Raw genomic sequence first — 283,371 nt, 5'->3', positions numbered from 1 at the left:
AACAGGGATGAAAGTGCCTGGAAAGGAGGTACTGTTACGAGTTAATGTGTTCATATAAATCAACAAGGTACTCTAACCTTTCCTCATATTTCTAGTTCAGTTAGATCTGAGGTTTAAAGTGCGGAAACTTTTGGATAACTTTTGGAAACAACAATTAATTTTTGCAGCTTCTGCACCATTTTTTTCCAAACTAGAAATAGAAAGAGAAGTGTCTGAAACAAACTAAAACTCAGACTATTTTTCCACTGTATGGAGCAGTGGACCATGAGTAAACCTGAGTTTTGCTTCTGCCACTGATTTGTTTTGTCTAATGTCACACATCTCTTAAGGTTTCTGGGCCTCAGTTTCCCTGTTTATAAAGCAGGAATAATAAAATTTGCCTGCTCTTTCAAAGTGCTTTGTGAGCTGTGGGCAAAAAGTGTTGTATAACTGCCCTGTATTATTATTTCTGGACCAACCAAAACAAGTAACACTGAAAATCACATGAAAACAAGTTGTGACTAGATTTTCAGTCCAATTTGGGAGCAGTTTAGCTATTTTAGATAAGCTTAAGCTGGGCCTCAGAATTTTAGAGTTTTTATCTGAACTGAGCAGCTGAATCTTCAGAGGTCTGTCCAGCATCATGTTAAAATATCTCCAAGAGTTTTCATCCAGGAGCATGACAAAAGCTAGTGTCATACCTATGAGCTCTCATGTTAAACAGCCTGAAAAGTATAGGTGTTGGAACTAGTGGTGCTGGGGGTGCTGCTGTATCTCCTGGCTTCAAGAAGGCCCATCATATACAGGGTTTACAGTTCGGTTCAATGGCTCTCCAGCCCCCCTACGATAATGTTTTTTTCCAGCACTCCTGGTATCTACTCCTTTCCAGTTTCACTCTGGGACAGGAGGTGAGCAACGTGTCACTGGGTCAAATCCTCATCTTGGTGAACTCCATGGGAGTTTTGCCATTGACTTCAATGGGCTCTGGGCTAGGTTCAGTATTCAGTTTGTTCAGCAAAAGTCAGTCAAAGTACCAATTGGAACATCTGCTCTATAAAGTCATTAGAAAAACCCCCCCCAAATAACTATGTAATAACTTGGCAGAGATTAGTTCACAACATGGAAAGGACCACCCCGGTAGAACAGGAAGGGAGACCTTGAAACAAAAGGAACAGAGAACCACTCAAACCAAAAGTCCATCTGGTCCAGTAACCTGTCTCTTGACGGGCCAAAATCAAACGCTTCAGGGGAAGGTGTGAAACCTATATAATTAAAAATTATATAGTAACATGCCTATGGGCAGGACAGGATTAAGAAAGGGGCTTTAGGGACTGCAGCCAAGGTCCCTAGGCTAAATGGGGCTGCTTATTCCAGAGCCCTGGGCTGCAACCAGAAAAGCCCCTGTGTTCCGGGCTATCTCTTCCTGGTGGCAGGGTGGGGGGAGAGGAGGGAGAGGAGGGAGAGGTGGCTCTGTATGCCGTCATTCCTCCAACAGGGGCCGGAGCTGCACTACCACAAGCACTGGGAAGCTTTGTCTCCACACTGCTCTCACCTGCAGGTTCTATGCGTGCAGCTTCCATGTGCTAGGAATCATGAGCCATCTGCCTCGCAGGTAGGTGCTCCACATCCCAAGCCCTTGCCCCAGCCCTGAGCCTCCTGCATCCTAACTCTCTTCCAGACTCCACACTCCAACCACCTTGCCCTGAGTTCACTCTTGCACCCTAGCATCCACACAGGCCCTGCCTCCTACCCCAGCCTCCTATCCTAAGCCCGCTCCCACAGTCCAAACCCCTTGAGCCCAGTCTGGAGCCCCCTCCTACATCTCAAATGCCTCAAGCGCAGCCAGAATTTGCACCCCCTGTTGGAGCTCTCACTCCCTCCTTCCCACAAACGGAGTTTTTGCTCCACCCTGAGGTCTAGGGGACCCCACAAAAGCTAATAGCCTCATGCCCCGAGATGAGTTAATGTGGCCCTGCCTATGGATTAATAGCTAGTGTCCTTAAGCATTAGTATTGTTTACTTTAGCAAGCTAATATGATTGCAGATATTCTTATTACTATTGTTGCTGTCTAATTTTCGAATGCCATTCCTTGACCTCAATAAACTAACAGAGTCCCACAGTTTGATCATGCATGACATAAAATATATATTTCTTCTTATCAGTTATAAATATGTTTCCTTTTCCTTTCATTGGATGACCTCTATGAATGTATCTCTAGTTCTTTTTTGAACTCTGTTAGGCTTTGTCTTCACTGCGAGTTCTTCTGGCAGAAAATATGCTAATGTGGGACTCATTAGCATAAGTTATATCATTAGAATATTTCTGCCGTTTCTTTTGTGCAAGGGGTTTTTACACAAAAAGAAGCAGCATGGACTTTTTCTGCACCAAAACCCCGTTTTGCGCATGATCCTTATGCCTGTCCTGGAGACGAATAAGGATCTTGCACAAAACAAGGTTTTTGCACCAAAAAAAGAGCCCATGCTGCTTCTTTTTGCACACAAAAAACCCAGCAGAAAATATGTTAATGAGATCATGATTTATGCTAATGAGCCCCTCATTAGAATATTTTCTGCCAGAAGAACTCGCAGCGAAGACATAGCCTCAGGGTGTGTCTACACTGCAGGGCTTAACTTGAAATAAGCTACTCAAATTGAGCTACGTCAATTGCATATCTTATTTCGAAATAGTTTATTTAGAAACAGGGAGCACTTATTTCACAGCACTTATTTCAAAATAGAGCACTCTTCCTCTGATTTCCCTTATTCTGTGTACAATGTGGATTACAAGAATCTGAGTAAGAAGTCCTCCAGCTTGACAGTATTTTGACACTATTTTGAAATAATTGCCTACTGTGCAGATGTTGACTAAGTTATTTTGGAATAGTGCTAGTTATTTTGAAAGTGTTGCAGTGTAGCCGTGCCCTTAGGATGCATCTACACAGCAGTGTTATTTCAGAATAACAATGCACATGTCTACACAGCAATTCCATTATTTTGAAATATTTTCAAATAACAGACGGCTAATGTAAACATCATTTCATAAGGGTACGTCTACACTTGCACCCTAGTTCGAACTAGGGATGCAAGTGTAGGAGACCAAAATTGCTAATGAAGCGGGGATTTAAATATCCCGTGCTTCATTAGCATGATCTCGCCGGCATGTTACTCCACTGAACAGCTGATTCGAAAGTGAAAGTGCACGCCAGGACACGTTAGTTGGAGCCAAACCCCTTGGTTCAAACTAATGTTACTCCCCCAAAAATGAGGAGTAATGTTAGTTCGAACCAAGGGGTTTGGTTTGAACTAACACGTCCCGGCACGCACTTTCACTTTCGAATCAGCTGTTCAGTGGAGTAACGCGCCGGCATGATCATGCTAATGAAGCACGGGATATTTAAATCCCCGCTTCATTAGCAATTTGGGTTGCCTACATTTGCATCCCTAGTTTGAACTGGGGTGCAAGTATAGATGTACCCTAAGGAATAGTGCCTATTCTGAAATAGCTATTTCGAAATAGCGGTAGTGTGGATGCTCCACTGCTACTATTTTGAAATAACTCTTCCCCAGGACCATTCAAATTAATTATTCCCCAGTGGTTCCTGGAACTTTAAATTGAGTTAGCACATCCACATTAGGGAAGCCTGTCTTGGGCTAATTTTGAGACTTGTAGTGTAGACATATGCTATTTCAAAATACGTTATTTCAGATTTTTTTTCAAAATAACTTATTTTGAAATAAGCATGCTGAGTAGACATACCCTTAAAGTCTTAGTCTTCACAACATCTTCTAGTAAGGAGTTCCAGAGGTTTACTGTTCAGTGTGTGAAGAAATACCACCTTTTGTTTGTTTTGAATCTGCTACCTATTAATTTCATTTGGTGCCCCCTAGTTCCTAAATTATGGGAACAATTAAATAACTTATTTACTTTCCCTGTACCAGCCATAATTTTATAGACTTTTATCATATCCCTCCTTAGTCTCCTCTTTTCTAAGATGAGAAGTCCCGGTTTTATTAATCTCTCCTCATTAGGCAGCCGTCCCAAACCCCCAATCATTTTTGTTGTCCTTTTCTGAACTTCTTCTTGTCTTACAAGAGAGGGTCAATAATATATGCCTCTTTCATATCACTTTGTTTCCTCCCCAAACCAATTTGTTCTTTCTAAAGCTATGTAACTGGAAGGCGATGCTGTCATTCTGTGTGTGTGTGTGTGTAGCGGGGGATCACTCTGTTTGCTAATGGGGGAAAGCTTTTTACTGGCTGCCATTTTGTATTTCGCTACAGACACAGAAATGCTCACTGCAGCAACCCTCATGTTGATACTCTTTTTTTCTTAATCTGAAAAAAATCCTCTAGATTAAAAAAAATACTTATTTTATCTGCCCCCAACATCGTCTCATCCTAATTTCTAATTGGCAGAGATTGGTTTAACTTTAAATCCTGAAACATGAGATTTAATATCCCTCCCATGATTTATTGGCATTAACTATACCAGTGGTAGGCATTGTTGCTATTTATATAAATGTTCAGTCCCTTGAATCTTGCCAAATTTTTTGCCTCGAGGACATTTTGTAGTAATTAATTCAATAGTCTAATTATACTTTGCATGGAAAAATTATTTCCTATCTGTTTTGTATTTGCCACCTTTTAATGTAATTGACTGCCCATTTGTTTTCATATGTGAGATACAGAGAACAAAAGGGTCCCATCTACCTTTGCTATCTCATTCAGTATATTATAAACTTTCATCATGATCCTCCTCATTTTTCTCCTTTCTTCCTACAAAAAAATTTCTATGCCCCTAATTATTTTATTACCCTTATCCGAACCCATTGTATTTCTGCAATAGTCATTGGGAGGGGAGGTTGCAGCACATAATATTCTGGACAAGATGGTATTATCAACTTATATAATGCTATTATAATATTTACTATGTTATTTTCCATTCTGTCCTGTATCCATCCTCACTTTTTGTTTGCTTTCCAAACTGCAGCTTCACATTGGGCAGATGCCTTCATTCAGCCAGGCACAATGATGCTCTTTCCTGTGTGGATACAATTAATTTAGAACCCTGTAAGGTGTATGAGTAATACAAATTTTTCTTTCCTATGTGTATTGCATATGGGAGTCAGGTCATAGTGGAGGGGTGGCGGCCACAGAGGAGAATCAATGGGACCCTATGTCACAATAGGGATAGAGAACTGGATCGTCTTACTTCACCCTTGAAATATCTGTTCTAGTTAGGTCCTTTATTATTGCTTGGAAATCAAGCTCAGCTCTTGTATCCGTACACAGACATTTTTAGACTTTATTCTTGGGTACACGTTCTTAATATTACAACCTTATTTGCCTTGTTATTGCTTTGGATTGTACTTCACTGACTTCAATCTCTGCTCCCTACAGTGCTGTTGTAATTCTTTCCTTAGCTGCCAGATACGTAGTTTCTCTTATGGTACTGACATCACTAGTTGATGTCTTTGCCTGCCCGAAATGTTCCTCAGAACCTGTCAGCATTTCCCTTTCCACCTAGTTTAAATCAACCCCAAATATTCCCATTTTTTGTGCCAGCAATCTGCCTCCACATTGTTTAAAATGGAGTCCATCCTGCTTGTAAAGAATCTTCCGCAAAGGATTCCCCAGTGCCTCATAAATTTGCATCCCTCTCTCATATACTCTCTTCTTAGCCATAAATTGGGACCCCATAGGTGCATCTGATATCTTCATGAGCTGGTCTACACTGGAGAGTTTTTTCAAAATAACAAGTAGAGCATCTACACTGCCACACCCATTATTTTGAAATAATGGGCTGGTTATTTCAAAATCTGTATTCCTGCTTTCCTCGGAGAATGTTTATTTTGAAATAGCGTTAGTGTGGACTCTCCGCTGCTGCTATTTGAAATAACTACTTCCCAGAGCAATTTGAACTAATTACTCCCCAGTGCTTTCTGGAGCTCTAAGTAAAGGGAATACATCCACAATAACGGAGCCTGCCCCAGACTAATTGCAATGCTCACCCATAGTGGGGAGAGGCTATTTTGATTTTGTTATTTTGAGAGTAGTTATTTCGAAATAATTTCCTAGTGTAGACATGCCCATGGAGCCAGAATCACTTCAAGAAAAGCTATCTAAGAAAAAGACAACTAGAAACTGATAAATAACAATGGGAGAGAAACTGTAGGGAAAAGATTATTGCTGTAATTTCCACGTATTAAAGTGATAATTTGTAACAGGCAGAAACAACTATGTCTCGGGAATATTTTCCTTTGTATTTGCATGATCTTTGCTAAGCCTCCTTAGTGCAAACTTTCTGCCCTACAAAACTTTCCCCCCCAGCATGCCTTTCTTTAGCTGGCCCTTTAAATTTGGCAGAACCAGATAGCTGCATCCTAATATGACCATTCTGCAACTGGCTGCTACTTGTGGCATCTTTTTCCTTTCCAGCTATTAAATATTCTTAACTCCTATAAAGTTTTGCCTTTTTTCCCCATGGAAAAAAAATCAGATCTCCAAAATTTGAAGCATGAATGAAAAGTGTTGTCACTGTAAACTTGTGGTGAAGAGGGTTTTTTACTTTGTTGAAAAATCCTCTCCCTTATAATTAAAGAAGAGATGAGGTCAAATAATGGGATACTTGAATCCCACCACCTAGGGCCATATAATCCCTGTCCATATGCAGCAAGCCAAGATAAAGGGAGTTTTTCCTACTGCTAAGCAGCCTGTTCAACAACGTAGAACCATGGCAGTCTCTGCACTCAAGGAATCATGGGAAGTTAAATGTCATATAGGCGGGTGAAGAGAGGAGATGGAACCATGGTCTACTTCTGTCCTGTCCGTACACTGGCCTACAGATTTCCTGGCATACATAATGCAAAGCAGGCTGGATAATCCTAGGAAGATGGAATGATGTGAGTGTACATTCTCTACACTCACCAAACCCTGCCAGAAGTAAAGCAGATCCTAAAACTGCTCCTCTCGCCCGTCCCCCCCCGTTTGAGACGGTGACTAGCACAACATGGTCAAACTGCCAATGTGGGTGACGACAGGTTAGCTTAAATGAGGTGTGTAACTAAACAGCTGTACAGCTTTTCCCTTGAAATTGGGAAGGTTGGCAGTTTTGAATTAAATAAGTAAAAGCTGTGAAACGTATAGCAGATGGAGACACAGTTAGAAATGCATTCTTGTAAAGTCTGTCCTCCTCTCCTCCCAAAAAAGCTGGTTAAATGTGTGTGAGTTTATTGCATGAGTGCCATTTTTCTTGACTCTCCTTTTTTCCCTTCAGTTTAATACTTTTTGGATTTATATCCTCTATATCTAAGAAAGAACTACATGCTGCAGTGCATCCATCCAGAATGTGTGTAAACCCAGAAATCCACACACCTAGTGGGCCAAATTCTGTCTGAATAAGTACCATGAAATCCCAATTAACTCCACTGAATTCAAAGGACTCGGGAGACAGCTATACCAGCACCCTAATTATAAACTCAAGCTATCCATGCTGGCACATGATCTATGGTGGAGCAGTACCCTGACAATTTGCAGTTAAGTGGCTTCTTTAATGCCTTTTCTCTTTCAGTGAGAAAAAGGAGAGTGGGTCTTATGTACCACAGCTGTTTGTCTCTTCTCTGTAGCTGCTTCTAGCCAGTCAGCATCTCCTATTTTATCAAGTGAAGTGGGAGGCATAATTTAGCAGGGACTGCTACTCATATTTGCCGCATCAATGTGTTGCACCAACCAGTAAATCTGGGTGGAAAGTGGTTTTCCTTTTCATCTCCAAAAGACCAGTTTTGAAAAAATCTGACTGAAACCAGGACAAAACTTTTAAATCTCACATATTTTGAGAGGGGTGGAAAGTCGGGCAGGCAGGCAGGCGGGCGGGCGGGCAGGCAGGCGTCTAGACTGCAAGCTTCTTTCGGAATAAGCTTTTCTAGAAGAGCTCTTCCAGAAAAGTTTATTTTGAAAGAGAGCGTCTACACAGCAAAAGTGCAACAAAAAAGCAATCTGCTTTTTTGAAAGATAGCATCTACACAGGTTGGATGCTATCTCGCATTGAAGGCCACCTAGAACCAGCTCAGGCAGGGCATTAGGTCATCAATTGCTTCCGGGTGCTGTTGCCTTAGGCTAGCTGAGATGCATGCTTAAAGTGATCCCTTCCCCCCACCCCAAAGAAAGCTGTTTCTCAGCTTCTGCTACTTGCTTGCCTACCTCTCTGAGCGACAGCAAAGTTTTAGCAGTGCATGCTCTGGGTGCCCAGCTTTTGGATACTGCAGTATACTCTTTGACATGGAGCTGGATCTGGAGCTGCCTCTGGGCATGCAATGGTCCCCACATGGCCATGCTCCAGTTTCTGCAGCAGTTTGTGCAGGTTGCCTTCATGGCCCTGCATGAGCTTGACACTGAACTCATCATCAAGACCCTCTCAGTATGTGTGGAAGTAAGACCCTTGCAACCACAACCCACAGTGGAAAGAAGCTTTTGGAGGCTGGACACCAGTTCCAACTGGTGGGACCGGCTAGTCATGAAGTGGTGGGATGATCAACAGTGGCTCTACCACTTCTGAATGCGGAAGGCCACCTTTATGGAACTGTGTGCTGGGCTCATCCCTGCCCTCAGTCAACAGGACACCCAGATGCGACCCATCATCCCCCTGGAGAAGCGGGTCGCCTTCACCATCTGGAAGCTCGCCACCCCAGACAGCTACCGGTCGGTGGGCAACCAGTTCGGCATGTGAAAGTCCACCATTGGGGCCCTCCTCATGGAGGCACTCTCAGGCTGCAGAGAGGGGAGTTCTGGAAAGGGGGACCCTAGAGAAAGAGGAGGTTGAAGGTGTGGGGGTGGGTTGGGAGTGGGGGGGGAGCCCCATCTCTGGGGGTTCTGCCATCCTGCCCTCACACAATCCTGCAGGGGAGGCGGCCTCATAGGGGGTGGTTCCTAGGATGTTTGGGGGGGGAGGAGGAAAGAGGAGACTCAGGGACCTCCCAAGGCCTCAGGCACCCCCTCTGAGTCTCTATTTTGTGTGTTTCTTGGTCTCCTTCTGCAGGTGGTGAGGGCCTTCAACTTTTCCTGCTGTGCAGGGTCATCCACCTGGGAGATCTGGATCCCATTGTGGCCGGATTTGCCACCCTGGGCTTCCCCAACTGTGCAGAGGCCATCGATGCAATTAATATTCACATGCATGCACCACAACATAGAGCTGCCTAATACATAAACCACAAGGGGTATTTCTCCCTGGTGCTGCAGGCCCTGGTCAACCACCGTGGACTGTTCATGGACATTTTTGTCAGGTGGTCAGGCAGGGCGCACGACGCCTGCATTTTCAGGAATTCCAGCCTCTGCTGCAAGCTGGAGGCTGGCACATTCTTCCCCCAGTGTGACTTTTGGGTTGGGGACATGCAGATACCACTGTGCATCATGGGGAATGTGGCTTACCCCCTCATCCTGTGGCTGATGGAGCCCCACACCGGCTACCTGGACCCCAGCAGGGATTAATTTAATGCCCACCTAAGCAGCGCCTGTATCCAGGTTGAATGCACCTTCAGGTGCCTGAAAGTGAGGTTTAGGTGCCTCCTGACCTGCCTTGATGTGGGGGAGCACAACATTCCTGAGGTGATTACCATGTGTTGTGTTCTCCACAACATTGTGGAGAGCAAGGAGGAGGCCTTCCTACTCGGGTGGAGGGCTGAGGCCAGCCGGGAGGGTAGGGCCTTGGAGCAGCCACGCACAACTGCAATCGGCCAGGCCCATCAGGTGGGGATGTGCATCCTGGAGGCCTTAAGGGATAGTTTTTCTGAGGGACCCAAGAACTGTCCCCAGGGCCTCCCAACTAGATGACTGTGCCTTGCCCCCCTATGCCTTTCCCACAACAACCCCTTGCTTCCCCCTTCCTTGTAGAGTCAATAAAGACACAAGTTTTGTGCTGAAAACAAAGAACGGTGTATTTTTTTTCTATCATAAAAGTAACTGGGGAGGAGGCGGGCTCAGAACCTGGATAGGGGCAGGGGGACTCAGGGCTGGGAGTGGCACATTGTGCTGCTAGAAGTGCCACCTCGGGTCCAGGGACCACAACGACATCGAGTGTGGGTGGGGCATGGGACAACAGGGACGTAGATGGGGGGGAGGCTGGAACAGGGTCAGGCATGGTGGGGGGCAGGGTGAGAGGGCATAGACATGGTGGGGGGGGCAGGAGCAGGGACAGGAGCCAGGTGTGCCATCATTTTGTGGATGGTGGCACACATATTTACACCCTTCTGCACAAGCTGAGCCCACATTTGGTTCCGCCACTGGGTGTCATCCCGGAGGACGGCCACGTGCTGTCTCATTAGGTTCTTCTGGATGCTCCGGCATTTGTGGCTCCCCCGAGTGAGGTGGCTGGTGATGATCACCCCTGAGTGATGGTTGGTCCGGCTGTGGAGAATAAAAAGGGAGAGGTGGTCAGTCATCCATGCAGACCCTGTCCCGGAAGCCGTGCCCTCCTCTGTGAGCTGCAAGCACCAGTCCTCGGGCCAGAGGATGGTGATGTCCCAGGAGCAAGGCCATGGGTTGCCTGCACAGCAGGCCCTTCCTCACAAGGGCCCTGAGGTGCCCAGGGGACCATGCTTCCTGCTCCCTTCCCCCCCAAAACCATGGACAAACAGGCAAGGGCAAGTTTTGTTGAAAAAAATCTCAGCCATCTCAGATTAGAAACATAACAAATAATTTCAAAATCTGGTCTGACATACTTTGACTTTGTAATGATAGTCTTGTGCAAGATGTGTGACTCCATTTGGATTGTGAAGAGCTGAGTCTTTAGAAATATTTATAGCTTAAGCTACAATACACTTTTCAGCCAACCAATTTTTACTATCAATCTACTTGTATATGTCACAGTGCTATCTATAACAAAAATAGTATTTTCTCTTTAGAAGCAAGTTAGTCCTTTTCAAAGACCTGTGGGGTATTCCTGAAATTTCTTCATTTTTGCTGAACTCATCTGTTTCAGAATGGGATACGGGAGATTTACACTCTACAAATCACATTTTAAATCTTAGTAACGGCTTTAAAAGTGTATCTTGGAAATTGTTTATATTAATTTAATTTATGTACTCACTGAGTAGCTTCTAATAGATATATTCCCAGCACTCCCTTTGTGAGTCAGTTTCCGCTCTTTAAATCATACTGACATAAAGAAGTGGGAGACAGAAGTCAGCAGTCACGTCAGTTACTTACATTAATATTTTGACCAAGTGTCTTTTTCAAATATCTGAAGAAAACAAATGAAATGTTTTCCTGAACTGAGGGCTGTTCTTTATATAAACATTTGTCTTCAGAGTGGTTCCATTTCAGCTTTAGGCCAGGGATTTCACTGACCTTATCTGCTAACGGTGTAGTGAACACAATTGTCTGTCCAGTGCCCCTGCTACTGCAATCTTTAAAGAGGCACCAATATCAATCAAAATGGGGAAGTAGGAGAAGAATCTTTCTATCATGAATAGTCATGCTTAGACAGGGGCACAAAAGACTCAGAATGCTAGAACACACTATTCATCCCTTAATGTATTTAAAAATATAGGTATCTAACTTTGTATAAAGGTATTAGGCAGAGGGGAGAAGAACATAAGGTTTATTATGATAACAGCTAGCATTAAGATTGGCAGGTAGACAGAAAAGCCTGAAGGGACCATTGAAAAGAAAAGGATGTACAAAAATAGAAGAGAATGATTTTTAGTGTGGAAGAAAAAAGATACAAATGAAGATGTCAGTAAAATATATTTAATATTTATCATCGATATGTTCCAATAGAGTTCACACCTACCTTGCTGGGAAGTTTCATCTAGTATAAAAGAAGGGTATTCTAACAGGACATCTATTTATGCAGTCCAGAACCTATTATTTATTCAATGGAGTCAAAGTGCTTGATCTCATTTACAGATGTCATTTATACTTTTCTGGATTTCTTCGAGACTATTAAAACACTTAGGTATATTAAAAAACTTGATGTGCTTCAGCAGCACTCTGGTTGCTGTTAGCAGCCATCAGATTCCCTCAGAAAAGGCTGAATTAGTCAGGGGTAGTTGTGCCTGATTACTTGGCCAGACTGGCTTAAGAAATTAATGAGCTCATTAATGGACAAGTGGTTTAAAAAGAACACAGGAAAGAGGGGATAAAGAAAAAAGAGGGACTAAGAGTGCCTGATAAGGGGTGGTCCATCACCAGAGACCCCCCTTTCAAAGTTGTCTAGAAGGAAAAAATAGAGGAAAAATACTGTCAATTAGAGTGTCTGTGCTAAATGGGGCTAACAGAGTGGGCTGTAAGTACCCGGTGCTTAGCTTTTTATACCATTAGAGCAGGGGTTCCCAACCTTTAGAGCAGGAGTTCCCTACAAGAGTAGGACTATACCCAATACATAGCCCAGACTTTCAAAATCAGTATCTAATTCTGGGTCAGTCTTAATTAGAAACAACCCCAAATTAAAGACTACTTTAAAAAATCTCCTGCATGTACCCTAAATTATCTGTTACTATCAATAAGAAAAATACTTTCATTTTTATCATATCTTGCTAAAGGGGGAGCAGTACATTACATTTACTAGATACCATATTACAATTAAAATGAGTGAACAGTGAAAGAAACTACTTGCAGAACAACTTGGCAAGTATGGGAAAATCTGTCAAATTGTTTGATGAATATTATTCATCCACCTCCAGTGATAAAAGTTAATTTAGCAACATTTCTGTTAATAATCCTCTGTATGTGCCATTAACTTAACATACAGAATAATTTTCTCTACCTTTTTGCTTCATTTTCTTTTCTGGTCATTAATTATTTAAATTGACAGATGAAATTATTCTATATGGCATGGAAGTGCTAAAGCATCATGTTACTGTTATTTGTCTTATCAGTGAAAGGGATAAACTGAATTTATTTTCTTTTTTTAGAGAAAAATCCTGTCTTGTCCTCACAAGGATAGTCCAGAACTTGTTGACATGTAGAGGAAAAAGAAAAGTGTGTGGGGACCACCGAGAGCTACTTTAACAATTGGAGTGACGTAGTCTTAGCTGATCAGCTCTATGCTATTCTGTTGCCCATGGGCAGAATGCCTCCTTCTGTCCTCATGCCAGTCATCTGCTCCTGTCTTGCCCAGTTATGCAAGCTGAATGTGGGTTTAGGATTTACATCTTGATGATACAGGGATGGTCTAGACAGTATTTGTTCCTGCCATGAGGGCAGGGGACTAGACTCGATGACCTCTCGAGGTCCCTTCCAGTCCTAGTATTCTATGATTCTATGATACACAGGGACCACTCCTCATCCCTTCTCCTAACACCTTCCTCTACACACCTGCCCTGCCTCTTCCCTCCTGGTGCTGGTCCCTCCGCTGCAGGTGTCTGTCCTTCTGCTTCACCCTCAGAATCCCCTGGCACCTGCACCTTCCCTTACCCCTGCACCCTGCTGGTGCCTCCCCCTTCCCTCACTGCCCTTTCACCCTTTGCCCTCTTTTTCCATGATGCCCACCCCCTCACCACCCTCTGCCCCCATTCCCCTCATGCCCCTGTGCCCTCACACATGCCTTGCTCCATCCCTGCCTTCCTCATGCCTACCCCTTCTTTGAAGCCTTCTCCCAGCCCCTCCCCCTTTAGTCCCCAATGCCCTTACCCTATCCTCTCCCAGCATCACCCTGTCCTCCCTCCCACTAAGACCTCCCCTCCTGCCCTTTTCCTCATTGTCTCCACTTGGCCCCCTGGCATTTGTCTCTCCTCCTCTTTCTTTTCCTGACCTGCCCCCCTCCCCTCAGCACAAGCCCCTTCCTCTGCCATCCACCTTCTGCCTTCCAATGTGCAGGGCGGCTACGGCCCCGGCCCAGGCTCCAGGCCATGTGCCGAACCATGCGGTGCAACGCTGGGCCATGCGGTTTTAAATTCCCAGGCTGTGGCGTCACGCCATGCCATGCCACACCTGGGCGTCTCCCCTCTCAGCTGTTGCGTGGCATTTCAGCACGCCGCACATGCGCTCCCTCGGCCCCACGTGGCCCATACTAGCTGGCGCCAGGGAATTTCAAAAGTGCGGGGCTGCGGCCACAATCCCCCGCTTCCTCCTCCAGCAGCCGCCGGCCGGCCCTTCAGTGGATGGCCCACTGAGTAATTCCTGGTATCCCGCCAGGCCAGTCTGCCCCTGGCGCTGGTGCGGGGCCTATTGAAGTGCGGGGCCCAGGGCAGCCGCCCCACTCGCCCTGCCCTATATCTGCCGCTGACTGATTTTATTCATTAATGTTATTTATTTTGCTTCTCTACATTTGATCTGTGTCACACACTGCATCCCACCATTGGGCTTTGGTAGTTTGAGAGTAACCCTGTCCAGCTGAAGCTCAGGACTATAGTCTCTTCGATCCAGATCCCTCTCTCCCATAGATAAACTCTTCAAACTTTATCTTACACAAACAAGGGCGGCAAGTTTGAAGAAATGTTGGTGGTGCCCAGCATGTCCAAAGCTTGCATCCCTCCTCCCCTCATGCTCTCCCCCCACACCTAGGGCTCTGAGTGCGAGTTTGGATGGGAAGCGGGGGAGGAGAGAAGGTTCTGGGAGGAAGTTTGGTGCAGGATCTGGGTTGAAGCAGGGGACTGGGAGGCAGGAGAGGCGCAGGCTTTGGGAGAAAATTAAGGTGAAGGGTGTGGCTTTGGAAGGGGCTTAAGTGCAGGTGGGGATCTAGGGTGCAGGCTCTGGAATGGAGTTTGGGGGCTAGAGGAAGGGGAGAACAGGGGGATGGAGGAGAGGGTGCAGGCAATGGAAAGAGTGGGGTGCACCAGTGGATGTGTGGGTAGCACTGATCTGGAGGCACAGACCTATGGCAGAGGCTCCTCAGATCACGGGAGTCTCTGGGCATTGCTGCCCCTGCAGACTAACCCCACACATGTTCCCTGGCCCTACCTGCTGCTTCCATGTGACCCCCAGCCACCTCCAAGTGACTTAAAATGCCCCAGGGGCCACTGCTGCTACCACTGAACAATGCAGCAGGATTAAAGTGGCTGCCTGCTACTCACTCCCCATAGTTGCTGGCATATGCATCCTTGTGGTCTGGGGGAGGGGAGGCAGTGTATCCATACTGTGTGCTGCTCCAGCTGCTGGGGGCATATGAAGACCCCCCGTCTGAACCCTCCAGGTCACAGGAACACACGTGGCAGCAGCTTTGGTGAGCGAGAGGCAGAAAGCTGGGGAACATTGGGGTGAGTAGGTGGGGTGGCAGGAGATGGAACGGAAGGAGATACATAAAACAGGGAGCAGCAGGCATTGAGTTTTAGAATAGTCCTGGTGTCGGGGCACCACGGGCCCATATAACTCACTACCTATGTACACAAGGTTCAGAGGTGAGGGACCCACACGGGTGCTGAGATGGAAGAGAGTGATTTCTGCCAACCTTGTAGATCCCCAGGATGCAGAGAAGGAAGTCATGAACTATGGAGACAGAGGAGTCTGTAAGAAGAACCTGTGGCTATCGGAGTCGTCACTCAACCAGTCTCTGCTGAAGACAGTATGTGTGTGTGGGGGGGAGGGGGCTCAGTTCCAGGAGTTGCGAGGGTATATGGCTATGGGGATGTTTGGATAGGTGCTAGCATGTATCTGGGTTCTTGGAATGGCTGGTGCTACAGGCCTCTGGCATAGTGGGGAGAGAATGGTGGGTGGTGGGAATGTTGAGGTGTCTAGAATGAGTGGGTGCTATCTGGGGGTAGTTTGGCCCAGGAAGGACCTTGGGGTAGCTATAAAATAGTGTGGGGGAAGGGAGGGGCTGACTAAGGAGACAACTGGCCTTCCCCCTGCTTCCGTCTCCTAGCTGCGCCTTCCTTTTTTGTATCCAGGGAAGGCAGCAGTCAAAGGGAAAGCAGAGGACTGGCTTGGTGGCTGCTGGACTGCTCCTGATTTCTGTTGTCAGTAATAACAACTGTATTCATTTCATTATCTTGCTTGGTGTTTTGTATTTTCTTTGCTTGCCTTTGTATTTGCTTTAGAAATCAACAGAGAATCTTAAAAAGAAGGACTCTGCAGATCTCCAGAGATCTACATGGCTTAGTGGTGAGAGAGAGTCATTTTTAAAAAAAGTTGAGTAAAGCATTTTTTATATTAAATAGGCCAAAATGTCTGAAATCCCTCTTCATTTCTATTTGAAGTCTGATTTAAGAACATGGGAACTGTTTTCCTCTTGGGCTTTCCTGTTCTTCATGACATCATCACTTTCAACTTGTACATAACACAGCTGTTTAATTGGTACAGTAGGAGGTCCGTACAATTGCTTTGTCTCTTCAAGAACGCCTTTGGCTTCTTGTGTCATTTATCCCTCTTAAAATCATAATGTTTACTTTGAATCATTTCGCTGGAACTGTTTTAGTGCCTGAGGCTACATCTACATTGCAATGCTATTTCAGGATACCAGAGTGTTCCCGAAATAGCTATCCTGCGTCTTCACAGCAAGCCCATTATGTTGAAATGTAACAGGCTCACTATTTATAGTGCTCATCTATAAAAAGTGAAATAAGAACAACCCAGGCAACTACAGAACAGTCAGTTTAACTTCTGTGCCAAAGAAGATAATGGAGCAAGTAATTAAGGAATTCGTCTGCAAACATCTGGAAGAAAATAAGGTGATAGGTAACAACCAGCATCAATTTGTAAAGAAAAAATCATGTCAAACCAATCTGACAGCTTTCTTTGATAGGATAACATGTCTTGTGGATAAGAGATAAGTGGACCTGGTATACTTAGACTTTAGTAAGGCATTGATACTGTCTCACATGATCTTCTTATCAATAAATTAGGGAAATACAACCTAGTTGGGGCCACTATAAGGTGGATGCATAACTTGCTTGATAACTGTTCTTGGAGAGTAGTTATTAGCAATTCACAATCATGCTGGAAGGGCATAACAAGTGGGATTCCACCGGGGTCTGTTTTGGGGCTGATTCTGTTCAATATCTTCATCAGCAATTTAGATGATAGCATAGAGAATACGATTATTAAGTTTGCAGATGATACCAAGTTGGGAGAGGTTGCAAGTGCTTTGGAGGATAGGATCATAATTCAAAATGATCTGGACAAACTAGAGAAATGGTCTGATGTAAACAGGATGAAGTTTAACAAGGACAAATGCAAAATATTTCACTTAGGAACAAACAATCAATTTCATACATACAGAATGGGAAGTGATTGTCTAGGAAGGAGTACTGCTGAAAGGGATTGAGGATGACAAGTTAAACATGAGTCAACAGAGTGACACTTTTGCAAAAAAAGCAAACATGATTCTGGGATGCATTAATAGGAGTGTTGTGAAGAAAACATGAAAAGTCATTCTTCTGCTCTACTCTGTGCTGATTAGGCCTCAGCTGGAGTATCATGTACAGTTCTAGGTGCCACATTTCAAGAAAGATGTGGAGAAATTAGAGTAAGTCCAGAGAAGAGCAACAAAAGTGATTAAAGGTCTAGAAAACAGGGGCTATGAGGGAAGACTGAAAGAACTGGACTTGTTTAGTTTAGAAAAGAGAAGACTGAGAGGGGACATGATAACGGTTTTCAATTATCTAAAAGGGTGTTTTAAGGAGGAGAGAGAAAAAATGTTCTCCTTGGCTTCTGAGGATAGAACAAGAAGCAATGAGCTTAAATTGCAGCAAAGGAGGTTTAGGTTGAACATCAAGAAAACCGTCCTGCCTGTTAGGGTGGTTGAACACTGGAATAAATTGCCTAAGATGGTTGTGGAATCTCCATCATTGGAGATATTTAAGAGCAGGACATCTATCAGGGATGATCTAGACCAGTGGTCCATGATGGCACTGCAGGGGGTCTGCAGAAAGTGTAAAAATAAAGATCAGGCCTACTGGGCCCAATCCTTACCTTTTTCCCCCTTTTCTTTTTCTTTCCGTAATTTTCTTTATCTTTTCTTTTATTCCTCCCCAGGCAGGGGGTGGTCAATTCAATTTTAATAGATTGAAAAGGGGCCCATATGCTTGAAAAGGTTGGGAACCACTGATCTAGACAGTTCTTACTCCTGCCGTGAAGGCAGGGGACTGGACTTGCTGACCTCTCAAGGTCCCTTCCAGTTCTGGTATTCTATGATTCTATGATTCCAACGTCCCTGTAAACCTCATTTCACGAGGTATAAAGGATGTTTCAGAATAGCGCGTTATTTTAAAATTTGGTACTGCGTAGACAGTACCAAATTTCAAAATAGACTATCTCAAAATAAACTTGCAATAAGCTATGCAATTTGCATAGCTCAAATTAAGTAGCTTATGTTGAGCTAGCGCTGCTGTGTAGACACACCCTGATTGAATGAGAACTCGCCGGTGCCACTCAGCCCAGTTTAATAGCCGAACTTTTCCCTCTGAGATTGGCAGACAGCATCAGAATTGGTGTAATCCATATGCATGCAGTGGAAGATGCAGCGGAATGTGATGTGAAAATGGAAGGAAAGTGGAAGAGGGCAGAGGAAATAGTGCTCCATAGTCACAGATCAAACACATTGTTTTTCACTCATAATCAGGAATAGATTTACCAGAATCCATGCTGGGGAATTCACAGAGACATCCCTAACACAGCTGGAGCTCCTACTCAGTTTATTTATTATCATTTGTTTAAGGAGAACAGCCATGGTTGACTTGAACCATAAGCCTTGGGAGGTTGCCAATGGAGGATCACAAGGCTACCAGGTGGTGAGTTCTCTCAATTCCTGTGGATGACAGCGGGAATTGAGAGCACTCAGTGCCTTGCAGGCCATGCTCATCACCACATGATTAGGCTCAAGGACTGTAAAGGTTTCAATTGCCTACACATTGAAAATTCATAAAGGTGGAGCTTTGAGTCTCACTAATGTAAGGAGCGTGAATCCTGAAACATTTATTTGTAGCTGTGGGATTTCTCAGGCCTTGCAAGATTTCTCTCTGTAGCATGAACTACATATTCTTAGGCATAGCTCCTCAGTTTCCCAAAGCCTCCCTACCCCATGTTATTACAGGCTGTGAGAAATGTACTTCTGAGGTTTGCCATATTAAAATAAGTGATTATATAGTAGTAATAGAACCTGATACCCCAGATTCATCCAGTGAATACATTCTATTGCTTTTTTCCCTAAAAAATTCCCTTCAACCACATTTCATCAGTAGTACTGAACTGGATGAAGTAGAAAAGGGGCTCAGAGGTACAAGATCAGGTTCATCAGGCTATAAGTACATTTTTATATTTTACTCTATTATAATTAAAGTTGAATTGGCAGCTTCACACAAAACCCCTTCATTGGTCCTTTCACACTTAGCACACCCCGTTCAAACATCTTTGTCCTCACCTCACGGTCCCATATGCTGTGGCCCCACCTCCCTCTATCATTCTTATCTCTGCTCCCTTACTTATCCTCATCAGTTTGCCCAAAACATCCTGTTTCTCTGCCACCTTCAGGATCTTTTCCCTCTCCTATCTTAAAGCCTTTATCCAGGGGATTTTCTGTATGTGGGACTACCTCAATCCTGTTTGCCATCTCTCCGCTATCTCCTCTAACTTGCTTCAGTAAAATATACTTCTATCAAGTCTACAAAACCTAGTTCTTCTCAATGGGAAATTTTTACAACCAGACCTCTGACTTCCCTGTCCCATCAATAACAAAAATCCCAACTAAAAGGTTGGTCCTAACAAGATGAGTGTCAATATATCTGAATGTGTTTGAACTGTGGAATGTTCAAACCCAGGATTTTGGTTCAAACCCAGCCCTAATTACAGTTGAAGACAAATCACCATGGAAGACTAAAGTAATTATATAAAATGAGACTCCGGAATGCATCTGTGGCTTCTTGGCAATAATGTTATGAGACAAGCGGGGGCATGCTTACACTTTAGCCATCCACATGTTGATATCTGAGAAATCCCATTATTTCTTTCAGCCATTACAAGTACTAATTTGTGACACAACTAGCCCTTTACCCAATATCAGTGAGTGTTGCTCTCAGATTAAATTCCAGGGTATTTAAATGCTGGGGTATTTTCAACAGATATGTAGCAAGTAGATAGGATCTATCCCTTGTCATCTTTTAATCTTTTCTAAAAACAGGACTCCAGAGAAGTCCAAACTTTCCAGAAATGAACAGAGTAGTTTCATTGTTTCTTTGCTTCAAATTTAATCTGTTTTCACCAGCAAAGTAGAAAATCCCCCCGAAATCATAAACAGTTTTAAAATTTAAAAAACAATGTTCTGGTTTATTTTTTTCCAGAGTCTCGTTTTCTCAGTTTAAAGACCAAAAAGGGAAATATTGCAGTGGGTCAAGGTGATATAAAGAGTAGTAAAGGGATGAAAGCAAACCAAAGAAAGTTAAGGCTAAATGGGAGGGGGGGGGGCAGGAATCATAAAAGTGAGCTTCTGTAGAGTTTGTAATCTCCCAAGGTAAGTGATAAAATCCCCTTTGTTTAAATAAGACTAATTTGTTTAAATAAAATCCCCTTTCAAATAAGACTCAGCAAAGCCACTGAAATACGCTATTGGAAAAAAGCACGTATTCTGGCAAGGAACGTACGTAGGGTTAGGATTAGGTGATGACAAACGTTCGCAAAATATTTTAAAAACATTCCCTGTCTTGATTATTTCAAGTCAATTTATTAATCTGGCCCTTAATGCAATATATAGGGAAGTGGCTATAAAAGGTATCATACATTTCTAAAGCCAGTCCACTTTATATGTTTATTTTTACTCTGTTTCAAAATGTCAGCATTGTTAACTCTTTCAGCTATTTTATTTCCTATTTTATTTGGTGAGTAAATAATCCATTTCAATGATGCAGAAACAAACAAAAATATATAGTCCAAGTTCAAGGAGCTTGCATGTTGATAGATGGAAGTTTTAAACTTATTCCTCCTTTTGCCATTTCAGATTCTGCTTGAGAGCTTAATTGAACTTCTAATTTGATAGGACACTGGACTGGAAGTCAGGAGACCTGGATTCTATTTTTATCTGTGCATTGACCTTATGTATGAATTTGGGAAAGTCACTTCCCCTTTGTCTCTTAAAAAACAAAACGCTGCCTGACATGTTAAGACACATAATCCTCTGTACTTCACAGTTTTCCTTTCTGGTCCATTGTGCAGCAAGTTGGAATCATAGCTTTCTTTAGCCTGCAGGGGAGGGGAGGGAGAAAAAAAAAGTGCAAAGGATTGCTTGTTTCAATCCTTAAGGTTACAAAACATTCAATCAATAAGGCAATAAACCATCTTATATAGCAATATGGTGAGTTTCCCCATTCCTTCTTGCTGCCTTGGTGAAAGGCTGACAATCTTATATCCCTCCTTCCTTCCTGGAGGAGAAGAAAGTGTCCCTAAAGTTATGACTTATTAACAGGCATTTATATTCTGACAGCAATATACAGATAGTGAAATCCTAAATGCCTCAACCAGAGTCAAGGCCCTATTGTGATAGGTACAAGTACAGTGCCTGCCCAAAAGAGCTTCAAGACAAGACAAACAGATACAGACAGGACCATTTCTCCCCACTTTTCACTCCCACAACAAACAACTCCTTCTCCTATCTCTACCTACCAGTCAATTTCCTTCTCAGCCCTTATTCAGCTGCTGCTGCTGAAACTAACAAGCAGCGGACTTGGGGAAGCGACGGAGCAGAGCAGGTGGGGTACTGCCGGGTTGGTCCCGCAGCGCCGCCCCTCATCCCCCTGCTTGGCGATAACTACTGCAGTCTGGGGGATGGGGAGCCCGCTCCCCTCCCAGACACTCTCGGCGGTGGCGCGGGGCTGAGCGCAGCCAGAATGGGGCAAGTTTGGGGACTTAGCTTTCGCCCCCTCTCCTCCGCTGCCACTTGCAGGCCGGCGGCTGCGCAGGGCTTCCCCCGCCTTCCTGCAAAACAGCGGAGGGTTTGCCCCTCACCGCCGTTCCCTGCCCATCCACCCCGGATGCAGTGCAGGTCCCAGCAGACCTGTCACAGCCCCCCACCGGAGTACCTCCCGATACTCCAGCATATCCAGTAATCCAGCACCATCTAGGTCCCAAAGGTGCCGGATTATCGGAAGTCTGTTGTATGTGGTTTAAATTATTGCAGGTGCACTAGTTGTCTTATCTTGGTTTCCTGACTACACCAACATTTTTTCAGACTTCTTCATCTTCCAGTGGAATTGGTTCATCTTGTGACTTGAAGAAAAATGCATTCTTCAGTCATTCTATGAAAACAAAGTATATGGACTCCTGAAAATCCTTGAAGCCAACTGGGGCTGCCAAGGCTCTGAAAGAGGCTCTCTGAGCTTAGCAACTCCACACTCCACAAAAATGACTATAAACACCTGGAGTCTGTTTATGCAGCTATGTGTCATAGACAAGGAAGCCCATATCTACGCAAGCCACCTGTTATATTTTTCGAAATAATGGGAGTGCTATTTTGGCATCCCAGTAACCCTCATTCCACGAGGGTTAAGGAATGTTTCGAAATAGCACGTTTGCACTGTGTAGATGAGCCAAATTCCAAAATAAGCTATTTCTAAATAGATTCGAAATAAGATACGCAATCCATGAGAGGACCTTCCATCTTATCCCATGACAGTTTACTTTGCTTAAAAGTCTTTGCTCAGAATCCTTGTCAAAGGCTTTCTGAAAATCTAAGTACACTATATCCACTGGATCCCATGTGCCCACATGCATGTAGAACTTCTCAAAGATCTTTCTTTCTTTCTTTCTTTCTTTCTTTCTTTCTTTCTTTCTTTCTTTCTTTCTTTCTTTCTTTCTTTCTTTCTTTCTTTCTTTCTTTCTTTCTTTCTTTCTTTCTTTCTTTCCAAATGATTTTTTATATCTAAATTTGTATAGAGCAAAAGTGGGTGAGAAGGGAAGACAGGAAGGGACTGTCTGAAAGGAAGGGATATGAGACAATTGAGGCAACAATGGAAAGGCAGATGGCAAGGAGATAGAATAGGCTGGAATTAAAAGATGGAGGAGAAGGTAGGAAAGAGGTGAAACCTGCAGACAAACTCACCAGAGGGAAAATAAAACTTCATTTACAATAAACACTATACAATGCATCACCTGTTTCTGAAGGTTCCTGTTGAAGCTGCTTCCTCAGTATTTCCTGCCAGGTTGAATCTTTAGCTGGTTCCATCCTGGAGTTTCTATTTTTCCAAAGCCTATTGAGTGAGGGGAACGGTGGGGCCCCATAGGTCCCAGTGTTCCCAAAGAGAGTCAGTCTTGCCTGCATGTTTCTGGGTCGGAAAGATGCTGGGCTGGGTGGAGGGATAACTCTTGCTGAGTACATTTTCCTATGTATAATGCTGTGGTATCTCCTAAAACTGCACCTGCTGGGTTTTGTGAGGTGGGAACCTAACCAGTAGTGTAACAGACTTAGATCACCAAATCATTTCACTTTGGCAAATGTCTAGACTTTAGCTTCCACTTCTTCCTTGGCATTAGCAAAATGTTAGGGTTTAAAACCCTAAGCCTCTTTGTTTTCTGAGGTTTGAAAAATAACTAACTTGCTGGAGTTTTTTCTGTTTTTTTCGGTGATGAGCTCCCCCTCCCACCCATTTTACTCTTCCTAGTTTTTATACCTTACTTTTTATTAAGCCGGATCCTCTGTTAATGTAAATTGCCATAGCTGAACTGACCTCGGTGGACTCATGAAGATTTACATCAGCTAAGGATTTGGCCCTTCTCCATGTTTTCCATGCCTTTATATTTCCCAGTTTTGGAAGTGAAAATACTGAAATAATGTATAAATATTATAATAATCACTGCAACAATCACCAGTCTTTTCACATTCCCAACTTAACTAGCACCTATAGCTAAGGAAAGTCTCACAAGAAAGTATGTTCATAGTAGCTTTTAAACAAAAATATTCAAATCTGCTTCATGGTAAATTCCTGCCCCCCATTGAAGTCGATAGCAAGAGTCCCATTGACTTCAGTGGGGCCAGGATTTTACCCTCAAAGCTTATCTGAATTGTTCTTTCAAAGCTTTGGGGTTTTATCCAAACTCTGATCTATTGTGCCAAGAATTTGTTTGGTCTTTTATTCTTAGGTATTTAATGACACTATCTAGCCCCCCCCCAGGCCAATAAAGAAGTTGGGGGGGGGGGAGGCTGAGAATCAATTGCCCTACACTCATACTCATAACTATCAGTATCCGAGAAATCTTGGCATATCCAGGAAAGAACTTGGACAGAAAACAGAACTGTCCCTAGCATCTTCTTCAATTGGAAAAATATGCTTCCTTATAAATATCCATTTTAGCAAGGGAGTTAGGTGATTTCTACTATGAGCATTGAGGGATTTTTGTACGAGCTACAGTAGTAACTAAATATAAAATGGATTACTGTGTTATCTTGTTGTGCCAAAATATTTTGGCCCAAACCCCTGGAGCAGGGCTCAAATGGTAAATGCTGAACATGTGAATATTCCTTTTTCTTTTGTTCCCCTTTCTCCCTTTTGGTAAGTGTGACTGCCTAGTCTGTTGAAATCAAATTCTTGATTTTGATCAAGATTTATGATAATATTATATAACAGAAATAATTCTAATCACATTATTTTTACTGCAGAGTTTAATATCTATCTTATTCATCAAGAAAAAGTTTTGTTTGGGGTTGGGTCAAACTTGGGAAAACACAGGACATACTCTGCTTTTTTTTTTTTTTTAAGAAACCTGTCAAAAGCATTTATTTAGATTATCAGTATTGGTTGTGGAATTTGGCAATATGCAGTATATTCAGTTATTTAATCAAGTTTATCTGCTAAATAAGGATGGCTTACGTCTCCATCTTTCCAAGGGACCTCTCGAGGTCCCTTCCAGTCCTAGTAATCTATGATTCTATGCTCTGTGGCACTGTGTTTCTTATGGAGACATTGTTCTGTGGGCCAGAGATAAGCCTGAGAGAGGAGGGGGTTGGCCGACTGCCTTGTCTGGGCGAGGGGGTGTTCAGGAAATGAATATTGATTCCCTTTGTCCTTAAGGAAATTAGCAAGAGATGACAACATATGATATAACCAAGCTGAGTAGTAATATAATTTTTATGTATGTGTGTTATCCTGTTCTAATTTTTAATGCACAGGTGCTAGAATTCAGGGTACAGGGGTGCTGCAGCCTCGCCTGGCTTGAAGTGGTTTCCACCATGTACAGGGTTTGCAGTTTTGTTCAGTGCCTTTCAGCACCTCCACTCTACAAATTGTGCCGGCAGCGCCGCTTTAACTACCATGCTGCTTCCATTTCTATAGCGGAAACTCCACAGCAAATTCAGATGATCTTATGGATCTTTCTGCTGCCACGCACTGTGCAAGAGTTGGCAAGCACACCCTGAATCCCGTCTGCTGGCTTAAGTCCCACTGCTGCAGGAAGTCTCAGATTTTTACACAGACTGAATTTTTGACTGAAATGATTTCCAGGAGCTACAGTATGGGAACTGTGCAGAAGAGGAAAAAAACACTCAAGGGAGGATAAGTTAAACCAGCTACGCTGTACATGGCCACAGTCAGTGTTGCAAGAAAAACACAAGTATTTTCATTCCTAGCATTAGTTACTACAGGTATGGAGACAGGAATCATTTCCTCCCCTGCAAACCTAAGTGCAACATAACACCCTATTCCTTGCTAAAGGCTTAGCCTTTCTGAAAGGCTCGACAGCAGCAACCTGAAGCAAGCACAGCAGGCAGCTGTTTGTAGCATCATATTTTAGGGAGGTCTAACACTAGGCTGAACGAATGCATCAGTATGCCCACAGAGTATCAGCAACATTCAGCCTGATTCCTGTTTGTGCCAGTGGATGGAAGGCAATTTGCTGCACACATAAACAAAATGATATATTTTAGGGCATGGGATTTAGTTTCTAACATGTTCCTGTTATTACAAATTTTCAGCATTTGACCTAAATCCTTGTTTGAGGCCCTTTGTATCATAGGGACAGCACTGCAGAATTGTCGGTGAGAGCAGGAGAGCTGACAGAAACCCCAGAGCAGCTATTTGTTATTGTCCATGTAGACACACTGCATTTTTTGGTCCGGGGGATTTGGGAAATGTTTTTCAAGGCCCTCTTGAGGTTCAGAAGATTCCCATATTTTTCTCCTTTTGCTTCCTCTAGCCAAGAGCACCCAATAGGGACCATGAATCCTTCCTTGTGGCAACCAGAGAAAGTGGCTACAGAGTGGGGATGAGAACTGGACTTCAAACACTAGTGCAGAGCCTCCAGGATGGCGGTAAATAGGTGGCCTATAAAATATTTGACAATGGAGAATAAGTACATAGGGGAATAAGGAACTTCTCATACTATGGGGATAATACTTCTATTAATTTATAATGTTCCATGTTCAGAAGCCTGTGACTCTCATAACAAAAATAGAACTAAAAACAAGTACTGAAAAGCTAAATGTAGCATGTTCTAATGAAACAAACAGCAACATTATTGGAATCAAGTGCCAAAATACCCCACACATGGCACCCTCAATTATACAATAAATAATGTTCTATTGAATGCTCCCAGTACCACCAAGGCACCTGAGATCCAAATTTGGCAACACATATCTTCCCCTATTCCTATTGTAACAATTCTCAGTGACTCCATGATTAAATCTCATAATGTCTGTTCATGTCTCACTGGTCTCAGAGAAGCAAAATTGATGGATTTAATGAATGACAAATCACAGACTGAGAAAGTGTCTCTTTTTATGGTGTAACTGACAGTAGAGAGAGTCTGGCTCTCTGCTCACTGTCTGGATCTAGCACAGTCCAAAGCAGCCCAGAGCTTCATTTGTAGGGGAAGTCTTACTCCACCCCAGGCTGAAGCATGCTGTGTGCAGACAGAATCTTTGGAGAATTTAGCTGCCCAAATCTAAGATGTCTCTATTGTGAACTTTTTGAGGACTTAGAACTTGGCTGAATTTGGATGGATTTCCATGAGAATGGCAAAAGGAGCATCTGTGATACCAAAGATCACTCATACCCCTGCTGCATTTCAAGTCCTTGCTCCAAAGCATGGTGGTGCTGGATCTTATTAAAGGAAGGTCATCAGAAATTTTTAACATGGGAAAAACAACGTATTTTTTTTCTAGCCTCAGAAATAGTTGAACTGTTTTGGCAGAAATTTTCCAGGAAAATTCAGCCTGATGCAGCTACCCTGAGAGGAAAGTTTCAGGCTGAGTGGTTAAAGTCTGGCAAAGTTATAAGAAACTGAAACCAAAATCTTATAATGGGCAATGCCATGAAACTTGATAGGAAGCCCTACCAGCCCCACCCATAATTTGGAGAGTCGGAACAATGAACTGGATTTGATCTCCGTCTGGAGTTTGAAATTGAAGATCATTCCATAAGTCTTTGGAAAGTTAGTTTTCCACAGATTTTTAGGTCTTGGATTTGATGATTTCAGAGTCACATAACTAGGTGCTTGGTTCCCTATTAAGGCAATAAGCAGTCAAGAACATATTTTTTTAAATTTTCTGAAATATTGCTAATTTACAGCTGAAAATGTAAGTTAATACAAATTGTTCTTATCTGCATTATATATACTAATTTCTTGAATAAGGCTTCTTTTCTGCTTTAAGAACTATAAATCAAATGAAGACTACTGAATTGATTTCTTAGACTCATGAACTCTCTACCATCCCTGAGACACTGTAAGTACAAACAACACAGTTCATCCAGTCTGCATAGATACTGGTTAATATAAGAAATGGGAAAAAATTGCTTGCTTGCTAGGATGATGAAGTTGTCATTATTTAACTGCAAAAAAAAAGGAAACTTTTAAATAATGCCTTTTGGTGGAACATGCAAATCTTCTTGATTTTAAATGAAACAAATAATCCTTTTGCTAGCTGCTTAATAATCTCCTGTTTATACTGTATATTTTACTCTTTTCCATGTCGAATAGCAAAGAAATACTTTGTTTAACTTTTTACGTGCTGTTCTTATTAAGTGAATGAGTTTTGCTGGGGGCAAAAATTGACTGATTTTGGATATCAGAGCTTCAGAGCTGTTTTAAATCACTCACATATTTATTATTTTCTGCATGAGTTCAGTATTTCCACTTTAGCAATATCAAAAATTCCAGTATTTTAGGCAGTGTATAACATGAGTCTGACTTACATTTTGTTATATAACAGTAGAGCCAGTAGATTATTAAAATGTTGCTAGTGGGGTAATACAGATTGGGACAAGCACTGGGTACACACAAAAATGTTTATAATATAGAATTGTTTAATACATTTTGTCACAAATAATAATGTGTCTGAAAATTCATACGTGGGTGAGTGTTATTCATTATTTGCTATTCATTCCTGGCTTATTCTCCTCTTTAAATAGTTTCAGTCATCCAGTTAGGGAGCAGACGCAAGACCATTTGGTTTATGGGACCAGCCATACAACGTGAGTAGTAAACAGATGAAGCAATCAAGAAGGATCATGGGGGCTTTTACTGGTGGCCAGGGCCATCGACTGAGAGGTTTTGTGTGTTGGCACTGTTTCCATGTGGAGATGCATCCCTACTCTGAAACACTCCACAAATAAAAATAGTGCAACCTATACTAATTTCCTGGAGATTACCCTAGTGGCTGGTAGGAAACAATACATAACTCTCCCCACCCCGCCCCACCCCACCCAACCCTCTTCTCTTGCCCTCAGTGTACTTTCTTCCCACAGGTAACTCTCCAATGAGCTGTCAATGGAATGATGTCACAGACAACTGGTCCTCATCTTCCCCTTGGGCAGGAGAAGATTGATACACAGAAGTTTCCTTTGTGTCTGGATCACCAGGACATAACCTGGCTGAGGAATTCTAAATTTCCCAATAAAATAAAATGCCCCTAAATGCTCAACAATACCAATTATTTTGTTGCAGAGAACTTGCTAATTTACTGTTCCTTTTCTAACTTAAAAAATAAACTAAAATGCAAACTGTTGCATGTGTGGAGGAATTAAGTATGGTTTGCAGAGTCTGGAATTAAAATAACAGCTTCAGTGGACACATGGACTCCTTTATTTACCAACCAAGCTGAGAGCTGTGCAAAAAGTCCTGATAACACAGCCTCATAGATAGAAGATATGTGGCAACAGCTTACCTTTCTCCAGAACACTTGAAGACTTTTAGGGTGTGTCTAGACTACAGGGTTTTGTTGACAAAAGTGGACTTTTGTCGACAAAACTAAACCTGCGTCTACACTACCGCTGAATTCTGTCGACATAACGTCGACAGAACTCAGTAGTTTTGTCAATGCTGGTAAACCTCATTTTACGAGGAATAACGCCTTTTGTCAACAGAGTTCTGTCGACAGAAGGTGTTATTGCATCTAAACTGTCCTTTGCGTCTACACTGCCATGTCGACAAAGCAGCTGTCTCTGTCGACAGAACTGAATGTAGTCTAGATGCTCTTTGTAGACAGAAGCTTTGTCGACAGTATCTGTCGACAAAACTTCTGTCGACAAAAGCCTGTAGTCTAGACGTACCCTTAGTATTCATTCATGCAGTATACATACGTTTTACTAGAAAACCACAGGATTCCCCTTTTGTTGATCATGGTACTGGTGTTGGGAATATAGATGGGGGATTCTGGGTGGTGCTCTTGGAAGCAATAAGGAGGCAATAAGGAGGGTTTGCTGGATCTTTGCTGGAGGGCTTGTGTTAATGCTGGGGGTTGGATGTGGTGCTGGTAGAAAATGAGGAATGTGGTGGAACTGCTAGATGGGATGCTGCTAGAGCTTGGAGATGTAGTATGTTGCTGGAGGACAGAAGTGGAATTTGGCAGGGGACTGGCAGGATAGAGAAGTTGGGTGGAGTAGAAATCTAATATGAGAAATACGAGGAGAAAGTTATCCACCAAAAGAAGTGCTGTCTCTGGGCATGATGAAATAAGTAAAATCTACATCATAACTCCTGATTTAACAAATTGAAATAGCACACCTACACTGATTGGAGCCTTCCTTCCAGGTGGCCCAAAGTGCTTCCAGGGGCTCCACACTCTGCGTCCACAGTGTAGCCACACTGATTGGAGTCTGCCTTGGACTTAGAGCTTCTGGACGCACTCCTGTGGCTGCTTAGTCAGGCAAGCTGCAATGCATGCTTTCAGGGGCTCCTTTCTGCAGCTGTGTCTCATATGCTGCTCTTACACTGCCTCCCCCCGTGCGGGACACAAAAGGGACTTAATGTGATCTGATTACCTTTGCGGATGCCACAGCATTCACAGCATGGAGCCAGAGCTGCTGCAAAGCAGTGCTAGGCTCACAGGCCTTATGCTGTGCCTCATGGTGCAGATCGTCCCCACTGGTCGCATGCAGCTCCAGCAGGACAATGACCAACATGGTCTGCAGGCCCTGAGACTCAAGTCATGGTGCTCCTGTGGCTGTGCACGCCCTCAATACACCGTGGAATGCCGCTTCTGGCGATGGGAGACAAATTCTTACTGGTGGGACCACACTGTCCGGCAGCTATGGAACGACCTGCAGTGGCTGCAGAACTTTTGCATGCTGAAGGCCACCTTCCTCGAGCTCTTTGCATGGTTCGCCCTTGCCCTCAGTGACAGGACATCCAACTGAGACCCTCCATCCCCATGCAGAAGCATGTGGCCACCGCCCTGTGGAAGCTCGCCACGCCAGACAGCTACCACTCCATCAGAAACCACTTTGGTATGGGGAAATCCACAGTCAGGGTCATGCTCATAAAAGTAGTGAAGGACATCTCCCACATGCTGCTATGGAGGGTCATCACTGGGAAACGTGGATAGCATTGTGGAAGGCTTTGCCGCCATGGGCTTTCCCAACTGCAGAGGGGCCATAGCACACACAACCCCATCCTAGTCCCAGCTGGCATTTTTCCCCCTGACTGCACCATCAGAGTTGAGGAGGTAGACATGTCCATACTGATACTGGGCAACACAGCTTTCGCCTTGTTCCCCTGGCTCATGAAGCCCTACATGGGCAGCCTGGACCCCCAACAAGCAGCACTTCAATGCTGAGCAGGTCCTGCTGGAGGTGGGGAGGGGCTGAGGGAGGTGCATGAGTGGCAGATGCTGCTTGCTGGACAGAGCACTACTGGGTTCCCTTCCTCTTCCTCTGCCCCGCAGATTCCCATGCATAGGATCCGTCTCCTCCACACCATTGCACTTAACTGGGAGCCAATGTTACCTGAGTGTGGGCATGACCTTATGCCATGTGCAGCACTGCTGTGTGGCTCCATGATCCCAAACTCCTTAGCAGTGGCTTGTGGTGGGAAGGTTTCCCACCATGGAGGCTGGAGTAAGGCAGACCTGTGCAGGAACTTTGTGAGAAGGAATGAGGGGTTCCTGTCTGAGAGCATCATGGGGCTGAGTGCTCCAGACTAGTGCTCCATGTGCATCCACATGCACAGGCTCTTGTGTGACCCCCCCCTCCAGCCTCACCCCAGGCTGAGTAGGCCAAGAGAGGCATGTGCAGCCCCTCACAGCCTGTCACCTGCCACCGCATGGAGATAGGGAAAATTATAGAACTCACCTGAAGTGCCTTCCCTGGGTTTGCCCGAAGCCTAGGAGACATCCTGGGAGCAGAAACTGGCTCCAGGGTGAGGATCCTGTCCTGACTGAAGGGCATGGTTGCTTGGCTGGTCTGCTCCTCCTCCTTCTGCTCCTCCTCAGTGCCATCTGACAACCCACCCTCCTGGAGACTGATGCTGGGTGTGTCCTGAAAGGCTCACAATGATGGCAGGGGCTGATATGCTCCCACTCCCAGGATGGCATCCAGCTCGTTGGAGTAGCAGCATGAGTGGTGCCGCCCTGGAGCACATGCTCTGCTCCTTGGCCTTGTGGTAGACCTACCAGAGCCTCTCATCTGGACCTTGTCCAGGGTCTGGTTGTGTCCTTTGTTGGCCAGGCTGGCAGCCATCTGACCATAGACATTCACATTCCTCTTCCTGGTGCTGAGATCCTGAAGGTTGGTCTCCTCCCCAGGAAGGAGCCTCAATGAAGTCCAAGATCTCTGCACCGGTCCAGTCTGGACCTCTCCTGTGTCCCTGGCCAGTGGTAGCCAACAGAGCAGCAGGAGCGCTGGCAGCCATAGAGGCTCTGAGGGAGTGTTGGGGTCCATCATGGCTCCTTTGCTTGCTGCTGTCTTGCTCATGACTCTCACAACTCTCCAGCCTGCGAGCAACCCTTCTCCTGCTTCCTGGAGTTTTAAGCTCTGCAGGAGGAGGGGAGTAATGGGGATGAGTGGCCAGAGCAGTCAGAACTGCAGCTCTGAGAAGCCTCCGGAGACCAATTATTTTGAATTAGCAGCAGCAGAGCATCCACACTAATGCTATTTCAAAATAACTAATTTGAAATTAGCGTTATTCCCTGAGGAAAACAGGAGCACAGATTTTGAAATAGCCAGCCTGTTATTTCAAAATAACAGGCTTGGTAATGTGGACACTCTGCTTATTAATTAGACCTAAGGGGTGTTAGTTCGAAATAACTCCCTAGTGGAGACCAAGGTTTTGCTCCATACCCCAGCCTGAAACTTATTTGGGAGAGATTCAGGCTGCCAGTGGCAGAGAGGTGGCACTAAAGAATATTTTTAGATAGTGTTCAGATTAGCTGGTTTAGGGAAAGAAGGTTGGCAACTGAGTAAGTAGTTTGTGATGCTGGTAGCACTGTGTGGTAGTTTCTTTAGTATTGGTTAGACTAGTGCATGTTGTAGGGAAGGGGATTGAATACCTTTTTCTTTCTTTTGTTTGCAATTTATTTCTTATTAATTTTCATGAAGAAACAGACAGTAACAAAATACAAAGAGTTCAGAGACTTGCATTGTTTTATATATTACCACATACTGCATATTTCACAGGATATCCAATAATATTATGCAATTGCACACCTTTACAAATTGTCACAGCTGCAAGACCAGGCAGTAAAAAAACAGACAATATAACACAGCCATAACATGGTAGGGTAGTGGTAACAATTAGAAAAAAAGTTATACACAAATAGGCAAATAAGGGAAGGAGAGAAACAGGGCAGGGAGGGGAGGAAGGGAAAAAGCAGGGAGGTTAGGTGGAATGGAGATCTTGTACTATATGAACTGCATATGCTTTCTTTACCCAAATGTACCAAGAATGGGAGTCCCAAATTCCTTCATATTCATATAATTTTTCTCTATGTTGATAAGCTATTTGTTCTTTCATTAGTAACTCAGACAGGTCTGAATACCAATGCTCTATCTGGGGCACAAGACTTACTTTCCATTTTTGTAAAATAATGTGCTTGGTAATCCTTGTGGCCTTGAAGAATCAGATCTATGGTGGTAATACTGCTAGCGTAGTAGGTACTTTACCTGGCATATCATATTTTACACATCTCTACTAATCCAAACCTGGTGATTTTAAAAGAATATTCATTGAGGCATGTTTCTGTTATTTTAATTTTTCCAAATTGCATTGCAATGTTAATAGTCAGTAGCTTTGTCAATATGGTTAGAGCCCTGCGCAGATAACAATATTTTGAATCTGTATCAGCAAAAAAGAGCCATGGCTATCCATGTCCACAGAGATGCGGATATCCATGGACATAAAGGTGATTTCTGCAAATTTGCAAGGTTCTAGGTCCAAAATTTGCATCCATATCTGCAAAAATGTGTTGCAGATATCCACATCCACATCCACCTCTAAAACAGGTATCTGCAGATTTGCAAGGCTTGAATGATGCTTTTAATATTTCCTGATGATATATGTCCTTCTGTTTCAATAGAATCGCACAATGAGGTAATAATAGAAGGCAATCAGAAGTATACAAGTAGCCTCTGTAATTAGTAAAACTAAGCTTGTGTTCACTCTACGTGGCTTTTATCGCTGACATTCAGTCATGCAGAAACCACATGAAAGTAGAATGCAGTAGCTCTACAGTCAACCTAGTACACACTGGGTGAAATATTCAGTATTTCTCTTTGCCATTGTTTGCAAACTCACTTCTTGCAATTTCACTCTTATCTGAGAGGCACTGAGACAAAGAGTTTCTCTTTGGATGCTATACTACATATGAAGCAGGAATTATAAACAAAAGATTGGAAAAGACTCTCTGTTGATGACTGCACTACTCAGTGCAAGCTATAACCTCAATCTCCAGGGCTCCAATGACAAGGTTTATTCCTGTAGCCCTTATGCAGGGCAACTCCTGCAAAAATCACCAGGCCTTTTTTCCTGTACAACAGATGGTCCATTAAAGGTGAATTCTGCCAACTTTCTTCCAAAAATACACGTGTCTCATTAATTACAAATGGAATTAGCTCTCTCTTCCACAATGTATTTGTCCCTTTAATATTGCTCTAAGAGATCCTTTGCACTTACATTTTGGGCTATGCAGTCTTACACAATGATTTTTTGAAGCTTCAGAGTGCACTCAGTCACATTTTCAAGCCTTTCTCTGCAACAATGAAGGCTAGAACCTTAGGTTTGTTTTTAATGACAGCTGAGGTTTTCACATAACAACATAACTCCAGGAACTGAAGCTTTAAGAAAAAAACATCAAATATCACAAGACTGGAGACTAAATCACAAGAGTTGGCAACACTGGTCAATCAGACCAAGTCTACACTAAAGAGGAAGGTTGACTTATGGTTAATTACATAGTTGGAGTCGATGTATCTTAAATCACGTTTTTGCCCCATCCACACAGTGGGATGTCAATGGGCGCAAACACTCCAGTTGACTTCCCTTACTCCTTGTGAGGAGCAGGACTAACAGTGCCGATGGAGGAGCCCTCCTAGTTCAAATTAGCAGGACTTCTTTAGATCTGCTAAATCAAACTCCAGAAGTTTGACTGAAGCAACGTCTATCATCTACATAGTGTTGAGATGGCCTCAATATTTGTAAAGCATGCTGAGATCCTTTGATGATCGACTCTATGCATTGTGTATTTTAGTTGGCTTAATTAGAGGCTAGAGAACACTTACTTGTATTTGTCACCCAACTTGCCAAGTTGGGTGAGATTTTGAAAAGCGCCTCAGGAAATAGATGCTCAGCTCTCTCAGAAATTAACTCCATTCATCTGAAGAAGTGGGTTTTACCCACGAAAGCTCATGACACCATCTACATGTTTTGTTAGCCTCTAAGGTACTGCAAGACTATTAGTTGTTTTTCAAGTTTTTCCAGTTACAGACTAACTGGGCTACCCCTCTGAAGCAACAGAAATTAATGACACTTTCAGTTCCCTTGGGCAATTTTTAAAATCCTCTCAACTTCTCATAGGAAATGTGTGCTTATATTGTATCATTTCACTGACAAGACACATAAGAATGAAATGCTAACTTTAACAATTCTGCGAACAACAACATTTCTAAGCCAATCATGTGCTTTGGCAGAAATATTTAAGGGGAGCCTGAGCTGCAATATTATGGGAACGGTACTTTAGAATGGCTGAGAAATGTTATGTGCCAAAATGCTTTCTTTGAAAATACTGTAGTGCTAAAGGAGCGAGATCAGCAGCGTTAATAAAATTAAAGGTCTTTTAAAATCTCTAAGTCAGCATTGCTCTTTATTCTTATTTAGTTATTTCAATTTGTACATAAAAGCACAGATGTGCTTTCTCCACTGTTCCAGGTATCCTTGACAAAACATTTAAAAATATGATTCTTACAAATTATATAGCCAGCAAATGTGCATTGGCAGGCTGTTAGCCTCATTACTTGAGAATTTAATTACATTTCAGTTACATAAATACTTTCCTTTGTCTGTCTTGCTAGGCTTTTTGTTGAGGATTCCTCTGCACATATGTGTATCCATCTGCCCAACCGCATCCTAAGGGACCCAGAGCGAGGGAGAGGGAGACTGTTTTATGTCTGTGTAAGCAGTTGTTCCACATCTACTCGTCTCTGAACCACAGTGTAACTAAAAACCTATTAATTTAAGTTTTGAAGTATGTATTTCATTAGGAATGCATTCCTCTCCCTGCCCCCCCTTTTGACCACATACTTATAGGGCTATTGAAGCTTGAGCCTAGAGTTCAATTTTTGGCAGCTCACCCCCTCTCCGAGGCCTGCATACTCTATATATTTGGGTTCTTTTGTGCTGATCCCTGCAGATTCTGCTGGGATGTTCACAAAAGCACAGCTGAACCCTAACACTGCCGAGGACAGTATCTGGTTCAAAGCTTAAAGGTGACAGAAAAGGGTAAAGATGAAATTGGCCCAGAAAGATTTTATCGAGCAAGCCATAAATTGTATTTTCCCCATTCTTCTTCCTCAGCTCCCTCCTCGCCCTTTTCCCCTCAAAAAGGAAAAAGAAGTTTCTAGTAAAAGCCAAATTTGTCTCTAGAAATTATTTCTTTTCTTTTCCTATTTTTAAATCTCTTGACTGCTACCTAGGACTCCTTGTATTTTTGTCAGATTTCATCTATTTGTGTCTTATGTATCACATATTAGCTGTATATGTAAAATTCACCCCTGCTAATGCAATGGCTTATACTCTGGACTCATCCCACACTAGGGGTCAGAGTGAGGAGATAACTGCATTGCCGGAGATAATTATTCCTCGGAAGTGAAGCTCTGAAATCCAGTTAGGACTCCACAAAAATCTCTACCAGGAAAGATTACTCAGGACAAAATGCAAATATGACACAACACCAATCTGGTACCAATCATCCAATGCTGCAGTCTGTCTAGATACTTTTGGTCATGTTACAGTGCTACCGTTACTCCCAAGAATGTGCAGATAGAACACAGCCTAAAAAATCATTGGACATATTTGGCATAGTGGGGGGTGGAACACCAATAAGGCATCCGGGGACACGAGGTGAAAAGAGATAATTACCGGAATCCTGAGGCTTACGGAATAAGGGGAGGGTGGGGCAGAAGGAAAAAGATAGGACATTTTAAATTGGCCCTTCTTTCAAAATGTCAGGAAACCCTTTTCAACATCAATATTTGGCCTTTTCAGCTCTTTTCAACCCACTTTTCACTGTAAAAACTAAATTTGGATCCATTTAATAATCCAAAATATTATTTTCAATAATAGAAGGTAAGTTGAAAGTGAATGTTTGGTTTTAACTTGCTGTAGAAAGGGAGCCATTATCAAAGAAAAAAAAGTTTAGAAAAATAGCAAGGAATAAATATATTCTAAACTAGCACATTTACTTGGGTCCTTAACTCCATGAAGGTTTTTCTTTGAAAATAGAAGGAAAACATACTTGCTTTATTTAAATGATTGTATTTTCAAAAAATACAGTGTCATTTTATGAAGTTATGTTTTATTTTAGATTTCTTTAAAAAGGGGCTGTTTAATTTTTTTTAGTATTTTTTAAAATGATAATTCCATCAAGTGTATTTTTTCTTCATTCCTATAAACTCGTATAATTTGCTAAATTTTAACAAAAAGGGAGTATAGTCAATTTGGTTTCCAATAACATTGTCTTCTAGTTTTCAAACCTTAAGTATTGATTTTGCTGTGCCAAAACAGAGCACTACACTACTTCTTCGTTTTATGTCTTTTCTGTAAGCTTTACTGGGAAGCAATCCTATTCCAGGTACATCCCATTTTCCTGGCTCAACCAAAACCTTACATTTTTTAAGCTATGATATGAGAAAGTTAAATACCGAGTTTGATGCTCCTAGGTCTTACTTGTTAGGAGGAGTTCTTGATCAAACAGACAGAGAAACTCTCTAAATTTAATGTATAAAAGATAAAGGGTTTATGATCTTTTTGGTACTATTCCCTTTCATTGTTTTACTATGAAATACTTTTCAAAGGAGATGAACTGATAATGTAAACCAGCACAAAACATTTATTTATTTATTTACTACTTTACTAGAAGATTTACTCAGCTTTCCTCAGATCCTTAACTCAATTAATTTGGGGGAAATAAAATGTAAATGTACATGCTTCATTTAAATCATCACTCTGGGGTGAGGCTGGGGATGAGGGCTCTAACATGCGGGCGCGGTACAGAGAACAACCCTAGTCCTCTCTCACCGCAGCAGCTTGGGGCTGGGTGAGAGGCACCTCTTCATGGCTGCTGCAGCTCTAGTAGGCATGTTCCCCGGCTGGGGCAAGTCCAGGTTTATCTGCCCCTATGTATCCCAGCCAGAGTGAGAAATGCAGCAAGCTATGCATTTTCCCCTCATTCCCTGACAGAACCGCCAGCAATGATCCTGTCTAAATCAAGAGGGAGCTTTAGGCTCCCCTTACCCTCCCTGAAGGGCACCAGGGGGTGGAAGGCATGGCTGGGGCGGTCCTGGTGCCCCCAACTGGCCCCTTTCACTTGCATGATGATTCTGTTTTTTTTCTCTATGGTTTTATGAGAAGCAGTCCCATTGCAGGTACAGACAGACAGGAAAACTCTCTTTCAAATATATAGTAGATCATTGTTCCTTTCTTGACTGCTGCACCCTGCTGCATGAACATATTTATAGCTGTCCTGGTCCCCATCTCTGGTCTCTGGATGCCTCCCTGTGGTCATTCTACAGTATAATGTCCTTGCTAGCAATGCCCTCCCTTTCCATTTGATGAGAAACAATCGTATTCCAGGTACATCCCATTGTAATCCCATTCCAAACTATATAGATAATCTTAAAATACATAATAAATTGTTACTTCCCAGTTTTTATGAGCTAGCTTCCAATTAACACCACATGCAAGCATTTAAAATCTTGTTTTGGAACTTGCTTCTAAAGTTCTCCTAAAACAGGCCTCTGACGATACAGATCAGACCTCTTTATAGTGTGTGAGGAGATGATACAACATTTTCTTGCCTAAAATAATGAAATTATTTCTCCCCATTCAAAATATTAACAATTAACTAATTGCTTTAAAAGAAGGGGGGACTTGGCTAAATTCTTTAATACAAAAATTCCCTTAGTAAAAACATGTGTTTTTGTTTAACCAATCACACAAGAGCCATCTTATTGCTAACCTATTCCCCGCCCCCCCCCCCCCCAACAACAGTTCTGAAGTCAAATTTCACAATACCCTCCACTTTGTAAGGCACCTTGGTGTTTGGGTCTGCTTCTACTTTTAGGAAATCTATGCTACAAGTATTCCCATTAGGCAGCAGTTCCTTATCACAGTAAGCATATCATTGCACAGGCAAACACACAACAATAAGATAAGACAGCTGCAACAATGTATCAGCCATTGTAGTATGCTCTAGTTTATTTTTGGATAGTGTCATATATTATTCAGTTTCTTCTGCAGAAAGAACAAACCATTCCTTCTAAGTTCTTTAAGATCCAGATCCTTGTAGAGATCCCTTTTACTCAAGAGTCTTTGCGCATTTCAGGACTTGCACATTACTGCAGGACATAAAAACAAAGCAAAAAACGTATTTTGGCCTGGAAAAAGCAATGCATGAAAGCCATTCACACAAACAACTTATAGTTCTCACACATGTATTTACAATTATCTGGATTTTCTAGTACATGTGTTTCTACAACTCCCTCTCCCATTTGACAGACTGATCACACTATTTAAAACCAGTATTGAGACCAGACACACCTAATATAGTTTCTGCACAGAGTTCCTATGTCTAGAGGTAATTAACTCATTCTTAATTTATCTTTATTCAGACTGTAATAAGTATCTTGAGTGTCTTTAATTTTAGCAAATTCAGGATGTAGTTGTACTGAATTTCTTATTGAGATGAATGGCATTCACATACTACAAAGCAAAATTTGTGTTCAAAATCTGATTTATCACTCTGTTAACTTTTCAGTATTATTAGTACAGAAATCAAATAGAGCAGCTGGGAAATGCAAAACATAATTCAGTACTAACACGATTACTGCCCACATTGAAACTTGTACCAGGGCCCCATTTTATCATTCAACTTAAAAGACTCATATTTTGGGCCTCAATAGGATTGGGACCAGCCATTATACACAAGCCCAAATGTATAAAATAAGTCCCATTCACCATAGAACTATATTTAAACAAGAATTGCTAATATACACAGATTGAACATCCAGCCAGTCTATTTTAGGAACCTAGATTAATCTAGGCAGCAATATAAAGATGCTATGCCCCTTTAGATTTGCCTTGATAATGATGACGATGATACAGATTGAACCTCCCTAGTCCGGCACTCTTGGGACCCGACTGGTTCTGAACCAGAGAATTTTCCGGACCACAGGAAGTCAATATTGTTTAGCAGCATTACCAATGCTTCTACTGCTTAGAAGACATTTAGTGGTAAATTCAAGTTAAATAACACAGAACACTGAGAGTTACAGACTGGTGGCTGTAAACAAACTTTATGAGATCACGGGAAACTTGTCCACGCCCATGAAAGTGGACATCTGGCTAGCTAAAATAATTCCAGACCATGAGTGTTTCTGGAGCAGAGAGTTCTGGACTAGAGTGGTTTGATCTGTATTAAAGAAAACTGAAGTTACACATGAAATAGTTTACAGTTATTTGAGCCACTGTTAAATTCTGTTTTACTAAGGCTCTGACTGAGCAAAGCACTCTCACATATGCTTGATTGAAGTCATATGATGTAAGCATATGCTTAAAGTTAAGCACGTTTGTTTTCCTGAAGAGAGCCATAAATCACTGAAAAAAAGTTACTGTTATTAATACTTTCAAATGTATGTAACTGTGTATATACAGTATGGAAACTTATGAACTGAAGCAGGAAGTCGTATTTTGAGCCTGATAAAACGTGTCTAGCTGAAGATCTGACACAGGAAGCTGCATTAGAGATGTGGAGAACAGCAAGGGATTTCCAAAGGTGTTGATTAAAATATGGCATGTAGAAAGCAGCATTGTGCAAATCTGCTGTGGTTCTTTACCAGCTGCTGCTCTAATCGTCCTGTTTTCAGAAATGTCATCTGGCTGCACATCCTGTTGGAATTACCCTCAAAATGGCCACCACCAAGGATTACACAGCTTCCTGATTCATATGAATTGAGTATTTGAACCATCAGGAGGTATTTTAAAAATACATTAATTTTTTTTTTAGCTTCCTTGTGACTGAATGTTTCTTTCAACATCCATAATATTATGGTAAAATCACTGCTGCTTTCCTTTAAACTTGAACCACTAGCATGCTGGTTTTGTGTCTGAGACATGTGTACCTCCATTCAATCTGGCAAGAATGGCCTGGTACAGCTATGTGAGATGTGGATAATGAGCACCTTACTCACAGAAGATTAATTAATTTGTATAGTTCTCGGTGAAGGTTATAACATATGTGCTAAGCTTAATTAAAGAGACCACTTCCTGGGTGAAATTTCACCCATGTGAGGGCGTCTGGCCAAAACTCACTGCAATGGTTACCTCCCGCTCTCTGTGAGTGCAGGGACGATGAGTGAGAAGTAGCTTCACCAGGTCAATCTCTACACTGTTAAACCCAATGGAGCAGTGTATCCTGTTGGCATGGAGCTGCTGAGGGCACATTTCTATAGATTCAATTCCCCAAACCATGTACAGGAGGCACAGAAGGGTTGGAGCAACTGTTCTTGTTTTATGTATTGTGCTATGAAGGAGTAGGCACAATCTCTGGCATTAGGAGCCCTGTATTCTAATCCTAGCACTGCCAATGACTTAGTAGGTCCTTGGGTAAATCATTTCATCTTTCTGGCTTGACATTCTTCTCTGTAAAATATGGATAATATTTACTCACCTATGTGATGTGGTGTGGAAGATTAGTTAGTGTCTGTACTGTGTTTTGAACATGCAAATAGGGAAGTATGAAGCATTGTTGTAACAATGTACCTGGAGGAGAATTTGATACTTTAGTTTTTAAAGGCATTTAGGTGCATAAAGATGCAATTAGGTACCCACTAGAATTTTCAAATGCACCTCAACAGCCTGGACAACAAACTGCCACTGATTTTGCTGAGATATATCACTCAGATCTGGGTTGAGGTGCCTAACTCACCTACATGATTTTGGAAATGCCATTAGGCACCTATAGATTCAGGCTGAGGAGGCTCTGCCCATATTCCTCCACTTATGGAGATAAGATTAACATCAACGCAGATCAGGGCCTTCTCAGACTTCACCTGTAGGCTATGAAAATCTCTTTCCTAGGACATTCTTCTGGCACCAATGTTGGCACTGTTTCAACGCCAGGCCAAGGCTACCCTTTTTACCTGTGCTTTTAGTGGTGTTTAGTTGTGTGTGTGTGTGTATGTGTGTGTGTGTGTCCCTCCTCTTTAGGTGTGTTAGCAGGTTTTATGTCCCCCTCTCCCTTTAGGGTCCTATGTTTTACTTTATATTTATTTATTTATTGTGCTTTTAAAAATGTTGTAAGCTGCCTTGAATATTTTAAATAGAGAGGGTAAAAATATTTTAAATAAATAAAATAAATAAATATAGGTTTAAGCTCCTAAATACCTTTGAAAATATGTCCCTCTTGGTTTTTATCCTGTTTTTCACTATCAGCGACATGAATATTGAAATACAAATTTTTAAGGGTCTGGGCTGAGAAAAATTAGGCTATCCATCCCCAGATACTCGTTAGCAGATGGGTAGACAATGATTGAATTTGCTTATCAGATGTATGATTTCTTTCATGCTATGGACCTATGAAGGGACTGGGTAATTTTTGATGAGTAATATTAGTAGCAACTCAGGCACAATTAGGAGTGCACAGTATTCTTTTTTCAGGCATCAGCTTTTTGCTTCAGGAATCAGGAAATAAATTTTACCCAATTAATACTGTGTGTGTGCCAACAATGTGTGGAAAGTTGAGAAGGTTATAGATTAATATCCTGTCCCAGCCTGAAAGATATAGGTGGCTTATGAGTATTTTTAGTTTTCTCCAAAATAATAGATAACTATTGTCAGAGGCATGGCTCCAGACTTGATAGAACAATTATTTAATCTAGTGTGGCAAATTCTGAGTTCCTAACTAATTTCTTTTAGTGTGTTTCATCTGAACTGTTGAACAGTTTGGTTTCAATCACTGTCTCACATTTCCTTTTCTCTTCTTGTTGTTCAAAAGTCATATCAGTTCACCATTTGATCTGTTTTCCATAAAATTTACTTAACTATGAGCATGGGTATAATTTTTGACATTAATGGGGTTACATTGCACTGGAAATAATGGAACTGGTGTTGTAGCTTTGCTAACATACGTTGAGCCCCCTACAGTATTTGAAGATAAATTTAGTGAGAAGAGAGAAAGTGGCACTTTGTGAAGTGCTATCATACACAGGAATATTTTCAGCTGACAGAACTAGACAGAGGCTGATGAAAACACATCTTTCCATGAACCTTACCCAGACCACAGTAAGGATCAGCTTCAGACAGCAAAGCCTGAAATCTAAAACCTGAAACTGTAATATAAATGATCTGAAAAAGACATGGCATAAAAGCAAACATCTTTCATTATCATAATATTCAGTGCATGGCTTGGGACATATTAAAATGTTTCAGATCCCTTCTGGAATTCAAGGGAGAGAGTGGATGGGGAGAGGATGAAGTAGAATAGAAGTTGCTATCAGTATTAGTATTTGTTGATCAAAATATTGTGTAATTTATAAAATAAAAGTCATCTGGATTTTGTCCTTTGCCTACTGTGTGCATGGTTTTTCAATGTGATCACCAAGTTCCCATTTTTGAAAACCCAAATGTCTTCTCTGTGTTTTTCACATTAACTCATTTTATTTTCCACTGACACTTTGTGATTTCTATGCATTATTTTCCAGTCAGATTTTTTTTTTTCTGTAAGCAACTTCTTTTCGACTTTCTGAAGCCCCTTTGACATTTCATCCTGTAGGAGCTTAAGATTTCCAGATGTATCCAGTGATCAAATCAATGTTTAATAGCAGTGTAAAACTGTTGACATAATATAGAGAGAATACATGATGGCCTGTGGAGATATAAAGATTTCATTGGCATTAGATTGTGTGGGCTGCATTACTTACATGTGGTGAAGCCCTGTGTGTTGTTATCATTATTTATTGTTAACATAGTACCAAGAAAGCGTTCAGCATCTTGTTATAAGTACAAAGAAACATTTATACAATACACATTATCATGTATTTATGTTATGACCCATTTTGAGATGATATGTTAATATATTTGGAGTTTTACAGTTGTATTTGTTTTATTTTTTTAAGTATCCAATGTTCTAGTTACCTTATTTACAATGCCCTGGCTTCACTTCTGCAATTTTAACCTACAAGATCTTGTGATTTGCCAGGAGTCTGCAGGGATGTTATATCTCTCTCTGGAAAGTTGGAATTCCTAGATATCCAATAGGATGTAACAAGTATTTCTAGCTTTTAAACACATACTTAGTCCAGAACTTAATGTCTGGGATTGGAAAATTCGAGTTGTATATAATTTTTATGCCCTACTTTTAGCTAATCTAGAAAGAAGGGAAGTAATTATGGCAGTCACTTTGTCTTTTTCAAAACATATATCCTTTGCTGTAGGTACAAGATCATACATTTTTATCAGAATGTGTCATGGTTTGCAAGATCAGTGCTTGAAAATGTATTGTTTATATGGTTTTTAGTAGCACTTTACTGGAAATGGAGCATGGGAGATGAGGCAAGGAGTAAAAGACATCCCTTAAAATACAGGATGAATAATGACCTTAGCCTAGTTTTGGAAATTGATTTCACAATCAATTTCCAATTATACAGATTTGGAACCCCAGCCCTGAAAAAAATATCTTTATGTGCATTATCTTAGATAGATTTCTTTTTAAAAGGAAAGTTTTGGGTAAGTTTAGTAGGTTTTTAAAAATAAGTAAACAAATACAATAAAAAGCTAACAGCAATCCATTTTTCTCTTTGTTCTTGTTTTTCAGGATTAAGCTTCTAATGATTAAGCAAATTAAGAATTTAAAAAATACCCCCACTAGATGTATTGGCATGTATACATGAGCATTTGCATATGCAGTTCAAACGGAAAATTGTCCTTTTCCATGGGAAGGAACTAACATGAAGGAGTTCTCCATGGAGGTCCTCTCCCCTACAGTTCTACCTCAACATTAAGTCAGATTTGTCCCTTGCAGAATAGGCCATTAGAGTTTACCCTCAAACTTGGAGAATCCCCTGGGATCAGCAAAAAGCCAAGATCATCTGCCCATCTAATGAAATTTGCTGCTGATACAAAGTTGGAAGGCATCACCAGTACATAGGAGGATTGGAATATTATACAAGAAGTTCTGGATTACTTTGAAGAGTGAAGTGACAGAAAAGGGGATAAAAGATTAATAGTCCAAAATGAAGGTCATGCACTTAGGGCAGGGGTGTCCAAACTTTTTTCAAAGAGGGCCAGATTTGAAGAAGTGAACATGCGTGAGGGCCGTTCCCGCAGAGAGCGCAGGGCACGCCGGCCTCATGGCAGCCCGGGGGCAGGGCGAACCCGCAGCCGAGCGGGGGAGCGGGGCTGCGGACGTGCCCTACAGGGCAGGCTCTAGGACCGCGGAGGCCATGTGCGGCGGCGGCGCGGCCGGAAGCGGCGCGCTGGGTGCACCAGTTCAAAAGAGCGCCGGGGAGCCAGGAGAGGGGGAGGAAGCGGGGGCCATATTAAATCGGAACATGGGCCGCAATTGGCCCGTGGGCCGGACTTTGGACATGCCTGACTTAGGGTATAACAATAATAATTATTGTTAGAAATTGAGAGTTCATCAGTTGGAAGTAACATAGAAGGTGAGAAACCTCTGTCTGTGTGTGTGTGTGTGGGGGGGGGGGGGGTTAATCACAGGATTATTATAAACCACCAATGTGATGCATCTATAAAAAAGACTAGCAGAATTGCCAGTAGAGACAGAGTTAATGCCATTGTACAAAGCACCCCTAAGACTTCATTTAGAATATTATATACAATTCTAGTTACTCAGGTTCAAAAAAGAGCACCTTAAACTGGTCTGGATACAGAGAAGAACTACTAGGATGATCAGGGTGATAGGAGGAGACTGGATGGGCTTAGCTAGTTTAGTCTAGCAAAAAAAAAAAAAAGTCTGAGCGAGGTATGATTGATCTCTATAAAACCTTCAGGGGGCTAACACCATAGAGGGAGAGGAGCTATTTAAGCAAAAGGATAATACTAGTATAAGAACAATGGATAAACTTCCATGAACAAATTCAGACAAGAAATTAGAAGAAGGTTTCTAATCATCAGAGGAATGTTGTTCTGAAAAATTCTCCCTAAAGGAATTGTGGGGACAAACAATTTAACTACTTTTCAGAGACAGCTGGACAAATGTATGAGTGCAATTGTGTGATGGGATTACTTGTGACTGTTGGGGACAGGACTCCACAACCTTTGGGCTCACTTCTGATTCCTGGTCTATTTTCCTAAAAGCTCATGCTTCAGCATTTCAGCTATCTGCCTGCAGGAGTCAGGAAATGATGGCCTTCCCGCCCCCTCCTCTCCTCCCCCACACGTTCTGGGAGGGTTTTTAATCTCCTTCCTCTGAAGCATCAAGCATGGCCAGACCTGGGAATGGAACATTGGATGGGGTGGGCCAAGGCTCTGAGGTGGCACCAAACATCTACAAAAGATTTATCTTTCACACAAGAACGTAAAAGGCATGGAAAAGCCTTCCATGAAGCCTGGTCCTAAACTCTGAGCCGACAATGAAAGGTTTTGGTTCAGATGACGGCAAAGTGCTTTGAGCAAGGCCCTCTGTTGCTTAGGCAGTGAGCACTTTTCTGCAAGGGCAGAGACAACCCAGGAGAGCCTCACTAGCCCTGCATCCAAGGACAAACAGCCATGAGAAGGTGCTGGCCAGGCTGTGAGCCTGTGGGTGGGAAGGGGTGGACGGGGTGGCTCAACTTCCCTCTGTCCCCTGCATATGCCGGGACTGGTAGTGGTGGCTTCGTAGAGAGACAGAAATTGTATCCTGCCCACTGGAGGAGAGAGGGGAGGGTGTTGGAGGAGACGTGTGTGAGTGGCAGATGAAGCTTGTCAGGGAGGGTGATATTGGGGTCCCCTCCACTTCTTCTCCCAGCAGGTTCCCCTGAAGGTGATCTGTTTTGTCCACCTTGCCATGCTTGACTGGGAGCAGATGCTGCCCCAAGAGTTCAGGCATGACCCTGTGTCATGTGTGGCACTGCTGTGTGTTTCCCTGACCCTTCCCTCCTTAGTGGTGGCTTGTGGTGGGGAGGTGTCCCACCATGAGGCCGGGGTAAGGCAGACCTGTCCAGGAATTTAGTGAGAAGGAGTGACTGGTTGCTTTGTGGCAGCTTCATGGAGCTGTCTGCTCCAGTCTGGCGCTCCATGTGCACCCATGTGCACAGGCTGCTGTGCAATCCCTAGGGCTAGAAGGCCGAGCGAGGAGCATGCAGCCCCTTGCCTGCCCCCATATGTAGATAGGAAGAGTGATGGAACTCACCTGATAGGCATTCTTCGTTATCATCCAGCGCCTGAGAGACATCCTGGAAGAGAGAGACAGGCTCCAGGTGATGACCACCTCCTGGCTAGCAGGCATGGTGTCAGTGCTGGCCTCCTGCTGTGGTGCTCAGCTGAGTTCTGCGCCACTCACCCGGGCTGCCGCGGGGGAGCAAGCGGCCATTTGGGCTCCCCCGAGGCGGCAGGGCTGAGCGGTGCAGAATTCAGCCGAGCGCCATGGCAGGAGGGAAAGAGAGGCGGGGTGGTGATGTACATGGCCAGGCCCACCCCCTGGCCATGTACGTCACCACCCCGCTCCCTTTCCCTCCCGCCATGGCGCTAGGCTGAGTTCTGCGCCACTCATCTGGGCCGCCGCAAGGTGCTGCATGGGGACCACAGGGCCCAAACGGCCAATTGTGCCACTTGCTCCCCTGCGGTGGCCCAGCTGAGCAGCGCAGAACTCAACTGAGCGCCACGGCACGAGGCAACTGCGCCCCCCCCAGAGGCGACTCATAATGCTACCACATTACAGAGTCACAGACATTGGGCTACTATATATATGATAAGCACAGCTGCACCGTCTACTCTCACCCTATTTCGAAATAGCTATTTCAAAATAGGCATTATTCCTCATGAAATGAAGGTTTACTATTTCGGAATAAGAAGCCTGTTATTTTGAAATAATTTCAGAATAACAGGTTTGCTGTGTGGTCGCTCACCTTGTTATTTCAAAATAATTCTGTGGTGTAGACATACCCACAGTGACTGGAGATCATGCACCATACAATTGGGAACAGACTCAAATCTTACCTAAGAAGGAACTTCAGGAGAACAGCCATAAAGAGTTCTCTAATGTGTTACCTCATACCAACCAGAATTCCAGGTCTACTACAATCAACAGCATAAAATGTTAAGGTTTGCTGCATGATGAAGAAAATGTCTTTGGGTGCTTCTAATGGTGCACTTGATGGACTGCTATGGGAAAGAATACACTGTAACTTGAGAGAAGCACAGCACATGTGTCCAGAGCCTTCATAAGCAAAAGTTTAAACTTGATTTTTAGACAAAGAGAAAATGTGTGGTGTACCGGTCGCTATGGAAGGATCATTGTGGATGGACCAGTATCATCCATTTTGGAAGGTGGGGTTGTAGGTGACAGATGTGGTGGGCTGCCATCAACCCCAAGTTGCCTTTGTGTTACTCTTATGCAAATTTTGATAAAAAGAATTAAGCCTTAAATATAGGTTTTGAAGCCCTTCACAGTGTTCAAATAGTAACATTTCTGAAGAACAGACCTACAATAAGTATTTCCAGTCTCGTGTTTTTAACCCCACTGATTTACCAGTGATTATGCATTTTGAGTCACACCATAGTCTATAAAGCATTTCTGCTAAGCACACTCCAAATGACTCCCAAACCTCTCTACATACAAAATATTCACTGATTTCAGTGGAAGTCCAGAATATGAAGGGCCTTGAGGATAAGGCCATAATATCTGAAAGGCTCCTGCTGTGGGTACTTTTCTGTTTCATTAATAGAAAGTAGCTTTTTTCTATGGCTTGGCAAGTTTCTTGATGCTTTGGGGGTAATTTAGGATACATTGACCAGAGGCGCCTGACAGCTATGGTATGGCAAAAGTACAGCTGCTCCAGAGAAAGTATTCCTTGTCAGCAAAGCTGTGTTTTTCTTTTTGTTTTTCTTTTAAATTAATTTTTCACCAGCAAAGTGACCTTTGCAAATCCATGTAATGTATTCACTTCCCTTTGTCAGACCTTTTTAGTTATATTGCCAGACAGACATGAACCACCTTTCATCTTCATGAGTATTCCTTCCCCATCTTGAGCTCTTTCAGTTGTTGAAAACAGATCTGATTTAAAGGAATCTGATTAAATCCGAGGCCAAAAAATACACAACGTACAAAATTAATTTAAAAATTTCATTAAAATACTAAAAAAGGAATTACATTTTACATTAGCCAAAATGTTCTTTATTTTAATGAAGAAAAGAATATCGTAGGAACTGAATCATAGAATATTATGGTGGAGAGAGACCCCAGTGCTTCTGTCCAGCACTGACACTCCCCATGGGGGACATTCCAAGGGGAGATGCTGTGGGGGCAGAATCTTAGGGGGAATCTTGAGAGTTGCCAGCTCTCCTGAACCAGATGGCCTGGATTCCATTTGCTTTAATTGCATCTAGTCCATCCTATCTGTGAGAGTTGGCCATCCTGAAGCAGGGGAGAAGGGAGGCTCACCTGCAACCTGAGGGCAGCGGGCAAGTCCACAGGCTAGAGAGAAGCATTTTGCTTTTTAGGGAAAACTTCTCTCTAGCCATCTCCTGCATGGCCATCTCCTGTTCTTCCAGAGTCCTCCAATCTGCGTTTGTGGTTCTCGCTGCCTCCTAGTGAGCAGGGGCTGGGCGCAGAACATGCGGATGTGAGGGGACTGAGGACACTGAATCCAGCACTGAGCCTGCAGGGATGGGTCGACCAGGATATGGGGATGGGGACTGTCAGAGCCTGCGGGGAGTGGAGAGAAGGGGCAGGGACAGGGGCTGGAGCTACTATTGAATTGTGGTGCTCCAAATGTAGTGGTGCCCTACGCAGCTGCATAAGCTGCACATGCCTGAGGACAGTCCTGTCAGAAGGTCTTCTTGTCAAACTCTGTTCAAAGCAAGACCAACCACAACTATGTTATGCCAGCCAAGGCTTTGTGCTGGGTGGTCTTAAAAATCTCCAAGGATGGAGATTCTGCCACTTGCCTAAGTGAGCCATTCCAGTGCGTCATCACCCTCCTAATGAAATAATTTTTCCTAATTTCCAACTTAGACCTCCCCCACTGCAACTTGAGACCATCGCTCCTTGTTCTGACTGGGGGTGTATCTAGACTACACCTCTCTGTCGACAGAGAGATGTAGATTAGGCACGCAATTGCTAGTGAAGCAGGGATTTAAATATCCCACACTTCATTAGCATAAACATGGCCACCACTTTTTTTCAAAACGGAGTTTTTTTGAAAAAAAAACCCAGCAGTCTAGATGCGGATCTGTCGAAAATAAACCCTTTTTCAACAGATCCTGAAAACCTCATTTTTTGAAGAATACAGGAAATGTAGAAAAAGGGGTTATTTTCGACAGGTTTGTGTCTAGACTGCCGGGTTTTGTTTTTTTTAAACTCTGTTTCGGAAAAAAGCGGTGGCCATGTTTATGCTAATGAAGTGTGGGATATTTAAATCCCTGCTTTGTTAGCAATTTCAATGTGCTTGATCTGTCGACAGAGGGATTCAGTCTAGACATAGTCTGAATAATTTCATCGGAGTGATGCTTCTCCAGTGATTTTTTTGATATAAACAAAACATGAGATAATATGTTCTCTTCCACCGTCCAACTACATGAATATTCCTAAACTCTTGTCAATAATATACATAAAAGGTAGTTCCCAGTGGCATCAGTCACCTATTTAGCTAATTTTGGCACTTAATTATATTTTAAATATTAGCAGCAGTGGCCATTCCTGAAATATTGGGTAAGTGCTGATTCACTGTTTTTTAAATTGTGTGCAGCCAGCAGCCATACTAATTACAATAATAAGCCATTTGGCGCTGCTAACTATGCCTGTGATGCTCAGCGCAACAGAAGCCAGGACATAGTGCGCTGTCAGAAAGGACACACACTATTTATTGACTTCTATTTTGCTGGTTGAGGTTCCAGTTAAGCAAGCTGGAAATTGTTCATATTGGACTATGAAAAAATAGTGAACTGTGTGATTCATGTGTGGAAAATATGCTTGTTCTCTCAGTTGCTTCACTTGGTTGAGGTTATAAAACCAGCATCTGTGCAGCTGATTGATAAGCCTGTCTGCTCAAAGTCTGCTTGTTTCTTAGAATTGCTCAGGAATGTGTTTGGTGGTCATAATTATTGGTAGGAAGGAATATACACTATTTTGGGTAATACATTGCAATTGTGTTTGTTTATATGTGTTCATTGGCTTTGACTTCTCTTCTTGCCTGGGGATGCTCAACACCCACCCCTCCACTCCATGCTCCGCCCCCTCTCCACCCTTTCCCCAACCCCCACCCCACCTCTTCCTGCCCCTGCTCCACCCTCACCCCACCTCTTCCCCACCTCCTTTCCTGAGCACACCCCATCCCCACTCTTCTCCCTCTCCCTTCCCCTCAGAGCTTGAATGCCACAGATCAGTTGTTTGCAATGTTCTGGAAGCTCAGGGACAGAGGGAAAAGAGTTGGTCAGCAGGTCCATTGGCATGCAAGAGGCATGGGGGGAGATGTCAGAGCTGGAGCTTGGCACCAGTGGGTGCTCCTTACCACCAATTTTTCCCCCATGGGTACTCCGGCCCTGGAGCCGCCATGGAGTTGGTGCCTATGTGTGTGTTCATTTGTGAAATACAGTGCACTTCTGAAATATGTTCTGTTTTGCAGCCCCTTCTGGTAGGAGGCCACCTCCCTTGAGGTCTAGAAACATGATAAAGATCAGATTGCTTTGCTGGCCATTAAATAAGCCCCAAGGAAAGAGAATACAAACAAAGCCAAATATTCATTCCAGGTGGGAGCTTTCATGGTGTACTAAACAGAACTTTAAGATAGTCTGTCAAACTCATTGTTATACTGGTTGGACATTCTCATGCCTCTAACATATCCAAAGTAACTCTTGACAATGAGTAGTACTTTAATTTCCTGAGTTAGTTTACAGCATCACACTGAATGATTAAAGGCAGGCCTGAAATGGAATGCTGCATGTAGACCACTCCCAACAAACTTTGAGGAAGTGTGAAAGCAGATTTATATTTGTATTCAGGTCAATTTAACACCTTGAGTCTATTTCTAAATTAGGCTATACTGGAAACCCCAAAACCCCATCATCTGCATGCATGCCCCTTCTGAACTATGGGGAAATTTAGTTTTTTATTTGAATCAAGATATGAATTTTATAGATTAGAACCATATCTAATGACGGCCAAGTGCCTTTTATTACCTGAGAAGTGTGGTTACATTACAGTATTAGCATTTTTAAGTGTGTTGCTTACCCTTAATAAAATGTTATTACATTTTTGTAATAACTGCTAATCCCTTGAGAACCAAGTACATATAACATATTTTCATCAGTCAGATAATTAGAATCATAGAATCATAGAATAATAGGACTGGAAGGGACCTCAAGAGGTCATCGAGTCCAGCCCCCCGCCCTCAAGGCAGGACCAAGCTCCGTCTACACCATCCCTGACAGATGTCTATCCAACCTGTTCTTAAATATCTCCAGAGAGGGAGATTCCACCACCTCCCTTGGCAATTTATTCCAATATTTGACCACCCTGACAGTTAGTAATTTTTTCCTAATGTCCAATCTAAACCTCCCCTGCTGCACTTTAAGCCCATTACTCCTTGTCCTGTCCTCAGAAACCAAGAGGAACAAATTTTCTCCTTCCTCCTTGTGACACCCTTTTAGATATTTGAAAGCCGCTATCATGTCCCCCCCTTAATCTTCTTTTTTCCAAACTAAACAAGCCCAGTTCATGAAGCCTGGCTTCATAGGTCATGTTCTCTAAACCTTAATCATTCTTGTCGCTCTTCTCTGTACCCTTTCCAATTTCTCCACATCTTTCTTGAAATGTGGCGCCCAGAACTGGACACAGTACTCCAGCTGAGGCCTAACTAGTGCAGAGTAGAGCGGCAGAATGACTTCACGAGTTTTGCTTACAACACATCTGTTGATACAACCTAGAATCATATTTGCTTTTTTTGCAACAGCATCACACTGTTGACTCATATTCAACTTGTGGTCCACTATGACCCCTAGATCCCTTTCTGCCATGCTCCTTCCTAGACAGTCGCTTCCCATTTTGTATGTATGGAACTGATTGTTCCTTCCTAAGTGGAGCACTTTGCATTTCTCTTTATTAAACCTCATCCTGTTTACCTCTGACCATTTCTCTAACTTGCTAAGGTCATTTTGAATTATGTCCCTATCCTTCAAAGAAGTCGCAACCCCACCCAGTTTGGTATCATCTGCAAACTTAATAAGCGTACTCTCTATCCCAATATCTACATCATTGATGAAGATATTGAACAGTACAGGTCCCAAAACAGACCCTTGAGGAACTCCACTTGTTATCCCTTTCCAGCAGGATTTAGAACCGTTAACAACAACTCTCTGACTACGGTTATCCAGCCAATTATGCACCCACCTTATCGTGGCCCTATCTAAGTTATATTTGCCTAGTTTATCAATAAGAATATCATGCGAGACCGTATCAAATGCCTTACTAAAGTCTAGGTATATGACATCCACCGCTTCTCCCTTATCCACAAGGCTCGTTATCTTATCAAAGAAAGCTATCAGATTAGTTTGGCATGACTTGTTCTTCACAAACCCATGCTGGCTATTCCCTATCACTTTATTACCTTCCAAGTGTTTGCATATGATTTCCTTAATTACCTGCTCCATTATCTTCCCTGGGACAGACGTTAAACTGACCGGTCTGTAGTTTCCTGGGTTGTTCTTATTCCCCTTTTTATAGATAGGCACAATATTTGCCCTTTTCCAGTCTTCTGGAATCTCCCCTGTCTGCCATGATTTTTCAAAGATCATAGCTAAAGGCTCAGATACCTCGTATATCAGCTCCTTGAGTATCCTGGGATGCATTTCATCAGGACCTGGTGACTTGCTGACATCTAATTAATCAGAGCTTTTCTGATCAGATTGAATCCAGAGGTCAAAGTTGAATAGAATCATCAAAAATACGCTCATCTTATTTCTGGTCATTATTTCTTCATTTTGGCTCTCCATTCTGCCGATGTTCATTATCATCCCCCTAGAATAAACAATGCCATTCACTTATAACAACAGCTTCAAGGTCATTTGGATAATTAAATGCTTAGAAAATCCAAAGGGCTGATTGGGACGGTACCAAAGCAGCATTTTTTTGAAACACACTAAAATTATAGTGAGGATGAGGATTGCAAAGCAAGGCTCTATAAATTGTTCCACCAATGTATTTAGGTCTCACTGAAGTGTGCTGTGGCATCATTTACTGTTCACAGTCGTGTATGGAAAAGTCCCAGAAGCTAGCTAGCTGCTAGAAGATAGCTGAATTCTAAATGATGTCCAACCTTTCTTTGCATGCTATCTTGCTTGCACCTGGCTGCCTTGGAGAATCACTGGTAGAAATCCATAGCTCAGATCTTAGGAGATGGGGAATCATCAGTTAGTTTGCCTAGAGTTGATTCACTTTCAGTTGAAAGCAGAGATTGTCTACAGGTTGGGAGACAATTAAAAGCAAGTCTCATTGCATTCAATGTAGCAGAACATGCTTGCAATCATGATGTAGCCATGGAAATAGTGGAGAATGGGGTTCGAAAAGGGTGGAAGTATATGCATAATCATACTTATTTACAGAGTGGAAAACCTGAAAAAGTCAACATTTGCCAGTGGTTAGCCCACATTCTCCACAGATATCTCGGATTCTGTGTACTTGTGGGAGGAATCCTGTAGTAACTTAAATTCATCAATGTGGCTACTGTTGACAAATTATGACACAAGACAATAAGAGCAGCCATACTAGGTCAGATCAATGGTCCATCCTGCCTAGTATCCTGTCTGCTGACAGTGGCCAATACCAGATGCCCCAAAGGGAGGGGACACAACAGGTAATCATCATGTGACCCCTCTTTTGTCACCCATTTCCAGACAAACAGAGGCTAGGGACACCATTCCTACCCATCCTGGTTAATAGCCATCGATGGACCTAACCTCCATGAATCTATCTCTTTTTTGAACCCTGTAAATTCCTAGCCTTCACCACATTCTTTGGCAAGGAGTTCTACAGATTGACTGTGCTGAGTGAAGAAAAACTTCCTTCTGTTTGTTTTAAACCTACTGCTTAATAATTTCATTTGGTGACCCCTTAGTTCTTCTATAGTGGGAATAAGTAAATAACTTTTCCTTATTCACTTTTTCCACACCAATCATGATTTTATAGACCTCTATCATATCCCCTCTTAATCTCCTCTTTTCTAAGCTGAAAAGTCATATGGGACCCGTTTCAAACCCCAAATAATTTTTGTTGCCCTTTTCTGAACCTTTTCCAATGCCAATATATCTTTTTTTGAGATGAAGTGACCACATCTATACGCAGTATTCAAGATGTGGGAGTACCATGGTTTTATATAGAGGCAATAAGATATTTTCTCTCTTATTCTCTATCTCTTTTTTAATTATTCCTAACATTCTGTTTGCTTTATTGACTGCCACTGCACACTGAGTGGATGTTTTCAGAGAACTATCCACAATGACTCCAAGATCTCTCTCTTGAGTAGTTGTAGCTAAATTAGCCCCCATCATATTGTATGTATAGTTGGGATTATTTTTTCCAATGTGCATTACTTGACATTTATCAACATTAAATTTAATTTGTTGCCCAATCACTTAGTTTGGTGAGATCTTTTTGAAGCTCTTCGCAGTCTGCTTTGATCTTAACTAGCTTGAGCAGTTTGGTATCATCTGCAAATTTTGCCACCTCACTATTTACCCCTTTCTCTAGATCATTTATAAATAAGTTGAATAGGATGGGTCCCAGGACAGACTTTTGGGGGACCCCGCTAGTTACCTCTCTCCATTCGGAAAACTTACCTTTTTTTCCTACCCTTTGTTTCCTGTCTTTTAACCAGTTAAACATGACTTTTCATGATGATTACTACAGCAATATCATATCAGTAAACTTCTGAAGGTCTTGCTCAGTTTTTACTCCATTCTTACTCTAACAAATTTCCTTTGACTTTAGTAAGAGATTGATCTAGGACAAAATAAAGAGGACTTCAGAATCTGGCCCCCATATTTTAAACTGGGACTGAGTATTTGGGTAAGTTTTTGTTTTTCTTGTATACATATTTTAGTTTTTAATGCAAAAATGTCATTGTTAATGTCTCCATGTATTAATAGAAAATCATTCTTTCCAGTAATTTCCTGCTGGTTTGGCAATGCCTCTGTTATAAATCATAAGTGTTCTAACTTACTTGACTTTTACTGAAACAATTATTCTTCTGTGCTAACTGAATTGTTTGTAATGTGGGGAATACATGAATTGTGACTAAAAAAATACATGAGACAAGGTGGGTGAGGTAATGCCATTTGTTGGATCAATGTCTGTTGGTGAGAGAGACAAGCTTTTGAGACAGAGCCCTTCACCACATCTGGGAAAGATACATTATAGTTAAATGGAAAGTGAATAGCTTGTTTAGCATAAGCACTTAGCACATATTCTATCCATTCAATGGAGAATGGCCTGTGACCTCCGCACTCATAAGACAAAAAAGGGGAGTTAGTGAGTTACAGACTGTTGTAATGAATCCAGTGTTCCAGTTTAGTCCTTAACTGTCTGGACAACCGTTCTCAGAGAGTAGTTATTAATGATTCACAATCATGCTGGAAGAGCATAACATGTGGGGTTCTGCAGTGGTCTATTTTGGGACTGATTTTGTTCAATATCTTCATCAATGTTTTAGATATAGGGATAGAGAGTACAATTATTAAGTTTGGAGAGGATACCAAGCTGGGAGGGGTAGCACATGCTTTAGAGGATAGGGTCATAATTCAAAATGATCCGGACAAACTAGAGAAATGGTCTGAGGTAAACAGGATGAAGTTTAATAAGGACAAATGCAAAGTGCTCCACTTTAGAATGAACAATCCGTTTCACATATACAGAATGGGAAGTGATTGTCTAGGAAGGAGTACTGCTGAAAGATTTAGGGGTCATAGTGGATGACTAGTTAAACATGAGTCAACAGTGTGACACTGTTGCAAAAAAAGCAAACATGATTCTGGGATGCATTAATAGGAGTGTTGTGAACAAGACATGAGAAGTCATTCTTCTGCTCTACTCTGTGCTGATTAGGCCTCAGTTGGAATATTGTGTCAAGTTCTGGGTGCTACATTTCAAAAAAGATGTGGAGTAAGTCCAGAGAAGAGTGGCAAAAATGATTAAAGGTCTAGAAAATATGACCTATGAGGGAAGACTGAAATAATTGGGCTTGTTCTTCTTGGCCTCTGAGGACAAGAAGCAATGGGCTTAAATTGCAGCAAGGGATTTTTAGATTGGACATTAGAAAAAACTTTCTGTCAGGATGGTTAAATACTGGAATAAATTGCATAGGGGGGTTGTAGAATTTCCATCTCTGGCGATATTTAAGAGTAGGTTAGACAATGGGTTCCCAAACTGGGTGTGCTATTTTTGTTTTTTCACTCCAGTCACAGTTCCTTTTTATTTTTTTTTTTTTGTTCAACAAGTTTTGCTGTTATTGGTGGGAGGAACGGGAGGGTTTTTCAAAAATCAAAAAGGGGGCATGATGTCAAAAAGTTTGGGAACCACTGATTTAGACAGTTCTTGGTCCTGCCTTGAGGGAAGGGAACTAGACTCGATGACCTCTTGAGGTCATCCAGTTCTGTGATTCTATAATAAGTTTTAGTGTCTAGCACAGTTATAAATTTGAGAGGTTAGATAGACACGATTGCTTTGTGAAAAGTGTTCACTTGCAGGTGATGGGGTGTTTGTATCTGTGTGAGATCGATCAGTTAAAAATGTAGGGATTGTGTTGTATCATCCACATAGTTGTCGGGCATTCAATGCCCTGGCTGAGCTGACTATATATTGTGATATGTAAAGACCTTGAAAGTTATGTTGTGTAGAGTATTGATTATCACTGTAGCAGATTATCACTGTCTACAGGTTTTACATCTGTTGGTTTGGCAGGCTCTAGAGCACTTTGAGTTGGTATGACTCGATCTGTAGGCAGCTTGCTTCTGATTATGAGCTTGAAGAGTTGGAGCAGAGGGAGGAGGTTTATTTGAAGGTCTGAAGTGAGGGGCTTAGGAAAGATTTCTTTCAGCAGAGAGCCCCATCAAGTATATCTTGTAGCTTGATGATACTGGGCCACTCTACCTCAAATGGTCTTATAGAATATGTTCTAGCCACTTAGCTAACAAAACTGTTCCTTCTTGCATTTAGTTATGCTGCTGGAAGTGCCTTTCCCAGACCCCAAGAAGAGCTCTGTGTAGCTCGAAAGGATTTATCTCTCAGCCACAGAAGTTAGTCCAATACACCCCTCCTTTCAGCATTCCCCATTGTCTACTTTAGGTGATTGGGCATGCTGGTTTTTGTGGATCCCCTTATTAGGCATCTGCCTCTCCCCATTATGTAGGGAGACAAGGCACACAATTCAGGGTTCTGAATTCCTTGGTTACAGTTACTAGTTGAGTTGAAGTTACTTTATATCTGTCTCTCTCTCATTTTCCATAAACATTTAGAATCCAGCTGGTCTGGGGTTATGATTTTTTTTAACCCAACTCTTTGAAGGACAGATGGAAGGAAAGGAAGGCAAGGGAAGACTGACACATTTTAAAAGCGAATAGCTCTTAAGGTGTGGTGGGAAAGGTTGCTCTTTGCTACTTTCCTGCTATAATTTAAAACAGCTTGTGTTCGCTTCCATTTTTCTGCCACTCCAACATGTTAACTTCCATATATATGTCACTTTGGTTTCATCCTTTTGTCAGATGTTATGTCATTTTTTTTTAAACTGTGTAGAGAATATTCGGTGAAAGTCACCTCAATAGCCTTTCCATTTTGTTTTTCTAGGCTACACATTAATTTCAAGGTACTTGTTTACAGTAACCTTCACAACTCCTACTTATAAGAAAAATGTATGGTTTAAATTACATACATATTTGATTTCCTTTGCCTGGGGGCCTAGTTGGCTAGATTCTCTAAAATCACAATTGACACAATCTTATCTAAGAGTTGCTGCATTTTTTAAGGACCAACTCTGAGGTTGCCCTTCATTTGTATTGATCGTAAAGGGAGTTAAGAGTTTAGCACCTTGCAGGATCATCCTTTCTCTCTCTCACACATGCCAATATATACAGGCAGTCCGCGGGTTACGTACAAGATAGGGACTGTAGGTTTGTTCTTAAGTTGAATTTGTATGTAAGTCGGAACTGGTATATATTGTAGGGGAAACTCTAGCCAAACATTTCTCCAGAGCTCAGTTTTATTCTCCCACACCTCACTTCCCTCAGTCCTTTATTCTCAAGCTGAGGTGTCTGCTGAGAAAAGCCGCTCCCTGGTCTGCTTGGGGGGGGGGGGGCGCTAGCTTCGCGTCTCCCTGGTCTGCTGGGGGGAAGCAGCTAGTGCGGGGTTGCCTCACCCCTTTTGTAAGTAGGGATCCGATGTAAGTCGGATCCATGTAACCCGGGGACTGCCTGTACTTAAATATTTAAGTATATTTTATTTACACACATGATACACACATTTTTCTATCTCAGAAAAATGAGGGCCGTGTAATTTATTAGAGAGATTATTATAGTTTTAAACTCTGGAGGTATGTCTACACAGCAACATTATTTCCAATTAACTAGCATTATTTTGAAATAATTTTGAAATACTATTAAGCTAGTGGACTTCTTACTCCCACTCCTATAGCCCTCATTGTACAAGGAGTAAGGGAAGTCGGCAGAAGACTGTTCTATTTTGAATTAAGTGCGTGTAGACTCTCCCAATTTCGAAATAAGCTATTCCAAAATAAGTTATGCAACTGACATAGCTCAATTTTTGTAGCTTATTTTGAGGTAAGCCCGGCTGTATAGATGCACTCTGGGTCATCAGGAAGGTTACAATAACAGAATCATTTGCACCTACAATATGATTTGAATAGCACAGTTATGGAAGGGAAAGGATTTGTAATTTTTCATTACATGAGAAAGTGTTTAGAAATAATGTGCTTTATGTGAAAATAGTCTCATACTTTTTGTCACAGTGAGAAAAATGTTATGCAATATATGGAATTATGCACTTCTGGCTTGACATTTATTTATTTAACAAATAATTGCTATGTGAATGAGCCAGGGTGCACTGAAAATATACTGATTGTTATTTACTGCTTTGGAAAATAAAATATTCTTAAAATTAGAAAAGCATGGAGAACTGGCACTATAAATGTAGAGTGATGTAAAAACAATATTCAGGGCCTCAGGCTCTAGTTTCTATGGTCATGGAGAGAAACTTCAAAATGTAACCTTAATGGAACCACAGTAGTGTTATCTATCTGAGTTTGCGGAGAGCCTGAAACAATGACTGCCCCATTCATTTTAATGAGTGCTAACTTAAGTGCAACTTACCATTTAGGAGACGTTCTTGAAAAAAAACAACAGACTCACAGAAAAACACACAGACAGACAGATGCACAGACCTCTAATATATATATATATCCATAGAGATAAATAGATAGATAGATTGCCTCTTATCTTCCCTTTTAACTAATTGGGTAGATGGTAGAGGATAATGGGCTGGGAATGAAAGAGTGAAAATTGCACATATTCTCTCTCTCTCTCTCTCTCTCACTGTTGGTACATCTAGACTGGCAGGTTTTTCCAGGATACCTCAGGTATTCCCCAAAAACTCCTCTGTATCCAGGGAATGCATTTGCTCTTCCACTTTTTTTTTTCATTCTATGCAGATATCAGGGCTCCTCTGAAAAAGGAGATTTTCTGCCATTTGACCCCGTTTAGAATCAGAAAAAGCTACACAAATTGCGGAGCGCAATGTCCGTAGCTTTTTCCAAAAAATGGCAATAGTGTAGACTTAGTCACTCTCTCTTCCATTAGCTGATAATGGTAGTATATATTGTAGCTAAATGTCTTTTGCACATGGAACTTGTGGACTTGATCTTATAGTCTTCAGTGACATGTAGGGCCACTAACTCAGCCAGCTGAGTGCATTGAAAAATACCTTTGTACATGTCTGCCATTACAACTTGTATATAGTTGTGGCACACATTTTAGTTAATGTGTGCTTTTGACCTATAAAATTTTGAGAATCCTTTTTCTGTTCTATGCCATAATGAACTCTACCCTCTGTTCTACTGAGGCATGAATTAGCTGGAGGAATTGTGCCTATCTCTGGGCTGAAGAAGTTGGACAGTGTTCACTCAACCTTGCTTGACATATACTATTGTTCTTTGTGTTCCTTGCAAGGAGGTTGTGTTCATTACCATAGGAATCTTAAAGTAAAAAAGAAATTGTTTCACAGCATGTATTTTTCCACCAGTCAGGATATTCTCAGCAAACCAGCTCTAATAATGTAAAGGTGAACACCAATTTTTCATTCCTTGCCCATCTGCAGTCTACTTCATTCAAGTTTCAAAGTGTGATCATTTAAATTGAACTTCGAAATAAACATGAAGAGAACAGTGGAAGAATCTCTTAAGGGAAGTGGTGGAAGACCCATCATTTAAACAATTTAAAATTGGCATATATAAAGAGCTCAAGAATATATTATAGAGAAGAGTCATGCATTGGCCAGGGTATGGACAAGATGACCTAAGAGGTCTTTCATCTATAATTAGATGTTTATGTTCCCAATGGTATACCATTGTTTAGTAACAAGAAAAATATGTAGTTGGATTTGCTGTCTAAAATGACCTTCTAAAACCATTGAAAATTATTTAGATGTGCATAATAATTTACAGTAAATTATATCATGGCTAAAACTTGTTTCATCCGGAAATACAGGTATCTAAGGGCCAAATATCTTTTTAGTATCAACTAGTTTGGCAAAACCCATACATTATTTATGCCAAGTTACAGTGTGTATACATATACAAAGTGCTGATCTTTGAAAAGCTAATCCTGTGAGCTAGGGAGCACTCAGATTTTATTTTTTTAAATCTAGAGTTTTTTCCAATGAAACCCACATGATACTATGTTTACAATATTTTAACAGAAGGAACAAAAAGACCATGGCAACAAATGTCTTGTTTCTAGTGTTCTCGTGGCTGTGTTGGTCCCAGAATATTAGAGAGACAAGATAGGTGTACAGGAAGTCCCCGACTTACGCGGATCCGACTTATGTCGGATCCGCACTTACGAACGGGGCTTTCTCGCCCTGGAGGTCGAGGTGGCGGATTGCTACCTGCGAGCTCCGGGGCGAGAAAGCCCCGTTCGTAAGCTGCTCCGGTGCCCCTGGTCTGCTGGAGACCATCTCCAGCAGACCAGGGGCACCGGGCGGGTTCCCGCGCTTCTGAGGCTTTGCCAGAGCAAAGCCTCAGAAGCGCGGGAACCCGCCGCTGCTGCGGCTTCAGTCCCGGTGCCTGTGGTCTTCTGGGGACCATCCCCAGCAGACCACAGGCACCGGGACTGAAGCCGCAGCAGTGGCGGGGTCCCGCGCCTCTGAGACTTTGCCAGAGAAAAGCCTCAGAGGCGCGGCACCCCGCTGCCTCTGCGGCTCTGCTTCCCGTGTCCCTGGTCTGCTGGGGTGGGGGGGGCGCAGCAAATTTCCCCCCCCCCCAGCAGACCAGGCTTTTGTTTTGGACCCTGGGGCAGAGCAGCTGGGGCGCTGCCGATTGGTCCTGCAGCGCCACTCTGGGCACTACTGGACCAACCCGGCAGCACCCCAGCTGCTCTGCCCCAGGTCCTGATTCAGCCGCTGCTGGTCAGTTTCAGCAGTGGCTGAATCAGGACGCCTGGGGCAGAGCAGCTGGGGTGCTGCTGGGTTGGTCCAGTAGCGCTGAGGAGCGGTGCTACTGGAGCAACCCAGCAGCACCCCAGCTGCTCTGCCCCAGGCGTCCCCAAGTCAGCCGCTACTGAAACTGACCAGCACTGACTACAGGAAGCCCGAGGCAGAGTTGCTCTGCCCCAGGCTTCCTGGAATCAGCCGCTGATCAGCTTCAGCAGCAGCTGACTTGGGGACAGTTGAATCTGTATGTAAGTCAGAACTGGCGGTCATTTTCAGCAGCGGCTGAATCTGGACGCCAGTTCCGACTTACATACAGATTCAACTTAAGAACAAACCTATAGTCCCTATCTTGTACGTAACCCGGGGACTGCCTGTATACCTTGTGTTTTTTCACACAAAAATTCTGGCAAAAATCCCTCAGAGAGGTGGAAGTTTTCTGTTGTGACAGAATGCCAGTTCTAGCAACATTTATCATGTTATCATGTGGACACTTGGCTGTTTTTGTTGTTCAGAGGCAGTTTTTCCTGATAGAATGTGCAAGTATAGACAAGGTCTAAGTTGGTGTATTGGGTGCGTTACATTTGTGGCAGCTGCATTTTAATGAAGATGCTTAGAGATATAGACCTAACTCTGTAGGGGAGACCAGGGCTCAATCCAGACACTGGATTTATGGCTCCTTACAACAAATGAATCCATTGATCTTTCTTTGTACTAGTACTGTTGAAGGGTTAAGGGCTCACTTCTCCTTGAATAGTCTCTTGCACCATGTATTACCTCCTTATCTTTTCCACCTTGTATTCAGTGTCACAGCTAAATACCTATCCTAATCCTGAAGAAGAGCTTTGTGTAAGTTTGTATCTTTCATCAACAGAAGTTGGTCCAATAAAATATGTTACCTCACTCATCTTGGCTCTAAAAATATCTTAATAGCTTCCAATAATGTAAGGCAAATTATTAGTTCTAATCTTTTCAGGCTTACTTTTTCTTCCTTCTTTCCTAGGCATTCTTTATAATACATGGTTAGATGATGGAACACACTTGGCAAGAAAATATTAATTACTACATTTTAGTCTTCAAGAATTTGAGATTGCTTTAGTTCTCTATTAAAAACATTTCTCTAGATTTTGGCACTGTAGAAATGGCATGTATATATAGTAAAACTCCAATAGTCCGGCATCCAATAGTCCGGCACTCCTGATAGTCCGGCATCAAAATGGCAAGAGCCTAATGAGTGAGCTTCGGCAAAAAATGAGTCACAAGGTAACAGCGGCAGCAGTTGAACTGAGCAAAAAGGGTAAAAAAGTCTTAAAAAAACTACAACATTACAGTATACTGTATATACAGTATGTACAATAAAAAGGGTTAAGAACACTTTATATACAGTATATAATGTATACAGTATATATATAACCATCTTATAGTACCTCCTGATAGTCCGACATATCTGATAATCCGACACCACCTAGGTCCCATAGGTTCCGGATTATCAGAAGTCTACTGTATTTGTTTCCTTTCAGATAAATGATTATGACTAATGCATACTGACATTAGTTCATACAACAAGTTTGAAGTGGAATAAACCTGGCAAATCAAAATATGGGAGTGAGGCTGCTCAGATGCTCTTATGAAAGAAGATGTGTCCATAGTATATTCACCATGGCTGTGTCTAGACTGCATCCCTCTTCCGTAAAAGGGATGCAAATTAGACACATCGCAATTGCAAACGAAGCGGGGATTTAAATCTCCTCCGCTTCAGTTGCATAAACATGGCTGCCACTTTTTTCCGGCTCGAAGCTTTGCCGGAAAAAAGCGCCAGTCTAGACGGGGATCTTTCGGAAAATAAAGCCTTTTCCGAAAGATCCCTTATTCCTTAAGGCTTTATTTAGATTCCTTATTCCTTATTCCTAAAGGCTTTATTTTCCGAAAGATCCCCGTCTAGACTGGCGCTTTTTTCTGGCAAAGCTGGAAAAAAGCAGCAGCCATGTTTATGCAAATGAAGCAGGGGGGATTTAAATCCCCGCTTCATTTGCAATTGCAATGTGTCTAATTTGCATCCCTTTTACGGAAAAGGGATGCAGTCTAGACACAACCCATATGTTTTGGCAAACTAGTATGTGGATCTAGATCTTGGATGGATTTAAATAATCTAAATTTAAATTTCTGCCAACCATGGTCCATATTCCTTCTGTGCTCATAGTTCCTCACACATATGTATACGCTGCTCCCCCCTCTTCCTGAGATACTGTTGTGGCTCATAAAGCGACAAGGAGTCTTGTGGCACCTTATAGACTAACAGATGTATTGGAGTATAAGCTTTCATGAGCAAAGACCCATTTCATCAGATGCATGTCACACTGTTGTGACTCATAGTAGTCTGATAGTCACACTGAAGAGAATGGGGGCTTAACACACCAGAAACAATGATATGAGACTGGATGTTTCTCTAAATATTCTGCACTAAAAATTATTTTGGGGAATTTTGATGGCCCGTGTTATATATGAATTCAGACGATGTCTTCTGGCTTTGGGAATCTGTGACAGCATTTACAAACACAACATTTCTGAGTTTTGAATGAAAACCTTTGTTTTCAGGGGTTGCTTTTTTCGTTGAGAAAGTCAAAATTTCAAAACAAAATTAGATTTTTTTGGGGGGGAGGGGAATTGTATTGTCTAAAATCCCCAATTTTCCATCAAAAACAGATTGGATGAGAAATTTCTACCAGCCCTAGATACAACCTTTTTGCTGAATGCCATTGCTCAGACAGCTAAAGATTCAAAAAGCCTTTTCCATGGTACTTAGAGAGGAACGCAACATGCTAAAAAATGCTCCAGCCTCATCTGACTCTTTGTATTGACTTGTGTTGAATTATTGCATACCCCTGGCAATCCAAACAATTACACATGTGAGGTTTCAGTTTATTTGTATTATGTATTTATTGTTACTACTGTAATGAATAATGTATATGTACATGACTAACTATGGAAGGATACACTGTGATGAGAAGTCTTGGTCATGATCCCTAGTGAGCCTATGTTAAAGTGACTTGAAATCTTTTAATGAACAGCAGCAAGGTCGATATGGGACCAATTTATGTGCAGCATGTTAGTGTGCTTTAGAAACCACACCTTTGTAGAGTGCATTATTTCTGTGTAAATAAGCCCTTACTAACAATTTCTGGCCTTTTTGGATAAGCGTGATTCATTTATTTAGATACCATGGTGTTTTCTTGGTGTTGATCTGCTAAGACTTAACGTTGGAAGTCTGTCTACCTTCTGGCTTCTTTTGTAATTCCCTTAGCTGGTACCTCCTGGTGTATTTCTTTTTTAGATTTTTTTCATAGGGCAGCGCCTAGTTTACAAACATCTTGGAGACAAGCACCAGACCAATTATTTCATATGTTTGAGGAGGAAGGAGGATGAACAGAAAGCATCTCTCAGGAGTTTTACAAGTATTGTATATTCAGAGATGTGATTTAGATATGTCTGTCATTGGTCAGCTAAGCCCCATTACATTTCTATATTTAAAAAAAGAAAAACCCCACGCCCACCTACCACAGCCTCTGCTCTATAGTTACACCACCCTTGTTCTTTCACATGCCTCACAGAGTTTCCAGGTCATTTCATCTGCTAATGCAGACCCAAATTCTTGTATTATTACAGTCAGTGGGAGTTTTGCCATTGACTTTAGCAAAACCCAGGATTTGGTAAGCAAAGCAAATCTATCACTGAGATAAACTCTTCTTAAATGTTCTTTCCGTCACAACCTAGCAATTTCCCTAACTTTTTATGCACATTGTAACTAGCAGTGAATACCAGTTGTCTCTGTATTTCAATGTTTATAGTTCTATGGAATGGGAAAATGAATATTTTAAGACTGGCAACAGTCTTTAGCTTAACCATAATCAGCAAGCCTTTGCTAGATTTACAGACATTTTTTGTTGGTGGAATCACACTTAAAGATAATACATTATTATTTGGAAGAGAAATGAACTCTAATTAGCTCACTAACTTCATCAACAGACATAGACCCATTTACGAAATACCTGCAATGCAAGGTCTGATGGCTTCTTTTATGCAAATAGGAATAGATGGGGCTAGAATTGCTTTAAGAATTGCAAGTGCAGCAATTAGACTTAACTGAACGGAACAAACTTTAAAATTAACTTTTGTTTTTCACATGACATCTTTCCTGAATGAGATAAATTAACATTTCAAATGAGCTGCAAATAGGCATAAACAACCTTGCTTTGGCTACAACAGAAGTTGCAATTACAGTATTTGGTGTGTTTTCACTACTAAATTCCAAGGGAAGCAGAGACAGTGTTATAAAATAATCCTGTATTTAAAAAATCTCACTTTACTAACAGAAACAAAGGCAGCATTTTCTATAGTAAACAAATGTTCTAATCATCACAAGAACCAGCCCCCTGGAATGTGCTCCTTCCATTCCGAAGCTTGATCCTCAGTGATGTGAAAAACATTTCCTAGCAGTTATAGAAAAAATACATTTAGAAGATCTTAAAAATGTATCCTATCTAGAGCTGGATCAACCTGGCTGGAGATGGCAGTAGATTGGAGAAGGCTGTTGGGTCACTTTGCTCTCCATAGCTCCTGCTGCCACAGTAAATGGGGAGGGGTGACCCATGCTGCTGATCTCAGGTCCCCCACCTAACTCCCCCTGGCTGACCTAGGCCACACAAGCTAACTTCAGTATGGAGGACTATCTGGCTCATAGAATTTTTGGGGAAGCTCCCACAGAGCCCCCTAAAGTGTTGGGCCCCGAGAGGCTGCCAAGAGCCATCCTAAGGACAAGGTGGCTTTGATCCTATCTACAAACTAATGTAAATTGTGGAATCTCTGTTGATATTCAAGAATTCCAGATTTTCCCTCCCATTTAGCTCGATAAATAAAATTCCTCAATAGAAAAATTATTAAAACACAAGCAGTTTTTGAACGTGTTTGCCAGACTTTGCTTGCTTTTTTTTGGTTTACATGGTCCTTAGCTCCCAATATTCCCCCTTTCGTGCACCAGAATAAATGATAGAGATGTAGCTGTGTTAGTCTGGTGTAGCTGAAAGAAAATACAGGACTATGTAGCACTTTAAAGACTAACAAGATGGTTTATTAGATGATGAGCTTTCGTGGGCCAGACCCACTTCCTGATTTTAAGAGGAATAAGGGATCTTCCAGAAAAGGTTTTATTTTCTGAAAGATCCCGTCTAGACTGGTGCTTTTCTCCGGCAAAGCCCCGAGCCGGAAAAAAGCAGCATCCATGTTCATGCAAATGCCGCGGGGGATATTGGAATTGCAAATGCCGCGGGGGATTTAAAAGTGTCTCATTAGCATCCCTTTTCTGGAAAAGGGTGCCAATGTGTAGACAGCCTCACAGTATAGATAGAGATAGAGATAGACATATATAGAGAGAAACTGCTGTCCCTTGTATTTCTTATGAAAATAGGAGATATTCCAGAGATTTGGGGCCTTTATTCTTAATTCTCATTGATATCAATAAGAGTATGGACTGAACAAATATGATTCCATATTTCTCTAACATCTGAGGGTGTTCAGAGCAGAGGAATTAATTCTGTCCCAATACAAAAGAGAAATACATATTTTTAAATGAAAAATATTCTGGTGTATCCACAGTGTCACTATAAATTCTTAATCCATCTAATTCAGTATAATCCTTCATGCAATACTAAATTTCTTGTTCTTCAGAAGAAAGGGGGTGGGGTGAAGTGGGGATTTAAAGCACCAAACCAAAGGACATGTTCTAGCAGCGAACAAATGATACACAGCTCTACTCGTCCTTCAGCTCATAAGTTCACAGCATTACTATCAAGTTGGTCCAATGCTTGGATGAGATCAGTTCCTGGGTGAGGAACAGCCAGTTGAAACTAAACAAGACGGAGAGGATGGTGGTGAGCACAGGAAAGTTAAGAGCTTGTAGCCACACTGCAATCTTCATTGGCTGAAATCACAATTGGTCAATTCAGTCCATGTTTTAAAACTGCCTCCTTTTTTTAAAAAAGAGAACCCCTTTTTCTTGGATCTCCTAACCACCTATTACATTAGTAGTATGCCAGCCTGTTCTGTTGTGTGATCCTTAGCTGACATTTCACCAAACCAGTTTATGTTCTAGCAATAATTAAGTGACAGCCATAGTAGTACGTTGTGGCCTCGGAAACATGATTAATGTCTTTTGATGTACTTCAGGTGTGACAACTTCATGCCACCTTTTACAGAAGGTAGACTGTAAGTGCACAATCCACTCCCCCCCCCCCCCCCCCCCCGCTGTTTTCTGTGACCTTTTAATGATTGTAAAACGTTTTCCTTTGTCTGTCTGTGGTTCCAATGAATATGTATTTTGTATGTGTTTTGAAACCAGTTCCACTCATGGTGAAAAGTGTTGTTTAGATGTGACTTAAAAGTAACATATCAATGTCAGCATGATTGTGAGTATAATTTACCTTTTAAGTAACAGTGGATCTTCCAAGCCTGTGTTACTATGGAATAGCTTTTGCCACTTTACTAACATCGAATCATAACTTACTCCAAGTAGCCCACTGAAAACACTGAGGCTACTTGCAAAGTGGGTACTACTCACTGGAGTAGAATCTGGCCCTTGTAATACACAGTGTTTTATTTTGTTGAGAAGTGATGTAATGGTAGTCTGAATTATGTTTATGAGCAATTGAAGAACTCTGGCAATATGTCTGCTTTCTATTAAAGTTGCACATGCAATGCAAATATATCCATGGATAGCAAACTGGAAAATGTATGTATAGAGTCTGAATGGTTTTAGTGTTTGTTTGGTTTTTAAACTTGCTTTTTTCTGGTGAGCAAAAAATGGAAACAAAAAACAAAAAATCAAACCCCTCATGAAGATACTATGCTTTCCTTTTTGAGGCAATGTGTGCCCCATATTTTATATGAGAAACAGATGGGCTCAAAGTAAAACCAACCCCAGTTTCCAGTTCCCCTGAATGTTAGGAACTGCAGAGTTTGATCTCTATTTGGATCCAAATTTCGACTCACCCTGTTATTTACCATTTATATTTATGTATTTAATTGTACAGCAGTAGAGCCTAGAGGCCCTGATCAGGGATCTTGACCTCAGTGTGCTAGGTGTGCAAAGAACACAAAGATGATCCCTTCTGTGAAGAACTTATACTCGAAAATAGGATTTTCAAAACTGCAGTTTGGCCTAACTCTGCTCCCATACAAGTCAGTGAGACAACTCTCATTGGCTGTGTCTAGACTGCATCCCTTTTCCTTAAAAGGGATGCAAATTAGACATATCGCAATTGCAAATGAAGCGGGGATTTAAATCCCCCCCGCTTCATTAGCATAAAAATGGCTGCCGCTTTTTTCTGGCTCGGAGCTTTGCCGGAAAAAAGAGCCAGTCTAGATGGGGATCTTTTGGAAAATAAAGCCTTTTCCGAAAGATCCCTTATCCCTCTTAAAATAAGGGATAAAGGATCTTTCGGAAAAGGCTTTATTTTCTGAAAGATCCGCGTCTAGACTGGAGCTTTTTTCCGGCAAAGCTCTGAGCCAGAAAAAAGCGGCAGCCATTTTTATGCTAATGAAGCGGGGGGGATTTAAATCCCCACTTCATTTGCAATTGCGATATGTCTAATTTGCATCCTTTTTACGGAAAAGGGATGCAGTCTAGACACAGCCATTGGGTATATCTCCTCTGCAATCAGAAGTGTGACTGCAGCATGTGTGGGCATAACCGAGCTACTTTTTGTCAAGCTAGTTGGATTGGCAATATCAGTAAATCCAGGGCAGCATGAGCTAGCCACTCAAGTACAGGATAGAGTTGTTTGGTCTTTGCTGCCATCTGTGCTGCTGCAGCTTCATTGCTATTGTTATCCAAGCAAGCTAGGTTGAAGCTAGCTCAGGCATGTCTAAAAGTGCTGCAGTCACACTTCTCACAGTAGTGTAAATGTAGCCCTTGATTTTAGCAGGAGCAGAGTTACACCAATGCAAAGTACTTCTGATAATCCTGCTCTAAATAAGGAATTTTGAAGGCCAAATCTAGCTAAATCTAAGCCCTCATTAATTTTCAGAAGCTTGAACTTGGATCTCATACATACCTAAGCTTCACAACTTAATATCCTCTCCCTTCTGACTTCACCAGTTCTGTAGTTTTATGGCAATTTGGATGGCAATGAAATAATTCTGTGGTTTATGTACTGTATATTTTGGTATTTCTGCAGTGACAATGTATGACACTCTGACCCCACAAAACGCAGTACCTGAGGCAGACGGGGCGGGGTCTCAGGCAGAAGTGACAATTCCCTCTAGGCACCACATGCCACTGGCATGCAGAGGAAACTTTGCACACTCCCCCATTGCCAGGCCAATCAGAAAGTCATTCGCTGTTCAAAATGGCTGACAGCTCCTGCTGGGTGCCATGAGCCCCTGGTAGGGGGAGGGAGCCACCAGCCACTTTGAACAACAAAAGTCTTCATGCACTCTGCCACCCCTGGGTCTCAATTGGATTGGGAGTGGGGAAGCATCAGGGTAGGTCATGGGCCAGATCAAATGCTTGGCAGGCCGGATACAGCCCATGGGCCATATCTTGCCCACCCCTGTTCTAAGAAGTTGGGACTCTTTAAAAACATCTGGAGAACATTAGTTCTCTGTTTTTGTAGTTTTGGTCACTAGAACAGTTTGGAAAAGTTTCTCATCGTCGGTACAAACTGATCACAAAATTATAGTTCTATATTCTTGCCTATAGTTTTCAAAGTCTTAAAAAAGTCATTTACACATGAAATAAAATATAATTGTACAACTCTGCAAGTTAGGAACATTTTCAGAAGTTTCCTGTATCCAGCTGGTAATGAAAAAAACAATTGTGGTCACCACGCTCCATAGATTTAGCTCTTGGAGAGCTTATAGCATGATTATTATGATGTTATGAGACAGCACATGTTGGTTATACAGATATTTACAAACTTTAACTTTAACAGGGGTGGAGTCTTGGACAGTGAAGGTGTGTCTACACAGCAGTGTTATTTTAGAATAAAGAGCTGTGATTCCAAAATAACAATGTGAGCATCTACACAGCAATTCCATCATTTCAAAATCATTTTGAAATAACGAATGGCTTATTACAATTTCTGTAAACCTCATTCCATGAGGAATAACACCTATTCCAAAATAGCTATTTCGAAATAGCTGTAATGTGGACACTCCACTGCTACTATTTCGAAATAGCTCCTCCCCAGGCCCACTCAAACTAATTACTCCCCAGTGCCTCCTGAGGCTTTAAATCGAGATAGCGTGTCCACATTAGGGGAGCCTGCCTCAGACTAATTTTGAGGCTTCCCTGTAGTGTAGACATGCTATTTCAAAATAAACTATTTGGCTGTGTCTACACTGCACCCCTTTTCCGGAAAAGGGATGCAGATTAGACACTTGGGAATTGCAAATCCACGGGGGATTTAAATACCCCCCGCGGCATTTGCATTTACATGGCTGCCGCTTTTTTCCGGCTCGGGGTTTTTGCTGGAGAAAAGCGCCAGTCTGGACGCGATATTCCGGAAAATAAGCCCTTTTCCGGAGGATCCCTTATTCCTACTTTCAAGTAGGACTTATTTTCCGGAAAATCGCGTCCAGACTGGCGCTTTTCTCTGGCAAAAACCCCGAGCCGGAAAAAAGCGGCAGCATTGTAAATGCAAATGCCGCGGGGGGTATTTAAATCCCCCGCGGATTTGCAATTCCTAAGTGTCTAATCTGCATCCCTTTTCCGGAAAAGGGGTGCAGTGTAGACATAGCCTTTCAGAGTATTTCTTCTGGAATAGGTTATTCCGAAATAAGAATGCAGTGTAGACATAGCCTGAGGTAAGGATACTTAGTACCTCACAGAATGTATGTCAAATGTTACAAACTTGGGGCCTAAAAGACAGACTCAAAACCAATAGTTACCATAGTATGTTTTAACTGATGGATGGATTTATCACATGGTAGTGCATATTTAAACCACATTAAGACAGTTATTTGAATATAATAAATTCTACCTTTTCATTTTCAGTCTTTATCTAAAACAGGTGTTGCAGTTATTCTGGTGTTTTTCTTGGTGGTTTGTTCTGGGGAGCTACTTGGTTTCTGCACTTGTAAATGCTTAAAATTGGTTGTAAGCTTTATGCCAGATGAATGGATCTACTGTGGCTTTCTTGCTGAATAACCATATTTTCCTTCAAACAATGCTGTAAATTTACATAGCTGTACTTTAAAGCAAGAAAAATGTAATTAAAAATGGGTGATGCACCAAGATAGACTATGAAAAATGACTGAAATGCAGTGGATATTAGAATTCCTAAATATTTAGAGTACATAGCATGTGAGTATATGAAGTTTAGGCATTTGAGATCCATCTGAAAATGGGGAGGGAGGTGTTAGAAAAGGAGAACAGGCAGAAAAAGTGTATTAACGTTTATATCCCAGTTTAAAATAAGTTGAGAAGGCAGGTGATTTTGTCAAGAATTTTATAAATCTTGTATGGATTTTTTGGGGGGAAATGTACGTGTGTGTGGGGGTGAGAAACAATGAAGGTTGAAAAGTATTGAAGATGTTATTTTATATAATTTGGTGACTTTTAAAAATAATAAATAGATGCTCTTGTAAGGTCTCTTGGAAAGAGGTCTTTCTGCAGAAACAACATCCAGTGAAACAGTTTACAGAAATAATTCTTTAGTTCAGTGACTTTTTCATTACAATAATGAATGATTCATAAGTGGTATGACTTGGAAAATAATGACTGCACATCTAAGTGGAAGTTTAGGAAAGCCAGATGGAGCCATTCCGAAGAATTTAGATTTATGATAATTACACAGAAAGCAACCAGAAATATAAGTTTGTGATTATAATTCTTCTCCAAAAGCAGTCAACAACTTGCTCATAAAAATAACAACAAAGTAAAATGATGCAAAGAAGCTTGTAAGCTTATAGGCTTAGTGATTTGTCAAAATGTAGACAGCAACGTGACAACTTTTTGCAGCTTTCAACAATGATACATAGTGAAACTAAGCGTTGCCTCACTTTTGATACAACTAGTGATGCTGAACCTCAGAAGGTTGTTCCAAATGTTGCCCAACTTCACGTTAGCAGTGTGAAGAATGTGGGAAACAACAGAGAGGAAGCAGGTGCAGGAATGAGTAGATGGAGTGGGTAGAGTAAAAAGACAAAGCTTATGAAGTACCATGGACCATTTCGGGGATACATTAAGTATGTTCAGCTAGTACTTTTATAATTCAGAAGTTTTGTGCAACTTGGTCGTTAGCTCACTGATCAGCAAGGGAGTTCCTTTACTTAAAAACCTGTGTGGAAATAGTCATCATTGAGCAGACAGTGAATGAGTGAAGTAATAATATGAGAGTCCTTCTCAGATCCTGTGTGATCATTTTGTGATTGTAGTTTTTCTACTGGTATTTGGATTTAATTCACATGTATGACCCTGCTTCTGAGATACTTTTGATTCCTGGAAAATCAGGGGAAAAACTCACCTACACACGGAAGTGTGTCTTCAGACCTAAAAAAGAAACATAGGTCCCTACTACTTGAGGGTATGTCTACACTACCCCGCTAGTTCGAACTAGCGGGGTAATGTAGGCATACCGCACTTGCAAATGAAGCCCGGGATTTGAATTTCCCGGGCTTCATTTGCATAAGCGGGGAGCCGCCATTTTTAAAACCCCGCTGGTTCGAACCCCGTGCAGCGCGGCTACACGGGGCTCAAACTAGGTAGTTCGGACTAGGATTCCTATTCCGAACTACCGGTAGTTCCACAAGGTGTACCGGTAGTTCGGAATAGGAATCCTAGTTTGAACTACCTAGTTCGAGCCCCGTGTAGCCGCGCTGCACGGGGTTCGAACCAGCAGGGTTTTAAAAATGGCGGTTCCCCGCTTATGCAAATGAAGCCCGGGAAATTCAAATCCCGGGCTTCATTTGCAAGTGCGGTATGCCTACATTACCCTCCTAGTTCGAACTAGGGGGGTAGTGTAGACATACCCTGAGTTAAAGAAGAATTTGATAGCTCTCATACGCTACGTGTTACATACCACCATTAAACCAACCAAATGGGGACATAATCACACAGATGAACATGTGTGACATTCTATCTAGTAAAAATCAGTGGCACCTATGCATACACAATTTGTCAAAATGTCAGCAAATGCTAAAATAGAAAAGACTTTTAGTCCTTTTTAATCTGGGTCAGATTCAAACTAGTAATCTAAAAATAAGAAGTGCACTGTATGCTGAACCAGTGTTCACTGTAATCTGTGCTCTTGTGCAGCTGCTCAGGAATGACTCAAATGCTGCCCAGCTGATTGGCAGAGTGCCCCACCTTGCTTTTGGTTTTTATCATTGGTGCACATTCATACATACCTGGGTGCAGATAGAAAAATTTATTCTGTACAAAGATGGAAAAAGTCCACATGCGGATGGGAAAGATTACAGGGAACATTGCTTTCAATCCTTGAGCAATCTGTTCCAGTAAACAGAGATTCCCTCCAAAAAATTAAACTCTTGAGCTCAACTTATTAGAAAGTAATATTTCAGATAATAATCTATCTCCAATTTAGACTGACTGAACCTGGTCTGTAAGCAATTCTATGAGCAGATTCCTGTTTTATATTTTACAGTCCATCTTTGGGCAATGAGCTTCCATTAACATCTGTACACGTTAAATATATAGTTCTATTGTCAACATTATTTAACATTAATATTTTAATGGTGCCTGGAAGTCACAACAAGGCTGGACCTATTGAGTGAGACATTGTAACCAATAGACTATGCAAGAGAGATCCACAGAGAACATCAAAGAGATCAATGGTGCCAGAGAATTATGTATGTTATTGTGACACAAAATGGTTTTGTGTGTGTGTATATGGATAGTGTACAAAATAAATAATGAACCACCCCATCTAATATATAAGGAATATGGCCGTTGCCATGGCAGCCATTTTTATTTTAATGAAGCTGGGGATATTTAAATTCTCGCTTCATTGACTATGTCGGATAGCCTATTTCACATGCCTCTGTCAGCAGAGGCATGTAATCTAGACATACCCTTACTCATGGACTTACTTCTTTCTTCAGGCAGAAAATATTTTGAATGCCTACCAGCTAGAGTGCCATCATGCACTGTAGTTGGCTGATGAGACCCTGACCTAATTTAACTTCTTGTAGCCTCTGTGTGTGAAAACATGCTGCATACATAGTATTGTAACGTGCCAGAATGCTATTCCAGTATTGAAGATTGTGGTCTGCATCCACCACACCAAGGAAACTATTTTGCAGAGCACCCCTACACCAATCTGCCTGCACTGGAATACCCACGCACATTCCAAGGGTTACACCAACAAGAGAGGACCAGCATGGTCTGGAAAATAGTGTCCTCTGTGTGGCACATGGGGACCCGGTCTTTGGCAACCTACATAGTAATACTGAAACAGTGTTCAGACTCCACTATACTCAGGTATAAACTAACATTTTGTCTGTGACCTAACATCAAAACCAACTTTTATGCAGCCACTGGAAATGCACACTTCTCAAATGAACTGGACCAAGACTACAGAAATGTCTGTGTTCTGCACATAGTTTTTCTATTTAGCTGTTGTAGCTAGGATGATCCAACGATATGCAGAACAGCTCTGAGTAAACTTCAGAGTTTGTCTCTCTGAGGGTACGTCTACACTGCAGCGTTATTTCAAAATGACTCACATTATTGTGATATAACAAGGTGAACGTCTACATAGCAAGCCCATTATTTTGAAATTATTTCAAAATAATGGGCTTCTTATTCCAAAATCTGTACCTTCATTTCATGAGGAATAACGCCTATTTCCCCAGAGACATCTCCTTGTAGTGTTTAAGTGATTAAAGTGATTAAGTGTTTAAGTTTAAGTGAGAATAAGAAAGAGAAAAAAGAGACCGTTATGGTTACAAACAAAATACACTTTCTAGTTTAAAAAAACCCTTAATTCTAGCAAGTTATATCTTTGCCTTCAATAATTTCTCGTTTACAGGAAGTTATCAGCCACCCACCATTTAGATACGTATTATGACAGCAGGATGTTGGGGATAGTTAGTGTGTCAAGCCTTATATGAGTTACAGTATCATGATTCATGAGCCCCCTGTCAAGCGTCCTGGAGGAGTTCCTGGGGTCACAAACATATATACATGAGTATCTCTAATACTTCACAATGTAAACTCTCAGTGCTAGGGACTGTGCCTACCAGACTGTGAACTCTACTGAAAAGAAATAATAAACTATAATAATGTATCCAAATGTCGAAATATTGAGTGGAATGAGAACACAATACCTTTCCATTCACCTCTAGGATACCTGCTAATATTTATCATATGATATTAACTCTATATTTTGGGGATATTTGCCTGCCTATGTTGAACTATCTTTAGCTAATCTAATACACCTTCCTCTCCCAAATAGCCAACTAATCCTTCAAAAGAAAGACCATTTCAATAGGAATGCATATATAGATATTTGAAAGCATGTGCGTGAGAGAATATTCTCTTTGTTTCTGTATTTCCATTTGGCAAATGTAGCAGATTGCGAGTAGATTAATCTGAGGAAAACTAAATTAGATTTTCCTGATCATCTGTCATTTTGTTCCAGTTTAAAAATTGATAGCTGTCCAGCAGGCAAACCCTCATATTGTTTAAGTTATTTGGAGACCAATTTAATGTGTTCCAGGCCACTGAGCAATGGGATGCTCATTTAGATTGTTTTGTATATAAATTATTATTGGTTTCTTGGTCTGAATCTAAAATGTACTGGAAACCTTTTTCACTTCAAAGCTTTAATGAAAGAGAAGAGAGAAAAAAATCAGCCCAAATAAGGAAATGTTCCATGTCAAACAGTACTCACTCCATACGTATTAAAACAAAAATGTAACAAGGTTTAAGCTGTTCTATAGACACAGAATGCCTTGGGACTCACAGGGTGGGAGTTTATTAGGAGCAGCAGGTGCAGTCATCTGTGGCCACAGAAGAATCTTAAGGATCCATGGTGAGACCAATTAAGACTAGGTCTAGCTCATATTGGGACTACAGCTATTGAGGAAAGTGTATTGTTTCATATAGACATATTTTCAACCAATTTTTCAGGATGAACAGCTGTTAAAAAAACCTATAATGGATAAACAGGGGAAATAAAGATCCACTGTGTTGTTTAGTAGTACTGGTGGGGATGAAAATGAGAGAATGAGAAAATTCCAGAGTCCAATGTTAACAAGAAATACCATGAACTGCATCTCTGAGACTATTTTTTGAAGGAAAAAAAAACCTATTCATTTATTACAGGACTACAAATGGAACTGTAAATCTGATATATTGGGGAGTATTCTTATCTGAATGCATAGATTAATGTCCCCAGTCTAAATAAATAGAAATATTAAACATCTCTGGCTCCTTCCACCATCTCAGGGAGGAAAGGCCTAGTGAAGGCATATCCAAATGATGTTAGATAGGGATGTAAAGAGATCTTAACCAGCCCTGAATGGACCAAAGGTGCAGACTGGCATATGGTATTACAAAAGTGCATGAAGCCTTATATCTGAGCAGGGTGTAACAAGCCTTTACTGTAGTATTTGGGTTTTTTTTTTCTAATGGGGCTATTAAGACAGTCATGTTCTTGAAAGTGTCCTGAAATGACAAGGTCTGATGTCTAAAATGTTTTCTTTTAGGTGCCAGAGTATAGACCTTGAGGGATATACACGTAGCTATAGCATTGTTCAAAGCATGAGGAGTATCATCTGTCTTCCAGCTGAATATTGTGACCTTTCAAGAGCAAGTCTTCCAGCATGAATTGAATCTTTTGAGGAAAGTCAGAGCCCCAAAGTAATGAGGTTTATCTTATCAATATGCTGAGGCCATTAACCTTGAAGCAAGATCCATCACATCCAGAGCAACTTGCAGGCTGGATTTGGTAACTGAGGGCACGTCCACCCTACACCGTTATTTTGAAATAACAAGGTGAGTGTCCATACAGAAAGCCCATTATTTTGAAATTATTTTGAAATAACAGGTTTCTTATTCTGGAATAATAAACCCACAATTCACAAGGAATAACACCTATTTTGAAATAGCTATTTTGAAATAGTGGTAGTGTGGACACTCCATCGCTGCTATTTCAAAATAGCTCCTCCCCGGGGCTATTCAAAGTAATTACTCCCAAGTGCTTCCTCGAGCTCTAAATCAACATAGTGTGTCCACATTAGGGGAGCCTGCCTTGGACTAATTATGAGGCTTCGCTGTAGTGTGGACACACATTTAAGAGTCTATCATTAGGACCCTTGCATAAAGGGCAGCATGTAAATCTGGGTGATCTAGAAGTCATGTTGGTGTCCAGAGGAAAACAATGATTTCTTGGTAAAATAATGAAACCTGCTCCTCAAAAAAACTAACAAAGTGCCAACAGGCAAACTAACAATTTCTAATGAAATATACTATTTACAACATTGAAAAGAGCCAGAAGGTTGTTTAACAACAGTCATTGAGCAGCTCTATTCGAAGTAAAGGCGCAGTGATGGTAACTGAATGGTAATTGACCTGCTCTGCCCTTTCCTGTCCTTAGAGCTGGGCCAGAGACTCTTATCTCTGGCCCATGGGGAACAGGCTTAAATGGAATACACATATGGACAATCACCTAATGGAGAACTTACTTTTCTTCTTAGCTATTGCTTTCAGAATACATATTACATTTGATAATTTTCACTTTCTAGAGGAGATCTTTCACAATGCATTTTTTTTTAGTCCACTGTAGTTCATTTTGACTTAGTTCAGCAACTACTAGTTTATCTGCTGTTATTTCCTATTACTTATGACTGGTGAAACTTTAGGAATAACAAAGGAAAATAGTGCAAATACTCTTAGCCTTCCTCTCTCTCCTTTGCCCACTCTAGAAAATGAAATATAGGTGTTTCTGAGTCCTGATTTAAGTTTGCTTCATTGAACCATATGGATTTAAGAGAACATCTGTTGAGCTACGGACATCCTGGTCCACAGGTGTTGACTCTGAAGAAGTTTTGCTTGGTGTTTTCATTATTCTCATGAATCAGCTTCATTGTGGGTAATTCAAAGTACACACAGCTGGATTTTTTTGTTTTGTTTTTAATAACTTCACTTTCCTCTGTTAAAGGCCATTGGGAACATCTATGGTGGACATTGAGTAATGTTTGCTATGCTTGAATTGAATCTGAATTTTTTGGCTTCCAGATATCTACCTAAAATGCTCACTGATTTGATCACCTATTGTGAATTTAAAAATCTATCAAAATCTATTAATGGGATTAAGTAAACAAATGACATTGCTTTTGTTAATTCGATTTAAGAATTGAACCTCTGGCTTTTCTGTTAGTGAAAATAGTAGTCTGTTTTATGTAGCATCTGCTATGAATTAAATATATGCTTTCGATCACTTTTTCACAGCTTCTTATTTTTAATAGCAAACAAATACAGAATGTTCTGAAGCTGTGGAAACCCACAGCTGTTTATTTTATATATAGAGAAAGCTGTATGCCAGCTCTTGCTCATGTAAGAAAAAAGATTTGGGTTCAGAATGTTGATAAATGAAAAAATGGTAATATTCCAAGATACTGTGGTTGTGACAGACGCTGTTTGTTAAATATATCACAATGTACCACAGCTGACAGCTGAATGAAGCTGCATAGTTCAGGACTTGAATTGGTTGAAAAAGAAGCTTTGGTTACTTGAAATTTAACTACAGCATTATATACTCAACCCAAATATTTGCCCATTTTATAAAATGGAATTCAACATAGTTATAGGCAGGGAAAAAAGTCTTCAGAGATGCTCAGAAATGATGCAGGATAATTAAACAAGATCTCCTTGTAGTTAATTGTAGTGACATATTCAAGACAACAACATATGCTCAAAATATTATTCTCCTTCTACCCAACACTCAGAAAACTGTTCTTGCCTGTAATATGAACAAAGTAACAAGGCTGGCTGAGTGACATCTCAGCCTCTACATAATCTTTTCTGATTTAGTTGCATTAATTGACCTAACCTCTGCTATGAAATTAATATCCTGGAGAATCCTGAAATACAACTTCTTATGCCAAGCCAGATTTAAGACAAAATCCTTTCATCTTAAATATTTAGGGCCCAATTCTTATCTAATTGAAATCATTGGAAACTTTAACATTGACTGTAATGGGATCAATATTTAGCTCTCAGACAACAAGCTATGCAACTTTTAGGACTCAAAAATTTTGTATGTGAAAACTACTCTTTTTTAACCCCTTCAATTGATATCCTCAAACTTTTCTGAAGGAGGGTTGACTGAAAGTAGAAATATAAGGAGAGGACAAAAATGAAAACCACCTGTGCACTATGTTCCAAATTAGAGACCCAAAAGGTGTATGTGATTCTATATATCCAGATACAGCCATTCATAAGGTGTTGGCTAATGAATGTGGAGGACAACTTTATAATAACCTAACATCTCAGAAAATTCCTTGCAGTTTTCTGTATTTGTATTCTTAAAAGCCTTAAAATAATGTTTGAAATCATCATACCTGGCACTGATTTATGGACAGCTACCATGATGTACATCAGAACTCAGTAAAAAGTAAATTAATTTGAAAGGCATGGTTTCATACAAAAATAACAATGATTTATAGATATATTTAAGCAATCTTAAAAGCCACAAGGCCATAAAAAATCTGAAGACTGTCTGACAAAGTCATAAGACTGCCATGACTTCCTGTTGTCTTTAGACCACTGGAATTATTAGGAATTCAGAGGCCAGTTAAAAAAAACCCTTCAGTTATGAAGACCTTAAATAAACTGCACATGGAAAAGAGAAATTTTCTAGAAGCATGCACAAAAATCCATGATCAAAGCATTCCATTGACATATAATGTGAGAAAACAACCAACCCATAGAAAGCTAACTTAGGTTCATGACATAATCAGAACAAATGCTCAGTGGTTTATTATATCATGCAGGAATTAGAGTGTTTCTATAAACTTCTCAAAACGTCCTTTTTAAACTGGTTTTTTATTCCACAGGCTCTAGATTAATGAGCAACTTTAAAAAGAATTGAAATGAAAGTCAAGGAGATTTGTAACCAGTGGTAGCTAATGACATAGCAACAATAATAAATCTAATGGTTACCACTAATTTCTATTGCTGCAGTCCAAACAGGTTTACACTTGAGTTTTATCTACAGATGGATGAATAAAACTATTCTAGATACAAAAGGTAAAATCCTGGCCCCAGAGAAGTCAATAGCAAACTCTGATTGACTTCGATGGAGCCAGTATTTCACCTAAAAGGTTCACACTTAAATCAATAACAACATTCATGATAATAGAACAGATTTAATTTCATTTTAAAGCTAATGTTTCAAATAAAGCTTGACATAGTACAGTGGTTAAGAGAAAAGCATCTGTACATCTGGGTGTCATGCTTGGATTGTCTAAGTTATTACCTTCAAGAGTTAACAAAAATTTCCACCCATTGTATTTAAGATAAAGTTCCACCCTACAGTACATTCTAATCCTTCTTTCCATTGCTCCAAATTTTCTCAGAAAAAATGCTTCTAGGCTGATATTGTCCTGATTTATTGCTGCCTACTAATTAATGTTTATTTATTTATTTTTTGTGATTGAAAGACTGAACAAATTTCTTTCTTTTTGTATTTTTGTTATAGGAACACTCACATTTTCATAAGTAAATTCCTGAGGTAACTCAGATGAAAGAAGCTAGGAATTTTAAATATCATGGCTATGTCTACACTATGGAGCTATTTCAGAATACTGGAAGTATCCCAAAATAGTTATTCCTCATCTTTGGAGAAACCCCATTATTTCAAAATATAATGGGCTCACTATGCTGATGTCCCTCATTCCACAAGTAGTGAGGGACATTTCAGAATAGCAATTTATTTAAAAATAAGCGCTGTGTAGACAGCGCCAAATTTTAAATAAGCTATTTAAAAATAAGCTATTTTGAAGGTGACTTGAAATAAGCTACACAATTTGCATAGCTCAAATTGCATAGCTTATTTTGAACTACGGGTGCAGTGTAGACGCACTTCTTTTGTTTTGTAGATATGACTAGGACTTAAATTCATGATAATTGAGGAAAAAATGGAATTAGTAATTGTATGGCTTAGTAAAATTTTAAAATTAATATTTTAATTATTAGAATTATGCTTTTCTTAAATGTGACAATTTTAAGAAAAGCATAATTAACTGAAGCAGTCGTTATCAAATGCATTACAAATAGAAAAATGCTAATGAGTGCAAAATGCCATCATTAAATACTTAACATTATTTTTCTTTGTAGAGTTCTCAATTGTATAATGCAGACAATATTTTGTTGTAAATACAAAAATGAGCTACATTAATTAAAATTGAACTTTCAACTTTTTCTTTTATAACATCCTGATTCTGAGTACTTAATTTCTCAACTGTATCACTGTTATAGCATAACGTGGCAGAAAGATCAAGGTGAAGAAATAGCAGGTTAAACCTGTTGTTATACTGGAGGTGGATGTGTGCTATAGTTCCTCTGTCCAAAGTTTCTCTTCCAATAGAAAGTTGCATAAGTGATGGACATGTCTCAGCAGATTTGATGAGTCTGTTAAGATATGTAACTGTGAGGTTTCAAAAGAATCAGCTCTCCCTCCACCCACCCCATTTTTTCCCCAAGAATATTAACTTGAGATCAAGTTTTGTTTACCTGAAAGACTGAAAAATCACGATTCAGACCCTTTCCCCAAAATCATAAGATCAGCTTAGAACTCATGAGATTTTTTTTAAGGTAATATATTTTTGGTTCTATTTATTTACCTTCCAGTTTCTGAGCCTACAGGTTGCACTCATTTCATGTTTTCAAGCTTTTCTACACACCTCTGAGGGCTTGAAACGTTAGTTTAAAAAATGAAAGCCGAGATATTCATGCAATCTCTTGATTCTTTGAGGTGGCACTTTGAGAAATAGTGACCCCAAAATCCTGGGAGATGGAAACAATGTGAATGCTGTTATCTGGAAATGTGTCAACCAAGGACTTCCTCCAGTTTTCTGTCAGGCTCATTGTCAAACTGAGGGATTTAGAATGCTTCATTTGACTCATCTTTGTAAAAATCTGACACACAAGATTACTGGGGAAAAATCTGGCCTTTATTTCCAGCCCATCATCCTAAAATCTGGGTAAGATTCTCCCCGTTACATGACAAGGAGCAGCATTCACTAATTCCAGTGATTAATGCTATATGATGCCAAACTGAGGCCTCATGGGGAGTTATTTCGAAACAACCCTGAGAAGTTATTTCAAAATAACAAGGTGTGTGTCCACACTACCAAGCCTGTTATTTCAAAATAAAGGGCTTTTATTTCGAAATAGTAACTCCTGCTTGTGAAGAGGAATTGCTTATTTAAAAATAGTTATTTTGGGAATTATTATTTTGAAATCACTTACTTCAAAATAACTCCCTAGTGTAGACATAACCATGTAGTCCTAGGTTGTGTAACCTGCCAGAATTATCTCCACTCCCTGTCTTTGTTCTATATGATTATCTGAGGACAGTCACTCAAACCTGTATTTCAGTGAGGCCAAGCTTTCATTTCATATGCTGATTGACCTCCTAGTAGGAAAAAAAAAAGGCTAGTTGGTCTTCCAAATAATGGCACATTTTGGTTGATTATAGTATTAAAGGAAAAGGAAAAAAACATACTATCTGTAACTCTTTTGCAAATATATCCAATGTGAAATATTCTGCACTGGAAGTTTTTTAGAAGTCACCTTCATGCCACTACTATCCATTTTCCTTTTCAGAGAAGAAGGCAGTTTGCCTGGTAAAGACCATGAGTCTTAGCAGTCCTTTGCTGGAATTTAACAACAGATCACTCCAGGTCCCAGAACAGAAGAGTTTTTTACTAACTGGTAATTGGAGCCTAGCAAGTCAACTAGCAATTGTGCTGGCTTGTACTGAGGTGAAGGAAGGACATCCTTAAATGGTAAAAGTTTAGGTTGGTATCTAAAGGTACATCTACACAGCAGGGCTGAAGTTGAATTAAGCTATACAACTTCAGCTACGCCAATTGCGTAGCTTAAGTCAATGTAGCTTAATTTGGCTTTTGGCACTGTCTACACAGCAGGAATTCGAAGGAAGAACATTCTTCCTTTGACTTCCCTTACTCCTTGTGAAATGAAGGTTACCATCAATTGGAATGAGAAGTACTCCAGCTCGACATTATTTTGAAATAAAGCCTTGTAGGGTAAACGTGCACTATGTTATTTCTGAATAATGTTAGTTATTCCGAAATAACACTGCTGTGTAGATGTACCCTTATCTGAATTGGTTTGCTTATTTGAGCCAATTTTTCAGAAGCACAAAAAAAGCAGAGCAGAGTCAGGGCATGCTCCTGTGAAGTTCTTACAGATGTGAAACAACACATTTCTTACAGACGTAAAACCACTTTGTTTCACTTGCTCTCACAATGCAATAAAGATCATATGTTTCTAAATCAGTTTCAGATTGAGCTATCTATTCCTCACTCTTCTAACAGATAGTATTCTCATAGACATAGCCAAAAAGTTACTCAGGAAAGACAGTTAGTGGTATATCTTACAATGATTAAGCCACTCAGTTGTTCTTCCAATTGCACAATTTAGTCAGAAGCTGAGGGAAATAAACCCTCACAGACCCCCAAATCAATTTCAGGACAAGCACACTTAAGTCTGGATTAAATTCCAGCCACATAACAAAGAAATAACAGCACAGAAAGAACCCCTGCTGCAAAGAAGATACACAGTAGAACAGAGAGCAGAATTTCTAAGGGGCAAACATGTAAACAAGTGGCAGATACTTTTTAAAATCAAATCTGGCACAGAGTAAATCTGTCTCTCGCACATCCTGGTCTAAGAATATGCAAATAAATTCCATCCAAACAAGATCTAGGTGAAATCAGGAAGGTCAAAGTTCTCACACAAACTATTTATCTACCTGAGTGATGAGACCAGCTGGTGGAGCACAAGGTAAGAAACATGTAGCAGAGATATGATTCCAAAAGATCTTGAGTCATGGGTCAAAACTGCAAGTGTTTATCTGAAAATGCTCCTCTCTGAAAGTTGGGGTTTCTGCCTGAGGGAAAACTAAAGCCTGTAAATGTTCATCAACATCCCAAGCAACAAGGCTTTGCAGAACCAACAACATGTTGGGCTCGTCTACACTGGCCCCTTTTCTGGAAGGGGCATGTTAATTTCAGCTATCGTAGTAGGGAAATCCGCGGGGGATTTAAATATCCCCCGCGACATTTAAATAAAAATGTCCGCCGCTTTTTTCCGGCTTTTAGAAAAGCCGGAAAAGAGCGTCTACACTGGCCCCGATCCTCCGGAAAAAGCGCCCTTTTCTGGAGGCTCTTATTCCTACTTCGAAGTAGGAATAAGAGCCTCCAGAAAAGGGCGCTTTTTCCGGAGGATCGGGGCCAGTGTAGACGCTCTTTTCCGGCTTTTCTAAAAGCCGGAAAAAAGCGGCGGACATTTTTATTTAAATGCCGCGAGGGATATTTCAAACCCCCGCGGATTTCCCTACTACGATAGCTGAAATTAACATGCCCCTTCCGGAAAAGGGGCCAGTGTAGACGTAGCCGTTCAGTTTTACCATATCTTGTCATGAAACAGAGAGACCAAGTCTGTCCATGACCTCTTTATTCAACTTTTTTGGGACTCTGGTTAAATGAGACCTCTACCATTGATTTCAATTTTGCAACACCAAAGATCAATTGAGAATGACAAAACTAAAACCACACAAAGGTTTGTTCATTTTTAGACACAACTCTCTCATTGTGCCCTACCAAGCAAGAAAAAAAAGACATAAAACTTCATGTGAAGATCTTTCACATGAATCTTTCAAATCCTGAGGTAGATGACGGTACATCATTTGTTAGTTTTCCTTCTTTGTTTTAATGTCTTAGACTATGTCTACACTGCAACACTATTTCGGGGCAGTATTCCGTGTCTTTTGAGCATGCATGTTATTTCTAATTAGATTTTGAAATAATGGGCACGCTATTTGGGTGTTCCTGTAAACTTCATTCCATGAGGGTTAAGGGACATTTTGGAATAGTGTTTTATTTCAAAATTTGGCTATTTTGAAATTACCTCAAAATAAGCTACACAATTTGAGTAGCACAAATTGAGTAGTTTATTTAGAGGTAAGAATGAAGTGTAGATGCACCTTTTGTTAACATACTGTAACTTAACTAGTAATTACTGTTAACAGGTTACCTAATTAGATTTTAAGAACCTTGGCCCTTTAGAATGGAAGTTCCATGCAGCAAGGAGAGTAACTTACTTCTATGTTCCCTATGGCACTGAACACATTGTTGATGCTCACAAATTAATAATAGATAAGAAACTTGAGTAATGCATCTGATAGTGTTGCATGATGGAATCTGCTACCATTTTTTATTAAACAATGTTTTTGTTTCCCAACTCTTACAACCTCTCTAGACATCTTGCAGTCCATACTAGCGGGATTGGGACATTTTTCACCACAAAGGTTTTAAGGCTGCTTTAATGGTTTTACTTACAAAACAACGAATAGTCTTGCAACACTAGTCTAGCCAAATTAGTCTGTAACTGGAAAAACTTAAAACACAACGAATAGGCTTGCAGCACCTTAGAGACTAACAAAACATGTAGATGGTATCATGAGCTTTCGTGAGCACAACCCACTTTTTCAGATGAATGAAGTGGGTTGTGCCCATGATACCATCTACATGTTTTGTTAGTCTCTAAGGTGCTGCAAGCCTATTCGTTGTGTTTTAAGTTTTTCCAGTTACAGACTAATTTGGCTACCCCTCTGAAATTAATGGTTTTAGTTATGCTCCATAAAATGCTCAGGGAACTTAGTATATCAGACTCTTATTAGTGTCCTCTTTAACCTTTGGAAAGGAAACATCTGCCTGTGTTTACTTGTGATACATATGCAGGTTTGCAGTTTTTGAAGTTCTAACCATCTTATTGCATGTCAGTTTTGTGCAATCTAACTAAACATACTTAAATTGTGTGTGGAGAACCAAATGAGTTAGGGTCATGGGTGAGGCCTTTCAGTCTGGCCCAGGAAAAGCTGATAACACAGTGGAAGTGACCAACATATGCCATTTTATGAGCAAATCCCATTGGTCACTAATGAGTCTGGGTAGGCTCCAATTCATTAATCTTTATCTTTCATGACAAAAGAGGCATTTGTCTCATTAAAGGAATTCTCACCCTCTATAATCTCTTGCATTTTTCTTCCGAACCCTTTGAAGGGAAGCAGAAACTCCTTGGTTCATCTTTATAATTTACAAAAGGATTACCACAACATAGTCTGGCACAATTTAAGCCATTTGCATTTTGCAGTGTTGCAAGAGGGTTACAACACAAATACCAGTGCTTCAGTGCAAATGTCTGCCAAACCAAAACCTTCACTGTGAGACCCAAATCTTAGCACATTTATTTCCACATTTGGAATGGCCCAGATATTTCTCCCACTAACCACTACTCACTAACCACTACTCACTAACCACTACTAATCAGTAGTGTTCCTTGCTAAGTTGTAGTACTGTAGGTAGTCTGGGTTGGGAGTTCAGGAATTATTTTAAGACTTCTCACAAGACTGTTGGAATTTAGAGCCATGATGGAGAGGATGGGTTTGAGGCCCAAAAGAATTATGGCTGATCAGAACATGGCTGACTTTAGTCCATTGAGCAGCATTGCTAATAACCTTCAAGAATGTTTCTTAGGGTGTGTCTAGACTACAGGGTTTTGTCGACAAAAGTGGACTTTTGTCAACAAAACTATACCTGCGTCCACACTACCACTGAGTTCTGTCGACATAACGTCGACAGAACTCAGCAGTTTTGTCGACGCTGGTAAACCTCATTTTACGAGGCATAACACCTTCTGTCGACAGAGTTTCTGTCGACAGAAGGTATTATTGCATGTAAACTCTCCTTTGCGTCTACACTACCATGTAGACAAAGCAGCTTGCTTTGTCGACAGAACTCAATGTAGTCTAGATGCTCTTTGTCGACAGAAGTTTCTGTCGACAAAACTTCTGTCGACAGAAGCCTGTAGTCTAGACGTACCCTTACTTATCTTTTTGACCAGTGTTCCTCGAAGAGGGTTGTGGGAAGAACTGAAGCAAATGGGAGCTGTGAGGCTCCATGGCTATGGACCTTTTAGATAAAAAAAAGCCGTGTGGGCCCGCTAGCATCTTTCCCAGAGCAGGCCCCATGGTACACTTTGAGAAACACTGCTCTTGACTGTCTCTTAAAAATGAAAAATTAAAGATGAATAATTTAAAGTTTGTATTAATCCGCTAGAACCATAATCCAGGGCCTATTGGTTCTACACAACAATTCCAGAAACAAAAACAATTCATTCTGAAAAAAAATTTTCACCGGATATATTATCAAAGTTTATACATGTTTGTGAAATAATTCATTTTTCTTGAAACAGCTTTTTTTTCCCTACACATACCTATTTGAGATGTTTTTTTTCAGACCATCTCTCCTTAAAAAAACATTGTGCTGATTTCTCAGGTAGCTTTTCTGAAGTATCATAGAAATTGTTGTAAAAGATTCTGAGGCACATGTAGGCAGATGAGTTATGACTGGCTGAATGAGAGACATGGTATGAACAGAGTTGAGAATCCTTGGTCTAAAATTAGATTATCAGCAATTTATTATTGCTTTACTATAGCAAAGATACCACATACATGAAAAGAAAAAGACAGTTATGAAAATACTACATCAACATACTTTTGGAATACAGGATTTGGCTCTTTATATAAGGGAAAATTCTTGGGGTAGTACACATCTACACTACAAGCCTTTATTTCAAAATAATGGCGACCTGGAGGACTTCTCATTCTGATTCATGGTAACATTCTGTCAAGGCTGTTCCCCACTCTGGTATGACAAATGCAGAAGTGGGGACCAAAAAGCACCCCAAAACCTTGTCTCTACAGGCTTTAGTACAAAAACTCGCCCTCCCCCTCTCCCCAAATCTTAATACCCGGATTTTAGAGAAAGTCCGCTGTCACCATCCAAGTAATTCCAAGAAAACCAGGGAAGAGATCACTTGGGAAAACCTCCTCCCTAAGGTAAAACTCTGCTGCCCCAACCTCCGTTTTACTTAGTTGGGAAAACCCAGATGGGATTCACAGACAGTAATGGGCTCTGCCCTTATAACTAGGCACTGAGTGAAAGGACACAACAATCAACCAATACTGGTTAATTAGAAAAAGAAAACAAACTTTTATTATCAAAACAAAACTACAGTTGCAAGCATAGTAAAGTTGCTACATGGAAAGAGCCACTAATTGATAAAGATTCTCAGGGAACTCTCTGAGAGGCACAAGGGATCTGTCAAAAAAGGCTTTCTTTCTCAACAGATCCCCCTCTAGACTGCCACTTTTTGCCAACAAAGTGCTGAGTCAGCAAAATGTGATGGCCATTTTTATGCAAATTAGGCGTGAGATATTTAAATCCCTGCCTCATTTGCAATATTATTCTGCCTAATCTGCATCCCTCTGCCAACAAAGGGATGCAGTTTAGACATACCCTTAGTTATAAAGAAAGACCAAACACGTAACCAGCTCAGACATTAGTTCCAAATTCTCAAACCAGGAAAACAACAAAACCAGACAGACTAGCTAAACTTTTCCCTACTTACGCATTGTGAGAAGTCCGTTCTTGGGGGGAGCAGTGGAAGAAACTGCTCTGACTCAGACAAAGGAGGGAAAAGATAAAAATTCCTTTGTCCCAGTTTGAAATCCCTACCTGCATTGCTATTGGCTGACCAGATACCTGGCTAGGGACAAGAGACATAGTCTTTAGTCCCCAGGAGCTGGTCAGCACTCCTGATTATGACACCCTTGTTTCACAAGGAGTAAAGGAAGTTGAAGGAAGAATGTTCTTCCTTCAACTTCCTGCAGTGTCAACCGTATCAAAATCCAAATAAAGCTATTTTGACTTCAGCTAGGCAATTAATGTAGCTGAAGTTGTATAGCTTAATTCAACTTTAGCCCTGCTGTATAGACCTACCCTTAATGAGTTTAGTGTATCTTCCCTGTATAAGGACTGTAGGACTTGGTCAATGGAAAAAGTGTTGTGGGAGGTCATGCAAAGTATGCAGTGTATCACTCTAGCCCTTATTGAATTCAGTGGACTTTCACCAATAATAACTTTGGCCAATTACTAAGAGCATATATTCATAACAAAACAATATTACTTGTATTTGCTGGAAAAACACTTCTGATCAGTTTTATAAGAATATCCTTGCCTTCAGTGTCAGGAAAAATTGGCTATGATGATTACTTTTTTTTTTTTTAGCGCTACTTAACGGATAAATGACATGAGGTGATGTATGTGCATGGGCACAGGCACAGGCTTTGCTGAGAACTCTGGCTATCTATAATCCACAAAAGTAGGTGCAGCTGCAGTAGTAAAGGGACAGATAATATCTATTAAGAATATATTGGAAAAATCAGCAAAGATGTCACAAAAGAGCTGCTGACTGTTTAAAGGAACTTACATATTTTCCAGACCAACTGGTTGACTTAATTATATTTTTCCTGGGCAGGAGTTAAGCAAATATTTAATGGAGTATGCAGTGAACAACCCAAATGTAAAAAAGGATATTTATTAGAAAGAATGGGGGAAGTTCTGTTAAGCAAAATATGACTGTGACTACTCAAAGCCAATTTGGCATTTACTTTCAGCTGAAACAGAGGGAAATGCTCACTAAATATTCCAACTGAGTTCTGTCACTGGAGACATCTACTCTCTTCAGATAAGTACATTTTTACCTAAATGCTATTAATCTGTGAGATATTATTAGTGCCAATGTTCATGAAGAGTGATGACTTTAGTGGTGTTTTTTTAAATCCAGGTTGGCTTCCACAGTTAAAAAGGTCACAAAAGTTAAGATTGGCCCAAATTCAGATCTCTTAAAAAGAAGATTTTGGGAACCAAAGGCCAATAGAAATATTTACATATTTTAAAATTTCCAGTGGGAACTGATGCTTACAGACAAGTAAACACTCTACTGTCTGCAGCCCAGAGACTGGAACACAAAGAACCTGAAAATGAAACCAAACTGGGACAAAACAAAACAAAACAGATACCATGTTGATAGTTGACATATCTTGAATTTAGAGGACTGCACAGACACTTCATTCTATGCATTTAGGAAGAACAGTGTTCATTCATTCAGGATAAGTGACCCTTTTCAGCAGTACAAATGATTAGATCCCATCATTTTCTATCAGTAGTTTAGATCTCACATAGGCATGGATTGGATTTTCCAGTCTCTCATTGCAAACAGAAAATAATCCCAGAATCCCATGTTCCCAGCATTAGAAAAAGCTTTTGACTTTCTTTAAGTGCATAAATAGTTATCCTCCTTATTCATGCCACCATAGTTATATTCACTTAGATGTCAGACAATTTTATTCCTTCCTATATTTTCAATCAGTTTGCTGAAGTTAGACTTACCAACCTATAATTGCTGGGATTCCCTCTTGATCCCTTTTTAAAAATTGGCATTACATTAGTTATCTTTGTAGTCATTTGGTACAGAAGCTGTTTTAAATGATAGGTTACATTTAGTAGTTCAGAAATTTCACTCTTGAGTTTCTTCAGAACACTTGGGTGAATATGACCTGGTGACTTATTACTATTTAGCTTATCAATTTGTTCCAACACCTCTTCTAAAAATACCTTAATCTGGGACAGTTCCTGAGATCTGTCACCTAAAAAGAATGGCTTATTTTAAAGAAGTTGTTACATGATTTTTGGAATTCGTTATTACTCAAGATTGTAGAAATATTTGTAACCATCATGACTGTTTGCTTGCATGTTTTTAAGGCCTAATTCTACTCCCATAGAACTTAATTGTCAACTCAATTGACTTCATCGAAAGCACAATCAAAGTCTCTGTGGGATATCTCATGTTAAATTTTTATCATAGAGGTACATACGTTTTTAAAAAGCTAAATTTATGCTTTCCAAAGTCTTAAATAGGTGTTATGGAAATCAAAGATCGCAGAAACCTCATATTAACCAAAATAGCTCTATAATTATTTTTTTCTGGCTCATTAATTTATTATAGGCAAGCAGTCCTTTCCAGGAATTGCTGGAGTCATCAGCACAGAAGTTTTAGCACCTTAAATGAAGTTTCATTTTTCAACCACCCACAGAGAGAGAAGGCTCAAAGAAATCCCAGTAAAAATATTCTGTACTAACCGTGGGAGCTTTTTCAGAGATTCAATCTAGCTCCGATGCCTGTGGCCTTCCAGAGTTATTAAATTTTCCTTAAAGCCAGCAAAGCCTTTACAATAATGTTTAATTTTAACTCTTTTAGAAGTAGGATTTGAATGATTAAAGTCAGGAGTAGCTGGTTGCAGCATATGCCCCTAATCAGATTGTTTTCACAGCATGTTATTAGACAAACTAGCTGGGCAGTTGTGGAAAATGATTTCTTGTTCCCATTCTTATCTAATTGTTGTGGTGTGGATTAGACCGAATATACAGAGGGTTTTTTTTATTCAAATAATTCATTTGCATTGGTCTACAGTATATTGTTAGAAAGTGCATAGTACATACTCAAATTAAATGTCATTTTAGGTTTGGATGTTGAGGAAAATATAATGATGGTATGCAACCTTTCAAAAAGCAGAAAGTTTGATTTGCTTTTTTATATAGAGGTGTTTTCTCTCTTAGAGAAATTTGGCATTGTTTTCTCATGCTGGTGTAAATCAGAAGGAGCTCTCGTGAAGTCCCTGGAGATACACGGGTGTAAAACTGAGAAGAGGGCCAAGGGGCTAGTAGAAGATACTGCATTATTAGTGCAGGTAACAAATCTTTTTATCCCTAGATCAGGCACAGAATTGGAAGGGGGTTCAATATAAGCCTTTCTAACCCATCACTGCAGCCCAATTTCAATCCAGAGAGACAGCTTTGCATATGCAGAGCTTAGTTCAGTATACACCTCCATTTCATTTTTAAATGACCCTTTTTAAATTCCTTATTCCCTTCTAAAGTATAAGGCTGAAATAGAAACATTAACTCTGAATGCTCTCACTTTCAAACAAATATCTATTCCCTATATCAATTTGATAGATATGATTCTAAAAATCAGTTCTCAAAATCTTAAATGTGTCTTAATCATTTTTTGTGTGTGCTGAGGTTAGGTATATATGTTTACAAAGAGATTTTATTTGTTTAGGATAACAGATTTCTCCTCCGCCTCCCCATGCAGCTTGAACACTAGCTGGAATGCTCAGGGATGCTGATAAGCTCCCTCCCACCTGAGTAGGAAGGGTAGTAGTGACTCTATGGAGGCTGCTCTCCTCCTTGCTCTGTCACCTGTGATGCAGACAGCCAGTGCAGGTGAGTAAGGGGATGTGTGTTATTGCAAGGGGTAGTGGCAATCCTGTGCTTAATCAGTAAGTTATGTTTTCACCAGGTATGCACTTAACTGCTTTACACTATTATAAAATGAGTTAAAATATTCCAATGGGCAAAACTTTGACTTCTTGATTTCATTGGCAAGGACTCCAAGAAGGCAGTACCTATCATTAACTCAAACTAAATTGGGAGAGGGGGAGACAATTCTCAAGTGATCAGAATTAGGAGAAACTTTCTCTACTTGTTGTTTCATAAGTTAAGATTGTCCCTGTTCTCTACCCTCCATGGGATATATCTGAAAATAAAGCATTTTTAAAAATACTATTACAGTACAAGATTTGTTATCCAGCATTCATGGGGGAATGAGGGTACTGGTTAATCAAATGTGCTGGTTAGTCAAGTGTTAAATTAATGAGCCATTAGTGTTTCACCATAGACTGGTCATAGTTGCAGGATAGATTAGATAATATCTGATAATGGTATTATATGGAGAAGCATGAAATGAACAAACCTTACTGCTGCTTACTTACAAACGTGACTTCCGCAAGCAACAGACAATGTTAATAAATGATGGCTGGTGGCTAGTAGAATTTTTCCAGTTAACTGAAGGAGGAATTGTATTGCCATCTATGACAGATGCTTGTTAACCAAGTTTTCCAGATAGTCAAGTGCCAGATAACAAAGCTTGTATTGTATTTGTTTACAGTCCTGGTTCTTGAAAATTCCTTCTGCACGAATTAATTTTTTTTTAAAGTAATGATAGAAGAGCCCCAATAGGGGGGAAAAGACATTTCCCTTTTTTTAAATAGGACAAGGATTGAACATGGCATCATAAATGTGTGTGATGTTGAACAAGACACATGAGGCCTTATCCACTGGTCTGCTAAGTCTTGCCTGATGCAAACCAGTGGATCCTGTCTGATGAAGTCAAGGCTGAATTTGATCCTCTACTCTGACTTGAAGGTGAATTTTGTTAGTGGGGACTTCAGGGCTGGATCTGATATGACCTGAAGAAGAGCTCTGTGTGGCTTGAAAGTTTCTCTCTCTCACCAAACAGTTGGTTCACTAAAGATATTCTCACCCACCTTATGTCTTTAATATCTTGGGACCAACATGGCTATGACTCCAATGCGTAGCGGTGGCTTTACTCATTTCAAATTGTTTTTCTACTGTAATATGTGAAAATAATTCTTACACCTGGTTATCATATACATCTGCTGTAGCTTTTTCATACAGCAGTTTGGTATTTTGCTTGCACTAATGACCAAAAGAAGATGAAAATACCAGTATACATCTGCCTGATAGAATCATTCTAAACACATGCAGTGTGGTAGAGGAAATCCTCACTGACCACAGCAAGTGATGAATTTCTCCCCTACAGTATGAGTTCTGATTTTTTTTCCTATTTAACCTTGCATGGGATTAGGAATGGTTTCACAATTATCTACATCCTCACACTGTACCACTCAGAAGCAGCTGTCACAATAACCTCTTACTCTTAATGCTGCCATGGTTTCATAAGCAGCAGCTACCATAGAGTCTGCTTGGCAGACTGTGAAAAACTGATTTATTTCCCTACAGGACTGACCCTGTCACAGACTCAAATAATGTTTGGCCATTGACATGGGCAAACAGTAGGGCTGCTGAGGTATAATCTCAACAAGGCAACAGACCCAGTGGACTAGAAAGTAGTTGAAAAACTGAGCCACATGATCTAAGTTTTTATTATGATTAAAGGGAGGAGACAGAGAAAAAACACCTGTTGATTTCCTAGCAGTGTGACAACAGGCAGGCTCTAATTGCAGTCAGTGTCCCCTGAAGCACAAGGCATTCTGCAAGACTCTGTTGATCCCCTGATCCTGTCTCTTGACTCAAAGACTAAGATCACCCCTTTTCTTTGCTCATTTTATGATCTGCCCCCTGGGTACTCTTCTGCACTAGGAGCTGCTAGCATAGACAGCAGCCAGTGAGTTCAGAGGGTTCATCACAAAGGAGCAGTGCTATGTTGAAACACAGATGGTTAGGAACACAGATTTTCTTTAATTAACCATTTTCCCCATGCTCCAACCACATCCCTAGGCCCTGCCTCTGGATTGCCTTTGTGCTTTAGCAAATTGTTTTTTTTTCACCTCCATATAACTCTGCCTTTTTGCTCAAGTAGAACTCTTGTATGATGCATTGGAGAACTTTAGGGAGAAAGAATGTAAGCAGTGCTGTTAGGGCACAAAAGAGGTGATCGAGGAAGGTGGTTGGCAAACAGGATCAGGGAAAGGGGTTGTCTAGGCTGCCTGTTTGTAAGAGAGGCAGAAGCCCAGTGATTCCATATTCAGGCATAGGTGTTTGAAAGGCTTCCCCCATGCTGCTGCCTCTTTTCTTGACTTGCCAAGGCAACTGAAAGCTGGGAAAGCCCAAGGGCTGTCTGAGCCTTCTGGTATGCCAGTGCACCAAGAATCCCAAGCAGCAATGTTAGGAAAGCCTTTCAAGTTCCAACATCTCCAGGTACAGACATTGTTCTCTCCAGCACCCCAGGTATCCAGAAGCACACAGGTCTTTCCTTCTGAGGCCCTGTTGTCTCTGCTCACCATCTGTGCCTCAGATCACGCTCAGGTCTAACTAATTACCCCTCCAATACCCGTGTGCACCAATGGCTCCCCAGAGTTCCATTTCTTTCCAGTACAACTCCATACTCCCTACTGGCCAGCCTCCATCCTTGGTTGACATGGATTACAGTGAGCATAGAGCTGCTGAGGCAGGAGCAGATCTGATCAAAACATGTTGACAAGTAGAAGAACACATTTTCATTTCCCCTCCCTTTGAAAACAGAAGTAATTGATGGGCTCAGCAACTATGATATAATGAATAAGGGGGATAATTATTTATGCACTTAATGTTTTAAAGAAAGTAAAAAGTAGCTCAAGTCCAAGATAATATCAGAACATGTCATCTGAAATGTGGCATTTGGGGGACTTTTTGTTTATCTGGAGAAACCTAAAGAATTGAGGAAAACAGAGCAGATCCTCTAAAAGAGAAGGTATGTAAGGGTGTGTCTACACAGCATCCTTACCTTGAAATAAGCTATGCTAGTTCAATATGTCTACACAGACCCATATTTCAAAATAAATCACTATTCCAAAACGTTGCTTATCCCTCATGCAATGAGGTTTACAGGAATGTTGGAATAGTGAGCCCATTATATTTCGATATAACAAGCTTGCTTTTAAGAGGTGGAATAGCTGTTTCCATATAGTAAACATAGCCTAATAAATTTACTGACTTTTGGAGAGGGAGCATTTATTAATTAACAATTGCATAACATTTGTTTGTCCTGAGAACCATTATTGTGCCAGATTTGGAAACAAAATTCAGTAACTAAATTATTGGAGAACTTTTTAGGTTTTTCTAAATCTCAACACAAACATAATGTATGCAGTTATTTCAAATGCTGCCAGAGTACCATCACAGATGAAATCTTACGGTCTGGTTCTAAAAATATTCTTAAGCCTAGTCAAAAGCAACAAAACTAAGGATTCCTCTTTCCTACCCCATGCTATTATAGCTATTTGCAAGATAATAAACAGGAGATTTGTTTCATCTGACTTTGTTTTTTTATCCATATTGTAAAGTTTCTTGCATTAAGGGGAAGGAGAAGAAAAATTTGTATCCTGATACCCAAAGGACCTTAAAGAGAAAGAAACACACTTTTAGCCTGCTTTTTGGGAATTAAGATGCTTCACCAAATGCCTTCCTTGTAAGTCACTTCCTTGTTCTAATTCATTCATCTATCCATCCAATATCCAGTGGACCTTCCTGTTATTGGATTTCTGGCCTGTCTGTACAGTTCTCATCCTCTCCCTTTGCCTGTGGGTGATATGGTCTGCTAGTAGCATGGTCTTTTATCCATCACTAATTCCAAAGACCAAAGTGAACATAAGTGCACTGCAGTTTCTTAACGAAAGACCTATGTTGTAGTGTTAAGTACATTATTTCTAGATAATTGGAAAAAATAGTCCCAAATGATCAGGTAAACTCTGACAATTGTAGTGCAGGTGCTAATGAGACTGAGTGGGCTGGAAGTGTCCATACTTGGATTTTGATGTCATTGGGCATGTTGAATGGAAGGAACATGAACTTAACTTTAAAACATTAGCAATGGATGATACCATCTCAGCAACACTTTATTCAGGTCTTTTTCATTGATGAGCGTTACAAATAATTTATGGGCTGATTAGGTTAATAAATAGATATCTGTAAAAATTCTAAAATCCCCACATGCTTGTTAAGCACTCATTTTCAAAGGCTACGTCTACACTGCAGAGTTTTTGTGCAAAACTCACAGCGCGTCCAAATTACAAGCACATTTTTGCACAAGCAAAAGTACAGTATATTTTCAAACAGGTCTTTTTGCGCAAGAGTGATTCCTCTTTCTATGAGGAATAAGTGTTTTGTGCAAGAGCTCTTGCATAAAAAGGTGTGTGTGGATGGACAACAGGGGTTTCTTGAGTAAGAAAACCCTATCGGAAAAAGCACAGGTGCTCCAATGGCCATTGTATGAATGGCCATCAGAGCTTTCTCGCTCAAGAGTATCCATGGCTGTGTAGATGCACTCTTGCGCAAGAACTTTTTGTGGAAGATCTCTTCCACAAAAAGTTCTTGCACAAGAAGCCTGCAGTGTAGATGTAGCCAATATTTGCATATCAGAGATTAATTGTACTGGATCATCAAGAGCAAAATGCCACTGGCTTCCACTTAGAGCTACAATGTTTCAATAATATATCTCTCAGGCCATAGCTGTTGTATCTGCACCTATCATTGTGGGTTTATTCACTTAGTATTATATAAGAAATTGAGCTGCTGAGAATTTTTTACCTTTTCGAAGGTAATGTCTTGATTTGCCCTCTTCCCCCCACCCGCGCACCCCGACAAGATGATTTGGAATTTAACAATTTATTCAGTGGTTTTTTGACTATAGAAAGGTCTTTCAGGTATCAACCAATGTAGTTTACCTCGCCCAGTACAAGTATTAGTTGTGGTACGTTAGTTGGTGCATTCAATTCTTTAACTTTTACTTTCTCAGCTAGGACTGATTCCATCTTTGTTGTCTATCCCAAAAACTCCATTTGGGGTATATGGAAAACACATTTTTCCTTGTTTATCTTTTGTCCAGACTGATTGATTAGGCTTAGGAGTTTGTTGAGGGTAATGCTGCATTCTTCCCTTGAATATCCATATATCAAATATCTTCCATGAAAACTACAATTCCATGTGTGTTAGTTAACAATTTTGCCATCTTTCTTTGGAAATTTTCAGGTTCACTGGTAATCCCAAAAGGAATGCTTCAAAAGCAAAACCTTCCCAAAGTTGTGATAAATGTAGTCAGTTCAGTTACTTTGATCAAAGGAAGTTGCCAAAGTCTGCATCCAGCTTACAGAATAATGTAACTTCTTTTGTTTTGAGGGAAGTCCATCCAATGCTAGGAGGACATATTTTTCTCTCAACTGATTCATTAAGTCTAAAGATCAACTTTATTTTTACTTTTTTTTTTTAATAACTGGCATCACTAGTGCTGTTGGTGCAGTGGTTTTTCTTGGTTATTCTTGATTATGCCAATCTGCTTCATTCTCTTTTTTGTTTTATAAAGTAATGAGATGACTAAAGAACCTCTCTCCTAGCCCGGGTGGCTAATCTGGATCCTGCCACTTTAACTCCATGGAGGCCAAGGGGTAGGGCAGGGAGCATAAAAGACCAGCCCAAGAGCTCAGTAAGGCCCCAGCTGCTGGAGGATGCAGAGGCCTGCCTGGAGCTCCCAAGCCAGGAGGGCCCTGAGGGAGGGCTCTGTGGAGACTGAGGACTGGCCTGGACCGCCAGGCCCTTGCTCCGAAAAAGAAACAAGCTATATCCTGCCCAAGGGTCCAGACTACTATGACCCCAAGAACCAGCAGCTGGCATGGAGCCAGCTCCATGGGGGAGTTAGGAAGCAGCCCCAGGGAAGCCAATGACTGTCAGGCCAACCTCATAACATTGTAGCATGTCAGCATGTTGCAGGCCAGATCCCCACTGACTCCGGGGACAGCCAGGGCTGCCACTGCTAGGGCTCTGGGCTGGGATGCAGTGGAGTAGAGAGGGCCCATGTCCCCTCCTGCTACCCCACATACCGGGTGGCAGTCTCCCCCTTAACGCTCATGCCGGGGGACCTGCATTTGTTGGACTACCCACCCTGAATCAGGGTCTAGGCTTATTGACCGTCGGACAGTGGTCGTATTGCTGCCTGCCCTCATCTCAGGATCCCCAGTTTGGCCGGAGCCGCTAGACTGGTACTTACAGGCCTGAGCACAGGTCAGGGACCCAGGACTCAAGCAGCTGGCTTAAAAGGACTCACTTTAATGGGAAATGAATGCAAAAAACAACCTTAATAAAAATAAAATAGGGTATTTTTTATTTCAATGAAAAAAGAACATTAAAATAATGTTTAATATAAAACTATGATACTGGATTTCAGTAGAATGTACATTTGTTTCTACAGCTGCAGACCAGCTCATATTTTATTGTATTTTAAGCTACTTCAGTAGCACCTTTTATAGCCAGACCAAAAATATTTCAAGATATTTACTTAGGATCCAGTCTTGGATGAACTCTTGGTTCCAGACAATGGATTTCATGCACATACAGAGTATACCCTTTCTAGCGGTTACCTTCTCCATTCACACCGCTTGAACTAGAAACTCCCCGTAGATAACTCAAGTCTACTTTTAGATTCCTGATCTGTTTCTCTTCATCCTGTACCACATCTCAACCTATCCCTCTAACATTGCCTCTTGGATGACACACCATCAACTTAAATGTAACATGGTGAAGACTGAACTCTTGATTTTATTTTCTACTACCCATTTCATCATCACTTTATGAAACCATCAATTACCTCCTTATCACTCAGGCCCATAATTCTAACTTCACTAGAGCCACATATTCAAGCTGTATCCAAATCTCACTGTTTCTTCACACCTAATAGCTCTGAAGTCTAGCTTTTTCCCTACCCACAAAACTACAATTCCTAACTTGACTATTTCAATCTCCTCTACTTTGGGCTTGCCAGCAGCCATTTTGCTCCCTTGAGGAGGAGCAATCAAAATGATGCTGGTAAAATCATCTTAGGATTTGACCCTGTGGGCACTGATGTCAACAGTAGAACTTCTACTTACTTCAGTTGCACAGAATTGGGCTTTTTCGGTCTGTCTATGGGCTCCCACTTTTGCACAGAATCCAATCTGAGCGTCTAATCCTTTCCTTTACAGTTGTTCATGATTTAGCCATTCCCTGCTTAGCCACTCTTGCATCTTGTTGGGCATCTTTGTCCCCTTGACTCTGTCATTGATGACTGCTTCTATCCACAGTTTCTCCATTTCTCCTAAACATATGTTTTAGCTTTCTTTTTCAAGCATCTTCTGTAGACAGAACCTCCTCCTCAAAAGTAGTCCATCAAACACTGTCCTCAAGATCCACTTATGATGTAATGCTGTGGAAGATGGCGTCATGGATATCCAGACAAGCTTCTGGTATCTCTTTGAATTAGAGCATTTCATTTATTAAAACCTCCTACCAACTCAACATCTCTGGGTCTATGTAAATATGTTTACTGTTTTATTTACCCTTCCTTCCGTATTCTTACCAACTGCTTGTTATGCTAATTTGATGTGTCTTAGCTTAGATTGTAAACTGTGCTGTAATTATTTTTCCTGTCAGTACCACAGGAAATGCAATGTTAGTACAATGTTACCTATAGTTTTTCTCCATCCATGTGTAGCTTATGTGCACCAAAGCACGTGCAAATGTGCTCCACCAACAGAAACACATGCTGCCTGCCATGGGAGGCAGTGGTCACTCCGCTAATCAGCTGAGCGGCATTTGAATTTCTCCTGGACAGCTTGCCCAAGCACTCAACTTATGAGGAACACTGATCACAATTAGCACATTGGTCCCCCCAGTTTCTCATATGGTGTCTCAAAACACTACCATATGTATTTATATATTAATATCATATCATCCAATGATCTTCGTGATAAAGCCATTAAAACTTCCTGAATGCAGCTATGTGACACAATAACCCGAAACAAAGACAATGCATATTGACACTCTTATCAACCCAAATGTCTTCTGCACCCCGCCCCCCTCAATTAAACAAGTCAACAAAGAAACAAAACTCAAATTGTTTATCCCCAAAACTGTAGAGCCTAGACTTCATGAACATTGATTGTTGCAGTGATTTTTACATGGAAGATGCTGAAAGATTCTTGTGATGGGCAGCAGTATAGGGTGGATGATGGAGATTTCAGTCCCCTTTGCTTGAGTAATTGCAGCATAGCATCTGTGTTAAGAAGCCTCAGCTGCATGTGAAAGTATGTTCAGACATTGCCAGCACAATATCCAAAAGTGAGTGTGATCCCAAAATTATTAGCTGGATTTAAAAAAACCAAGAGATTTGCCTTTTAGCTTTTGAATCACCCAGATACCAAACTGGGACATGCGTTCAAGATTTTCCTCTTCAACCTTGAATGCTACAAACTTATGAAATCCCAGAATTCTAGATGAAAATAAACATTATGAGACTTACGATACAACAATCAGCAATGTTGGTATTATAACCAACCCCTCTGCAGGGTGTCCATGAGCGCTGCACTACATCAGGCTCATCAGGTGTCTGGTAGCATATGCTGCATGCCACAAGATCTGAAGCAATTGCTATAGGTCCTCCAAGCTCTAGGTTGTATGGGCTGTAGCTCTAGGCGAGTCCCATTCAAAAAGGCTCCCATTTCAAGTCAGCAACATATGAACCTTTTTAAGGCTGGCAAAAGGATACAAATGCCCTTCAATAGCTTGAACAAAAAAGCAGCCTAACAATTCGTCACTCATCTTCTAAGGCAGTAGAGGGAAACCTACAGCCTGAGGGCCACAAGTGGCTCATCAGGGTTCTATGTGTGTCCCTGGAGACATTTTGTTGACCATTGTGCATGCACAGAGTTGCCAGAGGCCGCTGGTTTTCATCTGCTTAGTTTTCCTGCTAGTATTACATCCAGAAAGGGACGTAAAGTGAGGTGCACGCTGACTGCACACAGCATTGCCTGAGAGCCGAGTGCTCTCTCTGCATCCAGTCAAAGTGCTGCTATGGTTCAATTGGCTCATCCCACAAATTCTAAGTAAACAAGTGCAGTTAGCAAAACTCCCCTGGGTTATGGCCATCTTGCAGCCCACTGAGATGGAGGGCCATTCATGGGGCCCACTTACTAGCCTAGGCTGCCCATCGCTGTTCTACGAAAAGGATTCAGTTAAGAACCTTCGCGGGCCTCTTCAAATCATCTTGCTGTCATGTGAGCCATTGTGCCCATGTCTGTATCCAACTACTGCTGTGATCCTATGCTATCAAATGGCAGCTTCCCTGTGAGACTTCCTGGCCTTCCATCTTGTACCAGTTCCCAGGATGCTGCTCTTCATCTTTCTCTCCAGTGCCTGAAATCTTCCCCCACGCACTTCCCTCTATTTTCAGGATACTGCTCAATTTTTCTGTACTCTAAGGACTAAGGAGCCCTCTACTGACTAGACACTGAACTGGGCACACAATGTCCTAGACTTGCTATAGTCACACCCTGTAGCTCAGCTGTGGTGGAGAGAAGGTACCTAGTAATGAGCCAGCAACTTCATTATGGTATTGTGGAACTGAAGTTATTCCATCACTTACCAAAACATTTAATTGGTCTTAGATGTGCAGTATTGAGACACCTGGCTTCCATTAGCAAGGAATAGCTGAGCAAGTTCAGATATGACATGACTGCAATATCACTGATTTCAGTAGAGCGGCCGCTCCTCACCATCCACACACCTAGGGCCCGTATCCAGGCCCCACTTCATCTTGTCTGTCGAATAGCACAGCCGTCTTGCAAATGCAAACTTGCCTGGAGTTTATTGTAGCTAATTGCTGCTGGAGAAGTAATTTTCCTGGCTCATTGTTTCAGCCATGTCATCCTTGTCTTTTCACTCCTCCTGGCTTCCTCCTCTCCACCATAGCAAACATAAATTACTCCTATTCACTTTCAAGGTCCTTCACAGCCTATTTGCTCTTGACTCTCACTCCACCACTCAGTGGCATGCACAGGAATTTCAATTTCACTGCATTTGGAGGGGCACTGCATGCAGTTCTGTGTTCTTCCTGATTATTAGGAGGGCTAGGACCCTGCTTGACCTCCTCTTTTGAACATCCTGCCACTACTTTTACTCTTCAAGGGGGCAAGCAGCTTTCATTTCCCCATTTATAAGTGTTCAAACAATCTTTTTGAGCTTTCTTCCATGTTGTCCCTCGTGCATGAGTGTAGCTCCCCATCTTCAAATACTGGCCAAACCCCATCATCCTCTGCCAACCCCCTCCCAAAATACTACTCCACGGTGATGCCTACAAAAATTTTTCATAATTTAGAGTACGTCTAGACTACACACTTCTTTTGAAAGAGATTGTCTAGACAGCCACAACTTTTTTTGAAAAAGCGATTCGCTTTTCCAAAAGAGCACCCAGGCAGTCTGGAGGCTCTCTTTTGAAAGCCCTGTTTGCAGTCAAGAACACCTTTTTTCGAAAGAGCTCTTTCGAAAACAGGCGTTCTTCCTCGTAAAATGATGCTTACTGCGGTTGAAAAAACCGCCATGTTCTTTTGATTTAATTTCGAAAGGATGTGTCAGCAGTCTAGACAGTTTTTTTACATTTTTTTAAAAAAAGGTCACTTTAAAAAAAAAAAACCCTGTAGTCTAGATATAGCCTTGGTGGTGTGATGTGATCGCTGCTTTTCATGCTGTTTCGTTGTTTCCTTGTGCTCCCCCAAGCTGATTATTGTGTCCATCTTGTCTTATACTTGAACTGTAAGCTCTTTGGGGGTGAGGACTGTCTTAGGTGCTGTACAAACCATTCAAACATAGTGAGGCACTAGTCCATGTCTGGGGCCTCCACATGTTACTGCAGTATTAATAGTATTAGTAATAAGTGCAACCCGCTTCTTCATATTATTCCATCAACTGGGGTTGGCTTTTTGTACAACCATCCACCATCTTAGTCCATCTAAGGTGACAATAAAATCCACCTATATTACCATCTTCTTTGCTGTAATCCGTCCACTGCTTCCTTTCCTACCATGCTTTCTTCACCAGGTCCCCATCATTGATCCGCTGTGTCCAAACCAGTGACATTACCCTTCCTAAAGTTTTGTCAGCCACACTACAGGACTTCTGTCATAATGCTTTCACTTCAAAACCTGCCCTAAGTGCAACCTACCCATTCAGAAAACCTCTTCTTTTACTTTTCAGGACCATATTGAGGTAATTTAACATTTTGGCATTAAGCTCTCTCTTAAACTACAATTTTTAAAAAAAAAACTCAGTGCATGACTGAGTTTATCCTTTCTTCTTTCAACCAACTACATATCTTCAGCTGCCTTTTTTCTCATTTTTTCCCAACTCATTTTCCTATAGCTTATTTTTTTTTCTAAAGCTCTTGAAGCTGTTGCAGTGCCAAGAGATGGAGTCCATTTCTTGTATTCAGTAATTTTGATGGATGCATTTGTATTTAAGTTCTTTGTGTAAGGTTTTCCTTATGGCTTTTCCAAATTGTATAAGTGACAGAGTGCCAGTATTTTATGACCCTCATCATTTAGCGCTAGCCTGTGCTTATTAAGCATAGCCCAGAGGGAACACGTGGAACCGAATCAACCCAAGGGAAACATCTTGCCTCAGGGAAATAGAATTCCTTCTCACTTTCCAGCACAGAGGGGAACACTTGCTACCATTCCTTTTATGGAGTATAGTTTTGCTCCCCACTGCATGCTGGTCCCACTGAGGGATGGTGCTTGAGGCCATGAAGCCCATTCTCACTCCTAAAGTGCATCAATGGGAGATTAGGGGCACAGTTCTCTGTTCTCCCTTTAGTTAAGGGCTTGGTGAAAGAGCAGTTCCTCCTGTGGAAAGCTTAATTAGGAAAGTATGACAAACTTCCTTCAGTACCTCTGTGTGTCTGTGAAGGCCAAGGAAACTCAACCTTAAGCATATATTTTTTACTGATTTATATAACTTGCTGCAACTCAAGCAATTGAGCACAGCAAACTGGAGCAAAGCAATGACATTCAGACTAGCTACTGACAACAAATGTAGAAGTCTAAACTGCTAAATACTTTTCAGATTTCCCCTGGAATTGTTTTGCTTCACTTTTTCAGGAAAAAAGTTTTCCATATGAAAATGTCAGTTGGAAATACATCTGGATTACATCACACTGTCTCCAAACTGTGGACTTCTCTCATCTGAGAGATTCTTACCTTTATTTTGTGAAACATTTCCAGAAAGCGTCTTTCATTCTCTCTCAGTACATGTTTATGCTGCGGGATAAGATCCAATTAAGATATGCAACTTCAGCTACTTTAATTGCATAACTGAAGTCGACGTACCTTAATTTGACCTTTGGCGCTGTCCACACTGTAGGAAGTCGAGGGAAGCACACTCTCTCTTTGACTTCCCTTAGTCCTTGTGGAAGAAGGACTACCAGGATCGACCGGAGTGCCCCTCTTAGTTCGAATTAGCGTGTCTTCACTAGACCCACTCATTCGAACCCTGGAAGATCACCAGTGGCGTCTTTGATCTTCCCTGTAGGGCAGATGTACCCTCAGAGGTTATATCAACTCAACATTTTAAGGCTTCTTTCAGTGCTATTTCTCTGTGACCTTATTTTAAAGGGATTACTGCCAATATCCCTATGTGAAAGACATTGGAACAGGAGGACAAACCTATCTTTCTGAGGAGACAAAACTGAAGTCCTGGACACAGGTAGTCTTAGTCACTCACTATTGTACATTTCTCAGGAATTGGGGATGATTAACCTTGGTGTCTTGGCCACATTCCAAATTGGCTGATTCCACTGTAGTCAGACAAATTTCCCTCAGAAATGGAAACTGGCCGAGTTCTGTGCTTCCTTCCCTGCACATTACCATGTGGCATCACTCATGCATAACACCTGCTGTGTTCTACTTCAAAGGGATTTGAGTGGATAAAGAGCACAGATGCAAACAATTGCTCCACTGCACAGCCTGTTATGGAATAGGAGGAAACTCCAGCAGACAAGAGCCCAGGGAAAAATCTTTCATTGGCTGTGGAGACAAAGTACGCCTCGACAATATTAACATATGCCTACCACTTCAAAGCACTGTCTACACAGCTATTTTTAGAGCACTAGCGTGAGCCTTCTTAACATGAGTCCATAGATGTGGAATGGGAAGCTCTCTCCCACTCACTTTTACAATGTGTGTAGACACACTTCTAGAGGGTTTCCCTCTTTGTTGTTTATATAGGCCAAGCTATGTACCAGCCCAACTCCTCATCTACCTCACCCCCACTACATCCAGGGACAGGAGCTTGGCTGGGATGGGCTGGCCACAGCTGGGAGACATGGGGCTTCCCTGTGCTTCATTTCGCACTGGAGGTCCTAACTCTAACCCCTTAATTTCACTTTTAACCTAAATCCTAAATTTCACCCTAATGCTGACTTTGGTGCCTTACACCTGTAGCCAAAGTTACTCTGCTCCCCTGACAAAGGGCTCTGAAGTCACTGCCTCAGCCTGTAGCTGTGTATCTAAACACAGCAGTCAAGCTTCACTGGCTTTTCACTTTGCATCCAAAATGGTTCTGTCCATTGATACCTAGAATGTTACATTAAAGACAGCCAGCCACATGGAGAAATCCCATCAAGTGAAGTGTTTGTCCTGGCTTTGCTAGGCCAGTAGAACTCTAAGAGGACTGGTTTAGCAAGGGTCCTTTGGCGTCCCGATCAGCTTCCAAATGTGGCAGTGCACGCCTGCAGCAGTGATCTCCGGGTAGGTTACATAGCAATGATCAGAATGATAGCCGGTGAATACACAAAGTAAGAGGGTCTGATGATCCTGTCTGATATCAGCTAAAATGTGTCACTCTTGATTTACACTACTGATTGCACAGAGTAAGTAGGTGCATTTTATTCAAAGACTAGTAATTTTGGCACAGCCTTGAACAGGTTTGGAAACCTGGTTCTGTTCACTCTCCATTCTACCCGGATAGAAAAAAGGAATCAGTTACCCTTCATCAACAAGGGTATTTTTCTTTCTTCAAACTCATTAAAAACCTAGTGACACCCTCCCACTCCAAAGAGAACAGAAAAGCCCCTCCATCCAGGGCAATTTGGAATCTGTTTAAAATGTTTGTCTTGGACTTTGTAGAAGTCAGGAATGTTCTAATCCAATATAAACACTGAGTTAAGACGGCCATCCAGTTCAAACACTGAGCTGAGAGAGATTAGAAAAAGAAGAGGAATTCGTAGTTATCTCTCATGTGCTATTTCTCCCTGTTTCTTTGATCTCAGAGCTTTTTGAAATTTCATCCAGAGTGCTTTGGGTTTGTTGGTATCAGTGGGCTTTCTCAGCTTCATTTGTCTTTCATCTGATTTTTGCACTGTAACAGACCTTTATTAAAAACAATTTGAATATGATGTTGTAACAGATTGGAGCAGGGTCTCAGTTGTGTTCTGGGCGGAGCTGGGCAGAGCGGGGCGGAGCGGCAACCCACCTTACAACAAGCAGTCACTCGTCCATGCTCGGATTTTGGAGCAGGCCAATTCCAAAGTTACTGAGCTCAGCCTGGCTGCAGGCAGAGCAGGGAATTAGTCCAGCCCAGGCCTTGATCAGGACAAGGCAAGCACAGAGTGGTGGACCTCAGTCTGGATGCAGGCAGAGTAACAAACAGCTTGGGTGCATCTATACAGCACTCTGCACTTGAAATAAGATACACAATTTGCGTATCTTATCTCGATTGTATTTTGAAATAGTTTATTTCTAAATTTGGCACATCTACACAGCGCCAAACTTTTACATAACATACTATTTTGACACATCCCTTTGTGGAATGAGGGTTACAGGGACGCTGAAATAGCATGCCTGTTGTCTCAAAATATTTTTGGAAATAACGGGCATGTTTAAAAGACGTGGGGGAGCTATTTAGAGAAAGTCAATACCCTCCATACCAGCAGTTCCATGTTGAGGACCCAGTACCTATACAAAACCTTTTTTTTTTACCTGTGTGGAATTTCTCCTGCTTCTCTTCTCTGGTGGTCACAGAATGCTCGTCTTCATCTGTCTCCAACTGTGTAGAAAGCTTACAAGGCCACTTGCCTCCTATGGTTATGAACTGCTAGGCCTGCTTTCTGACTTTCCCTCTCATGATTCCTGTGTGTTCATTTCTTTGAGTCCATTCTTTATTAAACCAGGTTTCTGGTGTTTCCCAAAATTGGCTATCTAGGAACTCAACAGTTTTTTTGATTCTTAGTAGCATTTTAACTTACCTCTCCAATTTAGCAGTCTTTACTTCCAGCAAAACCACCAGCTTCCACTCCATGCTCAGGAAATCCCTCCAGCTTCAAGCAGGAAAGAACACGGCACATCCGCTGCAGGCCAAATCCATTCTTCCATCACTGGCCATCTTCATATTATGTGTCTTAGTGAGCTGCCCACATTTCCTCTCCAAACTCCTTCTGAAACTTATCTGTTAGCTGCCTCTGTTTACATACTGCTGGATGTGCAATTAGCTTTAATGAGACAGATGTTATAAAGTGGCATAGCTTTGTTAAAACTAGTGGATCTTCACTGCTTTAAATCTGCTGAGGCTGTGGTCCAAAAGCTTTTAAGGAATCAGGGATATGATATATTGAACTGTATTGCAGAGGCTATCGCTTGTAACATCCACTGATTGAAGATCCGGTGTTTCATTTTTGAAGGAAACCTTGCTTTGTGCTATAACCACTGGCAACTCGTGCAATGACCACAGCCACCTAATTGGCCAGATCTCATTGAGGAGGATTTCTACAGGGTAGATGTGGAGTCTGTGTGAAGATCTGAACAATTGTATGGCTGTAGTCTGTGCATGAGTTGCTAGTAATTATAACGTACATCGGAACTTTTCTTGAAAATACAGAGCAGTGCTCAGCTGCAGAAATTCAGCCAGGAAGTTGTGGGACAGAGTAGGTCCTGAGGCTATAGAATCAACATAGAGTAACTGGGCCTCTATGTAAATGGCACTGGATACTTGGGTCCACCACAAATAGCAACAAAAGGAAAACCTTGTGCAGATTTTCTCCCCAGTAGTCCCCCTCTTATAAGAGTTTCTATGGAAGAAGATAGGCTCAGTAGTTAATAGTTTTTATGTTCCCCATCCTGACTCAAAGCTCCATTGAAAAGTTAAGCTGAAGTTGAATTAAAACTTCTTCAGAGATTTGGAAAAGTGTGCTTACTTTAAAGTATTTTTTTTTATTTCAGTGTCCAGAGCTCTGCTCTGCCAGGCTCTATTTGAGAGCAGAAGTGCCAAAAGATTACCAATGGTTCTAGAAGCACCTTAAAGACTAACAAAACATTTTTTAAGTTTTTCCAGTTACAGACTAACTCGGCTACTCCTCTGAAGCTTTTAAAAGATTACCAGAAAGACTTCTCATAGTACTGTCAAATTTACTGTGGAAGAACAAGAAATCTGTTTTTGTAAAAAGGAACCTATTTTGGTAGGATTTTCAAGCAGTTTTTTTTGTAGACTTAGAAGGCTTAAAAAGGTTGCTTAACAACCATCCAACCTTCACAAACCAAACAAGTATCCAGTGACTTGATACCTCTCCAAACCAAATCTTTCCGCTTTTGAATTTCACCCACATAATTAAAACTACACATGTGGAAACTACTCCAATCAATTTATATTCTAATAGTAATGAGAGAAATATTTTTCTATAAAATTAGAGTACATTCTAGTACGTGCTGAGAGAGGAAAAGAATGCATTTGTCCTATATGAGTGAGAACTGATTCCATTCATATTTCTAAATATTCCAAATTCTGAATGCAATCTTGATTCGTATCAGCCATAATTGGATTATATGCAAAAATATATTACAATCTTAAGACATTTTAAATACAAAGACATCATAATTATTATTTGAAAAGCTATCAAACTATAGTATATACATGCAAATGGCTGAATTTTAATTTTGAGCCCTGTTAAAGTTCTGGTCTTCACAGCTTCTTCGGGTAAGGAGTTGTACAGATTGATTGTGTGTTGTGTGAAGAAATTCTTCCTTTTGTTTATTTTAAATTTGCTACCTCTTCTTATGATGTTCCCCGATGTAATGTATCTAAATCTATGAAGCAGTACACTGTATACTATATGATGGTAATGAATAATTATATTTTGCTTTAGGGTCTATTTTGACTGGAAAAACATCTTGACAAAGTTAGTTTTTGAGCTATGGATGCCCTAATATCCTTCAGCACAGTATGCTCTTCACATGTTCCCCTTGTCCTCAACTTGGATAATTATATTTCATCCTCCATATGTCACTGGCCTTGAGCTTTCCTTTTGTTTTAGGAGACCAGTCAGGCTTACACATGAAGAAGAGGGGAGTTAAGGGACATGAGAGGGGAATTAATGAAACAGACTGCTTATTTACCTTTTATTCCCCACTGCCCTACATGAGATGGGATTGCTAACCAACCTTAGAGGAACTACTGCTTAAGTAAAGCTTGTGGTCATCAGCATCTTCCAGGATCACAAGACATATGGGCTACATCTACACTGGCCCCTTCTCTGGAAGCGGCATGCTAATTTATAACTTTGGAATAGGGAAATCCGCGGGGGATATTTAAATATCCCCCGCGGGATTTAAATAAACATGGCCGCCGCTTTTTTTCCGGCTTGGGGAAAAGCCGGAAAAGAGCGTCTAGAGTGGCGCGATCCTCCGGAATAAAACCCTTTACCAGAGGATCTCTTATTCCTACTTGAAAGTACTTGAAAGTAGGAATAAGAGATCCTCTGGAAAAGGGCTTTATTCCGGAGGATCGCGCCACTCTAGACGCTCTTTTCCGGCTTTTCCCCAAGCCGGAAAAAAAGCGGCGGCCATGTTTATTTAAATCCCGCGGGGGATATTTAAATCCCCCGCGGATTTCCCTATTCCAAAGTTGTAAATTAGCATGCCTCTTCCGGAGAAGGGGCCAGTGTAGACGTAGCCATGTGGTTGTCAGCGCCCATTTTGACACCCAAAGGACCAAGCAGCAGGTCAAAGGACTTCCCCTAGAGTTGAGATCTTACTCTCCTAAATCCTGCCAGTCTAGTGAGAGAAGTACCAAACATAGCATTTAAATGGAATTCCTCTACATTATAGTGTTCTCTTGTCCATAAACCACAAGATGAGCCCAGCCCTGAGCTTTGTGACTGAAAAGCATTCTAAACAATGAATGTTTTTGGATGTGAATTTTTATTACCAATAGGAAATTAGATGTATACTAGAGTTGCTTGTCTACAGAAATGTAGAAACATGTACAAAGACTAATTTTTTTGTCTAGCGCAAAACATTCCATGTACTCATTTGTCTTGTTAGGTGAATAATTTGTGAAAATGTATGTGATAATTTCATTTTCATCTTTTTTCCATTACAGAAATTTGTCTTTAATCAAATTTCTTCAGCAAATAATTTTGATCAGCAAATCATTCAAGTTGCAAATATCACCATGTAACTAAATATACAATTCACACACTGTTCTGAAATTTATAACTTGAACCTGCAAATTATTAAACAAACACATGTAACTAATTGAATTAGTAACAGTATAGATTTCTAATTGCACATATGATTGTAACATTTCTAATTTACACTGTGGTGATTAATTAGACAAGTTCATCTAATGGCAGAGGAAACACAATACCCTATGACGTGTGTAACTAACTATTTGAATGTGATTCTGTGGTTTGCTTTAGAAGTACAATTTTAATACTGAATTTTCTGGATTTCCAACTTAAAAAAAATTCTTGAAAGTTAAAATACACTTGAATAAAAGAAACAATGACATATTACTGCATCATTAATATCACAACGTTTTCTGATGGGCAGCCATTACTTTTTTGTTAGGATCAACCTGTACATGTTTTATCATCTAGTCGAGCACCCTCAGAACCTGACCGATACTGAACAAGAGAATCTGCTGGATCAAGGGAGGTCCACAATGTCTATCAGCTTTTCCAACTCTTCCATTACTACTAAGCTCCTAGAAGACATTCAGGGGAAAATTAGACTAAATAACAGCACAGGACACTGAGAACCAGGACTGGTGGATGTAAACAAACTTTGTGGGACTGTGGGGAAACTTGGCCAAGCCCATGATAAGTGGATTTCCAGCTAACCAAAAATCATGCAGGACCATGGATATTGCTCGACCTAGAGAGTGCCAAAATAGAGAGATTCAGTCTGTTGTAGGGTAATTCAGCTCTCTGCTTTAGCAGATAAAAACTTTTCTCTTTCTTCCAGTATCCTATAAAGACAAATAGGAGACAATCTTGAATAGAGGTGGGTGAATTTTTGAATAAAAAATACAAATGTGTTTTAATTACTTTTCCGACATTTTGTGTTCATTTTCAGCAAGTATCTTATGAATTTTGTTTGCAAAATGTGAATCTTGTGAATATACATTTTCCTGAATATTTGCACCTTCTCTGTATGTAAGCTCATGTATATAGTCAGAGCAATATTACACGATTTAGATGATTAATCAGACAACACAAAAATGAACAGCAAATAGACAAAGGCATAGTGAAAGGGCTTGTTTACAAGTTGGGGTAATGCATACTATGGGAATACAATTTCTAAAGCACATTGATGTGTTGAGCATAAATTGATCTGTGTAGGCACTACTAACGTACTAAATGTTCCCTAATGCCATTTAATGCAGTACTGTTTCAAATAGGGCTACATTAAAGCTATGGTACTTTTAGTGCATGCCAACAGTATCTACATGGACCAATGTAATGATCAATACGTCAATGTGCTTTAGAAGTCACAGCATTGTAAAGAGTATTGCCCACTATGTAGACAAATCCTAATTGGATCGTTTATAAACAAGGCATAGCCCTAAATATATGTGTTTTTCAAACATTTTTTAATAATGAGGGGAAATTATCCTTCCAGAAAAGATTGTCCACACAATGAAAATATTGGGAACATCTGTTTTAAAGATGTCATATACAGGTACCAATATGAATAATTCCTGGCAGATAAAATGACTAGAATGAATTTTCTGTGTTCCGACTTTTAATATCTGATCATCTGAATTTGGTTCATAAAGAAAGGCTTCTTTGAGATGCCAACATTGCAATTTTCAGTGTTCAATTACTTATTCATATTAATAGTGTTACTCTCAAGTCACATTTCATGTGAATGAGACTTCTCACATGAGTAAGGGTTTGTATTTGATTTATATTCTTAAAAGGTTTTAATACAATACATGACTATTAGATTATAAATAAAATAAAATAATTTTAATACAATAACAATTGTTTAAAGATGACCCAGATGTTGTGGAAATTTTAATACCAGCTGACTTGCACCATCTTTTCTTTTCCTGTGGACTAGTACAACAAACTTTAATTATATAAAGCAGTTCTGAATAGAGTTGGTCAGCAAGAACAAATTTTGTTTTGGTTTGATTTTGTTTGTTTGTTTGTTTGTTTTGTTTTTCAGGTAATTTACAAAGGAAATCAACAATTTTTCCCAAGAAAACATCTCTCTAAAGTTTAAAAAAAGAAAGAAAAACCTAAAAAAATGAGGTTTACAGGATCTTTTGAAAAAGGCTTTTCTTTTCGAAAGAAATGCATCTAGACCACCGTTTCACTTTCGAAATAGAGTTTTTGAAAAAAACGTCATGATGTAATTATGCAAATGAAGCATGGGAAATTCAAATCCCGGCTTCATTTGCAATTTTGATATGTCTAATTTACATCCCTCTTTCGAAAGAGGGATGTAGCCTAGATATAGCCTTAGGTTCCACCTACACAACAGCATTATTTTGGAATAACTAACGTTATTCCGAAATAACATAGTATGTGGCTACACTACAAACCTTTATTTTGAAATAATGTTGAGCCAGAGGACTTCTTACTCTGACTCCCGTAACCCTCATTTCATGAGGAATAAGGGATGTTGACGGAAAGGTGGTGTTCTTTCAACTTCTGCTATGTAGACAGAGCCAAAAGCCGAATTAAGCTATTTCGACATGAGTTTCACAATTGATGTAGCTGAAGTTGTGTAACTTAATTCAACTTTAGCCCTGCTGTGTAGATGTACCCTTACAAAATAAGGAGCCCTGTCTCGTTCTTTTTTCCCCCCTCCAGTTTAAAATCGAACTATCTTAATTTTTTAGCCATTCATTGTTCAAAAATACCTAATGATTATATTAAAGTTGAAACCGCTGTGACTTGCCAATTTGAGACTAAATGGTGCTGAAAATTGTCTTGCACAGCAATATTATATAACGACAAAAATGTTTCACAGTAAGTGAGTTTTCAATGAATGCTACTAGGGGCAGGAACAAAATAGCAACCCAAATTCCATAAATATCAATTAAAAAGTACTTAAGTAGTATTCTAAGAAATTTTATAACATCAAATTTTAGGAAGGAGTGATTATATATGGCAAAAGAGAGAAAGCACAATTAAATAAATACTCATGAAATATTTGGAAAAAGTACACATTTCATGTGTGACATTTTTCAATTATAAAACTTTTGGAAGGAAAATGAGTCGGTACATTCCAGTAAGTTTTGCACTCTATTTCTGTTCAAAACCCCACATATGTCTCCTTCTCACCAAGATTTATGAGATTAATGAAATATAGTTTGAGCTAAAGAAACATTCAGGTCACTGTTGTTATGTCCGCCGGGCAGATGTTGGAAAAGTTTAAATATAAGTAAACTATAGTTGAAGCATTGAAAATGACTATCCTTCTGAATGCAACATAGTTTAACTATTGGTCACAAATGCATTACACATGTTCACAAAGGAAAGTAATATAAAAATTTGAGAATCTTTAAATAACACAGCCGTCCATTAAATGTTTTAATTTAATTGGCCTCTCAGTTCTGACTTCTCTAAACAAATAATATAAAGTTATGATTCTCAACTTGTGTGGTCTGCGATGAAACGTGGATCCAGAATTTACATCTGATGAGTGTGATATGGATGAATCTAGCACCATGTGAGAGCCTGGGCTATGGGGGATGGGAGAGGAAGAAACTGGGCTGCTGCTTGCCTCTGCATCACTATTAGAAGCTTAGGCTGGGTATCCATGGGATGACCATGGGAAATCTTGCTCGGCAAGAAGTATTACCCAGCAAGGCATGAGTGGTAGCATTGCAGGCCACTGATTGGATAATATTACGATGATAAACCAGGAAGCCATCATTGTTAGCTGTCTGAGCAACAGTACAGACTGCCTGCCTGTGCTCTAGACTCTGGCTTCTGACCCTGGCTTGTCCTGAACTTTGCTAGTTGATTGGTATTGGTAACCTGGCACCTGATCCTGCCTCCAACTCCCCAGTATCCTGATGCACTGAAAGACTGATGTGTAAATATTACTTTTCTCTCTCTCTCTCTCCAAATTACTAATACACGCTCTAGGTATTAGGTGAATTCTTAGAGGTAATGATTGAACCTAAGTGTTATAAGTACTGCAGGCCTATATGATCCTTAGTGTACCGGTCAGGATCTCCACACCAGATGCAGGAACGTGGATGTGTATGGCCGAATAGCCACCAGCCTGAGCCAGAATGGCCACATGCACACCCAGGAGCAGGTGTGCATGAAAATTAAAGAATGCAGGCAGGCCTACACAAAGGCCATGGAACACAGTTCCCAATTAGGGGTGGCACCCCAGTCATGCCGTTATTTCAACCAACTGCACCACATCATGGGAAGAAGATGACGATTTCCAGACTGATCTCATGACATTGTAGAGTATGTCAGTGTATTGTGGGCCAGATCCTTGCTGACCCCAGTGGCAGCCACTGCTAGGGCCATGGGCCAGGATGTGGTGGAATAGGGAGGGCCCAAGTGCCCCCGCCACCACACATATCAGGTGGCAGTCTCGCCCACACCCCCCATTCGTGCTGGAGGAACTGCATTTGTTTGACTGCCCCACCCTGAACTAGGGCCTGGGCTGTACTAACTTGGGACTCCATTTATTTTGCTGCCCTGCCCTGAAAATAGGGCCAGGGACTTACTAACTGTGGAACTGTGTTTGCTTTGCTGCTCTGTCCGGAACAAGGGCCTGGGACCTCATTGCCTGGGGTGATTGCGTTTGCATTGCTGTCTGCCCTGCCCTCAGGCCTCGTGGTTTGAAAGGAGACACTGTACCTTTACTTAAAGGCCTGAGCACAGGTCATGGGCCCAGGACTAAGCCAGTCAGCTTACAGTGTGCCATCAATGGCCCCCGCCTCTGCAGTTTGGGAAGCCCATGGCAGCAAAGTTAGTGGTGATGGGGTCCACATCACACAGGATGATGACCCTGTGCTGATGATGATGAAGTTGATTGTCCTCACCACCCGTATTGAAGGAGACCAATACAGCAGTACAAAGACAATCCAGGAAGTTTTTGGAGAATGTTGGGGATAACTTCTTGATACAAGTTTCTGAAGGAACTGACCAGGGGCCATACTCAGCTTTACCTGCTGCTCACAAACAGGGAGGAACTAGTAGGGGAAGTAGAGGTGTGTGACAACCTGGGAAACAGTGATCATGAGATGGTATATTTCAGGATCCTGACCAAAGGAAGAAAGGAGAGTAGCAAAATACACACCTTAGATTTCAGGAAAGCAGACTTTGACTCCTTCAGAGAACTGATGGGTAAGATTCCCTGGGATGCTAACACGAAGGGGAAAGAAGTCTAGGAGAGCTTTTAAAAAAGTATTTAAAGTATTTAAAGAAGAGTATTTTAAAGAAGCCTTATTAAAGGCACAGGAAGAAACCATCCCTATACGCAGTAAGAAAAGCAAATATGGTAGGTGACCAGATTGGCTTACCACGGACACCCGTGGTGAGCTTAAACACAAAAAGGAAGCTTACAAGAAGTGGAAACTTGGACAGATGACTAGGGAGGAGTACAAATATATTGCTTGAGAATGCAGGGGAGTTATCAGGAAGGCGAAAGTGCAATTGGAATTGTAGCTAGTAAGAGATATGAAGGGTAACAAGAGAGGTTTTTGCAGGAATGTTAGCAATAAGAGGGTGATCAGAGAGGGTGTGGGGCCCTTACTTAATGAGGGAGGTAACCTAGCGACAGATGATGTGGAAAAAGCTGACGTTCGCAATGCTTCCTTTGCCTCTGTCTTCACAGACAAGGTCAGCTCCCAGACTACTATACTAGGTACCGCAATATGGGAAGGAGGTGGGCAGCCCTTGGTGGAGAAAGAACAGGTTAAGAACTATTTAGAAAAGCTAGACATACACAATCCATGGGTCTGGATTTAATGCATCCGAGGGTCCTGAGGGAGTCAGCAAATGTTATTGTGGAGCCTTTGGCCATTATGTTTGAAAACTCATGAAGATGGGGAAAGATCCCGGATGACTGGAAAAAGGCAAATATAGTGCCCATCTTTAAAAAATGGGAGAAGGACAATCCAGGAAACTACCAACCAATCAGCCTCACCTCAGTCCCTGGAAAAATCATGGAGGTGATCCTCAAGGAATCCATTTTGAAGCACTTGGAAGAGGAGAAAGTGATCAGGAATAGTCAACATGGATTCACCAAGGACAAGTCATGCCTCACGAATCTGATTATTTTCTTTGATGAGGTAACTGGCTCTGTGGATATGAAAAAGTAGGTGGATGAGATATACCCTGACTTTAGGAAAGCTTTTGATACCGTCTCCCACAATGTTCTTACGAGCAAGTTAAGGAAGTATAGATTGGATAGATGGACTGTAAGATGGATAGAAAGCTGGCTAGACTGTCTGGCCCAACGGGTAGTGATCAACGGCTCAATGTCAGATTGGCAGTCGGTTTCTAGTGGAGTGCCCCAAGGATCGGTTCTAGGGCTGATTTTATTTAATATCTTTATTAATTACCTGGATGAGGGGATGGATTGCACCCTCAGTCAGTTTGCAGATGACACTAAGCTAGGGGGAGAGATAGATACATTGGAGGGCAGGCATAGGGTCCAAAGTGACCTAGACAGGTTAGAGGATTGGACAAAAGAAATCTGATGAGGTTCAACAAGGACAAGTGTAGAGTCCTGCACGTGGGACGGAAGAATCCCAAGCATTGTTACAGGCTGGGGACAGAATGGCTAAGTAGCAGTTCTGCAGAGAAGGTTCTGGGGATTACAGTGGATGAGAACAACAGTGTGACTTTGTAGCCAAGAAGGCTAATGGCATGTTAGGTTGCATTAGGAGGAGCATTGCCAGCAGAACTAGAGAAGTGATTATTCCCCTTTATTGGCTTTGGTGAGGCCACATCTGGAATATTGCATCCAGTTCTGGGCCCCCACTGTAGAAAGGATGTGGACACATTTGAGAGGGCCATCAGAGGGCAACCAAAATTATTAGGGGACTGGAGCACTTTACCTATGAGGAGAGGCTGAGAGATTTGGATTTGTTTAGTCTTCAGAAGAGAAGAGTGAGGGGGGTTTGATAGCAGCCTTCAACTTCCTGAAGGGAGGTTCCAAAGAGGATGGAGAAAGGCTGTTCTCAATAGTGATGGGTGCCAGAACAAGGAGAAATGGTCTCAAGTTACACTGAAGGAGGTCTAGGTTGGATATTAGGAAAAAACTATTTCACTAGGAGGGTGGTGAAGCACTGGAATGGGTTACCTCGGGAGGTGGTGGAATCTCCATCCCTAGAGGTTTCTAAGTCTTGGCTTGACAAAGCCCTGGCTGGGTTGATTTAGTTGGGATTGGTCCTGCTTTGGGCAAGGGTCTGGACTAGATAACCTCCTGAGGTATCTTCCAGAAACTATGATTCTATAAGGATACAAACAGAGAATAACAGTTGCCAAAACCTTCAGGATGTCCCCTGAACTCAAGCCCCCTCACACAGCAGGAGCAATGCTAACTACCCCATATTTGGCAGTCTTTGTGAAGGTGGGACTGCAAAACTTCTAGGGAAGGAGAGTCCACCACCTCCCTTTCCCTAGGGAGCCCATTGCAGTGATTCACAACTTCCTAGGACAATAGTAAGAGAGCAAACCTGCATGAGCATGGCCCAAACTGGTTCCTGATGGAGTGGTAGCTGTCTGTTCTGGTGAGCTTCCAAACAGTGATGGTGACCCACTTCTGGAGGAGATGGTGAGTCGCATGTGAGTGTCCCATCGCCTGACATCAGCAGCGTGCCACTTGCAGAGCTCCAGGAAGGTGTCCTTCTGCATGCAGAAATTCTGAAGCCACTGCTGGTCATCCCACTGCTCCATGATGATCCGGTCCCACCAGTCAGAACTGGTGTCCCGGTGCCAGAAGCAGCAGAGCATGGTGTGCAGGGGAAGATGGAAGGGGCTGTGCTGCATGAGCAGCACATGGAGTGGGGTGAAGAGGTGCCCTAGAGTGAGCTGCAGGTCCTGGTCCTGCAGTGCCATATGGGCAGTCTGCAATAACTGCACCAGAAGGTGCAGCATGAGGTCTAAGAGCTGATGAGTGCTTTGCAGCAGGTCTAGCTCCGTGGTAGAAGTGCTGTGGCTTCTGCAAGGGCAACCAGGGCACACAGTGAGATGAGTTTGCTGTCCCTCAAGGAAGTAGGCAAAGGTGAAGAGTCTGAGACACAGCTGTAGAGGGGAGCCCTTTTAAGCACGAGCCTCAGATAGCTGCTGCTTAAGGCTACAGGAAGTGACTGCTGTCCTGATGACCTGCCTGATGAATGCTTCCAGGGAGCCTTAAATGTGACTCAGGCTCCAATCAGTGTGGACATGCTATTTTGATATAGTGCTGTGCTATTTCAATGGCCATTTGTAGTCTGGACAAACTATTTCAAAATAGTTATTTTCAGAATAATTATTTTGAAATAGGGTATGCCCATACTACATGCCTAAGAGTCCTGAGTAGCTTCAGAATCAACATTTATTTTAATATTTCTGAACTATTACCCATTTGGTTTTAAGCATTGTTATATGATGATTCTTTCAGTATATTTTAGATTCAGGGACGCAGGACAAACCAGTGAGAGAGATTTAAACTTAACCACTATCTATTTTATTGAAAGTTCAAGCAATTACAATAACCAAAGAACTTTGCAAGTAAAAGGGTCAATACAATTCCCATAAGCAGTTCAAGACAGATAAACACAGCACAGGTAATAACATAAGAATTAGCCATGATTCGTTATAGGCAACTTCTTACTATGCAATATAAATTTTATTCACTATAAATTTTAAAGAAGGTTAGCTTAATATACAAATAATGCAAAGTGGTTAATGTGTTATGCTTAAACAAAGTACACAAGATCTTTTATAGGGGAAAAGACAGTATGCTGCATTTATTGAGAATACAACAGTTGCATATGCTTTTCAGTCATTCACACACAAATACTATATACACACAGTCCCGCCAGACGATGTTATAGTTACCAGTCCAGATTCTGTATCAATCTAGTGGCCAGTTAGATTAATCACAGAGGGAGAGCAAGACCTTTCGTCAGTCGTGATCCGATGCTCAACTGGAATTGGTGGCAAGACGAACCCAAAGTTCCATAGCAAAGCATCCTGCTTTTATAATCCTTTTGCTCTGTTGAAGTCTATGGATTCCGCTACGTCAGCCTGTGACCGGAGTGTTATCTTTTTTAAGTCAGTTGTTTCCAAACATTTTCAGAGCTTATTCTGTAATTAATCATCTTTCAGGGGTGCTAGCTTTGCTTTAAGGCTGTCAGTTTGCCAATAATTCAATCATTGTGTGAGTAGGGGTACGAACTGATGGTTATAGATGGTCCTTCTTTGATGCCGGGTAGTCTGGTCTTTACCCACGCTTGCTCCTCCTTCTTCGGCCATCTGGTTCTGAGCAATAACTTTCGCACCTTTATCTTGACACGTACATACCACTTTCATACATAAACAATCTTTTACAAGCACTTTTGAGGAAAAGCATAACATCAGTATCTGCATTGGGCAAAGCAAAAAAGGCATTGTAAATCAAACAATTAAGGCCTTAGCCCTTTAACTTTCCTCTAGTCTCATTAACACAGACATAATGACAAAACTCTATCTCTAGACTTAAACCAATTACTAACTCACTAAACTTTAAAACAAAGAAATATACCTTTAACTAAGAATATTAACTATTAAACCTAAAATACAAATATAAAAAGAATAAAACTTTTAGTCCCAACAAATGCAAACTAGCTATACTACAATATTTAAGCCTAATGCACTTACAGTTCAGCCTTGATCTCCAACAATCCCTGGACAGGAGGTTGTGGTATTGTTCCTTCCCATGCACTGAGATGTCTTAGAATGCGTGATGTGGATGAACAGGCCCGAAACTTGTGGTTACGTGAACAGAGTGTGCAGGTCCACTCTGCTCCACCCTCCCAAAGCACATGCTTGCTGAAACATACTTTATAAAAGGCAAGACTCAGTTGTTCCACACCTTGTTGCCACGTAGTGTTCCAGCCATATGCATTTCTCTATTCCAACACTTTGGGATATGCTACTCACTTTACTTAACATTATTAATAAGATCTTTAATTTACACCATTATCCTAATTTTTTACTCCTTTTGTAGTTAGCACTTTCTTAAAATACAGGGTGTGCCCGTTGTGTCGCCCCCTATTTCTATAAGCTAGGTCATAATAATTATGGAAATTTTAATCATGCTTGTTTTTAATGGTATACACTTTCATGATTTCAGCAGTTTAAGCAACTTATAAATAGGCCCTGTCCAATGACCGAGGGCAAGAACTTAGCGGTTTTAGCATTTGGTTAGTAATTTACGGTTAGGCCTTTACCCCATGACCAAGGGCAAAAGGTTACATTTCCACATACTTGGTTTAGTCTGAGGCCCACCAAAATGCTTGCTAGCATAAGACTTAACAGGGCCTTGCTCATTAGCCGAACTCAGGTCAAGCCAGAGAAGGACATGTAGACTCCTCCACAAGCATAAATATGAATATGCAGGAATATTATGTGTTATACCAAGCTGAACGTACATGTGTAATATAAACTCTTATTTATTATATTATTATTATATATTTATTTGTATTGTATTCCTTTATGCTATACTATTTGTGACTATTGATATAACACCTTATGCCCATCTGCTTCAGTTAAAATTAAAGCTGATTAAGTTTCCCTGGGCCAAGTGGAAAAGCTATTATGTGAGGTGAAGCTCTGCCATATTAATTGATGTCATGAGCCAGTGTATGTCTGATTCTGTTAAATTTTTAGATCAAGTCGCTGCAACAGAAAAAAGGCAGCATTCTCCTGGGAGCTTTAGGTAGTCCCACACTTGCATCTCTAAAACAACATACCCTTTGTTCCTTACAAGAAAATTAAATCCTATTAGTAGTTGCTGAGATACAGTTCTTGAGATTATCTAAATATATTTTGGTCTTATTTTAAATGCAATACATTACTGAATCTTAGGTTTACGCTGAGCACCAGATTTTGGTGAGCCCTCTGTAGGTGTACAAATACAATATGTGTCCATGCAACAATCCATAGGTATTTCAATGACCATTTGTGCATGCACTTGTGGTAATCATTTATATAAATGTTAAGTATGGAATTGTATGTGCTTTTTGTGGGCTAAAGTGAGATCCTTTCTTGGCCCTTATATTGGGGCTGCCAACTTTCTACTTGCACAAAGCTAAACCCCCTTGCCCTACCCTGCCCCACTCCTGAGTCCCAACCCATGCCCCACCCCTTCTCCAAGGCCCCCACACTACATTTACTCTGTCTCCCCTCCCTTTGTCACTCATTTCCTCCATCCTCACTCACTTGCTCATTTTAACCAAGCTGGCTCAGAGGGCTGGGCTGGGGTTTCTGGGGTGGGGTCATCGATGTAAAGTTTGGAGTGTAGGAGGGGGCTCTGGGCAGGTCAGTGGAGCTGAGGGGTTTGGATTATACGAGGGGGATATAGGCTGAGGAATAGGGTTGGTGTGTGGGAGGAGGTATGGATTCTGGACTGAGGGTGTGGGTTCTGGGGTGGGGCAACAAATGAGGGGTTCAGAGTGTGAGAGGGGGCTCTGGGCTAGAACAATGGGTTGGGGTGCAAGAAAGATGAGTGCTCTGGCTGGAGATGTGGACTGTGGGGGCTGGTGATAAGGGGCTTGGGATGTAGGAGTGTGCTCCAGACTGGGACTAAGAGGTTTGGAGAGCAGGAGGAGTGTCAGGACTGGGGCAGTGAGTTGTGGCTCAGGTGGGAGTTAAGAATGTGGGCCCTGGGTGACACTTATCTTGAGCAGCTCCCAGAAGCAGTGGTTCCTATGTGGAGATGTAGCCAGGTAGCTATATGTGCTGCCCCATATGCAGATAGGTGCCACCCCTGCAGCTCCCATTGTTAGCAGTTCCCAACCAATGGAAGCTGTGGGGGTGGTATTTGGAGCAAGAGCAGAGTGCATGGCCCATTCGCTGCCCTTATGCATAGGATCAGGGCTGCTTTTGGGAGGCATGAAGCATTGTGGCTAGCAGAGAGCCTTCTAGTCTCATGATGCAGCTCCACCAACTGGATAGTCAACAACCTGGTCAGGAGTACTGACCAGACTCATCAGGATCCGTGTTTGACTGGGTGTTCCAATTGAAAACTGGACACTTGGTCACACTACAATATATAGTCATATGACATAAACATATGGTTTTACTTTACTCCGTAGTTCAACATCAATTACATAAATATATTGAACAGTATGAAAGCAAGTGTGTAACATCAAATATATAAATATATTGAACAGTACGAAAGCAATCGTGTAACCTTTGGGAGGGATAGAATTTACTCTACCGCCCCCTCTTCTAGTGCTTGAATACAACACCCATAGAAAAGCATATAGGGACCCAGAAATCAGTCACTGAGAATTTTCAGCAATGACCTCACAGGGTCCACCTCCCCACAATCAAGTCCAAAAAAAGCACAAGAAATTAACTTAATTCTTAAGTACTGCTTTATGAAAATGTATAATGATCAAGAAACATAATAAAATAGACAGAGGCCGGCTCCAGTCAAGACTGACAGAAACTGGGGAATGGGTCCCTCTCCTGCCTATTTGTGCTCCTGGCCTTGTGTAAAAGCAAAGGGTGGGTTTAAGGCAGTGCTGGGATTACTCGGCACCATTTTGTCCCTATTTCCTCCCTGCTGCAACTTAGAGCAGTGCTCCTTCTTGCGTAAAAGCCTCTTGTGCAAAAATGGCGGTTCATTTCCATATGTTCTTGCGCAAGACTGGCCAGTAGACGTAGCCCAAGTGTATGGAGGATCTTTCTAAGAGCTGTCCAACATGATAAAGGCTAGAAGCTATTAGAGAACACTGCCTCTTCCCCCTTAGGTCTTTAGAAACTGCTTCTACTACAGGGCTGGATTACCCAATAGGCAAACTAAACATGTGCTTAGGGCACCAGCAAAGCAGGGGCACAAAAAAAAAAAAATAGATTTTACGGTATAGTATTGTTTTTATTTTGAATTACATATGGGGGGGCACCATAATCTTTTCATTGCTTATGGCCTCTAAAGGTCTTAATCTGGCCCTGTTTCTATACCTGTACAAGGTATAATATTTATTGAATTTGACATCTGTGCTGATTTTTTTAGCAAGTTTCATTCTTTTCATTAACATATTTCAAAACCCCAGCTCTAAATCAAAGTAGATGAAAGTTCAGTAATACGCACTGAGGAAATAGGCATGTTGCTTTATCTTGGGCAGAGCCCATCATCATTTCCTTTTGACGACAGCTGGCCAAGCTGCTAATACAATTATTTATGTTTTCATTGCTCCCATAAGGAGGAAATCTATGAAAAGAAAAGGATGGTCAGAGAATCTCTCCCTAAAGCCAGTGCAATTAAACGAGTTGTTTTCAAATTGGAGAACAATGATGTAGCTTCAATGCATAACACTGAAAATACGGAATAAAAATATAGAAACCTCTCAAAATATAATATAAAACCTTCCTTGACAAAGGATGGGGCTAATTCAGGGGGAACACAAGTTAAGACACCAGCTACTAAGCAACCAGAGGAGCTAGTGGACAGGGGAATTTTATGAGAGCATTTAGAAAGAGACTGAGAGGCACTTACACATATTAAGCATTCTCTAAATTTAGGCCAGTAATCACCACACCACAACAGAAAAAAATTCACATAGGCAATCAAATAAACCCTCCTGCAAGAGGTAAAAATAATGCAGACAGAAGTCCAGCAGCAGCATAGGGGTTATCCACTTTTTTGCACTGAATGCATCATGTAGGATTGTCTTGCCTTTGGGGCAGATAATGTATGTGTGCAAGCAGCTCATGACCTTCAGAGACTGAATACAGACTCTTGAGGCCAGAGTAGCTGAAGTGGAGGAGCTACAGGAGGCAGAGAAGTACACAGATGAGACTCTCTGGGATGCAATAGAGGAGTCCCACTGTCAGTCTAGCAGCTTCTCTGATGTGGAGGAGGATGAAGTTCTCAGGGAAGGAGAACATCAAGCTGGAGTGGAGGAAAATGATCCCATAGTTGGTATTCTCTCACATTGAGAAGGTACCCCAGTTTTTAGGAAGGAATAGGTAACAGCAATGGGGGATTCAATTATTAGAAATATAGATAGGTGGGTTGTGATGACCAGGGAACTGCATGGTGAATTGTCCACTGGGTGGAAAGGTTGCAGGCTGTGGAGGAACTGGTGGTTGTGATAAGTTAGGTACCAAAGCTAGAAAGAAAGGAAGGAGGCCTAAATTTGGCCTGTTAGGTAAGAGACTGAAGTCCAGGAACTCCATGGAATCACTTTCTGAAATTCTTTGAGTTCCATGTGCAAGGCCAGTTAGACAGGCAGAATTGCAAGGTCTAAGTGAGTGGATGAGATGATGGCATTCACCTTTTATTTTCATTTTAACACTTCCTGCCATGGACACTCAGGTACCATGGAGATGGGTGCTGTTCTTGTGGCATTTTCAACCAACCATAATCAGTTTGAAAAATCTCATAAGAAAGACAATTCTTGTAAAATTTTTGGTTCAGTTTACACACTAAAGAGGTTCAAATATGTTTGCATCATACCTAGTAGATGGGGGCCCTAACCTTATCATAAAATAAATAATAATAATGATACATTTTAACTAATAATTTTCAATTAATTGATTCTATGATTCCATGATTTTTTGATTGCGAGGAAAAATCTATGCTATCCATTAATTTTAAAAGTATCTCCAGTAACATCATTACTCTCTGCATGTCTTGTATCCTCCTTTTCTTAATTGGCTAGACATTTCGGCTTTGCAATGTACATAAAACTTAAGTGTGGCATTTTAGTGAGTAGAGGTAGCCTAGGGAAAAATAAGTAGGCACGTTCACAAACACCAGTAACTTATACAGACCCTTTTCTCTTAGTCATTGCCTGTGATGAAATGTGGCCTCTGGCAGAGTTTCTCAAATAGGGTTCCATGGACCCCTCCTGCAGCGGGTCCATAGGCCCCACTGATTAACTCCTCCCACTCCATTCTTTATCTCCTCCCCCTCCCTCTCAGTGCTTCCTAGGACACACAGCCAGTGGCTAAGGCATTGTGCGGAGGCTATAAATTTGGGCTGGAAATGTCATAAGAGCAGGTTGAGGTTCCCTACCTGATCTGGTTCTGTGAGGCTCCTAGCAGTAGCTGCCAGATGGCTCTGGCCAGGGAGGCTCTGGGCGTTGCCCCTGCCCAAGTGCTAGCTCCTCATCTCCCATTAGCCAGGAAGCATAACCAATGGGAGATGCAGGCGTGGCAGAGCCTAACTGGGTGTTTCTATGCCTAAGGGCTGCAAAGATCTGGCAGATGCTTCTGGGAGCCACAGTAAGCACCGCTGGGACCCCGCATCCCCAACCCAACCCCTGGCCCCAGCCCTGAGCCTCCTCCTGCACTCCTCATCCCTGGCCCCATCCCAGAGCCAGCTGGAGTCCTCATCTCCCCCTCCCTCCCCCAGCACCTCAGTGAAAGTGAATGAGGGTGGGGAGAGCAAGTCACAGAGGGAGGAGGGTTGGAACAAATGGTGGACAGGGTCTCTGTCAAGAGGTGGGAAAAGGGGTCCCCTCAAAAATGTAAATGAAAATGGTGATCCTCAGATCGATAAAATTAATTGGCCTATGGAGTCAACCGGGTTATAAAAGAACTAGATACATTCATGAAGGATATTTCCACCAATGGCTATTAGCTAGTATGGGCAGAGATGGTGTCCCTAGCCTCTGTTTGCCAGAAGCTGGGAATGAGTGACAGAGAATGGATCACTTGATGATTTCCTGATCTGTTCATTCTCTCTGAAGCACCTGGCATTGGCCATGGTTGGAAGACAGACTACTGGCCTAGCTGGACCTTTGGACTCACCCAATATGCCAAGGTACCATGCCCTAGAGTAAAAAAGAAGAGGTTTCACCTGAAAATGATTGGAAAAACATGCTTTTCTTATAGGATTCCTAATCTAGGCAGTTAACTCAGTGTAACACTGGAGTAAGAAGCTTCAACAGTAGCTGCCAACTGGGCTAAGATTCCTATAGCTTCCTCCAGAGATCAGTATTTGACAGGTCACGTCTTGTATCTGGCACCATTACTCCCCATTTTCATTAGGCCTTTCTTTTTCCAATTTTTTCTTCTTACTTGAGCCAAAAGAAACAAGAGGTCAGTAAAGAACAGTTTCAGCTGAATATGATTTTTATCGTTTTACCACTGCATTACACCACTTACCAAATATTTAGGTTCTCTTCTACTAGGGAAAAAAATGTACGTGTCAGGATTTAGATGAAGGCTGTTTTAGGCTTTAGTGCCTAGACTATAAAACGTACATGTGAATTATTATTGCTGTGTTATAAGCACATCCATATGACATGGTGGCTTCATGTAGTCTTTGCCAGTCTCTCATACAATAGTCAGAGGGGAACATCACGTCTTCAAACAATACCTTTGCTCATCACTTTATCCTGATTAGGGCTTTTCACCATTGTATCACAAAAATGTGTGTTCAAGAAAGGGACTTTTTTCAAGAGTGAAATCAATACAGTATTGTGCAAAACAGAGACAGCAATGTAGTGTCAACCACGAGGTTGAAATGTAGAGACGGATCTTCAACTGGAGTAAATCGGTATAACTTCATTGATCTCAGTGGAGCTATGTTACACCACCTGAGGAGTTGGCCCTTAATGACTGGTCCTATGCAAGAGAGAGTGCACAGCCGTGCTGCTCCAGGAGCAACCCGGCTTCCCATTCCTCCAAGGGAAAGGTTATCTGTGGCTTGCACTTTATGGGATACCATCCACACATTCCCGGCTCCTCTTTGCCAGCCTGCTGGGGACTTAGCAGCCTCAAAGAGCCATCTTTCTCTCTACCTCCATCCCATGATGCTTGAACTCTCAGTCCTTTGGAGCCATACATGAAGATGGGAAGGCCTTTACATCCCTGTAATAGGCTGTAGCCCCCACACTGGAACTGAGAGAACTAACTGTGGCTTGAGAGGTCAATTAGAGCACCTGGTTGCACCTGGCACAGTGGGCTAGGCCCAGTGAAAGGTCAGTTCCAGCTGGGTGGTGACTCTGAAGAAAGCTCAGAGTCAGAAGCGGACTGTAGGGAAATAATTTTGAAGTCTTGCCTGGCAGCAGAGAGCCAGGAGAGGTCTGGAGAAGCTACTGGGGTGCAGCACGCTTTGGCAGTGAGCCTTGATAAAAAAGGCAAGGTTTGAGCCTCCTGGGAGGCATTCAGCCAAAGACAGCTTACAGGGATGACCGCTTTAGCCTCAGGTGAGGACAAAAATTGTGTGTGTTCATTTTAGATGTGTTGGAGGACTCTGGTTGAGAGCCCTGGGAGCCCCTGTCTTGAAAGAAGGCTGTGCAGCCTGAGAAAAAGGTAGGTATGCCATGCGGCCAAGCAGGAATGGTGGGAAAGTCTTACTAACAGGCTGAAGTGGAAGGAAGCTGGCGTGGGTCTGAACAGACACACTTTTGGTTATTACAGTGTGATAGGCTGGAACCCCATGGAGAGGGAAAACATAAGTTCCTTTCAGGCCCTCTGGCAAAGGTGGTGCAAAAACCCTAGGGTATGTCTACACTACAAAGTTAATTCAAACTAACAGCTGTTAGTTCGAATTAACTTTCATAGCATCTATACATACAAACCGTTAGTTCAAACTTAATTCAAACTAGCGGAGCGCTTAATTCGAACTAGGTAAACCTCATTCTACAAGGACTAACACCTAGTTCGAATTAAGTAGTTCAAATTAAGGGCTGTGTAGCCACTTAATTCAAACTAGTTGGAGGCTAGCCCTTCCCAGCTTGCCCTGGTGGCCACTCGGGGCACAACCAGGGAAACTCTTCTGCCCCCTCCCGGCCCCGGAGCCCTTAAAGGGCCACAGTCTGGCTACGGTGCTTGTGCCAGTTGCAAGCCTGCCAGCACCCAGCCAGCAGACCCTGCACCTGGCACGGGATGAGCCAGCCACTCACTGCCACTCAGCCCTCCGCCTCTTCCCAGGACCAGGCTGGCGGCTCACAGGAGTCTGCTCAGGACCGCAAGAGGCGGGCGCCCGCCTGGTCTAGTGCAGAGATTGTGGACCTCATCCAGGTTTGGGGGGAGGCCTCCAACATCCACGATCTCCGCATTAGCCACAGGAATGCGGCTGTCTACAGCCGCATAGCTGACAGCCTGGCCACCAGAGGCCACATGCGGACCCAGAAGCAGGTCCACTGCAAAATTAAGGACCTGCGGCAGGCCTACTCCAGGGCCTCCCAGCCAGGGGCCGACCTGGAGGCATGCCCTCACTTTGAGACCCTGGACAGCATCCTGGGGGCTCACGCAGTGCATGCCCCCCGGGTGGTGATTGACCCCGGGGCAGAGGAACCCGTCCTGGACATGGAGGAGGAGGATGCCGAGAGCCAGGAGCCTGCAGGGAGCCTGCCCAGAACCCAGGACCACCGAGGCACCCCACAGAGCACATCAGCTGTGTCATCCGAGGCCGGGGAGGGCTCCACCTGTGAGTGCCATCATGCTCTCCTTATGTGTATGGTGGGCGTGGGGGGAGAGGGAGCCCAGAGACCGTGCGCCTGGGCCTTGCCCACCATGGAGCAGCAGCTGGGTATCATGCAGGGGCCTGGCCTGTTCCCCACATGCCGACCTCGCCTTGCAGAGGGGGTCTGGGTTTCACCCACCGTGTCCCCAGGGAGAAGGACCACTGTTCTTGTTTCACCACATCTGCAGCACCCGGGCCAGCAGGCGCACCCGCAACCTGGAGGACTACCACTGGCGGCACCTGTGGCTACTGGAGCAGCATCTCCGCATCCAAGGGCACTGGGTCCAGGAGGACCCGCGCTGCGGCAGCGGAGCTTGAAGGTGCTGGAGGAGCAGGGCCGTGCCCTAAGAGGTCACCTCTAGACCTTGGTGGACAGGTTCCTGCCTCCTCCTGCTCCGGCCCCTGCGGCCGTCCCAGCTCTCACTCCTCCTCTCACCCTTGCTCCTCCGCACCCCCCGTCCCTCCTACCCCACCCTCCGCACCCACTCCCCCCTAACGCTCCCGCACCCACAGTGCTACGAGACTGGAGAGCCAGCAGGACCTCCAACCCTGAGCTTTCCCTTCCCTTCCTCCCCTTCTACCCCCTTCCAGCTCCCTTCTCCCAGGTTTCCCCCTCACCTCTCCCACCCTCATTCCTCCCTCCCCCACCCCAGTTATGTACAATAAAGAGAGATTTTTGTTGGCAAAACAGGTGTCTTTATTTTACATTAGATAGCAGGGTTAGGGAGGGGAAAGGGAAAGGAGGTGAGGGTGGAAGAAGGCCCCAGTGGGGCATGCAAGGAGAGTTTAGTCCCCCTCCTCCGCCTGCAAGCTCTCTTGCAGGGCTTCCCGGATCCGGATGGGCCCCCGCTGGGCCTCCCGGATGGTGGCAGTGTGGGGCTGCACATACTGGCCAGCCATACGCTCAGCCTCAGCCATCCAGGCTGTCAGGAAAGCCTCCCCCTTCCACTCACATAAATTGTGCAGCACACAACATGCTGCCACCACGGGAGATTGTGCTCAGCGAGGTTGAGGCGTGTGAGGAGACATCGAAATTGGGCTTTCAGGCGTCTGAAGGCCCCCTCGACCATGATGCGGGCCCTGGTGAGCCTGGCATTGAAGGCCTGCGGGGAGGGGTTGAGATGCCCCATGTACGGCTTCATGAGCCAGGGCTGTAGGGGGTAGGCCGCATCCCCCACCAGGCAGATGGGCATGTCCACGTCCCCAACCCTGATGTGGCGGTCGGGGAAGAAGGTCCCGGCCTGCAGCCACTGGCACATGGAGGAGTTGCAGAACACCATGGCGTCGTGTGCCTTGCCAGACCAGCCCACATTAATGTCTGTGAACTGACCCCGGTGGTCACACACGGCCTGCAGGAGGATGGAGAAGTACCCCTTGTGGTTGATGTACTGGGAGGCCTGGTGTTCCGGGGCATGGATGGGGATGTGCATCCCGTCGATGGCCCCCCCGCAATTGGGGAAGCCGAGGGCGCCGAACCCCTGGATGACCACGTCCAGGTCGGCAAGGCGGACCACACTGCGGAGCAGCACCTGGTTGATGGCCTTGACCACTTGCAGAGAGACACAGCAAACCGTGAATCACTGGGGCACTTGGGTGGCTGGGAGTGTTCCCTGGCACTGCCCCACGCCCCACTCCCGGAAGGAACGCCCGCGGGCGGTGTGTAGTACAGCTGGGATAGACCGATCCCTCCGGTGTGGGGCAGTTTTGCCTGCTCCCCCCCCGTTTTCCCTGGGGCGTCCCATCCCCTCCTTGTAGCCCCCCTCCCTTCCCCCCAGCCCAGTGGCTGGTGGGTGCCATACCTGCATGAGCACTGCTCCGACGGTGGATCTCCCCATGCCGAACTGGTTCCCGACGGATCGGTAGCTGTCCGGCGTGGAGAGATTCCACAGAGCGATGACCACACGCTTCTGGAGGGGGATGGCAGGCCTCATGTAAGTGTCCCATCGCTGCAGAGCAGGGGCGAGCCACTCGCAGAGCTCCAGGAAGGTCTCCTTCTTCATCCTGAAGTTCTGGGTCTACTGTTGGTCTCCCCAGCGCTCCAGGATGATGCGGTCCCACCAGTCGCTGCTGGTGTCTAGACGCCAGATGCGGCAGGGTACGCTGGCATCCGGGCACTGCTGCCGCTCCTCCATGACCCCTGGGGAGCCCAGGGGGAGAGGCAGGGAGCTGATATGCACCAGATGGTGCAAGGCAGCCTCCACCCATTGCTAGCAGGTTTGCAGCAACAAGTCCAAAAACTGGAGCAGTATGCCCAGGGTGAGCTCTGGCTCCATGGTGCCAACTGCGGCGGCGGCCCCAATGGGAAGCACCAACACAGACAGGCAGAGAGAAAAATGCTTTGCTGTCCCTCGGCGAGGTAGGCAAGCAAGCGGAAAAGCTGAGAACCAGCTGTCCAGGGAAGGTCCCTCAGATAGCCTCAGACAGCAGCCACACAGAGCAACTACTGACCTGATGCCCTGCTGGAACCGGTTTCAGCTGCCTTTAAATGCAACCCAGCATCCAATCAGTGTGGGCACGCTAGTTCAAATTAGAAAAACGCTAATTAGAATTAGTTTTTGGGTCTAGATGCGCAAATTCGAATTAGCGTAGTTCGAATTAACTAATTCAAATTAAGTTAGTTCGAATTAGTGCTGTAGTGTAGACATACCCCCAGAGACAAGAGATGGAATGACCCGTGAGTCCAGAGTCAGATCAAAGACTTGAAATAAGACTGTTGGACTTTTGTTTGTTGGACTGTGCAAGGTTAGACTGTATGTGACCAGGATGGAGTCACAAAGTAGACAACAGCAGAGAAAAGAAGCTGTCAGCAGGCTTTCCTCATCTAGCACTCATTCCCACACTGTGCCATGTGGTAGAGTGTCAGCGGTCAATTTACTCTTCTACAACTTCTTTAGGGTATGTCTACACTACCCTCCTAATTCGAACTAGGAGGGTAATGTAGGCATACCGCACTTGCAAATGAAGCCCGGGATTTGAATTTCCCGGGCTTCATTTGCATAAACAGGGCGCCGCCATTTTTAAATCCCTGCTGGTTCGAACCCCGTGCTGCGCGGCTACATGCGTCACGAACTAGGTAGTTCGAACTAGGCTTCCTAGTTCGAACTACCGTTACTCCTCGTGGAATGAGGATTTAAAAATGGCGGCGCCCAGTTTATGCAAATGAAGCCCGGGATATTCAAATCCCGGGCTTCATTTGCAAGTGTGGTATGCCTACATTACCCCGCTAGTTCGAACTAGCGGGGTAGTGTAGACATACCCTTAGTTACCTGTGTAGCCACTTAAGGCCAGACTAAAAATCTAGTTGTGACAGGACTACTCACCTCACGAGTGCCAGGTGTGTCAGCACCTGCACTCTCTCACTTTTGATCTGCTTGCAGTGACTCCTTTTGATAAACTTCTCAAGCAGGTTTGCAGTGCCTTAGCCCTCTGGCTAAATCATATGCAACCTGTAGGTACACAGACAAAACAGGTCTTTTCCAGGGTACAAGTCCAGCAAGGACTTTCATGGTGTCCTCTGTGACACTGCTGCCCATAGCTCTGTCTCTTGGCTTAGGTCCTGTTAGACTGACAGAACCATCGTGGTATCTGATTAGTTTCAGCCCCTCCTAGGCCAATTTCCAGTGGTGCCTTGTCCGCTATGGAGCAGAACCCAAGGGCCCCTCCATGGTGACTCTTTACTCTGTAGTGAGCCTTCCTAACCCCAATTCTGTGGCTGAGTCACTAGTTCAGGGGTAAGAAAGTTCAATTAAAAGCTGACCATCTTTAAGGATTTTCTGTCCCCCGCTCTGTGCTTAGACCACTTCACCTTGGGGTAGGTATCTGGGCCCACCTGCTACTCTGTGCTGTTGGCTGCTACTCTTTAGCTACCTGCTTCTATTTTTCCTTGGGACATTTCCATTTTTTGTCCCAGCACTTTCAGCTTCACCCTTTTCTGAATTTCTTGCTTGATTCCCAATCCTTAGCCAGAGCATCTTCCTTGCTCCTCTGGTTCTAGCACGCAACTGTTCTTTTCAGATATTGCAGCTCCCACACTGAACCAGGAGTACCATTCTTGGCTGCAACCAGCAAGTTACTCTTCCGCTCTGCTCCACACTCCTGGAAGGGACAGGGCCTCTGGCCGAAAGAGCAGGGCTGGGGCAGCCAGCCCTCAGCTCAGCTCTAAGCACGATGCGTGGGCCCTCCTCTCCACACACTGCCAGCCCTGAAAGCCACTTGGGAGTGTGTGGCGCTCCCATGCAATTTAAAGGGCCTGGGGTTGGCCACCATTGTTGCCACCTTTTGAATTGCCAGGCCCTAATGATAACTGCTTCCTTTTCCCCCAGCTCCCATCTGCAGGCCTGGGCTCAAGGACTTATCTCACTGCACTCTTTCAGTGCTTCCACTCCTTCAGTGCAAGGGCAGCAGTGGTTGACTAGCGACTAGATTTTGCCTCTTATATCTGTCATAGCATTGCTGACCAGGACAGTTGGAATGACAGACCAAACCAAAGAAAGAGGGAGAAAAAGACAAGAAGAGCCCACCAACTAGCTAGCATGCTACTGTCTCAGAGTATGTCTACACTAGCCCCCTAGTTCAATCTTGGGAGGCTAATGAGGGCAACTGAAATTGCAAATGAAGCATGGGATTTAAATATCCTGCGCTTCATGAGCATGTTCCTGTCCAGTCGCCATTTTAGAAATTGACTAGCCCGAAGTAACTGCCCACATCTAGACACGGCAGTGAAATGGGATTCCGAATTAAAGCCCTAAATCGAATTAGCTGGTATTCCTCCTACAATGAGGTTTACCAGCTAATTTGATTTAGGGCTTTAATTCAGAATCCCGTTTCACTGCCGCGTGTAGATGCGGGCTGTTACTTCAGGCTAGTCAATTTTTAAAAATGGCGACCAGCTGGGAACATGCTAATGAAGCACGGGATATTTAAATCCCACGCTTCATTTGCAATTTTGCTGGCCTTCATTAGCCTCCCTAGATCAAACTAGGAGGCTAGTGTAGACGTACCCTCCGAGTCTGGATTCAGTCACCTCCCGTAAACGTGACAGAAACAGACAGGAGTGGAGAGCCTAATTTAAAATTCTAATCTCTTTCAGATGCAGTGACAACAGGAATCAGGTAATCAGAAAACTTTTTCATATTATTGCAGGGAGGTTGACAGTTGTTCTGTGTTTTCCTGTTTCCTCCTGTTGGGAGAAAAGAGATTACTCACTACCTGTGATGGCACAAAACAGCTGAAGGTATGTCTACCCTGCAATTTAAAACAAGTGGTTGGTCTATGACAGTTAATTCAGGCTCCCTGAGCACAGACTAAAAGCTGATTAATTGCAGTATAGTGATAGAGAGAGGTAGCCATGTTAGTCTGATCTTGGTAAAACAAAAGGAAAAAATATGTAGCACTTTAAAGACTAACAAGTTTATTAGGTGACGAGCTTTCTTGGGCCAGACCCACTTCTTCAGATCATATCATATCTATAGTAGCCCAGTATCTGTGAGTCTGTAACACCAAAATGCTGGCTGTTCCCCCTGGGTGGCGCTGTTGCCTGAAATGCTGGCTGTTCCCTCTGGGCGGCCCGTGCTGCATGGGGAGTGCGGGGCCCAAACGGCCGCTTGCTCCCACCCGGCGGCCCAGCTGAGTGGCGCAGAAGTCAGCCGAGTGCCACGGCGGGAGGTGCAGGGGTGTGGAACGGTGACGTGCGGCGTGACAGCGGCTCTAGGCCCCGCCCCCTGGCCGTGAACATCACCGCCCTCCCCCCTTCACTTGCTGCCGTGGCGCTCGGCTGACTTCTGTGCTGCTCAGCTAGGCTGCCTCATGGGAGCAAGCGGCGCAAGCGACCGTTTGGGCTCTGCACCCCCCATGCAGCACGGGGAGTGCGGAGGCCAAATGACCATTTGGGCTCCGCGGTCCCCCGAGTGAGAGGCAGGAGGGGGAGGAGAAGAGAAAGAGAGAGTCAGAGAGAGAGGCAGAAGGCGGAGGAGAGCTGGGGGGGAGGGGGCAATAGGAGGAGAAGGAGAGAGAGAGAGAGAGAAAGAGAAAGAGAGAGAGACCAGAGGCTCAGGAGAGAAGACCGACGTGGAGGAGAGACCTGAAAATCCCGTCTTATGATGGGTTAATTGGCTAGTTCTGAAAGAGAATTGGCATGACCATATATAACAAAGGAATACAATGAAGAAAGTGAACACATTATAAACTAACAAATCAGATTTTAGAACAGAAGGTGGGGCAAGGGAGAGGGAAGGAGGAAATAGCTTATTGTAAGTCAATGAGTGGCTAATCTGGAGTTACTAGGACTATCAATAAGTGGGGAAGCTGTCTTTGTAATGTGTAAGGTAATTAGCATCTTTATTAAGGCCCATTTGAAACCTGTCAAATTTAATTGCAGTGTAGGCATTCAGGCTTGGGCTACTGCCTGAGCTGCCTCAGAGTACGTCTACATAGCAACATTATTTCAAAATAATGTCAAAACACTGTCAAGCTGGAGGACTTCTTACTCCGACTCCTATAACCCTCATTATACGAGGAATAAGGGAAGTCAGAGGAAGAGTGCTCTATTTCGAAATAAGTTCTGGGTAGACGCTCCCAATTTCGAAATAAGCTATTTTGAAATAAGCTACACAATTGACGCAGCTCAATTTGCATAGTTTATTTTGAGGTAAGCCCTGCTGTGTAGATGCGCCCTCACTGAACCCTTAGTTTCATTACATATTACCTGACACCGGAAGTCACGGGTGTTTACTTGCAATGTAGATTGCCTGAAATGGGTTGGTGTTGTGATTGCTATGTTGCTGTCATTGTTACCTGTAGTCAATAGGAAAGTTTATAGTCAGTCACCAACAGGAGGGTTTTTTTTTTTAAGTCAAGCAGTGTTGGAGAGAGAGAAACTCTCTGTATAGGCTGGATAAGAGGGACAAAATGAAGCATTATATAACAAATTACACGAACAATGTAAAACCAGTGAAACAGCTCCTATTTTTATTACTTTGACCACTTACACATTATAGATCATAACTGACCCATAATTACAAGATTTCAAATAGCCACTCATTACATAAATAATGAAACAAAATTAAAGTGGTGTAAATTAAAAACAAAATAGCAGTAATACCAAGGTATATAAATTAGGGGTGACAAAATCCCATTAAGTATTCCCAAAAGTATATTCATTAGGAACATATCCAGAGCAATTTTACATGTTTGAAGAAATGGGTCTTCTCTTAATCTTGGAGACTATGTATTACCATAGTGCTGTATTAGAGTGCTATCGTGTGATGGTTCTTTCAGTATGTTTTTAGATTCAGAAGTGCAGGACAGACCAGTGAGAGAGATTTGAGCTTAACCACTTTCCTATTTTATTAAAAGTTCAAGCAATTACAATAACGAAAGAACTTTGCGGCCGTGCCTACACTGGGTCACTTATTCCGGAAAAGCAGCTGCTTTTCCGGAATAAGCTGCGAGCTGTCTACACTGGCCGCTTGAATTTCCGGAAAAGCAATGACGCTCTACTGTACAAAATCAGCCGCTATTCTGGAAAAGCTACGCTGCTCCCGCTCGGGCATAAGTCCTTATTCCGGAAAAGCTTTTCCGGAAAAGGGCCAGTGTAGACAGCTTTTCCGGAAAAGCAGAAGAAACGAAAAAAAGCGCTTTGGACGCCGGGAGACCCCGTAGGAGCCCCGGACTTCCTGGTAACCTGAGCTCTTAAGAGCTCGGAGGCTGCTGGACGCACGTGGCAGGAGCCAGCATGGCAGCTCAGGATGGTCAGCCACCTGCACCCGCAGGGGAGGAAGCCCCCAGGGGCTGTAAACGCCAGGCCCCATCCTGGACCCCCAGGGAGCTGGAGACCCTCCTGGACCTGTGGCAGGAGGAGGAGGGTCTCCACGACCTGCATTCCCGCTGCCGGAATGCAGACCTTTACAGGCGGCTGGCACAGAACCTGGCGCAGCAGGGACACCCCGGCTGCAACTGCGAGCCGGTGCGCTCGAAGGTTAAAGAACTGCGGCTGGGGTACATGCGGGCCACTGAGGGTAGGGGGGCAGGACCCGATGCCTGCCCCTATTATGACCGGCTGAATTCCTTTCTGGGCCAGACAGCCCCGCAAGCCCCAGCTGTCCCTGTGGACACCTGCCAGCGCCCCCCCATCAACCGTCCCACCGAGCCAGGGGAGGGAGAGGACAGCGGCAGCGCGTCTGGAGGTGAGGAGGCCAGCGTTGCCACCACCCAGCAGGCCCCCTCCAGCAGCTCTTCTGAGGCCGAGGCTGGGGAGGAACCCACTGGTGAGTTTTTGCAGTTTGCACTCCCAAAGAGCAGGGGGGTGGAGGGCGGGGGGGGAGCCAGGTGCCCGGAGGGAGGAGGGGGAGAGCATGTCACTCAGGCCGTGTGAGCTGCACGCTGCGTAGCATGAGGCAGCAAGCAGCACGTGCAACTACGTGCAGCCTGGTGACCGAGTGGCACGTGGCCGCAGCAGGCAGCTGCAGGGCACGCCTGGGACCGTGCTGCTCACACACATTCGGCGGGACCAGGGGAAAGGGTGGATGCTGGCTGGAACCGGCCAGGGCCCCAGGGACTCAGCCCAGAGCCCGCAGCTCCGCCAAGGGTGCAGCACGGAGAACGGCACACTGTCCCATGCCTCGCTGTGAGGCACAGCCAGCTGCTATTGGGTACACCGCAGCGTCATGGTCCTGTGACTGTGGACCCCCACCGAGCCCCTCGCCTGCTCCCGGTGCCTTGGCTGCCTCCCCGAGGGAAGTCCCCACTGTGGCTACACATGTCCCTGGGCTACCAGGCTTTCGGGAGGGATAGTGGGAGGGAGAAGGGCCCCTGAGTTTTGCTGCAAGGATGGAACATTCCCCCACCCAGTCACTTTTCTGGTTCCGTCCAGGAGATATCCCACGCGAGGGGATCTGAGAGCCCAGACCACCTCTGCCAGATGTGTTTGCAGGCACTGCGTGGGGATGCAACTCGCACCCTGAAAAACACCAGTGATTAGCCCAAAGCTTTTCACAGTATCCACCGGCAGGGAGTTCCACAGGTGAACGCAGCATAAGTACCCTCCCACCCTCCACGGGGCCAGGATACAGACTGGTGCTTACAATACTGGAGGGAGGACCCTACTCCAGGGGTAGTCCTCCTTGCCAACATACAACACGGGGGCAGGAGGGGAACCGAGTGGGCCCAAGCCACACAACTGTGGGGTCACCTGGGCTCAGGGGTGGAGGGCATGAGGTGCAGGGACAGTGGACGGCCTGCCTGACTGACCCATCCTTTCTTTTCTTCCCTGCAGCGGGACCCAGCACCAGACCCTCTACTTCAGCTGCAGCGGCACCCCCAGCTGGCCAACCCCGGAGGCACAGGCTCCGACAGAGGGACCAGCTTCTGCGCCGGCATGTCAACGCCGTGGAGGCAATCCAGGCCTCCACTGCTGAGCGGGTGCAGGGGGCCCTGCAGTGGCGGCAGGAGGGCTGGGGTGACTTCCTGACAGAGTGCCGAAGGATGGGCAACTCCATGGACATCCTCACGGCACACTTTGTGCACACCGTGCACTATGGCATGGCCGTACCCCATCCCCCACCATCCCTCCCGTAGCACAGCCCATGCCCCCTCCTATCCCTGCTCCTATCCCAGCTCCTGCCCCTGTTCCTGCCCCTCCTCCTATCCCAGCTCCTGCCCCTGTTCCTGCCCCTTCTCCTGCCCCTGTTCCTGCCTCTGCTCCCGCCCCTGGTCCTGCTCCTGCTCCTGCCCCTGTTCCTGCCCCTGTTCCTGCCCCTGCTCCTGCCCACCTCCCCGGCCACCTCCGCGTGCAGCCTGCCCACGACGTGGTCTGCCCAGCGTGTGCAGGCCCGCCCCCGGAGGAGCGCTCGCAGGGGCCGCCCGTCCCAGTAACTGCCCGCCCTCCCTGTCCCAGTTGAAGGTCTCCCCCCTCCCTCCCTGTCCCAGTTGAAGGTTCCCCCCCACCTTGTAAATAAACAGTTCTCTATTTTTCAGTTCATTCCTGTGTTGGTTATTGTGTAACTCTAGTAACTGTAAGAAATGATGTGAGATGCCAATTAGCCACTTAAATTTAACACGGTTGCAAACTGTGGACAACAAAATCTGTACTCTATCACTGGGGGGGCCCTTCTTAAGTGGTCATTGGTTTGTGGTGCATAAATAAATACTGAGACTTTTCAGTAAAATGTAAACCACAAACTATATTTACATAGCTAACAAACAAGCAAGAACGGTTACAAGATGCACACTATAGATAATTAAGAATAGTCTAGGCGCAGGGAGGACAATTGGGTAGTGTTGCTGGCCACCTCAATCCTTTGGTCCTTCCGGGCCTCAGGAGAGGAATAGCCAGGAGATCCCTCGACGGAAGATGATGGCGAAGCTGGCCACCTCAATCCTTTGGTCCTTCCGGGCCTCAGGAGAGGAACAGCCAGGAGATCCCTCGACGGAAGATGATGGCGAAGCTGGCCACCTCAATCCTTTGGTCCTTCCGGGCCTCAGGAGAGGAACAGCCAGGAGATCCCTCGACGGAAGCTGACTGGAATCAGGTACGCTGACTTCAGCCTTCCGCACGAACCCCGAATCCTCATGGCTGCTCTTCGGGACAGGCGATGGAGGCCTAAACCCTAGCCTAAACTAAAAAGAAAAACCCTAACTAAGCCCGACGCACCCGACGAAGAGTCACGATGACGGCCGATGTGCTTTGACCCGACGCTTTACAATTGGGAGGGAGGTAAGGGGAGGGGGTGGGAAAGGGTAGGGGACGGGCGGGAGTAGTCTGGGGAGACCCAAGTGACCCTACTACAGGGCTTGGACAAACATGTCCACCAGGGCCTCTCTGATGCGCACCGCATCCTGGCGCGCCTGGCGGACGGCAGCTGTGTCGGGCTGATCCAAGGTCTGTGCCTTGACTGCCATTCATGCAGGGAGGAAGGCCTCCCCACTGCGCTCCACAATGTTGTGGAGCACGCAGCACACGGCCAGTACCTCCGTTGCATTCTGCTCACCCATCTCGAGACGAGTGAGCAAGCAACGGAAGTGGGCTTTTAAAGGCCAGCTCCAAAGGCCAGCTCTACTGGGTTTTGGGCCCGGTTGAGGCGGTCGTTGAACTGGGCCCGGTTCTGGTCTGGCTGCCCTGTGTAGGGCCGCATTAGCCAGGGCATCAGGGGGTAGGCCGCGTCCCCGACGACACATATGGGCATAGGCACATCCCCGACAGTCAACTCCCGCCGGGGGAAGTAGGTGCCCACCTCCAACCTGCAAAACAGTCCAGAGATCCGGAGGATGCGGGCGTCATGTGCCCGGCCGGACCAGCCCCCATAAATGTCCAGGAAGCAGCCCCAGTGGTCCACGAGGGCCTGCAGAACAATGGAGAAGTATCCCTTGTAGTTCATGAAATGGCCCGCTCGATGCTCCGGGGCCCGGATGGGGATGTGGGTAGCATCCAGGGCTCCCCCGCAGTTGGGGAACCCGAGGGCAGCGAAGACGGCCATGGTATTATCCACGTCGCGCAGGCGGATGATTCGCGGGAGCTGGATGTCGTTGATGGCGTGGACGACCTGCAGAAGGGTGCAGAGAAACACAAGGGAACACATCACATATTGCATGGGTGAGTGTGCGCTCCCTTGGCCCCCCCCCCTTGATTCCCTCTGTCCTCTCTCTCTCTCTCTCTCTCTCTCACACACACACACACACACACACACACACCAGGGCCCCCCTCGCCGCACGCCCCCCCTCCCCCACCGGGCCTGTGCAAGGGAGGGATGGTCCAAACCCCTGGGCGACCCAGCTGGGAGTCTTGGCTGCCCCTGGGCCTGGAGTGCAGCACCCTCCCCCCATCCCACTCCCCCTGGGACTTACCTCCATGACGATCACTCCGACGGTTGATCTTCCCACCCCGAACTGCTGGGCCACCGAGCGGTAGCTCTCCAGTGTGGCCAGCTTCCAGAGCGCAATGGCTACCGTCTTCTTCATGGGGATGGGTGCCCGCAGCTGGGTGACGGCTCTCTGCAACGCGGGGGTGAGCAAGGTGCACAGCTGCAGGAAGGTCCGCTTTCTCATCCGGAAATTCCAGATCCACTGGTGGTCGTCCCATAGTCCGAGGACCGCCCGGTCCCACCAGTCAGTGCTGCTCTCCAAACTCCAGACGGGCCTGTCTACGTTCGGGTGCTGATGCCACATGGTTGCCAGGGCCTCCCTGGTGAGGGAGTCCAAGGCGATCTCTGCCTCCTGGTCCATGTACACCAGGGCACCGGCCTGCAGCATGAGCCACAGCTGCAACAGGGGCCCGACCAAGCACATGACCACCCACGGCTCCATGGCAGAGAGAGCAGGGCAGAAAAAACAAAACTCACGGAGAAGCAGTTGGGGGCCAAAGGGTGGTGTCCCCAAACCTCAGAGGGCAACCACCGAACCTGGTAAGGGTGCCAGTCCCTGGCAGAGGTCCCAGCGCAGGGGAGCACAAGACCAACAGCTGTCCGGCGAGACCCCTTTAATCACGTGTCTGAACGGAGCTCCGGCCCCGCCCTCGGAAAGGTCTGGTGGCCTTTGCCCTCTTCAAAATGGTGCCGGGGATTCTGCTTTTCCGGAAAAGCGCGCCACCAATGTAGACACGCTTTTCCGGAAACCGCATCGTTATAACGATAACTCCGGGGCCAATGTAGATGCTCTTTTTCCGGAAATACTTAAAACGGAAAACTGTTCCGTTTTAAGCATTTCCGGGAAAAGGTGCCAGTGTAGACACAGCCTAGAAGTAAAAAGGTCAATATAATTCCCATAAGCAGTTCAAGACAGATAAACACAGCACAGGACTTAGCCATGATTCATTATAGGTAACTTATTACTATGCAATATAAATTGTATTCACTATAAATTTTAAAGAAGGTTAGCTTAATATATAAATAATGTAAAGCAGTTAATGCAAACTAGCTATACTACAATATTTAAGCCTAATGCACTTACAGTTCACCCTTGATCCCCAACAATCCCTGGACAGAAGGTTGTGATCTCATTCCTCCTGCATGCTGAGACGTCCTAGACTGTGGGAGGTGGATGAACAGGCCCCCAAACGTATGGTTATGTGAACAGAGTTTGTGGGTCCACTCTGTTCCTCCCTCCCAAAGCGCATGTATTCTGAAGCATCTTTTATCCAAGGCAAGACTTCCTTGCTTCACACCTTGTTGCCACGTGGTGTTCCAACCATATGCACTTCTTTATTCCAACACCCTAAAAGAGACTACTCACTTTACGTAACATTATTTGTTCAGTCTTTGATTTACGCCGTTATCCTAAGTTATTTGCGGTTAGCACTTTTATAAAATACAGGGTGTGGCCATTGTATCGCCCCCTATTCCTATAAGCCACATCATAATCATTCTGGAAAGTTTGATCATGTTAGTTTTTAATGGTATATACTTTAATGATTGCAGCAGTTTAAGCAACTTATTAGTAGACCTCGCCCAATGACTGAGGGCACAAATTTAGGAGTTTCAGCACTGTAAGCAGTTTACGGTCAAGACTTTATCCCATGACCAAGAGCAAAAGGTTATATTTTCACATACTTGCTTCAGCCTGAGGCCCACCTGCATGCTTGCTAGAATCAGACTTAACAGCGCCTGGCTTCTTAGCCGACTCATGTCAAGCCAGAGAAGGCCATGCAGATTCCTCTACAGGTGCATATATGGGTGTGTCTAGACAGCACCCTTCTGTCAGAATAAGCTACACAATTTGTGCTACGCAAATTGCGTAGCTTATTCCGAGTCTAGGTTGAAAGAGCTTTTTTTGAAATTTGGTGCTGTGTAGACAGCGCCAAATTTCAAAATAAGGCACTAGTCTGACAAATCCCTTGACTCTTGTGGAATGAGGGTTGTAGGAACACCAGAATAGTGCACCCACTATTTTGGGGAATAGAGGGTGTGTTTAAAGATGTGGCGTTGCTATTTCGGGATACTTCCAGTATCCTGAAATAGTGCTGCAGTCTAGACGTACCCATGTATATCTCACTGGTTCTCAGCTAATGTTGCATTTTTTTCTTTTGCTCAGGTCCATTCCAGTTATCCATGTTAACTCACCTCCCTATATCTCCAGAAGTATTTCTTATTCATGTTTAGAGTATGCACCCTTCAAATATTTATAGAAATTTAAAACATAGTATACCCCATGGAGTGAAACAGTCTCCCAAGGAAAATGGCCTCTCTAGACATTTAAAAGGGGATTATACTACATCCTAGGAAACATACAGAGTCAGATCATCTGTTGCAAATTAGCATAGTTTCACTGAAATTAACGGAACTTCACTATGTAAACCTCCTAAAAGTCTGGCCCATAGCTAGAAAGAAGACTATACTATCAGAAGCATAATTTAAATGTGCTGAAAGCTGGCTTTTAATTCTTCATCCAGGCGTTCATTTGTCAGAAAACATCAATTTGTCAAAATTGAAACTTATGGAAAAGTGTCAGTTTTGACAATTTTCTGTCTTGAAACAAATGTTGGGGGAAATGAAATTGTTCAAAAGTCTTAATTTGGCATCTTTGAAGCAAAAGTTCCATTTGTTGATTTAAAACAATTGTTTTTATTTAGAAATCAGGTAATTTATAGTTTTTAAAGTCCACAACCAGCTCTTTTAAAACAAGTTATCCAGACCTGCTGATTTTATAATGTCTAGTAACTGCTTAATATCCTTCTGAGATACCAGATGAATGAAAAGAATATTATTATGGTAGGAATACATCATCTATTTTTCCCCAAATACAGAATAATTTATTGAACATTCCTGCCTTTTCTGAATTTTTATTAATTCTGCCAGTTTCCATCTATTACTCATTTTTTGAGGAGTAACGTTAGTTTGAACCAAGGGGTTTGGTTCTAACTAACATGTCCCGGGGCGTACTTTCACTTTCGAAACAGCTGTTGGTCAGAGTAACGCACTGGCAAGATCATGCTAATGAAGCGCAGGATATTTAAATCCCTGCTTCATTGACTATTTCAAATGCCTACATTTGCATCCCTAGTTCGAACTAGGATGCAAGTGTAGGCATACCCTCATATACCTAAGCTCCCTCTTATTGGCTTTACTCTGCTGGTGATAGATTTCTACTTGTTCTGAGATAATTTCTTTTTAGCTATCAAGATGTGCCTACTATAAAATTCCCCCATGTTGATTTTTTTATTTCCTCCACTGTAGTATGTTACAGCACTGATCGTAATGGGTCTTTCTATAACCATTGTAACTGAATTCAGAATTTGGCTCAGTGATGTTTATGTATCAGTATGAATCAGTTGAAAGTAATTCAGTTCCTGGGGAAGAAGATTATGGTTTTATGTTTCACATTGGGAACTGGTCTTATACACCATAACAATCCAGTATGGGAGGGATTAGTTGAGACATTCCGTATTTTATAGGCCTTTCTTTGATTAAGGCATATTAAGTACTGTGCATATGATTTATATTAGTTTGCTAAATCAGTTGTCTGAGTTAGGAAACTTGGATGATTTCATAATTTACTGATTCAAGCAAAATTATAATTCAGTGGCCTAGCTTTTCATGGGTTGCTGGTGTTGGCTGCATTTGTGATAAGTGTATTTCAGAAAGTTTGGAAGTTTAAATCCTCCCACCCCCACCCCAAAGTTTAAATGGTCTGAAGTTAACCATCTGTGCCTCTTGAGTCTGCACAATTGAGTTGAAAAATGTCAAGAGAAGAGTGTTTTGTTTGTTACAAGATTTTTCAATACTCTCTGCTTCTGGTTGTGCTGTGAACATCCCAAGAACTGCTGTTGTTTCAATATTTTCCACCATAGCCAGAAAGTGGAAATGAAAAATACTTGAAAAATAAACCAGCTGTCTGAACTATTTTAAATATCAACCATTTTGGTCAAGGTTTTGTGCAGAGGTTAGGTTAGTTGCACATCCCCATTATCCAATAAATACATGTAGGCATCATGGAAACTTGGTGGAATGAGGACAATCAGTGGGAATGGGACACAGTCATACCAGGGTACAAAATACATTGGAAGGACAGAACAGGTCATGCTGCCGGGGGGAGTGGCACTATATGTGATAGAAAATGTAGAATCAAATGAAGTAAAAATCTTAAATGAGCCAAAATGGAGAAATTGGAGAGGGTCCAGAGAAGAGCAAAAAGAATGATTAAAGGTCTAGAGAACATAACCTATGAAGGAAGGCTGACAGAATTGGGTTTGTTTAGTTTAGAAAAGAGAAGATTGAGGGGGGGGGGACATGATAGCAGTTTTCAGATATCTAAAAGGGTGTCATAAGGAGGAGGGAGAAAACTTGTTCATCTTGGCAATGGGCTTAAACTGCAGCAAGGGAGGTTTGGGTTGGACATTAGGAAAAATTCCTAACTGTCAGGGTAGTAAACACTGGAATAAATTGCCCAGGGAGGTTGTGGAGTCTCCATCTGTGGAGATATTTAAGATAGGTTAGATAAATGTCTATCAGGGATGGTCTAGACAGTATTTGGTCCTGCCATGAGGGCAGAGGACTGGACTCAATGACCTCTTGAGGTCCCTTCCAGTCCTAGTATTCTATGATTCTATGAAAATGTTCCATAAAATCTCTATGGATAGTAATTCCATGCTCCAATAATAAGAAAATAGCAGTAGGGATATATTATTGACCACCTGATCAGGGCAGTGATAATGATTATAAAATGCTACGGGAGATTAGAGAGGCTATCAAATTTAAAAAATTGATAATAGTGGGGGATTTCAATTATCCCCATATTGACAGGGTACATGGCACCTTGAATGCCTGCTTTTTGGAGCAGCTGGTTCTGGAACCCACAAGGGGAGAGGTTATTCTTGATTTAGTCCTAAGTGAAGTGCAGGATCTGGTTCAAGGGGTAAATATAACTAGATTGCTTATAAATAGTGACCATAATGTAATAAAATTTAACATCACCGTGATGGGAAAAACACCTCGGCAGCCCAACACTGTGGCATTTAATTTCAGAAAGGGGAACTACACAAAAATGAAAAGGTTAGTTAAACAGAAATTAAAAGGTACAGTGACAAAAATAAATCCTTGCAAGCTGCATGGAAACTTTTCAAAGACACCATAATAGAGGCCTAACTTAAATGCATACCATACCCCAAATTAAAAAACACAGTAAGAGAAGCAAAAAGTGCCACCGTGCCTTAACAACCAAGGAAAAGAAGCAGTGACAGATGAAAAGATATCTTTTAAAAAGTGGAAATCAAATCCTAGAGAGGAAAATTGAAAGAACCATACACTTTTTCAAATTAAGTGTAAAAATATAATAAAAAAAGCCAAAAAGGAGTTTGAAGAACAGCTATCCAAAAACTCAAAAAGTAATAGCAAAATGTTTTTAAATACATCAGAAGCGGGAAGCTGGCTAAACAACCAGTGGACGATCGAGATGCTAAAGGAGCACTCAAAGATGATAAAGTCATTATGGAGAAGCTAAATGAATTCTTTGCTCCAGTCTTCATGACTGAAGATATTAGGGAGATTCCCAAACCGGAGCCATTCTTAATTCAAGGTTAAAAGCAGATCAAATACATTACAATTGAATCAGAATATGAGTACAGTTGTTAGCAGACACGATTGCTGCTAATTCTCCATAGGTCTCTTAAGTCTGGTCTACACTATATGGGAAGGTTGAAGTAAGATACACAACTCCAGCTACGTAAACTACATAGCTGGAGTTGACATATCTTAAATCCCATCCACACAGCCGGAGTGCGACAGTAATAAATACTCCCACCAGTGTCCCTTAATCCTTGTGAGGATACGGAGTGCCGGTGCTAACAGGGATACCCTTTGAGTTCGATCTAGTGGGTCTATGCTACCCCCACTAAATCGAATCTCAGAAGATCAACTGCAGCAACGTTGATCTTCCACATAGTTTAGACATGCCCCTGAAGAATTTTCATGACTTTTATGGCATGTCCAGAAATGATTTTTTGGGATCTCAGTCCAATCACTCAAACGCTCCTGTTTGGATTTCAGCAGATCAGAGATAGCAGGGTCACACCCAAGGCTTCTCCTTTATAGTTGAAAAAGGCTATCAAGCTGACCAAAATCATCATAGAATGCAGCAACAGACAGTTTGAGTTCCCATTATCCAGCGTAGTAGCCTCTGCTTCTGTTTGATGGTCATTCAGTTAATGAAATCATTCAAACTAAGATAGTTTACACGCGTTTTTAATGTAAATCAACAAATTCTAGATACAATAAGACAATAAGGGTATGTCTACACTACCCTCCTAATTCGAAATAGGAGGGTAATGTAGTCATACCGCAATTGCAAATGAAGCCCGGGATTTGAATTTCCCGGGCTTCATTTGCATAAAGCCGGCCGGAGCCATTTTTAAATGCCGGCAGTTCGAACCCCGTGCCGCGCGGCTACACGTGGCACGGAGTAGCTAGTTCGGATTAGGCTTCCTAATCCGAACTAGCTGTACTCCTCATTCCACGAGGAGTACAGCTAGTTTGGATTAGGAAGCCTAATCCGAACTAGCTACTCCGTGCCGCGTGTAGCCGCGCGGCACGGGGTTCGAACTGCTGGCATTTAAAAATGGCGCTGGCCGGCTTTATGCAAATGAAGCCCGGGAAATTCAAATCCCGGGCTTCATTTGCAATTGCGGTATGACTACATTACCCTCCTATTTCGAATTAGGAGGGTAGTATAGACATACCCTAAGTTACCATTTTAGTAAACTTCATCTAAATGCTAAATCCAGGCCTTTTGATCATAAGATAATTGGGTATAGTTGTATATGCCACCCTGTAAGGCAGGTAATAAATGAATGGCAAGAGTTTAGAGATCTGCAAGAAGGAACAAAATCAGCTCTGCTTTATGCAAGCTCAGTTCCAAGTCTGAATTTGGCTTTAAGCCTGTAAATAACTTGTCAATAACCCGAAGACAACCAGAGCTGAATCTAGATCTCCTGGCTTGTGCTTTAGCCAAAAGACTGTCCTTGAATAAATAAGAAAACAATGCTGATTTGATATACTGATTGTAACTCTTAAAATACCTCTGAAAATATTTCAAATGCCTTATTTTAATCCATATGGTTTTTCCTCCCTCATGAGGCCTGATAAACTATCTTGGTCTAGAAAAATAGTACATTCCTTTTTTCTTAAACTACAGTCAAAAGAGCACTAATACATAATTGTTGCATTGCCTTAGTATCTAAAAACTAAATAACTGGATTATATTTGGAAAACATCTGTGATCCAGACATGCCTATTTAACTTAAATTCAATACAGCATCTGAAAAAAAAAAACCCTGCTACAGGCATTATCTTACTGCTAACTGTAAGGGTAAAATCTGGCGGAAATATGTTTTATACAAGCAAGGGGCAGAAAGGACTTCATGTAAGTGTACAAATTGAATCTAAAATCACCTTTTCTAGTACTATAAGACATATCATGAACCATTCTGACATCTGTGTATAGCATAGTTAAGGGAAGCTGAGTAGTCCCATACAGCCTCTACCAGAATTGGGTAGGAGGCTCTTATTAATTTAAGAGGATGAATCTCTATATCACTTTCACATTTATTTTACTGCATGAGTTTGAAACATCCATTGGACATAAGATTGAAAAAGTACAGCAAGCCAATTCTATTTACATTATCACTCCCCCCTCAATTATAACAAAATGGAATAGTCCTGTTACTTCAGTAATCTGTTTAAAGATCAGATCCAATGTCTACTGGAAGCAATGAAAGCTTTCCATTGATGAATCGATGTTGGATTGGACCTATAAATGCTTCAATTGCTTCCACTGAAACTTCCACGGACATCAGCAAGCTACTCTAACGACGCAAATATATACAAGTGTGGTGGGGTGCACCCTTAGGTGCACCTGTTCATTTGCTGACTTTTTGGGAAGATCTGTAAGGAAGAGGATCTCAGTGCAGGAATGGAAGACTGATCACATGTAAATGAGACTGGCAGTGTGGTGTGTGGGGGGAGAAACTCTTGTTTTGTCAAGTACACAAAAAGAAGTATTGCTGTGAGCCCAGGACTTGTTTTCAAGAACCATTGCAAAAGTAAGAATCATCAGTAGGGCCCTACCAAATTCATGGTCCATTTTGGGCAATTTCCTGGTCATAGAATTTTTAAAAATCATAACTGTGGTGATTTCAGCTATTTAAATCTGAAATTTCATGGTGTTGTAATTGTAATTTCCCGACCCAAAATGGAGCTGGTGGGGGGAAGGTTTGCAGTCTGCTATCCTTACTTCTGCACAGTTGCTGGTGGTGGCTCTGCCTTCAGACTTGTGTAGCTGAAGAGCAACAACTGTGTTTTTCTGGTTCCCAGCTCTGAAAGCAGAACAGAAGTAAGGGCGGCAATGTTGTCAACCTCTTAAAATAAGATTGTGACCTCCCTACATGGGCATATCCTATTGAACATAAGAGAATTAGGAGTAGGAATGGAAGAATCCAGCTAAAACCTGGAGTCTGTTCTTCACCAAATGCTTCCCTCTCTAGCATGCAGACATCTAGCAAATTCATGAGATGGTTCCCAATCACAGAATCATAAAATTTTATAGAATGGAAAGGAATCTCAGGAGGTCATCAAGTACATTCCCCTGACAGATGTCTGTCTAACCTGCTCTTAAAAATCTCCAAAGATGGAAATTCCACAACCTCTGTAGGTCAAGCTATACCTCCCTTACTGTAATTTAAGTTGCTTGATTCTTTTCTTGGAGGTTAAAGAGAAAAAAAATTCTCCCTCCTCTTTGTAACAGCCTTTTAGATACTTGAAAGCTGTTACTATGTCCCCTCTCAGTCTTTTCTTTTCCAGAAAAAACAAATCCACAGTTTTCAGTCTTCCCTCAGAGGTCTTGTTTTTTAGACCTTTAATCATTTTTGTTGCTCTTCTCTGGACCTTCTTTAATTTGCCCCCATATTTCCTGAAATGTGGTGCCCAGAACTGGACACAGTACTCCAGTTGAGGCCTAATTGGCTCAGAGTAGAGAAGAAAAATTGCTTCTCTCGTCTTGTTTATAATACTCCTGTTAATACATCCCAGGATGATGTCTACTTTTTTTGCAATAGCTTTGCACTGTTGATTCATATTTAGCTTTACCTGGAGATCTCTTTCCACAATACTCCTTCCTATGTAATCATTTCCCATTTTGTATGTGTGCAACTGATTGATTTCTTAAGTGGAGTATTTTGCATTTGTCCTTATTGAATTTCACCCTAGGTACCTCGGACCATTTCTCTAACTTGTCTAGACCATTTTGAATTTTAATTGTCTCCTCCAAAGCACTTGCAACCCCTCCCAGCTTGGTGTCCTCTAAAAACCAGACAAGTGTACTCTCTATGCCATTATCTAAATAATTGATGAAAATATTGAACAGAACTGGTCCCAAAACCAATCCCTGTGGTATTCCACTTGTTATCCCTGTCTAGAGTGACTTTGAACTATTGATAACTACTCTCTGGGAATGGTTATCCAACCAATTACACACCCACTTTATAATAGTTCCATCTAGGTTGTATTTCCATACTTTATTAATGGGAAGGTCTTGTGAGGCTGTACTAAATACCTTACTAAAGTCTAGATATACCACATCTACCACTTCCCTCTTATTCACAAGTCTTGTCATCCTACCAAAAAACTATCAAAAAAAATTGGGAGCATTTACACAGCACTTATTTTGAAATAGAGTACTCTTCCTCTGACCTCCCTTATTCCTCGTACAATGAGGGTTACAGGAGTCGGAGTCCTCCAGCTTGACAGTATTTTGACATTACTTCAAAATAACTGCCTGCTGTGTAGATGTGGACTGTTATTTCAAAATATTGCTGCTGTGTAGATGTACCCTGAAATAATAGCTGTGGGTATGTCTACACTAGCCCCCTAGTTCGAACTAGGAAGGCTAATGTAGGTATTCGAACTTGCAAATGAAGCCCGGGATTTAAATATCCCGGGCTTTATTTGCATGTTCCCATCCGGTCGCCATTTTTAAATGCCACTAGTCCAGACTAACTGCCCGCAGCTACAGGCGGCAGTTAAACGGTAATTCGAACTAAGTCCTTAGTTTGAATTATCTGTTACTCCTCCTGGAATGAGTTGTAACAGGCAATTTGAACTAAGGACTTAGTTCAAATTACCGTTTAACTGCCATGTGTAGCCGCGGGCAGTTAGTCTGGACTAGTGGCATTTAAAAATGGGGACTGGATGGGAACACGCAAATAAAGCCCAGGATAGTTAAATCCCGTGCTTCATTTGCAAGTTCAAATGCCTACATTAGCCTCCCTAGTTCGAACTAGGGGGCTAGTGTAGACATACCTTGTGAGAGGTGTGAACTGCCCTATTCCATAAGGGTTAACTCAGATGCCCAGTGATAATTTAAATGTCAATATTGTTAACTATTTTATTGCCGGTTTGGTTATTGTGTTCTTCCATTTTGTGCATAGTCCCCAATCCTGCAAACACGCAACCATAACGTAGGGAACAAGAGAAGCTCTATTAACTTCAGTATGTATCATCATGCACTTAAAATTAAGCAAGTACATAACTGCTTATATAATCAAGTCCTAATCTGCAAAGGGTGGCATGACAAATTCTACCATTTAAGCATGTTGCCACTGAAAAAGTGTTAATAATGTACACAAGTAGTGTATGAAGAAAAATGCAATAAATGATATTTCATATGGTTATCTGTCTGGGTGCCAAAGACTATAGCTACTGTTAAGATTGCTTTAATAACCTGGCTGTAGAATATAAAACAACACACACACGCACAACTCTATTTGGAAAATGCACTTCTGGTTCTGACTATCATGGACAATGATAGGAAGTGCTTATTTCTATTCATGGAAAATCAGTACTCATTTACCAGCCAAAAACATATTGCTTAAAAATATGGCTTTTTGGCAGCAATGTCACTTTTCTATAACTTGCTTATGAAAAATGATTTGGATGATTCTTTACCTATAGTGGGAAAACTACAACTAGCTTGAGTAATTTTAAAGCCATTGCAATGTGAAGAAACTTTTACCTTAGCATTAACCCAGATATACAGTGTGTTTTATACTACTTTTTCCGTTGCTCTCACAGCTATTTGCTGAACATTTCTCTCTCAGCTTTTTCACTAATTTTACTTTGAAATATTTAGTTGGAACTGCCACTTCTGTTTTTAAAAAATATTGAGCTTTTTCTTAGTTTTACCATAGTTTGGAGCAACCTCTAGTGGTTTTGCATCTAGAAAAGTTACCTTACTAGTACAGTTTAATATAGTTTTTAGTTGTACTGTTATATTGTAGAATGATCAACCACACTGCTTGAAAGTTAAAAACAAATATTGAAATACAAAATCACCATTTTTATCAAGGTGTTTAGGATTTTTCACTATACATTAACTGAATCCTTTGAGACAGTGCCACGTGCCTCTATACAAGTTGCCTCTGCATTCCCCATATTTTCTTTTAATCCCCCACCACTGCAGTTAAAGCTACAAAAAAAAAAAAAAAAAAAAAAAAGAGTGTGTTGGTCAAAGAACATGACTTTTTATTTGAGGAAAACAGCAGGGAAAGGAAAGAAGTGGGAGCAGAGTTCGGAATGGGAGTGGGCATGGGGAATGCGAGTGGGAATGCCTTCTGGTTTCCTGAGGGCCTGGAGGGTACGGAGCTCCCTCCATCCCCCCATATCCTGGAGCCCTGGTAGCCCCCGTGGCCCCTCAGATGGAAGCCATGGGTCTGGGAAAAGAGAAACCGGGGTTGAAATCAGAGCGGATGGGGTTCTGGGAGAAGGACCTTTCTAGACAGGATGTCAAATGCTCCATAACTGCAGTCAGAGAGGCAAACATGGTCTCATGCTGCCTCTCCAGCTGCTCCCTGGCAGCTCTCCTCTCCTGCTGCTTTGTGAAGTGCTCCAGGCACTCTGCCTGGATCTCTTCCACAAGGGAATATATGCAGTCCACCTGTTCGTGGAACACGTTATGGCATGTTTTGCCACAATATTGCAGCTCAGTAGTCTATTTTATAGTGTCCTATCTCCCAAAGTGGTGAAGGCTGGATACTTTAGAGCAGTGATGGGCAACCTGTGGCCTCTGGGACAAAAGACGTTTTATGTGTGGACCACAATACATTTTGTTTGTGGTTGCCCACAGGGCTGGACCGAACCATTCCGGCGCCCCGGGGCAGACAGTTTAATTGCACCCCAGGTTGGGGGAGGGTGCATGCTGACGGCGGCAGGACGCATGTGCCTGGCCTGCCCCAACCTGGCTACCGCCGCTGGCGCACAGTCCGGGGCCGCCCGGGGCGGGCTGAGCCTGGCCGTGTAGGGCCGTGGCTGCAGGGGGAAGGATGCTGCTGGTCGGCACTGTGGGGGTTAATGCAGTCCCTACCCCAGGCGGCCACTGCAGGGTGGCTGCTGGGAGCTGTTGCAGCCCACGATCCGGGAGCCGGTCGCATGGCGCCGGATGGCAGATGTAAGGGGCGCTGCGCGCCCCTTACAGCTGCCATCAGGTGCCCCCCATAGGTTGGCGCCCCGGGCAGCTGCCCGGCTAGCCCGTGACTTAATCCAGCCCTGGTTGCCCATGCTACAGGACTGCTAGATTCTGCTGGTTTCCAGATGCATAGATTTTTCCTGTTGGTACTATTAAAGTGACACATATGTAAAGCAAGGGCACTTGAAGTGAGGTGCATGCTGATTGCAAACAACATTGACAGTGAGAGCCTTCTGCATCCAATCAAATCACTGCTGTGGTTTGATAGGTATAGTCAGATGAGGGTCTGAAACATAAGCCTATGTGTCACAGGCCTGGTGTGAGGCCCAGACAGCAATGGTCAAGACTTTGCTCATATAAAGCAAAGAGAAACTGTGAACAAGAGGCAGGCCCTGCTCACAGGAGTTGGCAAGAACAGGGCTGATATTACAGAAACATTCATACTTAAGAGGTACTAAGCATAGGCCATAAACACATTCCAGAGGGGGTCATAAGAGAACACATTGTTAAGAAACATCTTGGTACCAACCTCCTCCTCACAAATAACAAGCAAACTGGCCTAAGTTAAGGACTGCATCTAAACTGACAGCATGATAGATAGTAATTGAACCCCCCTTGTATGAGGTAAGGTATGGTAACTAAGCAACAGGAGGTGGCAATCTGATACGTCAGGAGTGATGTATAACTTGTTTGTATCTTCATATAAAAATGTGCCCCAAAGAGTTGTCTTTTGCTGGCCAAGGGGCAGTGTCTCAACCCTGGCACTGACTGAGTTGCTCCATTGTAACTGGCATACATGTGTTAGTCTAACTGTAGACCCTTTGATGTGGGGAAGCTAGGGCTGTGCCTCGTTTATAATAAACCTGGCTGGGCACTTTCAATCCTTATCTGATTTTGTTGGTTTTGGGGGCTCTCTTGGCGTCTTCTCTGTTGACTCATTGTGCATGGTCAACAGTGTAAACAGGGGGAGCAAACACATGCACGCATGCAGCCAAACAGTTATTATTGAAGAAGCAGGAGACCTATCAGGACACCACACCAGTGTATATTGACTACTACAATTGGCACACTCTGCAAATTCTAGCTATGCAGTTAGCAAAACTACCCTATCCCAGGAGACTACCTTAGTTACGACAATCTTGTGGCTCACTGAGATGGAGGAGGGCCACTCATGTGGCCCATTCATTAGCCTAGGTTACCCATCACTGCTTTAGAGGAAGGCATAAAAATTCACAATAAGGAACTGAAATGGTTGATAGTATGAGTACAAGGCTCAGAAATGTCTTTATGCTTCCAGATACCAATTAGATTTTTTCCTGGATCATAAAGATTAGTATCCTTTTTCATTTTAGTCTAGTTAGGTAACTCCACATATGCTAAAACTGTTCAAATACATTTCCAATAATTGTAACAAATGTACTAAGCTTATGGCCTCAAAATGTTATGTGACAATGAGTCCCACAAGTTAATTATACTGAAGTTTGCACTGAAACAATTTTTTTTCAAATTTCTTGTCTGTCATCTAGTTTTCCCTTTGTTCGTGTTTTATGGAAAAAGGTAAATTAGTGTGCAGAAATGGTACTTAGGTAACTTTATACTATCTCTTATCTTCTCATCAGCTCTGCCATAAAGGGACTTCCTAGAGATGGAAGCAAGTAAGAAAAAAATATTCCATCAGTTCTATCCAACAAGCAGCATCATTTGTGAGTTATTCTTCAAAATCTGTCGCTCCCAAATTTCTTAGTAACTGAAATTGGGCCCAGCAGCAATTTATCAAATAAAAGATTTGTGTTTAGGGAGGAAGAAAGGCTCTGTTTTCATTACAAAATGTCAGAGAAAAGTTGTGGATAATAAAGATCGTATAAAACAATGGTAGTAAAGCTTTTTTCAGTGTGTCTAGTTTATGGTTTATCACAGATATTACTAACATTAATATAAAGTCTACAATTGTATGTATGTGTATATACATAATACATACAGTATAATTGTGTGTATATATGTATATAAAATATATGCATACATTAATAATGTTGTATTCTTTACAGTTCATAATTTTTGCACAACTCTGTGATTTGCCTTTTCAAGATCTTGTGGGAAGAACACGTCTTGTGGCATATTATTCTCTGCTAGCAGTTGATAGCATATGGTGTTCATTATTCACAGCATTCTAAAATCTTTGCCAAACTAATTGAGCAAAAGAAATAAAACAATGAAACTCCCTTAGCTTTTTCTCAATCAAACCAGAGTCTGTGTCACATTTTTCTGCTTTTCCAAAAATAAATACTTGTGATAATTTATATTAATCCCTTAACCATTGTGTTCAAAGGAAGCCATATATACTCCATTATGTTTGATTTGCATGTGTTTTCGGGAGTATAGTTTCAGATTCAAACTAAGATTTTCCTTAGAGGACATTAGACTACAAGACAGAACGGTGGCTACTTCTCAACTTTGTAAAAAGTTCAAGAAGCATTGTGAGTCTTGAGAGTACAGTACCTGAAGTCCGTCCTCGATACAAAATGTCTTAGGTATGCAGAAATAAAAGCATAGCCTATTGATTAGGCCACAGACTTGCCATCACATCTCAGTTTTCTTCATAGTTTTGCCCAAAGTCTTGCTTGTGACCTTAGTGCTTAGCATCTCAAATTTTGTATCCTGCAAATTAATATTTATAGATACTTTCTTCCCATGGTAGCTGTGAGTTTTAATTCAGTCATGAAGTTTTGTTAGGCTCTTTAATACACTTTGCTGTAAGGCTCTAAGATTACAAAGTATTGTTAGTAATATAAGGAATTCGTATCAGTCAGATATAAACTGATATTAGCCTTGGTATAACATAACTTTGTCAATTATAAATGTCCCCTTGACTCCTCTTTTTCATAGCACTGACAGTTGTTACCATTTTAAAAGTCTGTTAAATATTAAAGTACAACAATGAAAAGTGTTTGATACTAGCCATAAAAGTTCTCCAGACAGCCTGGGCTAGTATTCAGCCTGTGTTGACAAATCAGGGTCTGTGTCCTTGCTCCCTACATAACATTAAGAATATGGGGAAACCACATTGAACACAGCGGGATTCAAAATAACAGTGCTCATTAACTAAGTACAAACCCTAGATACCTATATAAACTGCTGTTCTGATGGTGTGGTGGTTGAGATTAAGAGGGGTGGTTGAGATTCTGTGGCCTGCACTGTGCAGGGGGTCAGACTAGATGATCATAATGGTCCCTTCTGACCTTAAAGTCTATGAGTCTATGAGTTCAAAATGTGTTCTGCAACAGAAGACATTGAAGCCTAATACAGCAATGGTTCTCAACCTTTCCAGATTACTGTACCACTTTCAGAAGTCTGATGTGTCTTGTGCACCCCAAAATTTCACCTCACTTAAAAATAACTTGCTTACAAAAACAGACAAAAATACAAAAATGCCACAGCACACTATTGCTGAAAAACTGTTTGCTTTCTCATTTTTACCATATAATAAAATAAATCAGTTGAAATATAAATATTATACTTGGGTTTCATAGAGCAGTATGAACAAGTCATTGTCTGTATGAAATTTTAGCTTGTAACGACTCTGCTAGGGTGCATCTACACAGCACACTAAACTCGAAATCAGATACGCAATTTGTGCTATGCCAATTGCATATCTACTTTCCAATCTATTTCTAAATAGCTTATTTTGAAATTTGTTGCATCTACACAGTGCCAGATTTTGAAATAACATGCTATTTCGAACCATCCCTTATTCCTTGTGGAGTGAGGTTTGGCGGGATGGTGAAATAGCATGCCCATTATTTTGAAAAATATTTTGAAATAACGGGTGGCTTGTGTAGATGCGGGGCAGCTATATTGGGATACCTCCAACTGTAAACAAGGACCTGCTGAAATAGGCAACCCTCCCCGCGCCAGGTCTAATCTATAACTGGAGCATCCATACTACCAAGCCCATTATTTTGAAATAATGGGCTGTGGAATTTGAAATCTGCACTCCTGCTTTTCATCAGGAGTAATGCTAATTCAGAAATAGTTATTTCGAAATAACAGTGGTGTGGACGCTCCGGTGCCACTATTTCAAAATAACTACTCCCCAGAGTAATTCAAAATAATTATTCCTCAGTGCATTCTGGGGCTCTAAGTCCAAAGTAGTGCATCCATATTGATGGTGCCTGCCTCAGACTTATTTTGAGGCTTCTCCATAGTGCGGACATGCTAGTTCGAATTTGTTAAATCAGGAGTTATTAAGTCAAGTTTACTAATTTTGAAATACTTTCCTAGTGTAGACATGGCCTAGATTACTTGCAGTCTCAGGGCTTCAAGCTGTGATTTTAGTTTGAAATTAACTAGGCCTTTGCTGCCAATCTCTATTCCACTGTCTTCCTGGATTAGGATCCCCAAGCACTGCCTTGCTTTCTGGCATAGCTGGATTCCAAATTATTAATAAACGCTGTTAATTATGGACAGATATGAAAGAGCTAGCTACTCAAATATGTTGATGCTCTGGCAAGTTTCTAAATGGCCTTGCAATTGAAAACAGGGAGGCCTACTAGGAAGCCGCTAAACTTACTAAAGCACACTACCCAGTTCCTATTCAATACACCAGATTATTAAAATTCTTTCCCTCAAATTGTCCAGTGATGCTTTTTTGCAAACTTCTTTTACTGTTCCTGAATAGCCAGCATTTTTTTCAAACTAATTTTTGAGTTTGTGCTATTAAACAGGAAAAGTCATGTGGAACAAATGTAATACCTTTTCTACTCTGGTTGCCAGTTGCATTTCCATTTCTGTTAAAACAGTGAACTGTACAAGAATCTTTTGGCTACTTGTTAATATTCAACAATCCATTGAATCTGAACCTTTTGGGTGATTTTTTTTGTGCTAAGATTTGAGTATGTGATAATACGATTAAAGCAAGATTTGGATCTGAATGAATTTCAGAACCTGCGAATGCCTTTCAAACTAGTTCTGGTTGGAATGGGTCTTTGAAGGATTTGTGCAACATCAACTTACAAGCTAACTTAGCCATGATAAAGAAATTGTGGAATCCATTTTTCATAGGTCTTTAAGGGCCTGCTTAAGTTAATGTAGCTTATGTATTTGTATTTTCAGACATGGAAAGTCTTGAAATAAAAGAAAAAAATCACATATGCTACATCTAGACTACAGGGCTATTTCAGGATCCCGGAAATATCCCAAAATAGCAATTTCATGTCTTTAAATGTGCACATTATTGAAATAACAGGCATGCTATTCTGGCATCCCTATAACCCTTGTTCCACAAGGGTTAAGGGATTTGTCAGAATAGTGCTTTATTTCAAGATTTGCCTCTATATGGACAGCTTTTTGGCACTATTTCTAAATTACCTTGACATAAGCTACACAATTTGCATAGCACAAATTGTGTAGCTTATTTTGAGGTAAGGGTGCTGTGTAGATGCACCCTTAGGGTAAGTCTACAATGCAAGGCTATTTTGCAATACTGGTGTTATCCCAGAATAGCTACCCTGTGTCTACACAAGCAGCCTGTTATTTTGAAATATTTTTTAAAATAACAGGTGAGCTATTTTGCCATCCTGGTAAACCTCATTATATGGGGAATTAGGGATGGCTCGAAATACTGCTTTATTTTTAAATTTGGCTCGGAGTAAATGCACCTTCAAAATTTCACACTTCAAAATAAGCTATTTTGAAATAAAATCAAAATAAGATACACAATTTCTGTAGCGCAAATTGCATATCTTATTTTGATTTTAGGGTGCAGTGTAGATGCTCTCTTACTGAGCTCAGAGTTAGATTTCTAGTGTTCCCCTGTCTACTGTGAACTAGCTCCCTCAAAATAAGTTACTCAAATACTCTAAGTTCAAGAGTCATGAGGACAACCCAACAACAAACTAAACTCTTTCAGATTTCTATTCTGCAAGTCAGATATTATAGAATTAATTAATATTTTGTTCTTGGTGAATGTAGGATGGCTTATAGGCTATTTCTACACTACCAGGTTATTTTGAAATAATAATTCCCAAAATAACTATTTAGAAATAAGCTTATTCCTCTTAACAATCAGGAGTTATTATTTCGAAATAACAAGCCCCTTATTTCAAAATAACAGGGTTTAGTAGTGTGGATGCTTGCCTTGTTATTTCCAAATAACTCCCCACTGTAAATATGCCCATAGTGTCTGAACTTTTAGTTGATGACCTTCCTCTCCTCCCACCTTCCCCCCAAAGATGTCCCTTGGGTAGACCAATCAGGGCAACTGCTCTAGGCCCCATGGGACAATGCGATTGGCTGGCATGACTGGTGCTGGAAGACAGGCTCAGGATTTAGGGGTGGGGGAGGGGTTGCAGGTTGTAGTTCCCCTTGGCCCTGCCAGCCCCATTCACCCAGGAAACTGTTGCAGAATGGGGCTCTACACCCCCGTAGGGACAGACCTGCTTGTCCCTCTCTGTAAACTGTTTAATCCCTCTGACACTCTCATTGCTGTTTTAGGAATACATGCTTTAAGAAATAGGAGTTAAATTACACTTCTCTCACAAATTCTCACTGATTCACCCCAATTACAGCCCCAGTTTTCATTACATAATAGCAAACCTTGTCATTTGCAGTCAAATTGTCTTCCTATGATCAATTGCACATGAAATCCCAGTATTGTCTTTATAAAAGGAGAATTGGAGTGAGTTATATACTGAACATAGAGGCAAGTCACTGTGCTTGACTAATCAGATATGACTGTAATCTAGACAATAAGAAATGTCCACTGTGTCTTCAAAGAATAAAACTGGCAAAAAGTGGGTGAAGAAATTAAGATAATCTACATGTGCACATAGCTTCAATCTGCTACAGTATTTCCTAGTGTATTTTATGGCATTTTTTAATATTTCTAGGAGCAGTTTTAATGGCTTAGTCTTTATGTTTCCTATGTACATGTGTGACAGGGTGGCCCAGGCATTAGGTCCCCCTGCCAGAGACCCTGTGGTCCTACCTCACCCCACCCCACCCCTGAAAAGGCCATAGACAAGTCCTCCAGGAGGCTAGAATGGCTGCAGGAGGAACCAGCCAATCAGGGGCCAGGAAGGCCTATAAAAGGCACTGCAAAGTATAGTAACACTCAGTTACAAGGAAGAGCTCAAAGAGTGGCAGCAGCACCATGTAGACCCCCTCAGTGGAGAGCTGCATAGATGATGTGGACTGTGGTGAGACTGATGAACTGTGATAAAGCCTTGAGCTAGGGGCAAGGTATTATCTAGGAGGGGAAGCCTTGGAGGCACCACTCTCATCCAGAGTGGGGAAACAGAGTGAGACACTATACAAAGGGTTTGGAGATGGGCCCTTGTTAAGGGTGTACCTAGGAACGGGTTTTTATTGATTCAAATGAGGCTGTGTGGTTTGGCCAGAGAGCTGAGCAGCTGAAAAGGCTGACAAGCTGAGAGGGCAGGCATAGGCTTTCAATGAGATGATGGGGGGAGGGGAGGAGAGGGGCAGGAAAGGAGAGAGAATCTCATGAGAGGCAAGTGTCACCCAGTTACAAGTCTGTAACATGTGAAAAACACAACTTTTGTGTTTTCAAGTACTTGTTCTTTTAAAATCATAAGCATTGTGCAGCCTCCCGTTGTAACAATGTGTAGGTTGAGAAACATTTTACCTATAATGTTTACAGACACTTCTGATATTAAAAAAAAAAATCCTTTGATTTCCAAATATGGTGGTAGCAGTGGGGTTGTGGCAAGAGTTTAGACTCTAAAGAGAATTAGCTGATCCTGTGCCATCAGTAGCTTCAAAGTTCAGGCTTGCCCTGACTAGGGGCAGGAGCAGAAGGGACAGTTGCCTTGGGGGCTTGGTGAATTAGTTGTGGCTGGAAACCTGGCCTTTAAATTGCCACCAGAACCCCATGTGGTGCCCTCTGGGCAGCTCTGAGGCCTGGAGGGCTTGGCCTGTGAGCTCTGGGCTATGCAGTGGCTGTCCTAGTCCCACCCCTTCTGGGAGTGCAGAGCCACTCCTTCTGTCTTGCCCAGAGGCCCATGCAGGCTGTCTGCTCTCCTGTCAAAGTCTAACCGTGGGTTTGATCCCCTCGTTGTACATAATCAGTACAGAGGCTCTGAAACTAGAGCTGTGGCTAACAGTTTTGAAACTGGCTCACTCTCTTCTAGAATGAGTTGGGAGCCTGCACTCATGGCTCCCAATAATGATTCTAGCCCAGATAACAGCCTTAGTGCTCTGCCAGGGGATACCCCTAAGCATGCATGGGCAATGGCTTTTGGTTTTTGTCTTTAGGGATTTTTTTTTCCAGAAAGAACAAAATAAGGGTAAAGACTCCAGCCCATTTGTGGTGTCAGGTGTGTGTGTGTGTGTGTGTACACTACTTGAACAAGTAGTAATGTACTCTCCTGTCTAAAGATAAAATCATAAAGGCTTTTAAAACTGGGGTCTACAAGATTGTTAGTGCATTTTAAAAAGTTGGTGCATTTAAAAAGTACTGGGTGGCTGAGGTCGGAGTGTGATATCTTGGTTACAGAGGCTCTGGGATAAATCCACCTTGAAATAAATGTTCCTAGATTGGTCCCTTTTTAACTACTTTCGCCTGCCCCTATAATAGGGTTATAACTTGTGTCCTTATCCTTCAAGGGGTTTTTTAAACTTCTTTTGGTCTTTATCCTGTGCCAGAAGGGCACTCAGCTGGTTGGGCCTAGATTACATAGTTCACAGATAACCAACAGATATAATTAGGTCTCTAGACTCTTCAAATTATCAACCCAACAGGGGCGTTGACGACATAATGGGCCACATCTCCAAGCCTATTAGAGGGGAGTGTGACTGCCTATATTTTATGTTAGGTTTGTTTTTCCTAACTTTTTGTTTCCTCTGTGGCCCTTAAATCTGATAGTTATCAGTTCCTCCACATTAACTTTAGGGTTGCCAGGTGTCCAGTTTTGGACTGGGCAGTCCAGTATTTGAACTTTCTGTTTGGGGAACAAATTGGAAAAATATAAACAAGACAATATAAATGTCTGATATTTTCTAAATAAGATGTAATGTAGATTGTGATGTAATGTCTAGTGTGTCCGATATTTTTGTTGAAACCATCTGGTAACACTAACTTTTGCTCACCTACCCTATTACATCAGTTCCATGTTGGACCATTTTGAAGCCTTTGAGGCAAGGCGAATCCATTGGCTAAATCTTAAAATTTGAGGATCTCTCTTCCAATTATCTGCTAGGGCTAAAAAAATCATTTTTAATATCTTAGTGATGTAAGTGTACCCCTTAATATGTTTAATATTATATGTAAACTGCAGGTTAATTTTGCTTTCAGGAAGAGCTCTCTCTTACCTTTGGGAAAAATAAAATAACTATGGTGCAGACTGTTTTCTTAAAACCAAAAACCTTTTAGATTATGGCAATGGAGGTCAAGAAATAACACATAGGGTTCCATCACAAGTCAGTTTTTAGAAAGCCTTATAAAACATTGCTGAAAGGACAAAAGTTGGAACATCACATGGCACTGTGAAGGAATTTGAGCTTGCTGCCAGAAGGAAAAATTCTGTAAGTGTTTGGAGACTTTTAGCAATGGGCTGTGAAAAGATCAAGAGTAATATTGAAGCTCTGATTCCCCCATGCACACTGGGAAGAAACTATTTTGTGTTGGATATGTGGCCTAGCGAACTATTTTGCACTCTTAAGTCCCCATTTTCCTGGTCACCTCCAGACTGGCCTGCAGGATCCAGTAAAAAAGTTAAATACTAAATTAATCAACATTGCAATTAAGCAGCAGGGGAAAACTTAATCACTGTGCTAAAGTACTAAAGGAGCATATTGAATAGCAGACATCTGTGATGGGTATGAGGAGTGTTGGCCAGCATTCAATGACTAAAGGGTTAAATTCAGGTAGCATGGGGTATTGGCAGAGAGCCAATGGAAGAAGGTGTTGAGATTTGAATGGGAAGCTCTACCTTTCTGCTGTGTTTGTGTGAGGTTTTTTAAGCCAGGAGTTGAGGAAAGAAGATGAATTGAACCAAGTAGAACTACAATGCCTACAAAGAATATCAGGCATGGGAATAGATGGACCTTGAAGCATGGATACTAAGTAGATAGGGAAGTGTCTATTTAGTCACAATCAGATTATTTTCTTTTTGTTAAACTTCTCTGTAGGGTTGCCAGGTGTCCAGTATTCTACCAGACAGTCTGATATTTGCGTTCTTTGTCCAATAAAAATCAGAATACTGGACATGTGCAATGTCCAGTATTCTCTTATTTTTCCAGCTGCACACTAGATGGAAGCTTGGCATGGGTGGGAGGAGCGGCTAGAAGGCAGGGCCACGATCGGCGCTAGGAGCCTGTGATTGTGCAGAAGCCTGGCGGGGCGAGTAGGTGGAAAAAATTAGAGGGAACATTGAATGGGAGCATTGGGTGGCAGTTCCTGGAGTGGTGTGAGGCACAGAGGCAGGTAAGTGACCCCCATCCTCCTCATGCCCAGACCACACTCCCCTTGCCCTCACATGACACCCTCCCACTCAGAACCCTGCCCCCCCAGCCTGTCCCTGCATTCAACCTCCCACCCAAAACCCCTGCCACCAGCCCTCTCCTGCACCCAAGCTTTCAGCCAGACCCCTCACTTCAACTTCCTCCTGCACCATGGGTGGTTGGCTGGTGGTTCATCATGGAAAGGTTTGCATCAAGTAGGATGGGCTGCAGGCCAGTGTTTGAGACCCACTGCCTGAGTGAATCTGAGGAGAAGGTATACACTAAAACGTTATATGATCCAGAAATATGGAGCTGGAATGATCCCATGGACTGGAAATGATTCAAAACAAACTTCAAGTGTCTTAGTCTTCCAGACATCATAAAGTGAATCCCTCTTTAATCCAAAGGACAAGGACCCCACTCCCTACTTGACCCTGTACTTCCCCACTCTGCAAGTTAATGTGCTCTGTGGGCAGTGAATGACTACTATTCATGTATTCTCTTGCTGTTTTCTGACTCATAGCTCTCGTATAGTGTGAGGGAGAAGGGAGGAAATGATCTCTGAGGATCCTGAGCTTTAAAAGTGTGAAACTTCTCTGCATATACCAAGGTGTCTTACTCATAGGGGGAGCAAGCCTCATCATGTGTGAGCTTTTGTAGTAGGGTTCATTGCTGAAGTCCTTTATCATCATGGAAGTTTAGCATCAGTATACTGTCTTTATTTCATATTTTGTCCTATGAGGAGAAGGCTCCATGGAAATCAGAGTACCTAATCTTTCTGTTCCCTTTCCTCCTTGACCATGTGGATCTAGACACAGGAAATGTACTGGTTCTGTACTGAGCACACTTCTTTCTATTGATTTTTTTAGAATAATATATGTTGAATGTTTCCTTCCCCATCTGCATCAATAGTTTCTGCTGGTACTTTTTGACTCTTCAGTTTACTTCATTACTTTCTCCTAGCAGTATACATTTGGAATGCAATGTTTAACAAAGTACTCAGTATGGCTACATCTATGCTACAAGGTTTTTGCGTGCATTTTTGCGCAAAAACCGGTGGAGCGTCCACACCTCTAATGTGCTTTTACTGCAAAGGCCCACTGGTGGTGGTCTTGCGCGGAGTTATTCCTTGTGGGGAGAGGAATAAGTCCTTTTTGCGCAAGAGTTCTTGTGCAAAAAGGCAAGTGTGGACACTCTGCAGGGGGTTTTGCGCAAAAACTAGCCTCCAGGGACAAACACAGGAGGCCACTTGGATGCTCCATAGCAGGCAGTCACAACTCTCTTGTTTGTCTGCTGGCCCCTCTTAAAGGTGCAGGCACCCGCATAGCTGTTCTGGCAGGAAGCTTGCCCACAGCCAGCTGCTTGCCATGCAGCTCTGTCTGCACAAATGGCAGAACAAGCAGGTGCCCAAGATGTCCCTGGCCCTGCCAGAGAGCAGCCCACAGGGCTCCCAGGACACCCCCCGGGGCAGCAGGCACCATGCACCAGCATGGTCAGGTGCAGAAATCATGACCCTCCTCAAATTGGGGGGGAGAGGGGAGAAGAGGAGGAGTCGCTGAAGAAACCCTGGGCGAAATGCCGAAGTCTTCAGCTGCATGACCACGTCCCTGACGGAGTGAGATTTCCCCTGCCCAAACCATGGAAACTGTCTGGGCAAAAGTGAAGGAGCTCCATCCGGGATATCAGGGCAACGGAGCAGAGGGGGCACTCGGGCAGGACTGCACACCTGCTCCTACTACAGAAAGCTCCACCACATCCTTGGAGAGGGGAACACTTTCCCCCTCCATCATGGTGGACTCTGGGCTGGAGCAGCCTGTCCTCCAGCGCCTGGAGCCTGCTCCCAAGCCGGAGGAGACAGAGGGCCAGGGCCAGCCACTGGTGGAGCAGGAGGACCAGGAAGCAGGACCATCACCCTGTCCCTGGAGCCAGTCCCTGCCAGCCTAGATGTCTCCCAGGTCTCCAAGGAGGCTTGGGAGGGATCCTCAGGTATGTTGGCACACAAACACACACAGGGTGGGGGAGGTGACCGGGCAGGGGACACAGCGTCATGCGGGCTGCTAGGCCAGCACATGCTGCTACAGTCTGGGCACATGCACCCACGTGCAGAGGGAGGGTGCGGCACACAGGCACAGCAGCCAGCCCCTCTACATGCCTGGGAGCCTGCTGCCAGCCTCATGCCTGGCCACCGAGTCTTGCCCCCAGAGAGGAGGGGGTGCTGCTAGCAGGATAGCCGCAAAGGTGCAGGCACCACCCCCCACACGTGCTGGAGTGCTGCACACAGTGCACAGCCATGCCTGCACATGAGACAGCAGCTGCTCCCTCTTGATAGCCCAGCAAGCCGCAACTGTGTGCAGACCCCAGGGAGGGGAAGGCTGCTCATGGCTCCTCTGCCACCCATGAGGGGATCCACTGTGGCTGGATGCTTCCCTTGGCTGCCTGGCCCTGGGGGGGGGGGGGGGGGTGTGTGTGTGTGTGTGTGTGTGTGTGTGTGTGTGTGTGTGTGTGTGTGTGTGTGTGTGTGTGTGTGTGTGTGTGTGTGTGTGTTGGACTGACTGCCCCCTCTTGTGTCCTCTCCATAGCTGGGATAGAGGGCCCAGCCACACCACTGCTGCAGCCACCTGCCAGAGTCTGAGGAGCTGATGTGCCAGCACATGAGGGTGATGAACAACACATACACACCACCCTGTTGTGATGACTGAATGCTGACCTGGAGTGGTGGTAGCAGGCATGGATTGACCTCATGGCGCGATGCGACACCATGTGCATCATCCTGTCCTGCATGAGAGAACAGGTGCCTGCTGCTGCTGCTCCTGCCGTCCACTCTCCTGCCCCCCCCCATACCTATGGCCCACCCATCTGCCCACCCTGCCAGGCCTCTCATGCCTCTGCTCTCTCTCTCTCTCCCCCCCCATGGCCATGCCTCCTCCCTATCATACCTACGGCCCCTCCTCCTGCCCCCCTGCCAACCCTGGCCCCACTCCAGCTGCCCCTCCTGTCCAACCCATTAGGGCCTCCAGAGCTGCCCAACCATACCACCCAGTTCACTGATCTCTTCCCCCCCAGTTCAGACAGCCCCCCCTCCTCCTGCCCACCCTCATTTATGTTAAATAAAAAATGTCTTTTTGTTTGAAAACCAAGCAAGTGTGTTTATTGGGAGGTCAGGGTAGGGGCAGCAGGAGTGAGGGAGAGAAGGAAGGGTGGAGGCCTGGGAAGATTTACAGTGGTTTCTGCAAGAACCTCTCCCTTGGGGCCTCCCCCCGATGCACACCCCATCTTGGTGGGTCACAGCTTTCTGGGGCTGCTCAAAGCCTCAGCCCTTGTGGGTGGTCTCTGCCACCCATGCGGGGAGGAAAGCCTTCCCCTTGTGCTCCAAGTTGTGGAGCGCACAGCCCACCGCTGCCACCTTGGGGGATATTCTGCTCCCGACCTCTAGGTGGGTGAGGAGACAACAGAACCATCCTTTCCGACACCCGAAGGTGCACTCAACCAGGAGGTGGGCTCTGTTCAGGTGGGCATTGAAAGTGTCCTTTGTGCAATCCAGATGGCCGGTGTACGGGCACATTTGCCGGGCACAAGTAGGTAGGCTGTCTCCCCCCCCCCCCCCCCCCCATGCACACTGGCATAGTCTGGTCACCCACCAGAAACTCCCTTGTGGGGGGGGGGGGGAAGGGTGCAGAAAACTCGGGAGTCATGAGCCCTGCCCCCCCCCATGTAAATGTTCGTGAAGCGGTCCATCAGGGCCTGTAGGACTACTGAGAAGTAGCCCTTTCTGTTGACAAACAGTTGGGGAACCCCGGACAGCAAAGCCGCCTATGGTGGCATCCAGGTCCTGGAGCCAGAGGTCTCTGAGCAGCAGCAGGGAGTTGATGACCTGCAGAAGGAGAGAGACAGGGGTTGTGCTCCCAGTGGGACATGTCTGCCCCCCTTCTGGCTCCCCCTGCCCTGAAGGAGCCTCCCCAACCAGGCCAGTGTGAAGGCAAGAAGGCACCAGCCCCTGGGGCCAGGGCTTCCCCCCCACCCTCAGTCCACCATGTATAGTCCCCAGTCCCCCTGTCCTGAGGGTCCCCCTTACGCAATAGCCCCCATGCAGGGGCTGCATCCTGTTATCTCCTTACCTGCATGAGAACAGCTCCAACAGTGGACCTCCCCACCCCAAACTGGTGTGCCACCAAGAAGTAGCCGTATGGGGTGGCCAGCTTCCACAGGGCAATGGTGACCCAATTGTGGAGTGGGATGGCAGGCCGCAGGTGGGGGTCGCGTCATTGGAGGGCAGATTTGAGCCAGACACAGAGCTCCTGGAAGGTGGCCTTCTGCATGCAGAAGTTCTGCAACCATTGCTGGTCATCCCACTGCTCCATGACCAGCCAGTCCCACCAGTCTGAACTGGCTTCCAGCCTCTAGAATCTTCTTGGTATGGTTGTCTGGGTCCGTGGGAGTGGAGCACCCGCAACCACACAGAGGCTGATGAAGTTCTCGGGGTCCATCTTTATCTGGAAAGACCCCTGCTTGAAGCAGGGAGTATAGCATGGCCTTGGTCTGTGGCATGCCCAGGGCAACTCCGGCTCCATAGCACAGAGCAGAGTAGGCAAAAGCTGTCATCCCCAAAAATGGGCAAACACAACAGGCACTGTGGAAGCTCAGCTTTGCCAAAGAGGCAAGCAGGCAGCACAGACAGAGAAGCAGCTGTCTAAGAGGACTCCCTTTAAACGTGTATCTCTGGAGGGCTCCAGCAACACCGTTTGAGAGCAACTGGTGACCTCTAGCCTGGCTAGAACTGGTTCCAGGTGGCTTTATATGCAGAAGAGCATCCAATAGTGTGGATGCTGTCTTGCACAAAAGCACATTGCAAAACGATTCGTTTTGAGGTGTGGATGCCTTTTTGTAGAAGTTCTTGTGCAAAAGTTTTTGCACAAGAGGCTTCTTCCACAAAAACCCTGCAGTGTAGACAAAGCCTATCAGAGTACCTGTTAGCATATAGATCCATAGTGTCCAATCAGTTATGAAGTAGTAGCTGCTATAGTGGATACTGCTATAGCAAACTAGCCACACTCAACTGGCCAAATAGCCACATGTGGCTAGTGTCTATATCCATATCCATGGTTTGCAACATGCTAGCCAATAGTGAGGGACAAGTCTAATTTTACTTATTCCAGTGCAAATCATTAGCATCAATGGATTCTCTCCTGATATACACTAGAGTAATGTTTGTGGGGCTAAATCATAATTTGAGAATCAATTAGTCACAGTAGGTAAAAATGTTAGAGCATTTATTACTGTTTTAACAAATAATTCTAATTGTGCTTTAGGTTTACTTTTCTATCATTAACTAGTTTCATAACCAAGTGTGGGGATTTTCACTGAAAACAAAGAGCTAATAAATTCTCTCAACTTGGTTATCTAAATGGACAGCCTTTGGTTTTTGTAGATCTGTTTCTATAGCGTACTTTTCTAGCTGTGCAATGGTAAAGCAGCAAGCTAATGTATTAGAATCTAAATGTTTAAAATTCATGTTCACCTGAATTTATAATTCTCTAAGTAGTTCTCGTGTGTATACACAATGACAATCAAGAAATTCTTAAATTTAATACAGTTTACTAGCACCCTCTGGTGGATGGATTTGATTACTATATAAACCAGTCAGATAAACTAACTCAAAGGTACAGCATGCTGCTAAGGAAAAGGCATGCATTTATGATCAGAAAGATGTATTTTCTAGTACTTGTCTAATCTTGTATGCATTTTAAAATATATATAAAACAAGCTTGCACCAATACTTCCATCATACACACATTTTGGTTGATAAATTTCTAGCTTGGTTTAAAATCTACCAAATTGCTATAGAAACTGATCTTCATGTAGACACTTTGTATTATTCCCAACCATGTGGTCCTTCGGCAGGGATTTTTTTTTTTTTTGCGCTTTGGTTCTTTCAATGGGAGTAATGTGCCTTAATACTTCAGAATCTCCAGCTGTCTAAACATGGTATGCAATCTTAAATGTCAAGAGAGAAGCCACTGAATAACTGCCCATGAGTTATCCAGCAGGATATGAAGTTTAAGGGTGTGCCTACAGTCCAGGACTTACCTTGAAATAAGGTATGCAAAATGACCTACGTCAATTGCGTATCTTATTTCAAAATAGCTTATTTTGAAGTTGGGAGCACTTATTTCAAAATAGAGCACTTTTCCTCTGACTTCCCTTATTCCTCATACAATGAGGGTTACAGGTGCTAGAGTAAGAAGTCTTCCAGCTTGACAGTATTTTGACATTACAGTAAAACTCCAATTGTCCAGCATCCAGTGGTCTGGCACTCCTGATAGTCCAGCACCAACTGGAACCCAGAAGTGCTCCAGGTAGCTGGACAATTGGAGCTCCTGTGAGCCGCACGCATGCTCACGGGCCAGGGGAGGGGAGGAGAAGGGAAGAGGATTATACCCCTGTGATGGGTCTGCCGGGACTGCACTGCATCCGGCTGGGGAAGCGGAGTCCTCAGGGAACTGCGCGGCAAGGGGCGGACCAACCCGGCAGCACCCCAGCTGCTCTGCCGCACTGCTTCCCCAAGACTGCTGCTGATGCTTGCAGCCCCAGATGGCCTGTCACCAGCGGTTGTGTGGGGCTTCCCCCACTTCCCTGCAAAATGGCAGAGGGTTTGCTCCTCACTGTGCCGTTTCCCGCGGACCCCCCCCCCCCGCAGGTTGCAGACACATCACAGTCCCTCACTCCCCTCATACCCCCCCCCCGCTGGAGTACCTCCTGATACTCCGGCATATCTGATAATCCGGCACCCCCTGGGTCCCAAAGGTGCCGGATTATCGGAAGTCTACTGTATTTCAAAATAACTGCCTGCTGTGTAGATGCGGACTATGTTATTTCGAAATAGTGTTGCAGTATAGATGTACCCTAAGAGGATAATGCAACTGCTCAGCAATATTATTTTGGTTACTCTATGGCAACCCTCACCTGTAAGTAATTGAGCATGTCAGGGTACTTCCTATGACTATTGAATTGGTAGGGACGGAGGGGAAATCTCTATCTCCCAAATGCTAATCAGTTGTGTATAGTGACAGACCTGGTGCCTCCTTCCAAACAAATCTTAGAGTGTAGTGAACATTAGAACAAGCTGTTCTGTGCCAGGACTGTTGGCATTAGAAAGTAATCTGCATTTTTATTGCTCTTCCAGTCTAGCGCAAGTGTTTGCCTATATGTACCACAAGCTCACTGAGTGTAAGTTCTGAATATGATTCTACTCTATCTTGTATCCCCAAAGTAGCAACTTTACTGATATTAAAATATCTGGTTACTAGTACTGAAAGACATGCACCAACAGCAAATAGTAGAGGAAGGTGTCCAGAAACTGAACAGTAGCAAAGCACAAATCTTTCCCTCACAATACAGAGCTAAGACTAGGTGGAGGAACAACTTCTCATTTCTCGCTAGATTCCGTGGAATATTGGTTTGATTTCAATTAGTTTGCTGAACTTATTCAAATTAGAGTCCCATCTTCCTGAGAAACCTAGCTTCTCTTTGAGTTTAACATTTCGGTTGTTTTCTATGCATTGCTGTACTTTATGGCAACATTGTGTTAAAAGATAGAACTCCACACTTTTTCAAGACAATGCTGACCAATGAATGAGGGTGTGTCTAGACTACTGAGTTTTGTCGACAAAAGTGGACTTTTGTTGACAAAACTATACCTGCGTCTACACTACCACTGAGTTCTGCCGACATAACGTCGACAGAACTCAGCAGTTTTGTCGACGCTGGTATACCTCATTGTACGAGGCATAACACCTTCTGTTGACAGAAGGTGTTATTGCCTGTAGGGTTGCGTCTAGACTACAGGGTTCTGTCGACAAAGCAGCTTGCTTTGTCGACAGAACTCAATGTGTCTGGACGCTCTTTGTCGACAGAAGTTTTGTCGACAGATACTGTCGACAAAACTTCTGTCGACAAAACCCGGTAGATTAGACGTACCCTGAGTTTCCAAATGATGGCTTACAAAGACTGCTTTGTGCAAAGATTACAATAGTGGGCACTGTGAAAACAAGTGGGCACCTATGCCCCTCTGTGAAATTAGTCCTAAATGCCTCTGGGAGGTGGTGTGCCTCCCTGCTCATCCTCTGAGGGCTGGATTAAACCAGTCAGGCCTAATCCAAGACCTCTCAGACCTAGTTTGGGGAGTACAGGCCATAAGTGGCATAAATTGGCTGACTTGTGAAGCTAGACCTTTAAGCAGCAGTTGAGTGGAGAGCTTTGATTAGAGGGAAGCTCACCTGGACATGGGCAGCTGGGCTAGTATAAACCCAGGAAGCTGGCAGCAGCAAAGGTTTCCATGAGGAAATTTTGTGGCCACCCTTTGGTTAGCAGAGCAAAAGCAGGGAAAAGAGTAGGGCGTGCGTGGCCTGACTCTAAGGGAACAGCACACATTAGAGTAGAATGTAAAAGACACCTGTAGGATGCAGGAGACAGGCTATAGATTTTCCAGGATAGGTTGTAGATTGTTGATAATGTGTTGGAGGGATTTAAGTTGTGAACTGTAGGTGATGACAAGTGGAATTCTGTTTTCTCTTTCTTGTCTTTCCTGTCTTGAAGTTGTTCATGTCTGGGTACTATTTTGGCTCTGTCGATCTGTTTTTTCACTTCTCCAGGTGTAGATTTGTTTTATGAATGCTCTATATAGATCCTGTAGGTGTTTCTCTGTCTATGGGATTGGAGCAAATCCGGTTGTATTTTAGGGCTTGGCTGTATACAATAGATTGAGAAATGTGTCTGGGATGGAAGCTAGAGGCATGAAGGTAAGTGTAGCGGTCGAGGTTTCCAGTATAGGGTGGTGGAAATTGGTCCATTTAATTGTACTGTAATGCCAAGGAAGTGGATCTCTCATGTGGACTGATCCAGGCTGAGATTGGTGGTGGGGTGGCTGTTGTTGAAATCCCTGTGAAATTCTTCAAGGGTCTCTTTCCCGTGGGTCCATATGATGTCATCAATGTAGAGTAAGGATGCTAAGGGGCAAGAGCTGAGGAAACGTTGTCCAAGGTCAGACATAAAGATGTTGGCATATTGTGGGACCATGCGGGTGCCACTGACTTGAAGTTACAAATTGTCTCCGAATCAGAAGTCGTTGTGGGTGAGGACAAAGTCACAGAGCTCTGTAATTAGGTGTGCAGTGGTGTCATTGTGGATGGTATTCCTGATAGCCTGCAATCCATCTTCATGTGGAATGTCGGTGAAAAGAGCTTCTACATCCATGGTGGCCAGGATGGTGTTTTCAGGAAGATTACTGATGTTGATGAATTGGCTCCAATTCAGAAGTGGAGCCAGTTTAGAGAAATGGTGATGGAGACAGCAAAGTCAGTGCTTGGTCCCAAGAAATGCAATCAAGACTGGTTTGATGAGAACAACAGTGCTATTGAGGACCTGCTTGCAAAGAAGAACAAGGAATTTATGGAGTGGCAGAATGACCCAGTCTCCATCTCTAAAAAAGACAAGTTTAAGTTTCTCCAGGCCCAGGCTCAGCGAGAAATCCATAGAATGCACAATCAGTGGTGGGAGAAGAAAGCTGAAGAGGTGCAACACTATGCTGACATAAACAACCCAAGGGAGTTCTTCAGCTCTTCTTCATACTCTAAGTCAGTATTTGGTCCTTCCAAGTCTGGCTCTGCCCTTTTGTCGTCTGCAGATGGAGCCACGTTGATCAGGGATAAGTCTGGCATTAATAACCGATGGAAAGAGTATTTCAGTCAGTTCCTCAATCGTCCATCATCAGTCAGCTCTGAAACAGATCCCTCACAAGCCAACCCTTGAAGACCTGGAAGATCCTCCATTTATTGAAGAAGTTAGAAAGGCCATCAGGCAGATGAGTTGCGGCAAGGCATCCGGCAAAGATGGAATTCCCACAAAACTGTACAAGGCATTTAATGAGGAGTCACTTAATGTCTTGACCAGTATTTGGGAAGAGGAAGAAATGCCATCTGACCTCCGTGATGCCATGATAGTTGCTCTGTACAAGAATAAGGGTGCAAGAGCCGACTGCAGGAACTACAGAGGTATCTCACTGCTTTCCATTGCCAGGAAAATCTTCTCCCGCATCATCCTGAACAGGCTGATTTCCACAGTTTCAGAAGTGTGACTCAGGGAGACTCAATGTGACTTCCGCCCTAATCGCAGTACTGTCAATATGATCTTTGTAATGAGAAGGTGCAAGAGAAGTGCCTTGAGCAGAATATGAACCTCTACTCTGTCTTCATTGATCTGATGAAGGCATTTGACACGGTTAACAGAAATGCATTGTGGGTGATCCTCAGAAAGCTGGGTTGCCCACCGAAGGTCATCTCACTCATCCAGCTGTTTCACAATGACATGACAGGAGAGGTACTCTTGGATGGTGTACCATCTGGGAAATATAACATCTCCAATTGCGTGAAGCAGGGCTGCGTACTCGCCCGGGTGCTTTTTAACCTGTTCCTCACTGAAGTCCTCTTGGATGCTGTCAGAGACTTAGATCTTGGTATTTACATCAGATACTGTTTGGATGGTTCACTGTTTGATTTGAGATGCCTTACTGCAAAGACCAAGACACCGGAGAGGCTTATCACCGAAGCGCTGTTTGCTGATGACTGCGTCCTTATGGCACACCAAGAGAACCAGTTGCAGACCATCATTGACAGGTTCCCTGAAGCATCCAAACTGTTCAGTCTTGCAATTAGCCTCAGAAAGACAGAAGTCCTCTTCCAGCCTGCACCCAACAGTGCTCTTCCACAGCCATGCATCACTATCAATGGCACACAACTGAAAGTCATGGACAGTTTTAAGTACCTAGGCAGCACAATATCAAGTGATGGATCCCTTGACAAAGAGATTACAGCGAGGATCCAGAAAGCCAGTCAGGCACTTGGGAGATTGCATGTTAAAGTTCTCCAGCACAAAGATATTCACCTTTCAACTAAACTCACAGTATATAATGCCATGGTCCTCGCCTCTCTCCTGTATGGCTGTGAAACATGGACCCTGTACCATAGGCACATCAAGTGGATGGAGCAGTTTCACTCCCTACGATCAATCATGCAAGTATGCTGGCAGGACCGAATTACTAACCAAGAAGTGCTTCATAGAGCTAGTTCCACAAGCATCGAAGCCAAGATCCTCCAGACCCAGCTTCGATGGTCTGGCCATGCTCTCGGCATGGACGAAAGCAGGATCCCGAGGCAGCTGTTCTACAGGGAGCTGGTACATGGTAGTTGCAAACAAGGATGCCTGAGGAAGAGGTATAAAGACAACCTGAAAACCATTTTGCAGTGGACAGGCTTTCAACCTCGACAAAATAACTGCCCGCTGTGTAGATCGTCCCATGCCTTATCTGTAACCTCATGTGTGCTTCGACCTTTGGGTTCCAGAGCCACATGCGTTTCCACAAATGAAATGCACAACATGTCTTCCTCAGCTCCCGAGAGACAACCAACACTGATGTTTTGTAGTTTCCTCAGGAAGTCGGCTGTGTCTCGAAGATAGCTAGGAGTGCTGATGGAGTCAAGTTTCTTCCTCTTCACCACAAGAAGAGTATAAGGGGAAATTCAGCTCCCAGAGACAGTTCACTATGTGCCTCTACCCCCCAATCATTCCTTCAGGTTGATACTCAAGGTCACTTCCACATAGAGAAAATTCTCTCAAGTTCCCCTTCCACATGAAGATCAGGAGACATCTGGTGCCAAAGCTAGAATCAATGCCAACAAATCCCTTAAATGGGACTAGGAGGCTGTTGTACTGTAACAGCAGTTTTTTTTTCTCCTTCAGACATCTGCAGTTCTTTTTCACTACGCATTCAACAGTAAATATTAGTTTAAACCTTTAAACACATGAGCTGTGTCTCCCAGGAGAAATAATGAGATTAAAACTACCATGCATGGAGTGAAGCCATCCTTTTTTTTTTTTTTTTTCTGCTCACTTGAGTCATCAGAAATCCTGCTATAGCCAGCCAGCCATTATCCAAAAAGATCCTGAGACCAATTTGAAAGGCCTACAACTTTGAAAAATTACCTTTACTGTTCTGGATGGACTAGTTTCAAATTTGAATAGTGACAGCTCATGGCGTGTATGTGGGGGAGGAGGGTTGGTACTCCCCTATAATTTGTTTTTCCCAAAATGTGCCTCTAGCTCAAAAGCTGACCCTACCTGAAGAAAATGTTTTCAAATTCTGTAAGTTTTAAAAGCCTGTGATGTACTTGGGAAATCTCAGGGGTCTTTGCAGCACATGAAATGCTCGCTGCTGCAATTGCCTATTTTATGTCTGGAGTAGAAACAAAACACAACTTTTCTCCCCAAACCAAGGGAGGATCACCAATCTGAATTCAAAATGGAAAACTAACATTCTCTAACAGAGATCCACCTTTCTTCCTCATTTGAGAACAGGAAGGCATTCTGTGCCTCTTAATTATTAGAAAAGCCGCTTTATATCACAACAGAAGCAACAATTTGGGGACTTGGAGTATAAAGACCACCAGTAGGTGGCAGAACTCACTCAAGCCAATTATCCTGAGCTCTTCTCATTTTGGAAATTTTAATCTTATGGGAACATTGGGCTAAAAACTACATGGGTCTGACTGATGGTGCATGTTGGGGAATGTTATTGTTTTCCTTGTATTTCAAAAGCTGACACAAACTTGAAAGCTGTTACAAAGTACATATTTCAGGCTACGACAAGTTTCATTCTTGGCGAAAGGATTTTTGCTCTAGATCCGTGCAAAAATTGGAGCACAATGGCCACTGATCTTTTAGGAAATGTTTAATGTCTGTAAATTGTATTTTGGGACAATTTGATCAGAAGTACAGTACAAGGTGTATGCAACACCTCAGTATCAAACAGAGGGATTTTGCTGGGCTTCTGCAAAGGGCAAGCTTAATCTTAGTCAAAAATGGGATTCTCTTAGCTTTTTCATCAGACTTCTACCTTTGGCTGCATGTGCCTTATTCTTGAGTCATTACTGATGTATATGGGTTTGTTTCCTGACTGACAGTTGATTCCTTTAAATTTTTCTGCTGTATCACTGGCCCAGGTCATTCTTCTTTGGAACAACCAGTTGCAGCGGTCTAAGGGGGGAGAAGTCCCATGAGAACTCCCTCAGTCCCTTCTGCACCATTTTGTGGTGATTTGAGAGAGGGAGAATGTTTGTTCCCCCCCTGAGAAATGTGGGATGAAACCATGGCCCACCGAGATGGTTTGTATCTCTATGCTAGCTCCTGAACCTGTGGCACTCTACACGTGTCTCCCTAAAAAAAGACACTATAATAGCTTTCTGTGGCCTCCACTACTATAGTGACCTCAATTTATAGTTAGAGGCTCCAGAAAAGAAAGGAATACTCCCCAGAAACTCCACTGGGCCATTGAGGCCCCTGCAAACTCATCACCCTTGTATATTGATTGAAATTTACAAGGCCCCAGGAATGGTGCAGTGAAGGCAGCTATCTTTCCCTTTTGTGCAGGACAGGGAAGATCCACATACAGGTATCTGTAGGAAGAGCTGTTCTACAGTGCTCTGAACTTTTCCATTGGGTGACTGAGTTGATTCCTACGAAGAAGCGTTTTGGAACATAACTGGTGTCTGTGGATATAAATCTGGCTCAGACATTTCTCTACCTCAAGTCTATCCCCAGTAACATTTCCAAAGCACAATAGCAGAATACTAACAGCTGCACATGTGTCACATATGTCAGTATAGTGAATTGCATGCCAGGTTACTTTGATTCAGCAGAATGAAGGAACATAGAAAGAAAATCCACCACAATTATGGAGCTCTTACAAAGAATGTAGTGCTCTTGAAGTAAACATTGAAGAAAAAAATGTCAATTAGGGCCTTCCAGGTTTGTACTGCTGCCAAATCTGGAAAAAAGTGAGCTTAATTATAAGCCACATGAGTATCTACAAGCTAGAGTTTCCTACTTAGCCAGATGTGCATGTACAACTAAGTGAAAATGTAAGTTCATTTACTCTATGGCCATCAAAAACAATAGGCCAGATTCTGCTCTCGTTAAACCTGTCTAAATTAGAGTAAATCTGGAGTAATTCCATTGTACATATCCAACCATTATCTATCTTCACCTAAATGTTTAGGGTGGCCATGTCTACACTAGGAGACTATATCGAATTTACTAAATTTGACTTCTGAGCACCTGATTTTACAAATGTGAAGTTCTGTGTCTTCAATATGAGGAAGAATCGAATGTAGTCCGAGGCAGTCTCCATTAATGTGGATGTGCTACCTAAGACTCAGAGCCCCAAGAAGCACTCTGGAGAGCTGCAGGAGACCTCCCAGAGATCAATTAGTTCAAATTAATGGCACCAGGGTGTCCACACTAATGTTATTTCTGACATACAAGTTCTGGAATAGCCTTATTTCTCATTAAAAGCAGGACTACAGAATTTGAATTATGCAGCCCATTATTCCAGAACAATGGGCTTGGTAGTATGGGTGTGTTGCTTACAAAATCAATCGGGGGCAGAGGGAGTTAATTTTGGACTCAGGTCCTAGTGTAGACCAGGCCAGTATGATTCCCCACTAGCCTGAATGTGTAGCCACATACACCTGGGAAAATTGGATACAAAATGCTACTATTCTCAAAGTAGTGTTTGTCATTCATTGTCCAGTGCTTTTCAGAGGTAGGTGGCTACATTTAAGGGCAAGTCACAGGAGAGTTGGGTCCTTTTGGGAGTTTAGCCTCATTTTGGGACTTCTGGGGAAGATTTACTTTAACCTATGGCTAATTAAAGCATTGTGCCTAGCCTCTCAGCTGTTATATGGGGAAAAGAGCATCCACAGTACTGTTATTTCAAAATAACTATTTTGGAATTAGCATTACTCCTGATGAAAAGCAGGAGTATAGAGTTCAAATTCTGTGACCTGTTATCTCGAAATAACAGGCTTGGTCATGTGGATGCTCTGTTTATAAAGTCAACCTGGCTGGGGGGGTATTTCAAAATAAAGTCCTAATGTAGACCAGGGCTGAGAATCCTAATGCCAGAGGGCCAGGGCTTCCTGTATCTAGCGGTGAGTCTCAGCTGGCCTCACCAGCTCAGCGTACTTTAAGTCATTGTCCTATCTAATGCCTTCCTTGAGACTTTTAGATGAATACACAAATGGGCAATAGGCTGCCCATAATAGACTCTGTGGGTATGTCTAGACTACATGCCTCTATTGCCAGAGGCATGTAAATTAGACTACCCCATGTAGTCAATGAAGCTGGGATTTAAATATCCCTGGATTCATTAAAATAAAAATGGCTACCGCGCTGTGTCGGCTCAGCTGATTGTCGGCACAGTGCGGCAGTCAAGACGCGGATTTGTCGACAGGGAATGCCTTTGTTGACCGCTCCTGTAAACCTGCCTGTAAACCGGCACAGCACGGTGGCCACTTTTATTTTAATGAAGCGGGGGATATTTAAATCCAGGCTTCATTGACTATGTCGGGTAGTCTAATTTACATGCCTCTGGTGACAGGCATGTAGTCTAGACATACCCTATGGTATGTACAGATTATGAAAAAATATACATGTGCTTGAAATATATTTTTAAAGTGTTTGGTAGGAGTGCTTAAGTCCTCTAGTCCTAGACAAAGAAATATATACAAACAAGTGGAGCCACATCTCCAAAGCAAACTGAGCAAGGAGAGAATGACACTTACATGCAAGGTAGACAATCATGAGGCAAACCAGTGAGGGGGATGGCTACTTAACACTCTTCCTGGGGGGGGGGGTGGAACCTGTACCTTCAGGAATTCTTCCTGCTTCCAGAAGCAGAGTAATTGAACTTTGGAAGATGTAAGCAGAGAGCTATTTTGGCTCCCTAAAGTGGGGGGAGGAAACCCCAAGCACTCTGGATTGGATTCTGGCTGAGAACTGGTCAGCCACGCTGGAAGAGTAACAATAGTGAGGAAATTGCCATGAACAAATTACACTACTTTTGTACAGATTGGAGCATATTTACTCTTGTTTGTAACCATCTTTCTTAGTATCTGTTCTTTAGTTATATTTCACAACCATCTCTGTGCTCTGTTCCAACCTGAAGAGTAAAAACCCTCAGCCAAACTAACAGGCTGGTGCTGTGAACTCTCTTCAAAGAAGCCGATTCTTCGGCTTTGTGAGTACTCAATGTGAGTACTCAAGTGACAGCGGCTGAGCACTGCACAGTAGATGGCTTTGGAGAAACTCGGGACTGGTGGGGTCGCCCTGCAAGGATTAATGGAGCTGTAAGCCAGGGGAAGGCCATTATGCTGTTAGCAGGCTGAACTGCGTTCTCTGACCCAAAGCTGCCACAACACCAAAGCAACAGCTCACAGGGCATGCAGTGAGACAATCCCTTCCTGGTCTAGCTGCACCACTGAGCATCGCAGCTCCCTAAGAATCAGACATAGTGTCAATGCTGCCTCAGGGGTATCTGGGATCCCACAGGGGCCCAGGACAACCACCCCTGGTCCCATCCCCATCCCACCTCTTCCCATTACTACCCCTCCCCAGAGCAACATGGGCTAGGAGATTAGTAGGGGACCTGACACTGGCAACAAGGGTCTGGCTACCCCGTACTCACTGGCAGCAGCAGGAAGTGGGTTGACTTACCCCAGCCCACTTCACTCCCTCAATTCTCTGCCATGCTTCTCATGGGAGAGGACTTGGGAAGGGGCGGTGGGGAAGTGCTGGGCCCTTGCTCCTCTCTCATGCCACAGCACTCAGGCAAGCCTGCTTGGGGGAAGGGTGGTGTTGCAGATAAACATCATGCTGCAAAAAATCTTCCTGCAAGTGATTTGCCCTTGTCCCTTTCCCTAACAAAATAGCTAGATGAGGGCAGCAGAAACCCATCTTGAGTGGGTGAAGCTATTCAATGCTTTCCTTTAATAAAGGAAGTGCCTACTGATGTCAGAAAGCAGCTGGTGGCTCTCTTTTGGGCAGCTTTCCTGCTCAGCTGGTGGCTGCCTGCTCCTGGAATGCCTGTGGTAGATGCAGAAGAAGGAGAGCACATGTTGAAAGATGGCTAATAGCCAGAATACAGGGGAGTAGCGAGTGGAATTGGTGAGCTCTTACGCCAGACACACAAGTGTGCAGACACTAGCAGCGTGGCAGAGCCAAAGCACAAGCCACTTGGGGACTCGAATGGAAGAACTGAGACTTCAGGGACTTGAGTGGGATGACAGTCCTACATAAGGAATGGTAGGTATGTTTTGGCTGGGAGGCAAAAGGGGAGTATATGGAGGTGGCAACTTTGAATCTGTAGTAGAGCCCTCTGAATTGGTCGCTGTGTCAATGTGCATCTTATATCCCTGCTCAAAGGTTTTATATTGGGTCCTGTGTGCTGAGACAGCACTGACACATGCGTGCAACTAAGGGTTGTGAATGACCCATGGAATGTGCCTACTGTCCCTGAATTTTCACAAGCATATCACTTTCAGAAACCTCTTTCCTAGGCTATTGACTCCTAGTAACCTGTGATACAACACTCTACCCACAGAAATATTCTTAGGGCTTCTGTAGCTTTACACCGAGCATTTTTATAGCCACTCATAAGTAAGAAAGAAAATGTTGACAGAGTGACTCAGATAACCTTTCATTAGCTTGTGGAAAACAACTCTTGAATCTAAATTTATTCAGGTTATTTATGGATACGCTGTAATACCTTGTGGTAGATCTAATGGGGCGAAAAGTAGAATTGGCTCCATTGACTCCTTAGGAATGGCCCTACAGGTAAATCTCCAAAGTGAATAGCCAGACTTACCAATGTGTTGCAAAGGATGGAGCTACTGAGTTGCTGCCACAAAAAACGTCAGTCAGCAGTGGGGAAAGCCAGTCTTAACCGCTAATTTATGAGGTGCCAATAAACACCTGAACAGTGTGACTGTGCTCGTGTCCTGGCTGACATTTGCTGGGAATACAAGAGTTGTATTTTGGGTCAATTACAGAGTAATCCATAAATAACAGTAACCATAAATGTATTCTATTTACAGTCAATTATATTTTCCTCTGAAAGAGATCAATCTGGATATTCCAATCAACAGCATCTTTGTTACTTCACTTCTGGCTATGGTCATTGAGTAAATGTAATGCGACATAATAAAATGCTATAAATATAATACTATTAATGATTGTATTAAAAACAGCCCAGTAGACTTGCTGGAGGAATTTTCTCAGCAGGATTAGTGTGCTCTTTGTTACTGAAAAAATGACAAGCTATCTCCTGAAAGAAAAGCATAGGTTAATTCAACTATTTTGAAAACAACAATGCTGTTGGCTACATTGGAACCAATGTGCTGTTCAGCTAGCAAGTTAGTGCACCAATATAAGAATGTACAGTAGTCTGGTATCTCATTAAATCAAGAAAACTGCCTGTTTGTGTGTACAAAAGGCACAGTCTAAGATTACTCTTTATGCAGATTAAGGAAAAGAACCACAGTGAGGGATTTGGGACAGAGGATGGTGCACAGGTCCAGAAGCTGTTCTAAAAACAATGCCTTCTAGAGTCTGTACACATAGACAATACCTGGATAGAAAAGGAGCAGTACAGTCAGTCCCTGAGTTACGAATGGTCAATTTATGACCGTTCATACTTACGACCAAACTTCCCATTAAGCGGTCATAAAGGCGGTCCCCGAGTTACAAACACTATCTGCGCTTACGAACAACGCGGTCGCATGTAAATGAATGGGGTCCGACTTATGAACACTCGAGTTACGACCAAGTGTTTGGTCTGTAACTCGTTCGTAAGCTGGGGACCGGCTGTAAAAGCAAACTAAAGATGCCACCATTTCAGACCACAAACATCACCATTTTAATTTGTTTTGTTGAGTGCCTTTCCCATTAAGTACTATTACACAACATACTCCTAGACGAGTGAGCTACTAACATGTAAGAAATTATTAAAGCTGGGGAAATAGAAGCACGTATGAACAGGTTACTTGTGTGGGGGACTGTATCAACTATAATTGTCCCCAATATTCCCCTACATCTACTATATATTTGAAAGTTTGTGTGTCCATCTATCTGAGTCAGTTTGTTCAAGAACTCCTACATGGTAAGAGCAAGGACCACCAAATTTGGCATGCAGCTTTCTCGTATCATAACTTTAAAGCAAGGCAGGGATTTGGCTGAGGCAGTTTTCATTTTTCATTTTTCCCTGATGCAACGCAGGGTAGATATTTGAGTCTCTAATCCTTTAATCTTCTCTTCCAATATGGAAACTAGCTTGCTCTTTGTACAGACAAACATTGCACACCCTTTTGAAGGCCACAACAGCTGATCACTCACTCTCCATGTTTTCTTCTTTCTGAGAGCCTCTTCAGATGTTGTATTTACTACTCACAGAAGTCTGAACGGCAAAAAGCTCTGTGGGAGCTCTCCTCAGGCAATCTTCCTCTCTCCATCTGGGCAACCCATGACTGCTGAGAAGGTCTGGGTGTTTAAATACCTGGTGGGATTGTGGGGGTTTCAGTTTTGTCTGCAGTGACAATAAGAGACCACACAGGCTGAGAACAAAACACAGTTTACAAAATAACCAGACATTCAGCTATGGCCCAGCTGACTGAGCAGCAGCCTGTCTCAAGTTCTCTGCTAAATATCATCCTGTCTTTAATCATCTGACATGTGGATTTTTAGCCTGAGTGCTGCTGAGTCCCCCAGGCCTCATGCAGCTGTGCCACCAAGAGACTCAGAGGGAGAATCCAGTCCACAAGGGGCTGCAAAGCAGACTTCCTGTCACCACCATCTGCGGCATGAATCTGGCCCCCATTACTGTAAACCCATCATCTTTTTACATCCTTATGTATTTATCCTCATTATCCCTTTGCGATAGGGAAGCACTATGATCTTCATCTTACAATTTTGCTCCCTTTCAAGGGCTTGAGAAGAAGGGAAGTATACTGGAAATTACAGGAGTCAAAGATTAATGTGGGACAGCTTGGACAGGCTGAAAGGAGGAGAAAAACAATCTCACATTTCTGAGGCCTCTCAGCTTCTGATGCCTTTACTAAACTATCTGTGCCTCTCTCAGCAGTGCAGATGGACCAGAAGCAGGTTCACAGAACACAGGGAAAGTACTATTTCTCTAATGCCAACAGATTTTTCTCTGGATCCTTCTGACCCTTCCTGGATGAGAGGGGGTAGGTGGCAGAGGGTCTCATCCAACTGAGCCTGCTGCCAGTTCCATGGTTTCCTCACCTAGCTTCTCAAGGAACCTGATTTTCAGGCATTGCAGAAACAACAAAACACAGTTTTTGTGTAAAGCTCTGACCCATGTCCTGAAAACAAAACCAACAAGCAGAAAACACCAGGAATTCTTAAGGGATGTGGTCATCTAGGCACCTGCTTCTCCCCAGGTCAGCTTTCCAGCCTCTGTATTTACATAGTTTCTACCCCTCCACCCCCTGACTTTCATTCTGGCCTGTTCTGAGTTGGCCAGCAGCTGCTCTCCAGTGTCCATAGGATTCAATAAGCCCCCTGTAAGGCCACAGACTCTTATTCTCCATCCTTTTCCCCCCTTCCCCCAACATACATACACGGTACAGAGGGCTTTGCACGAAGTCTGGAAAGCAATAATCCAAAATCTGAAGTCACTGGAGATCAATCCAACTGAATTTAACCAGACATCACAATTCAGTGTGCATGTCTAGAAAAGAACATTAATGATCATACAGCCAGATTCTATCCAATTGTCTAAAGCTGTTCACACTGACACTACCTATATCCATAGCAGTTCTATAGCCACTGTTCCAGCTCCTGCTACCAGGGACTATGGTTCCCTTGGGGTCAGGGCTGCTTCATCTATTCCAGGCTCTGGACTTGCCACCCACACAAACCTAGAAAGGGGGTTCTGCAGCACAGCAAAACTCAACTGAATAGCTAGTACCACACTCAATATGTGTTTATCTACTTGTACAAAGTTCAGCTCTGCCACAGGCTCTAAATATTGACTTTAAAAAAAAATCCCTCACTGTTGTTGGGGAGGGGAGGGAAACTAAAAGCAAGCAATAGCCAGTACTTGTCTGGAGAGAGAGAGAGAGAGATAAAATGACATCTCCTTGTTCTTCTAATAGCGAAGCAACAAGAATTACTCCAACCACTGGGTTGATAGACTAAGAGGTGTAGGCACACCACTGAAATCCAAATCTTGCACTTTGCTTGTGGGGGTAGTGAATGGAAAAGGGTGTCTCTTCCTCCCCCATCCCTTCCCATTGTCATCTGCAAGGCAGAACTTTTTATATAGCATTAAGATGCAGCTGGGAAAGGTGCTGCACTCTGAAGCATATGCCTAAGAGTATAGTCTGTGGTTAGGGGGTCGTGTATCCCCACAGCTAGTGAGAATGCTGTGGTCAGAAGCAAGAGCTTTAGTGAGGGTCATGTGCTCCTCCAGTTCAGAGGCATACCACAATCTCTCTCCTTTCTTCTCCCTTCACCTCCCCCCACCCCTGCTCTCAGGAATATTGTTTTAGCTATAGGGATGCTTGTTGCAGGGGCCACGATGGGCAGTGTGTCTATTTCCCTTTGGTGCTGTTTAGTCCTAAAGAGGTAAATGCTCATTAGTTGCCGCTCTATTGCACTCACCGTTTGTTTCTAATGCATGCCTCCTGAGAGAAAACAAAATCCATATGGCTAAACCGTTGAATGTCAAACTTACAGAAAGGCATGCCATAGTGTGAAAAATTGACTAAAGCGACAATGTACAAAACAACCTTCATTTAAATGCTGAGACAATGGATTTTTTTTTTGTATAAAATGTTTTGTCCAAGAGAAAATGACACACAGGGAACACCAGAGGGCACTGTTCTATTGTAAAAGACTTGCTTGAAAAGCCATGACAAAATAAAAAGGTATTGGGGTTAACAAGTGTCCATTATTAATATTTGAACATTGCAGACACAAGTTGTGCATTCAAAGGCAAAAAATGCAAACTGTATATATTTAGCCTCTTACACTAGTCTATATAGATGTGCTTTCACTAAATGAACTTAATGTTTTAAATACTTATTAGGAACAGATGGTGGGACTGATCCTGCAGTCTATACTCAGGCAAACTATTCACTGATGAGCAACAACTTAAGATTCTCTCTTTCTCTAGCTCAAATACAGTGAGCCATGAGTTGGAATTAAAGGATGAGAGTTCTCATGGCAGCTTTCCAGGCGGCTGTGAAATTGATATTTCAACTGTATGTGTCTGCAGTGCATGGATTCAATATATGACGACAATCAGATGCAGTGTGCTGTTGCATCCCTTCAAATTTAAACCACATTAGTGTTTAAGTTATAAATGCACATGGAAGATTTATCAAAGTAACGTCTATAAGATGTTTGTAATAATGGGCAGTGACTTTTATTAGAATGCTATCAGGATTGTTTTGGTCTCTCAATGTAAGTATTTTTAAAAAGATTTGAGTAACCTTCTGTTGTGGGTACCTGAGCTGAGCCCATAAAATATGAATATATACATATATTCACTGCATATGCAAAATGAGTAAATGTGCTTCTTTGCATATACAATTACCCAATTTGCACGTTCGATCAGCATGAATGCATAGGTGCAACTTAAGCCACAAACTTGAAGTCTGCATAACAAGGGATATTGGTTCAAATTTTGGTTACAATAAGTACCTGTAAAACGACTACACACAAACCAAACCAGAAAGTGGAAGGAGGGGGGGGGGAGGGGGAGGGGAAGAAGTGGTGTTTTATGTTTAGAGCATTTAATGGATGATAAACCTAAACTCTTGCAATTTCTAGTTTTGTCAAGCAATTGAAACAGAAGCAACATAGTCTTGAGGGGGGAGAAATCTTCTTGTGAAATAACTGGGCTGATCAGAACTTGAGTTTAGAGCAAAAAGATTCAAGACGTTTCACAAGCTTTAACTGCTCATAGATTAAGAATTGTAGCTGCTTATCTGAATTGAATCTCAGGAACTTCTGGCGTTTTCCCATCACAATTCTGAACCCAGTGTTTAATATCCCCAAGTTTTGCAGCAGCATGCACATTATACTGTAGTTAAAACTGAAGTATGAAAGTTACCTGGTTCTGTCTCCAATGTATGTGTATAGTAAGTATGTATACCTTAATCGTTCCTGACAATTATTTGTCTAACCTGTTCTCAAACCTTCAGTGAGGGGGATTACACAGGCTTCCTAGATAGCCTTTTAATCTGTAATAGGTTTCTTATTTGAGCTTCCCCAATTGAAGGAGGGGGCAAGTAACTTTCCTAAAAAGATAACCACAAGTGTAAGTGTTCAGTTGCTCTTTTCCCCATATAGTAAAAGTGGACTTTACAGAAGATATCATTGCCCATTTTGTCGAAGCAGTTAACCAAAGTTCAGTGCCTTGCAGGATTGTTTTGGTAGGATGAGAAATTGATTCTATGAATTAGTATATTCTTGACATAATCTTGCTGCTTTATTGTAAAAGACAAACTCCTGTTTCATGGGCACAGTTTGGAGGAGTAATTTCCCATCCCCTCCCTCCCCTCCCTTCCCCCCCAGTATTCGAGATCCTTTTTAAGAAATGTCAATGTCTGCCACTTCAGTGAGCTCTGTGCCCAAAAAACCCTGTCTGTGCTGCTTCTCAGGCTCACACTCACAATTCCTTCCCTTGTGTTTTGCCTCCAACATGGACATCTGGCAACTGATATTAGAACCCCTGCGCTTGCTACCAGGGAAATCACACACTCCACCTTAAGGATCTATTGCCTCCAGTGGTAGCCTCACAGCTCCCAGATTATTTTACAACAAAGATGCTTGACTGGTCCTTCTTTTGAACCTGAAAGGAAAAGTGCATGGGACCAATGGGCCATTGGTGCTCAACCTTTTGAGACAACTGTACCCCTTTTAGGCATTGGATTGGTCTTAGACACCACAATCTACATCTCACTTAAAACACTACCTGCTTACAGAATCAGTCATAAAAATATGAAAATGCCATAGCACATTGCTCGACTTCCCATTTTTGCTATATAATTTCTATTCCAATTGATTTTTATGTTGTACTTACACAGTACACACTGACAAGTGTATATAGAGAAGTCTGAACAAGTCATGGCATGAAATTTTAGTTTGTACTACCTTTGCTAGAGATTTTTTTTAATTTGACCTGTTTAAAAACAAGGCAAATATCTAGATGTGGTGATCATCTTCATAGAAGACCCCACATATTCCTGGTTAAGAACCACTGCCCTAGGCTTTAACTAATTCTGTGATTCTCTCATCCAACAAACTGGGAGTTGCCTATGAGTATCTTTCAGCATAGCAATAAACAATATTCACTGTTACTATTACTAGGTATTTCTCCAAAAAAAAATCTTTTTATAAGAAGGATAATGTACTTAAAAGTGATAGCTTCTAAATACCTGTAACGTTCCCATTTCTGCAGTTGTTTATTAAATCTTTGATCATTTAATATAATGTTTATAAAGTTCTTGGTTGACAGGAAATAGAGCCCTAATCTGTGTCACTTTTATTATTCCCTTGCTGGATGTTAGAAAAATCCAAGGAAGAGGAAAGGTATGTCTGAAGATTAGCTTTATTTTCAGAATAGGTATAGTGAGAACTGCATTAATGCAGCTCTCCTACACTAGAATGATCTACATGCTGTCTTGATATACTTCACTCTTTACCATGGGCTGATTTTAAAGCGTACTGAATTTTGAAGTGTTGCCCGCACCTATTGATTTCATTGGGTTTATCACAGAAAGTAACTCTAGAGGTGAGAGGAGATGGCAGATCAGTCTGTCTTGTTCTGTATTTGTTTCTTCTTGACTTTCAACAAGAACGGCAATTAGTCTGAATTCCAATTTTTTCCCCTTAGGATGTGGACACTGCCACTAGGATCTGCCCTGAGATCTCACACTCGCTTCCACATCAGCCCTTGAAATGCCATCAACCAATAGCCAATGTTAGTTACTGCAAACCTGGGCCAAATTCAAAGTGACTTGGAGACAAGAGGCTCTAATAACCCTTCAGCTATTGTGTTCTTATACAATACCATGAAACTTAATTTTTTTCTATATTGGGTGAAATGCACCCCTTCCTCTCAGAAGACCTATCCATGCACCTCTCAAGTCTCACTTACCAAGAGTTTAAATAGGACTAAAGTGGTGCACAGATCTAGGACTGATCGTACCAAAGGGGTGATCTTCATCCAGTGTAGTTTGCGGTACAACAGAAAAATCCTTATTGCCTAGTCCTAACAGCCTTTGATTAAATGCCCCTGCTTCATTTTCACTATTAATCATTTACAGAACTGATTTATTTAATGTATACACTACAAAGCTGTAGAGACTATTACTTAAGTAACCACAATACCATATGCCAGTTATAATTCCAAGGAACACTAGCATCACCATTAAAAGAAGTGTCATTTCCTGGTTCAAATCTGGAATCAAGTACCTACTTGAGAAATATGACTTCAAAGTGGATCACAGGCTTGCTTCTGCCCTGAAGGGTATTTCTCTGTGAAGCAGTGGTTTCTTTGGACCCAGCTGGATTTTTAAATTCCTTTGTAGCTTAGTTTAAATTGTACAGAATCCTACAATCTACTTATTCTAACTTAGCCAAGTAATGTGTGGGGTTTTTTTGTTTTTTGTTTTTTTTGAAAAAGCATCTTTATCTCCTTGTTTGTCTTCCTGTTTTCACAACTGCAACAAATCTAATAAGGAGACTTCTTCTGTGCTAGAAGGATCAATGTATTGCTGCACTGTTTCTGATGTAGAGACTGAGTGCACTAGAGATAAGAATCACTTCCAGATATTACAGCAATAAAACTCTCCTTTGATGGTAAGGTAACAAGTTCACATTTATATTAGGAAATCGGAAGCTGGAATGAAATAGACTCAAATCAAATTTCAGCATAGGCACTTATGAGCATTTACAAAAGGGAAATCATAAGACTTTGTCTTGTATCTTTAACATAATCAAAGCCATTTTCTTATTGTAAGGTAAGCTAGACTCATGATTAACATATTTCTACCTCGGTGCATTTGCCATGTGAAGTCATAAGAAATCACAAACTACCCAAAGTGATATTAAAGCAGTGGGCTATGTGATATCCAAACAATTAGATGTTCTGGACATTCCAGCTGTGCCTCTGATTAGTGTCCCATTTCTCTTAGTGCTAGCAAATGAAAAAGCATAGATCCTGTTCTTTTCTTCTACTGCATACATTTATTTTTCATTTAACATATGGGCAACAGGACATATGCTGCATGCATTTCTTCAGGTGCTAACCAGTTACCACCTTTTGATCTAAGCCTCTCTCCCCAACTTGTGTCCTTTATGACTTGGCAGAACCTCTCTAAGTTCTAAATGGAACCACCAAAAGGTTGGTTAATTTGTTAGAGAACTGAAAACTCTTGCTTTCTGCCATGACCTGAGTTCAGGCTTCTGAATTTCTCCTTTAATACTTCTCCCAGCATCTGTGGCAGCATATGAAGCTGCAAACACAACATTCTATCACTTCATCTGTTATGTCACTGGCTGTCTGCACAGCAAACACAGAGCCTTGAACTTAAGTTTTTGGAAACTCAGGAAAAAAGGAAAGTAGCTTATTTTGCTTTAAACTGTGTCAAATCCTGAAATTCTTTGAGGGAAAACTCCCAATGAAGATAGGGCCATATCAGAAAGTCTACTGCATTTATTTTAATATACATGAATAACATCAAAGTCTGTGGCAGATCTCGGACTTGATCCTGATTTGCCCAGTGCCATTTGTTCATGGCAATACTTCCTGTGTGTATATATCTTACACGGCTTTTTTACCTCTATTTGTGAGTGCTTCAGTCTGCAGACACACACTGCATATGTAGTGCTCAGAGAGCCAGATCTTAACAGTCTGTCCCCTTTTGTTCCTCTCTAGTAATGTAAAGGGACCGAGTATATAGGGATTCTCTACTACACACATAGGGTTATCAGGTTTCCAATTATCAGTCAGCTTTGCTTCCTCCTCAAGCTGAAGTAGCCACCTATCACTTGCTGTAGTGTAGGTGGAGCACAAATTCTACAGACACTACAAAACCCTGCAGTTGCAGTAGCAGGCCCATGGCCATGTACAATTCAGTCTTCCCTTCCTCTCCTTCTAAAGCCCAGCACAATGCTGTCCTGGCCTACATCATGGCACTGGTGGCTTCCCCTCCTCCCCCCTCATCTCTCTCATCATCCTTTTCTCTCATGACACCAGACTCATTGCCTCCCTGCTTTCATTCTTTCACTAAGGTCTTTATGTTGCTCCACAATGGAACAACATCCTTGTCCCAATGACCCAGGCCCCCAACCATCCTGTATTTCAAATCCTGACTAAAGGTTCGCTTCTTCTGTGAGATACAAACAAACATCTTTGACTTCATTTCGTGAAAGGGAAAAAAAATCTAACCTGTTTAGCACCTCCCTCTTTTTAATATAAGTTAGACATCTATTGGGAAGATCTAGATGGTAGTGGTCCTGCTGTGAGGGCAGGGGACTGGACTTGATGATCTCTTGAGGTCCCATAGATTGTCTTTGTGTTTTATAAAGTACCCCACCCATCCACACTTAAATAAAACAGCTCTTCTGCTACTCTGCAACCTGGGTGGGACAAGATGGAGGGCTTCACCTTTGTACAGTTATGTGGAGCCACCTGTGTCAGTCTTAGTACACAGGCAATGTGGTGCAGGGTGCTGGGGAGGATTTTACCCTCAATCCTCTCACTGGGTAGTTCATGAAACAGGTTGATATTGTGAAGTATTAACTATATGTTCCAGTGAACAGACTATATTAGTATCTAACTCCTATTGTGATGTTTTTCCCTCTTGCAAACTTTCTCCCTCTGTATGCATGATTCTATAAAACTCCTTCTGTAATAGTGACATTCTAATACCCTACATAAGTCATTCAGCATGCCTCCCGAAAGGGACTCGACTGGATTGTGTAAATGAAAAGGGATGTGACTACAGTTATTTTAAATAGTGCGTTAGGGAAAATAAAATGTAGAGAAGCAATTACAATTTTGCTGGGCACCATACACTGTATTTCAGAGACAAAGCACTGAGGCATAAGTACATATTTTGCAGTTTGCTAACATGGGAAATTGTCTATTTCTTAATCATAAAAAAAAATCAGACATTGAGATTTGTAATTATACATTACAGCAAAATGCGTCATGTTCCAATTTCTTATTGTCTTGAGTTAATTAAATAGTTTTGTGGGGATTAAAATCCACATGCAGCTTTCTTTGTCATTTCTTATTTAACACTTGTATTGTGGTAGCACCTAAAGGTCAACTATGTTGCGGCTCCATTGTGCTTGATGCTATACAAATAAAACTCTCATCACTCAGTGGCTGTAATATGCCTCCTTCTGTGCCAATCCACTGGAGAAAAAAGTGTGTTGCAGGCACAGCTACAGAGCATGCTGCGTTAGCTGACATTGTAGACTCACGCTTTCAGTTCTGAATACTCTAGGTTCAAGCCCAGGTGTTGGTCAGGATTCTGCCTGTCATATAACTAAGTGCTCCTTTGAGATTTGAAGTGGCTATGGTCTTTGGGACATTTCTTCTGCCCAAAGGAAGGGTGTCACTCACAAGTTAGTGCATGAATCTAGCTCTGATCCAATCTGTTTCCTCTATCTGTAGTGCCTTGCTTTCTAGCTCAGGCTTGTATTACATCTGGCCAAGAAAGCAGCTATTGCAAACACACAGAAAAGGAAAGTGTTGGCCCCAAGGAGCTTACAATCCAGGAGATTCTTGGCTTGCATTTTCACAAATGCTGCATGAGCTCTATTACAGGGCCTATGATCTACTGCTAAGGTCCCTGGGACACAACTCTTTCCCTCTCTCGAGTGTCCCCTGTCACATGGTAGTGCTTCTCTTCCATTGGCTAGTATCTTGGTTGTATGGCCAGGTCACCATTGAAGTCCAACCCTTTAACCCCTAAAATAATATTTCTGGGCTAAAATCCCAGACCCCAAAGACCTTGCCACGATTCCTTCTGAGCTTGTCTGTGTTCCATGCCAAGAAGGCAGCAGGATGGTGGGAGAGCCCAGGTCCTTTCTCTCTCTTGAGCTCCAACCCACTACTTCCCATATACTTTCCCAGTCCAGGGTGTGGTCTGTGTCTCAAACAATCCAAGACAAGAGAGTGAAGTGTGCTTCAATCCTCCAGGACATGGTAGTCCATCCTCTGAGGTCTGGGTAACTGCAGTAGAGGACTTCCTGCCCCCCCTGTAGCTGGGACTCTTGCTGTGCTGTTGTTCAGGTGATCTTAGGGTAGGAGGATGGACCTACCCCATGTGCTACTCTCCCTTTCTGAGTTGTCAAGCTCTCTCTTAAACTTCTTCTCCCAGCTGAAGTAGGCTCTGCAGGTGTAGGACCACTTGGGCTCAGAACTGCTCCATAACCCCTTCAATCCCAATGTGGGATTTATATGTCCTTTCACAACACTGATAAGGTATGGATGATTCAGTTTGTACTCCTCTCTAAGGGTACGTCTACACTTGCACCCTAGATCGAACTAGAGATGCAAATATAGGCAACCGAAATGGCTAATGAAGCGGGGATTTAAATATCCTGCGCTTCATTAGGATGATCTCGCCAGCGCGTTACTCTGCTCAACAGCTGTTTCAAAAGTGAAAGTGTGCACCGGGACATGTTAGTTCAAACCAAACCCCTTGGTTTGAACTAACGTGTCCCGGTGTGCACTTTCACTTTTGAAACAGCTGTTTAGCATGATCTCGCTGGCACATTACTCTGCTCATGTAGCACAGGATATTTAAATTCCTGCTTCATTAGCAATTTCATTCGCCTGCATTTGCATCCCTAATTCAGAATTTATATTCTGTAGAGGTTCATACACAGTACATATAGGCTGCGTCTAAACTACAAGCCTCTTCAGAAAGAGGCTTTTTCAAAAGTATCTTTCTAAAAAGCCTCTTTCGAAGGAGAGCGGCTAGACTGCAACCACTTCTTTCAAAAAAGCAAGCCACTTTTTCGAAAGGAGAACACCCAGGCAGTCTGGATGTTCTTTCGAAAAAGCCCTGTTTGCATTCAAGAACACCTTTTTTTCAAAAGAGAACTTTTGGAAAAAAGGCATTCTTCCTCGTAAAATGAGGTTTACTATGGTTGAAAAAACCACCATGTTCTTTCGATTTAATTTTGAAAGAACGCGGCAGCAGTCTAGACGCAGGGGAAGTTTTTTCAAAAAAACCCTGTAGTCTAGACACACAGAGAAATGATGTGTGATAAAGTGTTTTTTTTTATTAGCGCTCATCTGCATTAGTCCCAAGTATTGAAGCTATGAGTAGCCTATCCAGATCATACCAAATAAGTGACAATAAAAACTTTACTCCACAGTGCTACATATTTTCTGTATGCCACACTTTGCAGAAGAAATATTATAAAGGGTTTTAATTCAACATTGACACCTTTTGTAAAAGTACATTCATTGAGTACTTGCAGTCCATCTCTTCCTTGGCTTGAGTTCCTACTACTAGGAACTAGACCCCTTAGTTCCATGTGTTTGGGGAAAAGATACGTGTTTTAAATATACTTGCATTCAGGAACTTTGGCCCCAAACAGAGGACATTTCTGCCCTGTTGGTAGGGAACCAACATCAGCTGTTTAGACCAGACCTCCTAGGTGCGAGGGGAGATTTGCAGTCTGTCCTGGAGGAGAATACTCCGTTCCCACAAAGTCTAAGGTTGGGGACCCTGCAATTACAACCCCAGCTGCACTCCTGGCCAAGCTCTTCTGAAGAGGTGCCACCCCCAAGCAGTATATTTCAGCACTAACAGCCCTGTGAGTTGAATGAGACAGTTCACACCTCAGAGCTGTTGTTTCAGGCTGGCTGCAGACTTAACCAATATCACTCCATTAGTTTCACTTGGATCATGTAGTCAAGCTTTTCAGTTAAACCATGAGAGCTAGAAACATCATTATTTTAAATAAAAGCAGAGATTCAGACTCCCATAGACAATCCCCAGGCAAAGGCCTAGAGTGCTTAATCTAGCCTTGCTCATGGCCTTTTAAGTTAAAAACTAACACTGAGGCCTTGTATGCACTAGAGCAGGGGTTCTCAAACTTTGTAATATCATGACCCCCCTAAAATTTTAAATGAATTTGTGACACCCCCCCCCCACTGCTCCACAAGTAAAGGGGGATTTGGGGGCGGCGGCTCTGGCTGGGGGAGATCGGGCAGGGGAACCAGCCAGCGGGAAGCAGGGCTGGCAGTCGGGGGCAGTGGGGCTGGCCGGGGGAGATTGGGCGGAGGAGAGGAGAACTGGCTGCCGGAAGCAGGGTTGGCGGGGCAGCAGAGCCGGCCGTGGAAGATCGGGAGGAAAAGTGGGGGAGAACCGGCCGGCTGGGAGGGAGTCGGGGGATCACGAATTGGCTGGCAGGTAGCGGGACTGACCCAGGCATGTGCAGATCCCAGGGCACTGCCCATCCCATGCACAGTCCCTGCGAAGTGCGAGTGAGTTTGGCTGCGGCTCCACCACGCGCTTGACCAGGGCTCAGGAGCACGCACAGGGCTCCCCCTCCTCCCCAAGGTGTCACACGCAACCAGAGGCTCTCAGCGCTGATCGCACCCCACCTCCCAGCCACTCCTCCCGCTCCCGCCATGCTTCTGTCGGGCACCCAACCAGAAAACTAGAAAATACTGGACATTGCACATGTCTGGTATTTTCTCAATTTTTTTTTAACCAGACTGTCCCAAAAAAACAGACTGTCCTGTGATTTTCCCCCCCACAGACACACACATTGCTTGCGACCCTCCCCCCCGGGGGGTCGCGACCCACAGTTTGAGAAACGCTGCACTAGAGAATTGAACTGTTGGTGTTTAAACAAGCTCAGTTCAACTAGTCCAACAGCAAACATTTCAATGTTTCTAAAAGCCATGCTGGGTGGGGGGGTTAAGAATCATTACAGGCTTGCCCCACATCCAGCCTACAGTTGTCCTAAGTTAGTTCAAGTCAGAGGTGACAGTAAGGCGGTGTGCTGTTCCAGTAAACGCTGGCTGGGGTGCACCATTGCAGGAGGAAGCGGGGCGTACTCCCAGCTGGGCTCTCACCCTCCCAGGGAGTGAGAGAAGTGCAGGCTATCTGTGTATAACTTTCCCTCTTGGCGGCTGAGCACAGATGAGTGAGTGGCGCCCACTATGTGCTTTCCTCTCAGTCTTTGATAACAGAAAAGGAAAAGCAAGCAATAAGCAGCATCAGTAAGAATCGGGGGGAGGGCTTCATCCTCTTTGCCCTCCCGAAAGGATGCCCTTTCACACACCCCTACCCTGAGCCCTCTACCCTGATTCCTGCACCCCTCCACACACATCCCAGAGTGAGAACCTGCCCACACCAACCTCCTGCCCTGAGACCCCCTACATTCCACCCCAGTATAGGTACTGTCATAGGTACTGTCATATTGAGGCTTACACCCAACCCCCAGCCTTGAGACTTCACAGGGCCACTGGTGCACTGCAGGATCCTGTTGGGTGGGTTGATTGAGCTGTTTCAGCTAGCATATGTCCACACTGGCTTTAAAAGTGGATTATTCTGAACCACTTGTGAGTAGTAATATCCTTAGAAAATCATAGGGCATGTTTACATTGCCAAGCTAAACCATTAATCAGCATGGCCTACAGCGAATGGACTAGTATTGAGCCTAGATACAGTGTAAGAGTGGACAAGGATAAAAACATTTTCCACCATTTACACTAATTGTGCTTAAAGCTTGTTGAGACCAGGATCTAAAATAGCACATCTCCCCACGGCTGGGAAGGCTGTGACAGTCACCTGCCGCTCATGAGTTGCTGGAATACTAATTTGTCATGTCGTGCGTATTTTCTGTCTCTTACAGTTACAAGCACTGGAGTTTTAACACTCTGCAGGTGCCATCTCTGTCTGTCTGCACCTAACAAATCCAGCATTTTCCCCCTCAAAGAAATCCTTCTGCTGAAATGTTGGTTTATACATTCCTAGAGTCAGGGTTACGTTACAGCTCCAATAACCTCTCTACTCTAGTCTGTAAAAGCAACAAATTAAAATAAACAACACTGAAATGACCTATTTCTGCAGAGACTCAAATGTGCTGGTGAGTGCAAGAGAAGCAGCTATGCATCTAATAAAAAATGGAGTGAAACTGGATTTTTTTTATATCTTGGTTTCAAAAAGTCAGTTTTGTTTTTGGTTGGAATCAAAATGTTTTTAATTTTTAATTCATTTTGACCCTTTTCAAATATTTTAACGTTTTAAAAAAACTGATTGTTTTAAAAATTTTGCTTTGAACTGAAACATTTTGAAAATTGCTTTTTGTAATCTGCGCACATGCCCCTGAACAATTTGGCTAATCCAAAATGAATTTGCCAAAAGTTTGAGTTACCAAACATAACTTTTCTTCTGAAATAAAGCTTTGTTCAAACCTTTGCCTAGTTCTAGTTTACATTATCTGCACGCTCCTGTTTGCAATGTCATGTGCCTGTTTATCTTGTGGTCATTTTAATTATGTTGGAATCCCCAAAAATACAGAAGTTACAAAAACACTCAAATTTATGTATTTATTCATACATTTTTTTATCTTGAAATCAAACTGTAAATCTTACAAAAACTAAACTTCCTTGTGGGATTCTGAGGGTGTTTATTGTCTGGGTTGAAAGAATTATAACTGCCCTTTTTTGGTGGTATTTTGAGACATCAAATTCTGGAAACATTGTTATGGGCTCCGAGCACAGATATGGATGTGCGCACACAAATCCCTGAGTCCTGGGCTTGTCTGAAATGGAAAATAATTCTGGTCTCCTCTACACTGATGTAAATCTCGAGCAACTCTGGATTTATGAAAGCATGACTGAGGGAGTAATTGAGGCAAATCTTAAACTTGAAACAATACATAGATCTAAATTATCTCCCTTGAAGTTCATAGAGTTCTATGTCAATTTACACTAGCACAGAATTTGTCCCCAAATATTCCCAGTAGTCCTTTCTTTTTCAAAACTGAAGTACCTTAATGACAAGATAGATGCTGTGGTCAGCTATGTCAAAGACTGTGTTACATTACACTAGATTTTTCCTAAGGTAATTGCTTGCTATACTAGATTGAAACATTACTGTTCCAAACACCCAGTGTACAAAAAGAAAGTTGCCCCCAAGGAATCTGATTGGAGGAATGTTTTTCTTTTAGTGGTGGAAGCTGATTTGTAGTGGCTTGTCCTGTGCATGTTTTTGAGTCTCCACAAAATTCTCCAACTGATTATAGTATTTTTTTTTTTTTTGGAGGGTAATTTGAGATTTGCTTTTTTGCTATGAAAGGTAGTGAGCCAGTGGTTACATGGAGAAATAAAAACAATATTTGGGGACTGCTGGTTTTTTCGCAACAAACAATACACTGCACTCTGAAACTCCTCTCTGAGGGTAGCAATGAAAACTTTAAGAAGTCAGAAGTGTCCTCTATTCAATGTACTCACCATATGTAGTCCTTTAATCATCCAAAAATGAAAGTTGTTTGTAAATTACTCAGTGCTTCCCTTGTAAAGCACACGGAGGAAAACTGGACAATTGTTAGGCCTCCAGTGTATAGAGGCCAAAGCCTGTGATGCTAAACAATATTGTTTCATTTCTTTGCACTTCTTTGTCAGTTGGTTTGTAGCCTATCTTTTCATCTTATGTTTAGATTGTAAACTCTCTGGAACAAACCGTATTTTGTTTGGTTTGTACAGTGTATAGCACAATGCAAGGTCCTGGTCCCGGACTAGGACCTAATCTTCATTTACCAAGACTTGTGCTGTAGAGGTCAAGCTCCTCGGGGTTGATTTTACCAGGTCTAGTAAGGATGAGCTAAACTGATCACGCTCCTGTTTACTCCTCATGATCCAGTGGAGTACAGGAGTAAGGGCAGGCGATGGGAGAAATTCTCACATCTGCCTACAACAGTGGAGATGCTGTGGTAAGTCAGACTAAGGTACACAATTCATATAGTTGGAGTGCTAACCAACATGACACTTGAAAATCAATAGTAACCACGGCATTGGGGATTGTTTGACTTCTATTACGTTTTATCTATTGAAGACTTTTAATGGATAAAATGGGGCATGGTGTGGGATGGAAGCCCAGGGCAGTCAATTGTTTCAGAAAATGAAATGACAAGGGGATAAATGGGACACAAAGAGGCTAAGAACAGGGAGAAAAATAAATAGTAACAGTGGCACAAATGAGGGATATACCACTGAATGTGACAAAGTATTAAATATAGAACAGTTCTTAAAGCTTTAGTTTTTGTAGAAGCCAAAATCAATCCTTGCTTTTTGTGCAAATCTCCCGTTGATACCAGTTAGCATTTTGTTGTTCATGGAGGGTTCTATGCAAGCTTAACTTTTTGCACTGGTCCACAAGTAAGAGTGGAATTTGACTTTCTGCACCAAATTAGTTCAGAACAGATAAGTCTCAGAACTCTCAAATCCTAAATGTTCTCAGGTTTAGCATTCAATTAAATTCCCTCATAAAAAAATGGCAAAATTGTAATTTTCTCTTCAAAACTCCAGATGCTTTGTTGTCATACTTGAAGCCCAGACTTTTCCAAACACAAATCTCATCATCTATTAAATCCCACTGAATTCAAATTTAACTATAAAGCAGTCAAAGCTAAGCAAGCCAAGTTTCCAAGGATATCATCTTTGAAAATATTCCACATTACAATTCCTAGACAAGCTTCTAAGGAAATAAGATTTCCTGTGACCTTTTGCTACCCTGGGGAAAATGTTTACAGGGATAGGGTGTGTTAACATCCAGAATGCTCTTCTGTCTCTCTGAGATGCTATTATTTTAGGCATAATGTTAAAAATAGTAATATATAATGGTGGGGTTTCATTAAATGTACAAATTGAATGTACAACTACATACAAAAAAAATTTGCAAGTATTAATCTTATAAAACACAGACTGCCCCCAAATAATGGGTCAAATCCCAGAGGATTTCCTGTGGCCAAATTGCGCCCTTCAGGTATATGCATGGGGGAGCCTTCTACAAGCAGGCTCCACCCCAGGCACTTGGAAGGGTGAGCTATCACCAGCGCATAGTTAATCCATAACCTGGCCCCTAGAGCAACTCCTCTGCAGACCTGGGAAACACCGGAAGTGAGGAGTGAAGACAATGCAGGCCCATCCTGGATAAAGCATGTTGTGTGGTATGAATATCAGCCTTTCCCACCATCAGCCCCAAGTAGGTTACATGATAAAAAGAATGTAGTCCTGAACCTTTTCTACAAATTTCCAGTGCAATGACTCCAACTCCTCCTCCACCAGGAAGGAGTGGGGTGGGTAGAGTCCAATGGACAGTACAAGCTGCCTTTGGATCATCAGGTATTGAGTTCATGACCTATTTCATTTTACAGTAGGGAAACCTTCAAAGGATGCTTACGTAGTCTCATTTTGAGTTGTACCATGGGCAAGTTCAATGTGCTTAGTCCTCATTCTGACAAAACTCTCACTGAAATCATTAAAGTTTTTGCCTTACTGGGCCTAAATCAAAATAGAGTAAGGCTCTCGGAAATAATAAAGAACTCAAATGAAATTATTTATATTAAACGTTTTATTGTGCATAGGGAAAACAAGGACTATTTCCCTTTGTGCTTTCAAGTTACATTTCAGAAATACTTTTTAATTGAAAACACTTTTTGTGTAATTCCTTTTTTCCCCCCCTGGAAATGTTCATAAACAGAGGCTTTTTGCTCCACAAAAAGTGGAGATTGAGATTCTTTCACTTCTGATAGTAAGCTGGTTTCATTAGCCAGCTTAAAGGGCTGTATTGTGCTCTCTCTGCCTGTACAACTCCTATTGAGGACATGGCCCTGCAGTTGCAGTGCTGTGTTTGGTTGGTTGTACAGCTTTGTGGATTTGTATTGATCTTAAAAAATCAGGCCAGGAAAATAGCACTGTAAAACCTTTAGTCATTATGCTGAACATGTAACCCCACAACCTGCTAGCACTGAATCTGTTCAAATACAAGGAAAAATTTACGCAGAATTTGTATTTTTTCTCAGGAGCTTTGCCTCCTGCAAACCAGATTCAGGATGAATGATTAATTCTATGAAGATGCAGGCTTCAATTGGTTAACCATCTCTGTTTCATAACATGCTTTCATTGAAACCAAATGAAAGCTTTGTATTCTATTTATGCCTCATTAACAATAGAACTATTCTCTCATTGTAATTTCAAGTGGATTTCTTAGGGTTTTATTTCAGTGTAAAAGTTGCTAGCCTGGTAATCCTTCCTAGGTTCTCATCAGATGACAGTGCTGCAGTGGTACTTACCTGTTCCACTGAGCCTTTCACCTGAGGATCTCCAAGCACATTACAGACACTGGCAAGTTCAGCTTGAGGTTGAACCTCTCTAGTTTGGCACTCTCTAAGCTAGCAACATCCAAGGTCCAGCTGGATTTTAGTTAGATGGGTGTCCACTTATTGTGTGTGTGGCCAACTTTCCCATGGTCTCATAAAGTTTGCTTACAGCCACTAGTCCTGGCTTTCCATGTTCTGTTCTGTTGTTTAGGTCTAATTTACCCCTACATTTCTTCTAATAGCCCAGTAAGCAGGGAAAATGTTGGTAATGCTGCTAGACAATATTGACCTCCCATAGTCCAGTAAATTCTCTAGTTTGACACCAGTCAGTACTAGACTAGAAAGGTTCAACCTGTACAAAGCTGAGCGAGCTGCAGATTCAGTGCTAGCAGATTCAGTGCTAGCAGGTTGTGGGAGGAGATGCACCATTGGCAATAGAGCAGGTGGAGTTATGTTGGGTTCTTGCATAACATCTCTGGGAATCCTGGGAAGTAAGGTGAAGATAACTTCCATGTGGAATTTTCTATGTGCTCTACAGAGGGGAGGAAAGGGGTCATACTTCCACAGAAGCAGGAACTTAGAATGCACAGTCATCATGGCCATCATTTCCCAGCACTTGACATTCAAACTGTGGCTGCTCCAAATATGTGTGAATAGGTGCCAGGGAGGGGTTTCCCACCAACTTTTTCCACGTACACCTGCAAGAGTCATCTGAAGTTGTCCCGCTAAGGCAGTGACTTTCCACCTGTGGTCCACAGTTCCTTGGTGGTCCAGACTACCTAAGACTTCCAAAGGAGTTCACACTTGCATTTAAATTTTGTATGGGCCTGCGAATGCAGAAAGGTTGAATACCACTGCTCTGAGGCATAGCTAATTCTTATTAACCTAGTGTCCCTAATCGGTAAACTGAGACACACACAACTTAGTTCACTTCCTGAAGGACCAGAAAAGAATGCAGACTGTTTTGAGTCCTGTTCTCTCACTCTAATTAGATGCCACTCCCATGTGGCCTGAGTGCTTTTCATATGTGTCACTATATTCCAGTGAATTTTACTTGAATACAGTAATTCCTCATTTAACACGTGCCTGCTTAACACGTTTTCGCGATAGCACAATTTTGTTTTTTAGGGAATGTTTTTTAATTACATGGCCGTCCCCGGAATAACACGATTTCCCCAGCCGGCCCATTGCCAGCAGCTGTGCGGGGCTTCCTCCGCCTCCCTGCAAAGCAGCAGAGGGTTCGCTGTTCCCCGCTGACTCTCACTCGCCAGATGCCTTGACCCCTCTCCTTCACCCCTACTTGCAGGCTGGTGGCTGGGTTTCCCCAGCCGGCCCATCGCTGGCAGCTGTGCGAGACTTCCCTCGCCTCCCTGCAAAGCGGCGGACGGTTTGCCGCTCACCGCGCCATTCCCCGGCGACCCTCCCCTCCTCTTCCCTCCCTCCCTCTGTTGCTGGACGCAGTGCGGATCCTGGCAGACCCGTCACAGTGGCATACCCCATCCCAATCCTCCTCCCCTCTCCTCTCCTTTCCTTCCCTTCCCCAGAGCCAAACACCTCTCCCTCCCTGCTGTAACCCAGTCTCCTTTCTCCCCCAACCTTATGTCCCGGTCCCAACAGACACCAGCGCTTGAAACGCAACCCCCACCTTTTCCATTATTTTCAATGGGAAAATTGATCCCGCATAACACATTTTCACCTAACACGATCATTTTCTGAAACATATCTATAGTGTTAAATGAGGGATTACTGTATACTGAATAGATACCTTTTCTATAGACTTGATTTAAAATATGGTAAGTGATTTTTGAATGTACTGGGACGGCACTATGAATAGATGAAAATGGAATCTAAAAATAGATTCTGAGCCAGCACACTAGTCACTCGCAACCAATGACAGTGGGGATGAGGGGCATGCAAAAGTTAGTCAAATGTATCCTCCAGCATCTTGGGGGGAGTGACACAGCTCTCAATCCTGCTAAAATGCTAACAGCTGTGTGCATGTTTCCTAGATAACCTTGGGTGAGACTGGTTTCATGTACCAAAAGTCCTATAATTAGCTGCTTTCCTGGACGCTGACAGGTATCCCTGCCCTAAATTTTTTTTTCATTCTTTTCAACTGGCATCCAAGCATAAATACCATTCTTGCCTATGCTTTTTTAATTAAGAACCTAGTATATGCCTCCTTATGCCAGTTTTAAGGCCTCAACTTAAACAGGTGTAAACGTGTGCATAACATTACTCTCACATGTAACCCATGGAGCTCAATTGGAACACTAGTGTGATATAATCTATGTCACTGCATAAGTGCTCATGGAGAGCTTTCCTAAGAAAAAATTGGGAACAAGCAGATTAAAGATCTTAGATTTTGGCCTAGAGTTTCCACTGCATGTAAAATACACCTTTGGGCTAAATCCGGGCTGCCCAAAGTGGGCATGTCAAGGAGGGGAAGGGAAACAGGGAACCCTCTGCCCCAGCCTTCCCCGCACACTTGTGCAGCAGGCAGCTTTTCGGTTACTAGCATCCCAGGGTTGGAGAACTGGAAGTCAGCCTGTGTATACTGAAGCAAACCAGACCACAGTGAAAGTTGTATTGGAGCAGTTCAGGGCCACAGCTGTGTCTTCCTCCTTTATACAACCTGGCTGTGGACACAAGCTGCTGCCAGGCAGGTCAAACTACGTGCTGAGACTGCTTGAAGCAATTGTGATCTCTCCTCTGCATTAGAGACATTGGAGATGCTCCCTTCATTGTCCTGGAATCGTGTCTCCAGTCCCACTGCTCAGAGGTGCTCCTCCTCTGTTTCCATGCCCATATTTTGCTCTCACACTAATGTAACTCTACTAATGTCAAGAATTAGTCCTGCTTTATCTTGATGTAACTAAGAATTGGATCTCCATGTGGCTCTGGCTCTCAGAGCTTCAGCAGAATCCTACAAGAAGCATTTTCACGTGGCTCCATGGAATACTTGATTCTAATCAGACTAACCACATTGGTTTTTTTTCTGTAATAGTTTAGATTAGCTTGGATTTTTATATAGATCTACATGGTTTGAAAAGCTATAGCTTTCATAGATGTCATGCTTTGGAAATAGATTTGGAACAGGTGCCAGTTCATAAGTTTTTAAATTTTCTAGCATCTGGGGATATTAAAGCAAGAGGTGGATTTTTCGGGGGGTTTTCCCTCAGTGGGTAGACTGGATGATTGTGGCATTTGTGTGAAGGTGCAGGTGTTCATTCCCTGGCTGCTGGTTTCCTTTTTGAATAACTCTATTGAAAGCTATGAATGCCATTCATTGTGACATCTGAAATGAGCTTGTAATATCTGTCCAGTTTCTGATGACATTCAAACTCTATCACAAATAGACCATTGGTAGCAATTTCAACAAAGATGCCAAGACTGAGAGTGTGAAGAACACTACTACTATCCACCTCTAGAGTCTCCATGATTTCAGTTGGAACAAAACTGAGTCCAGGCCCCGCAGGTCAGAACTGAGGAACCTTGGTGGGGCTGTGAGAGAGCTTGTGTTGTGAGTGGCCATACTACTGCACAGACAGAACACTTCAGACACTCTTTCAGGTCTCTCAGCCTGGCACCTTCCACTAGCACTAAATCTTTTCAAAATTAAACCCTCTTTTGTGAATGGAAAGATGTCTGCAGCTTGTTTTTTGCCAGAGCTCTTTGTTTGAAGAAAGAAAAGAACACCACCTCTCTACCTAGCCTCACAAGTCTTCTTGTGTCTTGTTTTTAAAGCAGGCTGACAAGTATGTTGGAATTGACTGTCTGCAACTTAATGCAAACAGTGGAGACTTAAGAGGGGGATGGATTGTGAGAGGTAGCCCTAATAGGAAAAACTCTTAGGTGACGCCCACAGACCACTTGCAGCTGTAAGAGACCACATCTCTTCAGCACAATTGTCCAGGGGTGAGGATAAGCAGATGATTTTAAATTACAAGTGCCGTACTTTTTAGAGTCTGTTTTAAGCCTCTGCAGTAAATGTGTGTGGCCCAGGAGTGGGCTATTCATTTTTCCTTCCCTCAGGGGGAGTGGCAACCACTCTTTCTTGGCATCAACATGGCCCTCCTGCTTGGCATAATCAAGATCTGGAAATGTACCATGACTAAGTCTCTTTTACATGAAATACAAACATCCTTGTCAATGCTGGGATTCAAATTGTGATTTCAATGCCAAAGGTCGGCAGGCTAACCCAGTGCTAAGTCATTCCTATGGCAAGAGGGGGGGGACCTATTCAGCTTTAATGTAAAATACCAATGTACATTTTTGAGCATACACTTTATGGCTTTAAAATAAATTTCCTTTTTAGTTTTGTTTATCTGTCAGTATGTTTCTCAAAGTGGACATTAAAGCAAAGCTTACTGGCAAATCGTGATACCCAAAACACACCTTTGTCAGCTAGGCAATTCTCTGAGAATCCTCTCTCTTAATGGCAGATGATACAAATATTGTGGCTGCGTCTAGATTGGCATGATTTTCTGGAAATGCTTTTAATGGAAAAGTTTTCCGCTAAAAGCATTTTCAGAACAGAGTGTTTAGATTGGCATGGACGCTTTTCTGCAAAAGCACTTTTTGCGGAAAAGCGTCCGTGCCAATCTAGATGCACGTTTCCGCAAAAAAGCCTCGATTGCCATTTTCATGATTGGGGCTTTTTTGCGGAAAACAAATCTGAGCTGTTTACACTGGCCCTTTTGCGCAAAAGGGACTTTTGCCTGAATGGCAGCAGAATAGTATATCCGCAAGAAGCACTGATTTCTTACAGTAGGAAGTCAGTGCTTTTGCGGAAATTCAAGCAGCCAGTGTAGACAGCTGGCAAGTTTTTCCGGAAAAGCGGTTGATTTTCTGGAAAAACTGGCCAGTCTAGACACAGCCTGGCTGTGTCTACACTGGGCCACTTATTCCGGAAAATCAGCCGCTTTTCTGGAATAAGCTGCGAGCGGTCTACACTGGCCCTTGAATTTCCGGAAAAGCAACGATGCTCTACTGTACAAAATCATCCGCTATTCCAGAAAAACTATTCTGCTCCCGCTTGAGCATAAGTCCTTATTCCGGAACACTGTTCCGGAAAAGGGCCAGTGTAGACAGCCCAGTAGTCTTTTCTGGAAAAAAGCCCCGATCGCGAAAATGGCGATCGGGGCTCTTTTCCAGAAAAGCGCGTCTACATTGGCCACAGACGCTTTTCCGGAAAAAGGGCTTTTCCGGAAAAGCAGCCTGCCAATGTAGACGCTCCTTTTCTGGAAAAACTGAAAACGGAATATTATTCCGTTTTAAGCATTTCCGGAAATTCATGCCAGTGTAGACACAGCCCCTGTGTGTGTGGTGGGAAATCAATAGCAGTCTGACATCACAGCTTCTCCTTGTGGCAGACTGCTGTTGGTGCTAGTGCGGATATTGCATGGGAAACATGAAGGCAAACTAAATGCTTTAGAAATAAAAAAAAATACAGGCTGTCCTCTCTATAAGTCTAAGATACATTCCAAAACTCTTGGACTTATAGCGAAACAACATAAAGAGGGATTTTTTCCCCCCCGGCTGACTTCCATTCGTGTAAATTTGCGGGTGGGGTTGAGCGGGGAATGAGACGACTTACTATGCATCAACGACTTCAGTGAGGAACAGATGCATACCCAGGTGACTTGTAGTGGGGACGCCCTGTAAAACAGTCGGATCCCAGAGAATTAACAAATTAAACTTATTGATCTCAATCCCATCCTGAGTGTCATGCTTGACAATACCCTCAGTTGCTTTTTAACTTGTACATTGATTCATGCTTTCCCTTCTCCACTTCCCTATCAGCCCACCTTCTCTTTCGGCTCTGAAATATTTCCATGCTCCCTGAATGAGCTGTTTAAATTCCTAATGACCTCTCCTTTTCCAAATGTGCATGTTAGTCTCACTCTCACGCTCTGAGGTGCCTGCTTCTTAGCACCCTTGATCACCTCCTTCAGGAGCCTTTCTCTATCTTGAATTTTTGTGACTGTCCTTTTCTGTCCTCTCTTTCAGCACTATGGACCCTCTTCATCCCCTCACCCTTTCCTTGTGTGCTCTTCCATGATGGTGGTTAAAGTAGATCAAAATTCTAATATTTCCATGTCGTGCGGTGAAGTGATTTGGCACTGCATTGTGTAATGGAACATTGTAGGGGGAAGATAAAAGTAACAAATGAGTGGAATGTTAATCAATAAGCAGAACCACTATCAGCCAAACAAGTAAGTATGTGTGAGAGAGAGAGCGCGCATGTGAACATAAAATGTAGAACTGTTTTAAGGGACTACTCCTTATCTTTGCAACTAACCTCCCTACTTTTCCTCTCAGGAGCAGAAGTTCCAGTGATTAGAGCAGTAGCCAGGGGCTCAGGAAACCCAGTTTAAATTCCATTGACATTTATTATCCTGAATGGGTGGCCAATGCCAGGATGCCCCAGAGGGAGTGAACAGAACTGGGAATCATCAAATGATCCCTCTCCTGTCATCCACTTTCAGCCCCTGATAAACAGAGGCTAGGGGCAACATTCCTACCCATCTGGCTAATAAATATTGATGGACCTAACCTCCATGAATTCATCTAGTTCTTTTTTTGAACCCTGTTAAAGTCCTGGTCTTCACAACATCCTCTGGCAAAGAGTTCCACAGGTTGACTGTATACTACATGATGAAAAAAAATTGATTGTTTTTAAACTTGCTACCTAATAACTTCATCTGGTGACCCCTAATTCTTATGTTATAAGAACATGTACATAACTTTTCTTATTCACTTTCTCCATACCTGTCATGAATTTTAGACCTCTACCATATCCTCCCACTCTTTAGTCTCTTTTCTAAGCTGAAAAGTACCAGTCTTTTTAATCTCTCCATGTGGCACCTGTTCCAACCCCTGAATCCTTTTTGTTTCCCTTTTCTGAACCTTTTCCAATACCAAGATATCTCTTTTGGTATGAGAAAACCACTGCTGTTTGGAGAATTCAAGATGTGGGTGTACCATGGTTTTATATAGAGGCAATACGATATTCTCTGTCTTATTCTCTATCCCTTTTTAAATTATTCCTAACATTCTACTTTCTTTTTTGACTGCCGCTGCTCACTGAGTGGATGTTTTCAGAGAAGAGCACAACAAACCATAGGGTACGTCTAGACTACATGCCTCTGTCGCCAGAGGCATGTAGATTAGGCTACCAGACATAGTAAAATGAAGCGGCGATTTAAATAATTGCCGCTTCATTTAAATTTACATGGCTGCCGCGCTGAGCCGACAAACAGCTGATCAGCGCGATAGTCTGGACGCGCGGGTGTCGACATCAAAGGTATTTGTCGACCACCGAGGTATGCCTCCTGGGATGAGGTTTACCTGGGTGGTCGACAAATACCTTTGATGTCGACACCCGCGCATCCAGACTATCGCGCTGAGCCGACAAACAGCTGATTAGCTGTTTGTCGGGTCAGCGCGGCAGCCATGTAAATTTAAATGAAGCGGCGATTATTTAAATCACCGCTTCATTTTACTATGTCTGGTAGCCTAATCTACATGCCTCTGGTGACAGAGGCATGTAGTCTAGATGTACCCATAGTAATGCAGACAGCACTTGTGAGATTTCTATCTACTAAATGCACATACAGCCACCATTCTACACCTGCTGAGAATGTAATTAAACCTTTTTCTGCCAGGCTTTCTGAGATCAGGGTATAGCTTTATAAATCAAGGCTCTGACATAGTGTGGAAACCCCAGTCTCTCTCAACAAGCAGTTTCTTCAGGGATATTGTTTATGCTCTCCATTGTTGGTTAGATCACACATCTGATCACCTCAAACTTCTGCCACCACTTTACCCAGAGTTGACTTTCCAACACCAACTATGGGTTAACCAGACCCATAGCCAGCATTCAGATATTTTAGCAACCCTTTTCTGAACTTATATGTGTTGACATGATGGAGGTCAGGACAAGTTGCTCATGAAGATTTGGAAATGTGGCTTTCTTCATACTAAAGTTGTGGGCCCACTTATCGCCTTTGAGCTGCATGGTAACGTGATCCCATCTGCATGTGCTTGTGGCGCTACTCCAGATGCAAGGGACAGCAGTGATTGTACTGAGTGTCAAGAGTGGGAGCAGCCAGTTTGAGTCTTAGATGTCTGTGCAATCATTGCCATGTTGTCCTGCTCCATCGTTGTCTCCTTCAGGTGGGTTAGAAAATGCTACCAAAATGTCCACCAGCATCTCTGGAAACTCTGCCCATCTCAGAAACAGGAGTGAAAGCTCAGGCAAGAGGAACTTTTCAAATGGTGCCTCCTCCATATTGCTGCTCCTGGAAACTAGAGCCAAGTCGTCCCAAAAGACTGCCCAGCAAGTTCTACTAGGAACTTGACAGCTGCTGTCAACTTCCTGTGATGTGTGGCATGGACAGTCAAGTTTTCCTACATTGCACTATGAACAAAGGACTAAAGGAGGCACGTTTGGGGGTTGAGATGGGGTGTCTGGGTTATGGTTAGTTGTGTTCAGTTCTGCCCCACAAAGGGATCCTAGCTCAAAAATGATTAACTTAGAGTCATTGTGCAATGTGGAGGCTCATGCCCTCGGTTTCCAAATGCAGGGTTCATAGACTTGAGCCACCCTAACCTTTGGGCTTACATTGCAGTGTAGACATACTGTCAGAAACCCCATTTCAAAATTAGATTTCTCAACTGTTTGGTGCTTTTTCATTTTTAGAAGTACTAAAATAATGAGACCCAATTGCTTGCCAAATTTCATTCTTTAAAAAAGAAACCAGAACTACTATGCCACAGAAAATACAGCATCTTATATTGATTAAAAAGCAACTGTTTATTCCTGGACCGAGTTCCAGCCTGGAGCACATATGTGTCTGAACTGCATGGCATTCTGAAAAGAGGGTGTTGTGAAAGAAAAGCAACAGATCCAACCATAACTATAGACTTGCCAAGAGCTGTTAATATAGGGGCACTCCTGAAGTCAGTGGAATTTGTGCAATGGGTGTCAATGGGAGCAGGAGTAGGCACATGGATTTTCTTTGTGTTCCTTAAACACTCTGACCTATGTCCTCTTCCCCACCCCCACTCCCCGCTGCAGTGGATAATGGGATGGGTGTGAATCCAATGGATATCTGCAGTTCTCTTGTCTTCACTAAGTGCATCTTACAGAGCACACAAAGACCCATCACAATTAAGAAAATGAGGCAGTATAGTCCTGTAGACCAGACATGAGACTGGCAATTGAGAGCGGTGTACGCTATTTTCAGCGGTCAGTGACCTAGCCACATGACTTTAGGCAAGCCATCTCACCTCTGTCCCTCACTTTCTCCATTTCTAAAAGGGGGATAATCCTTTATTTGAGGGGAGGTAAATCAGTTGGAGAGCTACCGATGAAAAGTACTACTTAATTGCTAGCTATTATATGGGCTCAGTCCAGTAGATGTTGACGTTAATGGGAGTCTTTCTGTTGACTTCAGCAAACATTGAAGTGCATTGTATCAACACCACGCTTGATATGTGTTTGGGAATCATATATTCCTTCCCCAGTGAGCTATATCCTAGTTGTGAAACCTCATGGAACTGAAACAAGTCTTAACTGGGGCAGTTTTTCTCAGAGTTTGCAACCCCTAGAACTTTTCACGTTGGTTGGTTGGGTCCCGTTCAGTCCGAAACTCTAGTGTGACCCTGAATCAAGCTATTACAAACCCCATGAAACTTAGCAAGGACTTCTGAGGCCCAGAGTCTATTTAGCAGAGAGAGAGAGAGAGAGAGAGAGAGAGAGAGGTTTTGTAGAAGAGTTTCCCACAGTTCAGCTTTTAACATCTCTTTAAACATTATTTGAAAATAAATTAAAAGGGAGAAGACACCTAATATAAAAAATAATTAAGAAGGCAAGTAGTCTGTGATTCAAAACATTGGACTGCAGCTTGAATACCATTTCAAATCATTGACGCCAAGCCAAACTTCAATCACACTTACAGATTTGGGTTTAAATAAACAATTCTGCAGTAGCAAATGGAACACTCGCACTTCATCGTTTGTTTCAGAAAAAAATCACTTTGGAAGCCAACTCTGTGGTGAGGAATGTTTTCAAATTCCTTTTTCTTTCCTTGCTTTGTTTTCGCATAGAGGTAAACCACTATGTGTAGTTAGTTGGGATTAAAGTATGACCTGAAATTCAATAGACGCTGCTAGTCATGCTATGCAACACAACCAAAGTACTCTGCCCAAAGAAAACTGCTGCTCAAAAATAATACCGCTTGAGTGAAAACACATACTAGGCTTTATACACACTAATGTATTCATCCCTTTTGCCATATTTTCACTTTACTATTAATCCTTTTGTTGCTGCCTTCCCCTGGAGCAGCACAATGTTAGGCTCTAACAATGCTAATATTTTCTGTTGGAATGTTGGCATTTAAGAAGCCACATACCGCATGTGTAGGGCAGCACTAATGCTACTTTTTTTAAAAAAATCCACTGAGGTATGTTAGGGAGCTCCAGATTTGTGGAGCTCAGACATACCATGGAGAATTTAAGACTAAATGGGTCTCAGATCTGATTCAGTCAAAAGATCCCCAACAAACCAAATGCGATCCCACAATGCCCCATAAAAGTGCTGATGGTTCTTCTGGTTCCCTGCTATGCTCATCTTTTTTCCTGACTGTAGCACTGGGAAACACTCCTGTTGGGCACCTTCACATGAATAATTGGGTCCAAAGTTAGTTTTTTTTTTTCCATTTGCTTTTCCAAGCCTAAACCCAGCATCGACACATCTGTGGATCTTGTTTTAATTGCATCTCTACAGTAAATTGTGGTCAGCGTTGCTTACTCTTTTACTGCATTGGTCAGAAAAATCTACACCACCATCAACTTGTAAGTGACCCTTTCTTTAGAATAACTTAAAATATTAGAGAGGTCCCAGCCCTTCTTGTACTGAATAAACACAAATACCAAAGCTATGACCTTTGCAAAATGTAAGATCTGTTTAGTGGCAGATTATGTACTAGTATTACAATTGTATCTGGTTGCAAAGACACTAGATCCATTACTGAGACAAGCCAGAAAGTAACATTTAGAACCCCAACCTCTGCAATGATCTTGATGGCTAGATATTCAAGAAATTGCATTTCAAGTAACTGGGCCAACATTCATACTGGATCTACCATTATTCCCATTCAAATGAAGTATTTTCAAAGGCTGGAACAATCATGAATAGTGATGACTGAAGTGCTATGTCTTTTTTCCCACACATCTGCACAACTCATATTATTAACCAGGCATTTCCTATGATCTTGGTTTTTCAAGGAAACTATCTTTCAAGAAGATTTGTAAATGGGCAGCTTAATTCACACAGACCTTGATCTCTTATTTTTGTATTTATGTAGGAGCCAATTTCTCAGATGTTTTACAGTGCAGGTACTCTTTAGACTAAATAATTACAGGCAGTCCCCGACTTACGCGGATCCTCATGGTCCCGCCGCCCGTGTACTCCGGGCGAGAAAAGCTGCAGACCAGGGAGACGCGGAGCAAAGCCGCTGCCCGAGCCTCCCTCTCCCCCACCCCCCGTGGCTTTGCAAAGCCGCGGAGGGGCTCGGGCAGCGAGGCAGCCCTGGGGCAGAGCAGATGGGGTGCTGCTGGGTTGGTCAGTAGCGCCGAGGAGCGGCACTACTGGAGCAACCTAGCAGCACCCCAGCTGCTCTGCCCCAGGCATCCTGATTTAGCCGCTGCTGAAACTGACCAGCGGCTGACTACAGGAAGCCCGAGGCAGAGTTGCTCTGCCCCGGGCTTCCTGGAATCAGCTGCTGATCAGTTTCAGCAGCAGCTGACTTGGGGTCGCTTGGGGTTCTTAAGTTGATTCTGTATGTAAGTCAGAACTGGCGGTCAGTTTCAGCAGCGGCTGAATCTGGACGCCAGTTCCGACTTACATACAGATTCAACTTAAGAACAAACCTACAGTCCCTATCTTGTACGTAACCCGGGGACTGCCTGTATAGGACATAAGTCAGTGTATCCTTAAAAATATATTGGGTGAAACCTTGGTACTATAGAAGTTAGTGGAAGTTTTGCTGTTGACTTTGGTGAGGCTAGGATTTCACCCAAGATGTTTGTGCATTATTATAATGTCATAAATGGAGGCCATAAACTGCAAACATATAACATACAAGCACTGACTTTTGCTTTTGCCAGTGGGTGCTCCTCTCTGCCCCTTCTCCTCTGGGAAAATGATAGATGGGGCTTCTGAGGAAGAGGATGAGCAAGGGCAGGGCCACAGTCCTCTCACCAGGCTCCACACAAGATTAATCCAGCTCTAAGGGTGTTGTTAGATCCTTTTTTTCAGTGGGTGATTCAGCCCTGGAGCACCCATGGAGTCAGCACTCCAGCATACTGCTACATAAACTTTTTGTAGTGCACCCTTCCCAAGCCATCAATCCCTAGCCACATTATCTTAGCATTTCAGAAGTAGATAACCTAATTCAGAAAACCAAGAAGCTTTAGTTGCAAAGCTAAATCAAGAACGTACAACCTAGTTCTAGTTTAGCTTTTTAAGCAAAAGTAAAACTCAAAACAAAGCTCAATGATTTGAAAAGCACAGTAGCCAAACCGGAGGAGCATCAGAACATTTTTTCTTCACAATTCCTGCGGTACTGTTGCATTTTAAAAGGAAATCTGAATTTATGCCAGACAGGGCATCTAGCTCAATTGAAAGAGCTATGCAGGGCCTGAACTGCTTTCAAATTTTAGGCACTATTCAAACAGCTAAATTGAGATCTATTAAATGTTTTAACTCTCCAAAATTAGCTTTTGTGATAAAAGGTCAGTTGAAAGTGGCCAGTCTTTAAACTATTGTTGAAAGTCCAGCTGAGTACATGGGGGATATAAACAGAAAAGGGTCTGTCTGAAGAGTACAAGGAAATCTATTTAAAACATCAAGTTAAAAATTTACCAATTCAAAATGGTAGAGAAATAATACACCCATTAGAGGATGTGAGCAGTTTGTCACATGCACTTTTTTCGGAGGGGTGTTAAATTTAGCTTTGGCTGCTAATACCTGGTTTCTGGAACTATATAGATAAATGTGAGAAATGCAAGGATAGATAGTCAGTTATCCTTGTTTAAAGCAATGGTAGTTTCCGAACATTATATTTATATCATAAGTAATGTTTAACGTTTTATTTCTTTCAACTTCATAGATGAGGATTCAAACATGCAAATCCCTCTTTCTGTCTCTTTAGAAGAGTGGTAGAAATAAACTGAATTCATGATACAGATGGAAAAAATGACTAGAGTGAAAACAAAAATATCAACTCTCTTCCAATTTTTCAGCCAGACTCTTGTTTGTAGACTATGCCAAAGACATTGGCTTCTTGTGATATTGCAATAGACCAATTATTCATTTCCATACTGTACTGCCTTATGAAGCACGCTAATAAAATGAGTTATAAAAGCCATTAGACATACATATAACCTTTTCCTTAGTGTTTTTTTATTCCTCCAAGACGCATTTTTTCCAGAGAAAGAATGTATTTCACAACACTCATAAAAAGTTGTATAATGAGAAATTTTGGGGGAAACGTAATCAAAAAGCCAATTAAGACATGAAAAGACAAGTTCAATAGTACTTCGATACATGTCTGAAATGAAGATTTGTTCCTCCAATCAACACAGTGTTGGTATTTATTAACAGCAAAACAACGAATAGTTTCTTAATAGTATGTTGATGTATTCCATCTGCCTTTAGATAAATCCTAACTAACACGGATAGGGAAGTTATGTGTGTTATTGAAGATTGTAGAAGACAATCCTAGACGAGATATGGATTAGGTGTGGGGAGTTAGTTGTTGACTGAAGGAACAGGTGGAGCCAACGCTTGATGTCTGAGAATGCAGTTTACCAGCGCATATTTTCATACTGACAAGAACTAGCATAAGAGCAGGGTGAGGTTGCAGAGAGGGGGAAAGGAAATGGATGAGGTAAGAGCAAAGGAAGGCAGCAGCCCCTGGGACAGAGTTACAAGGGTTTGTAGGTGAAAAGTGAGACAACTCAGTCAGTCACTGGAATAAAGAAGACAAAGGTTCTGAAACAAGAGGGGATGGGAATAGCTCACACTGAAATCTTGTTAATGTTTTGAAAAAATCATGGATAATGAAGGGAGTGAAAGGTGGCAAACCAAACAGGTGTCTGAGCTGTAGCTGTAGACTTCAATGAGGGAAGAAATGGTGAAAAGATAGATGAAGTGAAAGGAAGAGGAGATGAGTGCAGCAAAAGACCAGCAGCCTAATTCTTTTACAGGTATATTCATTGATTTGGAAAACAGAGGTGGAGTGTAATGTTTAGTTCAGGGTTAGAGGGATGGACAGAGAAATGGGAGGGACCATGGAGTCAAAGGTGTCAACAGATGGATGTTCCTGTCATTTGCATGGTTTATTCCTGGAAGGGTGTTGTTGTTAAAGAAAATCTCAGTCTATTTTATTCACGTTTCAATCCTACAAACATTTATGCTCATGCTTAACTTATGTGTGTAAAGCAAGCTCTGATTTGGGCTGATAATGCAGGCATAACTTTTAGATCCAATGTCAGTTTGTTTGTCTGCATTTTAATACTAGATTACAATGAACTTCAAATGGATATTCATTTATATCTACTGCATATGCTCTCTGCTCTTTCATGGATTCAGGAAGTTGCAATCTCTGCATGTGTTTTATCCCACTGGATTAAAAAAACAAATTTGAACAGGATGTAACTTAATATCCCTTTACTAAGCTTTAAAATATTATGGTGGTCATTGATATTGGCTTCAGAGTAGCACTCAATATCAAGATACTATCCCTGGAAACTTTAATCTGTTTTTCTTCATGAATGGTCTGAAACACCAAACTACCTAATAATCAATGGACAAATTTGACGGAAGTGTGACTAATTGAATTTATTTGTATTCTGACATACCTGTCACTATTGTAAGGTGGAATTAAAAATAGATGAATGATCCCTTTTTAGAGGGGTTAACATTTCCCTCCTAGAATTAGGATTCTTTTCCCTGCTTTTTATCATTCGTGCTGTTTTCGCATTCATAAGGAAGTGTTGGAGTCACTTAAGTAGTCGAAGTATGTTGCCCGATGCCCTACAGCCTGTAATAAATCTTGCTTGTTAGGTGTGTGTCAATTTTGGAAAGATTTTTCCAGTTTGTTTGCCAGAAATATTTGGCCAGAGACTTTGAATTTATCAGTGAAATGGGTAAGTAGGCTGTGAATAGTTTTGCAGGTCTTGACCAGGTGGTCTTTATCTTATGACATGTCCTTGCCTCACACATGGTCGGTGGAAAAGATTAAGTATTACTTGCCAGGGCTGAACTACCTTGTCTACAAATAGTTTAGAGAAATCTTCTGCATGTCTGGCAGGACCTGGGTTGCTGCCCATTTCACCCCATATTTCACAAATTTCAGTTGGGATTTTCAAAGAGGCTTAAGGGAATTAGGCATCTAAATCCCACCCTTTATCTTAAATTTCTGTTTCTGAAATGATCCCTGAGAGTCATTAGATTTTGATCTATTTTTATAAAGATTAACCTTGTCTAAAGTTGTTGTGTTCAGTTGTTTTTCTAGTTAGCTCTTCTTTAAGCTAAGTTGATGTATATTTTACTGTAAGCCTATCCATATTCATCTGTGTCCTAAATCATGGCTACTCTTGCTAACTATGCATTCCAATAGAGATTTTATTGGCAAATGATGATGTTTGTCAGATTAACTTTGCTAGTAGTTTATTCCCTTCTTTCCTAAAATTTTAGCTTAAAAAAAATGCACACAAATCAGGAAACAGGACTGTGTAGCACTTTAAAGACTAACAAGATGGTTTAATAGGTGATGAGCTTTCGTGGGCCAGACCCACTTCCTCAGATCAAATAGTGGAAGAAAATTGTCACAACCATATATACCAAAGGATACAATTAAAGGAAATGAACACATATGAAAAGGATAAATCAAATTTCAGAACAGAAGAGGGATGGGGGGGAAGGCGGGGAGGTAAAGTCTGTGAGCTAATGATATTAGAGGTGATAATTGTGGAAGCTATCTTTGTAATGGGTAAGATAATTAGTGTCTTTATTCAAATTTGAGTGTAAAGTGTCAAATTTAAGCATGAATGACAGTTCAGAGGATTCTCTTTGAAGTGAAGTATTAAAAGGTCTTTGAAGCAGGATGCAGGTAATCAAGTCATTGAAACAATGTCCTTTCTGGTTGAAATGGCAAGAAACTGTTTTTTCTTTGTGATCCTGTCTGATATCTGTTTTGTGGGCATTGATCCTTTGGCGAAGTGTCTGAGACGTTTGTCCAATGTACATAGTGGACGGACACTTTCAGCACATGATTGCATAAATTATATTTCTGGATGCGCAGGAATATGTGTTCTTGATCTTATAACTCACTTGGTTGGATCCAATAATGGTATCAGCAGAGTGAATATGTGGACAAAGCTGGCAACGGGGTTTGTTGCAAGGGAAGGTATCAGGGTTGGTATTAGTGTGGTATGTCCTGTGGTTGTTGGTAAGAACCATCTTGAGGTTAGGTGGTTGTCTATAGGAGACTATGGGTCTGTCTCCCAGAGCCTCTCGGAGTTTAGTATCCTGTTCCAGTATAGGCTGTAGTTTATTGATAATGTGTTGGACAGGTTTAAGTTGGGGGCTGTAGGTGATGACAAGTGGTGTTCTATTGTTGGTTTTCTTGGGTCTGTCTTGAAGTAGTTGGTTTCTAGGTATTCGTCTGGCTCTTTCAATTTGCTTTTTTATTTCTCTGGGTTGGTAGTTGAGGTTTATAAATGCTTGGTAGAGATCCTGAAGTTTCTGATCTCTGTCAGTGGGATTAGAGCAGATGCGGTTGTATCGAAGGGCTTGGCTATAGATGATGGATCGTATGGTGTGTTCTGGATGGGAGCCGGAAGCATGTAGGTAACTGTATGAGTCAGTGGGTTTTCTGTAGATAGTGGTGTCTAATTTTCCATTGTTGATTTGTACTGTCCTGTCCAGGAAATGGATCTTTCGTGTAGAATGGTCCAGGCGGAGATTGATGGTGGGGTGTAGGTTGTTAAAATCTCTGTGGAATGTCTCCAGTGTTTCTTGGCCATGTGTCCAGATCATAAAGATGTCATCGATGTAACGTAAGTAGAGAAGGGGTAAAAGAGGACGGGGGTTGAGGAAATGTTGTTCTAGGTCAGCCATAAAAATATTAGCATACTGTGGGGCCATGCGTGTACCCATGGCTGTGCTGCTGATCTGGAGGTATAAGTTGTTCTCAAACCAGAAATAATTGTGGGTGAGAACAAAGTTAAATAGGTCTGCTATCAGATTGGCAGTGGTGTTCTCTGGGATAGTGTTTCTAATTGCTTGTAATCTGTCTTCATGTGGGATGTTGGTGTATAGAGCTTCTACATCTATGGTGGCAAGGATGGTGTTATTGGGGAGGTTATCAATGTTTTGTAGTTTCTTTAGGAAGTCAGTAGTATCTGAGAGATAGCTGGGGGTGTTGGTTGCGTAGGGTTTGAGCAGAGAGTCTACATAGCTGGATAAACCAGTAGTGAGTGTGCCGATACCAGAGATGATGGGATGTCCGGGCTGTCCAGGTTTATGGATTTTGGGAAGCAGATAGAACAATCCTGGTCGGGGGTCAGAAGGTGTTTCTGTGTGGATTTGTTCCCGAGTAGCTGTAGGGAGGCTTTTAAGGAGACAGTGTAGTTTCTTTTGGTATTCTGAGGTGGGATCAGAGGAGAGAGGTTTGTAAAATGTGGTGTTGGAGAGTTGTCTGGTTGCCTCCTGGTTATAGTCTGAATTGTATGACCATATATACCAAAGGGATACAATCAAAAAAAGTGAACACATATAAAATATCTGATTTGTCTATTTTATATGTGTTCACTTTTTTTGATTGTATCCCTTTGGTATATATGGTCGTGCCAATTTTCTTCCACAATTTCATCTGAGGAAGTGGGTCTGCCCCATGAAAGCTCATCACCTAATAAACAATCCTCTTAGTCTTTAAAGTGCTGCATAGTCCTGTCTTTTGTTTCAGCAAGACCAGACTAACACGGCTACATCTCTATTATCCCCAAAAGGAATTTTTCTAGTCCTGTCTCCCCTACTAGGAAAGACTGATTATCTCCCTCACTTCTTTAAATGCTAAGGATTAATGCAAAAAAACCTATTCATCGGCGTATGTGTTTTGTGTTACTGTTGTTTCCAGCCAGTATGTTTTAGGGTCTTAAGCCTCCATTGGCAGTTATGAAGTTGGAGGTTTGGCCTCCCTGTGATATTCTCAGCATCACTCTTGCTTAGCATGGAACTGCTCTCCTTGCGGTGTCCATGCGTTCCTCTTCATCTCTGCACCTCTCGGGGGAGGGGAAAACACTCACATGGACACACAGCCTTTTATCTCTTCAACTCTCCTGAAATGACAGATAGCTAGAATTGTAGGGTCAATGTGCTTGTTGTCTGGCATCCTATTCTATGGTCTTTCTCTATTTAAACAGGTAGTTATTTTTTCACTTTTATATTTTGTTGCTTGTTAGTTTGCAGTTGGACCTCCCATGTGTTGTGTGCTTTCCAGACATAGAAGAATGGAGTGTCCTTACTCGGGGACCTCACGCTTGAATAAGAGTTCCAGCCTTCAAAAAATACAATATAATATGATGATTAACTTCTATGCTTGTGGAAAGCCAGCTATCCAAATAATCCTGCATTGACGCCTATTGTCGCAGTTCCCAGGCTTCTCCACTACTTCCATAAACCTGATCTCCGTGGAATGTTGTCTACATTCTCCTATAATGTAGCCTCTAAGAGAGACATGCTGTAATCTTGCTCAATGAACTCTCCTCTCTTTGTCTTCAACCTCTGGCTCTAGACCTATGTCACTTTCTTGGTCTGTGGTGCCCACCACTCCATTCTCCCCTCTTCCAGGGATATCAGCAGCCCTCAGTTCATACACTCATGTGAGTGGCCAACTAGAGCCCCAAAGTCTAGCCCTTTGCCTCAGGGGTAAGTTGTAGTCTGTAAAGGACACATTCCATAGTGGCAAAGTGCAGTGCAAGGGGAGGGGACACAGACTCACCCACTACTCTGGGTCCCCACTCAGGGACCCTCTGATGGCAGCCTTGTCCTGCCCTCCTTCTCTCTCCTTCAGTGATCCCATGACCCTGGCACCTTTTTGGCCCTTACCTCCCAGGCTGTAGACCTTCATATGTCAGGCTGGAGCTTCTTTCTGCCTCCCCTGAAACTACCCAGAACTGCTCTGTCCAAGTTGCCAATGGTTCCATTGTATACTGGGACCCAGATCCTCCTTGCTTGCTGGTCAGGGCAAGAGTGAGCTCCTTTCTGCCATGAAGCCCTTTTTATAGGGCCTAGCCAAGCCTGATTGGCTGTTTCTGGCTCAGTTTATACAGACTCCCTCCAGCCAGCTTTTAGTCCCTCTGTTACCAGAGTGGGATAGCCATTTTACTACAAAGAGATGATTCTCCTGCCAGTGTTGCCTATCTGACTGGTATCATCCCCATCCTTCCTCTTGTCCATTCTCCTAGCCACTGCTGTTCCTTTCTCCATTTCTGTATCGGTTCTTGATTTTTTTTCTGTTTCTCTCAATGTTAAAATCAGGCATAGAGATTACATGAGCTTCTTCCAACCATCTTTCCACCAGCTTGTCTTTTCTTCTGCCTAATTTGAACCTCAAGCATAGTTTCCATCTGTATCTCAAACCCGAGATCTTCTCTTCTATAAGTTCTACTAGGTGGCATGTTGTACAAACAAAGATCCTTTTCAAGTGCTCCATTCTAGAATTATGTACATACCACAGTTTGCACATCTGGTCATTTCCATTGTCTCTCCTATTCATTGGGTCATTAGCTCTGCTGCCTGTTTACCAGTCAGTCTTCCCATCTAAATTCCTGTCACAGAAAAAGGAAAAACAGGGTAGGCCAAAAAATCCCACCAACAAACTCAAATACAAACAGATCACCCCACACTGCTACCCCCATCTCTTTCAAACTCCCATGTTTACTGCTCTGTTTGCTGGCACCTATTGCCACTGAATCTTTACACAGAGATGGCCATTCCACACTCAGTGAGTCTTCATGAGGGGAATCGAGGTATCCACCCATGGGGAATAACTTGCAGGATCTGGATTTAACGTATCATCCTGAAACTGGTTTGAATATAACTATACGAGCTTGAGGTGAATTAACCTAAAATACTCAAAGCATAACTCATTCCAAATTGCTGAATTTTTCTAATTGTTAGATTGTAACTGATAACCATTGCATTTGACACAAATTCTCATAAAATCCTGAACTGGTCTAACTTTGCCTGAAATTCCACTATACTCTCTGAAATAGCCCAGGTGCACCCAAAACTCTCTCAACTTTTCGGCTTATTGCACCTGTTTCTAGATTTCATTCTAAGACCTTGAACCATTATACAGCTCTTGGTAGGAGATAACTTGTTTCAGGAGACTGTAACTACTGAATCTTATTTTGGGAGGAGGGTGACATTGAGCTCTTCAAACACCCTGCTTATTTAAACCATGATTTCCCATTCTTTAACACATACTACAAAATTGATGTTAATATACTTTGTTAGGCATCAATAAATCTTAAGGCCAGAAGAGTCCAAATTGATCCAGTCTGACCTCTATAAAAGTCCATGTCACTTTGAACCTAATAATTCCTAGAATGAGTCTCATAACTAGTGGTTAAGCTAACTAGATGCTAGACCATGTATTTCAGAAAGATATTCAAGAGATAAGGTGAGTGAGGTACTAGCTTTTATTGAACCAACTTTTTGAAAGCTTGTCTCTCTCACCAACAGTATACACAGAGCTGAAGAAGGGCCAAAGTTGCTGCAACAACAATGCATAGATGTATAATGCAGGGTTAACAATATTTGTATCTTTGCATATGCTGGTGTGTAAGTTGCAGTCCTGTCCTTTAGATAATTACCATGAGAAAATGGGTCCACTCTGCCCATACTTTTTTCCCCAGTAACTTCTTGTAGTGCGTTTTTTCCACCTCAAGACTTACATTGGAGTGAACAGTAAATGTGAGTAGAAATATATTTTGCAAATCTGGGCCTGAAATTAACACCAGTTTATGAAATTAGGCAGAAATATGTGCCTCAATGTTGATGAATTGCTCAATAACTGCAGTGTCTTTTTACTACTGTTCTTAGTTTGTCCCCTTTTTATAAAAAGAAAAACCTGTTGTTTTTTAAATTTTTTTTGCTTCCTATTTCCTGTACAGTACTGTAAACCCTGATTACCTGAATGCTGTGGAAGGGGTAGTATTTCACAAGACAGGTGAGGACTTGTCTAATAAGGAAACGGGGGGAGAGGGGGAGCAGAGGTTAGATGCAAAACTCTGGATTCAAATATAGGCAATGGGTGATGGGGGGGAGAAGAGTTTGGATAATGGGTGTAGAGAGGTGAAAAGAGGAGGTTCTGCTGTATAGTAGAAAAGCTACTTTGTCTACCCCACACTTATGACCTGTGATAAGGGTAAGTTTTCCTACAGTTTGCAGTTTTGCTAAGTAACAACTTCAAGATCAGGCCTCAGTTCAACACATTTTCTTTGTATCTTATACAATGAAGTTATCAGAGTTAGGAGTGGTGCTTTGTTTTGGGAGGAACATTATTTTTCCTTTATTTTCTTTGGCAGGAAAAACAGGACTGTTATTCTGCATTGCATTGTCAAGGAATAATAGCAAAGTATCAACAGGCATTTCACATCTCATGCAACTGGCCTTCTAATAAAATGTCATGCAGTCAGCTCTCTCGGAGAAAAAGTTAATGAGTCTTGATTATTTCTATGAAACATAGGTGTTGAATTTTTTTTCTTTCTTTCTGCCCCACTTCCATAAATCTAGCCAGCCTATTGTCAGCCACATGTTTTCTGACCTGTGCCAATTAAGTTAAATAAATTATAGCTTCTTTGATGCACTACTTTACCTAAACAAAAGCCAGATGTTTCACAGGTGACCTGATAGAATACCACCATTTCCTGATTACCATAAATAAAAGGCAAAGCTGTCCTGATGTGTGAGCAAATATATCATTCCAGCATTCCTGCCTATTTAACCCTTGCTATGTGATCAAGGTGTGAATAGCTAAAAAGCCTACCTTCCCTCAATCATTCAGAAAAGCTGCAGTTGATCTTAATATTTCCCCCAAAAAGTGCCATTCAAAAGAACAAGCTTTTCACTCCCAGTCTTCCAGTGACTCTTGCATACAGCTTGGCCTGTACCCAGAGCGTTCTTGAGGAAACAATGTTGCCTGTGCAGTTGGTCTCAATATAGAAGTAACTGGATGAAATACTATGGGCCATGATATAAAAGATATAAGATTAAATCATGGAATGGTGCCTTCTGACCTTAATCTCTGTTAATTTATGGCAATTCTTTGCAGGATCACTATTGTAAATGCTAATACTAGTTCTTAAGGATGCCCACTGTAACAGTGGCACACATATTTCCAATAGGAGAAGCAGTGGAGCGGCAGTGTTCATGTGGGGTCCAAAGACAGTTGAAGTTAAGAGTCTTTTTACTTCAGTGGGTTTTGGATGAAGCCCCTATTGCCCAAACTATCAAAGAAGCAACTGCCTAAGAGAAGAATCCTTTGCATATTTTTAAACTGAGCCTAGTACATGCAGTAACGGGATTTGTGAAGTTTAGTTAAGACTGTACTGAATGCCCGTTCATTGCAGACATAAACAATAAATTACATACCTCTCTATAAACCCACAGCAGGGATGCACCTGCTACCAGGAACATAAGACAGTTGTTACAGCTGTTTTGGGCTTCAAGATTTCTGCAAACCCAGACTTATCCGGCACTAGTGTTAATTTAATAATCTAGCAATAGCTTATAAAAAATTTGCTACCAATCCATCCAATGAAGTCTGGAAAACCATTTATTTCATTTTCAAGTTAGCTAATTAATTCTCACATTACTTTACCTCACTTTAGAGGCTAAACAAACAATTGCACTTCTTGGGAATAACTTAGTAGTTAGGAGGCAAATATAATGGAATTACACTAAAGAATTTAGGTCATTCCTCTTGATGCACTGCCCCTTCTGGGAGCAGTAAACTGGTCAGTAAAAGGGACCCAGCAAGGTTGTCAGCTCTGCTGTGTGTAGCTTAGATCAACTTGTCCCTGTAGGGCAGACCTGCCTTAGGAGTAGGTACAGAATGATGTTTGTATATGCTATCAGAGGCCATGTATCCATATCATCCCTTTGCACTGAAGGCAACTGCATCACTTGTTTCCCAGTGAATGATGTAGGAGATATCAGTCCAGTCCTGGCGTATAAGTTATAGACCTACAGCTCTACCTCTGAATCCACCCCTGGTGGGAATGGCGTAGGCAAGAGAAAGTTGTAAAACAATCCAAAGAAATATTTCCAAGGTCTGTAAGAGACCAGGCCCCCTTCATAATACAAAGGGGATGTAGGTTTTAGGCTCTTTAGGAAGTCTCATCTTCACTCTTCTACTTGGTTAAAAATGTAGTGTTAGCCTCAGGTATTTCAGCCAAAGGCATAATTCAGTTCTCCGACTCTCAGAAGGCTCAGTCTAGCTGTTATGCCCAAGCTTTTCCTTCACAGGTAATCCAGTGTCCTAGTCTAGGAGCTTGAGCTCTGCTCATTTCAAAGTGCTGTTCCTACTGTCCCAAGTCCCTGCTTTTTGAAGGACGTGCACCAACTAGACCTGACAGGCCACACCAGTGAGCAGGTTGCTTGGGACTACAGTTCTTTCACCCCTGTTGAGTGGTGGAGGAGAGACCGTTATCTGCTCTAAAGACCCAAGCTTGTAGTGATCTATTCTGTAACTGAAGCACCTGCTATAATTCCATGAAGATTTGAACTGGTTCTCCTAGCTGCAGAGTAGGATTGAATTACTGCCTCCATCAGTTATAGCTTTAGGCTTGATGGTGTGATTTAGGGACACATGTTCAGCCACAAGTGGACAGAAATTCAGTGAGCAACCTACCTGAATTATTCAGGGTTTGTCTTTTTGAATGTGATGGCTCCAAGTCAATTATTAACAGTGAGGCATGAACCCTGGTCCTGCTGATCTAAAAGCATGAGAGTACGTCTACACTATAGGACCAAGTCGAATTAAGATACCCAACTTCAGCTCTGTTAATTGTGTAGTTGAAGTAGCTGAACTCGACCTTTGGCACTATCTATACTGCAGGAAGTCAAAGGAAGAACACTCTTCTTTCGACTTCCCTTACTCCTCATCAAAGCAGGGTTACTAGCATTGACCAGAGTGCCCCTCTTACTTCGAATTAGCTGTCTTAACTAGAGCACTAATTCGAATCCTGGGAGAGCGACAGTGACAGCTTTGATCTTCCTCCGTAGTGTAGACATACCCAGAGTTGTCACTGGTTGACTTATAAAAAACCAGATTTTTCCTCCTTAACAACTGTAGGGGATTCATAAACCTCTGAGCATGGACTGGCCACAAGATGGGGACATACTGTATAAGTAGGGGCTACATTTAATTTAGACTCTCAAAGTCTCATTTCACTGTGTTGTTCCTCTCAATTTTTGGCTCATGTTTCCAGTCCCCTCTACTTTTTTCCTCTGGTTCCATGTTTATATATATCAGAGTTTGGTTTACCATAAAAAATTGCAACATTAGGTATAAATCTTCAGGGTTATGCAAATCAGATAAAATTAAACCCTTATGAAAGGAATAAGGGTAAAATTTTACCTTTGCAGTTCCTTGTTACACCTGACACTACTTCAATTGATTCACTTGGTTGAGTTTGAAATACTCTCATATGATTGGTCATACTGCTTACAGGTTACTTTCTTCTACAATAACTTTTACGTAACTAGTCTATGAAGATTGAGGTATTTGCCAAGACTTTTTCTTTCCAGTTTTGTTTTAACAGTTAGAACTTTTCTTCAAAAATCTGCTTATCTAATCTAGTCCTCATTCCTTATTGGGGAATATCTGTTTAAAGAAATAAACTTAGAGTCAGTACATAGGTTCCAATAGTCCCATGTTAAATATAATCCCACATTGAGAAAAGTATTGTATGAATCTCTCTAGCAGTTTCTCAATCCATGGGTTATGACCAAAACTTGGTCACCAAAATGCGGGGAAGAGTTGTGAAAGGAGAGGAACAACAGGGGCAGAGATGACAGGTCCTGGGGGATCTTGTCCTGCCTGTAGCATGTTTGTAGAGCTCATCCCATAATGCGAGATGCTCTAAGTCCAGGCCCTGCTATGGGAAGTGTAACCTGTTGCACAGGGTCACAGTACCACTTTACATTTATCAATATTAATTTATCATTTATCAGTTTCATTTGCCATTTTGTTGCTCAATCACTTAGTTTGGTGAGATCTTTTTGAAGCTCTTCACAGTCTGCTTTGGTCTTAACTATCTTTAGCAGTTTGGTGTCATCTGCAAATTTTACCACCTCACTGTTTACCCTTTTCTCTACATCCTTTACAAATCAGTTGAATAAGATGGGTCCCAAGACAGACCCTTGGGGGACCCCACTAGTTACCCCTCTCCACTCAAAAAACTTACCATTTATTCCTACCCTTTGTTTCCTGTCTTTTAACCAGTTATCAATCCATGAGAGGACCTTCCCTCTTATCCCATGACAACTTACTTTACTTAAGAGTTTTTGGTGAGGGATCTTGTAAAATGCTTTCTGGAAATCTAAGTATACACTATATCCACTGGATCCCCATTATCCACATGTTTGTTGACTCCCTTAAAGAACTCTAGTAGATTAGTAAGGCATGATTTCTCTTTACAAAAGCCATGTTGACTTCCCTCCCCTCTCCCCCCCAAACAAATTATGTTCATCTATGTGACTGACAATTTTATTCTTTACTGTAGTTTCAATTAATGTGCCCGATACTGACATTACACTTACTGGTCTATAATTGCCAGGATCACCTCTATGGACCTTTCTCTATTCCTTAAAAAAGGGATAGAGAATATCTTATTGCCTCTATCTAAAACCATGGTACGCTCACATCTTGAATACTGCATACAGATGTGGTCGCCTCATCTCAAAAAAGATATATTGGCATTGGAAAAGGTTCAGAAAAGGCAACAAAAATGATTAGGGGTTAGGAACGGGTCCCATATGAAGAGAGATTAAAAACACTTGGACTTTTCAGCGTAGAAATGACTAGACTAAGGGAGGATATGATAGAGGTCTATAAAATCATGACTGGTGTGGAAAAAGTGAATAAAGAAAAGTTATTTACTTATTCCCATAACATAAGAACTAGGGGATCACTAAATGAAATTAATAGACAGCATGTTTAAAAGAAACAAACAGAAGCGTTTCTTCACTCAGTACATAGTCAATCTACGGAACTCCTTGCCTGAGTTCCCCATGCCTCTATTTCTGGGAATGGGTGACAGGAGAGGGGTCACATTAGGATTATGTTCTGTGACCCCTCCTTCTGGGGTATCTGGTATTGGCCACTGTTGGCAGACAGGATACTGGGCTAGATGGACAGTTGATCCGACCCAGTATGGCTGTTATGTTCAGATTTGCTCCAATCCCACAGAAACAAACACCTACAGGATCTCTATTAGGCATTCTAACAACTTAAATGCCCACCCGGGATGTGAAAAAACAGATTGACAGAGCCAGATGAATATCTAGGCATCACCTTCTTCAAGATGGGCCCAACAAAGAAAACAACAGAACACCACTAGTCATCACCTCCAGACCCCAACTTAAACCCCTTTTAGAGCATCATTAAGAATCTACAATCTGTCCTGGAAAACGATCCATCACTCTCACTGGCCTTGGGGGACAGGCCAATCCTCGCCTACAGACAACCAACTAACCCAAACAAATTCTATCCAGCAACCATGCATCCCACCTTCATCATAATCATCCAAGAACCCACCCCTGCAATCAACCCTGGTGCCAACTCTGTCCACACATCTACACAAGCGACATCATCACAGTACCTAATTACAGAAGCCACCACATCAAAGGCTCATGCCACTGCACATCTATTAATGTGATCTACACATCAAGTGCCAACAATGCCCCTCTGCCATGTATATTGGCCAAACTGGACAGTCTCTATGACAAAGGATTAATGGACACAAATCAGATATTTGAAATGGTAACACACAGAAACCTGTTGGGGAACATTTTAACTTGCCCAGGCACTCATTAATGGATTTAAAACTGGTTATTTTCTTACAAAGTAATTTCAGGAATCAATTAGAGAGCGTCTGTGGAACTGATCTTCATGTGCGAATTTGACGCACTCTCTCATGGCTTGAATAAAGACATGAACTGTGTGGGTCATTATATTCAATGCCCAAATGACATCAAAAGCTAAGTATTGGGCACTTACAGATCATTCTATTAGTCTCATTTAGCATGGACACTTTAATTGACTTGTTTTGGTTGTTTTTCCCCTCTCCTCTCCCTTCTAGTTCTGCTTTTTATTTGAAGCCCTGCGCCTCTTGTTCCATATTTGTAATATGAAGAAGTTGGTTGTGCCCACGAAAGCTCATGATACTATCTATATATTTTTGTTTAGTCTCTAAGGGCACTTTTACAGAGCAGGGCAAAAGTCAAATTAAGTTACACAACTTGAGCTACATGACTTGCGTAGCTTAAGTCAACACAGCTTAATTCAGCTTTTGGCATTGTCTACATAGCAGGAAGTCAAAGGAAGAACACTCTTCCTTCAACTTCCCTTACTACTCATGAAATGAGTGTTACAGGAGTCAGAGTAAGAAATCCTCTAGCTCACCATTATTGAGAAATAATGGCTTGTAGTCTAGGCATGCACTATGTTTTTTCGGAATAATGTCAGCCCACTGAGCCACCCCGGAATAATGGCTGCTCCTCCAAGACCATGATTTTCAGACACTTAAAGATGTAATTTCATGCCTGACTGCTTAATAAAATATATCTAATTTCCATTTCTTTAAATTTAAACCAGGAACCTGGCGTCAGTGGCATTTTAAATTTCTCCAAGTCTGTGACATTTGTAACTGTTCAGATGTTAACACAAACCATTCATCCATTCACCTTGGTAACTGCATACTTCTGGTTTTTATGTGCTGGGCTTAATATCAAAGAAGGTTTTTTCATTGCAGAGATTTTACAAGCTAAGCCTCAATTCATAACAGACCTTGTTCAGCATACGCTAAACAGAGTAGGCAGTTTTACATAGGTATAAAACAGGTGAACCCTGTTCAAGCCTTAAATTAAAATCTTCCTCAAGTTTTTGACAGCCAGGAAGAATTTCTCAGCAGAGTTAATGTCTTGGCTGCTCCTGTCTTCACCACAGGTTATCACCATTTTTGGTATTCCTACTGAGTTTTTTTTTACCTCCTATCTTTGCATTGAGAGGGTTTCACAGCCAGGTTGTCCAAAAAAGGAGCCAGGTTAGTGATGGATCAATAGAACAAACCTCTTTACTAAAAGCCAAATGTCCCATGACAGCTGTATTTGATAGAAACTACGTGTATAAGGTAATATCTTTATTGGACTAACTTCTGTTAGTAGAAGAGACAAGTTTTCAAGCCTCACAGAGCTCCTCTTCAAACTCGGAAAAAGTATCTAGAGTGTCACAAGTAAGGTCCGAGTAGGTACAGATTGTTAAGCATAAGGAGTTAACACATGTCAGGAGAAAGAAGGTTTTAGTAGGTTGCAAACTGTTGTAATAAGCCATAAAACCAGTGTCTGGGTTGAGACTGATTTTTAGGCCAACTCTGTACTATAGATCTACCCCCACATGATGCAGCGATACCGACCTAACCCCCATAACATTATGTCAACTGGAGAATGTCTCCCCCTGACATAGCAACCACCTCTCTGGGACATGGATTATGTAGATAGGAGAAGCTTTCCTGTTGCTGTAGGTATTGTCTTCGCTAAAGCACTGTAGCTGTACTTCTGTGGCATTGTACATGAAGACAAGACTGTAGTGTCCAGCAGAGTTATTTGTTTAAGTTCCCAGGCTCTTTTTTTTTTTAAGGTCACAAGCAAGTTTCCTTTGAGGATGAGGATTGAAAGGTCATATATGGAGTGCCACTTTGTAAAAAGTATTTGTGTGCAATGTCATACTGTCTAAAGTGGCTCACGCTGTGAGTGTGAACCTCAGGGCAGACACCCCAAACTGATGGTATGTTCTAAAATTAGATTTCACCAAGCCAGAAACAAGTGTGAACTTTTGGATCTCTATAACCGTCTTATCATGCAGTTACAAGCAGTTCTCTTAGGGTATGTCTACACTGCATTCCTCTTTCGAGAGAGGAATGCAAATACAGCTGAGCAAAATTGCAAACGCAGTGCGGATTTGAATTTCCTGTGCTTCATTTGCATAATTGCGTCCGGCCACTTTTTTGAAATACGCTATTTTGAAAAAAGAAACGCTGTCTAGACGCAGTTATTTCAAAAGAAACCCTTCTTTCGGAATTACCCTTACTCCTTATAAAATGAGTTTTAAGGGTAATTTCAAAAGAAGGGTTTTCTTTTGAAATAACCGCATCTAGACAGCATTTCTTTTTTCAAAATAGGGTATTTTGAAATAGCAGCCGGACGCAATTATGCAAATGAAGCATGGGAAATTCAAATCCGTGCTTCATTTACAATTTTGCTCAGCTACATATGCATTCCTCTCTCGAAAGAGGAGTGCAGTGTAGACATACCCTTAGGCTCTCTAGTCTACCTTGACAAAGTGGATTGAGTGATAAATGGTCACGTAAACCAAGAATCACACCACATTCCAGTTGTTTCCCATTCCAAGAGACCAGTCACTTACCTCAGATCAACTGACATTCTAGATCCTGCACCAAAGATAATGCCTATAGCTAATCCTGAAAACATTATCTACTTATTTATTTACTAGGAAAAAAGAATGAGAATTATTCACAAGTTAAAGCAAGCAAATGGTAACTCACTGGTGTGTATACATCTGAATCCTAAGCGATCATTGCAACTCTGTCACTATCTCATCAAGGTGTCTTCCAGAGCAGCCCTACAGAGCAGCCTCTGGGGGGTCTCTGGTTTCTTATTAGAGTCTCTTGATCCTCCGAGTTCAAACAGCCAGAAAGATGCAGTTATTCCTCTCAGGGATTTATCCCATCATCTTTAACTCTGGGGGAAGGGAATGTGAATTCACATGCATGTCTCCTCTATGTGGGTGGAGGGAGGGAGCAATCATCAAAGTACACCACATGTTGTGATAGGCATGTGTAGGTCCCATGGATCTTGATAGGGGTGTTGTAGGGGTATAGATCATTGCAGTGGTGGAGATATATCTGCATCTGTTGTTCTGACAGGGTCTGCTGCTGCTTTGAGTTGATGTGACTTGGTCTGTGGGGAGCTTGCTTGGCAAGCTTGGAAAGGTTAGGAGGTTATTTAAAGGCCAGAAGAGAGGTTTCAGAATAGTCTTTCAGGATGTGGTCCAGTGTGCAGTGCTACAGGATAAGTAATAACTAAGGTGTGATGTTGGATCTCTTCCCCCCCCCCCACCCGTGTTGAAGCTGGTACTCTCAGACCAGGGGTGGGCAGAATGTAGCCCACAGGCTAGATCCTGCCCATGGCCCAGCAGGAGCCTCAAACAGGCTCCCTGGCTGCCCTGGCCCCTCAGAGAAATCAGATGTGATGGCGTTGTACATCTGTGAGTGCTACAAGCCTGCAGGGAGAGGGGAAGAGGCTTTGTGTGCTGCCCTGGGCCCCAGCACACGCTCTCAGCTCCCATTCCCCCTTCCGCTGGGTTTGTAGCATTTAATGCAGCCCATGGCCCCAGCCAGCTGCTCTGGGTACTTGCAGAGGCATGGAAGGCAGGGAGCCTGGCTGAGAAACCTGATGGGCAGGGCTGCTAGCTGGGAGCCACCCAGGTAAGTGCTTCTTGGCTAGAGCCTGCTTCTGAAACCCTAGCCCCTCCCTTCCCCCAACACTCTGCCCCCCTCCTGCACCCATACTCCATGTAACTTAAACTCTCTGCACCCCTGTTCCTGGACCCCCTCCTGCACTCTGTTCTCCTACCCCAGGTCACAACCCCCTCCTTCGTCCAAACTCCCTCCCAGATCCCATACCCCTTCTGCACCCCAATACCTTACTCCAAGTTCCCTTCTGCACCCACCCTCTATCCCAGACCCAACACCTCCTCCCTTAATATTATGGAAGAATGCCACCCTTGACTACTTACCAAAATCTTGGAGTGGCCCCATAGCAAAAATTATTGCCCATCCCTGTCTGAAATTATATACACGGCCTATTCCATGATGCAATCTACTTCTCTGACTTGCATATTGTAGAAAATTACTGACACACAAATGTGTATCAAACTCGCAAACAGGAATTCTTCATATTTAGTTAAAAAGTCATTCTGACATTTGATATTATGTGTCTGTAAAGCACCATGAGATTATGTAACATAGGCTACGTCTAGACTGCAAGCCTCTTTCGAAAAAGAGCGCCTAGATTAAAACCAGTACTTTCGAAAAAGCAAGCCGCTTTTTCAAAAATGAACACCCTGGCAGTCTGGTTGCTCTCTTTCGAAAAAGCACAGTTTGCATTACATAGCGCCTTTTTTTGAAAGAGTACTTTTGAAAAAAAGGCATTATTCCTTGTAAAACGAGGTTTACCGCAGTCGAAAAAACTGCTGCATTCTCTTGATTTACATTCGAAAGAACATGGCAGCAGTCTAGACGCAGGTAAAGTTTTTTTTTTCGAAAAAAGGCCACTTTTTCCAAAAAAAAGCCTGCAGTCTAGACACACCCATAGTGGTGTTCATAACAGTACTTCCCTAGAGTTCTTCTCAACCCCATTCCTATCAGTTTGAGAGGAAAGGAGAGCCACCAGTAGGCTAGTTTGAATTTTATAACATCTGCTGGCTTTATTGATAACAGCTTTGGTGAACCTGCCTGAAGAATTTTGGGTTCCAGAGACCAGAGAAATGTGCCTCTGTACTTCAGAGACCCCTGGCCTTTATACTTGGACCAGACTAGATTGGGTGGGATTAAAAATTGAAAGATTTTGAAGGGTAGTAAGATATTACTTTCTGCTTTACATTGTAGTGAGTTTAGTGTTTGTTTGCAGATAATTAATTTTGGAGTGTTACTTTCTTGTGTTCATCGTATTGAAATGCAACTGTGTATGTGTTATTGTGATATTATATGTAACTTCTCTAGAAAGAGGGAGATGCTAATGTAATTCCTGTGGCTAATGTAATTCCTGTGGTCTATAACCTTTTATATTTACCCACTGGAAATATTCTCATATACTAGTTCAGACTGAATGTTTCAGGAATCAAGTGAAAGAGAAAGAATTCTTGGCAAAATAGCCTGTTTTTAAACAGGCTCATGGTCTAAATGGACAAGACTTTTGGTCCAGAATGCCCCAGTCATTAGGGAAGGACTGGAAGGACTTAGCCTCCTGAGGCCGCATAAGAATGAGTAAATAGATCTCTTGCTGAGAGAAACACACTGAAGGCAGGAAACTGTTCGACCTCAAAATACTCTGGTTAGAAGGGAATGAAACAAGTGTTCACCCGAGAAGTGCAACAGTTGAGGAGCTGGAAGCCTGAGAGGAAGATGCTCTTGCTAGACCACTGGGAAGTACAGATGCAGTTGCCCTGAACTGTGACAAGGTATAGAACACAATCTGAATTAAAGTCCAGGACATAGTGACTCTAGACATCAAAGTCTGTTGAGCTACGTCTCATTCTCTGCACCTCAAATTATTAGAGCCCTGCATGGATACAAATTTGTATTGACAGCCACATTCATATCTGGAAAAAAAAGAGCCATGGATATCCACATCCACATCCATGGATGCAGATACCTACAGATATAAAACAGATATCCACTAATTTGCAGGGCTCTACAGATTATCGTAGGCCATGTCTATATGGCAATTTTGGTGTGTGGCAAGTTGGGGTGTAAGACACAGCACTTTATCCTGCTGTGCACTATTTGGCCATGTGGACTCTGCTACAGCCAACCAAAAGTTCCATGCATGGCAGCAGGGTACATGGTAGTCAAGAGCACTATAGATTTACATCCCAGCTTGTTGTGCACTCAATTGCCATGTAGGCAAGCCCATAATATCAGCAGTTCCCTTGAAGTCTTTGGATCTTCTATAGCTATTCCTCAGGCATCTCGCAGTTTGGGGAATGTGACCTCACCAGTGCTCTGCTCTCGATAATTTGTATCTTTATCTACTGACATGAACGCATAAATCCAGTTGGCCACATTTTGCTCTTGGTTAGTCCCTCAATCCACTAATTTCATGGCTATAATTAACAGCACGATTTAACCCACTGTCTGGTCTGGCATAGGAGCACGATTAGGAAAACTATGTTCTACATGAACATCCACCGCTTCAGGGCTGCCACTAACATGTTGTAGTGAGACAGTCACTTCACCTCTCTGTGGTTTGTTTTCCTCAACTAAATGAAATGTAGTTACCGGTGCCTGATTCATTCCAGGGCTGAGCCCCAGCACTTGTAGGGTTGGCAATTCATAGCGCTGGCTCCTCTGGGTGTGGCATGTTAGTTATGAAAGCAAAAAACCAAATTGCATGAGCCCTGGCACCTCTTTCATTACAAATTAAGTGCTGAGTGTTTCTCTCATCCTTTGAGAGCTGCTGATGAAAAATGTCATGCAGGGGCTTAGTAGTATTAAAGTGCTCCACTGCCAATGTGAAGAAACCATTATTTTGCACAAACATTTCAACTAAATTTATGTGTTTGACAAAAAATACTACAGAGCTCATAAAACACCAGCAGGAGAACCTTGAGCCCGGAACATTCAACTTCAAAACACCATTTGTTTAATTTTACTTCAAGGTTGGTCTTTTTTCTCCCCTCTCAGCCATTAGTAGTTGTTCCTAAATCAGACTGTTTCCCACTTGTCTGCAGTCTCTGGGAAAGTATTTGAGAAACAGAGGCCAAGAATGATTTGAGAATAAAATGGCTGCAGCAAATAGGCAAAGTAAGTGGATTTGAGTTTCTGTATGCACACTGGTTTGGGCTTCACTGCAAACTCATTAGAACAGGTTGACAGTACCAATGACAAGTGAGAGAACTCACAGATGAAATATTTCTCATGGCTAGAGACAGGGCAACAGGTTAACCCGCTGCTGAAGGATTAACTGTTCATCAGTTATGTGCTGACATGTCTTTAAAACATTTCACCTCTCGGTCTATGATTCACTTGATTTCTGACTTTCCTGGCAACCCTGGGACTCCTAGTTTTTTGGTCCTGTCAGAGATCCTTTGACATGAGAGATGATTTGAAAAATAGTGGGGTGCTGAATTCCTCCATAGATGCATTATGGGGTTTCATAGTACGTCCAGTCTTCCACGGTGATGTAGGGCATCCAAAATGCAACAGATACGCAACTGTACACTTAGAATGATAATTATTTGGATGTGGGATATCTGAATCACAATGAACTGAAATACTTAGTGGGTAACCACACCCATTCAAATGCTGAACTATGTTTCTGAAGGGCAGGACTTAGTCAGAATTGTACATCTGGCTGAAAAACGTTATGAAGATTTGGTGGAAATTAAGCCTCACTCCTGCAAGACAGAAATAGGTGGGTATGAATGCTTCTACAAGATGAGTAAGATGCTGCAGTATGTGTAGCCAGACAATTCTGGATAAAAACTAACAATTACAGAACATTTTATTTCATTTCTTCTCTTTTTTCCTCTCCAATTAAAAATACATTTATAAAACATTCTTAAATCCATATACAATTCTTTGTGAAAACATTTTGATAAAAGCAATGCATAGATAAAATAGAATGGCATGACCCGTGTGCCTTACAAAGCAAGCATAATCCCCGAGGAATAACAGTTTCTTCTAAGAGAAAATAAGGAAAATAATTGTAAACCTGTAACTTAGCTGCGATTTATGGGACTTATGGGACACATACAGATTTTTGTAATTGTCACAGCTTAAATTCTGAATTCAATTCTATGATCAGGGTAGGTGGAGGTGGGTAGAGTTGAGGATTTGCTGAAGATCTTTCTGACTTCTTACACTGTCCTTTCAAGCCACACATCCAGACCCTGATACACTTCTTTCACATTTTGAGGTATCTGCAGCTTTTCACTTACTATGTGAGTGATGCTCAGATAGGCCAGGAGTTCTAGCTGATTGATTAATCAGTGTTGCTGCTTTGTGCCCATAGCTGATAGATACCATTCAGCTGGGTGACAGCAGGTAAAGCAAGGTGTTGTGGGGCAGAAGTGAAAGCAGAGATGTTTCACTCCCGCTGCTATTTTTGGAACCATTGTGAAAATGCCACCATTCACAAGGTGTAACATGCCACTATTGGTAGTATCCTTGGCAATGTGGCTGCTTCTGGAGGAGTGGAGGCTTGATGGAAGCCTAGTAAACAGTTTTTATTATTGGGGATTATTGACAAGTGGGTGGCAATTGCTGAGGTAACAAGGCAATGGGCTTATTAACTGAGAGGATATAAGTAGAAGCAGAGGAAAGCTCAGAGGATAACTCTTGACTGAGGAAAGAAGGCTGGATGAAAGTTGTCTCTTGCTGTATGCATACAATGTTATACTATATAAGTAAAGAATAAACATGCAGATGGTGAAAAGGTAGTAACCTGGTGTGTGTGTGTAGTTAAGAAATTGAGGACGGATAGTGTGGCACACTCAGTAGTGATGGAGCTAAGGGAAGGATGGTGCTGGTTCTGTGTTATTGAAATTAGAGGTGTATCTTGAGTGATAGTTACACTGTGGGGACCCCTCATTTCATCACGTTTGGTTCCTACTCTAAGGGCAGGGTGAGAGAAGGTAAATTCTGAAGTTGTACCTGTGAGTCATGGAAAAAAATTGGACTGGTGCATCTTACAAGGTTGCTGTGCAGTTTAACAGAGAGAGGTCAGTAAACGTTACCTAATCAACTGGACTGAAGCATTCTGAGAAAGTGAGCATTAGCATTCTGAGAAAGTGAGCATGAGCTTTCCAAAGTAGGGAAGAGGGTTTTTTTAATAACTTGAGTGACTTGCTGAGACGAGCACTGGGGATCATCAACTGACTAGTGCTTGTCTCGGCAAGCTAATCAATGTGTATACTGAAGACGTTCAATATCAACTTAACTATATATACTGATGTTCCACCTAGAAAAGGTAAGTAAATCCTTTTATAATAGTAATAATTCATTTGTAATATTTAGGATTAAGACCATTTTGCTTGCACTGTACTAAGGAGACTAATGATAGAAGTTCCGCTCAGTGAGATCCAGCCAAATGATAAGACAGCAGAACCTCCCTTTGAGATGGATGAAGACACCTTCCACAACAATGCAGGCCCTGCTGAGCTTGGCATTAAAACGTTCCTTGGTGGGGTCAAAGTGTCCCATGTAGGGCTTCATTAGCTAGGGGATCAAGGTTAGGCTGCGTCCCCCATGATGCACATCAGCATGTGCATGTCCCTGACCTGAATGGTGCATTTTGGGGGAAAAAGTGCCAGCATGTATCTTCTGTAAGAGACTGGAGTTCCTGAAAATCTGGGTGTTGTTCACGTTCCCCAACCACCTGACACTGATGTCAGTGAACTGGCCTCAGTGGACCACAAGGGCCTGTAGGACCATGGAAAAGTACCCCTTCCAGTTGACGTAGTCCAATGCCTGGTGATGAGGGACCCAGATGGGGGTGTGGGTGCTGTCAATGCCCCTCTGCAGTTGGGGAAGGCCATGGTGGCAAAGCCAGTGATGATGGGGTCCACGTTGCCCAGGATGAAGACCCTGCACAGCAGGATGGTGTTGATGGCCCTCACCACCTGTAGAAGAAGACCGAGAATCACAGGGTTGCCAGGGCCCTCGGGAGTTCCCTGAGCCCAAGCACCTTTCCCACACACCAGGACCAACCCCCAACTTACCCCATCCCCCGTCAGCACTTTCTGAAGGCGGGACTGAAAAACCTTCCATGGACTGAGCATCAAACACCACCCCTCTTCCCCAGGAAGCCTCATTGCAGCAGTTCATCACCCTCATGGGACAATCGCACAAGAGTGCCATACTTGTATGACCATGACCATGACAGTCAATCTCCCCACGCTGAACTGGTTCCTGATGGAGCAGTAGCTGTCTGGCATGGTGAGCTTCCAAATAGTGATGGCGACCCACATTGGAGGGGAATGGCAGGTTGCATGTGGGTGTCCCATTGCCTGAGAGCAGGGGCAAACCATTGACATGGTTCCAGGAAGGTGTCCTGCATGCAGAAGTTCTGGAGCCATTGCTAGTCATCCCACTGTTCCATGACTATGCAGTTGGAACTGGTGTCCCAGCACCAGAAGTGGTGATGGAGGGTAGGAGGGGCCATGGCAGAAGTGCTGTGGTATCTACAAGGGCAACCAGCACATGCAGTGGGAAACGTTTGCTGTCCCTCAAGGAGGTAGGCAAAAATGAAGAGCTGAGACACCACTGTACATGGTGGTCACTTTAAACATGAACCTCAGCTAACTTCAGCCTGCCACTCCAGCTCCATATAGTGATTCAGGCTCCAATCAGTGTGGATGCACTATTTCAAAATAGCTCGGTACTACTTTTGATGGGCATTTTTAGTGTGGACGGGCTATTTTGAAATAAGGTATTTTGGAGGTTTTGGAAGTTTTGAAATAAGCATGCAGTGTAGACACAGCCTTAGGGGCTAATGCCATGTGCCTCTATAGCTTGTGCTAAAATCCAGCTGCCTCTTAGTGTAGTGTAGAGCATACTTCCCTCTTCCTTGTCAGTGGTTTCAGTGCCTCTGGCTTACCTGTATCTCACATGAAAAGCTATAACTATTGCTAGTGGCCATGAAATTTAAATAATTTCCACCTTTTAAAAATGCCAGATATTTAACTGGACTGGTGCAGTAATAGACTTCAGAAGTTGATTTATATACAGGCAGTCCCCGACTTACGCGCGCAGTTACGAACGGGACTTTTCTCGCCCCGGAGGACACGGACTGCGGGACCTCGTGGTCCCGCCGCCCGTGTACTCCGGGGCAAGAAAAGCTGCTCCGCGTCTCCCTGGTCTGCAGACCAGGAAGACGCAGAGCAAAGCCGTGGAGGGGCTGCCCCGCTGCCCCAGCCCCTCCGCGGCTTTGCTCCTCGTCTTCCTGGAGACCCCCCAGCAGACCAGGGGGACACGGAGCAAAGCTGGGGAGGATGCGGGCGGGACCGCGGTGCATCTCCGCGGTCCCACCGTCCGGGTTTCCCTGGTCTGCTGGGGGGCGCAGCTAGTGCGCCCCCCAGCAGACCAGGCTTTTCTCACCTGGGGTAGAGCAGCTGGGGCTTCTGGGTTGGTTCTGCAGCGCCGCTCCTCGGCGCTACTGGACCAACCGGGCAGCACCCCAGCTCCTCTTCCCCAGGTGTCCCCAAGTCAGCCGCTGCTTAAACTGATCAGCGGCTGACTACAGGAAGCCCGAGGCAGAGTTGCTCTGCCCCGGGCTTCCTGGAATCAGCCGCTGATCAGTTTCAGCAGCGGCTGACTTGGGGACACCTGGGGCAGAGCAGCTGGGGTGCTGCCTGGTTGGTCCCCGCAGCGCCGCCCCTGGGGGGACCTACCCGGCAGTGCCCCAGCTGCTCTGTCCTAGGCGTCCAGATTCAGCTGCTGTTGAAACTGATCAGTGGCTGATTCCAGGCAGCCCAGGGCAGAGCAACTCTGCCTCAGGCTTCCTGTAGTCAGCCGCTGGTCAGTTTCAGCAGCGGCTGAATCTGGAAGCCAGTTCCGACTTACATACAAATTCAACTTAAGAACAAACCTATAGTCCCTATCTTGTACGTAACCCGGGGACTGCCTGTACTGCATAAAACAATTAAGAAATGATCAATATCTGAAATATCACATTTTCCTTCTCTATATGTTAATGGCATTTCAGCTATTCTATGATAAGATTTTTTATATGATTCTTGTGCTTCCTTTTTCAGATACAAATGTGTAGTGTTCTTTAACATCATAGTGTACTCTAGCTGTTTTTATGACATAAGCTCTCTACAGCAGTTGTTGGGTACTTCACCCTTTTGGAAATCCTGCACTACTTCTCCTCTTCTTGGGCTAAATTATCCTAAAACTCTGCAAATTCTGACATTATGGCAGGATGTCCATAAAGTAACTACCTTTGCCCTGTCTATGAGTTTTTGTTTTGTACTTTGTTTCATCATCTTTGAGATTCTCTGTACTCTTAACAGCATAGAGACCTCAGAATTGCATCCCTTTATTTGTTTGTTTGCTCTTTCTTTTGAAATATTCGGGACTGGTTATAAAGAACTCTATACAGTCTCAATATGCTTCATTTAGTTTTTTAACGTTATGATTGTTGGCAGAACAGTGTGGTATATCAAGATCTCCACTTATAGATTCAAGAAACACCAATTAGCTTAGATGTAATAATGCTACTGACTAGCTGTGTTAACTCAGGTATGTCTACAATACAGAGGTTTTTTCAGAAAAAAAGGCCATTTTTTTTTCAAAAAACATCAACTACGTCCACACTGCAATCGCGTTATTCTGAAAGAAAATCAAAAGAACGCAGGGGTTTTTCTGACATTGGTAATCCTCATTCTACAAAGAAGGCTTTTTCTGAAAGCTCTTTTGGAAAAAGGTGTGTGTGGATGGAGAAGAGGGAGTTCTTTCAAAAGAAGAGATAAGAGGAAAAAGCACAGCTGCCCTGGTGACCGCTCCATCCATAGTCATCACAGCTGAAATGCGAAATAGCATCCATTCAGTGTGGACAGGATCTTTCAAAAAGCAGATCGCTTTTTCAATAAGCTTTGGCAGTGTGGATGCTCTTTTGGAAGAAGTTTTTTCAGAAGATCTCTTCTGGAAAAGCTACTTCCGAAAGAAGTCTGCAGTCTAGACATAGCCTCAGTCCTCATTCTAACCTTTCCTCTTGAAACTCTGCCTATCCTCATGTTCTTCCTTCTGAACTGTTCCATTACTTAAAATGTCCTGTGAAAATCCATTAAGATAATCTCCTCTTGATGGCTCCCATGGCGGTGAAAATCTCACACATCCTCTTTGTATTAAACAATGCAAAATACTATGCTATAGTTAGTTGGCATGGATTTATATTTTTCCCGTTAGGTTGAGCTATGTGGATTATATACCTCCACATTTTGCTGAGATTTTTCAGGTTCACTTACCCCAAAATGCAATATGAAAATTAGTCAAAATTCTTAATTCACATGGCTCAACTTAAAGCCACCAGTTGGACCAGGTTCTCTAAAAATGCTACCCTGGATTGCACAAAAGGCTTGCAAACCTTCCAACAAATCTAGACTGAATTTGAAATGGGTTTGGGGGTTAAGTATAAACATTTGGGTAGCTGGAGCACTGCAAAATTATTTATAGGCCCTTTTATGATGCTAGGTTTCATTGACAACCTCAACGGAAACTCTAATAAATTAACTTGTAATGTTTTTCATCAGTTGCTCTCTCAGCATTTCACAGAGGGATGCAAGTATCATTATCTCCATTTGATAGATGGGGAGCTAAGCCACAAAGACATTAAAGATTCCGAAGATCATTACTAGAGGCAATGCAAGGAATAAAGCCTAGAGGTGAAATCCTGGCTTCATTTAAATCAATACTTACAATTGACTTCAGTGAGGCCAGGAGTTCATCCCAGGTCTCTTCATTCCCAGGCTGCTGCACTGTCCATTAGAGACCATGCTTGCCTCATAATCTGGTTCATCTATGCAGGAATACTTTTTCAAAGGTCAGAGGCCTACCCTTCCTGCTTGGAAGATTCACAAAATGAGTTGTGGACACAAATGTGAATACTTCAGTCTCCAACTTTATGGACATAATTAATTACCTTATGGGTTGGTACTTCGCTGCAAGAAACTTCCTATTCAGAAGAACAGGGGCCAAAGAATCCAACTGATGTAGAACTATTTGCTAGAAATCATGTCCTACAACTGAGTTTTGTAGCAAGCAACTAAAGGACTTCGCAGTATTGGAAAAATTAATTTCTAGTGTTCAAAGGAATACTTTTCAGTAATAAATGCTGCTATAAGATAGGGAGACCACATGAGGAATGGCTCTTCTCTTGGGAAGATCCCTGACAACAAACAAGTGAAGTCTAGATGGCTGGCTACAGAATTAGAATTCAGAGTATGTGAATTCTATACCTCGTATACGACTAACTTGCTGTGTGACCTTCAAGTCTTTTAAACCTGCTTTATTTCAGTTTCTTCCTTCCCCCTCCCCCCCACCTCCTCCGCAGAATGTAGACAAAGAATATCTAGAATCACCAGAGTATTGTAAGGTCTGATTTGATGTTTAGCATGTTTTGTGATTGACATATGGTGGGTGTTGTATTTTTCTTAAAATTTTCACTAGATGCCTTATTCACTTTTTTTAGGGTATGTCTACACTGTGAGCTAAAATCGCGTTAATTGCGTAACTGAAGTCAAAGTACCTTAACTCTGATTTTTGGCACTGTCTACACAGAAAGAAGTCGAAGGAAGAACACTTCCTTCGACTTCCTTTACTCCTTGAGAAATGAGGGTTATTGAAGTCAGAGTAAGAAGCCTGTTATTTTGAAATTATTTTGAAAAACATGAGTTATTTTGAAGTAAGTGTGCAGTGTAGACATAGTCTTACAGACAAAGAGGTTTTGGAGCTTTTTGGTATGGGTTTTTCTTTCCACACTTGGATCATTACTTTTCTCCATGATAAGTAGATGGTGATTTTTTTCCCCTCTTTTTTAAGAGAGAAATTTAACTAAGACAAATAAGCTAATGTAGTTAAAATCCTAGAGTGAATTTATGGGAGAGAATTGCTGAAAGAGAAGTCTTTTCCCAGCTGTGGTTTCTCGTGTCAGGTGAATTCACACTCTGGTTCTACTTTAAATGATCATAAAATGTCTTAACATAAACAGTATATTTAACAAAGAGAGAAATGGCCCCATTAGAAGTGCAGTAGTTTCTCTCACCTCATCTGGTTTCAAGAATCTAATTGTAGTTCTTCCCTGCACATCTGTGGCAGACACATTCCAACCCTCTGATGTCAGCAGCAGCCCTGAGAGCTCTGCTGTTGTGTGTGGCATTTGTAATATGTCAGAGCCTGTAAGATAAGGGAATAAACATGTTTTCAGTGGCCAGCTGGCATCTCCCTTAATGATGATCCACTTGCATCTTGCTCTCCACAGAGTCCTTTGAAAATGTATGAAAAATTTAAGCTATCATAGGCCAGCTTCTCTTTTATGCCTATACTGAATTCAATAGGGTTACACAAGTCTAGCTGTGGTGATAATTTGGCCTATGGTATTTGAAACTTTTCATAAATTCTCACGGATTCTTAGCATGGCAAAATGCATGGGAGTTGGCAACATTTTTCATTACTCAGAAAGGCATGAAATATTACTAAATCTTGTTTACTGAAAAACTGTTTTGAAGTGAAAGTAAAATAGTTTGCACTGCAAGACAACTAACTGGCATACGGGCAATTTCAGAGTAAGTAATTCATATAAATTATAATTACTGTGTTCGTGCTCCTAAAATGCCTATGGAGTCATCCTTGATTGGAGCACCATTCAGAGTTTATTTTGTGCTAACCACTGTACAGATGGAGTATGAGAGTCCCTCTCTCAGATAACTTACTATCTAAACAGAGAACACAGACCGAACAGGAGAAAGATGCAGAACAAAGATATGGAGACAGTAAGTGAATTGTAAGGTCACAGTGGAAGTCTGTGGCACAGCTGAGAACAGAATCCAAATCTTAAGCTTTAACTACAAGTACATCCTTGAATCACTGCATTGCTTCTCTTTTCCCATCCAATGTGCATTGGAAAAGGGAAGCCAGAAATGATCAGGGACAATTGTGTGAAAAGGGAGGAAAATAGAGTTTTGATTTGGAGAGCGCCTGCATAAGGTGATGGGAGTGCCAAGTGAGCCCTTTGATTTTTTCACTAGCTAGGCGTTAGTACTTGCAGGGCTCCCAATGGCATTGCCATCTTGATAGGTGGGTAGTTGCAACAGCTGTGCTTGGAGAGCCACTGAGGTTTCGGAGTGGAGACACAGCATTTCCAACTGCCCAGGCTACCTACAAAGCTATGGCCCACCAACCCTTCCAGTCAACCAATTTTCCACACACAAACCTCTTCCAAACCCTCTTCTTTGCATGCTTTCTAGATTCTCCTGTCTTCCAAAGTCCTGCTCAGTCCATTGTGCTCTGACATGTTGCCTTTACTCTGCCCAGCTGCTTACCCTCATTTCCAGTATTGCTTCTGAGCTACTCTTTTTCTCTTACCCTATGCCCATCCCTGTATCACCTGCTGCCCTGCCTGCCTCCCTGGCTAGCCAAGAGTTATCTGCATAACAGGTGAGTCAGGTTTCTAGGTGGTTGGATAATCTCAACAAAAATGAAATTTCAGCTAAAGAACAGTACTCCAAAACATTCATTTTTCATTAAAAAAAAGTAAGTTGCTCCTAGATCTGATTACTGCCTTTGGCTAATTTTCTCAACATTAAGTTTGGCCTAGAGTTTGGTAAAAATAAATAAATCAAATCTTATTTTTCAAGGCGGGGGGAGGGACCCTGAAATAGTAAAGCTGAGTTTTTTTGGTTCAGTGTTCGAAGTGGAGCCTTTTTTTGTTATTTCAACTTTATCTACGAATTAGTTTTTAGAATTTTTAATCAAGATCAATATTGAAAGGGCTATCAGGTTTTTTTCTTCCATTACTGAAAAATGGTTGTGCAGATTTGTATGTGGAGTAGTTGTAGCTGTGTCAGTCCCAGAATATTAGGGAGACAAGATTGGTGAGGTAATACCCGAAGTTGGTCCAATGAAAGGCATTTACCTCATACATTTTATCCATCTTTCATTTGCCATCAATTGAAACATCTCAGTAACCATTATGGCAAACCTTTTTATAGTGTTTTTGATTAACATTTTCATGAAAAATGAATTTTCAGCAATGTTGGTAATTTTTGCGGAGTAACAATTTTGAATAAAAACAGACTTTTTGAATGCCTTTGACAAACAGGCATTTCATATGTGTAATTTTAAAAATTCACAGGTGGTTTGTGTGAGAGGGTATTTTCAGAATATGTATGAAAACTGGAATTTGCCGGGAATGTCCTTAGTTAACTAAAAAACCTTAAAGAAACCAGAGGAGAATTGAGCAGCATTACAAAAAGGAATAAGTTTTGAATATTTTACTCCTTAAAAGAACATAGAAAATTGTCATGAGATGTCATTCTTGTGTGAAGTTTAGAGGTTAAATTCAGTTGTGAATGTGTGAAACAGGAATTTTAGCCCTGTTTTTAAATGCAAACTGCAGGGCAACTCTAACTAGGAAGTTGCTATCAGTGCCTCTAAGACTTATGTGGCAAGAGAATAACATGGGAAAATTGTAAAAACTTTATTTTTCATGTGGCATTCTTAATGAGTTTAAAGACTCAATAATATGTTTGTGTAATGATTCATGTTGGCACACACTGGCAATCACCACAGTCATTGTCTAACCACCTAATCACATGGGATAGGGAATAGAGCACATGACTTCCTGCTAAAAAGCATTCAGAGCTCTCTGACTTAATCTTGAGCACAGCATTATTAGCTGTTGGACAGGCCTCTATCAGACCTCTGTCAGGACATGGAGCAATGTATAAAATGTGCAGATTATGCAAAATGCATTTCCATCACATAACAGTTAAATGTATCTGTCAAAGGAGATGTTTTAATTTGTGAAAGGAAAGAATAGATGAATTAAGCAAAATAAATTTTTACAAAATGAACTCCAAACATTTGCTTTTAACAAATCAAACTAGATTGACCAGACGCTTAGCAGCTGTATTTTGGAGTAACTCAGTTCACTTCAAAGGAACTGTACTGATATAATCCCATTAAAGATAAGGCCCCTGAACTTGTTTTGAAGGGAAGCACTCTTTTGCTGCCAGGAGAAGGCCCTGCCCCTGCCTGGTTCTGGTTGGCTGAGAGGCAGGGCAGGATACACCTTTCCCAACAGTCATGGCAGGAGGGGAGGTGCTGGATGGGTTGTCCCGGTCCCGCCCCCAGAGCCGCCATGACACTGGCAGCAGTGCAAGGCTAGGTGAATGGGGTAGGGCGTGCACTGGGGGCTCCAGGGGTGGGGATAGTGCTGGGGGGCTCTGGGGAGGGGGTTAATATTGGGGGAGACTAGGAGGGCTGGGTGCAGTGGGGCTCTGGAAACAGGAGGCTGGTGGGGGGGGCTCTAAGGGTTGCGGTGCTGGCACTGAGGAGTTTGGGATGAAGGGGCTGGCACTGCAGGGTTCTGAGGACAGGAGACTGGCACTGTGGGGTTGGATGCAGGGGACTGTGGGGTCAGTGGCTGGCGCTGGGGGCGATAATGGAGGGGTTGGGAGGCTCTAGGGATTAGGGCTGGCACTAGGGGCTGGGTTTTTGGTGGACCGGCACCATTTTATTTTCATATTCATCATTTGCATAATGAATATGCATATGTGCAAATAAAACGGTACCAGTCCACCAAAAGTTTGTAAAAGGGTTTGCCACTCCCCGGTATCAAAAAGGTTGAGAACCACTGTGCAAGGGCATAGTCTTCCGACCCTCAGCCTGGGTGTTGGCCATAGTCTCCTTGAGCCTTTTGGCCTTTGTCCCCACATTCTAGACAATCCCTATTCCTAGTAGGAGTTCATCTGACTCCTGGGGTCCTTTCTGAATCTTCTAGTTCCTGGTGGAGCTCCCCAGATCCCACCGCTGATGACTGTTTGTGGCAGCCTCCAGGATCCCTCAGCTATATAAGACTTGTAGAGCTAGTCTGTCCACACACACGGGGCTGGGAACAGCTAGTCACAGCCTCGGGCTGGACTCTTCTTGCTACTGGCACTCACTAGCAGCATCTCCTTCTAGCCACATGTCTCCTTGCTGTGGCAGTCTTCATCCTTTTTAAACTCCCTTCTCCAGGAGGAGTATGTTTTGCAGCTGTGCTTAATCATGGCAGCTTGATTGCTGGCATGATCCTTAGTCTTTCTATCAGTGGGATAGTGGCATGTCCCATCACAGCTATAGATTCCTGCTATGTGTAGCAGGATGTCTGATTATGTTTTTTTAAACAAACCACTTAAGGCCTGATTCTCCAGTGTCTTGCCCCTGGTCTAGTCATTCACATCTGGGTAAAAGGAGTGGAAGTTGTAATAAAATGTGACAGATGAAAATGGTATCTGTTTTGTGCATGGCTTACACAAGTGCAAAGTCATGGTTTGCAATGTTATTACGATATCAAGTTAAGACCAGATTCACAGGAACGTCAGCAGAGAAACTGTATGGCTATGGCTACACTGGCATGATTTTCCGAAAATGCTTTTAACGGAAAAGTTTTCTGATAAAATCATTTTTGGAAAATCACGTCTAGATTGGCAGGACGCTTTTCCGCAAAAGCACTTTTTGCGGAAAAGCGTCTGTGGCCAATCTAGATGCGCTTTTCCGCAAAAAAAGCCCCGATCGCCATTTTCGCCATCGGGACTTTTTTGCGGAAAAGAAATCTCTTCTGTCTACCCTGGCCCTTTTGCGCAAAAGTCTTTCGGAAAAAGACTTTTGCCTGAACGGGAGCAGCATAGTTTTTCCGCAAAAGCACTGACAATCTTTCATGAGATCATCAGTGCTTTTGAGGAAATTCAAGTGGCCAGTGTAGACAGCTGGCAAGTTTTTCCGCAAAAGCAGATGATTTTGCGGGAAAAACTTGCCAGTCTAGACACAGCCTATGAGTACAGTTTGGATTTGGTTTGAGCAAGTCTGGACTGATTTGTGGGTTTGAGTTGGTCAGGCAAAATGGGTGCATTTGCACTGTGGGGTAAAACCTATGTGCACCTGTCCTTGTGGCATGGAATACCGCTAGTGCAGCTAAACTGCATGGACAGCGCAGGGTGTGACACTCTCTAACAGGATGTCTTCTTATTGTTTAAGTGATACCCGAGGTACTGCAGAGCAGCAAGCAGATCTAGAACTACATTGAACCACCAGTCAAATCCTCCATCAAAGGTAGGGCAGTTCAGCCATTGATATTGACATTTCCAGGCTAACATTTGCTAGTTGCAATTGATATTAACATCACTGTGGAATAGCTTCTATTTAGTGGTGTGTGTTCCTTGCAAACTGTGCTGGTTAATGAAGACTACTATGTGTATAAACATGCTTACTTTAGGGGATTCTAGGGATGATTTAGTTGCTGGTATGATTTCAAAGAAAAACTTGAGCTATAGCAATGACCATGCTGCACTTTGTGGGGGAGAGGGTTGGAAAATGTGGAAAGTTTCAGTATGGGAATTTGCAGCACACCAGTGAGTTCTGCAGTGTAACTATATTAGTCAAATACAGGGATTTTGAAATGATTTTGAAATGACTCCTTTTGAAGGCCTCCCTGATTTAAAACTCTCATGTAAAGATTCTTAGGAAAATACAGATGGCCAAATATATAGTCATTACTCAGAAGTTACTCAGGCAAAGCAATTGGTCTGAGAGAGGTTGAAAGGTTGCTGAAGCTACTGGTTTTGATGGAAAGTATTACCAACATACCTTCCCTGTGTCAGTTTGCACCGCATACTGTAGTTGTCAGAGTAGGAATCATGCTGAGGTCCGACTTTTGTCAAGGGGAGAACCAATTCTGCATTTATCTTTCAGAGTTTAGTGAAGGGCTGCTGGATGAAGCATATAGAATTCTGTGGATTTTGAACAAGTTTCTGAATTTATCGTCACAAATCTCCCAAATGTTCAGTGGCAGAAAAGGCAAAAATAAGAAGAGTTCTCAAGCCCAGACCATATAAATGCAATCTCTCATGAGAAAATTGGCACCACTTCACACTTAGAGCAGTTGGGACAGAGACAGCGACTCTTCTGTGTCTGTCTAATCCCTTTCAGCGACAACCTCTGTGTCTTCCTCTCAGAAGATTTTATGTATTTTCTTGGCTTATTATATTTCACAATATTTTTCTCCTTTACTTACTTACCAATGGGGGACTTCCTTAATTTGGCTCCTTTTATGTACTCATAAGGCTCGATACTCCCCTGCCTTTCTCATGTTTTATTTTAGTGAAGCTCCACTAATTTCCGTGGTGCTAACCTTGCTTTCCACCAGTGCAAATGAAAGAAGAACCAGGCCCATAGCATCTAGTTCTTGCCATGGGGACAGGAGACTCAGCACTTTAAAGACTAACATGTGGTAGAGTATTGGAGCATAAACTTTTGTGAGCTACAAATCATTTTCTCAGATGCTGAAGAGAAAAAGAAAGCCAGGGGAAAAAAAGATACAGAGATGGAACCATGACATCACTTCTAATTAAATCAGAGTGGATGTGGCTCATCTCCAACAGTGATGAGAAGCCTAGAGTACCTGAATGGGAAATTCCCTATTTTAATGTGAGAACCACTCTTGGTGTTTTAGACCTTGGTTCAGGGTGTCAAATTTGCATATGAATTCCAGCTCAGCAGTTTTTTTTCCACGGTCTGTTTTTGAAGTTTTTCTGTCTGAGAATGGCAGCTTGCAAGTCTGAAACTCTGTGTCCAGGGAGGTTTTAAATGCCCCCTCTCCTGGCATTGGGATGTTGCCATTTTTAATATCTGATTTGTGTCCATTTCTTCTTTTGCATAGCGACAGTCCGGCTTGTCTGTTGGGCATGGCAGAAGGGCATTGTTGGTATTCTCCTATCTCAGAGAGGTAGCCGTGTTAATCTGTTTCAGCAAAAAAAATGCACAGTGCCCCTCTGCCTTGAATATCACACAAGCTGGACTGTCTCTACGCAAAAGAAGTGGAGTAACATGGCTACCTCTCTGTGATAGAATGAAACGGAAAAAAAAAAACCAGTGTTGTTCAGGGCAGCATGATGAGGCCTGTGCTTTGATAGGTGGAGCTAGGAGTCAGTCTTTAGGGAATGTGATATCTGTTTGTATTGTGATGCTTTCTTTCCATGTTCTTCACAGTGGCTAGGCTTTGGCTGTCTAAGGCAGTTTTAAAAGCAATTGAACTTCTGCCACTTCTCTTACAGGGATATATAAACCTATTAGTTGGGGTTGCTTTGATTTTCTTTTTGGCTCTCTCACAGCCCTGGTGACCTTCTGTCACCAAAGGCAGTAAAGATCTTTCTTTGTTGCAACTCAGGCTGGAGCCCCAACTTGGGTGTCTGAGCCATAATGTCTACACGGCTATTTTTAGCATGCTAGTGCAAACCTCATTGACACGTATCTGTCAACCCCCAGGCAGGGAGGCTTGCTCCCAGACAGAGGTGTATGCATTCCCTCTTGGCTTGTACCTAGCAAAGTCTAAAGGCTTGTGTGACACTTCATATGCATACACCTAAATCTCTCTGCTGCCTTTGGCCACTGGTTTCTCCTTGAAAGTCTCTCCTGCACAGATCTCCATGACACTAATTTTCTTCTCAAGGAAAACACTATGGCTCTGTCTACATTGGCGCAATCTTGCGCAAATACGCTTTAACGCAAGAGTTCTTGCGTTAAAGTATTTGTGCAAGAGAGCATCTACACTGGCATGTGCCTTTGCGCAAGAGATGTGCTTTTGCACAAGAGCATCCGTGCCAGTGTAGACGCTCTCTTGCGCAAGAAAGCTCCAATGGCCATTTTAGCCATTGGGCTTTCTTGTGCAAGAAATTCATGTTGACTGTCTACACTAGCCTCTTGCGCAAGAACAGTTGTGCAAGAAGGCTTATTCCTGAGCGGGAGCATCAGAGTTCTGGCGCAAGAAGCCCAGATTTCACACATTAGAACGTCAGTGTTCTTGTGCAAGAACTTCCCCCCAGTGTAGACAGGCAGCATGTTTTTGCGCAAAAGCAGCTGCTTTGGCACAAGATGTCGCCAATGTAGACACAGCCATTGGAAATAAGGCTGTAGTTTGCAAGGCCATTGGCATCCTTGCAGACTTCTTCATACTGGCTAGAGAGAATTGCATTGTTTAGGATGAGCAGTACATTTGTTTCTTCAAAGGAAATAATCATTATTTCAATTATTAGAGAGGGTAGGTGTTCTTAATTTACATAAACAACTGATGGTTGGACTTGGACTGGAATGCCTGGGAGCAGTCCAATCTTTTATGTTTGTAATACTCCGAACAGTAAACTAAAAATGAAAACAAGACAATTACCCACCATTTTAAAAAAAATAAACAAACAACCCCGCTCCCCCAGCATATTATTGAAGTGAATGGGAATGTCACGTAGCTGAGGACCGAATAAAAATTTCAGGATTTGGCTCCACCACTCTAAAACTGTTTGGTGATTGTTTCAAACTTAGAATGAACTTGATATATGAAAAGATGTACAAAACAAGCCAAGTTCTGAAGTTTCTAGCTGAAGTGAATTTCTATTTAGCTAGAGTACTTAATCCTGGCCAATAGCGTACATTCCCAAGCCACTATTCAGATCACAGATGGTTTGGAAACAACATGCATTGGGTTTTTTAAACCCCCATTTCAATTCAGTTTAACTAGTAGATGAGCTATAATCACAATATTCAATGCTCCTGAATGACCTATATGTGTACAAATAGAGCTGCAAGCCTGTGACATCTTTCAGGGAAGCAATGTGGCAGGGCAGTGCTTTCAGAAGTTTCATAATCTTAAAATGAATGTGTCTGATGCTGTAATAAGCCTCCTTTTTTACTAAAGCTTTGTGAACTTTGGCAATTTCTGTTCCCAAGGGTGCAATACATTTTTGGGTGGGTTTTTTGTTGTTTCATTTAGTGTGTGTTCACACACCCACTGAGTTTCACTCTCAGTTTTTAGATTCATACAAACCCCAAAAGTCAAAGCAGAACTCAACCATAATCGTGAGTTTTGTATAGTTTGGATTAAAACCATAAACCTTTCTGTGGAACTTGGAGGGAGAGAGAATTAGATTGATACTTGGCCCATACTCTCAACTTAGTCCAAGTTCACTTCAAATGTCTGCAAGTCCCAGAGAACTTTTTGACAAATTTAAGATAAATATCAAGATTTTAACAACAAACCAACAAACAGAAAACCACCACTACAACAAACAGTCCACCCACAGAGAAATTTAGCATCCTAAGTTGGGTGAGTTTCACATGATTCTGAATTTCATAATAAAAAGAGTGCTCAATTCTAATTCATATGGGAAAGATCAGATTCCTCTTTTTCTTATACTGGATTTACTCTGCTGAGGAATTCTTAATTTAAACCCTTGTAAATTACAGGATGATGATCAAGATCAGGAATTGCTGCAGTGGCAACCAAATTTTATAAAAAGGAATAGGTATAAAAACCTTTGAGCTCATTTGGGCCCTCTTAAATTTAAATCCCAATCGCTAAAATTCAGTCACCCATTTCAAAATCTCCTTTAATTTTAAAAAAGTACAGTCTGCCATTATTTACATACTTAATGTTGTTTGATTCAGAAACCACAGTATAAATGTTTTCATTTTAAATCTCTAAGTATCAAGACCTATATAAATATTTTATAAAAAAGATCAGTGTGTTCTCTCTCTAGCATTGAAAATATTTGGCCTGTTTTTTAGAAAAACACTTACATCATTTTTGAGGTCTATCTGCCCATACAGTCAAATAGCAACTGCTTTCTGAAGAAATTTCTTTCAAAATGCATAACAAATAGATAGTCTTTAACTTAATATTTAGAAATGTCACTGTGGTGCAGGTGTATATGACTTTCCAAAAAGAGGTAGGAAAGAGACTAATTTTCCTAATGGCCCTGATCTGTACAAGCATTTATTCTGCTGTTTGCTCTATCACATAGAAGCACAACAAAATGCTTCAAAGTTCTCACTTTTTTTCCCAAGAAACAAAACACTGAAGAACCCACATGTCTGTACCTCTTTGCCACCTCCATCCACTGGCATCCAAAAGGGCATGTGAGCCAAAGAAATCAAATGCAGGGACACCTTTTAAATGCATGAGATGAAGCTCTAGAATAGATTATCAGAAATGAGCTGAAAGCCTAACAGGGCTGAACTGTGTTCTGAGAGAAAGGTCAGGCTCATTGACAACTACTGGTTCCTGTTCCAGTGGACTTGTAGCACTTTGCCAACATAGCAGGTGCCAGAAAAAAAGAAATACAAATGAGCCTCTGTTTAGATATCGTTTATTTGGGTCAGCTGCTTGTTGCGCCACACAGAGTTGAATTTGGCACCTGCTCTTAGAGCTACCTGAATCCTTTAAATGCGGCTTCAGTTTTTACTGGGATGAAACTCTCTTAGTTCCAGGAACTTCAGCATGTGGGCTGTTTTCTTCCCCTATTCAGATTTCTCAGAGGCTCATCCTATGGGAGCACTCATTCATGCACACTGAAATATTATTCTTTGATTTTTCTAGATAGCCATTTCAATTCCCTCATGCCAAAAATAAAGGGTCTCTAAGGTATTGCTACACACATCTATGCACGAGTTTAACTAAAGATGTGACGTTATGCTGATTTAGTTAAACAGATGCAACTTTCTGTGGACACACATTGGTTTAAACCTGCTTATAGTGGATTAGTTTGCACCCAATATTTATAAGTGCACACTAAATCAATACGAGGCATGTTCATTCTTATGTAGCGAGTCTGCACACAGTTATGCCCATTTTAACTAACCTGGAGAAACTTTGTATGTTTAGTGTTGTTTGTAAATTGGTATTATTTGTAAACGTGCACTATTTCTGTGCCTGCTGGTCTCTATATATATGCCATCCATGAGCATGCCGATACCGACAATTTTTCAAATCCGTGTCTAACCTGCACTTGTATAGTAGTTTCCTTTATGCTCCCAAGTCAGGGTGTCAGATACAGTGCCTGTTCAGTTCCTTCTGACTGTTGAGTGGTCAGTTGTCCTCCTTCACTCCATGTATAACTTGTAACATAAATTTGTAAATAGTTTTTATATCTTAACTTAGTAGTTAGTATAGCATATGCTTAGCCATAGGGTTGTTCTCTCCCCTCCACCCCAACCTGGCCACACCCAACACACTTTCTCTCCTATTCACTGAAAATCTTGGTCTAAGACTATGCCCAAATTCATGAGATTCAAGAAATGCATGTCCTGCCCTCATTCCTTCTCCATCAGTGACAAGCCTATATTGCCTGGGTGACGCATATATCTCTGCAAGGTGCAATATTTGTCAATCTTTCTCCCCAGAACTAGAGAGGCACAAGAGCTCCAACTGAAAAAATTCCTGATGGAAGAAGTTATGAGGCTTCCCCCACTCTGCCTCCTGCCCCTTCATGAATTGGCTCCTCCAATCATAAGCCTTGGAGCAGAGCCTTTACTACCAAAGCCCATGGATTCTTCTCACAGGGCTCCCCAGGAGATTCAGGAGATTTCTTGTGAACATTAGGACAGTTTCCTGCAGAGGACGGTCCACAAAAAACACTTTTCTTTCCCAGGCCAGTCCTGATTGGGTGAGCCCTCACATATGGAATTCATGGCACTAGTTCTTCTGGAGACCTCTTGGGTGGAGGGCCTGGTGCACAAGGAGAGATCCGCTGGTTCGAGTCATGACTATAGGACTGAAGTGGAAAGCATAGCGCAGGTCTGGCCTTATTGTCCTGTTTCACTTACACAAAGACCAACTGGCTGTGACATATGTGGAAGCTCCCCTAGGTGTTTCCATTGGAATTCCTCAGACTGTATTGTGCTGTATTGTGGCCTAATATTGGAGTACATATTCCATACCTACCCACAGGTTTGGTTCGTTTAGGGTTCTGCCATCCTGAGACATGTCTTTACTCCAGAGGAGGAATCACTTCTGACATGTCAGGAGCGGTTCCATCTCTACCCTTTGGGCAAGAGTGTTCCGATTCTGATGGTACCACTGCTACTCAGGGGCTACATCTACACTACACATTTTTTCAGCATTAAATAGGCTAATGAGGGACTCATTAGCATAAGGTGTGACATCATTAGCATATTTTCTGCTGTTTCTTTTTGTGCAAAAGGTTTTTGCACAAAAAGAAGCAGTGTAGAACTTCTGTTTTGCGCAAAACCCCCATTTGGGGCAAGATCCTTATGCCTGCCCGGGGGAGGCATAAGGATCTTCTGCAAAATGGGGGTTTTGCGCAAAACAGAAGTGGCTACACTGCTTCTTTTTGTGCAAAAACCCCTTGCCAAAAAAGAAACAAAAGAAAATACGCTAATGATGTCACGATTTATGCTAATGAGTCCCTCGTCCTACTTTCTGCTGAAAAAACTTGTAGTGTAGATGGAGCCAGGGAGCCACCTTTGGAATCAGGAGATAGCTACATCAGTATCTCTGTGAAGGCTCAGGAACCCTGGCAGACAGATGAGAGTCTATCCTATCCATCCCTTTGGATATAAATCCCACCAGAGGCAGTTGGAACAATTCCCTTGGGGCCATCATGACTGGTGGAGTCCTTCTTTTCATCTTATTGGGAGTCTTGGAGGCCCTGTGGTGGGCACCCAGATCCTTCTCAAGTGCCATTCCATTCCTCCTGCTCTTGTTAGTCAGTCCTGTCAGTGTACAAGAAGGAAAAGCTGGAACAAGTACCAATGGTTCTGACACAGGCTTCCTCCTCATCCCTGGATGACAAGATCACTCCTTGGACTTCTCTGCTTGATGTCCTCTGAGAGTATCAGGAATTGTTACTAATGATCTACAAATACCGCTGGAAGACATCCAGGACACTCAATACCAGCTTCTGGATATTTGCAGTCACAAAGACTGACCAGAATAGCTCTTCCAATTAAAAAGGCTATAGTAGAACCAGCCAGAGTGATTTGCCACATACTAGCATCTTGTGCCCCTACACCAAAAAACAGCCAAAATATATTTTTTTAATTTTCCAATCCTGCCCCTACTTCGCTGGTGCTACAAGTGGCTGAGGAAAAAAACCTTGGTCACGCTACCAGAAACCCAGCCTCTCAGAGAAGGACCCAAAGGAGGGTCTCTTCCTCCACAGGTCTCTACTTTAATTATCAAGCATTATTAGTATAAAATACAATTTCAACACCCATGCTAGGCTTGTGGACTTCAAAGACAAAGCTTCCTGCAAGCATAAGCAGCTGCAGCAGCATCCTTATCTCTCACACTCTGCCACAGGATGTTTGCAGAGCGGAGTTCTGTCCATACATTTGTGGTGCACTACACTCCAACTCATGCTGCAACCACAGAGATGGCAATATTGCAAGAATCTCTGCACCCGGCTCCCCCTTGTACCTCCTCCAGTCTGAACACTGCTCACTAGCCAACCATTTGGGGTTTCTTTCGTCCCTTCCCATTTTTTTAGAGTTCTCTTGAGTTGAATTTTTAACCTTTTCTCCTCAACCATGAAAACTAGAAACTTGGTTGTTTAAACAAATGGAAGCAGAGATTCTCCTGTACTCACTTGTATCTAGGAACTGGGGTTTTAACTAAAAGACCAAATATTGCAAGACTCATAATCCAATCAGGAGGTCTTTCAACACTGCTAATTGTCAGTCTCTGCAAAAAGGCTAACAACTGAACAGGGTTGAAAAATTAAATTATCTTCCCTGCCTAGAAGTGGCACCTCTTACTTGGACATAAGAAAGCCATCAGTGAGACTTGCATTGCAATTGCTGATGGTGTATTCATCTTATTGTGCCTCTAACAGCTGGATTGCTTTTTAATGGCTATCATTCCAGTACTGTTTTTTTCCCCTCACTGAACTGAAAGCCTTGAGAAAATGTTAACACTTTGGCTGACATTCTATAGTTATTGCAAGTCTGAGGAACTGTCTCATATTGAGTTGTCCATAGAGGAGGTTTTGGAACAAACTGAAAAATGTAACAGTAATAAGTCACCAGGACCAGATGGTATTCACCCAAGAGTACAGATGGAAATCAAATATGAAATTGCATAACTGCTAACTGTAGTATAAACTCTATCACTTAAGTCAGCTTCTGTACCAGATGACTGGAAGATAGGGAAAAAATGCTGATTTTTATAATAGGCTTGCCAGTTACCTGTGGAGCCTAACTTTATTACTAGGCAAATTGACTGAAAAATAGTAAAAAACAGAATTACCTAACACAGAGATGAACACAATTTGTTGGGGGAACAGTCACCACAACTTTTGTAAAAGGAAATTGTGTCTCACCAATCTATTAGAATTCCTTCAGAGTATCAACAAACAGGTAGACAAGGATAATCCAGTGAATATAGTGTACCTGAATTGTCATTAAAGCCTTCGACAAGGCCCCTCACCAGAGGCTCTTCAGCAAAGTAAACTGTAATGGGATAAGAGAGAAGCTCCTCTCATTGGATCAACAACCAGTTGAAAGACAGGAAACAAAGAGTAGGAATAAATGGTCAGCTTTCAGAACAGAGAGAGCGCACACCTCATGGGTCTGTACTGGAACCATAGTTGTTGTTCGACCACTGTATATTCATAAATGATCTGGGGAAATGGGTAAACAGTGAGGAGGCCAAGAGTACAAATGAGAGCAATTTTATTCAAGATAGTTAAGTCCAAAGCAGAGTTAAAGGGATCTCAAGAAATAAATGATTGGCCAACAAAATGGCAGCAAAAATTCAGTGTTGATAGATGCAAAGTAATTCATACTGGAAAACATAATCCCAAGTAGGCATATAAAAGTATGGTGTCTACATTACTACTCAATCAAATTTTGAAGTCATTCTGGATAATTCTCTGAAAACACTTGTGTAATGTGCTGCAGTAGTGAAAAAACTAACAATACTAGAGACCAGGCTCTATGTATAAATACACTGTACGCCCATGCCTTGAAACCTGTTTGCAGCACTCATTGCTCTCTAAAAAAATGTATTAGAAATAAGAAATGTACATAAAAGATCAAGAGGGATTAAAAGATTGGAACTATTTAAATGGGAAAAGAGGAAACTAAGGAGGGATATTATAAGAGTCTATAAAATCATGTGTGCATAAAGTAAATAAGGACGTGTTATTTACACCATCACGTAGAACAAGAACCAGAGGTCACCCATTAAAATTAATAGGCAGTAGGTTTAAAACAAACACAAAAGGAAATAGTACTTCACACAACAGTCAACCTGTGGAACTTATTACCACGGGATATTGGGAAGACCAAAACTATAATTGGATTAAACAAAGTATTAGGTAATTTGATGGAGGATGGGTCCATTAGTGGCTATTAGCCAGGATGGTCAGGAATATAACCCCATCCACTAGGGCTATGTCTACACAGCAGCATTATTTTAGAATAACTGTTATGTCTACAAGCCTTTATTTCAAAATAATGTCGATCTGGAGGACGTCTTACTCTGACTCATGGTAAGCCTCATTTCACAAGGAGTAAGGAAAGTCAAAGGAAGAGTGTTCTTCCTTCAACTTCCTGCTGCGTAGACAGCACCAAAAGCCGAATTAAAGCTATTTCAACTTGAGCTATGCAATTGACGTAGCTCAAGTTTTGTAGCTTAATTTGACTTTAGCCCTGTTGTGTAGACATACCCTAGGCGTCCCGAAGCCTCTAACTTCCAGAAGCTGAGACTGGTTGATAGGGAATGTGTCATTTGATTCCCTGACTTATCTGGCATTAACCACTGTCAGAGGAACATGCTGGGCTAGATGGACCATTTGTCTGACACAGCATGGCCTCTCTTACCTTACTGAGCTCTTATTTGATCCTGCATTATGCCTCTTGTACTTTTCTAGTATGCCACACCCCATTCAGAATTCAATGGAAGTAACACAAAGATTTTGAACCACTCTGGATAGCCAGTAGTTCCTCTGACTCCAGTTTTTCAGGGGGCTTGAGTGCATGTCTAACTTTTAAGCATGTGAACTTCCATTGACTTAAATGGACTACTCATGTACTTAAAGTCCAAACACATCTTAAGTACCTCACTGAATATGTATGTGTACAGAACTCTTTGGACCAGATTGTACATGAGGAGGCAGCATGAACACCACAAGCTTCCCTTCCGGGCCACTGACATTGGTCCTTTCAAGGATGTAGCTTCTGCCCCCCTTCTTCCCTGGTAACTCTATGCTGGCATCAGCCTGAATGAGCTATGAATGGCAACCATCCCTGTGGACCCAGGACTTTATTAGTCCAAAGGTTCAAATTCCATGGGAACAGAAGAAATGATGCCACGGAGCAGCACTGCCCTCTTATTTGTCTACACACTAAATCTAATTCTTCTCTCTCTGCAGAGGATCATATGGCTCACATCTGTTAAAAGTCAACAGTAGACACAGTCCCACTCTCACAAGAGCTAAACTAGGCCAGGTCTTCCTACCAAAGGCTTTGTTTACACTGCAGGGTCTTTGCACAAGAAGATTTTTGTGGAAGATCTTCTTGTGCAAAAGCACGTCCACACCTCAAAAGCGCGTCCACACTGCATGGACACTCTTGCGCAAGAAAGTTCTGATTGCCATTTACAGAATGACTGTCAGAGCACCTGTGCTTTTTAGGATAGACTTTTTTTGTGCAAGAAACCCCTGTTGAGTATCCATGCACACCTGTTTGCTCAAGAACTCTTGTGCAAAAAGGAGTTATTCCTCCTGGGGAGAGGAATAACTCTACCAGCAAAAGCCCTCTGTTCTGCCATTTTACTGTAAATTTTCTTGTGCAAAAACATGCCTGAGGTGTGGACATTCCATGAGTTTTTGCACAAAAACAGCTGGTTTTGCACAAAAACCCTGTAGTGTAGACCTAGCCATAGTGGCTAGAATTGTATAATCTCTAGGTTAGACATTGGGGATAACAATCACAGAGAAGTAATTGTGGACAGTCAGTATCTGTATCTGACATGCAACTGAACACATTTAAAAAGGTTTATATTAAGCAATTTCTTAAGAATTGTGCCTTGGACTGCACATATATATGCTCAACTGGTTATTGGTATAACCAAGTATTTCCTGCACAGGGTTTTTTCGGAGTAGCTTTATTTACACATCTACTTAGCTGTTGTAAAATATCTCTCTATAAAACCTGGCTTTTCATACCAATATAAAATGTTTCCTTGTATAGTACATATGCATATATTAAATAGGAGATGGATGCATGTTGCAGTAATAATGGCAAATCACATTATAGTGCAGTTTGGAAGGAATATTTTCTCCTTGGGTTCCATTGATTTATAGAGTCTTGCAAAATCAGAAATGGTGGGGAGAGCTTGCTAGAGTACGCTAAGTTTGAACAAATACTAAATTTGAGTCTTTCCTTGAAGTTACACTTAAATACAATACCTTTCATTTCTTATCTTAACCCCCCAAAAATTTCGATTTACATTTCAGATGGAAAAAACTTAATACAGTTACACAGTTATATACTATTTTACAGGTCATAGGTTCAAATCTGTTCATATAAAAAAATCTGATCTTTCAATGGCAAAAAGTAGTTTTGAAAAATAGAAATAATTTAAACACTTTGGACCAAATGCATCTTTTCTATAATTCCATTAATTTAATGGAAATCACATGTGGTCCATTCTTCCTAGAGCTCTTTTAACGTTCCCAACAGCAGTTCACTTTATTTTAAGGACTCTTCCTATTGAAGTCAATGGATGTTTTGCTGTTTTTTTCACTGAAAACAAGATGATACCTTTTGCTTCATTTTTCAGAATTCAGCTTCATTAGTGTTCTAGCTGCAAGCAAAGTGAAGGCCTAAGGAGTGATTTTCTCTCACTGGTATGGTTCTCTTTAGCCCTTTGGAGCCTAAAGGTACACAGAACTGTTTATTTTAAAGCCAGCTTTTCAATATAAACAGCTCATAATCTAGAGAGTTATCTAGTAAAAAAAAATCTATTAGGCTCATACTTGGAAGGTTGACTGGCCATTTGGCTTTGTAGCTACAGTTTAGAATCTGCAAAAATAAATCAATAAAAATGATACATGAGCCAATAATCTTAGTTATGTAACTAGTGAGGAAAACAGGATAGATGCTTGGATTAGATCCTGGATCTGGACAGAGGGGTTGCATATTACTCTAAAATATGCTTAGCAAAAAATATGAACCAAAACATAATGGCCAAATGCTGTCATTTATCTTGGAATCACAGTATTTTTCAAATGTATATGAAAAGCCCAAACCAATGGGCACACATGGTCAGTATGGGTACGTCTACACAGTGTTATTTTGGAATAACTGACGTTATTCTGAAATAACATAGTGTGTGTCTACATTACAGGCCTTTATTTTGAAATAATGTCAAGCTGGAGGACTTCTTACTCCAACTCGTGGTTACCCTCATTTCACAAGGAGTAAGGGAAGTCAAAGGAAGAGCATTCTTCCTTTAACTTCCTGCTGTGTAGACAGCCCCAAAAGCTGAATTAAGCTATTTTGATTTAAGCTGAGCAATTGATGAAGCTGAAGCTGTGTAGCTTAATTTGACTTTAGCACTGCTATGTAGACATATCCCAAATGTCTATATTACCAGGTTATTTTGAATAACTCCCAAAATAACTCTTTTGAAATAAGCTTATTCCTCTTCACAAGCAGGAGTTATTATTTCAAAATAACAGGTTTGGTAGTATGGACACTCGCCTTATTTCGAAATAACTCCCCAGTGTAGACATGCCCTAAAGAACCTGTAATTTCTTTCCATACTTAGAATATTGCTGAACGCACACTGTTCCCATTTACTTCAAAAGTCCAAGTGATGTGTGATTAATGTGAGCAGCATTTGGCATGTTGTGACAGCAATTTGGTGTTTATAATCTGGACCACTAACCTCTAGAGGGCAAATAAACAATTTCTTAGGAATGTGTTAATTGGATACATGAACACCTGGAACTGAATACGGGAACATCTGGAACAGTCATCCAAAATGGACTTAAACTGAGAGTTGAAAAAGTTTCGTTATTTTTCCCTACTATTAATATTATTTATATTAGCACGTAATGATCCAACCAAAATCAGGCCTCCTCATGCTGAGGGATGTACAGAGAGTAATAAGTTACAGTCCCTATCTCAAAGAGTTTACAATGTAAATAGACAAGACAGACTAAAAATAGAAAAAAGAGTCATTGCCTCCATTTGTTCCACTTTCACACGGCTTGGTAATTTCAGAGTGGGGGCTAAACAGAAACCAGAAATGTTTTACTCTTAATATATCAACATTTTATATCGTGAGTTAATGGATGGGTTTGGATGAATCCAGAATCTTACCACCTTTACATAATTCTGCAAGACCTTTCTTTTCCATTATAATCAGAATGACCTTTACAATAACTGCCCCCTGTTCTGTACTCCCCTTCCACCAAACCCTCCCCCCCCCCCAAAAAAAAGCAAAACAAAAAACCTACAGTAGAGTTGGCTATAATCTGAAATGGGGGGGGGGGGGGGGAAGAACCAGAGATTCCATGAAATTCATGAAGGACTTTGCTAATGCCAGTTTGTTTAAAATGGACAGTGATTGTATAGGTGCACAAAACTCTAGATAGAATGTACCTTGCTTGAGAAGAACAAGAAATACTAAAATATGTCTAGCCTGCTTTTGTAGCCAATTGAATGTTTTTCCAAAAATAAACTTGTCAGGCTTGTCAATGACTTGATTTGACCTGGAAAAGATCAAATTCACCTTTTCCTTATCTGTCATTATAAGCTGTTTGGTAATCAGGGTTTTGTTTTTTTTCAAATCTTCAAAGGCATATTTTATAGCTAACCAGAACGTTAACCTGGCGTTGCTCAGGTCCGTAAAGGGGGGGCTCAGGAGAGGGAGCTGGAGATGTGGGAGAGTCTCAGGAGTCCGGGCAGGGGTTTAGGAGGTGTGAGGGGACTCCATGAGGCCCATGATTCTCGGCTAGTGGGAAATGAGGGCTGTGGGGGACCATGCCACCTGACCAGTGGCTGCTTCATGAGGCTGGCAGGCTTCCTGCCCTCCCTGTGGTTATTGTGGAATATAACTGCTCCTGCTATCAGACCCCTCCTTTTCTGTTTGATAAGAAACACTCTGGTTTCAGACACATCCGTTTGTACTGGCACAACCAAACCCTGACCTTGCTTTACATTATAAGAGGAAGCTGCATATCAAATTTGGTGGGCCTACCTCTTTCCATTTAGGAGTACTTGAACAGACTCTCAGATGGATGAATGTATGGATAGGCTACTGTCTCCCACTGTTTAGTGTCGATGTCACATTTCTTGATAATTATATTGAGGGCACCTTTAAAGCATTTCTTGGGGCCTCTCCATTTCCTTTATCCTTTGAGTTGGCCATACAGCAGTTGTTTTGTAAGTGTGCACAGCGCCATCTCAGCTGATGCTGGATAATCAGGGCTTCAACAGCGAAGATGTTGGACTCTGTAAATGCTGACATTAGCGTGGTGATCCTCCCATTTTATATTGAGTCTCTGCCAAAGAAAGGGTTGGTGCTGATTTTCCAGGTGGTTTCTATAGGTCGCCCAAGTCTGATAACTATAAGTGAGAGTTGGGATTATTTCCTTATGAGCTAAAATTCTAGTGTGCATTCTGATGTCATCGTTGATGAACACCTGTGATTGTTGAACAGTGTCCTTGCACTTACATTTACATCATCCGTTTCTGTCAAACAGGCTGCTGAAGAGATGGTTCAGTACGACGTATGAAATGCAAATCATTTTAGTACAGACCAGTTCTCTAGTTGAGACAAAACTTTGCCCTTCTTTTCCTCTAAAATGTATCATTAGTCACGGGTCCAACTTTGCAGTCTTTACTCAGGCAAAGTTCCAACATAATTCAATGTGAGTTGTGCCTGATTTTAAGACTGAGCAAGGCTCAGACAAAACAGAGAAAGCAAATACAAAAGATTACGTAAGACCCGCAAAATGTCTTAAAAATCTTATCACTTTATCTACATTTTTCCAGAGCTTATCACTCAGTTTCTAAGCACTGCATGGAAAGATGAGGGATTTTTTGTTAGTAGGCTGACTTTATTGGCTTAAACTTTGTAGGAAAGCATTGTGTGCGAGCATAAAAATACTGATGGGGGCCAACAGACTTGGCAAGTCACCCTTGCACTTGCTCAGGGGGCCAGCTCTGCACCAGGCAGAAAGGGCAGGGGCAGCCAGCCTTCAGCAGCCCTCAGACTTCAGGTCTGTTTTATATTATGGGGGGAACATTGTTAAAACAATCCATTTAAATTTGGGGGGCCATGGATCTGCTTCTCCTGTGGAGGGGGCAGGAGTGAGGGTAAGGCTGGGAAGTGGCAGAGGGAGGTGTGGTGGATGCCTGAGTCGGGCAAATGGTGATAGGTCAAAGACTAGAGACAGAGATAGACTGGGACAAAAGCTGGTGCTAGTTGTGATTGTTGTAGTATCAGCAAAGCTGTGGTCAAGTGCCAGGAGTAGCCAGAGTGAACATGATCAAGAACAACATAAAGGAAAATGGGAACAAAATGAAGAATCTCTTTTTGGGAAAAGAGAAAGCTCTAGCAGAGGAGAGAACATCTAGGGAGTTTGGGGCAAGTGCAATGGAGAGATGCATTGTACTGCTGGACTTCCACAGCACTTGAAGGTGTTTTTTTTTCTTTTTGGTCTCCCTCCTAAATGCGCAGTAGGTGAATACTGTGCACTAGTATGGCTAGTTTATCCTTAGGCCTTCTTAACTGTTGTAAAAAAGATGGCTCATAGACTGCACGTGTCCAGCTTCTATATCTGACCACACAAGAACAGAAAGCAAAAGTCTGAGTTGTGGCTGTAGTGAAAATAACACCCACGTATTATCAGGAGATCACATACCGAGCATGTGAACACATCCATAAAAAGTCACTCAGGACTATTAGATCTTTGTCTTTAGGAAACAGTAAGTGCATTGAACAAAATGGAACACGTCAAGATGCTGTACTGTGGGGATACAGTTGCACTTTGTCAAAGAGAACTGTTAGGGAAAGTTACTTAGACTAACAAGTTTGCTTAAAATAATGTGTATGTGTTTGTGTTTTCAATGGATCCAGAAATAGATCTTCACATGATGCAAGCAATGTACACATAAATAAGGTTTTTTCCCCACCTTTAGGCTCAGTTCTGCAATTAACAAACAGCTCCAAGTCAATAGGAGTTTTGCCTGTAGAGCACTTACAGGACTACTTCCTGTGGATAATGGTCACCACTAAAAGGTGAACATCTGATGACAATAATCACACTGTAATATGTGAGATGTTGTAGAAGTTTTACTACTCTTAAAACAGGAAATAATTATAGAATCTCAGATACTGTTCTGTGGTAAGCTTTTGATAGCTGTGTGTGTGTGTGTGTGTGTGTGTACCTCTGAAAATGGCTCTATTTAAAAATTAAGAAAGGGAAGGAAACCCTCCTTTGCCTTAGCTGTGAATAGCTTACTTATTAACCTTGAAAAAATGTAAACAATGAATAGTCTTGCAGCACCTTAAAGAATAACAAAACATGTAGAAGGTATCATGTCCTTTCGTGGGCACAACCTACTTCTTCAGATGGGGTTATTAAAGATGCAGTTTCTAAATAAATAGAGAATGGGGGAGGTGCGGGGAGAGAAGGAAAAAGGGGAAAGAAATAGTCTGGTAGAGTGTTCACGTCATATGAAGCTGACAGAGAAGGTGCAAATTGTTCTTAAGTACCCATAGTTGGGTTTTTTATGTCATTAGGATGTGGAATGTAGCAGGCCATCCAGCCAATGTCTTTATTCATACCTTTGTGATCCGAATCAAACCTGTAAATGAAGTTAAGTTCTAAGGCTTCACCAGTATGGTGACTCTGAGATCCATAAATGAGTGCTTAGGCAAGTTAAAATGTTCCCCAACAGTTTTCTGAGTGTTGCCTTTTCGGATATCTGATTTGTGTCCATTAATTCTCTCTCGCAGAGACTGTCCAGTTTGGCCAATATACATGGCAGAAGGGCATTGCTGGCATTTGATGGCATAGATCACATGAGTGGACGTGCAGTTACATGAGCCTCTGATGTGATGGTTTATGTGGTTAGGTCTTGTGGTGATATCGTTTGCATACATGTATGGACAGAGTTGGCATTGGGGTTGATTGCAAGGGTGGGTTCCTGGATAATTATGATGGAGATGTGTTGCGTGGTTACTTGAGGTTCGGGGTTGTCTGTAGGCGAGGATTGGCCTGTCCCCCAAGGCCTGTGAGAATGAGGGGTCATTTTTCAGGATAGGTTGTAGATTGTTGATAATGCTTTAGAAGGGTTTAAGTTTGGGCTGTAGGTGATAAGTGGTGTTCTGTTGTTTTCTTTTCTTGACCTGTCTTGAAGTAGTTCATGTCTGGGTACTCTTCTGGCTCTGTTGATGTTTTTTCACTTCTCCGGTGGATATTTCAGTATTTAAGAATGCTTGATATAGATCCTGTAGATGTTTGTCTCTGTCTGTGGGATGGAGCAAATCTGGTTGTATTTTAGGGCATGGCTGTAAACAATATATATTTTCAAGTCAGTGGCACAGCTATGGGCAGCTGCATGGCCCCTCAATATGCCAACATATTTGTGGCTGATGTTGAACAATGTTTCCTCAGCTTTCGCCCCCTAGCTCTATTTATGCTACATTGATGATATCTTCATCATATGGACCTACGGGATAGACACTTTTGTTTCAATGGGATAGACACTCTTGAAGAATTTTAACTTCTACCACACCTGGACCAGTCCACATGAGAGATCCACTTCTTTGACACTACAGTACTGTTACATAACTGACACATTTCCACCACCTTATACCGGAAACCTACTAACCATTACACTTACCTTCATGCCTCTAGCTTCCATCCAAGACATATTATCATCTTCCCTCGTAGCTTGAGTTCCCTTCTTCCTCCAATCTCCCTTGTTGCACATGCTACTGCTGATCTCCTAAACATTGGATGAGCCAGGGTTGCTTTTTGTTGATCATGATAGATGCACAATGGAGTGTGAGTGTGTTACATAAAAAAGCCTCCGCCTGAGCTCACTATATTTATATGCATGGATTTTCTAAAGCTACACCAAACTGCAAGGCCTAAGATTTTAAACTGCAACTTATTATGATCCTTGTCAATCTTTGCAATCTGTGTAACTCTCAAATTTACTGTAAACTGCAACTTTGTAATCTTTGTAACATGCAGCCCCCTTGCTTGTAACTTTCCCTAAGCTGCATTCTCCTCTGAGTGAATGGAGAGAGAGTGTGAGTGTATTTGAAGAAGGCTTGGAAGAATGGACCACATGGCAATGAGTCATCACAGTATGGGCATGCTCCCTGATGGATAAAGGGAAGTCTGGGCATGCTCTCTGCTGGATAAAGGGAAGTCTGGGCATGCTCCCTGATGAATGAGGTGAATGAGTCACAGGAGCCATTCAGACACTATATAAAGAGAAGGAGCACATGTGAGATGCTCTCTTTTTCCTTCTACTGATCTTGAGAAGCTCCCCTCCAGTGTCTTTCCTCCTGACTAGCTTCCCCAGCCATGATGAGCAGACAGACCCTCCAGGATCCACATGCCTTGGCTCCTTCTGCAACCCATATGTCTGTGTAAGTGTGTGATTGCCTGAAGGTGTGAATGAATGGAGGGGTGTGTGTGTGTGTGAGAGAGAGAGAGAGAGAGCGAGTGAGAGAGAGAGAGCTTAAACCTTTGGTGGCTGCTTTCTCCTCTTTAGTTTTACCTAGTGGAAATAAACCCATACTAGTGTAACTCTCGGTGGTCTCCAGTGAGAATATTTTTGGGGTAACAGAGTGTGCGTGCACACAGGGGTGGGATCACAGTAGGAGATTTAGGAATGATGAACCAGAACAGGGTTGTATTTCCTTCCAACACCCACCTATATTAATCTAATACATTTATTTCAATTGTATCACTGTCTGATGATAAGCTAGAAAGAAAACACCAAAGAAGAAATTGGAAAAGATTGTTCTAATCTAATGAGTACAATTTTTAATGTGCTTTCATTTGTCTGATTTTTCAGATTTCCATTGTCAAGCTTACATTCTGAGGTCAGTTTAGCAAGGAAATAGCTAGAAACATTTTTAATGGAAATCTTAGATCTCTAGCATTTTGATGCCTTTTGTTAAAATTATTTGAGATGATGATCCATAAAGACATTCCTATGTCAAATATTAATAATACTCTAAATTAGAGCGAATAAACTGCAGTTTTCTTCTGAACTCTACAGATCAGTCTAGCAGTTTTTGTTCCTTAAAATGGTGGGAAACCAAAACTTTTTGAAGGCTACCAAACACCACTGCTTGGTGTCATAATTCAGGAACTCCTTGTCCGATTCAGCATCAGTGCGAAGAGTCTATTTTGACCCTGTGCCTAACTTATTAATTTTGTGCCTATGATTTGTATTGAGACATTTTTAAAAAGTATAAAAATGTCTTATTATTGATACCCATTTATATTATAACTGTGGAGTGGATGCTACTGCTTCATCATATATTTAATTCTACATAATTATAGTAGGACAAATTCTGCTCTCAATTACATAGTTGGGATTCAACATAGTTAACAGAGAGGCAGAAATAATGTTCTTGAAATCTACCATCTTGTTTTCAACTTCCCTTTTTCCCTAAAAAGTTGGCCAATAAAATTCATTAAAAGTGTGGACAATCAAAATGCCAGCAACTTTTTAGCTAAAATACAGAAGCTTCTCTGACTGGGTTTCAGGTTAGGTCATAGCATAAAGATAACCCTGGATGGACTGCTAGATTCTATCTTTGTAGCTCTAGACAAAGAACAAACTTCATGCTGCTCAACCTATCAGCAGTTAATGACACAGTTCTATCAACCAGATGAAAGAGAGGATGGAATACTTCTGAACTAGGTTCTTTCATTCCTCTGAAAAGATCCCAAATGGTGGTGATAGGGGATCCTGCTTATCCTCAATATCTTCACGCATGTGGTCCACATAGATCAATCCAAAGTCTGTGCCTTTTAAAATCTATATAGCCCCAAATGCTAGCTAGGTATTGACAGCCCAGCTTTAAAGCTTTTCCACAGAAGATACCAGCACACAGATGTCATTCAACCTAGATGAAAAGCAGATGGCTCAAACTAAACTCCGGGAAAATGGAAGTTATGCTTACAGAAAAACTAATGCACTCTGGGGAGCTAACGTGGACAGTGGCTCAAGATGATACAAAACCTGGAGTTGTTAGTCCTCTGTGCTCCATGCAACTTTGATAAAAAGACAATGAAGAATCCTGTGACACTTTAAATATTCCATGAATTACTCACCTGCCCCTTCCTTTCACCAGCCAGGAGTGAGAGGCATGCACGGAATCCCAGTATTTTCCCCTCATTCCCTTATCGAGAGGCCGGGAAGAAAAGCAAGCCGCATTCTTATGCACAGCTACTGCCCTCTCTGCTCTCCTGAAACCTACCTTTTGTTTAAAGACTAACAGATTTATTTGGGCGTAAATTTTCATGGGTAAAACCCACTTCATCAGTGCAGTAAAGTGCCACAGGGCTCCTCATTGGTTTGGCTGATATAACCTAACATGGCTACCCCATCTAAGATTTCAAAGAAAGAAAATCAAAATGTGACTTCTTGCATGATGGCTGTTTCTTGCCAATTACACCTTGATAGCTCAAAGATTTAATCAATGTGATACAATCCTTTGTTACCTCAGGGCTGGATGACTCAGAATGGTGCCTTGCTAGTCCTCCCTAGGTAAAGGAATGCCAACTCCAAATGGCACAGCAGCCTTTGGTTTCCTGTTATCCATGAAGTGGACCTGAAAGATTATGGTTGAGATCTTTAAATCTCAAAATAGATTAGCATTAGGTTATATCCTAGACCATCTCCTTGTTTATGACTCAGACAGAAGTACTCAGAAACTGGAGCTATTGAGGCTCAAGAGGAAAATTGGAGCTGAAGTACGTCTGATAAATTCCCTTCCAAATTAGAGAGGCAGCAGCACAGGCTAATAGACATAGCACTGGTCTAGTTCTGCAGCTGACCTTCAGCAAATCATTTCACTTACTCTGTTTCCCCTTGAGCCCTTTGTCTTCTGCATTAGCGCATTTCATAGAATCATAGAATACTAGGACTGGAAGGGACCTCGAGAGGTCATCGAGTCCAGTCCCCTGCCCCCATGGCAGGACCAAATACTGTCTAGCCCATTCCTGATAGACATTTATCTAACCTACTCTTAAATATCTTCAGAAATTGGGATTCCACAACCTCCCTGGGCAATTTATTCCAGTGTTTAGCTACCCTGACAATTAGGAACTTTTTCCTAATGTCCAACCTAAACCTCCCTTGCTGCAGTTTAAGCCCACTGCTTCTTGTTCTATCCTCAGAGACCAAGATGAACAAGTTTTCTCCCTCCTTCTTATGACACCCTTTTAGGGTATGTCTACACTACCACCCTAGTTCGAACTAGGGTGGTAATGTAGGCAACCGGAGTTGCAAATGAAGCCCGGGATTTGAATTTCCCGGGCTTCATTTGCATCTCACCAGGCGCCGCCATTTTTAAATGTCCGCTAGTGCGGACTCCGTGCTGCGCAGCTACACGCGGCATGGAGTCCACACTAGCGGACATTTAAAAATGGCGGCGCCTGGCGAGATGCAAATGAAGCCCAGGAAATTCAAATCCCAGGCTTCATTTGCAACTCCGGTTGCCTACATTACCACCCTAGTTCGAACTAGGGTGGTAGTGTAGACATACCCTTAGATACCTGAAAACGGCTATCATGTCCCCCCTCAGTCTTTTCTTTTCTAAACTAAACTAACCCAATTCTTTCAGCCTTCCTTCATAGGTTATGTTCTCTAGACCTTTAATCATTCTTGTTGCTCTTCTCTGGACCCTCTCCAATTTCTCTACATCCTTATTGAAATGCAGTGCCCAGAACTGGACACAATACTCCGAGGCCTAACTAGCGCAGAGTAGAGTGGAAGAATGACTTCTTGTGTCTTGCTCACAACACACCTATTAATGCTTCCCAGAATCATGTTTGCATTTTTTGCAACAGCATCACACTGCTGACTCGTATTCAGCTTGTGGTCCCCTATAAGCCCTAGATCCGTTTCTGCCGTGCTTCTTCCTAGACAGTCACTTCCCATTCTTTGTGTGAAACTGATTGTTCCTTCCTAAATGGAGCAGTTTGCATTTGTCTTTATTAAGCTTCATCCTGTTTACCTCAGACCATTTCTGCAATTTGTCCAGATCATTTTGAATTATGACCCTATCCTCCAGAGCAGTCGCAACCCTTCCCAGCTTGGTAGCATCCGCAAACTTAATAAGCGTACTTTCTATGCAAATATCTAAATCGTTGATGAAGATATTGAAGAAAGCCAGTCCCAAAACAGACCCCTGCGGAACTCCACTTATATCTTTCCAGCAGGATTGTGAACCATTAACAACTACTCTCTGAGTACGGTTATCCAGCCAGTTATGCACCCACCTTATAGTAGCCCCATCTAAGTTGTATTTGCCTAGTTTATTGATAAGAATATCATGCAAGACTGTATCAAATGCCTTACTAAACTCTAGGTATACCACATCCACCACTTCTCTCTTATCCACAAGACTCATTATCCTAGCAAAGAAAGCTATCAGATTGGTTTGACACGATTTGTTCTTTACAAATCCATGCTGGCAGTTCCTTACCGTCTTGCCACCTTCCAGGTGTTTATAGATGATTTCCTTAATTACCTGCTCCATTATCTTCCCTGGCAGAGAATTTAAACTAACTGGTCTGTAGTTTCCTGGGTTGTTCTTATTTCTCTTTTTATAAATGGGCATTATATTTGCCCTTTTCCAGTCGTCCAGAATCTCTCCTGTCTCCCAAGATTTTCCAAAGATGATAGTTAGATACCTCTTCTATTAGCTCCTTCAGTATTCTAGGATGCACTTCATCAGGCCCTGGTGACTTGCAGGCATCTAACTTTTCTAGGTGATTTTTAACTTGTTCTTTTTTTATTTTATCTTCTAAACATACCTCCTTCCCACTAGCATTCCCTATGTTAGGCATTCCTTCAGACTTCTCGGTGAAGACCAAAACAAAGAAGTCATTAAGCATCTCTGCCATTTCCAAGTTTCCTGTTACTGTTTCTCCTTCCTCACTGACCAGTAGGCCTACCCTGTCCTCTTGCTTCTAATGTATTTATAAATAAGTCTTCTTGTACCCCTTTATTCCCATAGCTAGTTTGAGCTCATTTTGTGCCTTTGCCTTTTTAATCTTGCACCTGCATTCCTGTATTGTTTGCCTATATTCATTCTTTGTAATTTGTCCTACTTTCCATTTTTTATATGTATCCTTTTTTATTTGTAGATCATGCAAGATCTCGTGGTTAATCCAAGGCAGTCTTTTGCCATATTTTCTATCTTTCCGACGCAGTGGAATAGCTTGCTTTTGGGTCCTTAACAATGTCCCTTTGAAAAACTGCCAACTCTCCTCAGTTGTTTTTCCCCTCAGTCTTGATTCCCATTTCAGCAGTGAGTTATTCAGGACAGACACTATGTTTATCCATGCTTACATAGTGCCTAACAAAATTAGGTTCTCATTTCAATTGAGTCGTTAAATGCTACTTTAAATAAAATAATGAAGTATATCTAGTAAAGTGCTAGACTATCTTCAAGTTCCATTGCCAAACCTTCCTCCTTTGCCTTTCCAGAATCAGAAGAGCCAAGTGGAAGGGAAGGAAAGGGGTAAAATAAATAAAACAGATCATGCTGGCCTAGCACAACCTATGAAGAGAAAAAGTGTTTCTTTGGTATTCAAATATATGATAGTATACATTTCTATACTCAAGCATCTGGATGGTATAGTAATAGGTACTCTATAATTGCTTTATATTTGGATAGAAAAGAGCAGAATGTGGCTTTTATCATGATGCATGTAAAATATTTATATATTATATTTAAAATATAACTATTTTACATGTATCATGATAAAAACAACCTTCTGCTCTTTTATATCTGATTTGTTTAAAAATTTTATACATATATATTTTTAAATAACTAAATGTTGTCCCTCCTCCAGGAAATTAAAGCATGTTGTGTTCTCATAGCAATAAACTGGTATGAACTATTTATGCTGTCTTCTTAAGCAATATATATTAAACTATCTTTGGCCAAGGCTTGGTCTTATTTATATTCATAATGAGATGTCTTATTAACTTGAAGAGAGTTGTAAAGATCTGTCAGTAACCTACCGGTAGGGACAACGGATAAACCAGTAAGTGAATAATATTCAGATTCCTAACTTTACCCCCTAAATGCTTTTCATTCTGCCGTAAACATTTGATGACATTAAAATCTGATGCTCGTGTCTGGAGCATGGTTGGATTTTTAAAAGTTATATGACATCAAATCATCTCGTGGAACGTATTACTATAATATCTGAATGAGGTTCAAAGAAGGATTATGAATTCATGTGAAGAACAACAGCATCTGAAATTACTCAAGCTAGGATAAATAAATCACTAAGGTTATTTCTCCTTGTGCTTCAGGACATAACTGTGCAACACATGGAGAGTCAGGAAGAATTTCTTCTTACAGAAGCATGTTGCACAATTCAGTGCATTATGGGAGGTTTAGGCCTTTGAGGTATCTGGTTTTGGCTGTTGTTGGAGACAGGATACCAGACTAGATGGGCCACCGGTCCGTTCTGGTATGGCAATGATGATGTGCATACACATATATAGCCACAATAACATTCCCTGGCTGTGTTAGGCATTGTGTGGGTGTTAAATGGAGAATGAAGAAGCAGACATTTCCATCTGCTTTGGATAGCCTGGAAATTAGTACCAGCTGAGACTGTGGTAGGATCCAGTACCAGCAGCTGGCCAAAGAGGGAGGCTATGGAAGTGCAGCAGACTGTGGAATGAATAAAGAGCAAAAGAATGGCCATACTGGGTCAGACCAAAGGTCCATCCAGCCCAGTATCCTGTCTGCTGACAGTGGCCAATGCTAGATGCCCCAGAGGGAGTGACTGACTGAACAGGTAATGATCAAGTGATCTCTCCACCCTCTGATAAACAGAGGCTCGGGACACCACTCCTTATCAATCCTGGCTAATAGCCATTAATGGACTTAACCTCAATGAATTTATCTAGTTCTCTTTTAAACCCTGTTATAGTCCTATTCTTCACAACCTCCTCAGGCAAGGAGTTCCACAGGTTGACTATGCACTGTGTGAAGAAGAACTTGCTTTTATTTGTTTTAAAACTGCCCATTAACTTCATTTCATGGCCCCTAATTCCTATATTATGACAAGAAGTATATAACTTTTCCTTATTCACTTTCTCCACACCACTCATGATTTTATATACCTGTATCATATCCCCCCTTAGTCTCCTCTCTTCCAAGCTGAAAAATCCTAGTCTCTTTAATCTCTTCTCATATGGGACCCGTTCCAAACCCCTAATCATTTTAATTGCCCTTCTCTGAACCTTTTCTAATGCCAGTATATATTTTTTGTGATGAGAAGACCACATCTGTATGTAGTATTCAAGATGTGGGCTGTGGGCGTACCATGAATTTATATAAGGGCAATAAAATATTCTTCGGCTTATTCTCTATCCCTTTTTTTAATGATTCCTAACATCATGGGATCTTCATTCTGCTTTGCTCTTAACTATCTTGAGCAGTTTAGTATCGTCTGCAAACTTTCCCACCTCACTGTTTACCCCTTTCTCCAGATCATTTATGAATAAGTTGAATAGGATTGGTCCTAGGACTGACCCTTGGGGAACACCACTGGTTACCCCTCTCCAATCAGAAAACTTACCATTTATTCCTAACCTTTGTTTTCTTATCTTTTAACCAGTTCTCAGTCCATGAAAGGATCTTTCTTCTTATCCCATGACAACTTAATTTACATATGAACCTTTGGTGAGGGACCTTGTCAAAGGCTTTCTGGAAAACTAAGTACACTGTATCTACTGGAACCCCCTTGTCCGCATGTTTGTTGACCCCTTCAAAGAACTCTAATAAATTAGTAAGACATGATTTCCCTTTAGAAAAACCATGTTGACTTTTGCCCTACAAATTATGTTCTTCTATGTGTCTGACAATTTTATTCTTTACCATTGTTTCAACTAATTTCCCCAGTACTGACGTTAGACTTACTGGTCTGTATTTGCTGGGATCACCCCTAGAGCCCTTTTTAAATATTGGCGTTACATTAGCTATCGTCCAGTCATTGAGTACAGAAGCTGATTTAAAGGATAGGTTATAAACCATAGTTAATAGTTCCACAGTTTCACATTTGAATTCTTTCAGAACTCTTGTATGAATGCCATCTGGTTCCGTTACTGTTAAGCTTATCAATTAATTCCAAAACCTCCTCTAATGACTTCAATTTGCGACAGTTCCTCAGATATGTCACCTATAAAGGACAGGTCAGGTTTGGGAATCTCTCTAACATCCTCAGCCGAGTAGACTGAAGCAAAGAATTCATTTAGTTTCTCTGCAATGACTTCATTGTCTCGAAGTGCACCTTTTGTATCTCGATCGTCCAGGGGCCTCACTGGCTGTTTAGCAGGCTTCCTGCTTCTGATGTACTTTAAAAAACATTTTGTTATTACCTTTTGAGTTTTTGGCTAGCTGTTCTTCAAACTCCTTTTTCACTTTTCTTATTACATTTTTACATTTAATTTGGCAGTGTTTATGCTCCTTTCTATTTACCTCACTAGGATTTGACTTCCACTTTTTAAAAGATGCCTTTTTATCTCTCACTGCTTCTTTTACATGCTTAAGCCTTGCTGGCTCTGTTTTAGTTCTTTTACATTGTTTTTTAATTTGGGGTATACCTTTAAATTGGGCCTCTATTATGATCAGGGCTGGACTGAGACATGTGGGTGCCCCAGGCAGGCTAATAATTTGGTGCCCCTTCAAACAGATACAGGGTGTTAGTGGGGGAAAGGGACAGGGTTCTGGGGTGTGGGGAGGGGACAGGGCTCTGCAGCAGGAGACAAGATGCCAGTGGGAGCAGGGAGTCTCCTGTACATGCCTCCTCCCAGGAATTTTCCCCACTCCCCCCATGCAGCAGGGAAGACCCTGTTGGTGCCTCTTCTGGGGCCAACTCTCTCCTCCCACAAAGAAGGGTGCACCTAGGCTGAACACCATGGCCAGCTGGCCAGGCAGCCCTCCTCTTTGCTCCAGCGCCGGGAGGCTGCGCTGCTCTCCTGCTGGCTGGGAAGCCCTTCCTCTTTCCTCCAGCCCTGCTAGATCGAGGTGCAGCCTCCTTGGGCTGAGCGCAGTGCAGCTGGGCTGGAGCAGAGGAGTAGCTGCCCAGTCAGCTGGCCGGCCGTGGAGTTCAGCCTAGGTGCACCAAGCTATACCTGGGCTGGAGCAGAGGAGAAGCCGCCCGATCAGCTGGAGTGCGGCTCAGCCTCCCAGGGCTGAGCACAAGGCCTCTGGGCTGAAGCAAAGAGGAGTTGGCTGCTGCCCAGCCAACTGGCTGTGGTTTTAAGCCCAGGTGCACCATGCTCCACGTGGGCTGGGGCAGAGGGGAAGCTACCTGGTTCAGCAGAGGCTGCGCGGCACTCCAGCTGATCGGAGGGCTTTCCTTCTGCTCCAGCCCATGTGGAATGAGGTGTAACAGTTAACTCAAACTAAGGACTTAGTTTGAGTTAACGTTTGACTGCGCCGTGTATCCGCGGGCAGTTAGTTCGGACTAAGGGGATTTAAAAATGGCACCCGAATGGGGAGATGCAAATAAAACCCAGGATATTTAAATCCTGGGCTTCATTTGCAAGTTCGAATGCCTACATTAGCCTCCCTAGTTCGAACTAGGGGGTTAGTGTAGACATACCCTGAGAGACTAAGGATGTCCTTGTCTGCCATTCGGAACATCTGTGTGCTAAGCACAGAGAAGGGCTTCTAGTACTTTATTCACCAACAAGGATAACAAGAATAAATAAAAAACTCTCTGAGGGGTATATGTGACTGGTGCAAACATTCTTTGGGGAGGCCTGAATAAAACTGTCAGGCCTCACCCCCTGGCTGTGACTGTCTGGCTCCCTTCACTCCAGCCCCTTTCTCCTTTCCTCTCCTATTCTGCTCGCTCTCTCCCCTCCTTGATGGCCCTAGCTCCAGCTGTGCTGAAAACCACCATGGAAGGAAGGACTTGCTGTTGCTGCATCATGAATGGCTCTGTCTCACTAGATGCTGGCATGCACAGAACAGCCTGTTCCTATAGGACAATGCCAGGGCCCTGTGGACTCACTTCATCTTCAGCCACTGGGCTTAAGGGACTCTACCTGCAGTGGGGTAGCCAGGCAGTGCAACACCATGCTGGGCCAGGTGCCACTGTAGTCAGTGCTTTGCCTGCAAGCAAGATGGTGTTTACAAGTGGCAGAATGCCTCAGATTGGGCAGGCTAAGTCCCATCTAGTGCTAGGTACCTGTCACCTATTCTGATGGGGATTTGGAAAATGAGAGTTTGGAAAAGCTACAAAATACCGCAATAAATATAAAGATGGTAAGAATCAATGAAAAGTTTAATTTTAAAAATCCGTAGTATAAAAAAACCATAGAGGAGCAAGGTCACCATTTTCTATTCACGCGAGCAGGCCGTAATCATATGGCTCACTCCAAAGAGTTTAAACTAATACCCTGTACGTTTAAGAGCTACAGCATTGCTGAACTGATAACATGATAACACGAGGAAATAGGAGAGTAGGATTTCACTCTGTCCTAGCTTTTTTCTCTTATGCTGAAGCACTGGAATATATATCTTCAGGTTTTGTACTGACACCTGTCACCACAGAACGCAGCTAGATTTAGATGTGCTAGACTAGACCAGAAGGAACTAGATTTCAGCCATGTTGGGGGTATTCAGATTTTGTTTTGGTTCAAGTGCATCTCTCCCAAATACCTGTGCTTTAATCTGTTAAATGTAACTTGAGTAACCTCTAAACCAGATAGTGAAAGAGGCAGGCTGTGGCTAAAATTATTTAGCCTGCACACTTATGGCCTGAGTGAAAGCCCACTGACGTCAACTGGAAAATTTCTAATGGTTTAGAATAGTGGAACTGTTTTATAGTGAAGTCCTTTTTTCCACAGATCTTCTACACTAAGTGGATGTTCACTGGGTCTCTGTAGTTACTATAAGTGTATTGCAAAGTTTGGGAGTTTCAATAAAATTTACCCCTTTTAGATGTCCAGTTCAAGACCTATTGACCACTTAAACCTTGTTTTGCTGAATTATGTAGCATGTAGGACTTGTGTTTGCCTCCTCTACAGAGATGAATTTCAGCTTTGCTGCATAGCTCCATGAATGGATGTAGTGCAAAATGTGACCTCTGTCATTAAAGGTATAGAATTGACTGGAGTGTTATATTATAGATAATTGTTCATAATGATATATTCCAGTTATTGAAAATGGTTTTCTTGCGATAGAAGACCATAGGAAAAGATTCAGAGGGGTAGCCATGTTAGTCTGTAATTGAAAAAAACTTCAAAAACAGCAAATGGTCCTGCAGCATCTTAGAGACTAACAAAAAATGTAGATAGTTCCATGAGTTTTCGTAAGTACAACTTACTTCAGATGAATGGAGTAAGAGGTCCAGGGTACAAATAAATAGCAGAAAAGAGAGGGAATGGGAAAGGAAAGAGAAGAAAAAAATAGGGAAAAATGTCAATTAGAGTGTGTGCGCTAAATAAGGCTCATAGAGTGGTCTGTAAGTACCTGATACTTAGCTTTTGATGTCATTAGGGTGTGGAATGTAGCAAGCATCCAGTTCGAGTTTTTGTTAAGATCTTGATTACAAGTGTCAAACTTGTAAATGAAACCAAGCTCCGGCAGCTTCTCTCTTCAGCTGGTTTTTGAAATTGCTATGTAGTACTATAGTCACTTTTAGATCCATTAGTGTGTGCCTGGGCAAAGAAAGCAAAATTGAATGAAGAAAAGATATTTGTGGTGATTTGTATGTTGAATAATTTCTTGCCAGTGGGTTCAGTGAACGGCAGCTGAAGAGGAAGAATGTAAAGAAACTTTAAATAACCTTAAATCCACTCTATACTTACCGTAAATTATTTAGTAGTATTACCAGCAAAGCAGTTATGAGAATTGAGAACTAACTTCCTGATTAATTTAGCATTTTTCAGATTTCCAGTAAATATTTTGTGATAAATAGCTTTTTTATTTTTTTACCCTCAATAATCATTGCAAGAAAGAGTGAGTAATTACTAGCAGTAACCCATAAGATATATTTTAAGTGATTTATTCCATATGTTTCTTTTTTTTCTGCATGACAATTAACCCCAAAGCTATGACACAATTGCACACATTGTGGTTTTTTCATATATTTAGGATGAAGGGTTGAGGATACATAATTGATGTATGTGGATGCACACCCATTCCCTCCCTATCCCCAAATGGAGAAGAATTATTTAGTGGGACTATATCAAGTGATAAGAAGATGAAATTTTGAAAGGACTATTTAGGTCCTGATAGATGGCAGAATTGTCTCTGAAATCAAGTGATGTAACTTCCTCCTCTCACCTGCCCAGACATTTAAAAGTTTGTCTAAACAGTGGAAATATATATTATAAGTAACAATCCTGCAGTAGTAGGCCACAGACTTGGTGATCTAATAGCTCTTCTTATACTCAGTTTCCATGATACTGTCATGCACAGGGTTTTAGCAAATCAATGTAATAAAAATGCATTAAGTTAATTAAATGTTATAGGCAATATATCTCATTCTCATCTTTATTGCAGAGGCATGGATGGAATTAGTTTTTTGTCCATTGCATTGCATGTAAGGGGAAAAAAACTATGTCCCCAAGGAGACTCATTGGGCTCTTGATATAATTCTAGGAAATTACTAAAACTATGAACTAGCATAGAGAAGTGTTCCAATGGAAATCTTAAAGGGATTAAAAGAAGGTATTTTAATTTACAAAAATGACAATGGATGCATTGTAGATGCATATCTTATTGGGTTATATATGAAGAACAGTCCTGCTTAAATAAGAGGCAATGTGTGAGTTAGCATTTTGTCATTAATGGAGCTTTTCAAAATATGTGTCAGGTGTAGGGAAAAGAACAAGCAGGGACAAAAACTAGCCAATTCTTTTTGTTAATATCTTGGGGATATATTGTTTCATTCTGCATTTTGTTTTCCTAGTGTTCCCTTCAGCTGTTCTGCGTTAGCTGAATGCCTCTTAACCTTTGCTGTTCCCATCATTTGTAGGAGACAGTGAGAGACAAGACTGGAATGGTGGCATTCTCAGGGAAAAAATAACACTGCCTGAGATGGCGCAAGAAGCACAAGGTGGAACACATCATAAATCTGTAGAGATAAGAATTTACGACGCTGTGGGAAGAAAGGCTTCAGGCACATAAATATATTCTGAATGAAGTTTTGCTGTTTAATCGCACTGCTATCTTTTTGTAAAACATGGCATGCAAAGGTGAGCATTACCATGACATTTCACCACTTGCTCTTTACATGGAGCACCTTGATTACCATATTCTTATTACATTTGGGAGCCACACTTAGGTTCTGACGCATCCTAAAATATTAACCCTCTTAGTTTCTATAGTTTCTAAAATTCACACGAGTTCCTTCAGAACTCAAATGTGACATTGCAGAACTACTAACTATGGAATATTAACTACTAACTGTAGTTTGTAACCTATCATTGAAATCAGCTTCTGTACCAGATGACTGGAAGGTACTTAATGTGAAGCCTGATTTCAGTACTGGACAAATTGATTGAAACTGTAATAAAGAATAGAATTATCAGACATATAAATGAATATAATTTGTTGGGGAAAAGTCAACATGATTTCTGTAAGGGGAAATCACGGCTTGCCAATCTACTAGAATTCTTAAAGGGTGTCAACAACCATGTTGACAAAGGGCATCTAGTGGACATAATGTACTAAGACTTTCAGAAATTTTTGAGACTGTCCCTTGCCAAAAGCTTTAAGCAAAGTAAACACCAGCAAAGTACATTGTTGTGGGATAAGAATACTTTAAGCAAAATAAACACCAGCAAAGTAAATTGTTGTGGGTCCTTTCATGGAATGGTAATTGGTTCAAAGATAGGAAACAAAGGGTCGGAATAAATGATCAGGTTTTAGCCTGGAGAGAATTGTATAGTGGTGTCCCTCTGTACCATGACCAAGCCTATTTAGCATATCCATAAATTAGGTGGAAAAAAATTTAGATGACACAAAACTACTTAAGGCAGTTAAGTCCTAAGCAGACTTCAAAGAGGTATAATGGGACATCATAAAACTGGGTA

The 283,371-nt window shown here is 42.4% G+C and overlaps 3 long non-coding RNA genes across 3 annotated transcripts; 2 read left to right on the top strand and 1 right to left on the bottom strand.

Moving 5' to 3' along the window:
• Positions 1–27,263: 27,263 nt before the first annotated feature.
• LOC106731947 (uncharacterized) lies at positions 27,264–28,817 on the top strand. Its single transcript, XR_001368194.4, has 3 exons — positions 27,264–27,550; positions 28,236–28,298; positions 28,572–28,817. It is a non-coding gene; the product is annotated as an uncharacterized LOC106731947 (long non-coding RNA).
• A 133,920-nt stretch (positions 28,818–162,737) lies between these two features.
• LOC142827645 (uncharacterized) lies at positions 162,738–282,715 on the top strand. Its single transcript, XR_012902347.2, has 3 exons — positions 162,738–162,791; positions 250,255–250,329; positions 282,312–282,715. It is a non-coding gene; the product is annotated as an uncharacterized LOC142827645 (long non-coding RNA).
• LOC142827644 (uncharacterized) lies at positions 238,032–265,649 on the bottom strand. Its single transcript, XR_012902344.1, has 3 exons — positions 265,277–265,649; positions 245,282–245,412; positions 238,032–240,137 (listed from the first exon to the last, which is right to left on the bottom strand). It is a non-coding gene; the product is annotated as an uncharacterized LOC142827644 (long non-coding RNA).
• Positions 282,716–283,371: the final 656 nt, after the last annotated feature.

This window comes from Pelodiscus sinensis, chromosome 3 (genome assembly GCF_052426305.1).
Source record: "Pelodiscus sinensis isolate ZL-2025 chromosome 3, ASM5242630v1, whole genome shotgun sequence".
Taxonomy (NCBI): Eukaryota; Metazoa; Chordata; order Testudines; family Trionychidae; genus Pelodiscus; species Pelodiscus sinensis.
This window is presented reverse-complemented; position numbering and strand designations above follow the sequence as displayed.